This window comes from Antennarius striatus, chromosome 5, assembly GCF_040054535.1.
Source record: "Antennarius striatus isolate MH-2024 chromosome 5, ASM4005453v1, whole genome shotgun sequence".
Lineage (NCBI taxonomy): Eukaryota > Metazoa > Chordata > Actinopteri > Lophiiformes > Antennariidae > Antennarius > Antennarius striatus.
Genome location: NC_090780.1, coordinates 7,363,106 through 7,611,612, shown reverse-complemented (window position 1 = coordinate 7,611,612; position 248,507 = coordinate 7,363,106). Strand labels below are relative to the sequence as shown.

At 43.4% G+C, this 248,507-nt stretch overlaps 3 protein-coding genes across 21 annotated transcripts; 2 read left to right on the top strand and 1 right to left on the bottom strand.

The window, feature by feature from the left end:
* Positions 1 to 13,599: 13,599 nt before the first annotated feature.
* LOC137594964 (inhibin beta C chain) lies at positions 13,600 to 17,999 on the bottom strand. Its single transcript, XM_068314692.1, has 2 exons — positions 17,463 to 17,999; positions 13,600 to 17,032 (listed from the first exon to the last, which is right to left on the bottom strand). The coding sequence occupies exons 1-2, from the start codon at positions 17,836 to 17,838 to the stop codon at positions 16,257 to 16,259; spliced, it is 1,152 nt and encodes a 383-aa protein (XP_068170793.1). The 5' UTR covers positions 17,839 to 17,999; the 3' UTR covers positions 13,600 to 16,256.
* A 24,499-nt stretch (positions 18,000 to 42,498) lies between these two features.
* On the top strand, positions 42,499 to 144,862 carry LOC137595775 (R3H domain-containing protein 2). 19 transcript variants are annotated; one of them, XM_068316049.1, is made up of 29 exons: positions 42,499 to 42,744; positions 43,108 to 43,160; positions 53,184 to 53,320; positions 86,347 to 86,434; positions 89,233 to 89,389; positions 89,490 to 89,711; positions 95,428 to 95,469; positions 96,144 to 96,230; positions 96,405 to 96,528; positions 97,148 to 97,226; positions 98,488 to 98,547; positions 99,085 to 99,225; positions 102,382 to 102,490; positions 103,666 to 103,761; positions 104,621 to 104,962; positions 106,177 to 106,208; positions 109,630 to 109,865; positions 111,531 to 111,655; positions 112,077 to 112,175; positions 115,768 to 116,061; positions 118,410 to 118,545; positions 119,466 to 119,623; positions 120,009 to 120,148; positions 120,335 to 120,435; positions 121,412 to 121,581; positions 121,791 to 121,935; positions 125,395 to 125,486; positions 125,928 to 126,012; positions 143,335 to 144,862. In XM_068316049.1, the coding sequence occupies exons 6-29, from the start codon at positions 89,553 to 89,555 to the stop codon at positions 143,727 to 143,729; spliced, it is 3,447 nt and encodes a 1,148-aa protein (XP_068172150.1). In that variant the 5' UTR covers positions 42,499 to 42,744; positions 43,108 to 43,160; positions 53,184 to 53,320; positions 86,347 to 86,434; positions 89,233 to 89,389; positions 89,490 to 89,552; the 3' UTR covers positions 143,730 to 144,862. The 19 variants fall into 19 exon arrangements, 18 of the variants coding, with proteins under 18 accessions (XP_068172150.1, XP_068172162.1, XP_068172161.1 ...); XM_068316061.1 differs by lacking the exon at positions 53,184 to 53,320 and adding an exon at positions 126,164 to 126,216 and having other exon boundaries at positions 143,335 to 143,368; XM_068316060.1 differs by lacking the exons at positions 53,184 to 53,320; positions 143,335 to 144,862 and adding exons at positions 126,164 to 126,216; positions 132,276 to 133,605.
* A 69,100-nt stretch (positions 144,863 to 213,962) lies between these two features.
* On the top strand, positions 213,963 to 224,378 carry LOC137596005 (SH3 and cysteine-rich domain-containing protein 3-like). The gene is made up of 13 exons (XM_068316401.1): positions 213,963 to 214,143; positions 214,626 to 214,701; positions 215,114 to 215,192; positions 220,037 to 220,193; positions 220,331 to 220,428; positions 220,523 to 220,604; positions 220,981 to 221,078; positions 221,222 to 221,282; positions 221,525 to 221,577; positions 221,737 to 221,840; positions 221,983 to 222,034; positions 222,891 to 223,028; positions 223,884 to 224,378. The coding sequence occupies exons 2-13, from the start codon at positions 214,685 to 214,687 to the stop codon at positions 223,980 to 223,982; spliced, it is 1,038 nt and encodes a 345-aa protein (XP_068172502.1). The 5' UTR covers positions 213,963 to 214,143; positions 214,626 to 214,684; the 3' UTR covers positions 223,983 to 224,378.
* The last annotated feature ends 24,129 nt before the right edge of the window (positions 224,379 to 248,507 follow it).

Below are 248,507 nucleotides of genomic sequence, written 5' to 3'. Positions count from 1 at the left end.
TGGAAGTGTCTAGGAGAGGTGGCAGTAGAGTTTCTGACCGTGTTGTTCACAGTTTATGACAAGGTGCCCAGAGAGGAACTGTGGTATTGTATGAGGAAGTCTGGAGAGGGAGAGAAGTATGTTAGCGTGGTGCAAGACATGCATGAGGACTGTAAAACAGTGGTGAGATGTGCTGTAGGTGTGACCGAGGAGTTCAAGGTGGAGGTGGGATTGCATAAGGGATCAGTTCTGAGCCCCTTCTTGTTTGCTATGGTGATGGACAGGCTGACAGACGAGGTTACATAGGAATCTCCATCGACTATGATGTTTGCAGATGACATTGTGATCTACAGTGAGAGCAGGGAACAGGTGGAGGAAAAGCTAGAGAGGTGGAGTTTTGTCCTGGAAAGGAGAGGAATGAAAGTTGGCCGCAGTAAGACAGAGTACATGTGTTTGAATGAGAGCGACCCAAGTGGAAGAGTGAGGTTACAGAGAAAAGAGATCAAGAAGGTGGAGGATTTTAAGTACTTAAGGTCAACAGTCCAGAGCAATGGAGAGTTTGGAAAAGAGGTGAAGAAGCGTGTACAGGCAGGATGGAACGGGTGGAGAAAAGTGTCAGGTGTGATGTGTGATAGAAGAGTTTCAGCTAAAATGAAAGGAAAGGTGTACAAAACTGTGGTGAGACCAGCGATGTTGTTTGGTGTAGAGCAGTGGTTTTTAACCTGGGTTCGATCGAACCCTAGGGGTTCGGTGTCGGTCTCAGGGGTTCGGCGGAGACGGAGGTCAAGACAAAACACCCGACACATAGTGTCAGGTGTTTTTGCCGAACATACACGAATCACTGTGTACATTTGACACATTGTGTCAATTTGTGATGACACTCCCCCTTAGCCATCACTGGCTGCAGGTGATCACGCTACATCGATTAGCCTACCTGTGCTACATGGGATCTTGTGCACTCAGTAGTCAATTTATGCCTGCCATGATGGTACGTCATCTGATTGCTTTCTTAATATTTTAATTCATAGTAACTATGTTGAGCAAAAAAAGAAAGTGGTCGGACGAATATGTGCAACGTGAATTTACATGTACTGTATAACGGAACGTGATGGGAGTCAGCGTTATGCATGATTTCCAATGTCAAGTTAGCAACTCTAGTCTCGCACTAGCAAAAATAAAGGAACAGTTCCTTAAGCTGCGTGGCAAACAACAGAAACAGACTTTGCTGTGAAAATGACATAAGAGTAGCACTTGCCAAGGTGAAGCCACACATATCTGAACTGGTCTCTCAGTAACAACAGCAAAAATCACACTGATTTGCAAGAAGGTCATTTCATGTGAGTTCATGCACTTTCTTGGTTTTGTTCTTTGAAAAAGGAGACATTAAATGCACAAATAATTAAATACACCAGTAAAACATAATTTTAGGTCTTAAATTTGAAAAAAAATTTTTTATTTTTTTACTGAAGAAGGGTTCGGTGAGTGAGCATATGAAACCGGCAGGGTTCGGCACCTCCAACAAGATTAAGAACCACTGGTCTAGAGACAGTGTCACTGAGGAAAAGACAGGAGAGAGAGCTGGAGGTAGCAGAGATGAAGGTGCTGAGGTTCTCTTTGGGAGTGACCAGGATGGATAGGATCAGGAATGTGGGTATGTTCCACAGGTAGCATGTGAGCTGGAGGAGAAGGAGAAACTCTGGTTTGACTTTGATGAAGTGATGCAGAGCATACGTAGAAGTGAGAGAGTTGCCATTGGTGCAGACTTCAATGGACATGTTGGTGCAGGAAACAGAGGTGATGAGGAGGTGATGGGTAGATTTGGTATCCAGGAGAGAGGAATGCAGAAGGACATATGGTGGTTGACTTTGCAAAAAGGATGGAAATGGCTATAGTGAATATGTTCTTCCAGAAGAGGCAGGAACATGGGGTGACCTATAAGATGGAGGTAGGAGCACTCAGGTAGACTACATCTTGTGTAGACGGTGTAATGTGAAGGAGATCAGTGACTGCAAAGTAGTGGTAGGCGAGAGTGTAGCCAAACAGCATAGGATGGTGGCATGTAGGATGACTCTGGTGGTGATGAAGAGGGTTAAGGCAGTGCAGAGGACAAAATGGTGGAAGCTGAAAAAGGGTGAGTGTTGCATGACTTTTAGGAATGAGTTAAGACAGGCTCTTGGTGGTCAGGAGTTGCTTCCAGATGACTGGACAACTACTGCTGTTTTGATCAGGGACACAGGTGAGAGAGTACTTGGTGTGTCATCAGGAAGGAAAGTAGATAAGGAGACTTGGTGATGGAATGAGGAGGTACAGGAGTTTATACAGAGAAAGAGGTTAGCTAAGAAGTGGGACACTGAGAGGACTGAGGAGAGTAGACAGGAGTACAGGGAGATGCAGCGTAAGGTGAAAGTAGCGGTAGCAAAGGCCAAACAAGGGGCTTATGATGACTTCTATACAAGGTTGTAGAGTTTCTGACGGGGTTGTTCAACAGGATCTTAGATAGTGAGAAGATGCCTAAGGAATGGAGAAGTGCCCATTTTTAAGAACAGGGGTGATGTGCAGAGTTATGGCAACTACAGAGGAATAAAGCTGATGAGCCATGCAATGAAGTTATGTGAAACAGTAGTTGAAACTAGACTAAGTGCAGAAGTGAGCATTTGTGAGCAGCAGTATGGTTTCTTGCCAAAAAAGAGTACTACAGATCCAGTATTTGCTTTGAGGATGTTGATAGAGAAGTACAGAGAAAGCCAGAAGGAGCTGCATTGTGTTTTTGTAGATCTGGGGAAAGCTAATGACAGAGTGTCCAGAGAGGAACTGTGGTATTGTATGAGGAAGTCTGGAGTGGCAGAGAAATATGTTAGAGCAGTGCAAGACATGTTTGAGGACTGTAAGACGTTGGTGAGGTTTGCTGTAGGTGGGACAGTCTAGTTCAAGGTGGAGGTGGGACTGGGATCATGGATCTGCTCTGAGCCCCTTCTTGTTCGCTATGGTGATGGACAGGCTGACAGACGAGGTTAGATTGGAATCTCCATGGATTATGATGTTGGTAGATGACCTTGTGATGACCTAGATGACCTTGTGACCTAGTGAGAGTACAGAGTAAGACAGAGTACATGTGTGTGAATGACAGGGACCCAAGTGGAAGAATGAGGTTACAGGGAGAAGAGATCAAGAAGTTGGAAGATTTTAAATACTTAGGGACAACAACCCAGAATGGAGTATGTGGAAAAGACGTGAAGAAGTGTGTACAGGCAGGATGGAATGGGTGGAGAAAAGTGTCAGTTGTGATGTGTGAAGAGTTTCAGCTAAAATGAAAGGAAAGGTGTACAAAACTGTGGTGAGACCAGCAATGTTGTTTGGCCTAGAGACAGTGTCACTGAGGAAAAGACAGGAGACAGAGCTGGAGGTAGCAGAGATGAATATGCTGAGGTTCTCCTTGGGAGTGACCAGGATGGATAGAATCAGGAATGAGTACATCAGAGGGACAGCACATGTTAGAGGTGTTGGAGATAAAGTCAGAGAGGTCAGACTGAGATGGTTTGGACATGTCCAGAGGAGAGATAGTGAATATATTAGTAGACGGATGCTGAGTTTTGAACTGCCAGGCAGGATGCCTTGAGGAAGTCCAAAGAGGAGGTTTGTGGATGTAGTGAAAGAGGACATGTTGGTAGTTAGTGTGAGAGAAGATGACTTGTAGAAGACTTGCAGATACAGATGAATATACAGATGACTTGCCTCCATTTAACCCAGATGACTGGGTTAAATGGAGGCAATTGATTCGCTGTGGCAACCCCTGAAGGAAGACATAAAGTAAAAGAAGAAGAAGATCCTGGGCTATGTGTGCCATACAAACCAAACTACATTCAATCATTTTGGGGGCGGCAGTGGCTCAGCGGTAGAGCAGACGTCTTGAAGATCAGACATAGCCCAGCCATTGGTGGTTCGATGCTCGCCAAGACACATTTTGGAGTGTGAGTTGACAGCGGAAGGTGTCGGCTCACCTCCTAGCCACTGCTGAGGCGCCTTTGAGCAAGGCGCCGTCTACACCCACAAGCTGCTCATTTGGGGCATGATTCCTCACAAGACCCGTCACTCCACCTCCCCTATACCTCTATACTAATTGCATGCCTACAGGCCCCTAGTGTGTTGTGCCTATTTCAGGGGTCTGTATATGACCTCGTGCTGTGATTAACACATATATGTACATGTGAGTGAAAAGATAATTTCCCCATTCGAGGGATAAATAAAGTGAATTTAATCTTTAATCTTAATCTTATTCATTTTCTCAACCAGCTTCATCCGCTTGCACAGGTTGCGAGACTTAACTACGCATTTGCAGTAAAATTATATTTATTGATAAGATTTTTCTTACAAATTACTGGGGAAAATGACAAAATAAAACCTATTTTTGTGATCAAATGTATATCATCTAGCTACGACCAGAAGACAGTATGACTACCTGGAGCATGTACTTAACTGAAATTTTAAAAAAATTAACATTGAAATTCAAGCTTTAAATCTTTAATGACATTATCTTACTATTCTATACTATTTCATCCAGTGAACTCCTAGGGGGTCAAAGCATGGTATCACTGGTACGTTTGTAAACTCTCATATCAGCATAAAATAACCTCATTTGGTGGTTCGTTGACAGAATTAGCTCCCCACAGGAAAGTGTGTGGTAAGACTGTAGAGGGTTAAGGTGGAGCAGCAAGGGCTGTGACATTAATTCCCTGAGCTGTTCTGATGCAAGCTCCAAATGGATCATGAACTATTTAAGTCCAGCGGCCCCTGTTCTTATTGGAACATGCAGAACAGCACACAGAAACACACACACGCATGTACGACATACGCACGCACACTCACACACACGTACTTAAAAGTCGCGAATTATGTCTTTTATTATGTTTATTTTTTATTTTTATTATGTTTTTTTATTTTATGTTAAATTTTTTTATTGCTCATAGTAGTCGTAGTATTCATAGTAATAGCATTATTGTTTCATCTTATTTACATTTTAAAGCTATTTTGATCGGTGTCACTGTATATCTTTGGCCCCCTCTGAAGGTAATGACCAAACTAACATCATGTCCGACCTCTTCTGATCCCGTCACTGACAAGAATGGACTTATTAAAACACAGAGTGGACCCACTGTATCTAATGTTGTCCAAAATCACATTCAAAACCCAGCATTTGGGTTTCAGGTTATGTTTTTGTCTTTTCTATTCCTTCAAGTTAAGTTCTGTACTTTGGTAAATTTGATCACTTGTTTTAGAAATTACAGTATTAAGTAGTAGAACTTTATTGATCCCTTAAAGAGGTTCCATCAGGGAAAGCCACATTAGTGGTAGTAACACAGTGTGATTTACAGTTTTTATCAGGTGTCTTTGCTACATTGGCTCAGGTAAAAAGAGGAAGGCATGACAGAGCAGGTATGAAATGCCGTGACTCTGCTGTTTCCCTCAGCTATGACACTTTAATTAAGAATGTTTCACTTGAGTTCAGGTTAGTTTTAAGGACAGCTTTTTCTCTGAAAAGACAAGATCCAGCAAGTAGTCAGTGAACATCAAGAAGAGGATACAGAAGTTGAAAGTTAATATGAATTCTGAGTTAAATTTGAGAGGACCTGAAAGTTAGAGTTTTTATCATTATAATTGGTGCGAAAATAGAAAGGGTTGGATTTAATTTGTTTGTCTAGCTGTGCCCAAGCAGCAAACTTTTTGCCTTTACGATCTTGACCATAACTTAAAGCAATCCAGTATCGCACAAAACAGACCCACTGATCCGCTGGAGGATACCATGTTGTAATGTACAACATGTTAGATCTGTTTCTTGTGTCTGTCCAGTTCAGATGTATTAACTGACCTGACAGCTCAAACTCGACCTAGTCAGGGATTGTAAAGAATTTAGGGAAACACTTTGGGATTGGGAATGAACGCTCTTCTACAGCAGCATTCAGTTTAAGACGGTTTGGGACTGTGTAGCAGACCAATGCACTTTTGAGTGATTTAGTGTGTCATTTTTTTTAGTCGTCGCATGGCTTTTTTGTGTTTGATTGTTTTTGCTTTCTCTGATAGATTTATAACTCTCAACTTTAGCTATGACAGAAGCCACGCATACACTGAGGAGATATTATCTACCATAGCATTACAAAGATTCAGTCCTCAAGTACACCCCAGTCTTTTGAAATATTGTTTATGTGGTATTTTGCTGTATGTCAAGTGCCAGTAATGTGTTGCCTGGGGTCTAAAGTTGTAAATGTATTGCTTTTGATCAAACTTTTTTCTCATATTCAAGAGATCCCTGCGGTGGTGCAGGCAATCTCCAACGTGGGACTTGTTGGGTGTCCCATTGCTGTCAGTTCCTGACATCAGGTAGTGCATCTCGCTCAAACTAGCATAAACCTGTCTTTATTAGTTGGGTGTAACATCATGCATTCTGTTGTTGCACAAAGTGTTTTCAATCGTGCATATTTTTGGTGCTGTCTCTCATTTGCCTGAGGCTTTTTACAAACCAAGTAAAGTATTCTTAATCTTGCTCTTTGTAGAGAAGAGGAGATAAGGACATAAACGGTATTTCCATTTTTTGGAATAAGTAATTATCCCAAGTTATGCATATTGCATACTACAAATCCAGTCATTTCATTTGACTGCTCAACCTGAAGGCTGGAGCGCTGCTCCCTTTTCCTTTACAATGCAAAATCTGTGTCTTAGTGAGGGTTAGGGTTAGGCTATCAAAATAACTAACCTCTTTAAGCAGGTACAGAATTGACTTCAAACATTTTCTAAAACCATATCGCTGTCAGGCCTTATGATTTGATTTTTCTTTTTTCCTTCAGCAGTAATCTCAGCCTTGTTAAAAGATCACAAATAATTTTAATAAGACAGTGTCCTGGCATGACAAACATAATCCAGTTTTAGCAACAAGCAGAGGCCTAGAGGAGTGAGCACAAAACAAAGCAAATGTGTTTGAAGGACATCTCTTCTACAAATTTGTCATAACCAAAGTGACTGGACGCTTTGGACATCGAACAAATCGGAATTTGACCAAAAAATTCGGAATTTTTTTGTCTTGGAAGTCAAACAAAATTTGGATGTCGAACATGAAACAAACGCAGTAACATCCATCCTCCTCCTCCTCTCCAACGTTCACGTATGCCAACTACTCACCACCACAAAGGTAAAAATTCTTATCTTTATTGTTCTGATGCTTTAACTGTAATGTGCTTTTTATTTTAGTTTACTGTATTCAATAATTTTTCACTTAATTTGCGTTCCATTGCCTATGGTACAAGTTACGTTACCGTAACCTTCTGTCCAAAAGACGACGGTAACTCGTACCGGAATCTGTGTGGTGAATGATAAGCGGAATGAAACCCTAACCCTTACCCTAACCCTAACCCTAAGTTTTTCTCTTCTTTATTGAACCGGAGCCCACTAGCTCACCTGAACACACAATTGAACACTCGCACATTACACATGTCGCACTCAAGAGAACAAGAGCATTATATTTACATGCAACAACTTCCGGGTACAACAGGAAGTCCCAAAATAAGAGCGTCACAGAATCGTACTTAAATTTTTTATTTTATTTTATATACTGGTTTGATCCCCGAAGGGAAATTAAGAAAGCACACTCTAGCTACTGATTACAAACGCATGCATACATATTAGTGAGTACAGGCCCCTGTATCACACACACACACAAGGGGGCCTGTAGGCATGCAGGGGAGGTAGAGTGGCAGGCAGCTCCTTCTTGGTGCGCCTCAAATGAGCAATTTGTAAAGGGGACGGCACCTTGCTCAAGGGTGCCTTGGCAGTGCTCCGGAGATGAGCTGACACCTCCCACTGTTAGCTCACCTCTGGGTATTTTTGGGGGGGCGGGAGCGGGAATCGAACCGCTGATCTTAAATCATAGGACGACCCGCTCTACCGCCCGCTTTACCACTGAGCCACTGCCGCCCCCTTAGCACTTTCTTTCTCGTGTGTGCTTCTTTCTTTTACATTTCTTTGATATGTTTCCTTACTATACAATTTGATATATAAATGTATAGTAATGAAATGTATGTAAATGTATAGTAAGGAAAGAAATAACATATAGTATGCGGATACAGCATGGATATTTTGTTGAAAAAAAAGTAGTTTTCTAGTGTCTTGGAATGGATTAAGACCATTTACATTATTTGTAATGGGAAAAAAATTATTTGGAATTCGAACAAATCGGTATTCAAACAGCCTTCCGGAACGAATTGTGGTCGGAAACTGAGGCTTCCCTCTACTCAGATTATCTTCAAAGAAGTTTGACTAAGAATAACCATGAAAAAAGGTAAATGATGAAAAGGCGGTCTGTTCTTTAACCAAACATGCTTTTGCTTCCGTGTAGCCTGTAGTAAAATATTGTTTTGCTGACATTTATTGTCTTTCTTTTGTCATCTTAAAATTAATATGTAACCAATACTGACAATCAGTATTAGTGCATGCACTGATCAGGATTCATAAACATCAGCCCTATTTGTCATACCTTTGTGTGATTACAGGTGCTCCAAACTGTTAGGGGCATTAGATCTTGTACTATATTCAGTGTGATTTAATGTAGAATATCATGCCCTTATAGCATGTCCTTCAGCTTTATTACATGCAATATGAACTATTTTCAGACAGCAAGTATAGCATCCACTGTGAATAAACTTTAAATGCAGTAACCATAACTAAACTAACATTACATTTATACCCCTATCTTTATCGGTAAATTATAAGTTCCAAAATATGGTTTTATTATGTGATGCTTGTGTGTATTGACTATTATGAAATTGTCCTATCATTTTCATATTCATACTCTTCGTCCTTACCTCTCAAATACTCGATACTCACTGTTGTCAAGCAGCAGAAAATCACACTAACTTAGGAGTCAGTGTAATGGGATTCTTTAACAAACAAAATCAAGAGCATGTTAATTCCCAAACATATTTCAATATTTGTTTATTCAAATTTCTTAGTAACCTGTAGTCACAACAAGAGCTATTTCTTTTGTTTCAACTTGATTTATTCAGTGAGAACTACTGAAGTCAAATGGCCTCTTAAACAGCAGAGACTACCTGAGGTCACAGTGAGCAAGCCGGATGTTGTTCTGTAACAAGCTACTTCTGATGTAATACAAAGGTATAAAAGGTAAATAGGTCTGTCGTAATAGGATCATCCTGTGGATTTAAATCTTATTTGAAGAGCCATGTACTTTGGAGCGTTTGTGTGGACAGTGTGAATGGTCTCAGCTCTATGAAATAGTGCATACACGTCAAAATAATTGAACAAACAGCATACCGTAACACCTAATTTATGAGGACAATCAAATACATCCCTACCATGTAGGATAGGGATAATATATTATCTGTCATATCCTATTTCTGCTCGTTGCACCATTATAAACAGAGGAAAGGATGTCTCTACAGTGAATTGTTCTTCACCATCTGTGTTCTACCAGTACATATAAAATTGCCCAGCCTACCTATTCTTTAATTGACTGAATAATTGATTGAATAATTGATCTGTTTGTTCGTGGGGATTTTATATGAACAAGTCAACAGTCCTTTTTAAAAATTGCTTTTTTAAATTTAATGTACGTATTAAAAAGACATTTTTCTTTTAAACAAATGTCATGAGAAAGCTGCAATATGGCAAATAATCAATACTAAATATTTATGAACTAATTTGTCTGCCTGATATGACACCTTCGATTATTGTTTACCTGAGGAGAAAAAGGAGAGTGTTAGAGCAGGTCTTCACAGGATGTCCTGTCATGACACAGCGACAGATGACTCTGAGTCTGACATCTTAAGCCTTTGTAGGGGATTTGTGGGATTCCGGTTTGAGTGAGGGATTAGGGTTTTAGGTGCAACCATTAAACAGTAGGTCTGTGGGTCAGTGTGTCAGTGTTTCAGTGAGTCAGTAGGCTTTTACTTTTCTCAGAGAAGGTCGAACTATCTATTTTCCATGAGATGAGCCAATGCCATGTCCAAGACTCCTCTCTTGATCACATTAATTCTGACCATTCTCGAAAAACCAACAGGAGCAGCACACTTAACCTTTATCCATACTCATCTGACACACAAAAGGACTCCTTTCTTCATGGGCCTTGGTAGATAACAGGCTTCTCAGCTATGTGTATGTGTATTCTCCTACTTACACCATTATATACTTATTTATCATTCATTTATTTTCTTAACCCGCTTATTCGCTTACGCAGGTCGCGGGGGAGCCGGTGCCTATCCCGGCAGTCTCAGGGCGTGAGGCGGGGGACACTCCGGGCACGACGCCAGTGTACCGCGGAGCCACATAGAGACAAACAATCACTCACACACACACTCACTCATACGGTCAATTTGGGACTGGCCAATCAACCTGAAGCGCATGCTTTTGGAGGTGGGAGGAAGCCAGAGAACCCGGAGAGAACCCACACAGACACGGGGACAGCATGCGAACTCCGCACAGAGCGGGACTCAAACCCGGACCCACCGTGTTGTGAGGCAACAGCGCTACCCACTGCGCCACCGTGCAACTTATTTATCAATTAATTTTTATTTTAAGGACAAGTCACAGATCCTGTGATCAATGGTTGCTGGTCGGTGATGTTCAGTTCAATGTACACTTTGCCATCAATTGGTATTACATTGATGACACCTAAAACTAGTCGCTGTGTATCCAGACATTACAAATTTCAATAATCACCATGGCACATATTACACCGGCAGAAACCAGTCATTAGGGATTGCTTAAAAAGATCATTCCAACTGCATTACAGGGGGATATATACCACCGTGTTATAATTTCTTTAATGCACAGACCTGTGCTGAAATAAAATGGAAGCATGTGGAAATCCACTTGTGACAAACAAAGCATTAAAATACAGTGTAACATAATAATAACATGTGCTTTACTTCCTTTGAATAAATGGTGAACCTTCCAAACTTTTTGCTCATACTTCGATTGTATTATGAAGTGTCAAAACCCTGAAGGAATAACACCAAGTAAATGAGACCCAGACTGGTGTGACTGTTTATCTGCAGAACACTGGGGGCAGATGATTACGTAAGCCTTGTAAATTAGTCAAACTGACCTTGGGTGACTTTGCTCCATGTCAACTCAGGGCCTTTCACATTTCAGATCCAAATACATCACAACAGGTACTGTCATTCTAAATCTCTCACTGATGCTAAGAATTCTGTTGTTCATTTGCCAGACAGGCTTGTCCTTTATAGCCAATACTATGGCTACGAATTTCGGTGTATTGGTAAATTTACATATTGGTGCTCATTCATAATAACCTAGTGCACGGTTTTTCAGCTACCATTGAAACAATTTTACAATATGAAGCAGGTATCAGATATTAGCAGGTGTAAACCATTTTTAAAGATAGCTGTTCTCTCATTCAATTGGTTACGAGAAAGCTAGGAGTGGAAAAAGTTAGCTGAAATATCCAAATTACGGAGATTGCTCCTGCACTGCAACATGGTGTTGGTACATGTCATTAAACCTCAGAAAGCATTACGTAACTTGTCATCAAGTATACTCTTCCCTCAGGGGTAGTCAAAAGTCGTAGTCAATGTGAGCAACCAGCTGGTGATCATGAAAGATTTAGCAAATGAAGAAGCCGATATGACATTTGCTATTTAGCACTTTATTTTAGTTCTGTACCTTTTCTTTGGTAACTTTACCCATTTAATTTCAGTCAGAAAATAAAAAAAACTATTAATACGGTACCAATTCATTAGGGGCAGTTCAACAACTGTACAGAAAGTGGTGCTTAATGTTGGTTTTAAAGTAAACATGGCTGACATCAAGGTCTCAATAAAATAAGTTTCTTGACCAGTAAGTGTCAATAGGAGTTAGTGACATTTTAAAGGTCCCATGAAGAAATTTGATGAGTATGATAAAACCCAAATGCTAAGCGAGTCATAATGACTATTGTGCCTAAGGTTGAGTTTATCGTATTTCTGCTTGGTCAAAAACCAATTTGTTTTGAAAGCTATTTGGAAGAATGATTGTAGCATTCAAATTTTCAAAATTATGTGGCACCATAATTTAGAAACGTGAGATACTGCATGTATACTAATAAGTATTGCGTAGGTATTGCATAAGTACATTTCATCACAACATCCAATCCAGTGAAATCTTTTTTGAAAAGACTCTTGTGTGAATGACAGTATCCACGAAGATCAATATCCATTTTACATTTCGACTATTTCTGTATCCAAATACTCAGTTATTGGCAGTAACTTTTGTGTATTAAATCAAAAAGCAGCTTGGACAAGCATGTGTATGAACAATTTTCATAATTAAATAAAGTAATTTCACAATAACCTTTGACACTCATGACAGCCTGTTCACTATGACATAACATCGGATGTGGCAGGATTGTTGGTAAATTTGAACAGGCTGATAGTGATTATTGATTTCGAAGAGTTTTACTGCGAAAGAGTTCTAAAACATGAAACAGTGGATTGTGCAAAATATATCTTATTTGTAGTATATCTTTTGAATGGAAGTGTTTATATGTCAGTGTAAAATATAATGATTGTAATTGTACTTACAAACACTGTCTCAACTTTGGATTGGAAATATTAAATACTTGGTGTAGCATTCACAATCTAAAGTGCCAAGGGAACTGTTTACACAATAAATTAAATAAACTCCATCATGTACACTTCCTCTTTTTGCGTACATAAACATGGTCTTTGCCTTATTGACAGGTTCAGTGCGTTAACATTGATGAAAAATGGACTAGACAAAATTGAGAATATACTGGCAGGGAATTTCTTTAGTAGACCAAAGAATATTTTTAAGTTAAAGCAATAAATCTGAATCTACGCATATAGATTCTGATTTATTCCTGGCCACTGTCGCTTAAGCTTGCTCTTGAGGGTTCAATTGGGTTTTTCTGTCTGTTAAAGCGCTTTGAAATGTCTGTTGCCATGATTAAGCGCTACATAAATAAAACTTGATTGATTGATTGATTGATTGATTGATTGATTGATTGATTGATTGATTGATTGATTGATTGATTGATTGATTGATTTATGGACCATGTGTAGACTATTGCTGACTTTTACCAGTAAATCAACATTTACACATTTAGCAGGGAAATGTTTATTCATGCTGTGTTCCACAGAACAGTGGCTAGCAAAGCATTAGAGAGTAAAAATAAAAATATATTAACTTTTAAAGGGAGTATAATGCTGATTAAGACATCTTATGTAAACAAAAGTTGTAGATTATGATGATAAATGATAATAATAATAATAATAATAATAATAATAATAATAACCAGTACTTTAATTGTCCCTCTTGGGGAAATTCTTTTTACTCTTCACATGTACATATACAGTATGTGTTAACTACACACACAGGGGTGCATGCCTACAGGCCCCTAGTGTGTGCTGTGTTCAGGGGCCTGTAACCTGTAACCCGTGTGTGTAATTAAAAAATATGTGTGTAAATACCTGACCTTTTTTTTGCTACCTTCATTTTAAACAGATTATTATTCATCCTGCTCCAAAGTGTTGTGTGTTGTGACTGTAGCTGAACAGGAGAGATACTATGATTAAAAGTGAATAGAAATAACTGAAATGATTTCAAATATATATTCATTTATTTAAAATATACTGTCATTATACCATTACAGTTAATAATGAAGAATTTTATACATTTATGTGGCAAATCATTCATCACTCTTAAACTATAGCACAATTAAAACAAAATATGAAAAATAAATCTGCACTTTAATTGTCAAATTTCAAATGCTGATTGAATTTGCACCACCAGTAACAGTATAGAGAAATTCCTGGATCATCTGTGTCCTCTGCAAACATATGCAATATCTAGACATTACTAGAACTTACAAAAATAAGTTAATTAACATTTTTAACATCTTTTTTACATTGCATTCATGATTTACAAGTAAAAGATCTTTCAAGCAAAAGCGTTTGCAAAAACACAATGGGGTAATAAAGTGCTTTGTAACTTAAATAATGATGCCACCTCATTGTCACATTTAATTCTTGAACACGAGGCACTTTCAAGATGAATTAATAATAATAAAAAAAATCTTATTTTGAAAATAGAATTGGTGTAACTGAAGAAAAAATGCAAGTGCAGCTTTTAGAGGCAGCAGAGAGAAAAATAATACATTTCTGAAATTATTTGACAAAATGTGGTGAAATTAGTATCTGATGAATCATTGCATTAAAAAAATCTTGCTGATATGAAATGACACAAGGCATGTGCTGGTGTCTGACACATAACATGACTGCCACTATAATATTTGTCTCTTTTTAAAGCTGGTGCATTTTTTTTCCAACGATAAACAAATCCTACGTTTTTGTTTTATATTTCGTGGCATTTGTAAAAAAAAAAAAGTCAGAATTTTGGTCTAATTAAGCATATTTTTGAAGAGAAAACTGTGTATACTCAAATTTAGACATACAGTGCACCCTCTTTCCTCAGAGTTAATGCGTTCCAGGAACCACACGCGATTAACAAATTCCGTGATATATCGACAAACTATTTATCCTATTATTTACCATAATTTAAACATTTATTACCCTCCACATACTGATATTAAAATACCTTCTATCTGTATTACCCTTTCCCACACTCTTATCGACTGTTTAAAGCACTTTTCTGTCTCACGGAAATCTGAGACTCATGGCAGTCCGAGACTCACGGAACGTAACGGACTTCCAGATGCCGTCAGCCAATAGAATGGGAGTACAGTATCACGTGACTGCTTACCAAAATTGCGGTGAGGTGTAGTCGCGAGTGCTGATGCATGAATGTACAAGGGTGCACTGTATACATAATGCAACAGTGATTATACGAATGGTAATTTCAAATCAAATTCAAATAAAAGAAAATAGAAATAGAAAATTTCCATAGATTAAAAGCTTCTAATTCTATTTCACCTCAAGTAATCTTCAGACTTTATAGATATACATGCCAATGGACAGCAAAATATGCTCACTGACCCACCCGCAGCACAGACTTTCAAATTAGCTGACTGAAGCAAAAACTAAATGTTTGCTCACATTGCTGAGACATATGCATATGCTGTCAGAACAGTTACCCAACTGATTTTCTGACTTTTGAAGGTGGGAGGAAGCCAGTGATCAATATTACCTCAACCTGAAAGCAGCATCACCTTTACTCACACAGAACTCAGAGCTGCTTGAATGTCTCTCAAATGTTTCTCAGAGTGCTCTAAAAACCCATGATTGCCACAATTAAAATAAAACTGTTGTTGGATGCAAAAACAAGGAAGATGTTGTAATAAATACATGCAATATGCCCATATTAACACAGGTCACAGATCACAGGTCCACCTAAAAGTCTCCATTACTCAGTAATGCAAGGAAATAAAAATGAAAACGGTGAAGTGATGCAGTTGTTGGCTTCTCTTTGCTGTTTGGTTGAATCAATACTCAATGTCTAAGTTGTGCTTAGTTATCAGCGGTTAATGAAGAAGGCACTTCAGGGATTTATGTAACTCCTTCTTCCTTAAAAAAAATAAGCATTTATTGAGGCCATTCAGGTAAAATACTTTGTCTGTGGACACTGTGACTCTTATGAAACACCGCTGCCTCTAATTTCCTATAAACCATAAATCCTACCACTTTGAACTGAATCCCAGCAGTAATTATGACAGACATAATAAATAATCTATTTTGACTAAAATGAATATTGGTCTCTAAAATATGCACCATACAAAGGATTTAAATTAATGTTTTTTGAGACCAAACTAATCTACCCTGGTCATATCTGCTGACCATCACAATGTTTTATATTAATCTCACACCTTTCATATTTGTGTTGAGGCTGCTACCTTATATGTGATTGCATTCTTATATAAATATATCAGCACTCAATCTCAGTAAGTAATCTTACTGAGATTGAACCAAGTCTAGGCTCGAACTATCTCTTTACATCCTGCATCTTATAACATCAATAGAAAATTACAATTAATTTCTTAATATTTAATACAAGACACCGGATAATTCAATTTTGCATCTTATAAAATACCTGAAAGGCATGGAACAAACTTTCTGGTAATATTATCTTTTCCTTTGCGCCTGCTATTTCCCAAATCTACCAAAGAGAAAAACTGAAAGGAAAACCTTTACAAAATCCTCAGTTCTCATATATGTGTGTTTTTCTGTTTGTTAGAAATACATACAATTGCTCTTAATTTCTTCCATTGAAACAAATTACCATCACCATACTCATACTTTCCTCTATGTACACCCACAGGACTCCACTATCATATCAGGGACATCCGTTTTGACAATGCTGTGCTGAGAGTTGAAGTACACCATGGAGAGTGGCCGACGCTCGGTGGGAACACAGCATGAGGACGCAGCTGTGTTGATGCCGTTGACTTTCAGCTGGCTGAAGACAGTGGCATGGAATGAGGATGCAATGCCTGGGGAGCCAGACAGATGTTGAGGGCACTGACCCATGCAATAGTTCATGTGGTAACCTTCAGGTGCAATGATCCAGTCGTGCCACTGGATATCCTTGAACTTAATGTAGAAGTCTCTCTTGCAACACACAGTAACATCATCACCGCATCGCAATGAGCGCTTCCTGACTGAGTGTTTGGAGTGATGGTCACGAACACGCACCTGGGCCACCATGAATGGCTGGTAGGGGTTGTCAGGTGAGAAATCTAGAGCGCAAAGGTTCTTCCCATCCATGTTGCAGCTGACTTTTAGCTGCAGATGCTGTTGCCTGCCATCCAGGAAAGCCTGCAAATTGCGTTTGATGGGGAAGGTGTGCCAGTTGCTCTCCTGGACCTCCAGCATCTTTTCTATTACCTGTGTACGGTTAGATTCGGATGCCCCACCGTCTGCTGGGAGGAAGACCTGTGCAGAAAGGCGAGAGTGAGGGTTCTTGGAGGAGCGAACGTAGATCCACAGAGAAGCCTGGAGGACTTGAATACTTTGGCCACGCTCCTGCTGAAACTGGAAGGTAAGACTCAGCGGAGACTCATCACTGTTCACTGTCTCATCTATGAATAAATGACAATTTAAAAATAACACATTTAGTTAATATTTCGGTGAGTTCACAAAATTTCATCTGTGTTACACAAGCAAAGCTACAATCAATTTTAAAATCACATATCAGTGGCTTTACTTTGAAGTAAAAAACGATCAAGTCGATCTCCTGTCTAGCATTTCACATTAGACTTTGCCCTTCTTCTAATCTTACAGCAAATCCTCCAAACATGCTGAAGTTTAAAATATTCATGGCAAATACTTATATCACAAAAATTTACCATATTTTATGGAACATTAAGCAACCCAACGCCGTTAACCGGGCACACAGAAAACCTGATGTAATTTGTGTCCATTTTAGCAGATATGCGTAACGCGTACTTAAATTGTGCTTTACCAGAAAAAGAACAACTTTGCAATGCGAAAAAATAATAGAAAACTTACTTATTTCTGCAAAGCTCACTATTTCATAGCCTTGGTCTCTTGTAGGTAAGCCTAAATTGTTCTCTAATTCAAGAGTACCATCCTGTTTGACGCGCCCCGAGTGAAGTTTGCGCAGCGCAGTGAGGAGCGCCTCTCTGGGCAACGTCTGAGTGATGTTTGGTCTTTCTTTCAGGTTCAGCTTGTCCAAAAGTTGCTGTTTGGCGATTTCTTGCATCAACCTTTGCTCGGCGTCTCTGTCCATCGTCGGCCACCCACAAGACGCGCAGCCGTGGGATCCGCTAACACATAGCCCTCTCAAAAATAAAGGTGCCACAACAAGAAACGTTGGCAATGCAAAAGACAGCTTCATCCCACACTCCAAACTGCATAAATACATCGTTGTGTTCGATGTAAGGAAATTAACAAATAAAACGCTTCAAATATTTTCTTGAGTTGTTCTCTGGATGTCTCAAGTTCCCCCCAGGGTTGTCAGAGGTCCTTGCCCGCAGCTGGACAATGTGAAGCCAGGAGTTGAGAGAAAAGACTGGAGTTTCACCTCCTGATGAGAAAGATATCTGGGGTAATCCACCAAAAGTGGTGACACGTTGGAGGGACGCACCAATAAGCGCATTGGGGCATCGAGGAAATTAGTAACAGTCACGTCTAGTCCTGCTCTCCCGCACAACGCATGCACACCAAACACGCACCCAAACGTGCACACAGTAGGATGAAGACTGGCGCACGGAATCAACAGAGTTTCTCTTAACAGCGCGTCCGCTGCGCGCAAACAAATACTGTACGTCGACTTGAAAGCGACTCGCTTTCGATAATTACACTGTATATGGTAAACTGTGTTTATTTGTGTTGCCACAGGTCCGTAGAACGTTACGGTGTTTTGTTCTGTCCGGGTAAACTGAGTAGATGACACCACCTGTCGTAGGTCGTGACGGTGGAAGTTGAAATTTAGCGCTCTTTAACCCAAAAATTATAAGAGCGCTTGAGGCTGTGAGGCGGGAACTTTGGTATTTGAACACGTCCATTCACGTTCCCTTGCTGATGTGACAGAAAATCATCGCTTCTGTGTGTGTGTGTGTGTGTGTGTGTGTGTGTGTGTGTGTGTGTGTGTGTGTGTCTGTGTGTGTGTGTGTCTGTGTGTCTGTGTGTCTGTGTGTCTGTGTGCGTGTATGGGGTGGTGTTTATGAAGTATAATGTGGAAATGAGTGAGTCATCTGCCAAACCGTTGCCCTCACATGTTTTTATGCCGAGATTAGTACAACCAGTTCATCGATTCTTGACACCATTCGATCGGTTTAAATGACGCTGAGGAGCGTCTGATCAGAGCTAATGTTTCTGTAATCTAGACATTAAAGGTGATGTGTTGAAGGTGCACTGGGAATAATAGACAATGGAAGCTTCACATGCTAATTATTGTAATTTTTAAAAATAATTTCTTACTGTATTTATCAATATTATTATTATTATTATTATTATTATTGTTGTTGTAATGAATATTATTATTATTACTACTATTATTATTATTATTCTTTTCCTTTCGGCTTTTCCCTTCAGGGGTCGCCACAGCGAATCAATTTCCTCCATCTAGCCCTGTCCTTTGAATCCTCTTCTCTCACACCAACTACCTTCATGTCTTCCCTCATTACATCCATAAACCTCCTCTTTGGTCTTCCTCTAGGCCTCCTGCCTGGCAGCTCAAAACTCAGCATCCTTCTACCGATATATATATATATATATATATATATATATATATATATATATATATATATATATATATATATATATATATATATATATATATATATATATATATATATATATATATATATATATATATATATATATATATATATATATATATATATATATATATATATATATATATATATATATATATATATAAAAATGTCCCTCTCACCCTTGTGGGGTGGTATCTGTGTGTCATCCTCAAGCTCGGGTCCTCTACCAGAGGCCTGGGAGTCTGAGGGTTCTGCGCAGTATCTTAGCTGTTCCTAGGACTGCGCTCTTCTGGACTGAGGCTTCAGATGTTGTTCCAGGAATCTGCTGGAGCCACTCTTCCAGTTTGGGGGTCACTGCCCCAAGTGCTCCTACTACCACGGGGACCACATTAACCTTAACCTTCCACATATATATATATATATATATATATATATATATATATATATATATATATATATATATATATATATATATATATATATATATATATATAAAATTATTATTATTCCCTAGAAATAAATATGCTGTCAGAGGTGGCACATTCTTTACTCAAGTACAAGTAATTGTGTGGTACAAGTATTTATTCTATTTATTCAATCATGTGAAAATTAGAATGCATCTGAAGTATGCTCAAATTTTAGAAGTAAACAGTAGGCATTTGGAAGACAAGTCTCCTGGATTTTTTAAGCTAATTTAACTGGAATTTGTGTTGTGTAAATGTGGCGTTAATATTATAGAAATTAAATTAACTGTATGTTATTATCAGCATTATGACTGACCATAAAGTAGAACACAAGGTGAAAAAACAAATCTTCTTTATGATCTAGTTTTTTGAACATTTTGCTTTATAGCATTGGGATATTGAGGACAAAACCAATGACCTGAAATACAATTTCAGGTCATTGGTTTATTGGTTTATTTATTTATTTAAGTGATTTTGAATATGTAAACGGAACATAAAACCAATATCTGTGATGATATGAATATGTTGGACATAAAAGCTAAAAGTTGTCAAAAAATAAAGACCTGTAGAAAGTACAGGTTCCTGAAAACTCTGCCAAAGTAAGGTAACAAAATATTTGTTATTTGCTACTTCCAGCCTCTGTGTAGAGTTCTTTATTGTATAACTGTAAATGTGCAACAGTATCACCCAATAGCATTCTCCTTGTGTGATTGTCCTCAGAAAGTGCTTCACAACATTCATTCATTCATTATTGTCTCCTTGCCGCCCCTCACATTCACACCTACGGACAATTTACCACAGATACCATCATGCGAGTTACACTAAGGCACCTAGTGCAGGTCAGGTGTGATAACTGTTCACACAAAGATCGAACATGTGTAAGGGCCAGCAATGAGGCCCTGGGAGCCCATGAGTATGATATGTGATTTCCTAACATTTTGACTAACAAAAGGAATGGTGATGCATATTGCTCAGTGGAGGTTAACTTATCTTAGCTGTGGTCATCATGGTTGAGCAGATTTTTTCAAAGCTTAATTCCAGCACATTTCTTTTACCATCTGATGATGTTCTGCTTTTGAAAAAGAAAGTTCCTTTATTAGTCCCTCAGTGAAAAAATTGATTCTTTATCCAATATATATATTTTCACACACACACACACACACACACACACACACACACACACACACACACACACACACACACACACACACACACACACACACACACACACACACACACACACACACACACACACACACACACACAAGGTTGGTAAACCTGCAAATTACTGGAATTGAGTGACAGTGGAGTGAAAGGCAACCTATACAGCTATAAGTCTTGAACTGGCCACCCTCAGGACCCCAAGCCACGTCTTTGTGAAATGAGGTAAAATTTTGTTAACTGTACATCCCTTTAATATCATGCTATTCCCTCAAAGTGCTTTTGAATTTTTTTTTATTTCTCCCAGATTGCTTTGCAGTTTACAGAATATTTCTGTATGACACAAATACTGCACAACTGAGTTCAGATTTTCCTGTAATGTTACAGTAGTTTCACAGAGCAATAACATTTTGGTTTAAATTACACATAACTCACAAACTCTGAGAACTCTACATCATTCAACTCCAAGAAAAGCAATCTTTAACAGTGTGTCAAGCGTCCAATCACAATTTGTGTTGTATTTTTGAGCTTACGTCCCTCGATAAGAAATGTGTCAAACATGTACACTTCTGTTGACTTAATTATTTCTTGTTTTCAGACTGAACGTGAACATAAAACAGTAATATGCACTTTCATGCTCTTACCTTTTTTCTTTTTCTTTGTTGACACAAACATTCTATCAATGCGCATGCATTCTGCAATTTACTTATTTTGTCATTGGATAATACCAATATAAAACAGAGTGATATCTCTAGTGTATTTCATTAAAGGCTATCTTACCTTTTCTTGAGTTTATGTTTCATGACTTTGTCAAGGGAGCCTAAAAACAAGAATTCTGTCATAAATGTTTGCTTGACAATGTCTTCAGTCAAAACTTGGCACTTGAGACCAAGAAAGCCTCGTAATGGATTAGAAGTATTTGCTGCCAACATGTGGAGAATCTTAGGAACTGCAGCAAACTTTACTTGTGTGTGGTTACCTCTAGAAAATACACACACACACACACACACACACACACACACACACACACACACACACACACACACACACACACACACACAGACACACAGACACACACACACACACACACACACACAGACACACACAGACACACACACACACACACACACACATACACATATATACTGTATATATTAGTGCTGTCAGGCGATTAAAAAAAAAATCTAATTAATTACAGGATTTGTAATTAATTAATCTAATTATTTGCATTTTAATCTCATACCTGCTAAAGGCACCCGAATAAAGAATTTGAATTCTAGGACATTACAAAATTGTAGAATAGACCAAGAAGAGAGGATTTGAAATCCACATTTTTATAGGTTAAATGTGCTTTATAAATGAAATTCAAAAGAAAAAAGGCCAAGCACATCAGCAAACCAGTTAGGCCAGGTGCATTTCGCAAAAATGCAATACAAATACAGTTAAATAAAATAAATAAAATTCAGAAATAAAATAAGGCTGAGTCTCAAATAGGCACATAAGCAGACTCAATCAAAATGAATACTAAAGCTGATTTATTACAGCAATTCAAAATGAATAGTATAACATGCCTCTAAATAAGGCAACATCAATAGCAAAATTCCAACAGGCTTTTCTTAAGCTAACGTTACAGGAACTGACAACAGATAACTCTGTGTCCTTGACATGTTTTGGATTTAAATGATACATTAGGCTGGAGCTGCTTCAGTGATATGAAAATTCTCTTTTACAAAAGGTACAAATAATAATAATAATAATAATAATAATAATAATAATAATAAAAATAATAATGGATTAGATTTATATAGAGCTTTTCTGGACACTCAAAGATGCTTTACATCGGATCCATTATTCATTCACTCCTCATTCATACTTGGTGATGGTAAGCTACGTGTGTAGCCACAGCTGCCCTTGGGCAGACTGACGGAGGTGTCTACAGCGCAGATTGGCAACGCAGAATCACTGCGTTTTTGTTGATCGTCCCGTCTTTGTTCTATTTAGAAATAAACTTTCCGCCCAAAGGTCCGAGTATGCTTGCCTCGCTTTCCTGTGTTGCGTCCATCTCTGTTGTCAGTCACCATGCTTTTGACTAGTGGCTCAGGGACGAAGTGATGTAACACTGCCGCCTACGGGTCCCTCAATGGGCCAAATTTGCCACTCGCGATTAATTGCGTTAATTTTTATAGCGTGTTAATTTGCAGCGTAATTAGTTTATCTAATTAACGCGTTAAAGTGACAGCCCTAATATATACATATGCATCTTCTTTTCCTTTCGGCTTTTCCCTTCAGGGGTCGCCGCAGCGACTCAGTTGCCTCCATCTGACCCTGTCTTCTGCATTCTCTTCTCTCACACCAACTACCTTCATGTACTCTTTCGCTACATCTATAAACCTCCTCTTTGGTCTTCCTCTGGGCCTCCTGCCTAGCAGTCCAAAACTCAGCATTCTTCTAACAATACATTCACTATCTCTCCTCTTGACATGTCCAAACCATCTCAGTCTGGCCTCTCTGACTCTATTTACAAAACCTTGAACATGTGCTGTCCCTCTGATGTACTTATTCCTGATCCTATCCATCTTGGTCACTCCCAAAGAGAACCTCAGCATCTTCATCTCAGCTCCCTCCAGCTCTGTCTTCTATCTTTTCCTCAGTGACACTGTCTCTAGACCAAACAACCTCGCTGGTCTCACCAGTTTTGTACACCTTTCCTTTCATTTTAGCTGAAACTCTTCTATCACACATCACACCTGACACTTTTCTCCACCCGTTCCATCCAGCCTGTACATGCTTCTTCACCTCTTTTCCACACTCTCCATCGCTCTGGACTGTTGTTGTTAAAATCCTCCACCTTCTTGGTCTCTTCTCCCTGTAATCTCACTCTTCCACTTGGGTCCCTCTCATAGACACACATGTACTCTGTCTTACTGCAGCCACCCTTCATTCCTCTCCTTTCCAGGACAAACCTCCACCTCTCTAGTTTCTCTTCCACCTGTTCCCTGCTCTTACTATAGATCACAATGCCACCTCTTCTAGTGTTTCTTCTCTCTCATTTTCCTCGTTAATCACCTCTTCAGAGTACTCTTTCCATCTTCCCATCACTCTACTGGCACCTTTGAATACACTTCCATCCTTAACCTGCTGCATGTCCTTCCCATCTCTGTGTCTGTCTTGCAAACCTGTATAGATCAGTCTCTCCCTCCTTACTGTCCAACCTTGTATAGAAGTCATCATAACCCCCTTGTTTGGCCTCTGCTACCGCTACTTTCACCTTACGCTGCATCTCCCTGTACTCCTGTCTACTCTCCTCAGTCCTCTCAGTGTCCCAGTTCTTCTTAGCTAACCTCTTTCTCTTTCTCTGTATAAACGCCTGTACCTCCTCATTCCATCACCAAGTCTCCCTATCTACTTTCCTTTCTGATGACACACCAAGTACTCTCCCACCTGTGTCCCTGATCAAAACAGCAGTAGTTGTCCAGTCATCTGGAAGCAACTCTTCACCACCAAGAGCCTGTCTTAACTCATTCCTAAAAGTCATGCAACACTCTTCCTTTTTCAGCTTCTACAATTCCATTCGTCCTCTGCACTGCCTTAACCCTCTTCATCACCACCAGAGTCATCCTACACGCCACCATCCTATGCTGTTTGGCTACACTCTCGCCTACCACTACTTTGCAGTCACTGATCTCCTTCAGATTACACCGTCTTCACAAGATGTAGTCTACCTGTGTGCTCCTACCTCCACCCCTATAGGTCACCATATCTGGGCTGAAACATTGTTGTTCATCTCCCAGTGGCCACATTTAAAAAAGGTAAGCAGAAAACCTTTTGTAATAACCAAATTTCTGCAGTGAAATGACTAAACTAAGGGAGATGAGTGATAATCTTATAAGATCGGGTTATCAGAAAGGAATTGTAGGTTGGCGTCCCTCCGACAGTGACTCGGTAAAGAACCATAGTGGGTTGGAGTCCCTCCGACGATGACTCGGTAAACGTGATAAAGTGTTTGATTTTGATATTGTATTTGTCATGAACGTAGTACAGGAAGGCAGGACTCAAGTGCACGACAAGGACCGGTAAAGCAGAAAAACAAGGTTTATTCAAAGCGAGGGTCGGTACACAGATAAGGCAGTCAAACCAGGCAGAGGTATCCAAGGCGCAAGGCAAAACGGCAAGGTCAAAAAACAAGCAAGGTTCAAACATGATAAACTATGACAAGGACTGTGGAAAAAGGCTAGGACGTGGGCAAAGAACATCAACGAGACAAGACACAAAGGGGAAATACAGTACATGCAGGGCTGATGGGGAGTGATTAGACACAGGTGCGGGAGACACAATCAGATATCAGGGGCACACAGATGGGGAGGAGGTAGGGCAGACAAGAACCTGGAACAGAGATAGGGGTGAGTGATCACAAAATAAAACAGGAAGCCAAGACATGAAACATGGGGAAGCAAATAAAATACTTGACTGACGGGGTTCATGACAGTTCCCTCCCCTCAAGGGCTGGCCCCTGAAGGCCAAGGTGCATCAGGGTGGGCAGCAGGAAAATCCCGGATGAAGGAGGGATCCATAACGAACCGGGACGGGATCCAGGAGCGCTACTCAGGCCCATAGCCCTCCCAGTCGACCAGGTACTGGACATCCCGGCCCCGACGGCGAGCAGACAGGAGCCGCCGAACGGTGAACACCGGTTTGCCATCAATGAACCAGGCGGGCGGAGGGGGTCTGGACGGAGGGACGAGAAGACTGGTTCTGACAGGCTTGACGTGGCGGACATGAAACGTGGGGTGGACTCGTGTAGCGGTTCATACTTTGCGTTGTGTTTCTTTTTTTTAGTTTTCTTCAAATGATGAGTCCACTCTTGTGTTTTCAATCACCAGTCGTTTATTCTGGCAACACACAACATGTGCGAATGGTGATCACAATCCTCATCAAACTACCTCTCTCAGCCGCGGTCATTACCGATTTAACATAAAATGGATTGACTGAAGAGTCATTATCAATAAACAAAATGGAAATAAAAAGTTTTCTCCAGTAAACTAGTTAATACCTGGTGGTGGATGGCTACATACCTGGCAACACACAACAATGGCGATCACAATCCTCATCAAACTACCTATTAGGGGAAAAGACAACTTAAATTTAAACTGTCGCGGTGAAGCACAATGTTAGTTAAGACCATACGACTGTCACAGCTATTTATCTAGCCCCCGACAAGGAAGATTGATCCCACCCGCTACAGACACGTACCTCTCTCAGCCGCGGTCATTACCAACTGAGAAGGGGTCTCCAGGTATTCAGCACACCACCACCAGCGTACCATAGGGGGAGCTCTAACAACTTGTTAGCCAATGAGAAGTGGAAACAACCAACTCCGCTACACTCGTATTGACCTTGGGAGCTTCAGCTGGACTGTGACCGGATTGATGACTTTGGCGATGGGGAATGGACCGACAAACCTGGGAGCGGGCTTCTTGGACTCCACCTGTAGTGGTAAGTTCTTGGTGGATAACCAAACCTTCTGGCCGTGTCTGTAACGTGGGGCGGTTGTTCTCTTACAGTCTGCGGCTGCCTTGTAAATGTTTGACTGCCGTAGGAGATTCTGGCGGGCCCACTCCCAGGTTCTCCTACAGCGCCTCACCATGGCCAATGCAGAGGACATGGCCATGGCTTCACCATGGCCATGCTTCCAACCATCTCTGTTCGAGGGACTCTCGAACAGAGATGGTTGGTCACCATGAAAAATTAGGAAGGGAGACAAACCAATGGAAGCAGATGGAAGAGCATTGTGGGCAAACTCGACCCAAACCAATTTCTGTGACCAGGTGTCGGGGTTCTGGGAAGCCATGATGCGTAGGCCGGTCTCCAGTTCCTGATTGAGGTGCTCAGGCTGCCCATTGGTCTGCAGATGAAAACCAGAGGAGAGGCTGACCGTGGTGCCCAGCAGGCTGCAGAACTCCTTCCAGAACTGCGAGATAAACTGAGGGCCACAATCAGAGACTATGTCCTTGGGAAAACCATGAATTCGAAAGATGTTTAACATCATGACCTCAGCCGTTTCCTTGGCTGAGGGGAGTTTGGGGAGAGCAATAAAGTGGACCATCTTTGAGAGTCTGTCCACCACCAGAAGAACCACAGTGTTACCGTAAGAGGGGGGAAGCCCTGTGACGAAGTCCATGGAGATGTGGGACCAGGGGCGTTGAGGGATGGGCAAGGGCCTGAGTTCTCCTGAATGCTTCTGGTGAGAGACTTTCTTTACTGGCACAAATAGGGCAAGCGTTGACATAGTCAGTAACATCTTTCCCCATGTTGGGCCACCAGACACGTTGTTGTACCACAAACAAGGTCTTATTGATACCGAGGTGACAGCCCAATGAATCACCTCCCCCCTGAGGGCCTGAACCACAAAGAGCTTACCATCAGGACACTACGGAGGAACAGTGACACCATCGGCCGCCGCCTTAACTTTCCCTCCACTTCCCAAGAAAGAGTAGCGACAAAACGTGTCTTGGGTAAAATGGTCTTGGGTTCAGGGTCAACATGATCATGAGCAAACATACGAGACAGGGAATCAGGCTTAACATTCTTAGAACTAGGTCGGTAGGAGAGCATGAAATTGAAGCGGCTGAAAAAGATAGCCCAACTAGCCTGCCTTGCATTGAGGCCCCATCCACACTATGCGTGGAACTTTTTGAAAACACAGCTTTTTGGTTGAGTTTACGCCTTCCGTCCACACGACAACGCAGATATCTAACACAGATAACTTTTTGAAAACGCTGGCCTAGGTGGATTTTTAAAAAAATGCTGGGTCTGCGTTGTCGTGTGGATGGTGTATCCGCAACTTTTTAAAAATGCTGACGTCTTGCCTGCGACGAAAATCGCTGTGACGTCATATTTATGGGCCCGTGTGTACAAACATGATAGATGTATGAACCTTGTTGATGGCACCATTCTTGCAGGCGTTTTGTGACAACAAAACACGGAGGATTCCTATTGGATAAAATTTGACTCAATACTGCCACCACATGGTTTGGCGTGCTTATAGCCATCTTCGAAAACGCACTGATGCGTTTATGTGTGGACGGACATTTTTTTTGAAAATGCTGTCATGTGGACCCGAATCGTTTTCAATGCGTTTTCAAAAAGTTGCGTTTTCAAAAAAATCTGTCACCGTGTGGATGGGGCCTCAGCCTCTTAATGGTCTTTAAATATTCAAGGTTCTTCTTTAGGCCCTGAAATGCAGATTCACACTCGGGGCTCCAGACAAAAGGTCTAGGAGTTAAGGAAAGGTCATGCATAGGTGAGGCTACAGAGCAGTGGTTCTTAACCTGGGTTCGATCGAGCCCTAGGGATTTGGTGAGTCGGTCTCAGGGGTTCGGCGGAGACGGAGGTCAAGACAAAACACCCGATGTGTCGGCAAAAACACCCAACAACATACACGAATCACTGTGCACTTTTGACACATCGTATCAATTTGTGATGACACGCCCCCCCTTAGCCATCACTGGCTGCAGGTGATCATGCTACATCGATTAGCCTACCTGTGCTACATGGGATTTTGCGCACTCAGTAGTCGATTTATGCCTGTCATGATGGTACGTCATCTGATTGCTTTCTTAATATTTTAATCCATAGTAACTATGTTGGGCAAAAAAAGAAAGTGGTCGGACGAATATGCTCAACAGGCGACCGTGGACCGTGGCTCAGTGGTATAGCGGGTCGTCCAATGATTCAAGATCGCCGGTTCATTTCCCGCTCCCGCCGAGTAATTTGTTGTTGTGTCCTTGGGCAAGACACTTAACCCTCCTTGCCTCCAGTGGGGCACTCCCGTGTGATTGAATGTGTGTGATTGTTCCGCTGGTGGTCGCAGGGGCCGTAGGCGCAGCAGCAGCCACGCCTACGTCAGTCTGCCCCAGGGCAGCTGTGGCTACACACGTAGTCTACTATCAACAGGTATGAATGAGGAGTGAATGAATAATGGATCCAATGTAAAGCGTCTTTGAATGTCCGGAACAGCGCTATAGAAATCTAATTCATTACTATTATTATTATTATTATTATTATTATTATTATTATTATTAATAATTATATTATATTATATTATATTATATTATATTATATTATATTATATTACATTATATTACATTATATTATATTATATTATATTATATTATATTATTAATAATAATAATAATAATAATAATAATAATAATAATAATAATAATAACGTGAATTTACATGTACTGTATAATGGAACGGGGCGGCATGGTAGCGCAGTGGTTAGCACTGTCGCCTCACAACACGGCGGGTCTGGGTTCGAGTCCCGCGCTGTGCGGAGTTCGCATGCTCTCCCCATGTCCGCGTGTCCGGGTTCTCCGGCTTCCTTCCACCTCCAAAAGCATGTGCTTCAGGTTAATTGGCTGGTCCCAAATTGCCCGTAGGAGTGAGTGTGTGTGCGCGTGTTTGTATGTCTTTGTATGTGGCTCCGCGGTGCACTGGCGTCGTGCCCGGAGTGTCCCCCGCCTCACGCCCTATGCCAGCTGGGATAGGCCCAGCTCCCTGTGACCCGCTACAGCGGATACAGCGGCGGTACATGAAAATGAATGAATGTATAACGGAACGTGATTGGAGTCAGCGTTCTGATCTGCAATGTCAAGTTGAGCAACTCTAGTCTTGCACTGGCAAAAATAAAGGAATACTTCCTTAAGAGGCATGGAAAACAAAAGAAAGAGACTTTGCTGTGAAAATGACGTAAGAGTAGCACTTACCAAGGTGAAGCCACGCATATCTGAACTGGTCTCTCAATAACAACAGCAGAAATCACACTGATTTGTAGGTAGGTCATTTCATGTGAGTTCATGCACTGTCTTGGTTTTGTTCTTTGAATAAGGTGACATTAATGCACAATTCAATAAATACACCAGTAAAACATAAACAGTATTTACTGGGTACAGTATTTGTGCAGGGTACAGAAGCTTCTAAGAGACTCCTCTCGATAACCCAGGGGACTCGTAGTGTGGCAGACTACTCAGTTGAATTCTGGACTCTAGCAGCCCAGAGTGGGTGGGATGATTTGGCTCTGCAGAGTGTTTTCTTGAATGGACTTTCTGAACAATTGAACTTGCTGTAAAAGAAGATCCTGCAAATCTTGATTCTTTAATTTTGCATCCATTAAAACGGACTCTCCAAGGAACCATCTCCAAGGAACCATCACCTTATCGTGGTGGAGAGGTTTGTGTGCCCTAAGGATCCTGGGAGCTATGTTGTCGGGAGTCTTGTACTCCTGGTAGGGTCACCCAAGGCAAACAGGTCTCAGGTGAAGGGCCAGACAAAGAATGGTTCAGAAGATCCCATGAAAAACGGAAAAGGGAAAAATGTGACCCTGCTTGGAGGAAGCCCGGGGCCCACGTCTGGAGCCAGGCCTGGACGGAGGGCCCGTCAGCGAGCGCCTGGTGGCCGGGTCTGCCACGGGGCCCGGCCGGGCTCAGCCCGAAAAGGCAACGTGGATTCTTCCCACCCCTTTGGACCCACCACCCGCAGGGCAGACCGATGGGGTCGGGTGCGCTGCCATATGGGTGGCAGTGATGACAGGGGGTCACGACGGACCCAACCCGGGCGGCAGAAGTTGGCTTTGGCGACGTGGAATGTCACCTCACTGGCGGGGAAGGAGCCGGAACTTGTGTTGGAGGTGGAGCGCTACCAGTTGGATCTGGTGGGGCTTACCTCCACGCATAGCCTCGGTTCTGGATCCAAACTCCTGGATAGTGGTTGGACCTTGTTTTACTCCGGAGTTGCGTCAGGCGTGAGGCGCAGGGTGGGTGTGGGGATACTCACAAGCCCCCGGCTGAGTGCTGCTGTGTTGGAGTTTACCCCGGTAGATGAGAGGGTCGCTTCCCTACGCCTTAAGGCTGTGGGGGGGGGAAAACTCTGACTGTTGTTTGTGCATATGCACAAAATATCAGTTCAGAGTATTCGGCCTTCTTGGGGTCCCTAAATGGGGTCCTTGAAGGGATCCCTGCAGGGGACTCCATTGTTCTCCTAGGGGACTTCAACGGACACGTCGGCAATGATGGAGACACTTGGGGGGGCGTGGTTGGGAGGAATGGCCTCCCTGATCTGAACCCGAGCGGTGTTATGTTGTTGGACTTCTGTGCTAGTCACGGATTGTTCATAACTAACACCATGTTCAAACACAAGGATGCTCATAAGTGTACCTGGTACCAGAGCACCCTGGGTCGGAGGTCAATGATTGATCGTATCATCTGACCTTCGACCGTGTGTTTTGGACACTCGGGTGAAGAGAGGGGCAGAGCTGTCAACTGATCACCACCTGGTGGTGAGTTGGGTCCATTGGCGGAGGAAACCTTTGGATAGACCTGGTAAGCCCAAACGAGTAGTGCGGGTGAACTGGGAACGTCTGGAGGAGGACTCTGTCCGTGAGGCCTTCAATTCCCACCTCCGAAGGAGCTTCTCGTGCATCCCTGTAGAGGCTGGGGGCATTGAACCTGAATGGTCGATGTTCAAAACTTCCATTGCTGAAGCTGCAGCTGAGAGCTGTGGTCTCAAGGTCTTAAGTGCCTCAAGGGGCGGTAACCCTCGAACACCGTGGTGGACCCCGGTGGTTAGGGAAGCCGTCCGACTGAAGAAGGAGGCCTTCAGGGGCATGTTGTCCATGGGGACTCCTGAAGCAGTTGCAGGGTACCGACGGGCCAAAAGGACTGCAGCCTCAGCTGTGATGGAGGCAAAACAGAGGGTGTGGGAGGAGTTCGGAGAGGCCATGGAGAAGGACTATCGGACGGCACCAAAGTTGTTCTGGAGGACTGTCCGACACCTCAGGAGGGAGAAACGGGGAACCATCCAAGCTGTATACAGCAAAGATGGGACACTGTTGACCTCGACTGAGGAGGTTGTCGGTCGGTGGAAGGAACACTTTGAGGAACTCCTGAATCCAACTACCCCAACTGACCCGTCCTATGTTGTAGAGGCAGAGCTGGAGGATGATGGGGGATCAGAGTCAATCTCTCGGGGTGAAGTCACTGAGGTAGTTAAACAACTGCACGGTGGCAAAGCCCCAGGTGTTGATGAGATTCGCCCAGAAATGCTGAAGGCTCTGGGTGTTGAGGGGCTGTCGTGGATGACACGCCTCTTTAACATTGCGTGGAAGTCTGGGACAGTGCCGAAAGAGTGGCAGACTGGGGTGGTGGTTCCTCTTTTTAAAAAGGGGGACCAGAGGGTGTGTGCCAATTACAGGGGCATCACACTCCTCAGCCTCCCTGGGAAAGTTTACTCCAAGGTGCTGGAAAGGAGGGTCCGGCCGATTGTCGAGCCTCGGAATGAGGAGGAACAATGTGGGTTCCGTCCTGGTCGTGGAACAACGGACCAGCTTTTTACTCTCACAGGGATCCGAGAGGGGGCTTGGGAGTATGCCCATCCAGTCTACATGTGTTTTGTGAGCTTGGAGAAGGCATATGATCGTGTCCCCAGGGATATACTGTGGGAAGTACTACGGGAGTATGGGGTGAGGGGGCCTCTCCTCAGGGCCATCCAATCCCAAAGTGAGAGCTGCGTTCGGGTTCTCGGCAGTAAGTCGAACTTGTTCCGAGTAGCTGTTGGCCTTCGCCAAGGCTGCGCTTTATCACCAATTCTGTTTGTGATTTTCATGGACAGGATATCGAGGCGTAGTCGTGGTGAGGAGGCTTTACAGTTTGGTGGCCTGAGGATTGCATCGCTGCTTTTTGCAGATGATGTGGTCCTGTTTGCGTCATCAGCCTGTGACCTGCAGCGCTCACTGGTCCGGTTTGCAGCCGAGTGTGAAGCGGCGGGGATGAGGATTAGCACCTCCAAATCTGAGGTCATGGTCCTCAGCAGGAAACCGGTGGAATGCCTTCTCCAAGTGGGGAATGAGGTCCTTCCACAAGTGAAGGAGTTTAAGTATCTCGGGGTCCTGTTCACGAGTGAGGGAACAATGGAGCATGAGATTGGACGGAGAATTGGGGCAGCAGGAGCAGTATTGCAGTCGCTTTACCGCACTGTTGTCACAAAGAGGGAGCTAAGCCAAGAGGCAAAGCTCTCTATCTACCGTTCAATCTTCGTTCCTACCCTCACCTATGGTCATGAGCGATGGGTCATGACCGAAAGAACGAGATTGCGGATACAAGCGGCTGAAATGGGCTTTCTCAGGCGGATAGCTGGTGTCTCCCTTAGAGATAAGGTGAGAAACACTGCTGTTCGCGAGGGGTTCAGAGTAGAGCCGCTGCTCCTTCGCGTGGAAAGGAGTCAGTTGAGGTGGTTTGGGCATCTGGTGCGGATGCCTCCGGGACGCCTCCCTAGGGAGGTGTTTCTGGCACGTCCAGCTGGGAGGAGACCTCGGGGCAGACCCAGGACCAGGTGGAGGGATTATATCTCAACACTGGCCTGGGAACGCCTTGGGATCCCCCAGTCAGAGCTGGTGGATGTGGCCGGGGAAAGGGAAGTTTGGGGCTCCCTGTTGAAGCTGCTGCCCCCGCGACCCGATTCCGGATAAGCGGTGGATGATGGATGGATGGATGGATGGATAAAACGGACAATCGAATCCGCGAGCATTGTAGGGAGCATTCAAGCCGTCATATTCCCACCTTGTCTTACCCTTGCAGTGTCCCACCAGGCAGGTTGAGCGCATCCCCTCCTCACAAGCCTGTTGTCCTGACTACTGCAACTTCTGAGGAGGGGCCAATGTAAGTGGCTTGGGCAAAACTAACACCAGATGAGAGGCAGTGTAGAATCAGGGCTGGCGTTTGTATATATTGTGAGATTCAGGGACATTTTCTCGCCACATGTCCTGTTTGGCCAAAAGACTGGGCTCATCAGTGAATATGGGGTTGCTGGTGAGCCACGTTTCCACCTCCAATCCCCCAACAATAATGATACTTCCTGCCATGCTTTGTTTTACTGACTCTACTCTGCCGTTGACTGCTCTAGTGGATTCTGGAGCTGAGGACAATTTTATTAACTGTAATCTGGATCAACAAACTGGGTTGGATAGGGTACCCATTGCTACTCCGCTAGTAGCAAATGCTTTAGATGGGAAGCTAATCTCAAAAGTGAACCATTTCTCAGAACCAGTTAAACTTTTGTTATCAGGCAACCATCAAGAACAACTGCAGTATAAATTAATTTTTTTCACCTCAGACTCCGTTAATTTTGGGATATCCTTCGTTAAAACAACATAATCCAAATTTTGATTGGGTCAGTGGAAAAAATGTTAAGTTGGAGTTCTTTCTGTCACTCGAAATGTTTGCATTCTGCTCTTCCACCAACAGGTTCAAACATGCCGTTTCCAGTGCCTCCAGATCTAAGTAATGTTCCTGATTTATATCATGATCTAGCACAAGTATTCAGTAGGGAGCAAGCACATTCACTTCCACCCCATAGACCTCATGACTGTGCCCTTGACCTTCTTCCAGGTTCAACTCTGCCTTCCAGCCGTCTGCATAGTTTGTCCAAACAACAGAATGAAGCAATGGAGCAGTATATTAAAGACTCTCTAGCAGCGGGTATAATCAGACCTTCGTCCTCTCCTGTTGGTGCTGGTTTTTTCTTTGTTAGTAAGAAGGATGGTTCACTTCGCCCTTGATTTGACTAACATGGGTTAAATAACACAACAGTGAAAAACAAATACCCTCTTCCTCTCATCAACTCCGCGTTTCAATCTCTTCACAATGCTACCGTCTTTTCTAAACTGGACCTTCGCAATGCGTACCATCTTATGCGCTTTCGCAAGGGGGACGAGTGGAAGACGGCATTCAATACACATTTGGGCCATTTTGAATATCTGGTAATGCCTTTTGGGTTGACAAATGCTCCTGCAGTTTTTCAAGCCCTGGTCAATGATGTATCGAGGGATTTTTTGAATTGTTTTGTGTTTGTCTACTTGGACAATATTTGGATTTTCTCTTCTTCTGTAGATGAGCATGTTACCCATGTCCGCCAGGTGCTGCAGAGACTGCTGGAGAACAAACTATTCGCCGAGGCAAAGAAGTGTGTGTTCCATGTTGAGTCGGTTGGATTTCTCGGTTACATAATTGGCAGCGGGCAAGTGAAGCCAGATCCCTCGAAGATCCAAGCAGTTTCACAGTGGACAGTCCCAGAGACCCGTAGACAATTTCAAAGTTTTCTCGGATTTGCTAATTTTTACCGCCGTTTCATCTGGAACGACAGTTCAGTGGCAGCTCCTCTGACTCATCTCACCTCCCCCAAGATTCCTTTTGTGTGGTCTTCAGACGCGGATGAAGCCTTTCAGGCTCTTAAGAGACGTTTTACTGAAGCACCTGTTCTCACACATCCTGACCCAACCCTGCAGTTCATCGTCGAGGTGGATGTTTCGGATACTGGTGTTGGAGCTGTTTTGTCACAGCAATCTGCCTCTGACCAGAAAGTGCATCCTTGTGCCTTCTACTCACGCCGTTTATCTACCGCTGAACGGAATTACACCATAGGCGACTGAGAACTACTTGCTGTCAAGTTGGCCTTGAAGGTGTGGCGGCACTATCTGGAGGGAGCAGAACACCCGTTTGTTGTCTGGACAGATCACAAAAACTAATCGTACATCCAGTCTGCTAAGCGGCTCAACTCCCTTCAGGCTAGATGGGCTTTGTTCTTTGGATGTTTTAATTTTACCTTGACCTATCGACCTGGTTTGAGAAACACCAAACCGGATGCCCTTTCCCGGCAGTTTTCTCATGCAAATTCACCTGATATTGCTGAAAACATTCTCCCACCTTCTTGTGTTTTAGCTGCTGTTACTTGGGAGATCAAGTCCTGCATCAGGAGAGCTCAAGAGACTGATCCTGATCAGGGTAATGGTCCTCCCAACTGTTTGTATGTCCCACAGGCTGTCTGTTCCCAGGTAATCCAGTGGGGGCATACGTCCCGATTTGCCTGCCATCCGGGAATTCGCCGAATCCTAGCCCTCCTCAGACACCATTTCTGATGGCCAACAATGGAGAAGGACACCAAAGAATGTTTTAGTCTGTACAGTTTGTGCTCGAGGGAAGACGTCCAATCAACGGCCAGCTGGTCTTCTCCGCCCCTTACCCATTCCAATTCGTCCCTGGTCTCACATAGCCCTTGACTTCATTTCTGGTCTTCCCATCTCTCAAGGTAACTCCATAATTACGACCATAATTGACCGCTTCTCTAAATCTGTTCATTTTATGCCCTTACCCAAGCTTCCTACTGACCGTGAGACTGCCGACTTGCTGTTCCAACATGTCTTTCGGTTACATGGGACTCCTCTGGACATTGATAGAGGAGCACAGTTCATTTCCCAGGTTTGGAGGCGGTTCTGTGAAGCCTTGGGTGCTCAAGTGAGTCTCTCCTCCGGTTTTCATTCAGAGACTAATGACCAGTGTGAGCGGGCTAATCAACACTTGGAGGCTGCCCTTCGTTGTGTTGTGGCGCAAAATCCTGCAGACTGGAGTTTATGTCTTCCTTGGGTGGAATACGCACACAACTCTCTCCCGTCAGCTGATACTGGTATGTCACCTTTTGAATGTGCTCTTGGTTATTTGCCTCCACTGTTTCCTGAACGGGAAGCAGAGATCGCTGTTCCATCCGTCCAAGAGCATGTTCAGCGCTGTCAGGAGATTTGGAGGTATTCTCATTCAGCCTTGGTTCGTTCTGCTGAGCGAAACAAGCAGATTGCTGATAAACACCAGACTCTGACTCTGCCCTACCAAGTAGGTCAAAAAGTGTGGCTGGCGGCTAAGAACATTCCCTTGCAAGTAGCATCCAGAAAATTGGCACCTCATGTCATTGGTCCATTTGAGGTTGTTGAAGTGGTAAATCCTGCCGCTGTTTGTCTGAGTTTGCCGCGTTCCATGAAAATTCACCCCACCTTTCATGTGCCTCAGCTAAAACCGGTCCATTCTAGTCCTCTCTGCCCTCCTACCGATCCCCCTCCTCCCCCCCGGGTCATTGATGACCATCCAGCCTTTACCATTCGCCGTCTTTTGAATGTTCGCCGTCGTGGCCGTGGTTACCAGTTTTTGGTTGACTGGGAGGGCTATGATCCGGAGGAGCGTTCCTGGGTGTCCTGCAGCCTCATCCTGGATCCCGAGTTGATTGTGAACTTTTACCGTGCCCATCCTGACAAGCCCGGTGGACCCCCGGGGGGCAGTCGTTAGGGGGGTACTGTCAGGATTTGCAGTTGCTTCTCTCTCTCTCTCCCTCTTCTGAGATCCTCCTAGTTTCCACCTATCTGGGTGTGGCTGCTCCTGGCAGCAGAGCAGCACACCTGTTGCTAATCACCAATCTCAAGACCTTCATGAGGACCAGCTTCCCACCATTCATCGCCAGCTTGTTTGTACTGCTTGTCAGTATCTGCACCTTGGCTCTCCTGAACTTGCACCTTGACTTCTTTGATAACTTTGTTCTCTCCATGTTCCAGTTCTGGTCTGCTGCCTGTTTGCCTATTACCATTCCAGCTCCCGGCTTACCTTGACTTCTCATCTCCTGCCGATTCACTTGCTCAGCCTGATCATCTGGTCCATCATCTCATCACATTCGTTGTAAAATAAATATTTTTTCCTTTTACCTGACATCTGCGCATTTGGGTCCAACAGCAAACCATGACAACTGCATGGAAAAAATGATGGATGACATGGAGAAAATGCAGAAAGACACAGATGAAAAAGAACAAAGAATGGTTGTCATAGAGCAATGGTTCTTAACCTTTTTGGAGGTGCTGAACCCTGCTGGTTTCATATGCTCACTCACCGAACCCTTCTTTAGTAAAATTTTTTTTTAAAAATTTAAGACCTAAGTATGTTTTACTGGTGTATTTAATGAATTGTGCATTAATGTCATCTTTTTCAAAGAACAAAACCAAGACAGTGCATGAACTCACACAAAATGACCTACCTACAAATCAGTGTGACTGCTGTTGTTCTTGAGAGACCAGTTCAGATATGTGTGGCTTCACCTTGGCAAGTGCTACTCTTATGTCATTTCCACAACAAAGTCTGTTGTTTTCCACGCAGCTTAAGGAAGTGTTCCTTTATTTTTATGCCAGTGCAAGACTAGAGTTGCTCAACTTGACATTTCAAATCATGCAGAACACTGACTCCCATCACATTCCGTTATACAGTGCATGTTAATTCACGTTGCACATATTCGTCCGACCACTTTCTTTTTTTGCTCAACATAGTTACTATGAATTAAAATATAAAAGCAATCAGATGACGTACCATCATGGCAGGTATAAATCAACTACTGAGTGCGCAAAATCCCATGTAACACAAGTAGGCTAAGGGGGGCATGTCATCATGAATTGACACGATGTGTCAAACGTACACAGTGATTTGTGTATGTTTGTGTTGACCCCCGTCTCTGCCAAACCCCTGAAACCGACTCACCAAACCCCTTGGGTTTGATCTAACCCAGGTTAAGAACCACTGTCCTAGAGCAAGGACAACAAAGAATGGAGGAAATAAAACAAAGCATTCGAATAAATGATGTGATCGTCACCAGGATCAAAATTAAGCCGAGGAATTACGCACATGCTGTGGCCAGAGCAGAGGGAACTGAACACAGCACTGACTATGAGACAGTGGAACAACAGGTGATTTCTCAACTGAGGGGTCTGGAGATTAATATCGATCCGGACCAGATCGAGACATGTCATCCACTACCATCTGGAGGTAAAAGACCACCTGCAGTGCTAATAAAATTCCTAAATCACAAGTACAAAATTGCTCTTCTGACACAAGGCCCTAAACTGAAAGGAAAAGATATATACATCAATGAGTATCTCACCAAAAAGAATGCTGATATCACAAAAAAAAAGAGCTCATCAGCTGAAGAAGAATGGGCTGATTGACAACACCTGGATGAACAACTGCAGGATCTTCATCAAAACAAAGGGGCTTTCTCCAGAACAGATGAAAACAATGATGATTAAAAATGGGGAAAAATTGGAGAAATTCTACCAATAAGGTATGGCCAAAAATGTAACTTCAACACAGCAGAGAACAGCCATTTCTGCACTGTCTGAAGAAATGAAAGATCTAATACAGAGAACTGCTGATCAAGATAGTTTGGAGTTGAAAACCGATCATTTTGTGGATTATGCCGTTTGGCCCAAATGGAATTTTGGACACTTCAAGTATTACATAGAACAGTTGAAAAACCATGCAATATCATCAATGTCATTAACATGGACTAATGACCAAAAAATACGGATTTCTGCTTGGAGGGACAACATTACGTTTGAGACTTTATAGAGCATGTTGCTATCTTTTGACAATATAATAGCATGTATAACTGTTTAAATATCTGTAACAAACGGCTTAATTCTTGGGTAAACACTGTCTGTCTGTTGAGGTAGGTGAATATGATCATTATATTCTTGTGAAGAACATTAGCAAGGTCAACTTCTTGTTTTGACTATCTATGATGTTAATAAACTTTGTGTTCCTCGGAAGAGTGTAAACATGGTTATGCTCTGGGTTAAAAGGCTAATATCCAGAAGTGGATAAGACACTGGCCTGGGACTGCCTTAGGATCCCCCAGTCAGAGCTGGTGGATGCGGCCTGGGAAAGGGAAGTTTAGGGCTCCTTGTTGAAGCTGCTGCCCCTGCGACCTGATTCCAGATAAGTGCTGGAAGATGGATGGATAAGAGTACGATCGTCTGTCAAAATTCAATTGATAAACTGGTTGAAAACATTTAATGTGTGAGTTTGTTGACAACATATTGTAATAAGAGAGATTTTTGTTTATTCTGGGGGACGAGAATTTCACAAGTCTATTGGCTTCTACCCGTCAGCCCTTTTTTTCTGGATGTTATTAATGTTGTAAATGTGATGGAGTGAAGTCTGTTATATTAACATGTCTGAAAAAAAATTAACTAAATAAATAGATAAAAGTATAATAAAACATGAATATAATGCTGATAGGGGGCGGCTGTAGCTCAGTCAACTAAGTCTTGGACTGGGGACCATAGGGTTGGTGAGTGAGTGTGAACTGACAGTGGGAGGTGTCAGTTCACCTCCCAAGCACTGCCAAGGTGCCCTTGAGCAAGGCTTCGTCTCCTTTATAAGTTGCTCATGGGAGGTGCACCATGAAGGAGCTATTATAGGTTATCATTTCAGTATGTGGATAACTTAATGACTAATGTTCTATATTTTAGTTCTTTAGTTCTAGCTAAGAAGAAGTGGGACACTGAGAGGGCTGAGGAGAGTAGACAGGAGTACAGGGAGATACAGCGTAAGGTGAAAGTAGAGGTTTGCAAAGGCCAAACAAGGGGCTTATGATAACCTGTATGCTAGGTTGGACAGTAAGAAGGGAGAGACTGATCTATACAGGTTGGCAAGACAGAGAGACAGAGATGGGAAGGACGTGCAGCAGGTTAGGGTGATTAAGGATAGGGATGGAAGTCTATTGACAGGTGCCAGTAGTGTGATGGGAAGATGGAAAGAGTACTTTGAAGAGTTGATGAACTAGGAAAATGAGAGAGAACAAAGACTAAAAGAGGTGACTGCTGTGGACCAGGAAGTAGCAAAGATTAGTCAGGGTGAAGTGAGGAGGGCATTGAAGAGAATGAAGAGTGGAAAGGCGGCTGGTCCTGATGATATACCTGTAGAGGTTTGGAAGTGTCTTGGAGAGGTAGCAGTAGAGTTTCTGACTGGGTTGTTCAACAGGATCTTTTATAGTGAGTAGATGCCTGAGGAATGGAGGAGTGTGCTGGTGCCAATTTTCAAGAACAAGGGTGACGTGCAGGGCTGTAGCAACTACAGAGGAACAAAGCTGATGAGCCATACAATGAAGTTATGGGAAAGAGTAGTGGACGCTAGACTTAGGGCAGAAGGGAGCATTTGTGAGCAGCAGTATGGTTTCATGCCAAAAAAGATTACTACAGATCCAGTATTTGCTTTGACGATGTTGATAGAGAAGTACAGAGAAGGCCAGAGGGAACTGCATTATGTTTTTGTAGATCTGGAGAAAGCTTATGACAGGGTAGCCAGAGAGGAACTGTGGTATTGTATGAGGAAGTCTGGAGTGGCAGAGAAGTATTTTAGAGCGGTGCAGGACATGTGTGAGGACTGTAAGACAGTGGTGAGGTGTGCTGTAGGTGTGACAGAGGAGTTCAAGGCGAAGGTGGGACTGCATCAGGGATCAGCTCTGAGCCCCTTCTTGTTCGCTATGGTGATGGACAGGCTGACAGACGAGGTTAGACAGGAATCTCCATGGACTATGATGTTTACAGATGACATTGTGATCTGCAACGAGAGGGAACAGGTGGAGAAGCTAGAGAGATGGAGGTATGTCCTGGAAAGGAGAGGAATGACGTTTAGCCGCAGTAAGACAGATTACCTGTGTGAATGAGAGGGACCAAGTGGAAGAGTGAGGTTACAGGGAGAAGAGATCAAGAAGGTGGAGGATTTTAAGTACTTAGGGTCAACAGTCCAGAGCAATGGAGAATGTGGAAAAGAGGTGAAGAAGCGTGTACAGGCAGGGTGGAATGGGTGGAGGAAAGTGTCAGGTGTGATGTGTGATAGAAGAGTTTCAGCTAAAATGAAGGGAAAGGTGTACTAAACTGTGGTGAGACCAGCAATGTTGTTTGGTCTAGAGACAGTGTCACTGAGGAAAAGACAGGAGACTGGAGGTAGCAGAGATGAAGATGCTGAAGTTCTCTCTGGGAGTGACCAGGATGGATAGGATCAGGAATGAGTACATCAGAGGGACAGCACATGTTAGAGGTTTTGGACATAAAGTCAGAGAGGCCAGACTGAAATAGTTTGGACATGTCCAGAGGACAGATAGTGAATATATTGGTAGAAGGATGCTGAGTTTTGAACTGCCAGGCAGGAGACCTAGAGGAAGACCAAAGAGGAGATTTATGGATGTAGTGAAAGAGGACATGAAGGTAGTTGGTGTGAGAGAAGAGGATGCAGAGGACAGGGCTAGATGGAGGCAAATGATTCAGTGTGGCGACCCCTGACCTGAAAAGCTGAAAGGAAAAGAAGAAGGCCAATATATATGTAACGTGGTGCAGAATGAAGCTTCCCTCCACTACAAATTTAATTTTTAAGGTCTTTTTATTTTTGTCTGAGTATGCTCGCGCATCCAATTTGGACTCAAGTGTTTGTTGTCTTTTTTTAACGTCTTTACGCGAGACTTCCCTTGTCCCTGCACACAGCGTAGCGAACGCGCCCTCTGCTGGTAGGACTTATACAATGCACATTGCTAGATAACTACATTTTCAACCCGTTAACCACCCTTTAACTTTACAGAAAACACCCAGAAATATTCAAAATGAGCTGTACTAAATACAATGCAAATTAAACATAAAAATCATATTATTGCAGGTATAATCAACCCACCGATGGCTCTGTATGACACATATGCAGTACACATACACACGTATGTGTGTATATATACACGTACATATACACATTTACACACACAAACACACACACACACACACTTTATACCGTTTATATTTTGTGGTCAGTGACGTTTGATGAATCATAACCAGGTTTACTGTGCCCTGAACGTCTCTCTGCGACTGTGAAGTACGCTGCTGACGTAAACTGTCAGTGAGGGGAAAAAAGTGACGCTGGCACACACACGCACGCACACACACGCGCGCGCGCACACACACACACACACTTACACACACACACACACACACACACATACACACACACACCAAACCGGAGCCGCGAAGGGGGAAAAGTGTTTTGTTTCTTTTTTGGTTTATTTGTTCCCTTTTATTCTTTAACGTTTAATGTTATTTAGCTGTATTCCTGTAGCGGGTTCGATAGAATGTGTGCTTAAAGCTGGCTATCTCTCAGTAACGTCCATGCTGCTGTTCCCTCACGCGGCGCTATTTTGACAGTCGGGGTCGCAGTGAACCATCTGAAGCTGCTAGCACCATTAGCAGTGGTAAGTCATTCGGAAACTAGCTAACAGTACCAGTTAGCGCCTTAAATTTTGAGTCTTGACAGTGCTGCTACGAATTAGTAACAGGCTTCAGCGTATGGTAAAACCATGCTGTATTGTTAAGTTATCAGATGATATATATACGCTAGATTTATAACATTGGTTAGCTATCGTACACTTAAAAGAAAAGGCTCGCTAGCAGGCTACGATTAGCAAGGTGGCCAGGTGCTTTAGCTGGCTAATCATTCTTGCCAAAGGTAACAAGCTAATTCATTGAGCTACCTATTGTTAGCGTGTAGGCAAGCCAATATTTTAAGTCAACTACTCATTCCTTGTTCTCACCATGTTACAATCTGTTCTCTACAGATACAACTTGAAGCTTTTGCCACACGGACTCTCGGTACACGGCAAGCAAAACGGTGAGCTGAACCTTTTCGATAACTCGAGATAACTTATAATCTATGATCCATGGTCTCCAGATACATTTGTAAGGCAGCAGCAAGCACCATCTTTAAAGTCCGCGTTCTCCACGCACGACACAAGATGGCCATGTTAATATTTTCTGTAAACGTGATGAATGGATGCGTGACGGAAAATGAAGAAAATGCGTTAGCTTTAGCTGTTGGAGTAATTGGAATGAAATTATTGCATATTTGTTTGCGGCTGTTCCTAACAGCCATATACTTAAAATGCAACTTAGACAAGAAGAAGGCGTACAATCTGATGTGTATGTGTTCGTTCACTGATGCTTAGAAACGATGGCAAATCAGATGTTGCTGTAGTAACACGTTAACCAGAAGTTACCGACCCATGGTTTGTGAAAATTAATGACTGCTTATTCCTTATGATTTAGAAATCAAGGCCTAGCTGTGCTTATTTCACTGTATTGCTGAAGTTCGTATTATGTTGACAACAGTTGTTGTACTCAGAAGCCTTCTTTGCCACTCATTAAATTAAGGTATATAACCTTTGTTCCAGGTCTTTTGCTCACTGAGATTCTTTGACTTGGGAAAAAGGAAAATTAACAAACTTGTCTCAATTTTGTGTTCTAATTTATGTATAGTGAAGTATAAAATGTTGTTGGGAAGTATTCACTTAAGAGATTGGTTTTTAAAACAACTGTTAAATGGTTTTTAGACCATGTATCTTTATGTTAGCTCTGTGTTTTTACACTCAGCTGAAAAAGATAGCAGAACTGTTGTATCAAACTAGGTGGGATCACAGCACAGACTCTCCGAGCTGTGAGTCCAACATCTGCTCTAGGAAAACAGCATGTGTGTCTGAAAACAAATATTTATATCAATTGCATTGGCCTTTCATGTGATATAGAGGATTGACAAGTGGCATGCAAAAGCTGCCAGTTTCGCCATATTTCATGTTGTAAATTTTCACAAAAAAAAGCAGCTTCTTTTCTGTGAGAGATTATGGGCAACTTTAGCAGGTACCTTCCTCAAGCACATTTAACAGTTTATGTTTTCAGAACTGGTATGTTCAGTGATTCTTTAGACCCCAGTTATGGTCTCTTCTGTACACTTGAACGATGCAATATTGAGTATATATAATGGTGTCAGGGCAATGTCAATGTAGTAAACACCCATAGCGTTTTTTTGTTGTTGTTTTTTTTTGTGATGGAGGTGTTACTGAATCAACAGCCTGCTGTTGTGAAGGTCAGCAATGAGAAGAGGGTGTATCCTGCTTCACCATCACTATGTTTCCCCTTTTTTTACCGTACAACCTGCAAACCACAGTGGAATTAGTTACGACATTCTGATGCTTCAGTAGATTGGGTTCTAATTTGAGGCATTTGCAGTCTTTCTTCTGGTTGAAAAGTGCAAGAATCGTTTAAGAGATTTGTGGCTGTTATTATTTTTTTGCAAGATGTGTGGGTAATAGAGTTCTGTATTCATATGCCAGTAGATCATATGATTTCATGTGTTTGAGAGACACTTGCTTGTATTGTTTCCCCCTCTGCAATCAAATATTTATATAAGGCAAGATGGCTAATGTAAAAGTTTTTTTTTTTTAAATTCAGGGTTATGGGCTGATCTGATGGAGATAGTTGGCTATTATCAAATAAGTCATTGGATTTTATTTGTCAGCCTGATATCTATTTCTTCACCTGGTCTCTGGATCTCTTACAGCAGCAGAAGAGTGTTTTTTTTCTAGAGAGATTTGAAGAGCTATTTATAGATCTCTGCCAAGGCACCATGCCTGGTGCTGTTACTGCTGCTCCTATCTCCTCAGTTACTACTCCCGCTTCTTTTTCTGTTTATACATCTATTTCCTCTCTTATCTATTCCCTCTTTGTTTTCCGAGCTCTCTTTATATTGATGTCTTCCTCTTTCACTGTTTCTCAAATCCTCCATTTTCATATGTTTCTTTCCTTGCTTGCTTAGATGTAAATTATTGATCAGAAGGGAGGCGACTGGTTGCATGGCAGTAAGTCAGGTTTCAGATTGGGTACAGCTACCTGCCTGACTTCACTGTGATTATTGCAAAGCTGGAGGATTTTTCTCATGACAGTTCAAAGAGCTACAAGAAAGGACATATATTCAACATTAATCATGTGTTGAGTGAAAACCATCTCAACACGTGATACATTTTATCAATATAGAATCCAGATAGGGCTTGTGAGTGTTCTTTTTTTTATTTTTTCATGCTCATGTACATCTAACTATTGAAAGATTATGTTTGAATGAATCTCCATAACTTGAAAAGACACTGCTTGTGTCCAACCATGTTTTATGTTGGCCAGTTTGTATGTTTGGAGTACATTTAGCAGTTTCCACCATTTTTATACAACATATTGTTTGCAGAGACTGAAGCATAGTGTAAAGAGATTGTTTTGACTAAAGGTTTAACTGTGGTGTTTTGGCTACTTACTCTTGCACACCTTGCCCCCTTTTCATCTCATGCTTTGGAAATCATCTGTCTCCCTTTACTGTCCAGTTTTGAAAGAGGCTACCTGGCTGTCCAAGTGAAGGCGAAGCTTTAGACTTAGTTTAATGCATTAGGTGGCATTAGTACCTGCCATCCTCTTTATCCCAGTCACATGACCAACCTGAGACACTGTTTTTCCATGACTATGCAAGGTTTGCTGTGTCATTTGCTGCTGTTGTTTTTTTTTTTAACTTGGCAAAGATAGAAGGTCTGCTCAAAAATTATGAAATCAAAACTATTGCTAGTAGTGTGGACAGATAAGTTAACATGAACAGCTATATTTCAAAGTTGAAGGAGAACTTTTCCTTTTTTTGAATGATAATATTTCCTCCATTTGATTTTGTAGAAGATAAATAAAAAAAATCAAGGTGATTTTACAGGGATATCGGTCCCTTTCTGCAAAAAATTGTAGGGCTTTTTAGGTGGAAATGGAAAGGCTGACAGAGTGCTTTACTTTCTACTACCTTCGTTAGGCCTCAGCAATCCAAAACAGTGTTTTGAATTACTTAAGTTAGTTGTACTTTAATGCAACAGCAGAAAGTTTTGTATTATATACACATCTGTAATTTTTCAAAGATACACAACTACCAAGAAATGCTATCATAGATATGTTATTGCATATCTTTTTAAAAAATAATTATAATAATGAATATAATAATGGAATAATTATAAATATCTTCTAACCAGCAGTTGGAAGATGACAACTTTTTTTCGGATGTAGGCTAGGGTACCATCCCCTGTGTTTTGAACTTAACACATATAGTACATCATCTTTCGTAAGTATAACTTTGTGTGGTTTGCATCCACACCCAAGGTTCTTGATTATCAACTGTTATGTTGGCATGTTTGTAAGTTACATTTCCTGCGATGATAGCCAAAATATTCAGTGCTCCTTGAATAAACGAACACTGACGTGTTCACTAATCCATTAGTGTAAGTCAAAGCTGTAACACCAGCTTACTTGACTGCTTGTTTTGTTCAGATTTTCCCCACAATTTTCAAAAAGGTTGTATAATTGACCTTTATAATTGACCTCTGATAAATGTAACATTATCAGTTTGAGTAATTCTTAATTGTGTGCACAAATTGTTCTTAAAAAAAGATACCGTCATTTTGAGTCATGTGCCTCCACCCTGTCCAACTACCCAAAATATGTGGGCCTAGGCTTTAGTACCACGCTCACAGCTGCATTGCTCACCGTTGAAAGCAGTCAAAGAAGAGACAGAATGATTTATGGCGATAATGTACCTCTAGTGCCTTTTTATGGTTGGTGTCTGTCCAAGCATCAAAAACAAATGCAGTGCACTCTCAGTTATTCACACATCAATGCTCGAATCACATTATCACCCATCCCCTGAGGTGACTTTTGAGCCATTAAGTGTCATCAGTCCAGTTACCATCAAGTGGTAGTTAATTTAAAAATGATTCAATATATAAGTAAACAAATATTTGATGTACCTCCTACATTTTATATTACTGCCTTTCCAATTCATAAACAACCAAGGCAGTCACAGACTCCAACATCCCGCGACAAGGCAAGCACAATTCTGAATTTTGCTTTCCCCTAAATTCAAAATTTTACCTTGACCTACTTACATAGGTCAAATATCAAACCTAGTGCTCTGATCTACTGTCATTGATCAAAGCACTAGCTTTGATCTATGGTCTTACACTGGCCTTCTCCCTCGTCTTCCTATTTTATCCGGTTCCTGGGAATACAAAAGCTGAAATTTGACCTTGACCTAGTTTTCTCAAGGTCATTATCTCATTTTCATCCCCTTTGCCGCCCGAGTAATTTGTTTTTTGTTTCATCTTTCTATCTGCAACAGTTGCCAAGATATTTGGTGGACTAACTAACCGACAGACAGGCATACTAACGGACAAACACACAAACGCTGACAATTACAATGCATTACCACTTTGAAGCGGAATTTAATAACAGAATGTCTGGACATTAATAGGAAAAAATGTCTTTTTGTTGCCAAAACTTAGTATGTTCTGTCCTTAGAGATACAACTCAAAATGTAAATAGAGCATTTAGTTACCAGCGCATGACTGAACATAGCTTTGCTTGGGTTCGTGGCGGTGGTTACAGGGGAGGAAACGGTGAGAGGAACAAGTTTGATCTGCTAAAGGTGACTGGCCATTCTGACTTTTTTCATTTTTCATAGGATTTTAAAATTATATTAAAGTGCTTCAGCTTGATGAAGAGTTTTTAGTACAAAAAAACAACGAAAAGTGTAGAAGTCTTAGAAGTCTTGTAAGTTTTCAGGACGCCTTGATACCTCTCTCTCTCTCTCTCTCTCTCGCTAACCTATGTTAAAACAAAAATGGTAACAGTTTGTAGCACAAACCTTTTGGCTTTATGCATTCAGTTAAAATAAAGTGTATACAGTGGTACCTCTACGTACGAAATTAATTGGTTCCGGAAGAAATTACGTAAGTAGAAAATTACGTAAGTAGAGACGCATTTTTCATGCAAATGTCCTAATCCATTCCAAGCCCCCCAAAATTCCGACATAAATGTTTGATAAAGCATAAAAATGCATCAAAACATGTAACAAATACATGTTACGATTAGATTATTACACAATAAATGAGAGTTGTGCATAACGTAAAAAACAAATAGAGTAAATAATAATGACGGTCATTTACCTTTTAACTGCTGTCCCCATTGCTTTTTGCCCTCTTTGGTTCATGCGCTCCTATCTCACGATGCCGAACAACAGAGTGAATTCCAATCTTCCTTTTGAACTTCTCCAACCACGTACGCGATGCCTTAAACTCCTTAAACTTCCTTTTGTTTTAATAACGTGGCAGTTGTAGATGCATTTCGGCCATATTCTTTGGAGAGATCAACCAAACGCATCCCCTTTTCATACGTTTCCATGATCTCTTGCTTTGTTTGTATGGACAAAAAACTATTTTCTTCGTCTTTCCTTTTCTTCATCTCTCCGTCACTTTCTTGGGGTCCATAGTGAATACGTACTCAAAAAGTTATTATATTTGCATAAAACTATCAGAACACATCACGGGTCGAGTGCCGAATGCCGAACACACTCCATAAGCACCGATCTAGCTCCACACAGAGGTGGAATGGCATCCCTCTTAGCCAATGGGATGCCAGGAAGATAAGTAATAGGTAATAGCCAATGGCAGAACAGCTATGAGAATTTTGCGTTCAGGAACCTGTGGGAGATTTGAGTATTAGCCGATACTGTGGTTTTACATAACGTAAGTCGAAATTTCTTTCGTAAGTAGAGGTAATATTTTCCTGCTGAGAAATTTCGAACGTAGAAAATTTCGTAAGTAGAGACATTTGTAAGTAGAGGTATCACTGTACAGTATTTTTTAAAAAACCCTGCAAATAGTGATACCCCAGAAGCATATAACACACTTTTCTACATTAGGTGGTCATGATGCAATCTTGGCTTTTTGTGGTCTACCAAGAGATTGAAAGAATAACAAGGAGAAAACAGAGTATATGCAGAAGAAGGATGAGAAAAAGAAATGAAGGAAACAGAAGTTGCTGTCACGACCAGAACTCAACTTACCCAGAGTTACCTCTGCTATTACTACAGTACTATTTCCTTTGATACACAACCGTATTGCCCATTTGATTATCTTTGTCCTTAACCTGGACTACTGCCACTCACCGTGTTTCTACTACTTCACTGAAGCCTGGATAAGCCACACCCTCAACAACATGAGAGTAGAGCAGTCAAGTGATTGATCAGGACAACAAAATGCACTAAAGATGTTCATGGTCTTCTGGAATGAAATGAGAGAGTACATTATGTAAATTCTGTAAATAATTTGTGACTTTGGGGGGTTGGAGGTCACTTTGACATGTTGTGTATTGTAAGGAAAGCAATGATGATCTAAGCATTCCTTAATACAGCTGGGCTTCTTGTGAGCTCTTGGTAGGCTGTCTTTGCAGTTACATTGCTACTTAGGAAGAGAGCAAACTAGATATGTAAGAGAAAAAGAGAGCGAGAATCCACAAAAGGGAGGGTTGGAGGAGAAGCGAGCAGTGTACACTGCGCATGATAGAGTAAGAGCAGTAGGGAGAGACAGAGCCAACCAGCAAGCAAGGCTTTCTCTTTCTGTTGTGCTTCATTCAAAAAAAGAGAGGGTGAATCTAAAAGATTTGTGCCCATTTTCATGTATGCCATTAACAGAATCAACCTGTTAAGACTTGAAGATGGGAGGGGAACAGAGCAAACATGAAGACCGAATTAGAATGAGTTGAAAGCAGTAAAAGAAGTAGATATCCCTGAAACTTGATCTTACAATCAAGACAGTCTGAGGGCTGAAACTGAAAGTCCATTTGCGTGCTACAGGAAATATTGTTCTTTCATTTGTGCTAGTTAGCCAGATAAAAGTAGTGTCAGCATAGTTTTGGTCCAGAACTGCTCTGCTGCTGCTCCTCGTGCTGCCGCTCCTCCTTCTGCTACTGCTGCTGCTTCTGCTTCTTCTACTCCTTTGATATTTTGTTTTCATCTGTGACTTGATCCAACTTGGCTGGAGATCCACTGAGCCAAACTCTAAATACAGTAAGCATGTGCTGTTTATGGATGTGTCCGTGTATCTTTGCATGTTCTTGTTCATTTCCCTTGCATCAGTATTATGATTTATTTTGACTTGATGACAGCTATTGCTATATGCAGAAAAGTCTTTATTTTTGCTACTTGTCATTGTTACTGTTAATAGAGGGTGCTATAGGACTTAATGGAATTATACCAAAGTAAAACTGCATTTATAAGTGCAGTTACAGGAAATTATCTTAAGGCACTATGATATTTATCCTTCTTTTATAATTAATTTCATAATATTATGCTTGTATGCTCAAGCTGAAATGAGAACCGTTGTGGTTAATATGTACAATGCATTAAATAAGATGAAAGATGATAATTATATTATCTAATTTTCGATGAGTTTATTATTTGTGTGACTAGCTGTTTGTCATGCCTGTTTTCTTTGTATGGTCGTTTACAATGGCGAGGCAAAAACTGAGGTAATGAGGAATTCCCTACAACAGTGTCCATATGTGGGATGAGGGAGAGAGGAAGATGTAGGTGGCCTGGTGTGGGTGAAGAGTCACTGAGAAGCAGGTATTGCTCTTCAATAATGTTATACTGAGGGGGTGGGGGAGGGAGGTAGAGAGAAAAGACAACATAGCTTACATAAGGCTGCTTGTGGGATGTGAGACCCTGAAGTGAGGATGGCCATTAACGTGTTTCATTAAGACCATTTATGAATTCATTTCTTTTTAGAAATCAGAATATCTTTTGATATTCTAAGACTATATAAATTCACACCTCCTTCTGTCCGTGTTCTCCCCTTTTATTTGTGGAGCAGTATACTGTATGCAGGAATAGAGAGGAGGCAGCAGAAGCTAGAGATAAAGCACAACAACGAAGCCCTCTTGAATAAAAAATTTGTTACTATAAATAGCAAGCTGTCCTCGTGGCCTCAGCACTGTTTCAGGTTTAGAAGACCTTTTTTCCTCCCCTTTCTTGTTCTTATGTCATAGCTTAGCAAAAACACATTCACAATGCTCTTCATCAGCTTGTCCTATTATTCTCTATTTGTTCACCCAGGCCGATCTCTCTTGTGTTAAAATGGTTTTTGTGTTATTTTTGAGTGTTTATTCATTAATGTGTGTGTGTGTGTGTGTGTGTGTGTGTGTGTGTGTGTGTGTGTGTGTGTGTGTGTGTGTGTGTGTGTACAGTATGTGTGATATTTCTGTTTGTCTGTTCAGACAGCATCAGAAATTAATTCAGACTTTGTTTCTGTCTGTCCCTTAGTCCTACATTCATTCAAGTTAAGTAAATTTGCTCCAGCATTCAGCAATCGGCAATGTAGTACATTAACACCTGAAAAGAATTGCCACTATTACAGGTTTTATGCTATAACAAGCTGTTTTTATAGTTATTTACAATGACCATTTGCCTATTACCAGAGTATCTTTACAGTCACTCAACTACCTGTTAGGTAATTTAGCAGGAGCCTGACACGATTCAACTTGATATGGAGCTGAAGCTGTTAAGGTTCTACATCTTCATTGATCTGGAAGTCCAGAATTAAACTATGGGGCTCTGCTGTTCATTGAGAGGGAGTGAAATGTTGAGGGAATCTATTTAGGAGCCTCGTCATTATACTCCAAGACTTGCAGAATTGTGAAGATTGGTTTGAGCACTGGGGCGGCGCAGTGGGTAGTGCTGTCGCCGCACAACACGGCAGGTCCGGGTTCAAGTCTCGCTCTATGAAGAGTTTGTATGTTCTCCACTCGTCTGCGTGGGTTCTCTCCAGGTTCTCTGGCTTCCTCCCACCTCCAAAAACATGTACTTCAGGTTAATTGGCCGTCCCAAATTGCCTCCAGGAGTGAGTGTGTGTGTGTGTGCATGGTTGTCTGTCTTTGTGTGTGGCTCCGCGGCGCACTGGCGTCGTGCCCGGAGTGTCCCCCACCTAAAACCCTATCTCAGCTGGGATAGGCTCCAGCTCCCCGTGACCCGCTGTGGCGGATAAAGCGGAAGAAAATGGATGGATGGTTTGAGCAATGCTTTTTGTAAGAAACTAATGCATGAAAACTAATCTCTGTGTGTATCCCAGTCTGTGACTGCTTCTCAGTAGTTGGTTTCAGCTCAGGAAATTAATTTACAATTTGTTTTTGTTAGTCCCTTTAGTCACAGTCATACTCTGTTAGTTCATCTATCTTTTAACATAATGTAACCTACTTTCAAGTATTTCTCAGTTACATTTCTAACAAACCTGTATCCATCATTGAAGACAACGTTTTGTTGTTTTATGGTTAGTCAGGGTAGTCTGATTTTTGAAGGTATGGAGATTTATTAGATCTGTCTAGCTTCTCTGATGTTTCATTTGCTCTGTGTCTGTCTGTCGCTGTCAGATATGGTTGGTCTTTTTTCTTTCTGTGATAATAACTATTTGTGGTATGATAATCATCAAATTTGATTTATTCTGTGAAATGAAGAACCGATACATACACATCAGAGACTGAAGTGTGTTTGGTTTTAGGCCAGCATTGCACAGTGAACACTTGAATGCTAACTACTCTGACTGAAGAACAGTTGTAACCCGTTAGTATTTCGTGTGTGTGTGTGTGTGTGTGTGTGTGTGTGTGTGTGTGTGTGTGTGTGTGTCGTGTAACAAATAATAGTAAATGTATTTCCACAAAAGAACAAAGTAATAAACATGAGCCAAATGTTTGACAGGAAAATCTTTCGACAAATGTTCTTCCTCACTAGAGTACAGCTAATATTCAATCAGGTATTCTTAATTTTGATAAGTAATTTTTGTGGTAGAATGGCCAAAACTGGCAAGAAGGAAGAAGTTTACGTTGTTGTGAATACAAATACCCTGTGAACAGTATTGAAAGAGAAAAGTATTTTTAATATTGTCAGTTTTGCTTTGGGTTGATGTTGCACAATATCATCTGTCTCCTTGAAGCGTTACATATTTTTCTGGATTTTCTCCAGCTGACAAGAAAATGGCAACTAAGAAGGCAAATAAGACCTGTCCAACCTTGGGTCAGAGGAATTGACATCTGCGAAAACAATCATACCAAGTTGTTGAACTTCTCCGACAGACCATCCTGGTCACTCCCAAAGATAAAGTAAAGAAATAAATAAACTTCTTCATTTTTTGTAACTCCAGCTCTTGTCTCCTGTCTTTTCCTCAGTGACACTCTCTATACCAAACAACATCACTGGTCTCACCACAGTTTTGTACACTTTTCATTTTAGCTGAAAGTCTTCTATCACACATCACACCTGACACTTTTCTCCACCCGTTCCATCCTGCCTGTACATGCTTCTTCACCTCTTTTCCACACTCTCCATCACTCTGGACTGTTGACCCTAAGTACTTAAAATCCTCCACCTTCTTGATCTCTTCTCCCTGTAACCTCACTCTTCCACGTAGCTCCATCTCATTCACACACGTTTTACTGCGGCTAACCTTTATTCCTCTCCACCTCTCTGCCTTCTCCTCTACCTGTTTCCTGCACTCACTACAGATCACAATGTCATCTGCAAACATCATAGTCCATGGAGATTTCTGTCTTACCTCGTCTGTCAGCCTATCCATCACCATAACAAACAAGAAGGGGCTCAGAGCTGATCTGAGCCCCTTCTTGTGCAGTCCCACCTCCACCTTGAACTCTTCTGTCACACCAACAGCACACCTCACCACTATCTTACAGTCCTCATACATGTCCTGCACCGCACTAACATACTTCTCTGTCACTTCAGACTTCCTCATACAATACCACAGTTCTCTCTCTGGGCCCCCTGTCATAAGATTTCTCCAGATCCTTAAAAACTAGGGCTGTCACTTTAGTACATTAATTAGATTAATTAATTACTCTGCAAATTAACGCGCTATAAAAATTAACGGAATTAATCGTGAGCAGCTAAAATGAAAGGAAAGGTGTACAAAACTGTGGTGAGACCAGCAATGTTGTTTGGTGTAGAGACAGTGTCACTGAGGAAAAGACAGGAGACAGAGCTGGAGGTAGCAGAGATGAAGATGCTGAGGTTCTCTCTGGGAGTGACCAGGAAGGATAGGATAAGGAATGAATACATCAGAGGGACAGCACATGTTAGAGGTTTTGGAGATAAAGTCAGAGAGGCCAGACTGAGATGGTTTGGACCTGTCCAGAGGAGAGATAGTGAATATATTGGTAGAAGGATGCAGAGTTTTGAACTGCCAGGCAGGAGGCCTAGAGGAAGACCAAAGAGGAGATTTATGGATGTAGTGAAAGAGGACATGAAGGTAGTTGGTGTGAGAGAAGAGGATGCAGAGGACAGGGCTAGATGGAGGCAAATGATTCAGTGTGGCGACCCCTGAAGGGAAAAGCCGAAAGGAAAAGAAGAATAAGAATCACGAGCGGCAAGTCAATGTGCAAGCATTTTAATTTTGGCCCATTGAGTGACCCGTAGGCTGCAGTGACGTCACTTCCCACCTGCGACACTAGTCAAAAGCAGAGTGACTGACAACAGAGATGGACGCAACACAGGATAGCTAGGCAAGCCCACTCGGACCTTTGGGCTGAAAGTTTATTTCTGAAAAGAACAAAGACGGGAGTATCAAAAAAAAAAAATTAATTCTGTGCTGCCAATCTGCGCTGTAGACGCCTCCATCAGTCTGCCCCACGGCAGCTGTGGCTACACACGTAGCTTACCATCACCAAGTATGAATGAGGAGTGAATGAATAATGGATCCGATGTAAAGCATCTTTGAGTGTCCAGAAAAGTGCTATATAAATTTAATCCATTATTATTATTATTGTTAATAATATAATAATAATAATAATAATATGGGAACTTTTTGTAAAAGAGAGTTTTCATATCACCGAAGCAGCTCCAGCCTAACATATCATTTAAATGCAAAACATGCCAAGGACACAGAGTTGAACGTTAGCTTACCCTTTTAAAGGAAATGCCTGTTGGCATCTTGCTATTTAGTTATTTAGAGCAGTGGTCCCCAACCCCCGGGCCGCAGACCGGTACCGGTCCATGGGCCATTTGGTACTGTGCCACACAGAAAGAGAAAATAATTTACATTACTTCCGTTTTATTTATTCCTGTCTGAAAGATGTTTTATTTTGAAAAAATTCCCAATTCTCTGTTACATCCGTCTACGTCAGTGGTCCCAAACCACCGGGTCGCGACCCGCTACCAAATCACGGACCATTAGGTACCGAGCAGAACAGAACGTTTGACTTTCTTTTTTAAAAATTTTTATTCATTACCAAATTAAAGATGTTTTATTTTGAAAAGTTACGTCTGTGCGGAATGACGCATGCGTCTGTCCCGTTTGACAGGTCTCGGTCATGTGACATGTTACCTCCGTTACCCCTAAATTAAGCGCCCACAACTGCCCCAGTGTTCTGGATTAAAATCAAGGCCGATTATCCGGATATCACCCAAAAAGTATCGAAAACCCTGCTTCCATTTCAAACCTCCTGTTTTTGTGAAGCGGGATTTTCTGCAGAGACAGTAAAGAAAACCAAACTGCAGAGTAGACCGGACGTCCGGAACACACTTCAGGTGTCATTGTCTCCCATTACCCCTAGATCAGCGGTCCCCAACCACTAATTGTCATTATTTTAATTATTATTATTTGATTGACTTGTCCACCGTTTTGTTGGAAATGATCAGTATTTCTCCTACGTTGAATGCACTGATTGTATGTCGCTGTATTTCAAAATACACCTCATCAGTGCAGTCACTTGAATCGAGTTTTTAATATAATTATTTCTTAAGATTATTTAGTTTACAGAAATGTTGATTGTAAATTTATGACAAAAAAGGTTGTTTACTGTCTGTTGATGTCTGCATTTTACATTAAACCACTGCGGATGATTTATTATTAGATTACAGCTCTCCTGGCGTCATCAACGATTATCGAGCAAATGAAGACCGGTCCGTGAAAATATCGTCTTAGATGAAAACGGTCCGTGGTGCAAAAAAGGTTGGAGACCGCTGATTTAGAGGCATATTATGCTATTCATTTTGAATTGCTGTATTGAGTCAGCTTTAGTATTCATTTTTATTGAAGTTCTTATGTGCCTATTTGAGACTCAGCCTTAGTTTATTTCTGAATTTTATTTATTTTATTTAACTGTATTTATATTGCATTTTTGAGAAATGCACCTGGCCTAATTGGTTTTCTGATGTGCTTGGCCTTTTTTGTTTTGAATTTAATTTATAAAGCACACTTAACCAATAAAAATGTGGATTTCAAATAATCTCTTCTTGGTGCATTCTATTGTTTAGTCATGCACTACAATTTTGTAATGTCCTAGAATTCAAGTTCTTTATTTGGGGGCCTTTAGCAGGTATGAGATTAAAATGCGATTAATTAGATTAATTAATTACAAATCCTTAAAGTACTTAGATTAATTTTTTTAATTGCCTGACAGCACTAATAAAAACACAATGCAGCTCTGTTTGGCCTTTTCTGTCCTCCTCTGTCAACATCCTCAAAGCAAATACTGGATCTGTAGTACTCTTTTTTGGCATGAAACCATACTGCTGCTCACAAATGCTCACTTCTGCCCTTAGTCTAGCTTCAACTACTCGTTCCCATAACTTCATTGTATGGCTCATCAGCTTTATTCTGTAGCTGCCACATCTCTCTACATCTCTCTTGTTATTAAAAATGGGCAACAGCACATTTATCCTCCATTCCTCAAGCATCTTCTCACTATCTAAGATCTTGTTGAACAACCCAGTCAGAAAATCTACTGCCTCTTCTCCAAGACACTTTCTTACCTCCACAGGTATATCATCAGGAACGACTGCCTTTCCACTCTTCATCCTCTTCAATGCCTTCCTCACTTTATCCCGACTAATCTTTGCTACTTCCTGGTCCACAACAGCCACCTCTTCTAGTCTGTTTTCCCTCATTGTCCTCATTCGTCAACTCTTCAAAGTACTCTTTCCACTTCCCATCACACTACTGGCACCTGTCAATACACTTCCATCCCTATCCTTAATCACCCTAACCTGCTGCACGTCGTTCCCATTGCTGTCTCTCTGTCTTGCCAACTTGTATTGATCGGTAAGGTTGATCCTTACTGTCCAACCTAGCATACAAGTCATCATAAGCCTCTTGTTTGGCCTTTGCTACCTCTACCTTCACCTACGCTGCATCTCCCTGTACTCCTGTCTACTGTCCTTAGTCCGCTTAGTCTCCCACTTCTTCTTAGCTAACCCCTTTCTCTGTATACACTCTTGTACCTCCTCATTCCACCACCAGGATAAGTAGATAAGTCTCCTTATCTACTTTTCTTCCAGATGACACACCAAGTAGTCTCCTATCTGTCTCCCTGATCACATTAGCTGTAGCTCATATGAAAGCACCTCCTGACCATCCAGAGCCAGTCCTAACTCCTTCCTGAATGTAATGTAACACTCTTACTTTTTCAGCTTCCACCCTTTCATCCTTTGCCTTTGCCCTTTCATCTTCCTCACCACCAGAGTCATCCTACACACCACCATCCTATGCTGCTTAGCTACACTCTCCTACCACTACTTTGCAGTCACTGATCTCCTTCAGATCACACCGTCTACACAAGACCCGTCTACGTCTACCTGTGTGTTCCTCCTGTTTATTTACTTTTATAGGTCACCCTATGTTCCTGCCTCTTCTGGAAGAAAGTATTCACTATAGCCGTTTCCATCCTTTTTGCAAAGTCAACCAACATCTGCCCTTCTGCATTCCTCTCCTGGATACCTAACCTGCCCATCAACTCCTCATCACCTGTTTCTTGCACCAAGATGTTCATTGAAGTCTTCACCAATGACAACTCTCTCACTTCTAGGTATGCTCCTCATCACTTCCATCAAAGTCCAACCAGAATTTCTCCTCTGCCAGCTCACATCCTACCCGTAGAGCATACCCACTAACAACATTGAACCTCACACCTTCGATTTCTAGCTTCAGACTCATCACTCTGACACTCTTTTTTACCTCCAGGATATTCCTAACTAACTCCTCCTTCAAGATAACTCCTACTCCATTTCTCTTCCTATCTACACCATGATACATGAACTTGAACCCTACTCATAAACTCTTGGCCTTACTACCTTTCCACCTGGTCTCCTGGACATACAGTATGTCTACCTTCCTTCTCTGCATCATGTCAACCAACTCTACTTTTTCCTGTCATAGTTCCAACATTCATCATCCCTACTGTCAGTCCTATACTCTTGGCGTTCCTCTTCTCTCTCATCCTACAAACACATTTTCCTCCTCTCCTTCGACCAACAGTAGTCCAATGACCACTGGTACCCTGTAGGTGAACAGTACCAATGGTGGTCGTTGTTAACCAGGGTCTCGACCGATCCAGTATGGAAGTCATAGATTTTATTTGCATGTTTGATTTGGCAAAAGTTTTACGTTGGATGCCTTTCCTGACATCTTGGGACCAGCACAATAAGACACTGGCTTATGTCCTTTGTGGTTACATTTTCCCTCTTGCAGCTACTCGAGGAGGTTACACTGTGTGAAAAATGTGGGTACAAAACAGTTTCAAAAGCAGGGGGTATGTCCAATTTGTTTCTTGATGGGTGTTTCTCTGTAAGATGTTTTTAATGCTATAAATCTCAGAACATCAAGATTCAAAACAACACTCAGACATTTTATTATGTAGAACAAACTCGTATAAAATGAGTGAAAAAATAAATAACTCCTACAACTCCTTGGCATTCAGAAACACTAAAAACAATTAAGAAAAAACATTGTAGTGATCAGTAAATGTTATTTTAATAGAGCAAGTGCAGGGAAATAAATATGGAATCAGTCAATTCCGAGGATAAAATTATGGAATCATGAAAAACAGACAAAGAAATAACAATCAAAACACATCATTAGTATTTAGTTGCACCATCTCTGGCTTTTATGACAGCTTTCAGTCTCTGAGGCATGGACTTGGTGAGTGACAAACAGTATTCTTCATCAATCTGATGCCAACTGTCTTTGATTGCAGTTGCCAGATCATCCTTGCAGGTCGGAGCCTTGCTGTGGACCATTTTCCACCACAGGTTTTCAATTTGGTTGAGATCTGGGCTATTTTCAGGCTATGACATTGACTGGATGTGTCTTTCTCCAAAGAATGCTTTCACAGTTTTTGCTCTGTGGCATGATGCATTGTCATCTTGGAAAATGATTTCATCATCCCCAAACATTTTTTCAATTGAAGGGATAAGAAAGCTGTCCAAAATGTCAATGTAAACTTGTGCATTTATTAAAGATTTAATCACAGCCATCTCCTCAGTGCCTTTGCCTGACATTCAGCCACATATCATCAAGGACTGTGAGAATTATGATGTTTTCTTTAAGCAGTCCTCTTTGTAAATCTCACTGGAACGGCACCAAACAAAAGTTCCAGCATCATCACCTTGTCCAGTGCAGATTTGTGACTCATCACTGAAGATAACCTTCATCCAGTCATCCACAGTCCATGATTTCCTCTCCTTAGCCCATTGCAGTCTTGTTCTTTTCTGTTTAAGCGTCAATGATGGTTTCGTTTAAGCTGTCCTCTATGAAAATCCCATTTCCTTTATGCGATTTTGCAGTTATGTCACATACATTGACTCCAGCTTCCACCCATTTCTTCTTCATTTGTCTTGTTGTGCATTTTCTGTTTTAAAGACATATGGCCTTTAGTTGTTTGTCTTGATGCTTAAATGTCTTCCTTGGTCTACCAGTACGCTTGACTTTAACAACCTTCCCATGCTGTTTGTACTTGGTCCAGATCTTCGATACAGCTGACTGTGAACAGCACACATCTTTGGCAACCATACGTGTAGAGTTACCTTCTTCAAGAAGTTTGATAATCCTGTCTTTGGTCTCAAGAGACATCTCTCTTGTTAGAGCCATGATTCTTGCCAATCCATTTGATCTTCGATTGGCCAATCAATTTATGTATAATTCTCAATCTTAATCTGTTGATAACGTTTCCCCATCATTGCATCCCTTGCAATAGAGTATAAGCAATTGTGTATTAAAGTGGGATCTGGTTTATTAGTTTTCTGTCTGTGAGTGTGGGGTGATAATGAGAGCACCTGTGGGGGAACGATAAGGAGGCAGGTATGGCTCAGGTGTGGGAGACCTCTCCAGAGCAGGGAGCCGGAGAGGTGAGTCAGGAATATATCACTGTGAGAAGCTCTTCAGGTAGAGTATTTTGTCGCTGTTACTGCCAGAATAATGAATAAAATGCAATATTTTGCTAAAAGGGGGTCTGGAGTTTCCGTCCTACTGAGTGAACCTTGATAATAGGCTTGAACTTTACAAATAGGGTGTTGCCCTGAAAGTGGTAATAGTCTAGTTTGAAATGTAATCTGCATACACTGAGAGCCACATAATGTTGAAAGTTTGTGGTTTTTGTTATAACTTCTCATAAATACCAGCCATTTTCCAATATTAAAATATTTCCTGCTGACTACTTCTTATTAACTGCATAATTTCATACAAAGATGTTGCTTGTTGTAACTGCTACTGTGTGGTTGAAGACGAGCTGAGGAGGTCTTTTTCTTTGTGTCTTGGCTAAAAGGTTAGCGGAAATTTAAGTTCAGTTACAAAAATGGTAAAAATGGAAGCCTTTGAGTTTTTAAAAAAAGTGTCATAGGAAGCTTCAGTTTGCAATTCAGTATGCGTCTTTGAGAGAAAAACCCTGCCTTCCCTTCTTTTTTGGCAAACACCTACTTTTGCTTTAACCAGAGGCAACTGTGAAACAATATCTTGTACTTCTTTAACAGCATCTGAATTTATCTTAGTTGACGGCAATAAAACTTCCTTTCGACTTGTCCCGTTAGGGTTGTGCTAATATGTCATCTTTTTTCCATTTTAGATGAACGCTTTATTTGATGGCAAAGTTTTCCGGGCCAGATGCCCTTCCTGCCGCAAGCCTCTGCAATTATCTGGGTTTAAGGCCCCGTCCACACGATGCCGGAACTTTTTGAAAACGCAACTTTTTTTTTACCCGGCATCGAAAACGAATTGTGTCCACACGACAGTGTTTTCAAAAAAATCTCCGTCCACACGTAAATGCATCAGTGCGTTGATCAACACGTGTATAAGCAGAATAACTCCAAGAACGACAGGAGAGAGGACCGGGACGTGTGGAAATTCAAGCTGTTCCTCCTGGAGGATGACCTGCGTCACAGAGTTCTCCACCAACAGACAGCACGTCTCGGTCTGACCCAGAACTGGCGTCGGCGTCTTTGGCGAGGAACGTGAATGAATTAATAAATACATATATAAACTTTATGACACATAAAGAAACAGACGAACAAATGCAAAGTGCAACGAAGTGCAAAGCATGTTTATCAATGCATCTTCGACGTGGAGAAAGTAGCCGGTTTTAGCTCCGTTTGTGCATGTAGATACGGGTCACATGCATGACGTCACAGCGGTTTTGGTCCCAGGGACATGCCCCCCAGATAGAAAAAGTTGTGGATACAGTGTCTATGCGACAGTGCAGACCCAGTGTTTTCAAAAAATTCCACCTTGACCAGCGTTTTCAAAAAGGTACATTTTCGTTCCGGATATCTGCGTTGTCGTGTGCATGGAAGGCAACGAAAAAGGTGCGTTTTCAAAAAGTTCCGGCATCTTGTGGACAGGGCCTAAGACTGGCCTACAGTTGACACTGGCTTGCACTCCCCTAAGGCTTCAGGTGGTGGTGGTGGCGGAGGGGTTTGAACCCAGCACAGCAAACATGCGAAGCATCCACTCTTCCAGTGAGCTACATCATAGTGTACGGACATATTAATCCGATTTGGGAGTAAGATATTGACTTGAGCTGTGTATCACTGGTTCGGCAATAAGGGAAAAAAAATCCTCAGTGCCTCAGTACTTGGTGCAGTGCAACATTTGGGGAGAGGAATCAAGACACGGTCAACAATTTATTGCAAGTAGAAGGACATTTGTGTCCTTGGAATGTGCGGCAGCTTGGTACATACATTTCTTTCTCAGTCCAACTAACAGAACTATTCTGAAAGCATTGGCATTCTGATAAGGCACCATTATTTTCCGCATAAAATTGCAATTATCACCAGAGAACGGGACACAAAATTAGGATGGGTGAGAAATATTCAACCAAAAAGTCGGTGATATTTGGTGGCACACATGAGTAGATGAATTGCCTTATAGATACCTTTTATTGAAGTCATGGACCTTTCAAATGAAGCTACCTAACATGGTGATAAGTAGCTCATGTCATGCTGTAGACCACTAGCTGAGCTAAGAAAAAAAAACTAAGTTGTATGGTGGTGAGGTGGGACAGGGCTAATAGAGTAGTGTGGTGATGTGACTTTGATTTATGGTCCTACTGTCCAGGATTCTCCAGTATCATGATTGAAAGCAGGGAAAAGCAAATTTATATACAAGGTCACACACAGTCAATGTGTTTAAAGTAGGGATGCACTGAGTAGCAAAATTCTAATCAAAAATTACTCAGCACTTTTGAAATATTAATTTTTGATGAGGAAAAAACCCCTGTGATCTGCTCGCCTTCTTTTTGTAACATACCTCTGGTCTCTGACTTTTTTTGCACTTCTTTCCTCCTTCATGTTTTTTGGTCAACAATATGTTATTATAAAGTTGCCCTTTTGTCATTTGCATTTTCAAAACAGTTGGTGTGCTGCATGTCCAGGAGGTTCATTGTTAATGACATAGAGCACTGAAACCAGCTTGGTGTTAAATAATGTTGTAACAGCTAGGTGCACTCAAAAGCTTTAAAAAAAGTCACAAAAAATGTTTAGTCTATTAGTGAATTTACAGAAACAATGTCATTGGGAAATAGTGGGAAACATATTCTTGTGCAAGTGATAGTGAGAGGGGCAGGCAGCTCAATAGATCTAAGAATATGTTGTTGGTAAGAGGACCTCCTCAAATTAATATTTGCGTAGTATACTCCGATATTGCAGAGTAATTTTCTGTCATGATAAAATTTGTTTACAAACAACACCTTGATAATTGAAATTTTACAGAATGCAATTTGACTAACTTCATTAAAAAAACAAAACAAAAGCAAACCACAACTTGCAGCGTAACTATATATAATACATGTGAATATTTATGCAAATGGACAATAGCTGGTTAGTGTAATAAAATAGGCAGCATAAAGGTGCTGCATAAGTACAGTTCATTTAGGTGCTGTTTGTGATGCTGTTTGCAAAACTTACAAATAGACAAAAAATTTGTTAGGGGCAAAGAAGTAGCAGGCCTGAAAAAAGTTTGCTTTTTAGTACACCAAAAATATTTTGTCCGATTTCTTGATTAATCATCAGCTTATTGATTGTGTCTGAGTTACCAGATTTTTTGAGAACACAGCCAAGGAATGTTGAAATCTTGAGGTACACCAACTTCATATTAACCTCATAACTGTATATAAACATTGTTTTATCCTCTGTTGTGGAAAAAAAAAACAGTCACTGTCCAATTAAGTTGAGTTATGTCACTCACTGTAATTTAGTCTGTAAAGCTACTTGATACTGTGAAATTATGCTTTTTGATGCATACTGACTTCTCTGTGTATGTGTTTATGTCAATGAGGGAATTGTCATTTATTATCTTAATTTTCCTTCGGGGATCTGGTTCGTATATAAAATTAAAAAAAAACCCATCTCTCTGATTGGGTTTACGTCCTGATTTTGCTGGGCTGTTCATATGTCTATGAGCTCAGTCTGTTAAATTCCGCTGCATCAGACCTTATATGCAGTTACTGCTCTCATTAGGGCAACATGGAACAGAACCGTCTGCATCAAGTGTGTGAGGGAAGTCATCAGTAGTTTGTTTAATTAAAGTAACTGTGTCTGCAAATGACTCATATTCTGATCTCGATGTAACACCGGCTAAGTATGTGTGCTTGTGCATACATTTGCAAGCCTTGCTTTGTTACATATTTGTTTGTTACGTCTGTGTAATTGAGCTGTGTTTTTTTGGGCTATAAGCATCACATGAGAGTCCTGTGTGTTTTGTTTGTATGCTGTTTTATTTCTGTTTACCCAGGGATAAATACACCAGGCCTTGTAATTGGGGAAAGGAGGGGGGCTGTGAGTGATGGGGAAAGAAAAATATGGGGGTGTTAAGGGAATGGCTGCTTTTCTCTAGGTGACAGAGCCTGTTGCCATGGAGCTGGTCCTCCCATTGGTTGAAGTCTGGTCCAATCGCTAAACAGCACAGATTGTTTCATCATTGAGAAGTTTTTCTCTCTCTTCCTGTCTCACTAGCCACCCCTTGCTCCTCCATCTTTCCATCTTCTCTCTTTTTTCTTATTTCTCATTGTCTCCTGTGCTACCCTCCACAGCCAGCTACACATGCACGCACACACGCACACACACACACACACACACACACACACACACACACACACACACACACACACACACACACACACACACACACACACACACACACACACACACACACATACGTTGCCACCCAAATTCATATTGACTCATTCATGTGGCATTAGCAGCTCAAGTCAGGGGGCAGCAGTGGCTCAGTGGCAGAGTGGGCAGTAGTCGTCCAATGTTCCAAAATCGGCCTTTCTATTCCCGCTCCCACCCAAAAAAAACACCCAGAGTGTGAGCTGACGGTGGGAGGTGTCAGCTCACCTCTGGAGCACTGCTGAGGCTCCCTTGAGCAAGGCGCATGCCCCCCGCGCCCCACGTCCCCCCAAGTTGCTCATTTGGGCGCACCAACAGCAGGAGCTGCCCGCCACTTTACCTCCCCCTGCATGCATTATAGGCCCCTTGTGTTTGTGTGTTCAGGGCCCGTACACACTAATATATATATATATATATATATATATATATATATATATATATATATATATATATATATATATATATAAAATATACTGGGCTTGCACTAGGAGCTAGTATGACTAAGCCACTGTGGCTCAGTGTAAAAGAATTGAGCAAGCCACATAAGCCACACTCTGTGTCCGAGACAGTGGTGTACGGGCGGACGACCAACGCTCGTCACGGGGGGGGGGATGTGGGGGGGTCCGGGGGCCTCCCCCCCGGGAAATTTTTTTGAAAATGGGGCTGTTTTCCTGCATTCTGAGGGCAAAATTTTCTGTTCAGTTTACCTACAAAAATACACTAAAGTCAACAGTCAACTATCTTTATTTCTGTTATACTTTATGCAGGTATGAATGTGAGATTCAACAATTGAAAACTTGCATTCACTATGTGAAGATGCAGTCAGACAAAATATTACTCAATGTGTACTTTAAGTTTTACTTAGACTACAAGACGTTTCAACTTTGACCACCACCAACACCATTGGTATGCCATAGTTTATTTTGTTTTTTTTAAATTCAATAAATGATTTTTCATTTCAATTTAAAAAGGCATGAAAAATAGCAAGCGAGGTGAATACATATTTACATGCATCGCTGGTAGGTAACAAAAGTCTAGGACTACAAACAAGTATTGATAATATCTTTCATTGACCTTCTGATCGGTTTGTCACCACTCCTCCCCCCTCTCAGCATTCACCATTTGTTTATTAATGAGGACTTTAACACAAACTCTACTATAAAACACTGGATTCTTTTGATCGATCGTCCTCTCCTTGTCATACACCAATTCGCTGGTTCAGTTTGTAAAAAAACAATATTTTTATTTTTCATTGGACGAAAGGAGGTCATGACCCGAGTGCATATTTAATGATCGGGAGCGTTCGGGTCACTTCGGCTATTTCCATCTGCATGCTTCGGCTATTTCCGTCGGCTGTTTCCGTCGGCATGCGGAAATAGCGGCTCTATTTTCGCTAGCGCCGCTCGCTTCCGGAAGTACAGGCGCTATCGCCGTTCGCTAGCGGAAATAGCGAGCGAAAAGGTTGTAAGTTTATGCCTTTTTTCCGTAAAAATAAGAACGCCACTGTGGCTACACAGGTTAAAAACCTTGCAGCCAATCTGGGATTTACTTCGCCTATGGCGACGTGGTGAATGGCTAGCGCAAGCCCAGTTTTATGAACGATTTCTAGATCTGGTATACTTAGAAGGTTAAGGTTTATGGTTATTGTTTGTAAGTACAAAAAATACAGGTTTATTGTTCCAATCTGTGCACATTAAAATACGTATCTCATGCATCATTAGTTTGTGTGTGGTACATGTTTCCTTCACCCACATTCCAGTACTTTTTTCAATAGTGCAAAAAGACAAGAATCCTGTATCACCCCACTGTCATTTGTTCATTATGCAGAAGGGAAATTGCCACTGTTTGGAAAATATATATCCGTCCATCATTCACTTTTATCCTTTTTTTTGTACTCTCATGGCCCCCCCACACACATGAAAACTACACATACCTTATAACTATAGAGAGTAACCGGGAGGGGGAGAGTTGGAGAGAGCTGCAGAAAGGTAGGTAGGTAACTAGGGAAGGAGGGAAAGAATGAGTCATAGCTCGTCCCACAGGACTGAGTGGGCTGGCTGAGTGGAGGAGGATGGCGTCAGCAGTAGGCCTTACAATTTGAGAAGACATGTTAAAAGAGGAAGTAAAGGAGAGGCAGAAAGACTAAAAGCTTAGAATGTGTCGTCGGTGGATAGAGAGAGAAGTATTGATGGGAGGGGTTGATGTAGAGGGGGTGGAAGGCAGGAAGGGGTATCCTCGTAACATTGAGAAACGAGAGGGGAGGTGGCAAAGAGAAGGACAGCGAGAGACGTATGTGCCTGGATTTGGTCATGATTTCCCATCATTGGTGTTTAAAGACTAATCAGCATGTTTTTATTCAAAGCACATGTGTTACTACTACCATCAGCGTGTATTCCCTGCTGTTTTCCTGAATAACATGACCCACAATGGTAAATATATACATTGTTCTGCAGAGTCTTTTGTACGTTTGCCAGTCATGCAAGTATCAACATTTAATGAGTGAAGCACGATCGTTTTTTGTGAATGTGCTTGGGCTATTTATTCCTTCTTGCTCTGCCAGCCCTCCCTCGTCCCCTCCCCTTGTGAGATCATCCAGCCAGCACAAAGGGGAATCCTCTCTGACATAGAAGTGCGCGCACACTGCAGCTGATATATAATATATACTGTACAGCCACTGAGCTTGCACAGACTTTGCCATTGCTGCACACAGGACCCTCAACTCTTAAGACATCACATTGTTATGAAATGGGTTCTCTGTGATGTCAAATGGGTGAGGTGTGTGGTTGAGTAAAGAGAAGCCTAATTGGGGCGAACTGGTATTTCTGTCCCAGCAGTTCTGTCTGTGTTTGTACGTGCTAGGTCATCTTGGTGTGCAGCATTCTACTTGTCCATTCACCTTCATATTCCATTCAGCCCCTGCAGAAAAAAATGAGGCAACACATGTCTCGTTGTAGTGAATGAAATTCTTCGTCTTTTTCGTCGTCTTCTTCTTCTGCCCACCTCCAGCTTGACCTCCTGTCACACCTACAGCACACCTCACCACTGTCTTGCAGACCTCATACATGTCCTGCACTGCTCTAATATACTTCTCTGCCACTCCAGACTTCCTCACACAATACCACAGTTCATCTCTGGGCACCCTGTCATAAGCTTTCTCCAGATCTACAAAAACACAATATAGCTCCGTCTGGCATTCTCTGTACTTCTCTATCAACATCCTCAAAGCTAATACTGCATCTGTAGTAGTCTTTTTTGGCAAGAAAACATACTGCTGCTCACAAATGCTCACTTCTGCCCTAAGTCTACCTTCAGCTACTCTTTCCCATAACTTCAAGTTTCAAGTTTATTTATTTTATATAGCCCAGATTCACAAACAATGTCTCAAAGGGCTTTACAATCTGCACATGGACGATATCCCTCTGACCTTTGTGCACTGCAAGCAGTGCGACCCTCGCATCGGTTAAGGAACAACTCCCCCCAAAAACCCTTTTAACAGGGAAAAAAATGGATGGGAGAAACCTCAGGAAGACTGCAGAGGAGGGACCCCTCTTCCAGGAGTGGACAGACGAAGCAATAGATACCGCATGTACAGATTAACAACACAATAATAATAACAGTAACAATAACAGTAACAATAAATGTATAACAAAGGCATGCCGAACCAATCCAGTAGAGCTAGTCACCACCAGCCGATGAAGCACACAGAGGTCACCGATTGCCGAGGATCCACCACTCTGAGGACAGACCAGACAGTGCCTAAGTCATTCAGCTCAAAAAAGTTAAAGTCAAGGTTACTCTGGCAAAACCCCAAAACCACAGCAGAACCAAATGAGGCAGAACCAGCACTCCCCTAGTGGATGGTGAAACAGGACCACTGTACAGCTTGTGCTATCGCCAGCCATGGAAGCAGACAGAGGTAGCCGATTGCCGATGATCCACCACACAAAGGCCTGTGAGAGAGAACAGCAGAAGAAGGAAGAGAGATAGAGATAGCAGAGATAGCAGGGGCGAGAGTGGTGCTAGAGGGACCAGAATAGCAGAGAATTAATGGGAGGCAGGGGCCTAACTAAGAAATCCTATGACTCGTCGGCAGGACTAGGCTAAACCTAAACATTGAGACCGCCATCCCCGATATTACTTATATGTTAGGTCGAACAGATATGTTTTGAGTCTAGATTTAAAGACATTTACAGATTCAGACTGTCTAATATTTATAGGGAGGTTATTCCACAAGAAAGGGGCACGATAGGAGAAGGCCCTCTGGCCAGCTGACTTCTTTTTAAATCTAGGAACACACAAGAGACCAGTATTCTGAGAGCGGAGAGCCCTAGTCGGCGTATAAGGTTTAACCAGATCAGACAGATAGGTTGGTGCAAGCCCATTAAGGCTTTTGTATGTTAGTAAGAGTACCTTAAAATCGGATCTAACATGAATCGGGAGCCAGTGTAATGCAGCCAAAACTGGGGTGATATGGTCAAATTTCCTAGTTTTAGTTAATATTCTTGCTGCTGTGTTCTGAACCATCTGAAGGCCCCTAGTTCTAGACCGAGGCAACCCTGATAACAGAACATTACAATAGTCAAGTCTAGAGGACACAAAGGCATGAATCAAAATTTCTGCATCAGCCATGGCTAAAGAGGACCTAATTTTGGAAATATTACGTAGATGAAAGAAGGCGATCTTTGTCACCTCTTTAATATGCTTGTCAAAGGCAAGAGTCGAATCTAACGTTACTCCTAGGTTCTTGACTGTTGAACTATGGGTTATAAGACAGTTATCTACAGATATTGTTAGGTTTTGAAATTGGTTTCTATGTCGTGCAGGGCCAATGATTAACATTTCAGTTTTGTCTGGGTTTAGGAGCAGGAAATTACTGGACATCCAACTATTCACAGCAGAAAGACAGGCCTCTAGTTTCATTGTATGGCTCATCAGCTTTCCTCTGTAGTTGCCACAACTGTGCACATCTCCCTTGTTCTTAAAAATGGGCAACAGCACACTTCACACTTCACAACAGCACACACTCCATTTCTCAGGCATCTTCTCACTATCTAAGATCCTGTTGAACAACCCAGTCAGAAACTCTACTGCCACCTCTCCTAGACAATTCCAAACCTCTACAGGTATATCATCAGAACCGAAGTGCCTTTTCACTCTTCAATCCCCTCCTCACTTCATCCCGACTAATTTTTGCTACTTCCTTGTCCACAACAGCCACCTCTTCTAGTCTTTTTTTTCTCTCATTTTCCTCGTTCATTCAACTCTTCAAAGTACTCATTCACTACTGGCACCTGTCAATACACTTCCATCCCTATCCACCTGGGGCTGCAGCTGGACAGCAGACTGGACTGGTCATACAACCTTGTATGTGTACAAGAAAGGTCAGAATAGGATGTACTTCCTGAGGAGGCTGGCCTCCTTCAATATTAGCTCTGAGCTGCGTAGACTGTTCTACCAGTCCAGTGTGCTGTCCTACGCCATTTTGCATTCGGGTGGTGGTGCCAGGAAACGTGACACAGAGCACCTAGACAGGCTCATCCCGAGGGCAGATTCTCTGATCGGTATTCCAGGACCAGGACACTGTGGAGGAAGTTTAGACATAGTCCTCCTCTCCTGAGTAACACCACCCACCCCTGCATACCACCTTCGCCCAATAGAGGAGCTCTTTCAGTGGCAGACTGCTGTCGCCGAGCTCCTCCAGAGAGAGACTTAGACCTCCTTTAAGCCCCGTGCCATCAGGGGGTACAACCGTTCTCTCAGAAGAAAGGGTGGCGAAGCTGAAGCCACAGGGTCATCAAGTTTAGCCTTGAGGGGATGGACTAGGGGGGCCTGGGATCCACTGGGGAGGCACTGCGAAATACTTGTGGGGGTCCTTGGTGACAGTGTACAGTTTTGTTCATGCACTCATTCTTATTCTTATATCTTCTTCCTTTTCTCCTTCTGTCTTATTTTGCTTCTTTCATGTTCTTATGCCTCCTTTTTATGTTATATGTACTGTTGTCATTAATTATGTAATTGTGTTATGTAATCTATGTAAATTTTTTGTCTGTGTCAGTCACTGTTATGTGTATTTATTTGTATCTTTTTTGTGAGCAGGTGTCACTCCGAATTTCCTGCAGGATTATTAAAGTGTCGGTCGGGCGGTCGGTCGTCCGTCCGTCCACCCATCTGTCCGTCCACCCTAACTCCCTCAACCTAATTTTTTTAACACCACGGTGCTGCCTCAGGAGAAACCCGACATTCCCCGGGAGCTGAGGAGGAGGAAGCGGGGGAGACATGCCGGAGCTGCTCGCCGGGCCAGGAGGAGGAAATTCAGACCCGCCCTCCCGTCCATCATCATGGGGAATGTATTATCTCTCCCTCATAAGATGGATGAGCTGGCGGAATCAGAGGGACTTCCGTGAGTGCAGCATCATGGTGTTTACGGAGACATGGCTTAGCGCGATGACTCTAGACACGGCCACCACACTGGACGGCTTTAATCTGGTACTTGCAGACAGGACGAGGGAGAGTGGTAGGTAAGAGGAAAGGAGGAGGGCTGGCAGTGTTCGTGAATGATAAGTGGTGTAACCCTGGGCACATCACTGTTAAGGAGCTGCACTGCTGAAGGCACATTGACCTGTTGGCGGTCAGCGTGCGGCCGTATTACCTGCTGCGGGAATTCTCGCACGCTATTGTGATAGCTTCGTATGTCGCCCCCTCTGCTACGGGGATACAGCCTTCGATGTCCTCTACTCTTTAATGAGCAAGCTGCAGACACAGCACCCACATGCCCTCAGCCTCATCTCTGGGGACTTCAATCACACCTCTTCGTCCTCCACTCTGCCCACCATCACCCAGTATGTTTCACCAGAGACAGTAATATCCTGACCTGTGTTATGCCAACACCAGGGAGGCATAAAGATCATCACCCCCCCCCCCCTTCAACCCACCCCCCTCACCTACACTCCCCAGCACACAGTCCCTCTGCTCCACCCTGTCCCTCACTGAATCCCAATTGAGAAACCAGCTCCGGAGGATCAAGGCGAGGAAGGCTGCGTGACCAGATGGTATCAGCTCCAGGCTCCTGAAATCCTGTGCAGACCAGCTGTGTGGGATTGTTGGACACATGTTCAACATGAGCCTGAAGCTGGGGAGGGTTCCACAGCTATGGAAAATATCCTGCGTGGTTCCTGTGCCCAAGAATCCGCACCCCAAGGACCTAAATAGCTACAGGCCGGTGGCACTAACATCCCACCTGGATCATCTGGTCCTCTGTCATCTCTGCCCCCTGGTTAGCCCTTCACTGGATCCACTCCAGTTCGCTTACCAGCCTGCCATCGGGGTGGATGATACCGTCATCTTCCTCCCACAACGAGCTCTGTCACACCTGGAGAAAACTGGGAGCACTGTGAGGATCATGTTTTTTTATTTCACCAGTGCTTTCAACACAATACAACCGGCACTGCTGAGGGACAAACTAGAGATCACCCGGTTGGACCACCACCTCACGGACTGAATCCTGGACTACTTAACCAACCGCCAACAGTTTGTGAGGACGTGGGACTGTGTGTCAAACACGGTTGTCTGCAGCATGGGGGTGCCACAGGGAACGGTTCTTGCTCCGTTCCTATTCACCCTCTACACTGCAGACTTGTCCTACAACTCCCCCACTTGTCACCTGCAGAAGTTCTCTGATGACTCTGCAATCGTCGGCCTCATCACTGATGAGGACGACAGAGAGTATAGAGAACTGACCCAGGACTTTGTGGTCTGGTGCCAGCTGAACCACCTCCAGATCAACGTGGGAAAAACCAAGGAACTGCTGGTGGATTTCTGCAGACGAGGACTATGCCCAGTTACACTGGTGAACATCCAGGGAATGGACATCAACGTGGTGTCCTCTTATAAGCACCTGGGTGTTCACCTGAACAATAAAATGGACTGAAGTACAAACACTAATTTTCTGTATAAAAAGGGTCAGAGCAGATTATCTGCTCAGGAGGCTGAGGTCTTTTGGTGTGTAGGGGCCACTGCTGAAGACCTTCTATGACACTGTGGTAGCCTCAGCTATTTTTCATTGGGTGTTCTGCTGGGGGAGCAACATCACTGTGGCCGACGGGAAAAGACTGGACAGTCTGATCAGGAAGGCCAGCTCGGATGCTCCCTGGACTCAGTGGAGGTGGTTGTAGAGAGGAGGATGACAACCAAGCTGTCATCAATGACGAAGAACCTCTCCCATCCCCTGCAGGAAACACTACGATAACTGGAGAGCTCCTTCAGCAATAGGTTGCTTCACCCAAGATGCATGAAGGAACGCTACCGTAGGTCTTTTCATGCCCACGGCCGTCAGGTTGTACAACCAGCAATCCTCCTAGCAGACCACTTAGAGAACAACATATTCCAAATCCGGATGACCAATGTAATCTGTTGTCTGTAGTTCAACTGTGAATTGTAAATTGTTGATATGTTAATATCATATGTGAATATGTATATTTCATTTACTACATATGTTAATATGTATGTATTATTAAGTATGTATGTATGACACCACCCCCCCCTCCCCTGCAGCAATCGCACAAATTTCCCCACTGTGGGACAATTAAAGGTTATCTTATCCTGCTGAACGTCCTTCCCATTTCTGTCTCTCTGTCTTGCCAACCTGCATAGATCAGTCTCTCCCTCCTTACTGTCCAACCTAGCATGCAAGTCATCATAAGCCCCTTGTTTGGCCTTTGCTACCTCTATTTTCACCTTACTCTGCATCTCCCAGGACACTTCTTGGCTAACTCTGTATACAAGTAATGTACCTCCTCATTGAACCATCGATTATCCCTACCTGCTTTCCTTCCAGATGACACACCAAGTACTCTTCCTATCTTTCTCCCTGATCACATTAGCTGTAGTTGTCCAGTCATCTGGAAGCACTTCCTGACCACCCAGAGTCTGTCCTAACTCCTACCTAAAAGTCCTGCAACACTCTTCCTTTTTCAGCTTCCACCATTTCGTTCTTTGCTCTGCCTTTGCCCTCTTCATCTTCCTCACCACCAGCGTCATCCTATCCACCACTATCCTAGGCTGTTTGGCTACACTCTCACCTACCACTACTTTGCAGTCACTGATCTCCTTCAAATCACACCATCTACACAAGATGTAGTCTACCTGTGTGCTCCTACCTCCGCTCTTACAGGTCACCCTATGTTCCTACCTCTTCTGGAAGAAAGTATTCACTATAGCCATTTCCATCATTTTTGCAAAGTCAACCAACATCTGTCCTTCTGCATTCCTCTCTCCTGGATACCAAACCTGCCCGTCACCTCTTCATCACCTGTTTCCAGCACCAACATGGCCATTGAAGTCTGCCCCAATGATAATTCTCTCACATCTAGGTGTGCTCTGCATCACTTCATCAAAGTTCAACCAGAATTTCTCCTTCTCCTTCAGCTCACATCCTACCTGTGGAGCATACCCACTCACAACATTGCACATCACACCTTCGATTTCTAGCTTCAGACTCATCACTCTATCTGACACTCTTTTTACCTCCAGGACATTCCTAACAAACTCTTCCTTCAAGATAACTCCTACTCCGTTTCTCTCCCCATCTACACTATGATACATGGACTTGAAACCTGCTCATAAACTTTTAGCCTTGCTATCTTTCCACTTGGTCTCCTGGACACACAGTATGTCTACCTTCCTCCTCTGCATCATGTCAACCAACTCTCTACTTTTTCCTGTCATAGTTCCAACATTCAATGTCCTTACTGTAAGTCATATACTCTTGGCTTTCCTCTTCTCTCTCTTCCTACAAACACACTTTCGTCCTATCCTCTTCCTCTTAGAGTCCAATGTCCATCTGTACCCTGTAGGGGAACAGTGCCGATGGCGGTCGTTGTTTACCAGGGTCTCGAATGACCTGGTATGGAAGTCATACATTTTGCATGTTTGATTTGGCAAACGTTTTACGTCGGATGCCCTTCCTAACACAACCCTCTGTATTTATCCGGGCTTGGGACCGGCACAAGAAGACACTGGCTTGTGCCCTCTTACGTCTACATTATTGTAGTGAATTAAATTATTATCTGATAATATTTGAGGTCTAAATTATTTCCCTTGCAGCTTAAACATTTTTAACAAACTGGAGTCGGTCAGAACAGCCATGTTAAATTATGTCTATCTGTACTGTCTTTGTATTGTAAAATATGTTTATGTATGTTCTATACTCCAGTATTTAATTACAAGTTAAGAAAACGTATTATCGTTTAATCCTTCATATTCCCTGTTTTTCGGATAATAAAGGATAGTTTTGTTGTCAATAGCTCAAATTAGTTTAATAGTAATTAACTTAAATCTTGATTGTTATTAATTGATTAAATGGTAAAATTATTAATCATTCATAAAGGTTGTTTTATTTTACTTTCCCTACAATTTCAAATCACCCAATGCATATATTTACACCAACTAGCAACAGCCAGTATCAAGCTCAATTTTGGCTCCAGGTACGTTTTGTAGGTCAATTAATTTGCTAATTATTATCCGCTAAAGTAGTCAGTTAACTTTTAATCTGATGAGTTAATCAGCGAACACACTATCTGAAACTAACAACTCACCAACTCCAAAGAAGGGGATTCCTCTTATTTCTTTGCTTTGACCCTATTTTTTGCCAAGATCCTGACCCAGCTTGACCCAGACAAGATAAATTTGACATTAAGCTCATACCTGTTATTTTATTTCGCACACCTAACTTTCTGCCTCAAGTGGTGGTATGCATTCTGTATACATTAACAAAAATTCTATACAGTTCTCCCTGTCTGTCTGTCTGTCTGTCTGTCTGTCTGTCTGTCTGTCTGTCTGTCCTTTTCTCTCTATGTGTCTGTTTCTGTCTGTTGCTGTATCAAAAGAATAGTACCATGTTGATATGAGTGTAATCTTTTCTCCAGCAGCTACTTGTATTCCCTCTCTGGGGGTCTTTATTAATATGGACTGAGATTTCAAAATAGTTTTGACTATTACACATGTAAGACTTCATTCGTAGACACACACACACACACACACACACACACACACACACACACACACACACACACACACACACACACACACACACACACACAATTGGTTTCCTCTGATATTCTTTAGTGTCGTAATATGACACGCTGTGTACAACATTATTTGATCTGTATGTCTCAGCTGGTTACATGTTAACAGGGCAGCCCTGGCAACTAATGTCAGGGTTGGTGGTTCAATTTTCTAATGTGTACTGTGAAATTATTATGCTTAGGGCATGATGTTATGATTTTATTTACTTTTATTATGCTTCCGACAAAGGGTGCATATGAGGTTGTCCCTCCATCTGTCTATGCGCATAGCCTCTGTTACTATGATGTTACTTACTTGGGTCCCCCATGAATCAGCTCAAATGCTGGATGTCTGCAGCCATACATGATATGGCAAGCTGTTGGCAGAGAGACTCCAGGCCGAGGCCGACTGACACTATGATGGAACTGGCACACAGCAGGCAGAGATTACTGCTGCTCCTGGAGATGTTTCGGCTGCAATGTGCAGCGAATTGCACTGCACTTATCAGCCCTAGGGATGGGCTTTGATTTGAATATTAGACGCCGTTGAATTAAATTAAAAAAAACCAACATAACTGCTACTGCCAGTGGATGGTATTAATAGTAGTAGTAAACACTCCTAGCATGTTTGTTATGCCTTTTAAAAAAAGAACACGTGCAGAAAATGTATGGCGGTGTACCAACAGCAGAAAGATGTTCCATGGCTTGGAAGACCTAAAACCCACATTGTTGTTTGTATCACAGCTTATGATCACTTTTACTTAGAAAATAGGTAAACGTGCTTATCTCTCTTTACAGACAGATGTTGTAGAGACGTGTAAGTCACGACAGCCCATAGCTTTGAGATACCTAAGACGGATTGCATTAACCACTGGGGCTGGGCCTCTACAGAGATCTTGAAGAGCTGCAGCGACTTCAGAAACAGTGATGAGTGGACCCACCTTCAAGTCCTCCGACTGTGTTTCCTCACTGGAATGCGTGTCAGTGGGGTTGAGGAGGTCTTGGAAGTGTCCCTTCCACAGCCTGACTACTCTCGCTCAGTTAAGGACAGCAGGCCCCCATCTATCCTGTAAATGGTGTGGACAAACGATTGCTTTAATCTACTGGTGAATCAAACTGTTTGCCAGAAACTTCAGGGCTGACTGAAAGATTTCTTCTCTGGTCTCACTAATCCTTTCTCATGACTGAGTCTTTGCCTCCTTTATAGCTGAAGCTGTGTATTGCTTTGCCGGCCAGTACTGATTACCTGCCTCTTGACTCCGACAGACCAACCTTGTCCTGTATGACTCCTTCTTAAGCCTGACGGCATCCTTCACCTCTGGTGTCCAACAGCAGTTTTGGGAATTACTACCATGACCAGCATCGGCAGTCTTGCGACCACAGCTATCTATTCATACTTCTTCATTGGACTTTCTTCAGTGTGACCATTGCACACAGGCACATGGCAGTGCCAAGTAATTCAAAAAATTCAGCCACTGAGGCTGCAACCTTTTTGAAGCTTTTCATTTCTGTTGACTTATGTTTTTCCTTCATCACATATATTTAGCATTGATTTAAATGTTATTTAAAATGGTAGAATATATATAAGAATCACTTTTTTCCATTGTAAGTCAATGATACATTCTGATTGATTGTGAGTGATTTTTCTTGCATTTTGCAATTTAAACATATACTGCAGAAAAAAAAGCTTTTTTTTTCTTCTAAATGTTTGTAGCACTTGTCCAAATTCCAATGCACACATTTTAGATGTAATTCTTCTCTATACCGTTCTCACTTGTACTCTTTCAACACACATGGAAGCAGTTCAGTTAAGAATGACGTTACCATCTCCTTGGCAACCCTGTGGGTTGGTTTGTGTGTGTGTTCAGGACAGCGCTGAGGGTGTGCGTAGATGAAAGAATGGATGCACAAGACTAGGTAAAGCTGCTTTATTTAGAAGCATTGTCATTTTGATTCATTATACTAGAATAATTTAGTCGGCCATGACACTTCAGATCAGTGATCGTATAGGCTAATCCAAAATCCATAATTTACATGAGGAAAAAGAAATGATTTCAGAAACTGTCAGGCATCATCCTTCATTATGTAGTTGTTGGACTTCAGTCAGTCAGTCATCTACAGATTACAACCGCTATATCCGCCGCAGCGGGTCACGGGGAGCCGGAGCCTATCTCGGCGGCATAGGACGTGAGGCGGGGGACACTCCGGGCACGACGCCAGTGCACCGCAGATCCACACACACAGACATACAACCATGCACACACACACTCATCTCACGGGCAATTTGGAACGGCCAATCAACCTGAAGCGCATGCTTTCGGAGGTGGGAGGAAGCCTTATTCTGCTCTAATGATCGTCAAGCTTATATAAACTGAGGGGCTGAGCCATGTGGGTGTCCTGGTCAATGAAATGAGCTGATGCTGATGACGCCTTTGCTGTTGCTTTTCCTGGATTCTCCACACACTGGGAATCCTTGCCTCGTTGATTCACTCATCTATCTTGCAGCACAGCAAAGAACAAAGATACAAGAAGAGGCTTGCGTGAGATGCACGCTGCATGACTACAATCTGGTAATCATGCTTCAATGAATCACTGCATACATTTTAGAAATTTAATGCATATTAACTTGGTTACAACAAGCACTTCTGAATTTGTAGCCGTTGACTCTCTATTAATGATAATGATGTGTTACAGGGTTCTAGTAGAGAGTACAATTCATTTGTATTGTCTGTTTCTACACTTCAAGTTAAAAAACATTAACATCTTCAGAAAGCATAAATAAAAAGTGGCTCTTTCAGGGAAAAATGCAAACAAGAACTGAGAGAAAGGGGCATGAGACTGGCCTGATAGTCATTTAAATCTTGGTTGGAATGGACTACATGCCATTCAGACATGTAGGTGTTCATTGGTGAGTCTAGAACAGTACTTGGATTCTGGATTAACAGGAGGAGCTGCTGCCTAAGGCCGAAGCTGTTGAACCTTTTAGTGAAGTTTAGCAACTGAATTATTCTGGCCCTGCAGCTTTAAATTGATCTCACTGAGATGTGATGTAATGTCAACCAAAAAGGCAATCATATTCATCCTGACTCCTCTTGCATAAAGGGTTAGGGTTAGCAGCTAAAAAGCTGCTATTTGTTTTCAAATAGAAAAGAACCTCTCCAGTGCATTGCCTTTACTCAGCCACCTCACGTTGTTGTGCGGTAGCTGGCTTTTGCCTCAATAGCTTCCAGAAATCCTGTCAGGAGGCAATGCTGAAGGGATGAGGATATTTTATGGAAGTTGATGAGTTTCATTGCTGTGCTCACTCTTTTTGCAAAGAGTGGCGCAGAGTGCAGTCTGATGGATGAGACAGTGGTAAGGAATGGTACCTGTTTTGTCCTATTTCATCCAAGGCACAGCCCTACTCTCTTTTCCCACCATGTCCCCATCTGGTGACAGAGACCAACCACCTCAGATCTATGCCCCTCTATGTCAGCATCTATTTTATTGCTGCATACATGTCCTCTCCTCTTGTGTGTGTTAGTGGTGTTACACCCAGAAAAGAACTCCTTGTCTTTGTGAATGGACCTGACACACACAAAAGCTGGGCATTACCAGTAACATCTGTAGACTCACCAATGGCTAAAGATATGCATGGTGGTATCTGAATAGCTGCATCAAGCTGTTGATATTTCTGATTTTCTGGTTGCTGTTGAAATTGACATCGGGATTTGTTTGATTTTTTTCATACAACTAATCTTTCTGTTTTCCTTCAAATAATGTCTCAACAGCAGCGTTAAAGCACTCCTTCGCAACTGTCCCATTACTAAAAGATTTTTTATATTGCCCAAAAATCCAGGCATGTTGCACCAAAATGCAGATATTTCTTTGCATTTTGCTCGGTTATTTGGCTCGGACTTCAGGGGATAACTTTGCTCAAAAGTTCTGTGGCCTGCCAGGCAGGAGACCTAGAGGAAGATACAAGCAGTACCATTTTTAATTAATGCTACATGTTCGAAGAATATGACGCACAATGGTTTTGAACTTCTTGATGGAAGAATAGACATAAATTTCTCCGTACACTCATTATTAACCAGCGGTTTTTCTCAATAACCTCCCTTTGTTTAGAGTAAGCTATGCTGTCTTCACTGTCTCCCTTCCTCTGTGCTCTGCTGTAATGGTAAACTCACAGTGGTAACGGCAGGGAGCTGTCTCACTTCCAGAGGCCTGTACCATAAAGCTTGATTAACCTAGTCGGGCTTCCTCTTACTTATCTGGCTTCACTTACCGAGACATCTGCCCTCCGGATTTTCGGTACCATAAAGCCAGCTATCAACTCACTAATTCAATTCAGGCTTGTCCAGTCTCGATCTGTTAGTGCTCACATAAAAAGGGCGGAGGTTGTTGCATGCGACCAATCGCAAACATGCAACAAACCGGCCCGAGCCGCATATTTCACAACAGAGGAGCAAACAATAATAATTAATAAATACGAGCAATACAAATCAATGATCCAGGCAAAAAGCAACACAGTTGCGGCTGCCAAACGGCGCAAGAATCGCTGGCAAAAAATCGCCGACTGTGTCAATGCGTAAGTTAGTGCCACTATAATATTCCCCACTATGACTGCACTTGTATATCTGACTACAGTAACATTTGTGTGTTCCATAAATGTATGTGTGTACAACATTTTTCGTTATGGCATGTGACTGGGGCAAAAAATCTCAGTGCAATGCACACTGCGGGACTGTCAGCGCGAGGTTACGGTGCGTTAAATTACTAATGTAAGGCTCCAGCACAGACAGATGTAATGTAACCCCTTTCCCCAAAACCTGTACCTTTCATACAGTGATTGTTCAGGCAATTTGAACGGATTACAGCGATCTCTAAATATTCTCTCGCGCCTGAGCGCTCTTCGCACAAGCTGTGATCCACTGGTTTCTCATAAAACGGACAGCCCATTTTCCAAGAGAACTGATTGGTCAGTGGGTGGGGCTGTTATACCTGCTGAGTTCCGATTGGTCAGTAGTTGGGGCTGTTATACCTGCTGAGCTCTTATCCTAAACTTATCCTGCTCCGGAGCAGGTTAGGTGTTCAGCATAGGTTACCGTAACCACGTATCCCGATAGAAAGTCAGCCACCTTTATGGTACCGAAAAGCCAGGGTTAAGCCTGAAGTTATCTCGCTAAACTGTAATCCAGCTTTATGGTACAGGCCTCAGGTGTGCTGACAGAGCAGATAACAAATGATCTGATTGGCTGAACTGAGTTTAGCTATAAACTGGGCCGCAAACATCAGAAAAAATTCTCCAAGAAAATCTACTCTTGTGAATTTACTGTGGTCACGGGTCCGGACAGAACTATCACGGGGTCCAAAATGCAAACGCTTGGCGCCTACGCGTTCTCCCCACACCCGCACAGAACGTGATGAGACGCTCACCTGAGGATGCTGCGTTAGTCCGTATCCGGTTCAGGGGCCAAACCGAGCCACTACCTGGGGTGTGGCTTAAATTGCGTAAAGTGGGGTGCTGTCAGGCCAGCCAGTACCTGGAATAAACCATTTTGTGGATTACTGGATTGTTTTGTATTTTGCAGGCTTTTGATAAATGTTTAAACAGCCATATGATGGGCATTTATGTTTTATTCTGTTCTGGTTTATTTTGTAAAGCAGGTTTTTCCATTTCGGGTGAATTATGTTGGATATTGTAAAACCAACCCCATTTAATTATTGTTGGTTTGCCAGGGGAGGGGCATGGAGTATTTAAGGAAAGCATTTCTGCTTTATGGGGGAAGAGTTGGAGTTGAAGAGTTGGGAGTTGGGAGTTGGAGCTAGAGCTAGAGTTGAGCGTTTTTGAATATTATGCATGGTTGCCACTGGTAGTGTAAGTTTTCTCTGTATATACTTTTTTTTGTTGCACTGGGTTTTTGGTTTTGGGAATTCTGATCTGCACTGTAAATATTTTTTCACTGCTTGTTGGTGAAAATAAAAACCCCACCAAAAACGGATCTTTTGCGGCTGCGCCATCAATTTTTTCCCCACTGCATTCACGAACCCGTGACATTTGGTGTCAGAAGTGGGATGGCCAGTCGAAGGAAAAGACGTACGCAACAGAAGAAGTTGGAAACAGAGGAGGAGGCAGAAGCACTGTACCTCGGCTATCGGCTGGGGCATGGAGAGGTCGGACCGCAGATGGACAAGGTGGAGGCCATCCGCAGCAGTCCGCGGCCGTGCACAAAGAAGCAGGTGAGATCTTTCCTGGGCCTGGCTGGCTGGTACAGGCGGTTCGTCCCTCAGTTTGCCACCATCGCTGCTCCACTGACCGCCCTCACAGCGAAGGACCAGAGGAATCCGGTCACCTGGAGTGAGGACTGCGAGACCGCCTTACGGACCCTTAAGACCTGCCTGTGGTCTTCACCTGTACTGAGGAGCCCTGACTTCAGCCAGAGGTTCCTGGTCCAGACTGATGCATCGGCCGTGGGACTGGGAGCTGTCCTGGCCCAAGGTGTGTCAGGGGAGGAACAACCGGTGTTGTGAACAACCGGTGTTGTACCTGAGCCGTAAACTGCTTCCACAGGAGACCAGGTACTCCACTGTGGAGAAGGAGGGCCTGGCCATCAAATGGGCTCTGGAGAGCCTACGGTACTACCTGCTGGGAAGGGAGTTTGACCTGGAGACCGACCACCGAGCGTTAACCTGAATTAACTCGATGAAAGAACACAACAGTCGTCTCACCCACTGGTACCTATCCCTGCAGCCATTCCGTTTCCAGATCCGCCATCGGGCGGGCAGAACCAACGTTGTGGCTGATTACTTATCCAGGTTGCCGCACATCGTCAACCTCGGGGAGGAGGAGGATAATGTGACGGAGCGGTAGAGACCGCTCCGTCCATCTCCGTTCCGCGCGCCTCTCTCCCTCGCCCAGGAGAGCGACCACAGCAGCGCTCTCATTGTTTCTGACAGGACCGCAGGAGCGCGTTACCGCTCACTGTTGCACGTACATTCTCGGGTGGGTCCACGTCAAACAAACTGTCACAGTAGTGCGTTCGAGGGTGCACACTCGGCGCCTGCGTGTTCTCCCCACACCCACACAGAACGTGATGAGACGCTCACCTGAGGATGCTGCGTTAGTCCGTATCCGGTTCAGGGGCCAAACAGAGCCACTACCTGGGGTGTGGCTTAAATCGCGTCAAGTGGGGCGCTGTCAGGCCACCCGGTACCTGAACTGAACCATTTTGTGCATTACTGGATTGTTTTGTATTTTGCAGGCTTTTGATAAATGTTTAAACAGCCATATGATGGGCATTTATGTTTTATTCTGTTCTGGTTTATTTTGTAAAGCAGGTTTTTCCGTTTCGGGTGTATTATGTTGGATATTGTAAAATCAACCCCATTTAATTATTGTTGGTTTGCCAGGGGAGGGGCATGGGGTATTTAAGGAGAGCATTTCTGCTTTATGGGGGAAGAGTTGGAGTTGAAGAGTTGGGAGTTGGGAGTTGGAGCTAGAGCTAGAGTTGAGCGTTTTTGAATATTATGCATGGTTGCCACTGGTAGTGTAAGTTTTCTCTGTATATACTTTTTTTTGTTGCACTGGGTTTTTGGTTTTGGGAATTCTGATCTGCACTGTAAATATTTTTTCACTGCTTGTTGGTGAAAATAAAAACCCCACCAAAAACGGATCTTTTGCGGCTGCGCCATCAATTTTTTCCCCACTGCATTCACGAACCCGTGACATTTGGTGTCAGAAGTGGGATGGCCAGTCGAAGGAAAAGACGTACGCAACAGAAGAAGTTGGAAACAGAGGAGGAGGCAGAAGCACTGTACCTCGGCTATCGGCTGGGGCATGGAGAGGTCGGACCGCAGATGGACAAGGTGGAGGCCATCCGCAGCAGTCCGCGGCCGTGCACAAAGAAGCAGGTGAGATCTTTCCTGGGCCTGGCTGGCTGGTACAGGCGGTTCGTCCCTCAGTTTGCCACCATCGCTGCTCCACTGACCGCCCTCACAGCGAAGGACCAGAGGAATCCGGTCACCTGGAGTGAGGACTGCGAGACCGCCTTACGGACCCTTAAGACCTGCCTGTGGTCTTCACCTGTACTGAGGAGCCCTGACTTCAGCCAGAGGTTCCTGGTCCAGACTGATGCATCGGCCGTGGGACTGGGAGCTGTCCTGGCCCAAGGTGTGTCAGGGGAGGAACAACCGGTGTTGTGAACAACCGGTGTTGTACCTGAGCCGTAAACTGCTTCCACAGGAGACCAGGTACTCCACTGTGGAGAAGGAGGGCCTGGCCATCAAATGGGCTCTGGAGAGCCTACGGTACTACCTGCTGGGAAGGGAGTTTGACCTGGAGACCGACCACCGAGCGTTAACCTGAATTAACTCGATGAAAGAACACAACAGTCGTCTCACCCACTGGTACCTATCCCTGCAGCCATTCCGTTTCCAGATCCGCCATCGGGCGGGCAGAACCAACGTTGTGGCTGATTACTTATCCAGGTTGCCGCACATCGTCAACCTCGGGGAGGAGGAGGATAATGTGACGGAGCGGTAGAGACCGCTCCGTCCATCTCCGTTCCGCGCGCCTCTCTCCCTCGCCCAGGAGAGCGACCACAGCAGCGCTCTCATTGTTTCTGACAGGACCGCAGGAGCGCGTTACCGCTCACTGTTGCACGTACATTCTCGGGTGGGTCCACGTCAAACAAACTGTCACAGTAGTGCGTTCGAGGGTGCACACTCGGCGCCTGCGTGTTCTCCCCACACCCACACAGAACGTGATGAGACGCTCACCTGAGGATGCTGCGTTAGTCCGTATCCGGTTCAGGGGCCAAACAGAGCCACTACCTGGGGTGTGGCTTAAATCGCGTCAAGTGGGGCGCTGTCAGGCCACCCGGTACCTGAACTGAACCATTTTGTGCATTACTGGATTGTTTTTATATTTTGCAGGCTTTTGATAAATGTTTAAACAGCCATATGATGGGCATTTATGTTTTATTCTGTTCTGGTTTATTTTGTAAAGCAGGTTTTTCCGTTTCGGGTGTATTATGTTGGATATTGTAAAATCAACCCCATTTAATTATTGTTGGTTTGCCAGGGGAGGGGCATGGGGTATTTAAGGAGAGCATTTCTGCTTTATGGGGGAAGAGTTGGAGTTGAAGAGTTGGGAGTTGGGAGTTGGAGCTAGAGCTAGAGTTGAGCGTTTTTGAATATTATGCATGGTTGCCACTGGTAGTATAAGTTTTCTCTGTATATACTTTTTTTTTGTTGCACTGGGTTTTTGGTTTTGGGAATTCTGATCTGCACTGTAAATATTTTTTCACTGCTTGTTGGTGAAAATAAAAACCCCACCAAAAACGGATCTTTTGCGGCTGCGCCATCAATTTTTTCCCCACTGCATTCACGAACCCGTGACAACTTCCTTAAGCTGCATGGAAAACAAAAGAAACAGACTTTGCTGTGAAAATGACATAAGAGTAGCACTTGCCAAAGTGAAGCCACGCATATCTGAACTGGTCTCTCAATAACAACAGCAGAAGTCACTCTGATTTGCAGGTAGGTCATGTGAGTTCATGCACTTTCTTGGTTTTGTTCTTTGAAAAAGGTGATATTAATGCACAATTCAATAAATACACCAGTAAAACATATACAGTATTTTCCGCACCTAAAAGCCTTTAATTTTCTCATTTTCTTATAATCCAATGTGCCTTATAAATGAAAATTTTTTAAAATAGTCCATTCATTGAAGATGAGTTCTCAGATGCGTTTTATAATCCAGTGCGCTTTATGTATGAAGTTTTTTTTAAATAATAGGCCATTCATTGAAGCTGCGCCTTATAATCCAGTGCGCCTTATAGTACGGATAATACTGTACTTATGTCTTAAATTTGAAATTAAAAAAACATTTTTTTACTAAAGAAGGGTTCGGTGAGAGCATATGAAAGCGGCATGGTTCGGTACCTCCAACAAGGTTAAGAACCACTGTTTTAGAGTGTCATAACTGTTCCAACAATTTACATGTTTTTGAGCAAAGAGACCAAACAGCAGGAACAACATAGAAAACGGAAACAAATTCTGAGTGAAACTAGCTGGCTATCACAAACAAACTGTCCAGCTATGGTTTCCATTTGAAATGGGACAGTTGATGGAGTATCCAAAATGCTCCTTGGGCATCTTACAAAAATGCTCTGTAAGTAAATACATACAGTTCTTTTCATGTAGGCAGCTAACAGAACTATCACTTCTCTAAAATGTCTTTTCCACTTTCTCTTTTGACAGGTGCCTTTACCTTTAACGTTATGATTAGTTAGCTTTCTTTCTCCAGTTAGCTTGCTAACATTCATCTGCGGCTCCGCATTGCCCGCCCACAGGCATTACGTTGGGTACACTTGGTTTATAATCCCAATACATTTCTTTTCATAAGTTTGGTATGAAGTATGATATTATTGTTTTATCATGGAATTTCCACGGGTTCCCGCTAGTAAGATAGAAGATAACAATTTAAGGTCACCTCAGTAGAAATTAGCCATACAATCTGGGAGGAAATCAAAGTATGTGCAGTGCAGCAGGCTGGTGAAGATTAGAGCAGATTCTCCATTGGAGCTGTGTGCTGCCCTTCCCGCTACATCATCAGTAACAGCAGCAGTGATGAGTCACTCAGTGTGTGAAACCTGACGTCACTCGTGTCTTCCTCTTCTGGTCTTGGTATTCAGGGCTCCTGACTGGAGGACGGACCATGTTGCAGTACTGAGTCAGAGGGAGAGAAGAGAGAGAGAGAGAGAGGCCCCTGTGACCGCTGAGGTAGTGTGACCCTCCCTCTTATCTGGCTGGCTAACTTCTCCCTCTTCTGTTCACTTGTTCATTCTAAATGTGCCTGCTTTTTTGTTGAGTATTTTGGTTTGTATCCTGTTGTTTACTAAAGATGTGCCTTTTGTCATGGGTTCATTACCAGGTGAAATTAAACTTCTCAATACTCTTGTTTCTTTTAAATGTCATTGCCCTATTTAGTCAGCTGCAGGAACTACTTAAATATGACATCAGTGTTCTGTACAAGCTCACTTACTTTTGTTTCAGCCACATGGGATATTCTTTGATGAATACAATTATTTCAGTTGTCATTTCATGATGGACATCTAGATTAAAATTCAAATTTTTTATTTTAAAGTGAGCCATAGTAATCATATGGGGGAACAATACTCAAGGTAAATCTTTTTCACCATTTATAAATCCATTGTTATTAATGAATAACTGTGACGGAGCGGTTATTCACTAAATAACCTCTCTCCCTTACCCAGGAGAGCAGCCGCGGCAGCGCTCTCATTGTTCCCGTCAGGACTGCAGGACCGCGGTCCTGCTCAGACCATTTCACACACATTCTCCGACAGGTCCACACTCTCGTGTCCGCATCATTCACACTGTCGCGGTAGTGCGTTAGAGGGTGCACACTCTCCTCCTCCTCCTACGCGTTTTTCCACACATCCACACAGAACTTTATGAGAGACGCTCACCTAATGATTCTGCATTGGTCCGCCTCCGGGTCAGGGGCCAAACCGAGGCACTACCTGGGTGTGGCTTAAATAGCGCATTGTTGAGCGCTGTTAGGCCAGCCCGGTACCTGGACTTAACCATTTTGTATATTATTGGGTTGTTTCCTATTTTGTGGGCTTTTGATAAATGTTTAAGCAGCCATATGATGGGTATTTATGTTTTATTCTGTTCTGGTTTATTTGTAAAGCAGGTTAGTAGTAAATTTGTCCTTTTCCGGTATATTATACCAGATATCATAAAAACAACCCCATTTAATTGTTGTTGGTCCGCCAGGGGAGGGGCATGTGAATATATAAGGGAAGCATTTCTGCTTTATGAGGTGTGTGAGAGTTGGAGAGATGGAGCTGAAGTGGAGCTGGAGTTATAGAACATTGTGCATGGTGGTTATTAGTAGTGTATGTTTTCTCTGTACAGTGGTACCTCTACTTATGAATATCTCTACATACAAAATTTTCTACTTATGAAATGCCTCAACGGGAAAATTTGCCTCTAGTTACAAAAGAAATTTCGAGTTAAGAAAGGTAAAAATACAATATGGGCTGCTACTCGCAGCTCCCAAAGGTTCCTGAACGCAACATTCTTATAGCTGCTCTGCAATTGGCTATTACCTAGTATCTTCCTGGCATCCTATTGGACCTCTGTGTGGCGATAGATCGGTGTCTGCAGCGTCCTCGTCATTCGGCTCTCGACCCATGAGGTTTTCTGATAGTTTCACGCAAATATATTAACTTTTTGAGTATTCGCTATGGACCTCAAGACAGTGACGGAGAAAAGAGGAAAAGGAAAGACAAAGAGTTTTTTTGTCCATACAAACAAAGCAAGAGATAATAGAAAAGCATGAAAAAGGGATCCATTTGGTTAATCTTGCCCAAGAATATGGCCGTAATGCATCTACAATCGCCACGTTATTAAAACAAAAGGAAGTTTAAGGAGTTTAAGGCATCACATGGGTGGTTGGAGAAGTTCAAAAGGAGGACTGGAATTCACTCTGTTGTTCTACATGGTGAGGCAAGAGCCCATAAACCAAAGAGGGCAAAAAACAATTAGGACAGTGTTTAAAAGGTAAATGACAATAATTTTTATTCTTTATTCTTTGTTTTTTACATTATGCACAACTCTCATTTATGTAATGATCTAATTGTAACATATATTTGTTACATGTTTTGATGCATTTTTATGCTTTATAAAACATTTATGTCTGAATTTTGGGGGGCTTGGAACGGATTAGGGCATTTGCATGGAAAACACGTCTGTACTTACGAAATTTTCTACTTACAAAATTTCTTCCAGAACCAATTATTTTCGTAAGTAGAGGAACCACTGTATATACTTTTTTGTTGTGCTGGGTTTTGGTTTTGGGAATTTTTCATCTTTCACTGGTTGTTTTTGGTGAAAATAAAAAACCCACCAAACCGAACTTTTCCAGCTGTGCCATCAATTTTTCCCCACTGCATTCATGAACCCGTGACAATAACATCAAAGATCCAATAGAGAATGTGTGTCTTCACTTTTAATTGTTGCTCTGTACTTTCTGTACTATCTGTTACAGTAGAAAGTTAACGGACAGATTTCTGTGATTTTGTGCCATGTTTTTATATTTATATATGTTACCATATTTTCCTGGCTATAAGTAGCTACACAAGCATCTGACGGACAAATAGAAAAGATGATACACCGAGGAAGACGCTACCGTAGTTTGACTGTGATTTGAACAGACATTTTGCACATTATGCACACCCCTTATGATGGAAAACAGGCCAAGAAAGACAAATGATGCAGCTTTTAACTTGAAGGCAGTTGATCTGGCTATTGAAGTAGGAGAGCTGCTGCGTGTAAGCTAGGTATCAGTTAATTGATATTGAGATGTTGGACATGGCAGCAGTGTTTTACTACTGTGTTAGAGGCACTGTTCAGAAAAAAGCAGTAATTAAAGTGTTTAAACATCTTTCTGCGTAAATACAGAATTTAGGCAACTTATCAAGAACTGTAATAGAACCAGTTGCAAGTGTCTTTTATTTAATTTTGTATCCCCCCATCTGTTTGTGTCCCAGAGCCCCACCCCTTAGGTTACGGCTTGCTATGGACTGCACTTTACCTACTGCTGCATCCCAGCCCAGTACACATCCTTAGTGGATCCCCCTTATCTCTGTGTGTGGTTCCCATCCAGACTCACTGTACAGTCAATCACAGATCTGGTACCATCTACAGGTAGATAATATAACAGTGCATATTACAAATGTTCAAAATGCCTTTCCTTTTGATTTTCCCGTTTTTTGAAATTGCTTACTCTTTTTTTCTTTATTCTTAGCCATTCCTGGGTCTCCACCCAACCCCCTCCCCAACTCCCGCCCTCTCCCCCTCCCTTAAGAAGATGTCAGTGAGCCTGACAACAGACATCCAGCCGGAGGGAGAGAGTGGGCCACTCATTGAGCCCTGCAGTCGAGGAAAGACCTCCCCTCAACCACAGGGCACTAAGGACGGGACAGGAGACGGCTTGGATCCTGAGGATATCTCCCCCCAGGATTCACAGGTTGGTCAAAATGGTAAAATAAGAATTCTAACAGGACATTTTGATAATTATTTTGGATATGGAAACAATTTAACATTGGATGTATAAAGTATAAAGCAATTTCCCCATCTGGGGATTAATAAAGTGTCCTTTCTTTATTTCTTTCCTTATTTCGTATTTTTAAATTACAGGTCATAGAAAAACAAGCATTTGTATTAAACTGGTCCATAATAATCTATCTGCCCACTCAATGATTTTTTTTGTCATTCTATACTACCATTATAGTGCAAATGTTCATATGTGTATGTGCACAGAATTTAACATTCCTCCCACGTACAGTATGTGGACTCAGAATGTATGGGGCCTCCCCCAGATGGAGTTCATAACATATTCATTACAGTTCCTAAAATCAGGAGGTAATAAATGCTGGACTCCTGCCATTTGCTAAAACAAGGAAGTTGTTGCCCAGGGATGCTTGGGCCCTGTACATTTGTGTTTTATTTAATCATAATCACATTTACATGTGGTAAATTCTCTATAATTGCTACGTGCCATCCCCCCCCCCCATAATCAATATAAGTACTGTTCAGGATTTTCACCTGGTGTAGACAAGAATTAGTGTTGACAGCTCACATAGTCATAAGAAAAGAAAAAGAAAATTGTTAATCCCCTTGGTGAAATTTAATTTTTTCACTCATATATACTGTATATACTGTATATATAGCTTCAACAAACATAGCAGTTTATATTCTTTGATTATGACGGACCTCACGTTGTCGTGTGGGAAACCCCGATGCTTTATTCACCAGGACCGAACTCTCTAAGCCGGCGTCTACCTGGATGGCCGGACCGTTACACCAAAGCGGCCTTCGTCTTCGCGTTCGTCCGTCCCACACACACACAGAGCCGTTAAAGCTTTGGACACAGCGGTTTTCTTGTGACAGCGAAGAAAAAAAGGAAAACAGTCTGATATTGTTTTATTGTGGAATTTCCTGAGGTTCCCGCTAGTGTATATATATATCTTCTTCTTCTCCTTTTGGCTTTTCCCTTCAGGGGTTGCCACTGTGAATCAGTTGCCTCCATCTAACCCTGTCTTCTGCATCCTCTTCTCTCACACCAACTACCTCCGTGTCCTCTTTCACAACACCCATAAACCTCTTCTTAGGTCCTCCTCTAGGCCTCCTGCCTGGCAGTTCAACACTAAGCATCCTTCTACCAATATATTCACTATCTCTCCTCTGGACATGTCCAAACCATCTCAGTCTGGCCTCTCTGACTTTATCTCCAAAACCTCTAACATGTGCTGTCCCTCTGATGTATTCATTCCTGATCCTATCCTTCCTGGTCACTCCCAGAGAGAACCTCAGCATCTTCATCTCTGCTACCTCCAGCTCTGTCTCCTGTCTTTTCATTAGCGACACTGTCTCTATGCCAAACAACATCGCTGGTCTCACGACAATTTTGTACACCTTTCCTTTCATTTCATCTGAAACTCTTCTATCACACATCACACCTTTTCAACACTGTCCATTGCTGTGGACTGTTGACCCTAAGTACTTGAATAAATAAATATATACAGTGTATATATATATATGGTATATGATAAATTCATCTGAATTTATATACAGTGGGTATGGAAAGTATTCAGACCCTTTTAAATTTCTCACTCTTTGTTTCATTGCAGCCATTTGCTAAAATCAAAAAAGTTCATTTTTTCATTTCTCAGTAATGTACACTCAGCACCCCTTCTTGACAGAAAAAAACAGAAGTTTAGAAATTTTTGCAAATTTATTAAAAAAGAAAAACTGAAATATCACATGGTCATAAGTATTCAGACCCTTTGCTCAGTATTGAGTAGAGGCGCCCTTTTGATTCAGTACAGCCTTGAGTCTTCTTGGGAATGATGCAACAAGTTTTTCACACCTGGATTTGGGGATCCTCTGCCATTCTTCCTTGCAGATCCTCTCCAGTTCCATCAGGTTGGATGGTGAATGTTGGTGGACAGCCATTTTCAGGTCTCTCCAGAGATGCTCAATTGGGTTTAGGTCAGGGCTATGGCTGGGCCAGTCAAGAATGGTCACAGAGTAGTTCCGAAGCCACTCCCTTGTTATTTTAGCTGTGTGCTTCGGGTCATTGTCTTGTTGGAAGGTGAACCTTCGGCCCAGTCTGAGGTCCTGAGCACTCTGAAAGAGGTTTTCTGCCAGGATATCTCTGTACTTGGCTGCATTCATCTTTCCTTCAATTGCAACCAGTCGTTCTGTCCCTGCAGCTGAAAAACACCCCCATAGCATGATGCTGCCACCACCATGTTTCACTGTTGGGATTGTATTGGGCAGGTGATGAGCAGTGCATGGTTTTCTCCACACATACCGCTTAGAATTAATGCCAAAAAGTTCAATCTTTGTCTCATCAGACCAGAGAATCTTGTTTATCATAGTCTGGGAGTCCTTCAGGTGTTTTTTGGCAAACACTATGCGGGCTTTCATGTGTCTTGCACTGAGAATGGGGCTTCCGTCTGGCCACTCTGCCATAAAGCCCTGACTGGTGGAGGGCTGCAGTGATAGTTGACTTTGTGGAACTTTCTCCCATCTCCCTACTGCATCTCTGGAGTTCAGCCACAGTGATCTTTGGGTTCTTCTTTACCTCTCTCACCAGGGCTCTTCTCCCACGATTGCTCAGTTTGGCTGGACGGCCAGGTCTAGGAAGAGTTGTGGTCGTCCCAAACTTCTTCCATTTGAGGATTATGGAGGCCACTGTGCTCTTAGGAACTTTGAGTGCTGCAGCAATTCTTTTGTAGCCTTGACCGGATCTGTGCCTTGCCACAATTCTGTCTCTGAGCTCTTAGGGCAGTTCCTTCGACCTCATGATTCTCATTTGCTTTGACATGCATTGTGAGCTGTAAGGTCTTATATAGACAGGTGTGTGCCTTTCCTAATCAAGTCCAAACAGTTTAATTAAACATAGCTGGACTGCAATGAAGGAGTAGAACCATCTCAAGGAGGACCAGAAGAAATGGACAGCATGTGAGTTAAATATGAATGTCACAGCAAAGGGTCTGAATACTTATGACCATGCGATATTTCAGTTTTTCTTTTTTAATAAATTAGCGAAATTTTCTACATTTCTGTTTTTTTCTGTCAAGATGAGGTGCAGAGTGTACATTAACGAGAAATAAAATGAACTTTTTTGATTTTAGCAAATGGCTGCAATGAAACAAAGAGCGAGAAATTTAAAGGGGTCTGAATACTTTCCGTACCCACTGTATATATATATATATATTAGACACACACACACACACACACACACACACACACACACACACACACACACACACACACACACACACACACACAGGGCCTGTAAGCATGCAAATTAGGAAGAAAGAGATGGTTGAGTGGCGTGCAGCCATGTAGCACCCTAAGAGCAGCTTGTGGGGTTTGGTGCCTTGCTCAAGGGCACCCCAGCAGTCCTGAGGAGGTGAACTGGCACCTCTCCAGCTATCATTTCAGACTCCATACTTTTAGATCCACGCTGGTCTTGAACCGGCGTGGATAGAATAATATTCCATATTCTTTTCCTAAACCCTGTGGACCCACCACCCGCAAGGCAGATTGATTGGGTCGGGTGCGCTGCTATATGGGTGACAGTGACGACAGGGGGTCACAACGGACCACACCCAGGTGGCAAAAGCTGGCTTTGGGGACGTGGAAAGTCATCTCACTGGTGGGGATGGAGCCGGAGCTTGTGTTGGAGGTGGAGCATTACCAGTTGGATCTGGTGGGGTTTACCTCCATGCATAGCCTGGGTTCTGGATCCAAACTCCTGGATAGGGAATGGACCTTGTTTTACTCTGGAGTTGCGTCAGGTGTGATGCACAGGGCGGGTGTGGAGATTCTCACAAGCCCCTGGCTGAGCGCTGCTGTGTTGGAGTTTACCCCGGAGGATGAGAGTTTACTCCCTACGCCATAAGACTGTGTGAGGGAAAACTCTGACTGTTATCTGTGTGTATGCACCAAATAGCAGCCTTCTTGGGGTCCCTAAAGGGGGTCCTTGACGAGATCCCTGGAGGGGACTCCATTGTTGTCCTGGGGAACTTCAATGCATACGTCGGCAATTATGGAGACACCTGGAGGGGCGTGATTGGGAGGAATGGCCTCCCTGATCTAAACCTGAGCGGTGATGTTGTTTGACTTCTGTGCTTGTCACGGATTGTTCATAACTAACACCACATGGTGTTAGTTCATAACTAACATCATGTTTGAACGCAACATTATAAGTGTACCTGGTACCAGAGCACCCTTGGTTGGAGGTCAATGATCGATATTGTGATTTTATTATGTGACCTTCGACCGTGTGTTTTGGACAGTTTGGTGAAGAGAGGGGCAGAGCTGTCAACTGATCACCACCTGGTGTTGAGCTGGATCCGTTGGCCGAGGAAACCTTTGGATAGACCTGGTAAGCCCAAACGAGTAGTGCAGGTGAAATGGGAACGTCTCTCCGCGAGGCCCTCAATCCACACCTCCAAAGGAGCTTCTTGTGCATCCCGGTGGAGGCTGGGAGCATCGAACCTGAATGGTTAATGTTCAAAGCTTCCATTGCTGAGAGCTGTGGTCTCAAGGTCTTGGGTGCTTCAAGGGATGGTAACCCTCGAAAACCATGGTGGACCCCAGTGGTCAGGGAAGCCGTCTGACTGAAGTAGACCTGTCCGACACCTCAGGAGGGGGAAATGGGGGACCATCCAAGCTGTATACGGCAAGGATGGGACACTGTTGACCTCGATTGAGGAGGTTGTCGGTCGGTGAAAGGAACAATTTGAGGAACTCCTGAATCCACTGCCCCTACTGAACCATCCTCTGTTGCAGAGGCAGAGCTGGAGGATGATAGGGGATTCAAGTCAATCTCTCCGGGCGAAGTCACCGAGGTAGTTAAGCAACTTCATGGTGGCAAAGCCCCGGGTGTTGATGAGATTTGCCCGGAAATGCTGAGGAGGTGTTGAGGAGCTGTCATGGATGACATGCCTCTTTAAAATTGTGTGGAAGTCTGGGACAGTGCTGAAAGAGTGGCAGACTGGGGTGTTGGTTCCTCTTTTTGTAAAAGGGGGACCATAGAGTGTGTGCCAACTACAAGGGCATCACACTCCTCAGCCTCCCTGGGAAAGTTTACTCCAAGATGTTGGAAAGGAGGTTGCGGCCGATTGTTGAACCTCAGAATTAGGAGGAACAATTGGGTTCCGTCCTGGTCGTGGTACAATGGACCAGCTTTTTGCTTTCGCAGGGATCCTAGAAGGGGCTTGGGAGTATTCCAATCCAGTCTACATGTGTTGTGGACTTGGAGAAGGCGTACGATCGGGTCCCTAGGGATATACTGTGGGAGTAGTTACTGCATAAGTATAGGGTGAGGGGGCCTCCCCGCATGGCCATCCAATCCCTGTATGCCCAAAGTGAGAGCTGCGTTCGGGTTCTCGACAGTAAGTTACTGTCATTGTGAAATGGATGGTTGGATTTGAAGTCTGTGAGAGGTCTCAAACCTGGCAAGTTGTTTGAAAACCTTTTGTAAATTAGTTCTGCATTCATTATATGTGCAACTGGCTGTACCACCAAGACACATGCAGTCAAATTGTTTTAGCAATCACAAAGTTACAATGCCAGCTGCTCGTAATCTCTTCACAGATGTGTTGACCTGTTTCTAATCTGCATTGTACTCCTTTCTTGGATAGTAAAATAAATTTGTCTTGCAGAAACGGGCTCCTAATCACAGCCATGGCAGGAAACGGGCTAAGGTAAATACATTTTGGTCATTTGTTTGAACTGACGTAACCCCCTGCCAATGTTAGTGTTTTGAACCTCTCAGCTACTGTGAACGGCCATTTTTGTGTGACCAATTTTTAATCATTACACAAGATTTGATTTTTGTGTGCAGTTATTGAAGATAATCCATTATTATTTCCAGTCAAATGGTCATACTGGGCAAGCTCCGCTGAAATACAACATGTGTTATTGTTCAGTTCAAACTCTCGACCATTGACGTAGTCATCGTTCCTGTGTGACAAATTATGAAACACTCTCTGACTGACTCTTTGGCATTGACTCCTACAACAATGTTTTTTTCAGACCGTTTCTGTACGCATATTTTTACATTCATCAAAGGGACACTTGAACCCAGTATTAATATTCATGTCTCGTCTAAATATCTTTAAAGTGTGACAGATGGGTCACCAATTAGTTCCACCCACTGGACAAATTCTTAACATATTTTGACTTGGATGGATAGCATTGTGATAATATTAATGGAGACAAAAAACAGACAGTGTTTTTAATATTTTTGACTTGTCATCATAGGAATATGATGAACAAAAATCCAGACAGAGTGACATCTTGTCGAGCAACTTGTATCTCGAAGTACTACTGTATATGTTTTCAATGATAATCCCTAAGACATGTGATTATCTTTCAGTCTAATGCCAAACTGAAGCTGGTACGGAGTCTGGCAGTGTGTGAGGAGTCCTCTGGTCTGTTCTCTAGTGATGGACCTCCAGAATCGGTACTGTTCCATTTTTTAACCTCTTACGCAAGCCCGAGTCCATTCCCGGAAGTTAGCTGAGCCTGCAGTTCTTTCTGTGTCCCTCCAGTTTATTCTCTGTTTAATAAACTAAGCAATATTAGAGTTACAAAACTTGACCATCACTTCTCATAGCAATCAAATGTCATTTTTCAGGATATCATTCAGCTTCACATCAGCTGTCCATCAGACAAGGAGGAGGAGAAGTCCTCGAAGGACGAATATGAAAATGAAGAGAAGGAAAAGAAGGACAAGGCTCCTCGGAAGATGTTGTCTCGTGGTAAGATTAAATTCTCATAAACTTAAGTATAGCATATTTAGTTTTGTGTCATGCTTATTTTTACGCAAGAAAAGACCAATAGTTCTTTTAAGTATGTGATGCTTTTTTTGTCCTTTCTATGTTTTGTTTATCCCTTTCATGTACTATAAATGCTGGGGTAAAGCTTCTGTCATCTCACGACTTTTAAATATAATTTCAGGATAATTCTTCAGAGTATAATTGGATCTTTTCCATTCATTTCTGATATTACCGACCATACTCTATCCCTCAGGCATTTAAAGCATTTGGGTGTCATCAACAGAGATGACATGGCTAGCCCCACTGCCTTGTGTTGTGTAAAACAGTAGGCAATGATCCCAGTGTGTGTGTGTATGTGTGTGTGTGTGTGTGTGTGTGTGTGTGTGTGTGTGTGTGTGTGTGTACCACCAAGAAGCAATATAAGAACAGTTAACTGGTGTCTTCTGCCATTTGGTTATGTTACCTAAACTACTTGGAATATCTTGGCTGATGTTTTAGCAGCTCCATTATTAATATTCTTATATAGTGTCACTCTTCACACCCATTTTCTCCCATCTGCAACTTTCTTTCATATCTGTGGATTTATTCTTATGTCTGTTAGACTCCAGCCAAGAATACACTGACTCTACAGGCATTGATGTCCATGAGTTTCTGGTCAACACACTGAAAAACAATCCCAGGTATGAGGTTACCATCAAAGGGTGCTTGATAATGTCTGTTACCTGAAATGACAGCCGCACAACAAAATGAAATGAAAAAAAAAAAAATCAAAATTGCACCTGGTCCATAAGAGAATACATACATAAATGGTCTAACCTGTAGTCAGTAACAAAACTTTCGATGTTGTTAAGTGTATAACAAACTCATATTTGGAAGCTGTGGAAAATATGAAGCAGAATTTGATAATTTGCAAAATAGTGAAATCCCATATTTAACAAAAAAAACCCAGCAAGACATCAGATGTAGAAAATTAACTGTCTTGTTTGAAAATTATATGCTATTTCAATTCTAATACCAGCAACACATTTCAAAAAGGTTTAGACAGTGGCACCAAAAGGTAAATAGTGCAACAATGTGCAGCATCGCAAAGAATAATGTTTCTCACTGTAGAATTGCAAAGAATTGGGGGATTGCATCGTTTGCAGTTACAATATCTTTCAAAGATTCAGAAAATCTGAAGGACAAGGGACAACCAAATTTAGGAGACTGTGATCTTTAACTGTCAATCAGCTCTGCATTAAAAACAGACAAGATTTTGTAGAGGATGTCATTGCTTTATATCAGGACACTTCCAAAAGCTGTCGTTTGTGAAAAAAGTTTGTCGCTGCTCCGCAAATGCAAGTTGAAACTTTACTATGAGAAGAGGAAACTACTGTATATGCAGTATCTACAAAATGCAAACACGCTACTACCTTCACTGGGTCGAGGCTCATGTTAAGGCGGACTGCAGAGAAGTGGAAATCCATCCTCTGCTTTTTTCAGTTACATGTGGAGTTACATTTATTGGTAAATCATTGCATACATATTTTTATGTATACTTTACACAGCATCTCAGCTTTTGTGGAAATTGGATGGACCATAGGAGCATGCTAATGCACGGAATTAATTTCAACATGTGCTGACTACTAACATCTATTCCATAAGATACTGTATAATACTTTATAGCAGAGAAACCAAAACCAGAAACTATATATAAACTATAGAAAATGTAATTATCTGCATCCTTTGCTGGAGTTTGATGAGTTGTTTGTATACATGTTTTCAATGTGTACCTATTTGTTTATCTGTTAGGTATTTAAAGTTCGATGTATTACAGTTGTAATGGAAGTGATGGAAACATATTAGAAGCGTTACATATTGCCTTTTGATCTATGTTTGGTATGCTCACTGTATTTAAGTCACTGACTCCCCCCATCTCACCCTTCCACCCTGGCCTTGCAGGGATCGAATGATGCTGCTCAAACTAGAACAAGATATCCTGGAGTTCATTAATGACGACAAGTAAGCTATGTTCTTCATAACCACTCTTGTGTGTCTAAATTTAGTCCTGCCACATTCATTCCACTTTAATTATAGGCCAGTGAGGTAAAAAAAATATGGAAAGTTGTAGCTGATATTGTGAGACCAGTTTGGCTGTGTTTCCATATAATCAGAAGAATGTCATTAGACTTATGTATTATAATTTGAAATAACCATAGAAGCAGTAAATTGTCTTTTACAATATTAAAACCCCCAACATTCTATGAATCAAATATGATCTTCAGGCAGTCGTGCAGGAAAAAAGATGACAAAATAAGGGAGATCTGGAGATGCAAAAACTACATAATTCATTTTCAGAAATATCAGTTTGACTGTGTGGTGAAAGATCAAGTGAAGTGTGAATGCTATGCTCTGAAAATATCTTAGAGGATCAAAGGAAGTGCGTTAAAGGAAATAGGCATTGGAACATTTAACAACGTCCTTAGAAATGAAACTGATGGCAGCATGTTCTTGAAATAGCATCTTTGATTAAAAACTTTAATATTATATCCCCTGCAGTAATCAGTATAAGAAGTTTCCTCAGATGACTTCCTATCACCGAATGCTGCTGCACCGCGTGGCTGCTTATTTTGGCATGGACCACAATGTGGATCAGACGGGAAAGGCAGTCATCATCAACAAGACAGGCAACACACGCATGTGAGTCGAGTCTTTTGATCCAAACCTCAGCAAAGAACATGCAGGGAGAAATGGAAAAAAGAATAGAACTTTCAATCTTTTTGAATGAGAAAATGTTTGCTGTCTTGTGTCTGGTTTGGGGAAATTCAATGAGACAGGCTGGCATCCCTCCTTCACTGTTGTTTGTTAGTAGCCCTGCAACACCCACAGAGGACTCAGGAGCCACATGTTGCATTCCAGGTGTTCTCATCCCTGCTTTTATTTCTTTGCTGCTTGTCATTTCTTGAATACGTTTGCCTCTCATCTAAGAGGCTTCTTCAGTTCTGAAGGTGGCTGGTCTTGTCCCCGCTTATTAACCCTGTAGAATGTGTCACTGCTATTCACATTTCAAACTCTCAAACTTTCACTTCTCTCTTCACTAGAGAGAAGAGTGAAAGAAGCCATCCATGTCAAAGTGGAGAAGCCATCTCTGAACAGGGGGCATTCTCTGCGACATCACCATTTGCCCATTTACAATCAGGTCCTCTCGAAACTCTCAAAATAGAATGTCTTAGCAGATCAACCCAGGTGATGTGTCTCATGCTATGACACTCATTACTGTACAAAGGCTAGGTGAAACTCACATTTCAACGACCTGCCTTTGAAACCCCTGACACCCCATCAACCACCATTGAAAAGCCAGACAAGTTTCAACTATGGTTGTTGAAATGTGAATAGCACTGACCACACCCCACAGGGTTAATAAGCTGGGACAAGACCAGCCACCTTCAGAACTGAAGAAGCCTCTTGGATGAGAGGCGAAACGTCTTCAAGAAACTTTCTTAAAACATTTAGTTTGTCGCTATTTCATACAAGATTGGATTTTGCCTCCAAGTGTGGTGGCCCTGAGATTTTCTGATTCTGTAGTTAATGAGAAAGTGCTTCAATGTTCTCTGAGGCTGGCATAGAGGTCATGTTGGGCTCTCTTCTTCTCACTGCTTTAGGATCTTGAGGATGAGAGGGGAGCGTAATAGGTGAGGTTGATGATTTGCTTGATAAACAGGTCCTTCTCAAAAAATTAGCATATTGTGATAAAGTTCATTATTTTCTGTAATGTACTGATAAACATTAGACTTTCATATATTTTAGATTAATTACACACAACGGAAGTACTAGTTCAAGCCTTTTATTTTAACATTGATGATTTCTGCAAAAAAGTAAAGAAAAACCAAAAATCCCTATCTCACAAAATTAGCATATTTCATACGACCAATAAAAAAAGTGTTTTTAATACAGAAAAAGTCAACCTTCAAATAATTATGTTCAGTTATGCACTCGATACTTGGTCAGGAATCCTTTTGCAGAAAAGACTGCTTCAATCAGCGTGGCATGGAGGAAATCAGCCTGTGGCACTGCTGAAGTTTTATTGAGGCCCAGGATGCTTTGATAGCGGCCTTAAGCTCACCCACAGTGTTGGGCCTGGTGTCTCTCAACTTCCTCTTCACAATATCCCACAGATTCTCCATGGGATTCAGGTCAGGAGGGTTGGCAGGCCAATTCAGCACAGTAATACCATGGTCAGTAAACCATTTACCAGTGGTTTTGGCACTGTGAGCAGGAAGTGGTGAAAAATGAAATCTTCCTCTCCATAAAGCTTTTCAGCAGATGAAAGTATGAAGTGCTCCAAAATCTCCTGATCGCTAGCTGCATTGACCCTGCCCTTGTTAAAACACACTGGACCATCACCAGCAGCTGACATGGCCACACATGACATGACACCGGATTTCAGGCATTTTGGCATTTCCTTCTCCCCATTCTTCCTCCAGACTCTGGCACCTTGATTTCCGAATGACATGCAAAATTTGCTTTCATCCGAAAAAAGTACTTTGGACCACTGAGCAACAGTCCAGTGCTGCTTCTCTGTAGCCCAGGTCAGGCGCTTCTGCCGCTGTTTCTGGTTCAAAAGTGGCTTCACCTGGGGAATGCAGCACCTGCAGCCCATTTCCTACACACGCCTGTGCACGGTGGCTGTGAATGTTTCTACTCCGGACTCAGTCCACTGCTTCCGCAGGTCCCCCAAGGTCTGGAATCGGCTCTTCTCCACAATCTTTCTCAGGGTCCTGTCACCTCTTCTGGTTGTGCAGCGTTTTCTGCCACAACTTTTCCTTCCCACAGACTTCCCACTGAGGTGCCTTGATACAGCACTCTGGGAACAGCCTATTTGCTCAGAAATTTCTTTGTGTGTCTTACCCTCTTGCTTGAGAGTGTCAATGATGGCCTTCTGGACAGCAGTCAGGTCGGCAGTCTTACCCATGATTGCAGATTTGAGTAATGAACCAGGCTGGGAGTTTTTAAAAGCCTCAGGAATCTTTTGCAGGTGTTTAGAGTTAATTTGTTGATTCAGATGATTAGGTTAATAGCTTGTGTAAGGTACCTTTTCATGATATGCAAATTTTTTGAGATAGGGTTATTATGAAGTCTATGCCAAAATCATCAGTATTAAAACAATAAATAACCTGAAATATATCAGTTGGTGTGCAATGAATCGAAAATATATGAAAGTTAAATTTTTATCATTACATTATGGAAATAATGAACTTTATCACAATATGCTAATTTTATTAGAAGGACCTGTAGTATCATCTTTTGGGCGGCATAGTGGTACAGGGGGTAGAACTGTTCTAACATCCAACAGGTTCCTGTTTGATTCCTTTTTGTGCGGAGTTTTTATGTTCTTCCTCTGTAAGTGTGGGTTCTCTCCAGGTTCTCTAGCTTCTTCTCACCTCTAAAAGATTGCAGCTTAGGTGAAGCGGTGACATACAGTAGGTGTGTGAGCAAGTATGTATGTCTTTCATGTGGTTCAGCGATGAACCAACATCTTGGTGTGTACCTCGCCTTTTGCTCCAGCAGACCTGTGACCTGCAATGCAGATAAGCAGCTTTAGACCAGATGGTTGTGATTGGTTTGTCTTTCTTGACTCCAAGAAAATGGATGGAGGGATTGACAGATTATCATACTTATTTGTCAATTTTCTCTGAAAATATTTTTTTCTTGTGTTCATAATATTAAAAGCAGTGTTCAGACCTTTTCTTTGAGGGATTGAAACTTGACATCCAGTCTTAGAAACAGAGACATTCATCCATTTGAAACACTGTGGTAATTTATTTCTGTAATTTTTTTTTAAACTTCTTTCTACAGCCCAGAACAACGGTTCTCTGAACACATCAAGGATGATCGTAACATGGACTTCCAGAAAAAATTCATCCTTAAGAGAGATGATGCCAGCATGGATAAGGATGATAATCAGGTAACACTGATTTAACGGACCTGATATGGCAATAACTTGTTGTCTTCTAAGTTTGTGTAATACAACATTGAATGTGTATGGTGATTATTTTGCATATGACAGATGGGTGAGAAACTGTTTATTTTGCTGAATTAGCAGAAATGAACATTTAACAATCCATATTGATTTTTTTTCTTTATCCTTTGCGGTTAAAGAAAACATAGGACATAATTAAACTTCATTCAACCAACATTTTCATCATCAAAATAAATGATGCACGGCATGCATTGGAGGTACTTTTGCATCCCACTATTGAGTAAATTGTGTCTGTGCATAGTTTAGAGAGTTTATATCAGTATTTTCTGCAATTCATCCATGCTTACGGTTTATGGAATGAGTCACAGAAAACTTTGGACTCTGTCTGCATAGATGGAGCTGCGGTCAGCATTGGAGTTTACAACGGAGTTGTCCAAAGTTGTTTTGACAGTCAGGAATTGCCTTGTGTATATTCTGTATTCCAACCAGATCTTTGAAAACTGCTTTAAGTTTCCTGATCACATGGTTTTCTTTTATATGTTTACCTTGTCCTTTGTGAATTTATTAGGCCTTCTTTTATAGAAAGGGGCCCAAAAGAAGAAATATTAAATATGTGGTTAGAATAGCATTGCCAAAGAAAATATCCCAACATTAGATGGTCTGCATGGAGACAATTATCTACAATTCAAATTCAATAGGCTAAAAGTGTTACAGTGGCCTTGAAATGTCTGTTTCGTGTAGCGCAAACTTTGAGCACCAATCAGCATCTTCACGCAGTCCATTGAGACCCAGATCAAAAATCTTATGTGCATCGCTCATAGTTTGTTTTCATATGCCACCCCATTTTTTCAGGATAGATGGATTTCTGCAGTGTCTGATACTTAACATATTTGTCCTTTATGTAAAGATTTTTAGTGTTTTATCAAGTTTGTGGTTCCAAACCTGCCCACACTTATTCAACTCTGTCAACATTCATTTTACATTCATGCTCATTCTGTTTTGCTTTGAAGCTTTGAAGCTGCTCTCTACTTTCTTGCTTCTGCCATTATCTTATAACTTATTGCTAGCAGGTTACACGTCTACAAAATCCATTGTGTTTGTGAAGATTGTGTGTGATATGTTATTTTTCTCTTTATTGTTAATATTCACACATATGTTAGATCCGTGTGCCGCTGCAGGACGGGCGACGTAGCAAGTCCATTGAAGAGAGAGAGGAAGAATACCAGCGGGTACGAGACAGGATATTTGCTCGAGAAGTAAGTATTGGACCATGACACTAGGAAGGACAAATCACCATCAAATCACAGTTCATTAAGTTAATAATAAAAATAAAACAATAACCAATCCACTGGACTTTGAGAAAGTTCTTGAAGACATTTCGTCTCTCATCCAAGAGACTTCTTCCCTCATCCACTGAAGAAGTCTCTTGGATGAGATACGAAACGTCTCCAAGAACTTTCTGAAAGTCCAGTGTATTGATTTAAACAGCTTTGGATAACCATGACCTGGATAACTACGAACCTATAGACATCTACTGTATAATAATAACTAACAATAATAATAACGATAGTAACAATTATACTGGTAATAGTAATTTCAAGCTCTCCGATGGTTCCTACTATGTTGTGACTGTAACACATTCTGTGGTCATTTACACACACACACACACACACACACACACACACACACACACACATACTGTATGTATATGTGTCTATTTTTTAGGGTGCCCAATAAGTATTAGGGCAACCTAAACAATTCGGAAGTTTACCCATTTAAAAAGATAAGAGATTTTTAATTTTCATCATAGGTACACATCAAGTGTGAGAGACAGAATGTAAAAAAATATCCAGGAAATTACATTGTATGATTTTTAAACATTTTATTTGTGAAAATGGGTGTCCAATAAGTATTGGGCAGCCAGCAAAAGTAATTTTTAATACTTTGTCATTGCCAACCAAGGCTACATTACAGAGGTCAAATGGTTCCTGTAGTTCCTGACCAGTTCTACACACTTTAGTTGCTATTTTGGCCCACTCCTCTGCACAGATCTCCTCTAGAGCTGTGATGTTCGAGGGCTGTCGCTTGGCAACAGAGTTTTAACTCCCTCTGCAGGTTTTTGATTGGGTTGAGGTCTGGAGGCTGGCTAGGCCACCCAAGGACCTTGATATGCTTTTTACGGAGCCACTCCTTGGTTTTCCTGGCTGTGTGCTTTGGATCGTTATCATGCTGGAAGATCCAGCCACATTTCATCTTCATGTCTCTGACCGAGGGAAGGAGGTTTTTACCAAAAATGTCACAATGCATGGCCCCATTCATCTTCCTATTGATATGGACCAGTATTCCTTTCCCTTTTGCAGAAAAGCATCCCCAAAGCATGATGTTTCCACCTCCATGCTTCACAGTAGGAATGGTGTTCTTCAGATGCAACTCAGCATTCTTCTTCCTGCAAATGCGGCGAGTGGTGTTTAAACGAAAAAAGTTACATTTTGGTTTCATCTGACCACATCACATTCTCCTAATCCTCCTCTAGATCGTCCAGATGGTTTCTAGCAAATTTTGGAAGACTTAACATGTTTTTTGCTTAGTGGGGGAACCTTTTCGGCTATGCAGGATTTCAATTTACAAATTTCCCCACTGTGGGACAATAAAGGTCTTTTATTATTATTATTATTATTAATTCATGATGACGTAGTGTGTTACTTATTGTCATCTTTGTGACGGTGGTCCCAGCTGCCTCCAAAGCATTGACCAGTTCCCGCTGTGTAGTTCTAAGCTGATTACTCACTGTTCTCTGGATCATTCGAACCCCATGAGGTGAGATCTTGCATGGAGCTCCACTCCTAGGAAAGTTGTCATTGAGGTTATACTTCTTCCATTTTTTAATGTTTCCAACTGTTGATCTTTTCTTGCAAAGATAGATAGATAGTAAGTTGTTTACCAATTGCAGTTTGACTCATCCCAGCTTTGTGCAGTTGTACAATTTTGTTTCTGGTATCTTTGGGAAACCTCTCTGGTCTTGGTCATGGTGAAGACTGGAGTCTGACAGTTTGAAGGTGTGTGCAGGTATTTCTTATGCATTCTAATCAGTTCAAACAGGTGCCATTCATACTGTTAACGAGTGGGGACAGGAATAATTTCTTAAAGCGCAAGTGACAGGTCTGTGAGGGACAGAAGAGTTGTTTGTTTTCTAGTTAATGTACTTATTGGCCAGCTATGTTCACAAATTGATTGTTTAAAAATCATACAATGTGACTTCCTCGATTTTTTATTATTTTTATTTTTTTACATTCTGTCTCTCATGCCTGTTGTGTACCTATGATGAAAATTACAAACCTCTCATATCTTTTTAAATGGGTGAACTTGCAAATTTTTTTGGTTGCCCAATACTTATTGGCCCAACTGTGTGTGTGTGTGTGTGTGTATGTAATTTTTTATATATATATATATATATATATATATATATATATATATATATATATATATATATATATATATAAAAATTACATATTAGTATGTATAAGAATCTTTATATGTACACACATATGTACGTATGTGCTTGTGTACATATATATTTGTACATACACAGGATAGGGGATTGTTCATATATACATATACTGTATGCCTGGATGAGTAAAGCGTTTAATGTGTAGGTGTCCTTTTTTTTGCAGTCCTCTCAGAATGGATACATCAATGACAACAGGTAAGAACATCTGACTGTAATCTTCTATACTGTGTACAAAATGACTCAATCCATGTCATCTTTACTGCCTCGGTTTTCTTGCTAGTTTTCATGTAGAAAAGGGAAATGGTTTATAGACACATATATTTAAGACGTTTTGCATATTTTCATTAATTCTTTCCGCAAATAATGAAACAATGAAGCCTCTACAAAGGTCAAGGTAGTCATTCATCGTTGACACCCTTATGCTACAAGGATGACTTCTTGTAGCATACATTTCTAGAGGATAGTTCACATAGCTCTAGTCTTCACTTTTTCTATTTCCAGTAATTATCTTGCTAGGCAAATAATTAACATGCATGTTCTTCCATATAGATTTTCAGGCATTGCTGAATGTCAGATTAACAGGGATACATGGTTTGCTGGAGATTTGCAGATAATTTCTTAGAAATTTGTTTGATCACACGGCATACGTTCAGCCTCTATTCCCATGAATCAGGTCATCAAACAATTAGGATTTAGTATCCTGAGGGATACAGTTTGAAGAGCTCAAATATCCAAGTTTTCTGCTTTGTGTGAATTATATTTTTTTCTTAATCTTCTCAGGGGTTAAAAGTTCAACCCTGTGTCTACATCTATCGCCCAAACCTCCTTGTTTTACGTTTTCCCTGAAACCTCCTCCTCTACTTCCATGCAGTCCTGTAACTCCAGCATTTTCTCCCAATATTAACCCCAACAGACTTTCCACTGAGGGCTACTGCTCTAGCTCTCAAAAGAGGAGACAGATCTTTAGGTATTGGGGTGCTGCTGACTTTGACTTTTGTGTTGCCATGCCCATTTTTTGAATGTGGTTTGGTGATGACAGTGGTGACTTGTGGTGATTTTTATATCTTTGCTTGGCGTATTCGGCTGATTAATGGCTATTCCAGCACTGCATTGTGGGGCTTCCCATGATCCATGCATGGCTGCTTTGTGGTTTCACTGGAGACTGATTGACCTATTTACCCTCCCACCCATTCACCTTCAACTACATTGTTATTTAAAGTAACCACATCACTTCCAAAGTAACCTGTTAGTTTTGTGGCAGACCTACTCCTGTAGATTCTGTCTATATGCCAAGTACACATACATGTACACTCATGGAGCTGTTTAGGTCAAAAAAACAAAATAATAAACATGAGACTGTAAAGGAATTCAGTGTTGTGAAAAATGGATGTGGCAAATGTGATTATATTGTTTCTAGTTTTGAATACACCCTCTTTTTCCCCTTGATTTTTTTGGGATAGATGATTATCTTGTGTAGTTATCATCATCATCAGCATTTGAGCCATGCAAATATTTGCTGATTATTATGTTTTTGTCTTTTTATCCTTCTGGTAATTTTTCAATTTGTGCGTCATAATGAAAAAGAAAAATATGCTAATAAATTGTTTAGGCATCATTAGCATAGCACTAAAAATTTTAATCTCATTGTGCTGTGCATGCCATTTTTACCTTTCAGTGCAAGTTATATGAAATCAAGCAATCATATAAAGTGTATGTTATTCATCATTTTCGAACACATGCTAATAAAGAAGAAATGCTATAATACTATAAACCATAGAGCGTCTCTGTTGTTAATCTAGACGTCTGATGAAAACCAAGCATAACAGACACACAACGGCTTCCCCGCCTCACTTTGCCTATGTGTAACAAGGAGTGTTGATTTGAGGAGAGAGGGAATAAATGCGGGATTCAACATCCCTTTCCTCCTCCTTATCCTGCTTTCCTTTGCCTGTAGAACCAAACGAACAAATATGCGCCTTCTATCCCTCCACTCTTCCCTTAAAAATAGGTTATGTGGAGAGAGGACTCAAAATAGATCCCCAATAATTACTGCCTTCCTGAAATATTTATCAGGTACAGCTGACTTCAAACACCACTCACTACCACCGGCATTTTACAACCAATGCCACATCCTGGCTCTCGATGCAGAGCTTCCCACAACCAGCCTTAGGTTTTTTTGAGTTTATTTTTACACTTCTCTGTATATACCGGCATGATAATCCCGCTTCCAGACATAAAAAGGTAAAATAGAATATGTTTTTGTACATACATTGACTGTACTTTTTATTAGTTTGCTGAGTAATGACTCTATTGACCTGCAATATTTTTTTTTGCAATCAAGCTGATGCCACACCATTTATTATTATTATTATTAGTAGTAATAGTAGTAGTAGTAGTAGTAGTACTAGTATTATTACTCTTATTATTGTAGTATTAGTGTTATTAACTCACAGTCTTTATTTTTTATATACATTAGAACTTGTTCAATAGATTTCGTTAAGATATTTTCCTGCTACGATGGAGGTTACAAAAGTACTAATAGCTTTCTTCACCAGCAGAGGCCTCTCTGTCTCTGGACAAAAATTGTCTAATTGAATTTAATTTATATTTACTTGTCCTTTTAAGTTGTTTATTATGTATTACAAATGGAACAGTAATAATGCTGACTTGCCAATGGCAGACACAAACATTCATTTGTGATGGAGGGTTTTCCCCAGAGTGGTGGTTACTCTTACAGTGTGATCATTGGTTTTCTTGGCATCTACCCTTATCCAGGGTGACAGCGTCACAACGACACAATGAGTGTGTATACAGCAAAACAGTTTACAGAACCATAGTGGTGAACCAGTGGTAGCAAGTGGTTATTTTGTTGATAAGTGTGTGTGAATCTGAGTGTTGATGTGCATCTAATGTTATTCAGAGTTATATCTTCTCCCATGCCATTTCTTGTCTGAAATACAATGTTTGAAGTGCATGTGTTCATCTTTTAACTGTATTCATATATGTATGCAAGTATTCGTCTCACAAGTCCTTTATGTGGATGCTATCTCCAGTCTCCAGTCTTTGTTTGTGTATTGAATTCATAGGAAATTTGTTTCACCTTGTGTCACTGTAATATCTTTTTACACTATGATGTTGACAGCCTAGAGCATCTCTTGTTCTCCCTGCATGTGTGTTTGTTATATGGATGAGTTTGTATGTATCAGTGTGCAAACGTGAGCGTGGTTAAATTTGGAAAAAATATTGATTTGTGATTTGTTGCCTGAGTTTTGCATTGTGATGTCACTAAATCAGCCAATATGCATCTCTTTTGAATGCCCCACTCTAAAGCCTGTCACACTGTGTCCTGTCCTCTACTTTCTCTCTTTTGTCTTTGACTGCTCCTTCTCTTTCCATCCACAATCTTCTCCATTTCAAATTATGTTATGTGGATATCTTTCACTTTTCTATATATTCCTTACCCTGGTCATATATGTTTTTGTCACTCTCCCTTGCTCTTTGTGTCCATCTCTTGGTTACCACTTTAACTCTTCTGTCACCTCATCTTTCCTAAACCTGTTGCCACTTTACCCCCATCATTTCATTGGTTTCTCCTTGTTGTTCTGTCTCCTCTCAGGGGGAACCGTGAAAGCTCTAGCCGGGCATCTAGCAGTCGTCAAAGCAGCACAGACAGTGACATGAAATGCCTGGAGCCACGGCCCTGGAGTAGCACCGACTCTGACAGCTCCAACCGCACACTCCGGCCACCCGTCACTAAGGCTAGCAGCTTCTCTGGCATCTCCATTCTGACCAGAGGGGATAGCCTTGGCAGCAACAAAGGCTCACAGGGAAGCTGCAAAGGCTCTCGGTCTGGTAAGGACAGTGGTTCAGGAGGGAGAGATACACCATATTGCCAAAAGTAATTACTGGCCTGTCTTGACATACATATAAAGTTGAGTGGTATCCCATTCTCAAACCATAGGATTTAATATGGTGTCACCCCTTTCCTTTGCAGGTGTAACAGTTTCAGCTCTTCTAGGAAGGCTGTCCACAAGGTTTAGGAGTGTGGTCATTTCCATAAACATTCTTCCAGAACAGCATTTGTAGGGTCACACACTTATGTTGGACAAGAAGGCCTGGCTCTCAGTCTCAGCTCTAATTCATTCTAAAAATGTTTATCGGTTGAGGTCAGAACTTTGTGCCTGCAAATCAAGTTCCTCAAAATCAAACTCGTTGATCCACGTCTTATGGACCTTGTTTTGTGGACTGGTGCAGTTATGTTGGAACAGGAAAGGGCCAGGTCCAATCTGTTCCCACAAAGTTTGGAGCATGCAGTTTTCCGCATTTTCTTGGTATGCTGCAAGATTACGAGTTACATTCACTGGAATTAAGAGCCCAAGCTCCTGAAAAACAACCCCACACCATAATTATCCCTCCAGCAAAATTTACACTTGGCACAATATAGCAGACAAGTTCCCAGACTCGTCCATTAGATTGCCAAATGAAGATACGTGATTCATCACTACAGAAAACACATCTTGACTGTTCTGAGGTCCAGTGGTGGCTTGCTTTACACCACTGCATCTGATGCTTTACGTTGTGCTTGCAGATGTAAGGCTTTGATGCTGCTTGAACCTTATAACCCAATCCATGAAGCTCTATGTGCTCTGTTCTTAAGCTAGTCTGAAGATTTGTGGCCTTCCAGTGTATGGCTGAGTTGCTGGTGTTAGCGATCACTTTCACTTTGTTATAGTAGTACTAACAGTTGATTGTGGAATATTTAGTTGTAAGGAATTGTTACAGCTGGACTTATTGCATAAGTGGCATCCTATCACTGTACCATGCTAGAATTCACTTAATTCTTTAGAGCAACTCATTGTTTCACAAGTTTTTTTTTAGAAGTAGTCTGTATGCTTAGGGGTTGAATTTATACAGCTATGGCCATGGAAATGGATGGAATGCCTGAGTTCAGTGACTACTTTTGGCAATATAGGGTATGTTTTATGGCTAACCTCTAACTTGTAGAATAAGTTTTTACTGCTATTTGCGATTATGGCTGCATAAGTGAAAGTAAGCGCAGCATATGGCATAATGTAGACTTATGGTCATTGCTCATACGTAAAGAAATATCACAATATTGTCTAAATAAAAAACAACAGTAGCTAAGAGACAAATACATCACCATTTGTTTTTTGCAAGCAAAAAATAAATTTGCTGCTAAATAATGGTGGAATTCAATTAATGGCGTGAATTCACTTTTTTCACTTTTTGAGGGACTTCGGACACAACCTCTCAATGTTTTGTTTTGGGTTTTTTTTATTTGATTTACATTCGTTACAGGTTAAAACAAACAGAGACATTTATAGTGTCATTACGACTTAATTCTTTGTTTTATACGATTGTTATAATTCCTATAAATGATGTACACATACACTACACACATACACAGCGTATGTATGACATATATGAATTGAATGTGTTCTTGTGAATTGCTAGACCTGCCCATTGTCAATTGTGATGTGTGTCCCCCGCCTGCAGCCTCCCAGTCTAGCCGTAGCCTGCTTCCATGCCCATCACAACAGCCACAGCCTCAAGCCCCACCTCAGACCGCCCTGCTGCCAACACCACAGCAACACCCAATGAGCAACCACATGATTGCTCAGGTATGTATCTCCGCTACCTGCATTTATACAAACCATATCAATAACAATAAAGATCTGCCCTTGATATTTATCTTCCATCTTAAGATGAGTTGGTAGTTTTATATATCTTGTGAGTCCATGGTCACATTTTAGGAGAATATAAAATTCATTAACAGTCAATGAGAATTTTTAATTTTAGCCATGTGATTACATTTAAAGTCTTACGTGACATGTAAAAAACATAATTGCCATTTCTGTTCATTAATACTTTTCCTCTTTCTTCTAACCCACATCTTTCCTGTCTTCGTTTCTCTGTACTCCTTTTATATCATCTGCTTCTGACAACCCCCCCCCCCCCCACCTTTCCTCACCGTCTCGCTGCTGTGTGCTACTATCTCTGTGCTCTGCCTCTTTCCCTCCTTCTTTTGGGTGACGTGTTTAGCCGGTGGCATCTCTACAGCCCTCTCAGCCTGTCTCCTACTCCAGCCCTTCCTGCCCCCAGGTTCTCCTGCCAGTTTCTCCTCCCCAGCAGTACACAATGGTACTGACACCTGTTGTAGTTTCAGCTCTGTTAACGTAGTTAAGGATATTATTGGCATATTAAATTCAGATACTACTAGATTCTTTTCTTGTGTACAGTGTGTTTGCATTATATGTCAATGGACATTAAACAGTAGTTCCATCAGGATGGAAGGGAAACAAAGGTGCACAGCCTTTTTTTTAGATCTTTTTACAGATCTTCATTTGTTTCCATGTCTGTACTGTGGTTGTATATTTTCAGAGTCATCACACATTATCTCTGTGTATTGCTGCATTCATCATTTTCTCAATACTGAATAGTCTCCCCGTTCCTGCCACTGAATGCTGCCACTACCATGCTTCATTCTAGGGATTGTATTGGCCAGGTGATGAACGGTACCTGCTTTCCTCTCAACATGTCGCAAAGAGTCCAGTGTTTGTATCATCAGACCAGACAATTTTTCTTTCTCATGGTCTGAGAGTCATTCAGGTGCTTTTTGGCAAATTCCAGGTAGCAATCTGCCTTCTCCTAAGGAGTGGGTTGGTGTTCTGCAGAGGTGGTTGTCCTCCTGGAAGGTTCTTTGATCTCTGATAGAGGGACCATACAGTTTTTGGTCACCTTCCTGACTAAGGCACTTGTACCCCAAAGAAGCTGATTTTCCATTTACGGATAACGGAGGCCACTTTTCTCAATGGGACAGTGATATGCGGTCACTGAAATACTGAGTAGAGACCTGTGGTGAGGCACCAGCCCACCGTGCCACACCATGGACTGCGCAATGGCACGGCTAGCTGTGCTGGCATGCTATGCAGTTAGACTGTAATGCTATCTCTCTATATGTTAGTATTAAAATGTTCAAACACGTTTGCTCTATATACTAAGTTTCCATAATTTAGCTAACGTATATAATGTCCAGTGTCTTTTTTTTGTTGTCAACAACTGCATGTGTGTAACGTCTTTCCTGAGTTGAGCAGTCCTGAAACGGCTGGGAAAAGGCACGAAATGAGACATGCAGTTCTCGTGCTTCATGGTAGGGAGTGCTGGTGATCCCGAGGGATCCGGCCGAGGATTCTTCGTCTTTGGCTGTAGAAGGAGTGACAGCAAACTACAATCTATAGTCAGCGAGTCAAGTGCAGCCATTCATTTGTTTTTGATTACCGTGCCTTACTATAAAAATGGAGGATTAAATATCTCAACTTAGAGGGAGCTGTGCATGGACTTCATGTATAAGTAAACATAACATAAAAAAATGTGTAGGTAACAACATAAGTTTTTTTTAATCAAATGTTCTTTAAAAATAACCCACTCACTGTTGCTAATCAAATGGTGAATTAGCTACACTGTAGGTTCATATGTTTGTAAACATCTTCATCTGATTATGAGGAAGTCAGTACCTCACCAGCTATTAACCTCACTGCACGTCACTGCAATGGGACCTTCAAAGCAGCCGGGGAAATTTTTTTTTTGACTCTTCCCTAAATTTGAGCCTTGAGCCAATCCTGTCTTTGAGGTCGACAGACAAATTCCTTTGACTTCATGCTTGGTTTTATGTTCTGGAATACGGTGTTACCTGTGGGACCTTTTATATACAATAGTTAAAGGGGTCCCAGGATGAAATTCACATTTTTTCAGGTCTCTACATATACATAGTGGTCCTCCCTAACCCGACCAACTCCTAGAATCTGGAAAAACAAACCCTACCTGCATCAATAAATATTTGAAGTTTTAGGAATATATGGACTGGACTGAATCGAAATGATTGGATTTTGCTATAGTTGTCCTTTGTGGCATCACAAACGGTGCTCTGTGATTGGACAGAGTGATTAACATTATTGATTGGTTGACATGCCCAAGGGCGTGGCCATCCACGAGAGGGAGTTCGTGCACGGTACCGGTAGCCTTGTGTGGTAATGTCCTAGCTCCGAGCTACACACTGAAAGTTCCTCACAAATGTTTGAAGTCAGCTAGCACTTAGTTAATTAGTTAGTGCCGCTCCAATCGGGTGTGTGTGTGTGGGGGGGGGGGGTTGTGTATAGGCTACGGTAGCGGTCTGTGGTAATGTCCTAGCTCAGAGCTACACACTGAAAGTTCCTCATAAACTATTGAAGTCAGCTAGCACTTGGCTAACTAGTTAGTGCCGCTTCAGTCGTGTGTGTTTGTGTACGCTAAAGGCGTATCCTCATCATCAAAGTGAACACAGCTGCGTGTGTCCACACTGGTCATAAATAAACAGCCTCAGCATTTATTTACAGCCTAACAGACATTCACTGTCACCAGTATAAAGCCTGCATGTGAAATAATCCTGGCAGAAATCAAGAGGTGAAATTATCACTTATTCCCTGCCTTGTGAAAGACAAAGGCTGGATGTTTAAACACAAACACACACACACACACACACACACACACACACACACACCCTGTGTAGACGGCGCCCAACAGCTAGTTCAATATACAGTACTCGCCTTGGCTTACCTTTCCCATGTTTCATTTAGACTGCGATAGTTACGCTCCCTGCGATCTGTCATTGTCTGTGGTGATTGTCGAGAAACGGCGTTCGTCATGTATGTAAACATCTGTTGTTGTCGCCACTGACTTTTTTCCCATTTGCAAACACTGTTTTAAATTCTTAGTGATGTTTATCGGTGGTCTCAGTAGGATCAGCCCATGTAGTGTTTACACAATGAACAATGGAGTCACGTTTGACTGAGAAAGCAGCTCTATGCTCATCAAAGAGAAATCTACAGTTATTAACAAGAGACAAACATGAAAAAAATAAGAAGTTCGTATTTGGTCACTTTCCTGACTAAGGCACTTGTACCCCAAAGAAATGCATAGTAATAAAGTTACTGGGGGGGAAGTGATTTAATCAATATTCAAAGGTATTAAGGACCACAGATCACTTTGGGGCAAGACATTTCAAATTGGACATCTGGCAGCTGAATGACATGAATTAAAAAAAGCATAATATGGGACCTTTAACTGACTCTACGTACCTGAGGTGGACTCATGGCTGTGAATACTTACACACATTTTTGCAAACAAAAAAAAGACAAAAACTTTCATATGGTCATTGTAGAATTTTGAGAGAAAAAAATTCCATTTTGGAATCAGGTAACATAAAAAATGAGAAAAAAATGAAGAGCTGTGAATGCTTTCTAGATGTACTGTAGTCATTTTTCGCATTCATGAACTTATTGACATATCAGTGGTCAATGTTAATCAGTCCAGCATACAACCTCAGCAGCAACCAGATGACTGTAATGATTCTGTAAAACCCTCAGTCAGATGTGAGACAGGCTATAGATTACTGTCCTTTAGCGTTACCCCCAGCAGTCACCTTGGCATTGCAGGATTTCCAAACACAAGCAGTTATAATCATATTCTGACACTTATTGACAGTGTCCTTTAAATATGTCTAATGCTGCATTTTACAGTTACTCTTTCTCAACTCTAAAGAAATGTGGTTGATTTTTTTAATTCTGATTCATTGGGTTTTTGGGTTATACTTGCACAGCACTTGTCTCCAGTGTGGCCCCAATGATTTGATTGATTGATGATTTGATTTGGTTAAATGGTACTAACGCACAAATGACACTATTCACATTCTTCCCAGGGAGAGGAGCTGGCATCCCAGTTCAGCCAAATGACACTGAGTCGGCAGGGATCCAGCGAGAACCCTGAGCCTCCCCCAATGTATCAGGCTCCTCCCACTGTGCTGTCCCAGCATCCACCTCCTCAGACCAGCTACATCATGGCTACCACGGGTCAGCCTATGCCACCTCCATCCGGTTATCAACCAGCCACTGGACACCCCCATCCTCCTCCTCCACCACCACCTCCATCACAGCCTGTCATGCAGGCCCCACCCCCCCCACAAGGTTACATGCAGGCACCCCCTCCTCAGCAGGTATGACATTCACTGCCAGGTTTTGAGAAAATAAGGGATTTTAAAACCAGTTGTCAAATATTTTTAGAATTTATTTGAATGCCTAATAGCATAGAGGAAATACTGTTGTATCATACGAGTGAAATATTTCTGTATGTTTTTGCACTTGTTGTATTAATATGCTTGGTTTACAAGTTAGAATTTTATTGGCTTTATAAATTGATTTTAAAATGCATAAGAAGGTAACCAAATTGCCTAATTGGATTTTGTAAAAATTATAATTTGGAAATGGTAATTGAATATTAATATTTAATATTTGGTACTCCGTGTGCTCATTTTTTTGTTGATGTTTTTAGATTAAAAAAAGATACATATACCTAAAAATAATTTAAATGTTTCAGAGCTCTGAAGAAAGAGGTGGCACTTTGAGTTTCATATTAGATCATATATTTCCAGGTAAAATCACAGTATTTTCGGCACTATAAGGCGCACCTAAAAGCCTATAATTTTCTCATAATCTAGCAGTGCGCTTTATAATCCGATGCGCCCTATATATGGATTGATATTAATATTAGTATTGGTTAAAAACAAGTTCGCAGAGAAAAAAAGCTGGTAGTCTGGCCGGCAGTCATGCCTCACTACGCCACCAGGGGCACCCTCAGAAAGTATATGGGCCTACGCCCCCTAACAACGGTAGTCAATGGGCGTCGCAGAAGTGGCGGCTCTCACTGACCTGCTGTCTGACGGCAGAGCAGCAGCAGAGAGAGCCCTGGTGAGCGGCTACGATAACGTAGCAAAACATAAGGAACTTTCAATAATTCGATTAATAAAGTTTGACTGACTTTCAAAGATAAACATGTGGACGGGTTTATAAAAGCATTTTACCAATATTGTATGGTATGGTATATGGGGGTAGAGACTATATTCACAAAATATTTGCAACACTATTGTCTTTGATTATATTAGTGATTTTAACTATAGATTGTACAGTTGACTGTACTTTGCCTCTGTCACTTGCGTAAGCAAGAATCCATCCATAAAATATAGAGCACCAACCTGCTCCTTATGACCAGGCTGATACTCCCTATGGTAGTTTTCTAATGTTGTTGTGCGAGTTGCAATACATGCACTGAGACAAATTTTCATGATTTTCCATGTTCAGCTGGCCTTCTGTCCAATATAAACAAATATTACTGTAAAAATAACTATAATTAGACTTGTCATGGCATTGTTGTGACTCCTGTGAAGTATCAGGATTCACCCATTGGAAAGTCTGGTGCTTGGGATCGGAACACTGTGTCACCTTCATAAGCTCAATCACAGTCAGTCAGCCAGCTAGCCTGTCACATTTTTCTGACTGCAGAGACGGTGACAATAATGAGTTCTCTCACTCTATCTCAGTCTTCCTTCTTTTCCTCCCTCAGGCTTTTGCTTGATTCCATGAAGTTTTAATACTTTAGTGGATAAGACCAAAATTGACCTGGCCATTACACAGCTTGTGAGAGATAATATGTTGCTCTGAGACCAAAGGAGGAGATCTTTTTGTAAAGACTGATTTTATTTTATTCATTTTTTAACTGGATATAATTTTGGGTTTTTATGAGGTGATTGGGCCCAGTAGTATCCAAATAAAGCATCAACAGCACTTAATCATAATACTTTTTATGCCAAACAACCATTGAAAATCTTACAAATGATTATACTATGTTAACATGCAGTGAAGTTATTTTTGTCAAAGCATTTCCTTCAGTAATTAATAGCTTTAATTTTTATTTTACTTTTCCCAACTTTGACCAACAGATATTTCCCATGGTGTTTATCACCCTACACACCATCTTATATTATCCTCACTCTTTGATGGTCTTACTGGTTTGAAGAGCACAGGCCTGTCAGGAGGATGTGTACTGTGCTTTTCAATGTGTGGGTGGTTGACAGTGGAACAGGAGTACAAATATCTAACACTGCAGCTTTGAGATTGAATGTTTTCAAGAATGCAGATGAAGGTGAAGGCAGTCACTATTGATTCCCTCCGACATTCAGTTTTCTCCGTTTGTCTTTCTGTTGTGTGGTTTAGAAATTCTGTGTAATTCTGTATTCCTCTCTCAAGCTGCAAACTTCAATATTCACACCCCTGTTCCTGTTGTACATTTTGATACTTCATGGGTTAAAAAAATCTATTATGCATGTAAAGTATAAATACTTACACACACACACACACACACACACACACACACACACACACACACACACACACACACACACACACACACACACACACACACACACACACACTCTCTTCTGTGAGGATATTCAGTTGGTCTTCATTATGTTTCCACTACTTTCATACTGTTCTTGTTGTTTCTGGTCAGATACAGGTGTCCTACTATCCATCTGGTCAGTATCCCAGCTCAGGCCAGCAGTACCGTGTACCCCAGCCCATGTCTCACCAGGTGTCTTATCCTGCCCAGCGCACACAACCCATACCTCAGCCCACACAGCAGTCAGGTCAGTGCATGTTGTTATCCCATCATTAGCTCTACCCCTATTCCTTATGCATGAACACATAGTGCCATATGTCTTTACATGCACTGTATACTGTACCTTGTATAAGCAAAGTCTTCACAAAACATGTCATGTTGACAGGGTTAGAAGGTTGACAGGGTTTTGATGAAATGACCAAACAACCAAGCAAGCAAGGATGAATCCTACAGCTGAAATTCAAAATACAGCAGCACCTTTAATTTGAAACATACGGTGTTGTCTGAAGTCAGGGTTAGAAAGTTACAGGGTTTGTTGGGTTATTGATGAAACAACCTACCAAGTGACTCATGCATTTTGGCTGAATGGCCGAAATGCAACGGCTGTATGAAATTATTTACACACTTTCATTTGTGTTTCATATACTGAATTTTCATACCTTTGTCTCAGCAGAACATGATGAGACAAGGATACAGTTGACATGATTATATGACTTAATTATGTTTTCCCCAGTTTAAAAAGTACTGAGTTTGGTGTTTCAGGAAGGTGAAAAGATAAGATGAAACTTTGCTTTTGCTTTGTTTGTTTAATATTGCTCAGTGATAATAGAGCTGTTCCTTTTTTCATTTTTTATAGTTGGTATTCAGTTTATGAAGAATCCCACACGTATGACTTTCTTTCAAACTATCATGTGAGAACATAAGTATATAGAATTTACAACTTAAAAAGATAGTTACTGTTAAGTGTGTTTTTGTGTGCCCACATTGTTTGTTTTTTTCTTAAATGTAGTTGATGCATCACATTGGGACCTGTTAACTGCTGTGTTCTGTTTGTTAAAATCACCTTTCAAAGCAAAGACCCAAGTGCTATTTTTATTTTTCTCCTTGTAGTGTAGTCTTCTTCAGTACCGTGCCCTGATTTCTCTGCTCCATTTGTTCTACTGTCAGGTCTCCAGACCATAATGCCTAGCCAACAACCAAGTTACCAGAGCATGATGGGTGTGCAGCAGCCCCAAAACCCTGGTCTGCTCAATTCCCAGAGGGCAGGAATTGGAGGACAAATACAAAGCATAATGGTTCAATACCCACAGATGCCATCATATCAGGTATGAGCAATTTTAAATCAGCCTACAACGTAATTAATTTTAAGGATACAAAATAAAATCACTGATTTTAATTCATGTATTCATTCATTCATTCATTCATCTATCTTCTTGAAGATGAGATGACAGTAATCTTTTCATCTTTAGCCGCTTTTCTGAAATGATGTGTTTCTCAGGTTCTGTTGGAGTTTGTCCAAGATGAGATACCAAAATAAGTCATGTTTGATATTCCAAATGATTACAAAGAGAACAAGATAAAAATGGACGGAGACAAATATTACTTAAAATGTAAAAATGTTTCAAGATGCCAGTTCCTATGTTAGCCTTGTCTTCTCCCCTCCAGTTAAATGGTTCCTAAAGGGCATGTTTTTTCCTTCCACTTTTCCAGGTACCAGTGGGAAATGAGAATCAGCAGGTGGTGCAGCAGCAGTACCAGCAGCAGGTGATGGTACCAGTCAGCCAGTCTGTCCAGGCGCCTATGCCTGTGTACTACAGTGTTATCACACCCACACAGCAGAATAGCACAAGGTACGTATATATGACTGCATCATATTCACACCACTTAATTATAACAATGATGTCACTGTGAAAACTGTGAAAGCCTTTGCATTAAAGTTAAATTGAAATTACAGAGATAGTTATTGAAGTGAAGTAGCAAATTATCAGCAACACTGTGGGAGCATTTCCTCTCATGGTTCTGTGTGTGTCTTTCAGCCCATCAGTAGGTTACCTGCAGCCCCCCGGCTCCGAACAGTATCAAATCACACAGTCACCGTCCCCTTGCAACCCTCAACAGTTACAGCAGCAATATTCAGGTGAGATATTTTGTCAAGAAGTTGTCAGTTTGTAATACATTTTTGACCACAAGTCTAAAATGTAAGATTTAATTCTACGTAAGGGATTGTTGTCTAATTTCTGATCAGTATTCTGCCAAAAGTAATCCCCTGGGTATTTTTTATTAATCCCCCACAGAGATAGAAGGATCTTTTGTTTAATATTTCCTTTAAATTGATCTCTTTGAGAAAGAAATGATGGAAAAAATTGAAGTCCAGTGGTTTTAGAGGCCTTGGAACTCCTGCTTCACCTCAAGTCAACGGCCAACTTAATGATTGTTTAGTTTACCTTTCAACCTCAACATTATTTGTGCCCCATACTTTAGATCTGATTTTTCATGGAATCTTGAGACTTCATTCAGCATTCAGTTCAAATCCACATGGCCACCTCAAATTTTACAATGTTATTTTACCTTTTTGAATAATAAATGCAGTGTCCTTTTGAAGTCGATACATCAAGATTTTGTTTTTAAACCAGGACATAAGAGCAAATTGTTCTTTGTAATTTAGGGCATAAGAAAGGATACATCTTTCAATTATACTGCCTTAAAGTCAATAAAAATGTGTTCAGTTTACCTTGATATGGAGCTGCAAGACATGTGGAGAAGAGGAAGATTAGTGAGGAGGGTTATGGCTGTAGGGAGGGAGGACATCTGAGTGATTAGTGTAAGAAAGGAGGATTTAAGAGACTGAGTACTAGAAGAAGGTGATCCGCTGTGGCAAGCCCTAAGTGGAAAATGTCTGAAGAAGAAAATTTGCTTCAGAGGAGATTTTAAAGTGATGTCAAACCCGAGCTACAGAGACCTGTTAATGTCATGTAACAAGAATTACTGTCTTTGACAACAAATGAAAAGGGCATAGATTCAGTTGTGCGTCGAGCAGTTATTTACCTCTGTAGTTACTCACCGTAAAAAATCACTTTATACATTTGTGTCTGTCTATCTCTGTGCTTTCTCAGGAGTACCACCTCCTGGGCCTAGCGTGATGGTCATGCAGCTCAGTGTCCCTAATGGACCACAGCCTTCCCAGAATCCCCCTCTGGTCCAGTGGAACCCATGCAAATACTACGGTATAGAGCAGAGGCCCAACAAACCAGTAGAACTCTACAAATCTGACAACACTCCACAGGTAAAGACCAATTTATATCAAGGTCTTCTCAATCAGTGTGTGATGTAATTTATTTATGAATTCAGACTCTCAGCCTGTTAGTCGTGTTTTTAATCAGTAGCCTCTCTGTCTCCTGGTGGCTGAACATGATCTCATGTGATCAGGAATTTGATACCTAGTTGTCATGTTATGATCTATTTTCCTTGTTTGTATGTTGTCCTTGTGTCCAGGCCAGCACCCAGCTGACTAGTCCTCTAGCCTCCCCAACTCAGTCCCCAACCCCGTCCCCCTCTGGCAGTGTCAGCAGCGTCTGCCCTGGCCTGGGACCATTACCCATCATATCCCAATTTCCCCGGCCAGGAGGACCAGCTCAAGGTACAAATGAACAACTGTGGAGAATTAAATATTTAAACCTTCACTGAACGGTTTAAAAGTTAAAGAACAAAAAACCATCAGACTTTCTGGGTATGCCAGGCACATTTCTTTCAAATCAAAAAGAGCAAAAAAAAATGTAATGAAAGGTATGAGAGGTGAAACGTCTTCTACAAGCCTTAAGCAAGTTCACTTACCCTCTTTGATTTACCTTGATCTGGATGAATGAACCTACACAGACGTTTCTTTCAGCTGTTCATAAAATAGTTGAAATCCACATTCGTGTGTACTTCCTCCTTGACACATTGCATTAAACTCTGACACACATGATAATTAAACCCCATAAATGCAGTTTTTTTCTTTTTATTCCTGTTATCATGTCACCACATTCCCAAATTTGAATAATTACAGTATTTTCCGCACTATAAGGTGCACTGGACTATAAGCCGCACCTTCAATGAATGGCCTATTCTAAGACTTGTACATATATATGGTCAGGGCTCGAAATTGCGCCCATTTTGGTCGCATATGCGCCCAAATTTTTATCAGTGCGACTATTATATATATTTGGGAGCACTGGTGCAACTAGGGAAAAAAATCCAACGCGCCTTTTTTTGTGAGACCGCGCTCCTGCGGTCCTGCCAGGAAACAATGAGAGCGCTGCTGTGGCTGCTCTCCTGGGTGAGGGAGAGAGGCACGGAACAGAGATGGACGGAGCGGTCTCTATCGCTCCGTCACTGCCTTGCTTTTGGGTAGGTGCTCCTAAAGTCTTTGCTGGTGCTACTAACTTCTAAATTTGGGAGCACCAGTGCTACCACGAGCCCTGTATGGTGCACTGGATTATAAGTCGCAATGTCGGTTTTTGAGAAAATAAAGGCTTATGGGGGCGTCTTATAGTGCGGAAAATACTGTAACTTCAACCAAATATTATACAGAGGGCCCTCGCGCATTTGCGCATCGATTGCGACTCCACCTCATCGCAGGTTTGTAGTAGGCAGTCACGTGATGCTGTATTGCATTCTACGCATTCTATTGGCTGACGGGATCCGGAAGTGCGCTCTGTTCTGTCAGTCTCAGACTTGCGTGAGACACAAAAGTGTTTTAAACAGTCTATCAGAGTGTGGGAAAGGATAATACAGATAGAAGGTGGTTTAATATCAGTATGAGAAGGGTTCATAAACGTTTAAATTGCCGTAATAAATAAGATAAATAGATCGCAATCTTGATCGAGGATTCCTCGATTGCGTGGTTCCTGGAACGCACTGATTGCAAAGATCGAGGACGCACTGTACTAATCTTTTTAAATGATGACTCAACAACAATCAACCAATCAAAAAACAAAAGAATAAATAAAATAATTTCACCTTCAAGCATCAGTAAAATAAACAGGAATTTCTGTAACAGTTGTGAGCTTGAACCCCTGTTCATACTTGTGCATCACCTCAGTAGGTGAACATGACCTGTCACTGTGCCACAAAACATCCTGTACAAATGCCTGACCTTTCTTCATTCGCTGACTGATATTTACATAGCTAGCCACAATATATTACTGGCTGATGATCCACTATCAGTTCTGTCAGTTCTGTAAGCTTTGTTATATTCACCATCTTTCTCCTCTTCACTAATGCCTTGTTATGTTGTGTGTTGCCATCTTAGCTAGGTCTCCACTGATGATAGGGCTTAATATGATGGAGATATTAAGGTGGTCTGGTTCGCTATAGAGAATTTTGTAGTCATGTGGTGCACAGTGTTTCTACAATGTTGTCCAGATGACTGGACAACTACAGCTAATGTGATCAGGGAGACAGGTAGGAGAGTACTTGGTGTGTCATCTGGAAGGGAAGTAGATAAGGAGACTTTGTGGTGGAATGAGGAGGTACAGGAGTGTATAAAGAGAAAGAGGTTAGCTAAGAAGAACTGGGGCACTGAGATGACTGAGGAGAGTGGACAGGAGTGCAGGGAGATGCAGCGTAAGGTGAAGGTAGAGGTAGCAAAGGCCAAACAAGGGGCTTATGATGAATTGTGTGCTAGGTTGGACAGTAAGGAGGGAGACACTGATCTATTCAGGTTGGCAAGACAGAGATAGAGATGGGAAGGATGTGCAGCAGGTAAGGGTGATTAAGAAGAGAGATGGAAGCCTGGGAAGATGGAAGGAGTACTTTAAAGAGTTGATGAACGATGAAAATGAGAGAGAACAAAGGAGGGCATTGAAGAGGATGAAGAGTTGAAAGGCACTCGGTCCTGACGATATACCTGTAGAGGTTTGGAAGTGTCTACGAGAGGTGGCAGTAAAGTTTCTGACTGCGTTGTTCAACAGGATCTTAGATAGCGAGAAGATGCCTGAGGAATGGAGGACAAGTGTGCTGTTGCCATTTTTAAGAACAAGGGAGATGTGCAGTTATGGCAACTACAGAGGAACAAAGCTGATGAACCATACAATGAAGTTATGGGAAAGAGTAGTGGACGCTAGACTAAGGGCAGAAGGGAGCGTTTGTGAGCAGCAGTATGGTTTCATGCCAAAAAAGAGTACTACAGATCCAGTATTTGCTTTGAGGATTTTGATAGAGAAGTACAGAGAAGGCCAGAGGGAGCTGCATTGTGTTTTTGTAGATCTGGAAATAGCTTATGACAGGGTGCCCAAAGAGGAACTGTGGTATTGTATGAGGAAGTCTGGAGTGGCAGAGAAGTATGTTAGAGTGGTGCAGGACATGTATGAGGACTGTAAGACAGTGGTGAGGTGTGTTGTAGGTGCGACAGAGGAGTTCAAGGTGAGGTGGGACTGCATCAGTGATCAGCTCTGAGCCCCTTCTTGTTTGCTATGGTGATGGACAGGCTGACAGACAAGGTCAGACAGGAATCTCCACGGACTATGATGTTTGCAGATGACATTGTGATCTGTAGTGAAAGCAGGGAACAGGTGGAACAGAAGCTATAGAGGTGGAGGTTTGTCCTGGAAAGGAGAGGAATGAAGGGTAGCCGCAGTAAGACCGAGAGTACATGTGTGTGAAAGAGAGGGACCCAAGTGACAGTGTCACTGAGGAAAAGACAGGAGGCAGAGTTGAAGGTAGCAGAAATGAAGATGCTGAGGTTCTCTCTGGGAGTGACCAGGATGGATAGGATCAAGAATGAGTACATCAGAGGGGACAGCACAAGTTAGAGGTTTTGGAGATAGTCAGAGAGGCCAAACTGTGATGGTTTGGACATGTCCAGTGGATAGTGAATATATTGGTAGAAGGATGCTGAGTTTTGAACTGCAAGGCAAGAGGCCTGGATGAAAACCAAATAAGAGGTTTATGGGTGTAGTGAAAGAGGACATGAAGGTAGTTGGTGTGAGAGAAGAGGATGCAGAAGAGAGGGTTAGATGGAGGCAATTGATTTGCTGTGGCGGCCCCTGAAGGGAAAAGCCAAAAAGAAAAGAAAAATTTATGATATTCATCTGATCTTGTGATTTTTGATGTTCAGGTGATGGGCGTTACTCTTTGCTGGGGCAGCCGCTGCAGTACAGCTTGTGTCCTCCTTCTCTCATGCATGGCCAGTCCTACAACTCTCATCAGGTCAGCACTGCCAGGCTTTTGTTCCATCTGAAACTCAGTATCTTCTTATTGATGATGTGATACTGAACAATCCTTATTCTACAAAACCAAGCATGCCCTCTGTTACCCTGCTCTCCTAAATGGTTTTTAAAAGATATGTGGGTAAAAACAACCGCTGTACTGTTATTCTTACGTTTGTCAACACCGCATGTCTTGATTGGGTGAATGTAGATGTTTTTGTGGTGAGGGCTAAATTCCTAAAAATGTAAATCATGTGTAAAAAAAGATGTAATTTAGTTATTTTAGCTACATTATATATTTTTTTTGTTCTCATGACATATGTTTCAGCTGTCCCAGCTGCCAAACTCCAGTGTGTAAGACTCCCTGGTTGTTTATACTCCATCTAGTGTCTTGTCAGGGAACTGTGATGTATTAATACTCCTTACACCATCTTTGTTTCAGGGCCAAAGTGTAATGAAACACGGGGCACGAGGGAAAAAACAAACCCTCAAATCTGCTTCAACAGATCTCGGCACTACTGATGTTGGTAAGTTGGAGATTCTTCATCACAGAACAGCACAAGCTCCACAAGAATTACCATTATGATTTGTAAATGTAATACACACTCACTAATTTACATATTTTTAAACTCTTGAATTTTAGCCTATATCGTGACTTATTTGTGTGTCTTTCCTCAGAAACTTCTTTAGTTCTACATCTGCAATTTCACCAAATGGTGTTTACATTGGAGGTACTGCTAACCTCAGGACTGCACAGCACATCACTATTAAGATGAAAGAGACAAGCAAACAATAACATCAGCCACTTAAACAGTTGTTTTCTGTGGTGTGATTTACATCCATGAGCTCCTCTTGCACCATAGATGTTTTATTTTTTTTGCCTGTTTTTGTGCACACTGACATAGAGGTTTGCTGACATGATTTGTATATTTTTCACCGAACTATGCAAAATAGGCTGATGATACGTTTGAATTCATCTGCACATGCCGTGTTTTTTTCTAAACACAAGACGCTTCAGTGGGTAGCTCACAGGAAGGCCACTCAAGAAGAGTTTTGACCAATTTTTGCGTTCGATTTAAGTGGATATCAGTAAGGACATCCTTTTTTTATTGGTTGATTTGTTAGAGCTGTTTATTCCTTTGCAAAGACAAACTTACTGAGCTGGAATAAAGTTGAAATTGTGATAATGAATTTGATCTCATATACATTTTATAACTTTTGAAAAATACGTGTTTTGTAATATGTAAACTAGTAAATATTATAGATGTTTGTTCTCATTAAAGATTTATTAATATCATGGAGTGAAGTGGAGGAGAGAGTGATGAGAGAAAAGGAGTGTGAGGAAGCAGGATGGCAGGTTGGGCATGTGAGTGTTTCACACCAGGGCTCAAAATGGCAGATAGAACCATGAGGCTTGTGGATGGGGTGGAGACACAAGCACCATGGAGGCTGTGTTGGACACATTTAATGTCGATTGCAAACTGTGTTTTAGAATGTGTGTTGAACTGTGTTCTTGTGCGTATTTTGGGTGGGGAGAGGAGAAACAGAGGAGGCAGGATTCAGTCCTCCACAGAAAGACATATCAGCTGCTTATTTTGTTTGCTTAGGGTTAGGGTTAGGCCTCTTTCTTTTCTTTTTTCCTCTTTTTCCTCTGCCTTTCCTATACCCCTGAGGAGACACAGGGACAGAAGATGGGGGGCCCCACTGTCTTGCCAAGTTCTGCGTAAAGGAATTATTACTCCTTATACGGAGTTTTCATACTAAACCTTTGGTTCTATTACATGACAAACACATTCCAGCACACCCCCCCCTTCCATGACTTTTAAGCCATGGACCCAAGCTGGGAAATTTAATAGAACACAACAATTTTCAACAAAGATAGCGCTGATCTAGGGCTGCTGTCTGACTACTGTATTCTTCACTTCAGATGAAGGCAAAAACCCCAATGATGACATTATAGGATGAAAATACCTTCATGACCCTCACTGAGCAATTGCTTTTTTAGCCTGCAGGGAAGACATTTCACAAGAAAAATTAGTAGACTCAAAAATAATGACTAAGCATTTAAACATGACCATGTCATTCACCAATGAACATCACTGGTGAATGATATGGTCATTCACCATATCATTGACCAGGTTAAAAAGACTGATAAAAGACTATCAGTCTTTTTAACCTTTTTAACCCATCTTCTTCTTTTCCTTTTGGCTTTTCCCTTCAGGGGCCGCCACAGCGAATCAACTACCTTCATGTCCCCTTTCACTACACCAATAAACCTCTTCTTTGGCTTCCTCTAGGCCTCCTGCCTTGCAGTTCAAAACTAAGCATCATTCTAACAATATAATCACTGTCTCTCCTCTGGACATGTCCAAACCATCTCAGTCTGGCCTCTCTGACTTTATCCCCAAAACTTCCAACATGTGTTGTCCCTCTGATGTATTCATTCCTGATCCTATCCATCCTGGTCACTCCCAGAGAGAACCTCAGCATCTTCATTTCTGCTACCTCCAACTCTGCCTCCTGTATTTTCCTCAGTGACACTGTCTCTAGACCAAACAACATCTCTGGTCTCACAACAGTTTTGTACACCTTTCCTTTCATTTTAGCTGAAACTCTTCTATCACACATCACACTTGACACCTTTCTCTACCCGTTCCATCCTGCCTGTACACGCTTCTTTACCTCTTTTCCAGACTTTCCATTACTCTGCACTGTTGACCCTAAGTACTTAAAATCCTCCACCTTCTTGATCTCTTCTCCCTGTAACCTCACTCTTCTACTTGGGTCCCTCTCATTCACACACATGTACTCTGTCTTACTGAAGGTAACCTTCGTTCCTCTCCTTTCCAGGGCAAACGACAACCCCTCTAACTTCTCCTCCACCTATTTCCTGCTCTCACTGCAGATCACAATGTCATCTGCAAACATCATAGTCCATGGAGATTCCTGTCTGACCTCGTCTGTCAACCTGTCCATCACCATAGCGAACAAGAAGGAGCTCAGAGCTGATCCCTGATGCAGTCCCACCTCCACCTTGAACTCCTCTGTCACACCTACAGCACATCTCACCACTGTCTTCCAGTCCTCATACATGTCCTGCACCGCCCTAACAAACTTCTCTGCCATTCCAGACTTCCTCATACAATACCACAGTTCCTCTCTGGGCACCCTGTCATAAGCTTCCTCCAGATCTACAAAAACACAACGCAGCTCCGTTTGGCCTTCTCTGTACTTCTCTATCAAAATCCTCAAAGCAAATACTGGATCTGTGTACTGCTGCTCACAAATGCTCACTTCTGCCCTTAGTCTAACTTCCACGACTTTTTCCCATAACTTCATTGTATGGCTCATCAGCTTTATTCCTCTGTAGTTGCCACAAGTCTGTACATCTCCCTTGTTCTTAAAAATGGCACCAGCAAACTTGTCCTCCATTCCCCAGGCATCTTCTCACTATCTAAAATCCTGGTGAACAACCCAGTCAAAAACTCTACTACCACCTCTCCTAGACACTTCCAAACCTCTACAGGTACATCATCAGGACCGAGTGCCTTACCACTCTTCACCCCCTTCAATGCCCTCCTCACGTCATCCTGACTAATCTTTGCTACTTCCTGGTACACAACAGCCACTCCTTCAAGTGTTTGTTCTCTCTCATTTTCCTCATTCATCAACTCTTCAAAGTACTCTTTCCGTCTTCCCATCACACTACTGGTCCCTGTGAATAGGCTTCCATCCCTATCTTTAATCACCCTAACCTGCTGCACGTCCTTCCCATCTATCTGTCTCTGTCTTGCCAACCTGTATAGATCAGTGTCTCCCTCCTTACTGTCCAACCTAGCATACAAGTCATCATAAGCTTCTTGTTTGGCGTTTGCTACCTCTACTTTCACCTTAAGCTGCATCTCCCTGTACTCCTGTCTACTCTCGTCAGTCTTCTCAGTGTCCCACTACCTCTTGGCTAACTTCTTTCTCTGTATACACTCCTGTACCTCCTCATTCCACCACAAAGTCCTCCTTATCTACTGTCCTTCCAGATGACACACCAAGTACTCTCCTACCTGTCTCCCTGATCACATTAGCTGTAGTTGTCCAGTCATCTGGAAGCACCTCTTGGCCACCCAGAGCCTTTCTTAACTCCCTCCTAAAAGTCATACAACACTCAACCACCAGTCAACCACCATCTGTCCTTCTGGGTTCCTTTCCTGGATACCAAACCTGCCCATCACCTCTATTTCCTGCACGAACATGTCCATTGAAGTCTGCACCAATGACAACTCTCACTTCTAGGTATGTTCTGCATCACTTGATCCAAGTCCAACCAGAATTTCTCCTTCTCTTCCAGCTCACATGCTACCTGTGGAGCATAACCACTAACAACATTGAACATCACGCCTTCTTTTTCTAGCTTCAGACTCATCACTCTATCTGACACTCTTTTCACCTCCAGGACATTTCTAACAAACTCCTCCTTCAAGATAACTCCTACTCCATTTCCATTCCTATCTACACCATGCTAGAACAACTTGAACCCTGCTCCTAAATTTCTAGCCTTGCCACCTTTCCACCTGGTCTTCTTGACACACAGTATGTCTACCTTCCTTCTTTGCATCACGTCAACCAACTCGCTACCTTTTCCTGTCATAGTTCCAACATTCAATGTCCCTGCTCTCAGTCCTATACTCTTGGTGTAACTCTTCTTCCTCTTCCTATGAACACACTTTCCTCCTCTCCTTCGACCAACAGTAGACCAATTTCCACCCGCACCCTGTAGGTCAACAGCACCAATGGGGGTCGTTGTTAACCCCTGCCTCGACCGATCCGGTATGGAGGTCATAGGTTTGATTCACATGTTTGGTTTGGCAAAAGTTTTACGCCAGATGCCCTTCCTGACGCAACCCTGTGTATTTATCCGGGCTTGGGGCTGGCACAATAAGACACTGGCTTGTGTCCTCTTGTGGCTACATTAACCTTTTTAACCCATCAGTCCTCAGTAATTACATATCTGTATCTAATCTGCCATTTTTAAGTAAGATTTTAGAAAAACTTGTTTTTAGTCAGCTGAATTATTTTTTTAAACTCTCGTAACATCTTTGAAAAATATTCATCTGGTTTTCAGGCCAAACACAGTAAAGAGACAGCATTAATACAAGTTGTCAATGACTTAAGGTGCAATATGGACATAAAGACACTTTCTGTTCTTGTTTTGCTTGACCTCATTGCAGCGTTTGACACAGTTGACAACGCAGTTCTCCTGGACAGACTTTATACCCTAGATGGGCATTTCTGGTACTGTTTTAAATTGGTTTAAGTCATATCTTACTGGAAGAGAATTTTTTTATAAGCATGGCCGAGCATTCCCCTAAGTGCTATGAACTGAAGTTTGGTGTCCCCCAAGGCTCAATTTTAGGTCCAACTCTTTTTAATCTTTACATGTTACCACTGGGGGATGTCATCAGGAGGCACGGCATTAATTTCCATAGTATGCTGATGACACAGCTTTACATAGCCATGTCCCCTGATGACACTGGGCCAGTAGATGCCCTCTTAAAATGCATTTTAGATATAGTGGTACCTCTACGTATGAAATTAATTGGTTCCGAAAGAAATTTCATAAGTAGAAAATTTCGCACGTTGTCCATGCAAATGCCCTAATCCGTTCCAAGCCCCCAAAAATTCCGACATACAGTAGATGTTTTGTAAAGCATAAAAATGCATCAAAACATGTAACAAATACATATTACGATTAGATTATTACACAATAAAGGAGAGTTGTGCATAATGTAAAAAACAAAGAATGAGTAAAAAATAACTAATGGTCATTTACCTTATAGCTGCTGTCCCCATTGTTTTTTGTCCTCTTTACTTCATGCGCTCCTGCCTCACGATGCCGAACAACAGACACTTAATTTAAAACTCAAAGCCCTGGCTTTTAAGACATCTGAGCAGGTAAAAAAAACCTTGGTGTTATTCTAAATTAAATTTTAATTCTCGTAGCAAAAATATGGTTAAGAGTGGTTCTTATCATCTAAGAACATTGTCAAGGTAAGATCATTTTATCTCAAACCAACACGGAGACACTAATGCATGCTTTTATCACTTGTAGAATAGACTACTGCAATGCTCTTCTTTCTGGTCTCTAAAAAAAAGCACTACTACTCCATTACAACATCTCCAAAACTCAGCTGCGCGAGTTCTGATGAGGACCAGAAAGAGAGCTCACATCACACTAATGTTAAAGTCTCTGCACTGGTTAGTTATACGCTTCAGAATTAATTTTAAGATCCTTTTAATGGTTTTTCAAGCTCTTAATGGTCTTGGTCCTAATTATTTATCTGATTTGCTTTTAACATCTTTGGCCTCTAGATCTCTCCGATCTTCAGTCACTCCTTTTAATTACTCCAAGTTTTAACCAAAACATGGCGAGGCCTCCTTATACCCTGATGGCCTACGTTTATGGAACAGTTTGCCTAAGGACCTGAGGAAAATAGAGAATGTGGACATTTTTAAAAGCAAACTCAAGACTCACCTTTTTAACTTAGCTTTTAACTAAAAATGTATTTATTTAATATTTTGTTATTATTAATATGTTTAACTTTTTAGCCTGGCTCTTAATTGAATCTTATTTATTTTATTAAACACAGATTTATTTATTTAGTTTTGTTAGACTGTTTTTTTAAATGAATTTTGTTTATTTGATTATTTTTATCTTATTAGTCCGGCATCTAACCTTATTTTATTTGTTTTTTCATTCATTCATTCATCTTCCAACCCGCTTAATCCGCTAACGCAGGTCGCGGGGTAGCCAGTGCCTATCCTGGCAGTCTCAGGGCGTGAGGCGGGGGACACTCCAGGCACGACGCCAGTGTACCGCGGAGCCACATAGAAACAAACAACCACTCACACACACACTCACTCCTATGGTCAATTTGGGACCGGCCAATCAACGTGGAAGCGCATGCTTTTGGAGGTGGGAGGAAGCCGGAGAACCCGGAGAGAACCCACGCAGACACGGGGAGAGCATGCGAACTCCGCACAGAGCGGGACTCGAACCCGGGTCCGCCGTGTTGTGAGGCAGCAGCGCTAACCACTACGCCACCGTGCCGCCCTTTATTTGTTTTATTACTTTTAATTATTGAATTTTAATCTAAATTGCAGTGGTTCTTAACCTTGTTGGAGGTACAGAACCCTGTCGGTTTCATATCCTCACTCACCGAACCCTTCTTTAGTAAAAAACTAAAATAAAATTCTTAATTTAAGACAAGTATATATTTTTCTTGTTTATTTAATGAATTGTGCATTAATGTCACCTTTTTCAAAGAACAAAACCAAGACAGTGCATGAACTCACATGAAATTACCTTCCTGCAAATCAGTGTGACTTCTGATGTTTTCCATGCAGCTTAAGGAAGTGTTCCTTTATTTTTGCCAGTGCGTGACTACAGTTGCTCAACTTGACATTGCAAATCATGCAGAACGCTGACTCCCATCACATTCTATTATACAGGGCATGTAAATTCAAGTTGCACATATTTGTCCGACCACTTTCTTTTTTTGCTCAACATAATTACTATGAATTAAAATATTAAGAAAGTAATCAGATGATGTACCATCATGACAGGCATAAATCGACTACTGAGTGCGCAAAATCCCATGTAGCATAGGTATGCTAATCGATGTAACGTCATCATATGCAGCCAGTGATGGCTAAGGGGGGCGTGTCATCACGAATTCACACGATGTGTCAAACGTACACAGTGATTCATGTATGTTCGGCAAAAACACCCAACATGATGTGTCGGGTGTTTTGTCTTGACCTCCGTCTCCGCCGAACCCCTGAGACCAACTCACCGAACCCCTAGGGTTCGATCGAACCCAGATTAAGAAGCACTGCTATAGTCATATCTCCTTAGCGATTAATTTTTCTCTGGTATTTCCTAACTTCAAAGTGGCTTGTGTAGGATAGTTTCCTCTATGTTTTGACCTTGTCAGTGTTTTTAAATGTGTGTGTGCGGGCGCGTGTGCATGAGTAGGGGAAGAGGGGGGGATATTTCATGTGTAAACTGTTTTCGTATTGTTTTTATGTAAAGCACTTTGGGCTAAAGCACTTTATAAATAAAGTTTGATTGACTGATCACTGAACTGTGAGTATAAAGCTAATATTTTCAGAATAATGATCAACCAAGTAAATGCACTTCGAATATGAATATGAAATTATGACTGTAAGCATACAGCGTCTGTATGTATGTCATACTGAATGATCACTGAAAAACTGAATAATGTGAAGTAATGATATGAAAACATTCAGGTGAGGCCTTTATTTACGCACTCTGTGAAGATTCAGATCACACATGTAGATTCCTCTTTGGTGACACAAGCCACATTTTTTGGTCTTTTTTTCACAGTCCTGGAGTCTCATCCTTTGGAGATGTTATCTTTATCATCTCAGAGGGGAAGTTACCAGCACTTCACCTCTTAGATCGCTAGGGCCTTGCTCAGACCAGTCGCCTACATCCCAACTTTAGCCCATTGAGATTGATGTTGCATATCTTGTGTGTAGTCTGAACAGTCCCAATTGGATTTTTGCAGAATGGATTGAAACCGCATTCGGGAGATAATTTTGTGTCAGATAGGGAGAGAAGCGATGCAGTCTGAACAGCTCCCAAAACCCCGATCGGATGTGGCGGACCGTGACATCATATTTGCAACACGACAGGGAGGCGCCAGAAGGAAAAGCGTTGTGCATTATGCAGCGGTAAAACACTGAAGAAGATATTGACGATGTCTTGTGTATGTTTTCTCCACCTCTACCAGACAGTGATATCGCCAATACGTTAAGGTAACAAAACTTCACGTTTATCGTTGTTGCCGCCATCGCAATTTTATGACTTCACACATTACGCGCACTGGACGACGAATCCCCCCGACATCATTGCTATGGCAACCGGTCAATCGGCCATTAATGTGGCCGAGTCATATCGCATTTGGACACTTGCTGAAAATAGTTTGAACAGTCATCCCTTAAAATCAGATATGGAAGGAAACCAGATATGCCTGCAGTCTGAATGGGGCCTAACAGTGTTCTTGTCCTGTACTTGGCTGCGTGCCAAAAAGGACATTCCCCCCAGATCTCTACCCCTAAAAGGTGTGAGGATCTCCCTGCTTCACTGACAATGAGACGAGGGGAATCTAAACATCCACCCTGCTTTGTAGTCAGACTTCCCTTCAACACCAATGGGTGGGTGTGCCTGGTAGGAGTGTCTATTTAAAAATGACAGGTGAGTCCAGGAAATACACTTCCGAACCTTCATAGCCATCAGAGTTGTCATCATGACCTGGAGGGCTGGAATCCCAATTTCCTCTTACCTGTAATAACCTTCAGAAAGACCCAGTCTGTAGCTGTACGCGTTGGCAAGGAACGCCTTAGTCATCCTCGTCATCTTCATCACTGGAAGACTCTCCTTTCACTTCTCCCATGTCTTCCCAGTCAGGCACTGGATACAGGTCGGGAATCTGTGAAAGTTCTCTAACCAACACTAATATCTGCTTCTCTACGTATATTCACTGACCTCATCACCGGGATGCAACAACAATAACACAAAATCTAGTATCACCACACACATTAAAATCACCATACCTATCTTAAATAGTCCCTGTTTCCATCCTCTCAACATATCAGCCTACAATACCTGAGTCAACATCTTGTCCTGTATCCTCTTTTACTTCAATCCTGAGATTCTTAATCCTCTTCATAGCCTTGGTAAAGGAACCACCAGGAGCCGTGTTACCTGGAATATATGTACAACAGTACTCACCTATCAGAGCACCAACAGTTTTGTTCAATCAATAACCAGTCCATAACTTGTCTATTTTGCCAGGCCACGGCACTGGTAGCATCCATCTGCTCACCAAAAGAAATCAAAGCATCATCAGTGTACCATATTGGCCCGAATATAAGACGGTGTTTTTTGCATTGAAATAAGACTGAAAAAGTGGGGGTCATCTTACATTCGGGGTCTAGAAATTATACCCATTCACAACGCTAGATGGCGCCAGATATTTTTAAAGCGAATGCTGAACTTAATTCCCCAGGCAAAAGCGAACCCCTGTCACGAAGAAGAAAAATAAAAATAGCGGTAGCACAAAGAAGAAAAATTAAAAATAGCGGTAAGAAAGAAAAGCGAAGAAAATAAGAGAAGAAATAACAGAAAATGGAGAAATGTAGCGACAATCTGGAGAAAAATGGGTCAAAGATTTGCCAGGTTAACCGGCAGCTGAGGAGAAGTTATGATGCAAACGTCAAGATGATGGTGATAAATGAGGCAGAGTCTTCAAACGATTGCAAAGCGGCTGTGAAATATGGTGTCACAGAGTGTAATGTATGGAGATGGAGATGTTTTTCCTTATTAGTAATAATAAACCTTTATTGTCCCACAGTGGGGAAATTTATTCAGATTTGTTTCAAGACTGCAGTTACAGTTACACTTTGATGGTTAATGCAGTTATTGCAATTTTGTTGTTTTATCACAGTAGATTGGTTAATTTACATTTCAAAAACCAGAAGCCATTCATTTACAAATGTGATTGCACTTTAGTTTACATATTTAAATGTTCATATATTAAGATGTGATAGATAGTTTTTGCATGATTTGAATGAGACAAAATAACATGCATTTTTCTCTCGAATATATTGTTATAATCATTTTTTCAGATGTACTGTAATTATTTTCTGTATAAAAATTAAATTTGGTGTTCAAAAAGTCTTTTTTAAAATTTGAGTCTTGAAAGAAAGGGGGTCGTCTTACTGTATAATCAGGGTTGTCTTATATTCGGGCCAATACGGTAATTAAATGCTGTTGATTATAATAGATGTAATTAATCCACCCAGTGTTCTTATTCGCAGTTATCCATGGCAAAATAGACTCCAACCCTGACCTATCCTCATTTCTGGCCTTATACCTTTAAGGAATCCCTCGTATCAAAATAAACATTAGAATCTGGAACATATTGTCTTTGCTCTGTTAACAACATTATAATCTTCACCAGGTCGATTCTCAGGAGGAATTACAATTATCTCCTGTACTATTTGCACCCTAATACATCTGCCTGCCCAAGAAGAGAATAAAGTCGCTGTCCTCCACACCACCAGTAATGATCAACTATAACTGCACTTTGGTAATAATAAGGACATTAATATTAACATTAACAGAAAGTACATTCCATCTGCCTCTTCTACTCTCTACATTATCTCATGAAACCAGCTCGGGGTTTGTTATAGTAGGAGTCATAGTGTTAATTGGTCTGGTGGTAGGGATTGTCATTGACGCAGTTGTTGCTTAAATGGTAGGTATTAGTGCTCTAGTAGGAGATAGTATCATTGGTATTGTGGTAAGTTTCATTATGGTTCATTAGAATTACTTCTATGGAAGGGTTAAAGTTACATTCCCTTCATCTCCAAGCACTCCTTCCTAACAAACTTCTCTTTGAAGGAGGAGTTTGTATGTAAATGCAAAAAGATCTGCTAACTAAACGTAGCAGCACACTGAAAAAATGCCCAACACAAATCAATGACAGTGAACCACTTAGCATCTGGTGGAACATTCAACAATGAAGTGTGAGAATTTGGAACCTCAGCGGGAAAATCCTGTATTACTTCAATATACGTAAATCATGCGCTAAACGATGCTTTTATCCAATATTACCTCAGGCAGTTCTGTAGTTTTTCCTTAGAAATAAAAGGGTAGGTATCAGCTGCTTAGTCTCTGAGAATTCCAAAAATTCTTAATTTTAGAGGTGGTGCGAGTGAACCTGGCCCACACAGGCGTAGGCAATACCTAAATCCGCCATCATCTCCAAAGGCACACTAATAAAACCTCCTCCTCAGGGCGTAATGTAACAACCAGCTGATGACCCCGCTCTGGATCCCCTAGAGCCCAGCTGGAAGTCGCTGCCAGAGGTTCCCAGGTCCCCGAAAACTATCGGATATATTTCAGTCCATGCATATTTTGCCCAGGTTCAGCACAACAGATGCTCTAATTGATACGCAAATGTCCTAATTTTCCACAACCAGAGCATCTTGGTTCCCGTCTTGGGATTGTCCATTCGTCCCCCTGTCATTCCTCTGCCTCGTCTCACTGTAGGAGCTCCCCAGCCTCTAGGCTGCACATATGTCACTTGGGGAGATGCAGGTATTGGAGCCCTTGGTTGTGGAGCAGCTGGTGACATTTTGACTGCTGCTAAGTTTAACATGACTAGATAAAGTGCTTCCTTTTCAGATTTCATCACACAATCTCAGACCAAGGTTACTATTCAGACCAGCATCAGAGAGGAGAACGGAGAAGGAGACATCTTCTGTACTGTATTAACACTTTTTCTTCAGCCAAGTCCCTACTTGTTTGTTTACTCTTAATTGTCTTCGTTTGGTTTATATAATATACTGTATACTGTATATATACTGTGTATATACTGTATGTATATATATATATATACACACACACACACTATATATATAGACTAGTGACAAATTAGTGACACACTCTAGTTAGTTTTTAATGTTTTTCATGCATGTATACTATATGTGCATACAGGCCTTAACACACAAACTGGGGGCCTGTACATATGCAAAGGAGATAGAGTGGCGGGCACCTCCTTAGTGGTGCGCCCAAATGAGCAACTTGTAAGGGGGACGGTGCCTTGCTCAAGGGCATCTCGGCAGTGCTCCGGAGGTGAGCGGACACCTCCCGCTGTCAGCTCAGCTCCAGGTGTTGTTTTGGGCGAGAGCGGGAATTGAACCGCTTATCTTGAAACATTGGACGACCCACTCTACCGCGCGCTTTACCACTGCCGCCCCAGTTTGAAACTTCTGCAAAATAGCTAATTCTCTAACATGCTTTTGAACACATGTAGCTCTTTTATCATTTGGCTTAGTTTTTTTTATCAAAATTTCCATTTCTCTACATCGGCTTATGTCAAATGTACCATCCGACGACCAGTGAGACCGATTGCTTTGTGTTAATTACATTTTAGTGAATATTACATCAGACAACATCGGGTTCAGTTTACTGAGAATCCTCACTGTTGACCAACTCTGCGATTCAGACCCCATGACTCACACAGCACAGACAGTGTAAGCAGTTATGTAGTTTTTATATATGTTGTAAAATATAGTGTCTAATGTTAATGTCAAATAATTATGGAGAGTACCGTATTGGCCCGAATATAAGACGACCCTGATTATAAGACGACCCCCTCTTTTTCAAGACTCAAGTTTGAAAATACTTTTTGAACACCAAATTTAATTTTAATACAGAAAATAATTACTGTACATCTGAAACACATGATTATAACAATATATTCGAGAGAAAAAGCATGTTATTTTGCCTCATTCAAATCATGAAAAAACAGTCTCACATCTTTACATTTAAATATGTAAACTTAAGTGCAATCACATTTTTAACTGAATGGTAAGTGGTACCAACCTTGCTACCATCCGAGAACCGACCCACTTTTCTCCAGATTGTCGCTACATTTCTCCATTTTCTGTTATCTCTTCTGTTATTTTCTTCTTTTTTCTGTCTTACCGCTATTTTTTATTTTTTTCTTCGTGCTACCGCTATTTTTATTTTTCTTCTTCGTCACAGGGGTTCGCTTTATCCTGGGGAATAAAGTTCAGCATTCGCTTTAAAGATATCTGGCGCCATCTAGCGTTGTGAATGAATATAATGTCTAGACCCCGAATGTAAGACGACCCCCACTTTTTCATATTTCAATGCAAAAAACACCGTCTTATATTCGGGCCAATATGGTATATGTTGAAAAATAGTATAAACAGTATTAGTTTTAATAGTATTAACACACAAATACAGAAGATAAAAATTTAAAAATATGTAAAATAGTGAACAGATCAATTATTATTAAGCATTATGGTGTAAATGTCTAGGTTGTGTTGCTCTGTCTCTACACTCCCCCCTTTTTTTTAGAATGTAACTTTATCAGCCACTATCAACCAGACACTCAAACTGCCAGGATCACCAGAGTATCAAATCTCTACGTAAACCGCACGATAATGACTACAAAAATTAAAAATGTGCACTGAGATACCACAAACCAAACACAGACAGAGAACAGAGCAAAAATTCTCAAAATTACATGTATTCAGACTGTTTTTGTATGAATTTAACACACACGCTGCCAGCATAGTCCTTCCAGACACTGAATCAACCATTCACTTTTAGCAAAGCTAAGCTATGCTAAGCTAATTATGCTAAACAAAGCTAATATATTAACTAGATCTCAGTTAGCTAAGTTAAATTATGCTAAGATAACATGCTAACTTATGCTAAATAATGCTAATTTGACCTATTCTAGGTTAGAGTTAGATTAAGTATTTACAAAATGACATGCCTATCAAATGACCCAACTTTTCTCCCAAAATGACTTTAAAATCCACTTATTGTTCTTTACGAAATGGCATACCTCTTGGATAGATTCCACCCTGAACTCAAAAATGGCGCTCTTATGCTGGATAGCTTCCAATCATGAGCCCAAAATTGCTTTCCTAAGCTGGTTAGTAAAAAGCCCCAAACATCACGTCACACAACACGTCACAAAAAGTGCACATGGACGAAAAATAGCAGTACAGTGATACATCTACTTACGAAATTAATTGGTTCCTTAAGAAATTACTTAAGTAGAGACACATTTTCCATGCAAATGTCCTAATCTGTTCCAAGTCCACAAAAATTCTGACATGAATGTTTTATAAAACATAAAAATGCATCAAAACATGTAACAAATACATGTTACGATTAGATTATTACACAATAAATGAGAGTTGTGCATAACGTACAAAACAAAGAATAAAGAATAATAATGACAGTCATTTACCTTTTAACAGCTATCCCCATTGTTTTTTGCCTTCTTTGGTTCATGAGTTCCTATCTCACGATGCCGAACAACAGAGTGAATTCTAGTCCTCCTTTTCAACTTCTCCAACCACCCACGCAATGCCCTAAACTCCTTAAACTTCCTTTTGTTTTAATAGTGTGGCAATTGTAGATTTTTAGCCATATTCTTTGGCGAGATCAACCAAATGCATCCCTTTCTCATGCTTTTCTATTATCTCTTGCTTTATTTGTATGGACAAAAAAACTATTTTCTTAGTCTTTTCTTTCCCTCTTTTCTCTGTCACTTTCTGTTCGCGCAAAACTATCAGACTACCTCACGGGTCGAGTGCCGAATGCCGAGACACTCCATAAGCACCTTTCTAGCTCTACAGAGAGGTGGAGTGGCATCCCTCTTAGCCAATGGGATACCAGGAAGATACGTAATAGGTAATAGCCAATAGCAGAGCAGCTATGAGAATGTTGCGTTCAGGAACCTGTGAGAGATTTGAGTATCAGCTGACACTGTGTTTTTACATTACGTAAGTCGAAATTTCTTTCGTGAGTAGAGGTAATATTTTCCTGCTGAGAAATTTCGTAAGTAGAAAATTTCGCAAGTAGAGACATTCGTAAGTAGAGGTATCACTGTATTGGTTAATCACACCTCAGTTATTGTGAAACAAATCTGAAGCTAATATGTAGCTACTTATAGCTCAACAATCTTATTCCCTTTTAAACATTAGATATTTATTACAATGAAGTAATAAACAAAAATAAGATGGTTTATCATATTTTTTTTCCACTGAAGCAGAGATTTTTTTATTTATTTTTAACAGCACGTTTATTCATAACCCAAGTCAAATTGCAAAATCACGTTGACACTAAATTTAAAAGAGATCCACGTGAAGAGGATTTTTAATATTACTGTGCGTTTTCTGAACAAAGAAACAGATAACCTTTTAACATTTATCAAACTAAAAAAACAGACAAAATTAAGAAAAAAAAACCCTAGATTTTTTAACATGTTTATTCATGAAAGTCAAATTACAAAATAATCACGTTGACACAAAATCCAAAAGATATTCATGCGCTTTTTTTCCTTAGTTTTTTCAATTGAGAGAGAGAGAGATTTGTCTCCTGTCTCGCCTTTCACACATCTTCACACATTTACACACGCAAACACAGAGAGAGAGTAATGGGGGGAGAGATGAAGAGAGAAAAGCACAGATCTATAGGTTTCTGTGGAGATTCATTAATTTCCACATACACTTAAGCAGTTACACGGTACAAGAAAGAGTTAATATATAGAAATTACCCCATGTCAGTCCGGACAAATTTACAGATTTAAAGAGCTCTATGTGGATAGGACTGTCACTCACACATGGAAAATCCAGCTTTACAGCATCACGTCATAAATCATTGATGAATTGATTTAGAGGACGACTCCATGTGTTATCGCCCTGGCACCTTTGAAATTCCGCGTCACAACTCTTCATCAGTCATCACCTTGACAAGAACTTATGAACTCACAGGATGCCAATCGACACGGCTTAACAACCCGAAAGTTAGAAAACCGTATGACGCCCAGACAGAATTACCATTCAATCACAGCTCTGTCTAATCTTATCGTGGCTTTCAAAGCTTTGTTGGCACTTTAAGGTTTCCAGCAAAGAACCACACGCTGGGCTTTTAACCACTATGTAAACAGACTTAAACAAGCATAAGCAGGCAAACAACATGTATTTGGATAATTCTCAACCCATATAGTATGTTACCAACACAGGTAGTTTCAGGAAGATTAACTGAACTTTGTTTAGAATTATGTTTAGCAAGCAATCTTACCAGAATACCACGCCATCTCCTCAAGACAGACAGAAGTGCAAAAATTAAGCCAAGTAGCCTACCTTTTTTTGTGTGGTCACATTGCATTCTGTAAATCCAGATGTGAGAGGTCATGGCTGGCGGATAGAAGTCTTAATCCTCCCTGGTAGGTGACAGCAATTTGTGGTGGCAGAGAGGCTTTCTTAAGACAGGACAAAATACACAAGTATAAAATATTTGTCAAATCAAATTATACATAGGTTGAGAATAAATCCAACATCATCATCAGTGATAAAGACAGACAAACTTATCTACATGGGGAGAGAAGGTGGGGGCCAAGTCTTGCCAAGTTCTGTGTAAAAGAATTACTACTCCTTATACGAAGTTATCATACGAAACCAATGACTCTGGTTCTATTACACGATAAAAACATTCCATCACATCTTGAACTGTAACCCTTACTTGAACTACTGAAATGACGTACGATGGTCAGTACAGCTGCAGTGTAAATCAGAAAGCAGTCACACTAATACATAGGACTCAATAGTTCTTTAATTCACAGTCACACTTATGCACACACTAGAATGTCACAATACACACTACTTTAGGTCTGTTTCTGCCCAGATACAAACTTCTAGCGGGAGACAACTATCTACCCAATAGCACAAATGAGTCTGTTCTTTGAGACGGTGATGAGACTTTAAATGTGAGTTCAGTGTTTTCCTGGCAACTGTGTAATTGATACTCACCTTCAGTTCACACTTTTTGTGTGTATGTGTGTGTTGACTATCAGATGGGTTTGGAGTGTGATTTTTTTATACTCACCACTTTTGAATACCTTCGTAGGTTAAAGTGGATGAAAAGGGTTTGAAAAACACTTGGTATAAAGTGATATACAGGTATAATATAAACTCAACATCACTCAAAATGCTTTCTAAAGTTTGGGAGGTTTTGAGTCACTCTGCTTTTTACACATTTGATTTTCCAGCTGTGTATATAAAGACCTGCTTTTCTGAAGCAGCTGATTCATTAGAGATGAAGCTCTGTTATTTAGACCATAGCATGTGTGTTACACAAGTGCAACAGGTTTGTAAAGAGAACATCTGTATTAGTCCAGCCTGCTAACATGATGTCTCGTCTTTCCTCCCAGTGGTAAGTCGAGTACTGGAGGTAACAGACCTGCCCGAGGGGATTTCACGTCCGGAGGCTGAAAAACTATTTAACCAGCTGTCGATGTGCGGTGCCAAGATCCAGTGGCTGAAGGAGCCCCAAGGAGTCCGAGGAGGGCCTGTTGGCTGTGGACCTTGTCCTGGTGCGGGCCCGTCTGGTCCCTGCGCCGCCATCGGGCCCGGGGCCATCATGGGAGCAAAGGGTGACTGCAACGATCCTGCACACCTCTACACAGTAGTGGCAGTGTTCCCCAGCACCATGGCTGCCCAGAGTGCTTCCTTCAAACTTAACAACAGCGGGGCCAGCCTCTTCAAACTGAGAGCTGCCAAAAAGAACTATGATCTGCGTGTGCTGGAGAGAGCCAGCTCTCAGTGAACAGAAGTGGCAAGGGGGAAGAAAGGAAGTCAAAGAGACAGGAAGTAACATTTCCGGTGGAGCGACGGAAACAGAAGGATTTAGGGGGACTGCACAGAGTGTACAATTTCAAAACAAAATGGAAAAAACTTGAGGTAAATCATGTGTCAAATGTATAAAAGGGAAGAAGGTGTGAATCATGAGGTGACTGGTGTTTGGTTGAAAATATGATTTTGTTTGTTTTTCTTATTCATTGTTTTTGTTTTGTATTTATATAGCAGACGAGCACATAAGACACGTGAGCATTTGTTTCACTGTTGTTGTTGAATGTGTGCTGCCATTATACAAACAAACACACACACACACACACACACACACACACACACACACACACACACACACACACACAGGGAGAGACATATACACAGGCAACAGGGTCACATAGCACATAACAAACGCACTGGACAGTTGACCTCAGTCAAACCTTTCCTCTTCCTCCCCCTACACTCAGCAAACCTTTTCTGCCAATGCCCCCTCCTCCTTCGACTCTCCCCTCAGCTGTTTGTCTCCCACATATTTATAAATTGTCATACACATGATTGTGCACTCTCCGCATTCCCCACCCCTCCCCATCTTCTCTTGCCATGTCTCACACTGCCTCCTCTCTTCTGCCGCTCCTCTGTACACTCTCACTGCTCTCTCTTCTGCTTTCCTTTTGCCTTACTGCTGTTGTGGGTTTCTGTATTGCGCTGTTTTTTCCTCAAAAATTTCTTTTGTTTTTTGGAATTCAACATATTTATATAAGTGATGTAAGGAATAAAAGAAATCTATATATTCAGTGATTTTTTTTTCTTTCCTGAGTGAAAAAAGTTCAGGCTTTCCTTTATCCTTTAATCCTTCCATTACATCCCTCTCTCCTCTTGCCCACATTTGTTTCCTCCCTACTGCCCTCTACCTCACTCATTGTCCCATCCTCTCTACCCTACAGCTCCCACTCTATCCCAAAACCCCACTGTGTTTGCTTTTTTTTGTTGACAGCTGTGCAGAACGTATCAGAAGAAGAAAAGTGCACAAAGATTGCATATGTCTACTGTAAATTTTATTTAATCTGTTTTTTGTTTGTTTTTAAAAATATAAAAGTTGAGAAAAATTGTTCAAAAGTTGCGTGTCATGTGGTGTTTCTTTTTTGGTCTGAACAGCCCCAAGTTATCAATACCATTGTGTGCATGAACACAACACGACCAAATGAAAAATTAACACCATGCTGTCAGAAGTCAACAATTTTATCTCTCCTTTCGTTAGACTATGGGAGTTTAATTCCAAAGGTCTTAACAGAAGTTCCACTTTTTTTTATACTAAACAAGTGACTTGGCTCCTCTTAACCTTTGTGTGTGTATATACCGTATGTACGCTGCTCAAAAAAGAGGAACGCTGAGAAAAAACATCAGATCTAAATGGGGGAAAATGATTTGGAATATCCTGATAATAAGTAGGTGATGTATTAGTTACAAAATAATGCCACATAATTTGATAGAAATAAAAATGATCACCATATAGAGGGGTGAAATCAAAGACACCCCAAAAATGAAAGTGAAAAAATGATGCAGCAGACTGTTCCATTTTGCCAAAATGTCATTGTAGCAACTCAAAATGATTCTCAGTAGTTTGGCCCCCACGTGCTTGTACGCATGCCTGACAACGTCGGGGCACGCTTCTAATGAGACAACGGATGGTGTCCTGGGGGATCTCCTCCCAGATCTGACCCACGGCATCACTGACCTCCTTGACAGTCTTAGGAGCAACCTGGCAGCGCCGGGTGGATCTAAACATAATGTCCCAGAGGTGTTCTATTGGGTTTAGGTCAGGTGGACATGGGGACCAGTCAAGGGTATCAATTCCTTCATCCTCCAGGAACTGCATGCATACTCTAGCCACATGGGGTCAGGACCAGGAGGAACCCAGGTCCCACTGCACCAGCGTAGATTCTGACGCTGGGTCCGATGATTTCATCAGGATACCTAGTAGCAGTCAGGGTGCCATTATCTAACCTGTAGAGATCTGTGCGTCCCTTCAGGGATATGCCTCCCCAGACCATCACTGACCCACCACCAAACCAGTCATGCTGAATGATGTTGCAGGCAGCATAATGTTCTCCACAGCATCTCCACACCCTTTCACATCTGTCGCATATGCTCAGGTTGAACCTGCTCTTGTCAGTGAAGAGCAAAGGGCGCCAGTGGTGTAGTTGCCAATTCTGGTGGTCTATGGAAAATGCCAATCAAGCTCTATGGTGCTGGGCAGTGAGCACAGGCCACCCTCATGGAGCCTGTTTAGTCAGAAAAATTCACACTAGTGGCCTGCTTGATTTCATTTTTTAGGGCTCTGGCAATTCTCATCCTGTTCCTCTTTGCAGACAGGAGTAGATACCGATCCTGCTGAGGGTTTGAAGACCTAGTAATGCCCTGTCCAGCCCTCCTGGAGTAACTACCTGTTTCCTGGACTCTCCTCCATGCTCCTGAGACTGTGCTGGAAGACACAGTAAACCTTCTTGCAATTGCACGCATGTGCCATCCTGGAGGACTTTGACTACTTGTGAAACCTCTGTAGTGTCCAAGTACCGCACCAAAACTACAGCAGTAGAAAATCAGTCTGTAAAAAATCAGCCAAAAGAGATGAGGAGGGGGAAAAAAGTAGCAGTTTTGAAAATAAAAATGAATTGCATTATTTTGTATTGTCTGTATCACTTGCTTTTTCACAGGAAGTGGAACATCAGCAGTCTTTTTGTTGTTTGTTTTAACACAAATTCACAAACAGAAGGCTTGAAAGTATTGGATGGCGCAAAAAAGGAATTGAGGTATGTCACATGCATGTGGGCGCACGCACACAACACACACACACACACACACACACAGACACACACATACACACACACACACACACACACACACACAAAGACCACACACAAGAAATTCACTTATCCTTCATCGCAGCTACATCAGCATCAACCTCCCAAACGAGGAGAAGTGCAGAGCAACAGAGGCAGGTGCCTCAGGCAGTAGCAGGTTCTATCCTCCAATCCATAATTAAGTTCACCCACATAATGTCATTGCTTCAAGGGGAGGTGAGAAATGTTGGATTTCTAGTATGGAGTCAAATGCAGTTTTTTTCCGTCTACACCATTAAATACCAGTCAAATTCCAATCAGCTGTAGATGAGCCTAACAACGTTACAACAATGCTCACAATCACAGTTTTATCTAATTCTCCAACCATGAGATATTTTCTGAATTGCTGGCAGTTACTGAGGAGTTGAACCAATGAGATATAGAAGCACCCTCTATAACAGTAAGTGTCCCTGATCCTCCCACTGACACTGACTGTGGTTCAAAGAGGGTGATAATATGTCAATACATAATCTATTGGCTCATCAATACATGCATTCAGAGTTCTATATCTTCTATCTCCACAAAAGATCCTCCTGATAAAATTTCTCAAATCTCTAATTCACATTTAGAGGGAGGTGGCCTCGGGTTGGAGAAAATGCTGAAATCAGAGGCAGATTGAGTACAATATCACTTTCCCATTAACCACAGTGCAATAAGACCTCATTCAATTCCAGCTAATGTACCTGATTTTCGTTCATATTTTGAGAATGTCACCGGGGTTTCTGCCCAACTGGCAAAGTCTGAGCTCACAGGAGCCTGGCATGATGGTATCATTCAACTAGAGTAGAGGAGCGGTGAAATGCAAGCTCACATGTCCAGGATCTTCTTCTTCTGTCATATGCCATTAGACCTCCAGCTCCGTTGCAGCAAGCCAGTCCAGTATGTCACTGTCTAAGTCTATTAAGCCACAGGCTCCATTTGGTGGCCGGTATATAGATGTAGATGTAGATGTAGATGTTGAACAGAAGTGGTGCGAGTACTGAACCCTGCGGGACACCGTTCCTGAGCTTTCTCACCCTACTGCTTTGGCCATTGCTGGTGTGCAGCCGAAAGCTGCGGTTGCTCAGCATGTTCGTGATGAAGCTCACCATGTGCTTATCTGGGGTGGTCTCCAGAAGCTTCATGTGGAGCCCGCGCAGCCAGACAGTGTCAAATGCAACTGTGAGGTCCAGGAAGACAGCACCGGCCTTCTCTCCTGCCTGGAAGCTTTCCTCTATGTCGTGGCACAGAAGGGTCACCTGGTCTGTTGTCGACCTACCGCTTCGGAAGCCAGCTTGTTCTTTGGGCAGCTGGGGGTCGATGACTGGGGTGAGGTGTGCCAGGATGAGGTGTTCCAGGAGTTTAAAGGGAACACACAGGAGGGAGATGGGCCAGTATCCCTTAGGGTCATTGCTTGGCTTGTTTGGCTTCGGCAGGGCGATCACCTTGGCACGGTGCCAGATCTTTGGCAGCTGTGAGTACTGGAGGCATGCAGAAAGGAAGGGATGGAGCCAGTCATTTGCCGTCTTGTCTTGATTTCTTAAGTACTCCGGGTGGACGCCGTCTAAGCCTGGTATCTTGCCAGTCTTTAGGCGTTGTATGGCCAGACCCTTCTAATGAGCCGTGAAGTTTGTCGACAGGTTGTTGTTACTTCCTGGGGCCATGAGCAGCTTGTGGACTCTTGCTGATGTTTTTCTAGTGAAGTCCTTGTCTGCATTGGGGAAGCGGCCATTTCTCAGCAGGAGCAATGCCATGGAATCTGCAGTGATGGGGCATTGTGCTGGAGTTGTTGACCTTCCTGCCAGTTTGTTCAGAGTCTGCCACCCCTGTCGGCTTGAGTGTGTGAAGTTGATTGATTCCACCGTTTCAATCCAGCGTTGCCTAAGCATCTCGTTCAACCTGATATTAGGCTCCGGCAGTCAGAGGTAACAAACAATAGCTTGGTTAAGGCTCTGGACTGTGCTAGGAAGATGTGTCGGGATCAAGTAATAGTCTCTGGCCTCTTGCCTGTGCGGGGGAATGATGAGACTTATAGTAGATTAACAGCTATGAACCACTGGCTGGTGCGCTACTGTAGGGAACAGGGTTTAGGCTTCGTAGATAACTGGCCTTCCTTCTGGGGCCGCCCCAAGCTGCTGAGAGCTGACGGCCTGCATCCTACTGGGGCAGGCGCAGCTCTTTTGTCCAGGAATATAGACAGGGTCTTACAGCATGTTTAACAATAGCCATACAGCGCTCGGGCTGCAGGTGATTAGAGAACCTGCTAGGGTAGTTGTTGATGCGGTTGTGGAGTCTAGAGTAGGAAACCATCAGACTGATGGAATAGTTAGAAACGTTGAGACTGTCTCCTTCCCTCAGATTTGTAATAAAATGGCCCGGGACTTAAACATGTATATTAAGCACGAGAATCTTACTTTTACTCCTATCACCGGTGACAATGTACTGTTCAGTGAAGCACCTGATCAGGTTATACAAGACTTTATACCTGAAAGTATCCCAGTTATTTTATCACATCGTCTTTATATGTCATTCATTGAGACGCGGCATCTGATTAAGATTAATACATCCTCAGCTTTTAAACCGTTTAACAATAATGTTAGTGATACTACCACATTTCAATTTGGCCTTTTAAATATTAGATCACTGTCATCTAAGGCCTTGCTTGTGAAAGATTTAATTCTTCAGCATGGCCTGGATATGACATGGTCTACACCATGGTTTAATGAGGAGACATGCGATCTCAGATGGGCCTGTAGGAGTTTTAAGTTTCAAGTTTCAAGTTTATTTATTTTTATATAGCCCAGATTCACAAACAATGTCTCAAAGGGCTTTACAATCTGCACATGGACGATATCCCTCTGACCTTTGTGCACTGCAAGCAGTGCGACCCTCACATCAGATAAGGAACAACTCCCCCCAAAACCCTTTTAACAGGGGAAAAAATGGATGGGAGAAACCTCAGGAAGACTGCAGAGGAGGGACCCCTCTTCCAGGAGTGGACAGACGAAGCAATAGATACCGCATGTACAGATTAACAACACAATAATAATAACAGTAACAATAACAGTAACAATAAATGTATAACAAAGGCACGCCGATCCATCCAGTAGAGCGAGTCACCACCAACCGATGAAGCACACAGAGGTCACCGATTGCCGAGGATCCACCACTCTGAGGACAGACCAAACAGTGCCTAAGTCATTGAGCTCAAAAAAGTTATAGTCAAGGTTACTCTGGCAAAACCCCAAAACCACAGCAGAACCAAATGAGGCAGAACCAGCACTCCCCTAGTCTATGGTGAAACAGGACCACTGTACAGCTTTTGCTATCGCCAGCCATGGAAGCAGACAGAGGTAGCCGATTGCCGATGATCCACCACACAAAGGCCTGTGAGAGAGAACAGGAGAAGAAGGGAGAGAGATAGAGCAGGGCCGAGAGTGGTGCTAGAGGGACCAGAATAGCAGAGGATTAATGGGAGGCAGGGGCCTAACTAAGAAATCTTATGACTCGTCGGCAGGACTAGGCTAAACCTAAACATTGAGACTGCCACCCCCGATATTACTTATATGTTAGGTCGAACAGATATGTTTTGAGTCTAGATTTAAAGACATTTATAGATTCAGACTGTCTAATACTTATAGGGAGGTTATTCCACAAGAAAGAGGACCTAATTTTGCAAATATTACGTAGATGAAAGAAGGCGATCTTTGTCACCTCTTTAATATGCTTGTCAAAGGCAAGAGTTGAATCTAACGTTACTCCAAGGTTCTTGACTGTTGAACTATGGGTTATAAGGCAGTTATCTACAGATATTGTTAGGTGTTGAAATTGGTTTCTATGTCGCGCAGGGCCAATGATTAACATTTCAGTTTTGTCTGGGTTTAGGAGCAAGAAATTACTGGACATCCAACTATTCACAGCAGAAAGACAGACCTCTAGTTTAATTAATTCAGATCGATCATCTGCTTTTATGGGCATATAAAGTTGTGTGTCATCCTCATAACAGTGGAAACTTATTCCAAAGCTGCGTATAATTTGACCAAGAGGTGCAACATACAGGGAGAATAATAGAGGACCCAGGACAGACCCCTGAGGTACGCCATATTTGACGTCGGAGAAGGCAGAAGTTTTATTTTAGTTTAGAGCGCAGATGGCGTAAATCAAAATCTAAATTATGCTACATCTCTTGGAATGAGTGTGTCTTAAACTACAAGCATGCTCTGTCGACCGCTAAAGCTGCCTATTTCTCTAGATTAATAAGAAAAAATACACACAATCCTCGATTTCTGTTTAATACCATAGCCAGATTGACCCAGAAACAGCCAACGGCAAGCAGCTTGTTATTTGCAGCTAATTATTTTCAAGATTTCTTCTGCTGTAAAAATTAATAACATTAGACATAAAATTACTTCTTCAGCTTCACCTGGATCAAATTTTGATGTGGTTCCTTCTCTGGGTGTTAAAACCCAACTTCTCTCTTTAACACACTTTGAGACTGTCTCTCTGGAAGAATTGTCGAAGTTGGTCTCAATCTCTAAACCTACTACATGCCTCTTAGACCCTCTCCCAGCTAAACTTGTTAAAGAATTATGGCCATTGCTGGGCCCTACTATGTTAAATGTAGTTAATCTTTCTCTTGCAACTGGTGTTGTTCCCATTAGCTTTAAAGCGGCCGTAGTTAAACCTCTGCTTAAAAAGCCAACATCTTGACCAAGAGTCTTTAAATAATTATAGACCAGTTTCTAACCTTCCATTCTTATCTAAAGTACTAGAAAGGGTAGTATCTCAACAGCTCTGAGATTATTATTCATAAGCGGTCTTTTCGAACCATTCCAATCAGCTTTTCGGGCCTGCCATTCCACTGAAACAGCACTTACCAAAGTTGTAAATGATCTCCTATTAAATATGGACTGATGCCACTTCTGTTCTCTTACTTTTGGATCTTAGTGCAGCGTTTGACACGATAGATCACTGTGTACTCCTTGACCGACTGGAGAGACAGGTTGGTGTCTGTGAGTTAGCTCTTGCCTGGTTAAAATCTTATCTATCTGATAGGACTCAATGTGTCTCCTACATTAATAAAACTTCTGCCTTCTCCGACGTCAAATATGGTATACTTCAGGGGTCTGTACTTGGTCCTCTGTTAGTCTACCTGTATGTTGCACCTCTTGGTCAAATTATACGCAGCTTTGGAATAAGTTTCCATTGTTATGCTGATGACGCACAACTTAACATGCCCATAAAAGCACATGATCGATCTGAATTAATTAAACTAGAGGCCTGTCTTTCTGCTAGAGGCCTGTCTTTCTGCCGTGAATAGTTGGATGTCCAGTAAATTCTTGCTCCTAAACCCAGAGAAAACAGAGATGTTAATCATTGGCCCTGCCCGACATAGAAACCAATTTCAACAACTAACAATATCTGTAGATAACTGTTTTATAACCCAAAGTTCAACAGTGAAGAATCTTGGAGTAACATTAGATTCAACTCTTGCCTTTGACAAGCATATTAAAGAGGTGACAAAGATTGCTTTCTTTCATCTACGTAATATTTTCAAAATTAGGTCCTCTCTAGCCATGGCTAATGCAGAAATTTTAATTCATGCCTTTGTGTCATCTAGACTTGATTATGGTAATGTTCTGTTATCAGGGTTGCCTCGGTCTAGTACTAGGGGCCTTCAGATGGTTCAGAACACAGCAGCAAGAATATTAACTAAAACTAGGAAATTTGACCATATCACCCCAGTATTAGCTGCAATGTAGCCGCAAGAGGACACAAGCCAGTGTCTTACTGTGCCGGTCCCAAGCCCGGATAAATACAGAGGGTTGCGTCAGGAAGGGCATCCGGCGTAAAACTTTTGTCAAATCAAAGATGTGAATCAAACCTATGACTTCCATACCGGATCGGTCGAGGCCCGGGTTAACAACGACCGTCATCAGCGCTGTTGACCTACAGGGCGCCGGTGGAAATTGGATTACTGTTGGTTGAAGAAGGAGAGGAGGAAAGTGCGTTCGCTCGAAGAAAGAGAAGAGGAACACCAAGAGTATAGGACTAAGAGTAGGGACATTGAATGTTGGAACTATGACAGGAAAAGGTAGAGAGTTGGTTGACATGATGCAGAGAAGGAAGGTAGACATACTGTGTGTCCAGGAGACCAGGTGGAAAGGTAGCAAGGCTAGAAGTTTAGGAGCAGGGTTCAAGTTGTTCTATCATGGTATAGATGGGAAGAGAAATGGGGTAGGAGTTATCTTGAAGGAGGAGATTGTTGGGAATGTCCTGGAGGTAAAAAGAGTGTCGGATAAAGTGATGAGTCTGAAGCTAGAAATAGAAGGTGTAATGTTCAATGTTGTTAGCGGGTATGCTCCACAGGTAGGATGTGAGCTGGAGGAGAAGGAGAAATTCTGGTTGGACTTTGATGAAGTGATGCAGAGCATGCCTAGAAGTGAGAGAATTGTCATTGGAGTAGACTTCAATGGACATGATGGTGCAGGAAATAGAGGTGATGAGGATGTGATGGGCAGGTTTAGTATCCAGGAGAGGAACGCAGAAGGACAGATGGTAGTTGACTTTGCAAAAAGGATGGAAATGGCTGTAGTGAATACTTTCTTCCAGAAGAGGCAGGAACATAGAGTAACCTATAAGAGTGGCGGTAGGAGCACACAGGTAGACTACATCTTGTGTAGACGGTGTAACCTGAAAGAGATCAGTGACTGCAAAGTAGTGGTAGGTGAGAGTGTAGCCAAACAGCATAGGATGGTGGTGTGTAGGATGACTCTGGTGATGAGGAAGATCAAGGGGGCAAAGCCAGAGCAGAAGACGAAATGGTGGAAGCTGAAAAAGGAAGAGTGTTGCATGACTTTCAGGAGGGAGTTAAGACAGGCTCTGGGTGGTCAGGAGGTGCTTCCAGATGACTGGACAACTACGGCTAATGTGATCAGGGAGACAGGTAAGAGAGTACTTGGTGTGTCATCTGGAAGGAAAGTAGATAAGGAGACTTTGTGGTGGAATGAGGAGGTACAGGAGTGTATACAGAGAAAGAAGTTAGCCAAGAGGAAGTGGGACACCGAGAGGACTGAGGAGAGTAGACAGGAGTACAGGGAGATGCAGCGTAAGGTGAAGGTAGAGGTAGCAAAGGCCAAACAAGAAGCTTATGATGACTTGTATGCTAGGTTGGACAGTAAGGAGGGAGAGACTGATCTATACCGGTTGGCAAGACAGAGAGATAGAGATGGGAAGGACGTGCAGCAGGTTAGGGTGATTATGGATAGGGATGGAAGTCTATTGACAGGTGCCAGTAGTGTGATGGGAAGATGGAAAGAGTACTTTGAAGAGTTGATGAATTTGGAAAATGAGAGAGAACAACGACTAGAAGAGGTGACTGTTGTGGACCAGGATGTAGCAAAGATTAGTCAGGATGAAGTGAGGAGGACATTGAAGAGGAAGAAGAGTGGAAAGGCAGTCGGTCCTGATGATATACCTGTAGAGGTATAGAAGTGTCTAGGAGAGGTGGCAGTAGAGTTTCTGACTGGGTTGTTCAACAGGATCTTAGATAGTGAGAAGATGCCTGACGAATGGAGGAGAAGTGTGCTGGTGCCCATTTTTAAGAACAAGGGAGATGTGCAGAGTTGTGGCAACTACAGAGGAATAAAGCTGATGAGCCATACAATGAAGTTATGGGAGAGGGTAGTGGAAGCTAGACTAAGGGCAGTAGTGAACATTTGTGAGCAGCAGTATGGTTTCATGCCAAAAAAGAGTACTACAGATGCAGTATTTGCTTTGAGGATTTTGATAGAGAAGTACAGAGAAGGCCAGAGGGAGCTGCATTGTGTTTTTGTAGATCTGGAGAAAGCTTATGAGAGGGTGCCCAGAGAGGAACTGTGGTATTGTATGAGGAAGTCTGGAGTGGCAGAGAAGTATGTTAGAGCATTGCAGGACATGTATGAGGACTGTAAGATAATGGTGAGGTGTGCTGTAGGTGTGACAGAGGAGTTCAAGGTGGAGGTGGGACTGCATCAGTGATCAGCTCTGAGCCCCTTCTTGTTCGCTATGGTGATGGACAGGCTGACAAACGAGGTTAGACAGGAATCTCCATGGACTATGATGTTTACAGATGACATTGTGATCTGTAGTGAGAGCAGGGAACAGGTGGAGGAGAAGCTAGAGAGGTGAAGGTTTGTCCTGGAAAGGAGAGGAATGAAGGTTAGCTGCAGTAAGACAGAGTACATGTGTGTGAATGAGAGGGACCCAAGTGGAAGAGTGAGGTTACAGGGAGAAGAGATCAAGAAGGTGGAGGATTTTAAGTACTTAGGGTCAACAGTCCAGAGCAATGGAGAGTGTGGGAAAGAGGTGAGGAAGCGTGTACAGGCAGGATGGAACGGGTGGAGTAAAGTGTCAGGTGTGATGTGTGATAGAAGAGTTTCAGCTAAAATGAAAGGAAAGGTGTACAAAACTGAGATGGTTTGGACATGTCCAGAGGAGAGATAGTAAATATATTGGTAGAAGGATGCTGAGTTTTGAACTGCCAGGCAGGAGGCCTAGAGGAAGACCAAAGAGGAGGTTTATGGATGTAATGAGGGAAGACATGAAGGTAGTTGGTGTGAGAGAAGAGGATTCAAAGGACAGGGCTAGATGGAGGAAATTGATTCGCTGTGGCGACCCCTGAAGGGAAAAGCCGAAAGGAAAAGAAGAAGAAAAAGAAGACCCCAGTATTAGCTGCATTACATTGGCTCCCAATTCATGTTAGATCGGATTTTAAGGTACTCTTATTGACGTACTCCAACCTATCTGCTCCAACCTACGTGCTCCAACCTATCTGTCTGATCTTGTTAAACCTTACAAGCCGATTAGGGCTCTCCACTCTCAGAATACAGGTCTCTTGTGTGTTCTAGAGTTCAAAAGAAGTCAGCTGGCCAGAGGGCCTTCTCCTATCGTGCCCCTTTCTTGTGGAATAATCTCCCTATAGGTATTAGACAGTCTGAATCTGTAGATGTCTTTAAATCTAGACTCAACACGTATCTGTTCTACCTAACATATAAGTAATATCGGGGGTGGCAGTCTCAATGTTTGGGTTTAGCCTAGTCCTGCCGACGAGCCATAGGATTTCTTAGTTAGGCCCCTGCCTCCCATTAATCCTCTGCTATTCTGGTCCCTCTAGCACCACTCTCGGCCCTGCTCTCTCTATCTCTCTCCCTCCTTCTCCTGTTCTCTCTCTCAGGCCTTTGTGTGGTGGATCATCGTCAATCGGCTACCTCTGTCTGCTTCCGTGGCTGGCGATATTACAAGTTGCACAATGGTCCTGTTTCACCATCCACTAGGGGAGTGCTGGTTCTGCCTCATTTGGTTTTGGCAGAGTAATCTTAAACTATAACTTTTTTGAGATCAATGACTTAGGCACTGTTTGGTTTGTCCTCAGAGTGGTGGATCCTCAGCAATCGGTGACCTCTGTGTGCTTCATCGGTTGGTGGTGACTCGCTCTACTGGATGGATCAGCGTGCCTTTGTCATACATTTATTATTGTTATTGTTGTTGTCATTGTTATTATTATTGTGTTGTTAATCTGTACATGTGATATCTATTGCTTCGCTCTACTGGATGGATCAGCGTGCCTTTGTCATACATTTATTATTGTTATTGTTATTGTCATTGTTATTATTATTGTGTTGTTAATCTGTACATGTGATATCTATTGCTTCGTCTGTCCACTCCTGGAAGAGGGGTCATTCCTCTGCAGTCTTCCTGAGGTTTCTCCCATGCATTTTTCCCCCTGTTAAAAGGGTTTTGGGGGGAGTTGTTCCTTATCCGATGTGAGGGTCGTACTGCTCGCAGTGCACAAAGGACAGAGGGATATCATCCATGTGCAGATTGTAAAGCCCTTTGAGACATTGTTTGTGAATCTGGGCTATATAAAAATAAATAAACTTGAAACTTAAAACCTGCAGAATAAGTCATCTGCTGCTTTGTCCCTGCCTGCAGTGGTTTGTGCTTCTGAATGGGCACGAAGAAGGTGTTCACATTCCTTGTCCCAGCAGGGAATGTGCGCTTTGTATACACCGCGGGGGATGTTTTTCTTGGCGGTGGCCGGCAGCATATTGCCATAAGAGCCGTAGGCATCGTTCAGGTTGTTACGGTGCGGGTGTGGTAGATCAGGAGTTGCCATGTTCAGTTGTTTAGTGAAGCCTGCCCAGTTAGCTTTCCGGAAGTTCCACCTCTTGACATCTCTTGCTGGCACAGGCTGGACCAACGATAGAATGGTGATGAGTGACAGCCGATGGTGTGACCGAGGGAACATGTCCAGGATGCGTCTCACAGGGAGGGACTGGTTGTTACGGCATTTTGCAAATGCCAGGTCTGGATTGGTAGTGCTGTTCCATTGTGCAGAGAAGAATGTGCATGGCTCCTTTGGGTCATACAGGAGTGTGGCATCTAAAGGGGAGGCCCAGTCTACCAGGAAGTCACCATCAGCATTCGTGCTGCTGTAACCCCAGTCTGTATCGTGGCTATTGAAGTCGCCAGTGTACACAGCCGGGGCTGGGACATCTGGCAGGGACGATGAGATCAGTCTGCAGGGTGGTGGATTGTAGACGTTGACGATAGTGGTGTCTTGTACTTTAGTGGCAATCCATTCGGTCTCCACGTCCTCTGGGGATTGTCCGGCGGCTGACCAAGCCATGTCTTTGCGGACAAATGTGGCCGGCTAAAATGCACCCAGTGACCCTAAGGATCTTCTTGTTTTCCTGGTGTGTCTCCTGCAGGGTTATCACTGTTACATTGTTTTTGCTGGCTACTTGCTCAAGGATGTTGCTCTTGGCAGTGGTGAGACCTCTGACGTTGAGCTGGAGAAGCACTAGCGCTCGGAGCTGTGGTCGGTAGACGTCGTACAGACATTAGTTTCGCTTAAGAGCATGCAACCTTGCAACTACTCTTTGGCAATTTTCAGGGGAGGCCATGTGGAGGCTGTCTTCTTCTCCCCCACATGTCCATGATGATGACGGCAGCTCAATTGTTTCAGCACGTAAGGAAGCTAGAACATCTACTGCAGTCCAGTCAGGGGCTAGGTTACATATACAGGTAAACCATGTTCACATCACTGACAAGGTTGTTGTCCTATCATGGTTTACCATGACTAGAACTAGTATTTAGGCATGGAACCAAGAAAGAGATTTTCCTAGTTACAGATCCTGGAATATTGTGCAATAGAGTAGATGTTGATCCTGGACTTCTGAATTTTAAAAAGTATTTCCTTTCATCAGAGCAAACATGTGACCTGAACAGATGGCAGAAGAGACTGCCACTTTAATGTGTAATAAAGCCCTTGTTATTTTCAGGTAGGAATCGGAATCACAAGCCCTTGAGCCCACCCATCCCTCCTGCTCCAGTGTTCAATAGAGTTTAGTCACCAGGTGACTGATCGTGTTAGAGGAGATGTTAGTGCTAGCTGGGTTTTACGATGGAAACATCTTTTTTGATTGAGGTGTAACGATTCAAAACATTCTTGAGGAAATGGAGCAAATTCCTCTCCTGTACTTGTTAGCACCTGAGAAGGTCCCCCTACCTGAGTCTAATAGTAATTTATAAGGCTTCATGCTGCCGTACCCACTCCATGTCTACAGAGGCTTTACAGGGCCTTCACAGGGCCTTTGCTGGTTTAAACTTTCACTGATTAAGATGAGCATTTTAAAGTCCTGACTGCAGCCACACGGGGCCGGTGTAGCACCAGCCAACTTTCATTCATAAAATTCTGCGGGGACATCCTTCCATCCATCCATCCATCCATCCATCCATCAATCCATCCATCCATCCATCCATCCACCCACCCACCCACACACACACACACACACACACACACACACACACACACACACACACACACACACACACACACACACACACACACACACCTACATACATGCATACATACATACATCTTCCACCGCTTATCTGTAGTTGGGTTGTGGTAGAAGCAGCTTCAAAAGGGAGCCCCAAACTTCCCTTTTCCCCTGCCACATCCACCAGCTCTGTCTGGGCGATCCCAAGGCATTCCCAGGCCAATATTGAAATATAACCCCTCCACCTGGTCCAGGGTCTGCCCTGAGGTCACCTGGCAGCTGATGGTGCCAGGAACACCTCCCTAGGGAGGTGCCCCAAAGGCATCCGCACCAGATGCCCAAATCACCTTTCCACGCAAAGGAGCAATGACTCTACTCTGAGCCTCTTGCGAGTAGCAGTGTTTCTCACACTATCTCTTAGGGAAACACTAGCCATCCGCCTGAGAAAGTCAATTTCCGCTGCTTGTATCCGTGATCTCGTTCTTCCGGTCATGACTCATCTCTCATGACCAAAGGTGACTGTAGGAACAAAAATTGAACGGTAGATGGAGAGCTTTGCTTCTCGGCTTAGCTCCCTCTTTGTGGCAACAGTGCGGTAAAGCGACTGCAATACCATTCCTGCTGCCCCAATTCTCTGTGCAATCTCATGTTCCATTGCACCCTCACTCGTGAACAGGACCACGCCTTCACTTGTGGAAGGACGTCATTCCCTACTCGGAGAAGGCAGTTCACCGGCTTCCTGCTAAGGATCATGGCCTCAGAATCGGAGGTGCTTTTCCTCGTCCCCGCCGCTTCATACCTGGCTGCAAACCGGACCAGTGAGTGCTGCAGGTTACAGGCCGATGATTCCCTTTTCCCCAAACAGGACCACATCATCTGTAAAAAGCAGTGATGCATTCCTCAACCCACCAAATTGTAAACCCTCCTCACCACGACTACGCCTCGATATCCTGTCCATGAATATCTCTGCAGTGAAAATTGATTTAATTAAATTCTTGAAAGTTAAAGTAAAGTGATATTTGACCAGAGAAACTCTGGAAAAACTTTAGTTTAAAACGAACCATTGATTAATGGTACGATCTCACTTCATCTCATCTTCTTTTCCTTTTGGCTTTTCCCTTCAGGGGTTGCCGAGGTGAATCAGTTGTCTCCATCTAACCCTGTCTTCTGCATCCTCTTCTCTCACACAAAGTACCTTCATGTCCTCTTTCACCACATCCATAAACTTCCCCTGTGGCCTCCTGCTGGGTAGTTCAAAACTCAGCATCCTTCTACCAATATATTCACTATCTCTCCTCTGGACATGTCCAAACCATCTCAGTCTGACCTCTCTGACTTTATCCCCAAAACCTCTAACATGTGCTGTCCCTCTGATGTACTCATTCCTGATCCTATCCATCCTGGTCACTCCCAGAGAGAACCTCAGCGTCTTCATCTCTGCTACCTCTAGCTCTGTCTCCTGTCTTTTCCTCAGTGACACTGTCTCCAGACCAAACAACATCGCTGGTCTCACCACAGTTTTGTACACCTTTCCTTTCATTTTAGCTGAAACTTTACTATCACACATCACACTTGACACTTTTCTCCATCCGTTCCATCCTGCCTGTACACACTTCTTCACCTTTTTTCCACGCTCTCCATTGGTCTGGACTGTTGAACTTAACATCCTAAAACCCTCCACCTTCTTGATCTCTTCTCCCTGTAACCTCACTCTTCCACTTGGGTCCCTCTCATTCACACAAATGTACTCCGTCTAACTGTGGCTGACCTTCATTCCACTCCTTTCCAGGACGAACCTCCACCTCTCTAGTTTCTCCTCCACCTGTTCCCTGCTCTCACTGCAGATCACAATGTCATCTACAAACATCGTTGTCCATTGAGACTCCTTTCTAACCTCGTTTGTCAGCCTGTCCATCAGCATAGCAAACAAGAAGGGGCTCAGAGCTGATCCCTGATGCAGTCCCACCTCTACCTTGAACTCCTCTGTCACACCTACAGCACACCTCACCACTGTCTTACGCTCCTCATACATGTCCTGCACCGCTCTAACATACTCTAACATACATACCTGCCATTCCAGACTTGCTCATACAATATTTTGTCCTTTATAATTAGTCATCACACATACATAAATATAACTATATATATCACATATCACATGGGCCTGTACACTCATACAGTACTATGCATGTGATTAACAACATAGACTAACACCTTGAGGACTAATTAACACCTATTAATCTATTTTGGGGATTAGTAAAGTTAATTTAGTTTTTAATTTAATCTTTAATCTTAATTAATCATTAATTAAACTTGGACTTCTTTCTAACATTTTCAATAAAACAAGTTTTTGTTTTCAGTTTGTTTTCTTTTTTAACTCCTGCCATTGTTTTTGGTAAAGGTGCCATTTTGTTGTTGTTCTCATAGCAAATGAAGATGTTCTCGTCAGCTCCGATAGATTTGATATTTTGTAAGATGTTGACTTTGCTTTCACTTCCTGTTAAAATATCTTGGTAATCAATGCAAACCTGTTTGTAGGTTTGCAAACAGGTTTGCAAAACCTGTTTGCAAGCCTCTACAAAAAGGGTCAGAGCAGACTCTATCTGCTCAGGAGGCAGAGGTCTTTCACAGTGCGGGCGCCACTCCTAAAGACTTTTTATGACACCGTAGTAGCCTCAGCTATTTTTCATGGGGTTGTCACATAACTTTAACAAATGTTGCTAACAAACTTAAAGAGAAACAGATTTGTAATAAAATATAACAAATATATCCACTATCGAATTGAGGGAGTCTCAGAGGTGTGGAATTGAGGAGGTGACGCTAAAGGACAGCGAGTGACGTCACGTTATCTCTATTTGAGATTGTGATCTGCTGTAAACAGTAACAGACTGAGACCTTTTCTATTTGTAGTAAGCTCTAACATCAGTTACTGCTGATGATGAGTAGGACATAGTGTTTTTTAGGATCTTTGTCAGATGTCGGTACCAGCTGATGATTGGAGTTCCTCTATTAGTGCCGTTTGCTGATTGGATGCTGTGGAGGCTTGGCCGGCCCATCCCATCTGCTGATTGGCTAAGGCGGTGTCTTGTCCTACTTTGACTTCCGGGATCTTCTGGAGGCGCGAGGGTCTGGACCTCCCAGCGCTCATTTTATGTAGTTTATAGAGCCCCCTGGTGGTCTTACTGCGCAGCTGCATAGTACGATGCACTCAGCCCCAGCTGAGAATTACTTTCCTTTGCTGGAAGTAGGTACAGTATAACGGACCTGTGCCTGTGTTTAAATGTTGTAAAGTTATCCGAACCAAGGTCTATGAACTGTAGCGTGATCATGACTATTACTGCTATGTCATTACAAAGCTTCTGATGCTATCCAATAAAAGTAATAACAATATTTTGAGTAAACTTTCTGACCACGTTGCATGAACTAACAGTTGGCCTCTGTTTTTTGTGCAGGTTCTCATTCATCCAAGTCATGTTTATCCAAAGGCGTTTAAATCTACCCACTGAACCTTAAGAAAGTTCCTCAAAGACATTTCATCTCTCATCCAAGAGGATTTGCTAGTTGCATTGTTTCACTGTATAGATGGTAATTCTACTTGGTTACTCTTTGTGCAGAGTGGAACGCAAAGCTGCTGTGTTTTACTGTTGTGCTTTTCTTGATGAATCCTTGATGATGATCCTGGACAGAATCCTCCAGAATCCTGGGAACAGCAGAGTGGAAAGTGACAGGCAGATCCCTCAATTAGATACCATCTAAAGATGGACGACCCCCTGCCTGTAACGAGACAGATGACAATTATCATCACACTGTTTGGAGACATTAACATAAACATGTTTTTTCATATTATTAAAGTGACCTCCTAATTCCAAGTTGAGCAATCACTTCCCAACTGTATTTAAGAAACAAATGCATTTTACTGATGGCTGCCAGCATTTCATTTTCAAAGCAGAAATCCACACACTGCCACAGAATATTGTGTTATATGACTACAGTATGTAAACATCGAAAACTACCAAAAGAACAAGTGGACTCTCTTCGTCCATCAGGCAAACAGTTTGTTTCTACTTTCTTTAGTTGTTGGTTGTCACCAAAATCACTGGCCTCTGACCAAAATACCGAGAAAACAAGCTGGATCGGACTGATTGGTACACTTTTAGGTACGGTTCATTGGACGAAATTACCACTGTCACAAATGATTACATGAATTTCTGTGCAGAGCATGTTGTTCCCACAAAAGAGATAAGAATTTATCATAATAATCAAACCTATGTGACCAAAGATATTACAGAAATTATACATGAGAGGAAAACAGCCTTCATAAACAAGATTTGGGAGCACAAAAATTGGCAGAGAAAAGGTTAAAAAACAGAATGAGACAGGCAAAATTGGCACGTACACAACTGTCAGGGACCAAGCAGTAAGGCAGCAGGAGATTTTTTTATCCTGAAACGGGCTTTTTCTTTTCCCAAAAAGAAAAACATTTAACAAAAGATTTTGACCAAATAAAGTAGTAAAAGAGGCCAACTAAATATAACTCCAACGGAACTCAGAACAAAAAGTGAATGAATGGACAGAACAACAAAAACTGACCTCCCAAACAATCAAACAGATTAACTTAATTACTCGTTAAGCCAAACTAAAAATTAACACAGAGGGAGAAATAAAATGGCCACTACATACTTAACTGGCCAAACTCAATGTAAATCCCCAGATCTCTCCATGACACAGTATGCTGTGGTACAACCCAATAATGCTGGCAGCAGCTTATCTGAGCCCTCGGCCACGCCTTTGCTGCACCAGAAAATAAAACTCCAGGTAACTCAAAAGAAAAGAAACAAATGTTAATACAAACATAATTTGAACTGTCAGTGCCCAGATGTAATTCTGAAATATGAAAACTGAAATAGTGTATAAAATGATATTTAATATTGAGGCTTGTGACTGCAAAATAAAAATGTACTAGTGGTGAGGTGTGAATTTTACCATGTGTGGCTGGCCATCAAAACAACGTTTGGAAGAGCATTCAATTCCAACAATCACAAGAAGGCATGGGACACAATGAAATCTATGACAGGAATGTCATCCCCAACCAAACCTATTGTGACAGAGAATGAATGTGCCTTAGCCAATGACCTAAACACGTTCTTTGCCAGGTTTGAGTCATTAGACAACTCCTTAAAGTGCACTGAGATACTCAAGGCTGTAATACCTGCACCATCAGACAGAATTACCATCACTGAAGAAGATGTGAGAAGAGTGCTTCAGTGTACCAATACAAGGAAAGGTAATAGGCCAGATGAGTGCAGTACTTTCCTCCTCAAAAACTTTGCATCTGAGCTGGCTCCAGTGTGGCAACCTATATTCCAAACCTCTGTAGACACACGCAAAATTCCCCAGTCTTGGAAAACCTCACACGTAAAACCACTACCAAAAATTCAATGTCCCAAGGAGCATAAGGATTATAGACCCATAGCCCTCACTATGGGCTATGGGTCTTCAGATGGATGAATCAGATGGATTCTTCTGCGCATGCGCGAGCAGGCTGCAGTTTCCTCTGCTCAGAGCGAGTTTGTTTGCATAATTTTGCGTTTTTTTCTATGTTTCTGCGTGTGTTTTTCTAACGTTAAATTATATAATGTATAGTAATATGCTAGTGTACTCCAGGGAGGAGTTGATGTCCATGAGGGTCAAAGGAGACCCAGCAACACGCGATCTCATCCCCGCTGAGCTCCGACGGAGATATCGCGGATGCTGAGCGGGTCGAGTTGAAAGGACTAGACTAACGGCTAGAGCCGCTAACCGGAGGAGAGTCAAGCCCTCCGTCCCCTCCGTCATCATGGGGAACGTGAACTCTCTACCCAACAAGTTGGACGAACTGACGGCGCTGTGCAGGACTGATCATCGCTACCGGGAGACCAGCTTGTTGGTGTTCTCAGAGACGTGGATAACTGGCGATGTGCCGGACGTTAACGTCCGACTAACCGGCTTCTCCTCCGTACGAGCGGACCGGGACACGAACACCGCCGGTAAGAAGAAAGGAGGTGGATTAATCATCTATACCAACGATAGATGGTGCCATCCGGGACATGTGACGGTGAAATCAACACTGTGTAACCGCGATCTGGAGCTAACAGCTGTTAGCATCAGACCCTACTACCTGGCGCGTGAATTTTCACACATCATTGTCCTCGCCGTCTACATCCCTCCACGGGCGGACCCTGAGACTGTACGAGAGACCATCTGTGGGACCACCTCTGCTCTTCGGACCCGGCACCCGGAGGCGCTCGTCATCATCACCGGTGACTTTAATCACGTCACCCTGGACTCATCTCTCCCCACAATGGTCCAGTGTGTAGACTGCCCCACACGGAAGAACACAACCATCGATCTGTTCTACACTAATGCTAAGGAGGCATACACCACCACCCCCCTCCCTCCACTAGGTAAATCAGACCACAACCTAGTGTACCTACAGCCCACCTACATCCCGCTGGTGAAACGGCTGCCAGCAACAACACGACAGGTCAGGAGGTGGTCCTCGGAAGCAGAGGAGATGCTGAGGGACTGCTTCCAGACCACCGACTGGGATGTTATTGTGGGCTCACATGGGGAAGACATTGAGGGGGCAGCTCAGTGTTTTACAGACTACATGAACTTCTGTGTGGACACCGTGGCCCCTGTCAGGACAATCAGGTGTTACCCCAACAACAAACCATGGGTAACAAAGGAAGTCAAGGCTGTCCTGAACAGGAAGAAGCGGGCGTTCAGGAGCAAGAATGAGGAGGAGATGAGGAAGGCCCAGAAGGAAGTGAGACTCTGCCTGAGGGAGGCCAAGGAGGCGTACAGGAGGAAGCTGGAGAAGCAGCTGGGGCGCAACCAAGTGCGGGAGGTCTGGAATGGGATGAGAACCATCACCGGACACGGGAAAGGGCGCAGCACTGTGGAGGGGAATATTGAACGAGCGAATGAACTTAACAGCTTTTTCAATCGGTTCAGCTCCCCCACCACTCCCGGCTCCTCGTCCCAGGCCTCTCCTGGCCTACAGACCTCTCCTGGCCTACAGGCCTCTCCTGGCCCTACAGACCGCTCCACTGATGCTCCCTCCTCCTGTGCTTCCTCTCCTTCCACCCCTGCCACTTCTCCCGAGCCCACTCCAAGAACTGCGAAGCTCAACGGCCCCACCTCAACCACTGGACTTCCAACCTCGCCACAACCTCCTGCTCCCACCACGACCGAGACCATCATCACTGCAGACCTGGTGACGACAACGCTGAGGAGGCTTTGTCCCTACAAGGCGGCTGGACCAGATAAGGTCTCCCCAAGACTCCTCCGAGCCTGTGCTTCGGAACTAGGAGACCCCCTGCAACAATTGTTCAACCTCAGTCTGCGGCTGGGGAGGGTCCCGTCACTGTGGAAGACCTCCTGCATTGTCCCTGTACCCAAGAAAGGACGCCCTACTGAGCTCAACGACCACCGACCGGTCGCTCTTACCTCCCACGTAATGAAGACCCTAGAGCGACTGGTCCTGGAGCTCATGCGTCCACAGGTGCAGGGTGCTATGGACCCTCTCCAGTTTGCCTATCAGGCCAAGGTTGGGGTTGACGATGCTGTCATGTACCTCCTCCACCGCACACTCTCCTACCTGGACGCCGGGGGCTGTGCCGTCAGAGTGATCTTCTTCGACTTTTCGAGTGCCTTCAACACCATCCAGCCCCAGCTCCTGCAGGATAAACTGACCTCCATGGCTGTGGACCCCTACCTCGTGAGCTGGATTACGGACTACCTAACGGACAGACCCCAGTACGTCCGTATGGGGGACTGTTTGTCTTCTATGGTGACCAGCAGCACGGGGGCGCCACAGGGGACCGTTCTATCCCCCATTCTCTTCACCCTCTACACATCAGACTTCAAGCACAACTCGGATACATGCCACATACAGAAGTACTCCGATGACACCGCGATAGTGGCATGTATCCGGGAGGGTGATGAGGGGGGGTACAGGGCATTGGTGGCTGACTTCGTGGAGTGGACAACAGAACCAGCTCCAGCTCAACGTCTCCAAGACAAAGGAGATGGTTCTGGATTTCCGGCGGGCACCTCCCTCTCCACAGCCGGTGATCATCAAAGGCAGTGAGGTGGAGGTGGTAGAAAACTATAAGTACCTGGGACTGCAGCTAGACAGCAGACTGGACTGGTCACTCAACTCCAACTGTGTGTACAAGAAGGGGCAGAGCAGGATGTACTTCCTAAGGAGGCTGGCCTCCTTCAACATCTGTCCTAAGCTCTTTTTCATGTTCTATCAGTCCGTAGTCTCCAGTGTGCTGTCATACGCCATTGTGTGTAGGGGTGGGGGGGCCAGGAAAAGAGATATGGACCGTCTGAACAGACTCATCCGCAGAGCGGGCTCAGTGGTCGGGCTGAGCCTGGACTCTGTGGATATGCTTCTGGAGAGCAGGACCATGTCTAAAATTAAGGCCATCATGAACAACACCAGGCACCCCCTACACACCACCTTCTCCCAGCAGAGAAGCACCTTCAGCGGCAGACTGCTGTCACACAGCGCCTCCACAGAGAGGCTGAGGTCCTCCTTCGTGCCCCGTGCCATCAGGGGGTACAATGACTCTCTCAGGAGGAGCGGGGGGGAGGTGGCGAGGTCAGCACGGGGTTGAAAATGGATTTAATTTAATTTAAATTTAATTTTATACTGTTATATATATATATATATATATATATATATATATATAATTTATTTATTTTTTATACTGTTTTATATTTTAATTCAATTTTATACTGTTTAGATTTTATTTTATACTGTTTATATTTTAATACTGTAATATTTTTAAATTTTATACTGTTTATATTTTTAGTTATAGTTTAGTATATAAGTCCTGTTAGTGCTGCATGTGTCTGTCTGTTAGTGTAATGTATGTCTTGTGGTATGTCCTGTGATGTCAGTGTTTCCTTTTCTCCTGGTGTTTATCCAGTATTATTTGTTATGTAATGCCTGAGCAGTGGATATATGCAATTTCCTCCGGGATTAATAAAGTATCTATCTATCTATCTATCTATCTATCTATCTATCTATCTATCTATCTATCTATCTATCTATCTATCTATCTATCTATCTATCTATCTCACTTCAGTGATCATGAAATCAATTGAAAGAATACTGCAACATCTGGTTAGAGGAACCAAAGGAAAACTCGACCCCTGTCAATACGCCTATAAAAAGGGCTGCGTAACAGAGGTTGCGAGAGAGAGTATACTAACATACTGTCAATTATCTTTTGATTGATGACGGCAAGTGTTTGACCAATGTTTGACCTATGAGCTCATGATTATGTGCTGGTCACATGCTGATAGTATGACAAAATGGGTTTTTCCAAGAGTGGTGGGGGTTCTTATTGAGGTATAGTGAGAAACCTGTGTTGAAACTGTGTTGGTTTTGGCGACAAGTGTTTGACCTATGTTTGACTTATGAGCTCATTCGGTGCTTCATTCAGTGTCGGCTGAGCTGTAGCACCAGGCGTGGCAGTGAATGGGGATATTCAGCGGGGTTTCCCCAAGTGATTGACCAGGTGAGAAACTTCACTAGGTCAATCAAGGGACAAAAAAGTGGTACTCCTACCAGCGCTTTGTCACACTGTGGGGTGAGGGAAAGGTTATTACATTATCTGATGACCAATCGGGGCTAGTTATGAAAAAAACAAACAAAAAAACCCCTATGATGTTTCACTTGGGCTTTCCCTGCCACTGTTCTTAATGAAGATCAATTAGTTAATTTGACAGTTGGCGTAGGTACTTGTGTTATACAAGTGCTTTATTGTCACACTGCGGGGTGAGGGAAAGGTTATTACATTATCCGATGAACAATTGGGGTTGTTATTGAAAAACAAAAACAACAAAAAAATCCATGTGAAGTTTCATGTGATGTTTCCCTGCTGCTGTTCTTAGTGAAGTTCAATGAGAAACGCGTGGGGGTACACCCACCATTGCTTTGACCTGCCCAGAGGAAAATAACATTTGAAAAGAGATCTCAAAGATGTTTCATTTACTTCTCCTAGACAACTATGAGATCTGTAGGATGCCAAACTGAGACTAAAGCTTACTTCTCCTGTTTCTCAGTTTTTTCTCAGGAGCAATAAGATGCACTAAATCAATTTAATCTCCTTTTAAGTTTCAGATGAGATCTATATATATACAGTATATTGTAACAGGTCTGAGGTAGGACCCAAGTACAGCACAGATTGAGACCAGAGCAAGAATAGTCCAACAGTTTATTCTGAAGCTTCACACGGAATGGCAGCAATATCCCAGAAAAACAGTCTCAGCAAACAGGAATCCCAGCTGACAGGTAGCAGACAAGGAATGAGCAGGCAGGGCAGTCAAAGACAGAAGGCTGGTCAGATTACCTGGGCAGAGACGAGGAAGACGGGTCGAAGACAGGCAGGGTCGAAACTGAGGGAGCAGTCCGAGGATAAACGCGAGAGAGCTATGCATGACATAAAAGACAATCTGGCAGAGACTGAGAGGAGTGGGAGGGTATATATACTGAACAGGCAGGTGATAATCAGGTGAGGAAACACAGGTGAAGGTAGTTGCACTGATGAGGTGGGAGTGGCAGGCAGGTGGAACTGGACAGATGAGAGGAAAACCAGGAGCCCCCCTTCAAGGGACGGCTCCAGACATCCCAACCTGAGCCGGGAAGGAGGGGGGAGGCTGGAGGAGGGCTAAAACTCCTCCGAGGCAGCAGAGTCCACCTCCGCTTCTGAAGAAGATGAAGACGAGCTGGAGGAAGCATCCACATCCGAGCCGCCATCCTCCGGCAGGTCGGCAGGCCCATCAGCAGCAGGTCCCCCAGGGGACGGGATTGAGGACGGAGCAGGCTGGTCCGGATGCAGGCGGTGAAAGTCTGCGATCAGCCAAGGGTCCACGATGAACTGGGCTGGTACCCAGGAACGATCCACCGGACCGTAATCTTCCCAGTCCACCAGATACTGCATACCATGTCCACGGCAACGAGAACGCAGGAGGCGCTTGACAGCATACACAGGACCGCCATCGACAAGCTGATGTGGTGGAGGGGGTGGTGTAGGGGGAACAAGAGGACTCTCCCGTACAGGCTTGATCTTGGAGACGTGGAATGTCGGCTGGATCTTCATGGACGATGGAAGCTGCAGGCGGACCGGTTCCGGGTTTATGATGCAAGTAATGGGGAGGGCCCCACAAACCTGGGAACCACCTTGCAATGGTCAACCTTGTGGGGCAGGTCACCGGAGGAGAGCCAGGCCCTCTGGCCAACCTGGTAGGCGGGAGCAGGCTTGCGGCGCTTATTGGCGACGGCAGCGTAGCAGTCAGCAGACTTCAGGAGGGCGGTGTGTGCTCGGTTCCAGGTGCGCCGACAACGGCGGACAAAAGCTTGAGCCGATGGGCAAGCAGCCTCCCTCTCTTGGTTGGCAAAGAGCGGCAGCTGATACCCATAGGTACACTGGAAGGGGGAAAGACCCGTGGAGGAGCAGGTGAGGGTGTTGTGGGTATATTCCACCCAGATGAGCTGCTCAGACCAGGAAGCAGTATTGTCAGCAGTGAGGCAGTGAAGTGTGGTTTCCAGGTCCTGGTTAGCTCTCTCAGTCTGCCCGTTGGACTGGGGGTGAAAAACCAGAGGTGAGGCTGACTGAGGCCCCCAGCAGAAGTGCAAAACTCCTTCCAGAAGATGGATGTGAACTGGGGATCCCGGTCGGAGACGATGTCGGTGGGCAGACCATGAAGCCAAAAGATGTGTCAGAGGACCAGACTGGCAGTCTCTTTGGCAGAACGGAGCTTTGGAAGGGGAATAAAATGTGCCATCTTGCTGAACCAGTTTACCACTGTGAGGATGGCAGTGTGACCACTGAGGGGGGTAGACTGGTAACAAAGTCCAGGGAAATGTGTGACCATGGGTGATGAGGGACAGGCAGGGGGTGCAGGAGGCCAGCTAGGGGGTGGCGAGAGGTCTTACTCTGGCTGCAAACAGGACACACACTGATGTAGCCGCGGACATCCTCCTCCAGCGAAGGCCACCAAAAGCGCTGCTGCAGGACATCACAGGTGCGCTGAATGCCTGGATGACAGGTGAGCTGGAAGGCGTGCCCCCACTTGAGCACATCAGAATGGAGACTAGCCGGAACAAACTGGTGGTCAGAAGGACAGGAACTAGGACCGGGCTGGTCCTCAGCGGCTGCCTGCACCCTCTCCTCGATCTCCCAGGTGACGTAAGCGATGAAGCAGGAGGCTGGGATAATGGTAGAGGGTTCAGGTTTTTCATCAGGGCTCTCAGGAAACAGGCGTGAGAGTGCATCTGGCTTGGTGTTACAGGAGCCTGGCGGATAGGACAGCGTGAAATTAAACATGTCAAAAAACAGTGACCAGCAGGCTTGTCTCGAGTTCAGACTCTTGGCAGAGCGAATATATTCCAGATTGCGGTGATCAGTCGACACAATGAATGGCACCTCGGCCCCCTCTAGCCAGTGGCGCCACTCCTCCAAGGCCACCTTTACCGCCAGAAGCTCCCTGTTACCAATGTCATAATTCCTCTCCGTGGGAGTGGGACGGTGAGAGAAAAAGGCACAGGGATGGAGCTTCTGGTCAATGGCCGCGCGTTGAGATAGGATTGCCCCCACCCCACCGCTGGATGCATCCACCTCCAAGGTGAACTGGCGCTCTGGATCGGGGATCTGGAGGATGGGTGCAGAGGAGAAACGAGTCTTGAGGGTGTCGAAGGCTCCTTGAGCTGCATCGGTCCAGCGGAAGGAGGTCTTGGATGAGGTGGGGGCAGAGAGGAAAGAAGCGATGGAGCGGAAACCTCTGATGAAGCTCCAGTAGAAATTGGCAAACCCCAAGAAATGTTGCAATTGCTTGCATGTCTCTGGGACCGGCCAGGAGGTTACAGCAGAAACCTTAGCAGGGTCCATCAGTATGCAGTCTCGGGCAATGATGTACCCCAGGAAGGAGACTGAGGATACATGGAACTCACACTTCTCTGCCTTGACGAAGAGGGAGTTGTCCAGGAGACAGCGGAGGATGGATCTGACGTGGGCGACGTGCTCCTCCTGGCTGCGGGAAAAGATCAGGATATCATCCAGATAAACAAAGACGTACTTGTTCAGCATGTCCCGGAGCACATCATTAACCAGGGCTTGGAAAACTGCGGGGGCATTCGTCAAACCAAAGGGCATCACAAGATACTTGTAATGCCCTGTCGGCTTGTTGAAGGCAGTCATCCACTCATCTCCCTCCCGGATGCGAACCAGATTATAGGCTTTCCTCAGATCGAGTTTTGAGAACACCGTCGCCCCCTGGAGCAGTTCGAAAGCCCTGGAGAGGAGCGGTTCTTAACCGTGATGTTATTAAGTCCACTATAGTCTATGCAGGGGCGCAATGTCTTATCCTTCTTTTCCACAAAGAAAAATCCTGTGCTAGCAAGTGAAGAAGAGGGGCGGATGATCCCAGCCGCCAAGGAGTCGTTAATGTATACCTCCATGGCTTTTCTCTCGGGGGCAGAGAGAGAGTACAAACGTCCTTTGGGAGGAGATGTACCAGGGAGTAAGTCAATAGCACAGTCATAAGGGCGGTGTAGCGGCAGGGAGGTGGCTTTAGCCTTGTTAAATACCTCTTTCAGGTCATGGTACACAGCAGGAACCCCAGTGAGGTCTGGAGCAGGAGCAGAAGCAGAAGCAGAAGCAGAAACAGGAGCAGGAGCAGAAGAAGCTGACGATGGCTCGAGACAGGTCCGCTGGCAGGTCCGGTACCAAAAACCTTCCGGAGCTCGTCGGCGAAGGACCGGAAAGAGCGACAGGCGGGGGTCCCTCTCTGCCACTCTGCAGTGCCCCACAGACATGCCCGCCCGGTGAGGTGATTGGCGGTGTAAGCCACCTTAGCTTTCTCCGAGGAGAAGGTGAGCAGTTGGAGAGAAAAAATGATGGAACAGCTGCAGAGAAAGGCATTGCAGGTGGCAGGATCACCGTCATAACGTTCCGGTGCTCCCACATTAGGCTCCCGGACCGGAGGTGGAACTGCGGTGACCCCCGCTGAGGCAGACGGCCGAGCAGCAGCGCCCGCCGAGGCAGCTGACGAGAACATGGCTCCCGGTGAGGCAGAAGGTGTTAGCCCCAGGGTCTGAGTGTGGGCGTGGAGACTTGCCACATCACGCCGAACTTGTGCCAGGACCTGTTGGTTTTCTGCTGCAGCCGCAACGGAATTCGCAACCAGCCGGTTAAGCATGTCCTCCATCCGGGAGATCCGGTTATCAATCTGTGCTGGATCCATTTCTGGCCGGATTGTACTGTAACAGGTCTGAGGTAGGACCCATGTACAGCACAGACTGAGACCAGAGCAGGAATAGTCCAACAGTTTATTCTGAAGCTTCGCACGGAATGGCAGCAATATCCCAGAAAAACAGTCTCAGCAAACAGGAATCCCAGCTGACAGGTAGCAGACAAGGAACGAGCAGGCAGGGCAGTCAAAGACAGAAGGCTGGTCAGATTACCGGGGCAGAGACGAGGAAGACGGGTCGAAGACAGGCAGGGTCGAAACCGAGGGAGCAGTCCAGGGATAGAGGCGAGAGAGCTATGCATGACACAAAGACAATCTGGCAGAGACTGAGAGGAGTGGGAGGGTATACTGTATATACTGAACAGGCAGGTGATAATCAGGTGAGGAAACACAGGTGAAGGTATTTGCACTGATGAGGTGGGAGTGGCAGGCAGGTGAAGCTGGACAGATGAGAGGAAAACCAGGAGTGGACTGTGCCATATATATATATATATATATATATATATATATATATATATATATATATATATATATATATATATATATATATATATATATATATATACACACACACACACACACACATACATACATACATACATGGATGACATCAAGCTGTATGCCAGGAATGAGCGACAAATTGACTCACTGATCCACACCACCAGGCTCTACAGCGACGACATAGGGATGTCATGACAAATGTGGCCGGATGGTATCAAGAAGAGGCAAGATGATCAGAACTGAAGGGGTTGACCTACCAGGGGGCAGGATAGAAGACATCAAGGACAGCTACAAATACCTCGGAATCCCACAGGCTCATGGCAACCATGAGGAGGCCGCAAGGAACTCATCCACAGCCAAATACCTCCAGAGAGTAAGGCAAGTCCTGAGAAGTCAGCTGAATGGCAAGAACAAGGTCCGAGCCATCAACATGTATGCACTGCCTGTCATCAGATACCCTGCTGGGATCATAAGCTGGCCAAAGGAGGAGTTAGAAGCCACAGATATCAAGACAAGAAAGCTCCTCACCATGCATGGAGGGTTTCACCCCAAGTCCAGCATCCTGAGGCTGTACACTAAGCGTAAAGACGGAGGCCGAGGACTAGTGGGCATCAGGGCCACTGTCCAGGATGAGACATCAAAAATCCAAGAGTACATCAGGAAGATGGCCCCAACAGATGAACTGCTCAGTGAATGCCTTAGACAGCAGACACCTGAGGAGGAAGAGGAAGAGACAACATGGAGGGACAAGCCCCTACACGGCATGTACCACTGTCAGATAGAGGAAGTGGCTGATATCAAGAAGACCTACCAATGGCTGAATAAAGCTAGACTGACAGACAGCACAGAGGCACTGATCATGGCAGCACAAGAACAGGCCCTAAGTACAAGAGCAATAGAGGACAATATCTACCACAGTAGATCTGATCCAAGGTGCAGGCTATGTAAAGAAGCCCCAGAGTCAGTCCAGCATGTGGTAGCAGGGTGTAAGATGCTCGCCAGCTCAGCATACATGGAAAGGCACAAACAAGTAGCTGTGATAGTGTACAGGAACATCTGTACCCAGTATGGACTAGAAGTACCCAAATCCCAATGGGACATACCACCGAAGGTGGTTCAGAATGACAAGGCTAAGATCCTGTGGGACTTCAGCTTCCAGACCAACAAACAGCTGCTGGCTAACAAACCGGACATAGTGGTGATGGACAAAGAGCAGAAGAGTAGTGGTGATAGATGTGGCGATTCCAGCTGACGCCAACATCAGGAAGAAGGAACACGGAAAGATTGAGAAGTTTCAAGTGTTGAAAGAACAGCTGGAACAGATGTGGAAGGTCAAGGTTAATGTGGTCCCCATGGTAGTAGGAGCACTTGGGCAGTGACCCCCAAACTGGAAGAGTGGCTCCAGCAGATTCCTGGAACAACATCTGAAGCCTCAGTCCAGAAGAGCGCAGTCCTAGGAACAGCTAAGATACTGCGCAGAACCCTCAGACTCCCAGGCCTCTGGTAGAGGACCCGAGCTTGAGGATGACACACAGATACCACCCCACAAAGGTGAGAGGGACATTTTAATTTTATATATATGTATATATATATGTAACATAGTTGAATAAGTTGTTGTTAAAATCCCGCTAAAATGGGGAAAATAGGGAGACTACGCCCTCTACTGTTGTACATGTTTACATCATGCCTGCTTCATGTTAGAGAAGCATGATGGGAAATTCTCAGTACGCCGGAGGATTTTCATGAGACAGGTCATGTCCGTGCGTCTGTGGACAAAATAAATTATAATTTTGAAAAGCACTTAAAAGTTAATCTGGGATACATGCCTGAAAGCAAACACCATTAGACTAACTCTGTTACATTTTGTGTTGGGTCAAACATGAACTCTGTGTACATTGTTTCACTGTGTCACTGTGTACATGTGCTTTGGTTAACAAATTCACACCTTGTACACTGTCTCCTGTGTCCATTTGTTGCAGGTATCTTGCAAATGTTATCATTTAATGTGTATTTTTTATTGCAAGTTCATGTGATTTGGTTAATAAGCTAAAATTATATAAAAAATGGTAACAGTTAATGGTGGAAAAATATGCTACATTTATTTTGTATTTTATTTTTTTTAGGAGGATATGAGATTTGCTTTGTTCATCTGGCTGTATAAAAATCACTTTACGATCACTAAATCATATACGTACAGTATAGCAGCCTATACAGGAAATCCTCAGTATGCCGGAGGATTTTCATGAGACAGACAGGACATGCGCTTTGGTCCACAAATTGACACCTTGTACACTGTCTCCTGTGTCCATGTGTTGTTGAATGCAGAATAAACACCCACCTGAGCTATTGCCACCACATGAGTTCCAGAGTGTAATTAATACAGAGAAGACATACAGTACATCGGTCACATTGGTGTCGTGACTCGTCGAAGACTGTTAGACCTGGCTGGTGTCTTCTCATGACTGCATCACTGGAGCTTTATTCCTTCGTGGTGGACTCTCAGCATAATTATTAATATTAAATGAGTGGGAACTTTGTTATCTAAAAAAAAACATGAGCTCTGGTCAGTCTGGTAAGTTTGATGGAACCCCTGTTGGTTGGGGTAAGGATATCGCATGTGGGTTAAATATCCCGCCTGTCCCATTTTCATTACGTGAGGATCAAAGGAGGGATGAAACATGTATAGTTATTGATCCTGTGGACAGTCCTGTTGAATATGACAATGTATCCTCACCACGTGATCAGTCTACACATGGGTTACACCCACCTCAGTGTGCTAGCACCTCCGGCCAAAACCCTATCCCTGATGAAGTGAGATTTGCTGACCAAATGTTGTACAACACTGTTGTACAACAGATAGGACAGCAGATAGCAAATAGTATTATAACACTTTTCACATCGACCCCTGCATCACACCTCACATCAACCCCTGCATCACACCCTAAATTGAACCCTGCAGTTACAGTGCACACGGCCCATGGAGATACATGCAGGGAGGAAAACTCTCTGCCCACCCAGACACTAGACCTCTCCCAGGTCCAACTGGTCACTCAGAGGCAAGTCAAAGAGCCACCTCCATTCAGAGGGGAAAATTCAGATACAATAGCTGTTGATGAATAGGAGGACTTAATGAGAACCTATGGTGGGGGTTTCGTTTCTCTTAAGGACAGGAGACAGTGTGTATAATACAATTATTTATTTGCCAATTCAAATCATGTAAAATATCCTCAGTAGGCTGAGTATGAGTCCGATAACATCATCGATGATATTGACAGACAGACAGGTTCAACAAACAGACAATTTCAACAAATACTTATCAAATCATGATGAGAGCTATTGAGATGATGAATAGTCCATTTGAGGTGTTGTTGTTGCAGAATATTCTGGGTACAGGAAAACTTCAAGTACAAACTAGGAAATGGATCACCTCTCTTTTTATACCCTAAAGGCGTAACTGTGGGAGGTGTGAATCAGTTGTTTAACTTCGTTCCTTCTGTTCTCCACTAATCTTTCCCCCAGTTTCAGTAGGTACATCATGACCTTAAGAAGTTAGCAGACACATCAAGTCGACAGTTTCACATGGCTGATGATATAACCTAATCAGTCCCGCGGACATTTAGTGCAGACAAAATTATGAAAAGATACTGACATTTACGCAAACACTTCTAAAGACAGATTAAATTCTTGCAGAATCTTTCATGACCTCGAGATTTGACACACACAACAACCTAGATTTTTGGTTCATCCATCCATCCATCCATCCATCCATCCATCCATCCATTCTCTTCCGCTTATCCGGGGTCGGGTCGCGGGGCCAGCAGCTTAAGCAGGGAAGCCCAGACTTCCCTCTACCTAGCCACTTCGTCCAGCTCCTCCGGGAGAATCCCAAGGCGTTCCCAGAGCAGCTGGGAGACATAGTCTCTCCAGCATGTCCTGGGTCGTCCCTGGGGCCTCCACTCGGTAGGACGTGCCCGGAACACCTCACCAGGGAGGCATCCAGGAGGCATCCTGACCAGAAGCCCGAGCCACCTCATCTGGATCCTCTCGATGCGGAGGAGCAGCGGCTCGACTCTGAGTCCCTCCCGGATGACCGAACTCCTCACCCTATCTCTAAGGGAGAGCCCGGACACCCTGCGGAGGAAACCCATTTCGGCCGCTTGTATCTGGGATCTCGTTCTTTCGGTCACAACCCACAGCTCATGACCATAGGTGATGGCAGGAACGTAGATCGACTGATAAATCGAGAGCTTTGCACCTTGGCTCAGCTCCTTCACTACGACGGATCTATACAGAGTCCGCATCACTGCAGATGCTGCACCGATCTGCCTGTCGATCTCCCGTTCCATCGTACCCTCACTTGTGAATGAGACCCTGAGATACTTGAACTCCTCCACTTGGGGCAGGATCTCATCCCCAACCTGGAGAGGGCACTCCACCCTTTTCCGAATGAGGATCATGGTCTCAGATTTGGAGGTGCTGATTCTCATCCGAACCGTTTTTACACTCAGCTGCGAACCGCTCCAGTGAGAGTTGGAGATCACGGCTTGATGAAGCCAACAGCACCACGTCATCCGCAAAAAGCAGAGAAGCAATACTGAGGCCACCAAACTAGACACCCTCAACGCCTTGGCTGCATCTAGAAATTCTGTCCATAAAAGTTATGAACAGAATCGGTGACAAAGGGCAGGCTTGGCGGAGTCCAACCCTCACTGGAAACAAATCCGATTTACTACTGGCAATGCGGACCAAACTCTGACATCGGTCATACAGGGACCGAACAGCCCTTAACAAGGGGTTCGGTACCCCATACTCCTGAAGCACCCCCCACAGAACCCCCCGAGGAACACGATCGAAAGCCTTCTCCAAGTCCACAAAACACACGTAGACTGGTTGGGCGAACTCCCATGCCCCCTCAAGGACCCTGCGGAGGGTGTAGAGCTGGTCCACTGTTCCACGGCCAGGACGAAAACCACACTGCTCCTCCTGAATCTGAGATATGACTTCCCGACGGACCCTCCTCTCCAGAACCCCTGAATAGACCTTGCCAGGGAGGCTGAGGAGTGCGATCCCCCTGTAGTTCGAGCACATCCTCCGGTCCCCCTTCTTAAAAAGGGGGACCACCACCCCAGTCTGCCAATCCATAGGCACTGTCCCCAATGTCCACGCGATGTTGCAGAGGCGTGTCAACCAGGACAGCCCCACAACATCCAGAGCCTTTAGGAACTCCGGGCAGATCTCATCCACCCCCGGGGCCCTGCCACCGAGGAGCTTTTTAACTACCTCGGTGACATCAACCCCAGAGATTGGAGAGCCCGCCTCAAAGAACGCAGACTCTGCTTCCTCATGGAAAGGTGCGTCTGCGGGATTGAGGAGGTCTTTGAAGTATTCTCTACGCCGAGTCACAACATCCCGAGTTGAGGTCAGCAGTGCCCCATCCCCACTATACACAGTAATGATGCTGCACTGCTTCCCCCTCCTGAGATGCCTGATGGTGGACCAGAATTTCTTCAAAGCCATCTGGAAGTTGTCCTCCAAGGCCTCACCGAACTCCTCCCACGCCCGAGTTTTTGCCTCAGCAACCACCAAAGCTGCATTCCGCTTGGCCAGCCGGTACCTATCAGCTGCCTCAGGAGTCCCACAGGCCAAAAAAGCCTGATAGGACTCCTTCTTCAGCTTGACGGCATCCCTTACCGTTGATGTCCACCAGTGGGTTCTGGGGTTGCCGCCACGACAGGCCCCGACCACCTTACGGCCACAGCTGCTGTCGGCCGCCTCGACAATGGAGGCACGGAACATGGTCCACTCAGACTCAATGTCCCCCGCCTCCCCCGGAACGTGGGTGAAGTTCTGCCGGAAGTGGGAGTTGAAACTCCTTCTGACAGGGGATTCCACCAGGTGTTCCCAGCAGACCCTCACAATACGTTTGGATCTGCCAGGTCGGACCTGCATCTTCCCCCACCATCGGAGCCATCACACCACCAGGTGGTGATCGTTTGACAGCTCCGCCCCTCTCTTCACCCGAGTGTCCAAGACATGCGGCCGCAAGTCCGATGACACGACCACAAAGTCGATCATCGAACTGCGGCCTAGGGTGTCCTGGTGCCAAGTGCACATATGGACACCCTTATGTCTGAACATGGTGTTCGTTATGGACAGTCCGTGATGAGCACAGAAGTCCAATAACTGAACACCACTCAGGTTCTGATTGGGGGGGCCTTTCCTCCCAATCACGCCCTTCCAGGTCTCACTGTCATTGCCCACGTGAGCATTGAAGTCCCCTAGCAGAACGATGGAGTCCCCAGTGGGAGCGCTCTCCAGCACCCCCTCCAAAGACTCCAAAAAGGGTGGGTACTCTGAACTGCTGTTTGGTGCATAAGCACAAACAACAGTCAGGACCCGTCCCCCCACCTGAAGGCGGAGGGAGGCTACCGTTTCGTCCACCTGGGTGAACCCCGATGTACAGGCACCAAGCCGGGGGGCTATAAGTATACCCACACCTGCTCGGCATCTCTCACCATGGGCAACTCCAGAGTGGAAGAGAGTCCAACCCCTCTTGAGAGGACCGGTACCAGAGTCTAAGCTGTGTGTGGAGGTGAGCCTGACTATATCTAGTCGGAACTTCTCGACCTCACACATCAGCTCAGGTTCCTTCCCTGCCAGAGAGGTGACATTCCACGTCCCAAGAGCCAGCTTCTGTAGCCGGGGATCGGATCGCCAAGGTCCCTGCCTTCGGCCACCGCCCAGCTCACAATGCACCCGACCCCTATGGCCCCTCCCACAGGTGGTGAGCCTATGGGAAGGATTTTTTTTTTTGGTTCAATGAAATGATATTATTTTATTATATGATTTTATTATATGATTTTATTGTATTATTTTATTGTATTAAAAACTTTCCACCACATTCCCCCCTTCCATGGCTTTTAAGCCATGGACCAAAACTTGGGAAATTTAATAAAATGCAACAATCCAATTTTTAACAAAGATGGCGCAGATCTATGGCTACTGTCTCACTATTCTTCACTACAGACGGAGGCGAAAAACCCGATGATTACATTCTTTGGGGAAAAATTCCTCTGTGACCCTTACTGAGCGAAATGCCTGTAGAGAAGACAATCCAAAATTAGTAGCCTCCAAAACCTTTGAACATGAACATTTCATCTATTCAAATTTTAATTTTAAATGATTCATAATTTATTTTAATTATTTATTTAAAAAAAAGATTTTAAAGGATTATAAGATACTGATCAATCATAATTAATTTTAATTCATTATTTATTAAAAAAAGGTTTTTAATAGGATTTTGAACTACTGGTCAATCAAGTAAATGCACTTCTAATATTAATTATGACATTCTGATTACTGAAAAACAAAGATTATTGAAAAACTGAACAATATGTAGTAGTGAGTTTATGAATTATTACTGAAATACTTATTGGTGACACAAAGTTATCAGTCCTTCACAGTGTTCTCGTCCCATGCTTGGCTGTATGGCAATAAGGACATTCCCGCAGAGCTCAACCCCTAATGGTGTGAGGCTCTCCCTGCTTCACTGACATTGAGACGAGTGAAATCTATACATCCACCCGCCTTTGTAGTCAGACTTCCCCTCACACCGGTGGGTGAGCTTCTGGCAGGAGTCCCCACCGCTGCTGTGCACATTGTAGAGGGACGCCTCACTCATCTCCATCATCTTAATCACTGGAAGGCTGTCCTGACGCTTCTCCCATGTCGGCCCAGTCAGGCGCTGGATACAGGTCTGGAATCTGTGGAGGTACCCTGGCCAACACTACCATCTCCCTCGCTACTGCACGTATCAATACTGACCTCATCACCGGGAAGCAAAAACAACACAAAACCTAGTATCACTACACATACTAAAATCACAACCCCAATATTAAACAATCTTTGCTTCCATCCTCCCAACATGTTATCAAACCAGCTTACAAAACCTGATTCAACATCCTGTCCTGCATTCTCCTTTACTTCAATCCTGAGATTCTTAATCCTCTTCATAGCCTTGGTAAAGGAATCATCTGGGGCCGTGTTACATGGAATATATGTACAACAGTACTCACCTATCAAAGCACAAACACCACCTCGCTCAGCCAATAACCAGTCCAAACCTTGTCTATTCTGCCAGCATACACCTGCTCACCAAGAGAAATCAAAGCGTCATCAGTGTAATTAATAAAACGTTGTTGATTATAATAGATGTAGTTAATCCACTCAGTGTTCTTATTGGTGGTTATCCATGGTAAAATAGACTCAAACCCTGATTTAACCTCATTCCTGGCCTTATACCTTTCAGGAATCCCTCTAGGCTGGCCTATTGAATCAAAATAAACATTAAGAGTCTGAAACATATTGTCTCTTAACCCTGTTAACAATATTATGATCTTTACCCGGTTGACTCTCAGAAGGAATTACAACTATCTTCTGCACTATTTGCACCCTAGCACCTCTGCCTGCCCAATCTAAAGGAAGAATAGAATGAAGTCGCTGTCCTCCACACCACCAATAATGATCAGCCATAACTACACTTTGGTAATGATAAGGACACGCTGGCACATGAACAGGACTTATTGACAAACCCTTTCGTTGAGTAGCAGATTTCAAAGTTGGTTTAGAACAATTAGCCTCTATATTCCACATGTAAGTGCATCTAGCTGAATTTATTATTCCTAAATACACACTCCCTGATTTTTCGAAGCATTCAAACCCTCCTACTGGTATTAAAGGAACACCTTTGAGCATCCCAAGATCTGCATTCCGTCTGCCAATCCTTTCATCCAACTCCATGGCATGCATGATATAAGGCCAATACTTATCTGATCCCTGGAACAGCAAAGACTCTGCCTTACACCATGGTCGAATAGTCCCTCTCTACCCGCCGATTTCATCAACACACATCTGCCAGCTGAAAACAGTATTCATCACAAACAGACAATCTATCTTAGGTTTAGTGCATATATAGCAGTCAGTCTTATGATTAAGATAACCTGCAAACTGTACCCACTTATACCAACCATTCTTTTCTGGTCCAACCACAGTTTCTTCTTCTTCTTCTTCAAACCAAGCTACCTCTTTCACCTTCATTGTAAAATGTTTAGACGTATCTTCCAACCCCAACAGTTTCCTGTGGAACCAGCTAGTATTTGTCTTAGTAGTTACAATTTGAGTTGAAGTTGGCCTTGAGATAACGATTAGATTAATAACATCACTATTGGCACCACTTCTCTTTGGGGAATTGAATAACTGGAAACTGCTGCATCAACATCCCCATCATAGCCAGGAGGAGAAGAAGGAACATTCCCCCTTTCCAGGGAATCCTTCCCCTGGCCTTCATCTTTGTCAATGAGAATGTCAATGGGTGCTTTTAAGCAATGCTTTAAATTATACCACGTAGGTGATCCTTTGACAGGGAGGCACGGTGGCGCCTCACAACATGGCGGACCCGGGTTCGAGCCCCGCTTTGTACGGAGTTCGCATGCTCTCCCCGTGTCTGCGTGGGTTCTCTCCGGGTTCTCCGGCTTCCTCCCACCTCCAAAAGCATGCGCTTCAGGTTGATTGGCCATTCCAAATTGTCCGTAGAAATGAGTGTGTGTGTGTGCATGGTTGTATGTCTTTGTGTGTGGCTCCGCGGTGCACTGGCGTCGTGCCCGGAGTGTCCCCCGCCTCACGCCCTATGCCGCCGAGATAGGCTCCGGCTCCCCGTGACCCGCTGCGGCGGATACAGCGGTGGTAATCTGAAGATGACTGACTGATCCTTTGACCTGCACTGCAGTGGAAGTGGCTCTCACCACCTCATACGGATCCTCCCGTCGGGAGGATCCGACGGGAGGATCATCTGAACACCTTTATGTACACCAAGTCTCCTGGTGTCAACGAAGGTGGATCCTCCTCACGGTCAGCTTTTGCCTGTAATGAGATAACACGAGCAGAGATGCTCCTGTGGATGTTAGTCATTTTTCTGACATACGACTTCATGTCATTTGTCAAAATATCAAGAGGAGGTCCCTTAGCTGATTTTCCTTTATCAACTTATGATATGAGAAAATTTCTATCGAATAGCCCATAGTAAGAGCTGATGCTTTCTCATACAATAAATGAGCGGCAGCCAGGTGCTAACAGCATTCTGGCAAACCTAATTCTACCGGCGTTAGTGCAACAGAATAATAGGCAAGTGGTTGAACATGTGTACCTATACCTGTTTTCTGGTCTAACATTCCTACTGCATGTCCCTGATGACACTACACAAACTGGAACGGTTTCTCATAGTCTGGAAGAGTCAAAGCCGGCGCCCGCTGTAGCAAAGTTTGAATAGTTTCAAAAGCAGCGTGTCCTTCTGATGTCCAAAGTAATCGCAAATTTCCTGCTCCATTTTCTTTAATCGTGTTTCTCAGAGGCTGGACAACAGCAGAATATCCATCAACCCATTCTGAACTGTACCCCGTCATTCCCAGAAATGTCATCATTTCTTTAACAGTGGTTGGCATGGGAGCTTTTGACACCGCTTCCAACTGGGAGGGAGAAACTAATCCCTTCTTTGATCAACCTCCCCAGGTACTCTACCTGATCCATGCAGTACTGTAATCTCTCTTGTGAGGCCTTCTGGCATGCGCTTTGTATGTATAAAATTGATTTCTGTACGTACATGCAAAAAGATGTCTACTGACAGAAGTTAGGGGTACACTAAAAAATGTGGAACACAAATCAATGACAGTGAACCGCCTAGCATCGGGTGGGACATTTGACAGCAAAGTGTGAGGATTAGGAACCTCAGCCGGGAAGTTCTCAATTACTTCATTCAACACATGTAAGTCATGCACTAAACTGTACTTCTTTTTATTTGCTTTTAACACTGGCATGATTGGTGTATTGCTGCATGGGTTCGGCTCAACCAACAGTACTCCAGCCTCCAACAGACCTTGAATAGTTCCCTCGATTCTTGCTTCAGCTTCAGTTTTTAGTGGATATCGAGGTGTCCGTGGTGGTCTACACCCTGGTTTCAGCTTGAACTCAACAGGTTGAGCTGACTTGACAGACCCTACATCAGTGTCATGTTTTGACCACAAGTCAGCTGGTACAGTAGCCATCATTTCCTTTCTTAGGTCTGAATGCTGAACACAGCATTCTGGTTGACATGGAAGCCTGATTACCTGTGGCCGAGCCCAGCCAGATGCAGAAATAAATATTTTAACAAGAGATCCCATGAAGATCCCGTGACAAATCGGAAAGGGAAAAATGTGACCCTGCCCGGAGGAAGCCCAGGGCCCACGTCTGGAGCCAGGCCTGGACGGAGGGCCCGTCAGCGAGCGCCTGGTGGCCGGGTCTGCCATGAGGCCCGGCCGGGCTCAGCCCGAAAAGGCAACGTGGATTCTTCCCACCCCTGTGGACCCACCACCCACAGGGCAGACCGGTGGGGTCGGGTGCCATATGGGTGGCAGTGACGACAGGGGGTCACGACGGACCAGACCCGGGTGGCAGAAGTTGGCTTTGGGGACGTGGAATGTCACCTCACTGGCGGGGAAGGAGCCGGAGCTTGTGTTGGAGGTGGAGCATTACCAGTTGGATCTGGTGAGACTTGCCTCCACGCCTAGCCTCGGTTCTGGATCCAAACTCCAGGATAAGGGTTGGACCTTGTTTTACTCTGGAGTTGCGTCAGGCGTGAGGCGCAGGGCGGGTGTGGGGATACTCACAAGCCCCTGGCTGAGCGCCACTGTGTTGGAGTTTACCCCAGTGGATGAGAGGGTCGCGCTTCCCTACGAGTTAAGGCTGGGGGGGGGGGGGGGGACTCTGACTGTTATTTGTGCATATGCACCAAATATCAGTTCAGAGTATTCGGCCTTCTTGGGATCTCTAAATGGGGTCCTTGAAGGGATCCCTGCAGGGGACTCCATTTCTCTCCTGGGGGACTTCAATGCACACGTCGGCAATGATGGAGACATTAGGAGGGGCGTGATTGGAAGGAATGGCCTCCCTTATCTGAACCCAAGCAGTGTTATGTTGTTGGACTTCTGTGCTAGTCACGAATTGTTCATAACTAACACCATGTTCGAACACAAGGATGCTCACAAGTGTACCTGGTACCAGAGCACTCTGGGTCGGAGGTCAATGATTGATCTTGTGATCGTATCATCTGACATTCGACCGTGTGTTTTGGACACTCGGGGGAAAAGAGGGGCAGAGCTGTCAACTGATCACCACCTGGTGGTAAGTTGAGTCCGTTGGAGGAGGAAACCTTTGGATAGACCCGGTAAGCCCAAACGAGTAGTGCGGGTAAACTGGGAACGTCTGGAGGAGGACTCAATTCCCACCTCCGAAGGAGCTTCTCGTGCATCCCTGTGGAGGTTGGAAGCATTGAACCTGAATGGTCGATGTTCAAAGCTTCCATTGCTGAAGCTGCAGCTGAGAGCTGTGGTCTCAAGGTCTTGGGTGCCTCAAGGGGTGGTAACCCTCGAACACCGTGGTGGACCCCGGTGGTCAGGGAAGCCGTCCGACTGAAGAAGGAGGCCTTCAGGGGCATGTTGTCCCTGGGGACTCCTGAAGCAGTTGTAGGGTACCGACAGGCCAAAAGGACTGCAGCCTCGGCTGTGATGGAGGCAAAACAGAGGGTGTGGGAGGAGTTCTGTGAGGCCATGGAGAAGGACTATCAGACGGCACCAAAGTTGTTCTGGAGGACTGTCCGACACCTCAGGAGGGGGAAACGGGGGACCATCCAAGCTGTATACAGCAAAGATGGGACACTGTTGACTTCGACTGAGGAGGTTGTCGGTCGGTGGAAGGAACACTTTGAGGAACTCCTGAATCCAACTACCCCAACTGACCCGTCCTCTGTTGCAGAGGCAGAGCTGGAGGATGATGGGGGATCAGAGTCTCTCGGGGCGAAGTAACCGAGGTAGTTAAACAACTTCACGGTGGCAAAGCCCCGGGTGTTGATGAGATTCGCCCGGAAATGCTGAAGGCTCTGGGTGTTGAGGGGCTGTCGTGGATGACACGCCTCTTTAACATTGCGTGGAAGTCTGGGACAGTGCCGAAAGACTGGCAGACTGGGGTGGTGGTTCCTCTTTTTAAAAAGGGGGACCAGAGGGTGTGTACCAACTACAGGGGCATCACACTCCTCAGCCTCCCAGGGAAAGTTTACTCCAACGTGCTGGAAAGGAGGGTCCAGCCGATTGTCGAGCCTCAGATTGAGGAGGAACACTATGGGTTCCGTCCTGGTCGTGGAACAATGGACCAGCTTTTTACTCTCACAGGGATCCTAGAGGGGACTTGGGAGTATGCCCATCCAGTCTATACGTGTTTTGTAGACTTGGAGAAGGCGTATGATCGAGTCCCCAGGGATATACTGTGGGAAGTACTGCGGGAGTGTGGGGTGAGGGGGCCTCTCCTCAGGGCCATCCAATCCCTGTACGCCCAAAGTGCGAGCTGCGTTTGGGTTCTCGGCAGTAAGTCGGACTTGTTCTGAGTAGCTGTTGGCCTTCGCCAGGGCTGCGCTTTATCACCAATTCTGTTTGTGATTTTCATGGACAGGATATCGAGGCGTAGTCGTGGTGAGGAGGCTTTACAGTTTGGTGGCCTGAGGATTGCATCGCTGCTTTTTGCAGATGATGTGGTCCTGTTTGTGTCATCAGCCTGTGACCTGCAGCACTCACTGGTCCGGTTTGCAGCCGATTGTGAAGCGGGAAGGATGAGGATTAGCACCTCCAAATCTGAGGCCATGATCCTCAGCAGGAAACTGGTGGACTGCCTTTTTCGAGTGTGGAATGAGGTCCTTCCACAAGGGAAGGAGTTTAAGTATCTTGGGGTCCTGTTTACGAGTGAGGGAACAATGGAGCGTGAGATTGGACGAAGAATTGGGGCAGCAGGAGCGGTATTGCAGTCGCTTTACCTTACTGTTGTCACAAAGAGGGAGCTAAACCGAGAGGCAAAGCTCTCCATCTACTGTTCAATCTTCGTTCCTACCCTCACCTATGGTCATGAGCGATGGGTCATGACCGAAACAACAAGATTGCGGATTCAAGCGGCTGAAATGGGCTTTTTCAGACAGATAGCTGGTGTCTCCCTTAGAGATAAGTTGAGAAACACTGCTGTTCGCGAGGGGCTCAGAGTAGAGTCGCTGCTCCTTTGCGTGGAAAGGAGTCAGTTGAGGTGGTTTTGGGCATCTGGTGCGGATGCCTCCGGGACGCCTCCCTAGGGAGGTGTTTCTGGCACGTCCAGCTGGGAGGAGACCTCGGGCCAGACCCAGAACCAGGTGGAGGGATTATATCTCAACACTGGCCTGGGAACGCCTTGGGATCCCCCAGTCAGAGCTGGTGGATGTGGCCGGGGAAAGGGAAGGTTGGGGCTCCCTGTTGAAGCTGCTGCCCCTGTGACCCGACTACGGATAAGCGGTTGAAGATGGATTGATGAACAAGGGATTTATCTTCACTAATCCAAATGCTTTTGTTCTCTGTTTGTATGTAATTCACGCTTTTTGCTTCAAGAACCATAGGTCCTAAGTGTTTAGGCTCATAACCTGGATTTACAAGTAATGTTACATGAGGAATGCTATTTTTAATGTTAAATTCTCTGCCTAAATATGTTTTTTTATGTACATCCATCGCGGCTCCCTGTTTTCCTAATATTATGTAACCGGCCTGAATCTCAACCCTTTCAGGTTGATCTGGCCTAAGATATACTGTATCTTTAAAAAATTGAAGTGTACAATGTTTCGGGCATGTTGGTGGCTTCGCATCAGGCAAGTTCACTTCGATATAGTTCATCCACTCATTGTCTGGATTCAGAAAAGAGTCACTCAGGTTTCCAAGCCAATACACCATTTCCTCTTCTGGTTTTAAAGTCATTTGGAGTTTTCTTGCGTCAACAATTACTCCCGCTGGAGTGCACAAAATGGTGCACTCCAACACTACACAACGCATCTCTTCCAAGAAGATTCACAGGACTTTGATCTGATATTAGCACAGGCAGTTCTATAGTTTTTCCTTGGAATTGCAAGGGTACTGGTTCGGAAGTAATTATCAGCTGCTTTGTCCCTGAGAATCCAACGATTCAAACATATTGTCCTGATCTTGGGAGGTGTTGCGAGTCGGCCTGGCCCACTCAGGTGTAAGCAGCACCTGAATCCGCCATCATCTTCATCGGCTTTCCCGCTAATTTAACCTGCAGCATCGGTTCTTCATCAGGGCGTGATGTAACAGCCAGCTGATGACCCCCCCTTAGGATCCTCAAGGCCCCCTAGTACCCAGCAGGAGGTCCCTGCCAGGGGTTCACAGGTCCCCGAAAACTCTGTTGGTAATTGTTCTGTCCTTGCATGTTTTGAGATCCAGCATAACGAGGTGCTTTGCAATTGTTGCGTAAGTGTCCCACTTTTTCACAATTTTAGCATCTAGGTGGTCCAATCTTAGGATTGTTCATTCGTCTTGCTGTCATTCCTCTGCCTCGTCCCATTGCAAGATCTACCCAGCCTGGAGGCTGCACATATACCACTTGGAATAAATATATCACTTTTTGGATCGGCATCTGAGAAGAGTACGGAGGAGACACTTTCTTTCCCGCATCAACTATCTTTCCTACATGTTTTTTAGAAGCGTCTCTTAATTTCTCTCCCTGGGTTTGAAACATCTGCAAAATAGCTAACTCTCTATCGCGCTTTTGAACACGTTTATATTTATTCTTTGGTCTATAGTTTTTTATCAAAGCCTCCATCTCTCTACACTGACTTAAGTCAAATGCACCATCCGCAGGCCAGGGAGACCGATTGCTTCACGTCTGCTTGTTCCATTTTTGAGAAACTTTATTCATTTCATCAGACAACAGTGGGTTCAGTTTACTGAGAATCCCCACTGCAGTCCAACTCTGCGATTCAGACCCCATGATTCACACAGCACAGACAATGTAAGCAATTATGTAATGTTGTAAAATGTGTATATGTATATGATAATGAATGGAAAATAAGCAGTTATGTTGTGATGTGAAAAATGGTACAAAATGATAATGAAGCACAATTACAGAACGCACAATTTAAAAGATGTTGTAGATCAGTGTAAAATGATAAACACAGACCAACAGTGACAAGATCATTTTATAGAATGTGGTTGAATTAAAGTAAAATATTTCTATATGTGTAGAATTATGTATGTATGTGTCTATATGATGTTTATGTATTAGTGCTACAACCCCCCCCTTTTTAAAAAAAATCAAATCTCTAAATAAACTGCACGATAGTAACAACAAAAAAATTAAAAAATGTATATTTAGATATCCCAAGCCAACCACAGACAAAGAACAAATTGTCAAATTACACGTATTTAGGATGTTTCTGTATTAGCTTTGCACACACGCTCCTCCAGACACCGAAACAACCAACCGTTCGCAATTAGCAATGATAAGCTACGTAATGCTAAGCTTATTATGCTATCCAAAGCTACTACATTAAAGTATAATCAATTAAATGTGCTATTTTATGCTAAGCTAACATGCTAAGCTAACATGCTATGCTAACATACTAAGCTAATAAGCTAAGATAATATGCTAACACGCTAATGTACGCTAATCAAGCTCACATGCTAATCTAACATGCTAACACGCTTATATATGCTAGTCTATGCTAATTTTATGTTAGTTTATGCTAATTTATGCCAAGCTCAGTCAGAATTGTTTCAGTGAGCATCTGTGAAGTGACACACTTATCAAACAACCCAATTTTCTGACAAAAATGACTTTTAACTCCACATTAATGTTTTTCACAGGATGGCGTTTGTAAATTGGATAACCTCCAACATGAACCCAAAACACTATTCTTAAATTGGATAGCCTTCAACTCCAAACATCTAAGCCTTACCCACTATTAGAGAAATTAATTCCACGCTTACTCTGAATATTCAGTAAAAAAAATTGAAAAATAAAGTGTGTAACAAATATAAATATTAGTGATAACAGTTAATATTAATTATTGGGGCTTTCAGATAAATCTTTAACTGCGTCTAATGCAATCAAACTCAAACAAAGAGAGAAAGGCAACCATTGGCTTTCTCTAACAAACAAAACAAAAACAAACAAAAAATAAAAAAATAAAAATAGCAGGCCTGCTCATTCACACCACAGATATCATGCAAGAATCTAAAATTCAGTTCCCAACAACTCAACAATCTTTTTTTTTTTCCTATTACACACTGGACACCAATACACCAAATTATTACACATAAAAATATGAGGGTTTATCCCTCATCACTAACACACACACACGCAGATCAAATCATCCACATTCATCTCGTCCACATTTATCTCATTTCTGTCCGTCCTTGTCAACTGCACACACAGACACACACACTCACACACACACACACACACACACACACACACACACACACACACACACACACACACGCAACAAATTCCTTTTCAGATAAACAGAGAAGTAGAGTGTGAGGCCAAGGGGAGGGGGTGAGAGAGAGAGACGAATAGAGAATAGAGCAGATGTTTAGAGAAATAGACAGATATTTACAGGCAGATCACCAATTTATCAATTTCCACAAACACTTAAGCAATTTTTATGGCACAAGAAAGAGTTTAACAGGAACATAAAAATCCTCCCACCCCAGTCTGGACAAATATTTACAGAGATCTCAAGTGGACCGGCCGTACTTTATTTATTTATTTATTCAGTTCATTTTTCTTCTTTCCAGACATGTTATTACAACATATTTCACTTTCATCAGTGTTGAAACATCATCAGCAACATCCGAAGAGAAAAAAAAAGGGTTAACGGGTAGAAGCCATTGGCTTGTAAGATTCCCGTCCCCTAAATTATCAACAAAACATCTCTCTCATTAGAATATGTAATCAACAAACTCAGACATTAAAAGTCTTCAACCAGTTCATACATTGAATTTTGACAGTTGTTCATACCCTTATCCACTTCCAGATATTAGCCTTTTACCCTAGAGTATAATCATGTTTACATTCTTCCTAAGAACACAAGGTTTGTTAACATCATGGATAGCCAAAACAAGAAGTTGACCTTGCCAGTGTTCTCCACAAGAATATAATGATCATATTAACCTCTTTCAGCAGACAGTGTTTATACAAGAATTAACCAGTTTGTTGCAGACACTTTAACAGTTTCACATGGTATTATATTGTCAAAAGATATCAACATGCTCTTTAAATTCTCAGGTTAATGTTATCCCATGTTATCACAAATACATGTTGCTGATTTTTGTTTGTTTGTTTTTTTGTTCAGTAGTCCATGTTTCTGACATCAATGATGTTGATTTTTTCGACTGTTCCATGAAATACTTGACATGTCCAAAAATGTAGCGCCCCCAATATTGAAGTGACTCTGTTGTACTGATCTTTGGTGTAGTAACAATTCTTGTCCGTCTTTATTGCTCATATTTCACCAACTCCTCTGCACTCCTGATCACCGGTCCGGAGAAAGCCCGTTTGTTTTGATGAAGATCCTGCAGTTGTTCGTCCAGGTGATATCGATCAGCCCATTCTTCTTCAGTTGTCGAGCTTTTTTAGCGATATCAGCAGTCTTTTTAGTGAGATTCTCACTAATATAGACATTTTTTCCTTTCAGTTTGAAGCCTTGTTTCAGAAGAGCTATCTTGTGTTTACGATTGTTGAATTTTATCAGCACTGCAGGTGGTCTCCTACCTCCAGATGGTAATGGGTAACATGTCTCAATCTGGTCCGGATCTATAGTTATCTCCAAGTCCCTCAGTTGAGAACTCACTTGTTGCTCCAGAGATTCGATGTCAGCGCTAGCTATAGCATCTCTGTAATTCCTCGGCTTGATTTTGATTCCAGTGATGATCACATCATTTATACGAATGCCTTGTTCCAAATCTTCCATTATTTGTTGTCCCTGTTCCAAGACAACAATTTTTCGGTCTTTTTCATCCATGTCTTTCTGCATTTTCTTCATTTTGTCCTTCATTTCTTCCAAGGCATCTAGCACCGGTTTTGCTTTTATTCCAACTTTTTATCAAAGTCACTCCCTAACTTATCAAAGTTGCTCTTTAACTCACTCTTTAATTCTTTCATAGAGACCATCTGGTCTTTAGTATCCTCTGATTTTCCTTTTGGTTTCGTCATTTTGCAGCGAATAAGTGAGAGTCAGTCTGGGTTTGAGTTAGAGAGATAGCCACAACAGGAGACAGAAGAAAGACGTCTGCTCCCATTGAGAGATGTTTCGCATTCCGCATGGGAATCCAGCTCAAGGCTCTACGCACTGACCAGAGATGAATCGATCATTGACGCACTCCATGTGTTTATCTTCCCGTCACCTATGGAAAACCAGCCTGAACGGCATCTCTTCAACAATCATCAGCTTGATCAGAAATCTTGACCTCATAAGTGCGGTCCACACAGTTTCACCAACCCTGAAGTTAGAAAACCATATGGTACCCGATCTGAATTCCATCCAAACACAGCGAACAAGTCTCTAATTTTATTGTGGCTTTCGAAACTTTGTTCTTTAACGAGTCAAACAAAGGCCACCCATGGGCTTTTACCGCTGTGCCCCACTAGGATGGAAAACGTCGGACCTTAACAGTCAAACAAATAATTTATGTGTGCTAATAGACTGTCAGCCAAATACCAATGACCCATAATTTACCGATTCAATATTGGATCTGACATCTTCACAAAAATTTCTTTTAATACCTCAACCTCAACCTTTTTATTTTTGTTTTCTAAAAGTTTATTGATAGTCACCCATTAAATAAGAGAAAAGAGTAGACAAATATTTTCATGCCAAGCAAACAGATATTAAGCAGGCAAACAACATATATTCAGACAAATACTCAACCCACGATAACCCACACAGGTAGTTTTGGGAGGACTAACTAAACAAATTTATTTTTTAAAATTATGTTTAGCAAACAAATCTCACCAGACACCATAGCAACTCCTCCAGACAGACAGTAATGCAATATTTAAGCCAAAAAGCTTACCTCATAAGTGTGCACAGTGCAGTCTGTCTGCCTGTGGGAGGCACTACAGGCGCCGGATGGAGTCTTAAAACCCTCGCTGTTTGTGACGCCACTTTGTGGTGGGGGTTTCATTTCTCTTAAGGACAGGAGACAGTGTGTAAAATACAATTATTTATTTGCCAATTCAAATCATGTACAATATCATCAGTAGGCTGGGTATGAGTCCGATAACATCATCAATGATATTGACAGACAGACAGATTCAACAAACAGACAATTTCAACAAATACTTATCAAATCATGATGAGAGCTCTGGAGATGATGAATGGTCCATTTGAGGTGCTGTTGTTGCAGAATATTCTGGGTACAGGAAAACTTCAAGTACAAACTACGAAATGGATCACCTCTCTTTTTATACCCTAAAGGCGTAACTATGGGAGGTGCGAATCAGTTGTTTAACTTCGTTCCCTCTGCTCTCCACTAATCTTTCCCCCAGTTTCAGTAGGTACATCATGACCTCAAGAAGTTAGCAGAGACATCAAGTCGACAGTTTCACATGGCTGATGACATAACCTAATCAGTCACGCGGACATTTAGTGCAGACAAAATTATGAAAAGATACTGACATTTACGCAAACACTTCTAAAGACAGATTAGATTCTTGAAGAATCTTTCATGACCTCGAGGCTTCCTGGGGCCGTTTCTCCCAAGTGCTGAAAGATTTGACACACACAACAACCCTAGATTTTTGGTTCAATGAAATTATATTATTTTATTATATGATTTTATTATATGATTTTATTGTATTATTTTATTGTATTAAATACTTTCCACCACAAACCTTCATTATGAAGAGCGATATTCGGGTAGAACATCAGGCTGAGGAGATTCTCATCCACCTGAGGGGCAGAGCAACGGATGTTGTGCGATTTGGAATAAGGAATGGTGAGATTGATGTGCAGCAGAACCCACAGGGCATCTATTTACTCCTGCGTAGACATTTCAGCTCTAGCCACTGCTCCTCTGTTCCCCTAGTTGACTTTTATTCCACCCTGCCGAAAGACCGGGAGGATCCATACAAGTCTTGGCTTAGGTTGAACAGAGCTGCTGATGTTGCTGCCAGTTGTCTGAATGCACAGGGAAAGTTGTTCGACAACCCTTCTGTTGAGGTTACACGTATGTTCATTAGGCACTGCCCCAGCAGGGACTTGGCTCTTACCCTTAGGTCCAAGACAGTTGATAAGTGGTCAACTCGTGAGGTTCAGGAAGTGTTAGATGAATATCATCTGGAAGGTGGACTTAGGTCCTCGCCTCACTTGTATTACAGAGTCAACTTGAATAAAATTGAGGCGAGCCCTAATGCTACTTTTGACACAGGCATACCTGAACAGAAGACAACTGTGAGTCAAGACAACCCTGCCCTTGAGAAATTGATTGGCATGCTAGAGAAGGTGCTACTTCAGGGCCCGGGTCGTGCACAGGCCAATAGAAGACCGAATAGCAGCCTCAATCCGAGGATTGAGGGCTTGAATGACATACCTTGTTCTATATGTAAAGACAGCTCTCTCTCTACCTTCACGCAATGTCAAGAGGGGGGGCTGTGCTTCCTGTGTCACCTGCCTGGCCATTCAAGACTTAACTGCCCAGAGGGCAGGCGTCCCCATCCCTGTAGCCAGCAGGGAAACTGAATTATCTGCGTGCAGCGGAGGACAACGCAGATCAAGTGAGTGAGCCTCCCACCTTAACAGACACCGATTATGAGACATTGTGCACGACCTTCAGCAGTGCAGGACTATCAAAGAAAACTGTGATTTTCCAAGATCTGCAGAGACTCTCAAATACTGATAGCCTCTTCTACACGGACGTGACTACAGATGATGGACATGTCCTCAGGGCATTAGTGGACAGTGGCTCAATGGCATGCACTATAAGCGTGAATGCAGACACAGAGCTCTCACAGTCATCCCCTAACACTGAGAAGAAGTCAGCTGAGGGCTTTGTTGGCTGTGGGGGTAACCTGGTCACACCTACTTCAATGTATGACCTCACTGTATCCATTTATGGCCACACGATGATAATCACAGTTCTTGTTCTGCCAGGCCAACGTGATGATTCTGGGCAGCAACGTCATCAAGTGGCTCATTACACAGACAAAGATGATTGTGAGCAGCAGGAGCACAGCATCTCCTGCGAAGAGTGCTTTGAGTGATGATTTGCCCCATCTAATGTCCCTGTTGTCCTCCTCGGGTGAATGTAATGGCACTGCGATGCCGCTCAGAGTTGGAACTGCTAAGCTCAAAAGGTGTGTAACTCTGAAGCCACTGTCTGAACATTTAGTGTGGGCTACACTACCAGCGTTTGACGTCTCAGCGGTGGGGAGTACAGTCATGATTGAACCCACCCAGTCTAAGACCAGGCCTGCACAAATTCTGGTGGGCAGAGTTGTCACTCCCTTATGGGGGGATGGCTATGTCCCAGTCAAGATAGTAAACCGCATTGATAAGCCACTGACACTTAGGAGAAATGCAAAGGTTGCGTATGTGTCTCATTGTCTTTCTGTGCAGGACATGCCAGTACCAGATTGTGTCCAGTCCAGTACACAGTACACACAAATCTCGTCACCTGCGCCACTGTCAAAAATATGTCAGCTGTTCTGTGTGACATGGACCTACAGGAGTTGGACCTCTCATCCTGTGCGATCTCTCTTGAGTGGAAGGAGAAACTGTTGCAGATCACTGAGCGGTATGAATCAATCTTTTCAAGGCAAAAAATGGACTGTGGTGAAGCAAAAGATTTTGTGCACAGAATCTGCTTGTTAGATGATAAGCCTTTTAGACTTCCGTACAGGCGAGTCCCACCGTGCCATTATGACAAGCTGCGGACTGCGCTGAATGAGATGGAAGAGCTGGGGATAATATGCAAGTCTCAGAGCGAGTACACATCTCCCCTTGTCTTAGTTGTCAAACCCAGTCATTTGCGATGACTTTCGGTGGCTGAAAGCGAGGATGGTAAAAGATGCTCATCCCCTCCCTCATCAAACCAACGCCCTCGCTGCACTTGGTGGCAATGTGCACATCAGGGTTCTACAATGTCAGGCTGCATGAGGACGACAAGAAATGTACAGCTTTCTCCTCCCCATTCGGTCTTCATGAATATAACCGAATGCCCCAGGGCCTGATGAATAGTCCAGCTACCTTTATGAGAATGATGATGTCTATCTTTGGCAATGAGAACTTCACAAACCTGCGTTGTTACTTAGATGACCTCATGGTGTATGCCCCATCTGAACAGGTGGCGCTAGAGCGTCTGCTGATGGTCTTCTCACGTCTGGCTACAAACAACTTGAAGCTCTCGCCTAAGAAATGTCACTTTCTCCGAAGGACTGTTAAGTTTCTAGGACACATCATGTGTGCAGATGGTATTAAGACAGAAGGTTGATGGTATTAAGACAGAAAGTTGAGGCCATAAATAATGTGCAGGAGACTGACTTGATGGAGTCTGATGGGATGACTCCATGTGCAAAGAAAATAAGATCTTATTTGGGGATGGTTCTTTACTATCACCATTTCATTAAGGGATGTTCTGCTAGAGCCAGGCCACTGTTCAACCTCATCGCTGAGCCTACAGCACCGCACAAGAGAAGGGGCGGCCATAACACCAAGTTAAAAAAGGGCCATGTGAAAGTGTCTCCGGCAGACTGGACAGATGAGTGCAGAGACACATTCAGAGCTTTGAAACATGAGCTTGTGCAGAGTGTGACGATAGCCCATCCAGACTTTAATACACCGTTCATCCTTGCTGTTGATGCTAGCTTTGATGGCCTCGGAGCTGTCCTATCACAGTTGCCCCCGATGGCAAGATTGCTAGACCAGTGGTGTTCGCCAGTAAGATGTTCTAACAGTCTCAACTGAACTATCCAGCACACCGGCTGGAGTTTCTGGCTCTAAAATGGGCGGTGTGTGACAAGTTCAGCCATTGGCTGAAAGGACCGAGCTTCTCCGTCTGGATAGATAATAATCAGTTAACATACATCTTAACTAAACCGAAGTTGGATGCATGTGAACAGAGATGGGTATCGAAGCTTGCAGCATACAGTTTTGACCTGAACTATGTCCCTGACACAAAGAATGTGGTCGCCGATGCACTAAGTAGAGAGCCATTTGTCAGGTCATGCTTGAGCCACCGTCTGGTGACCCTACTCTTTGCTGCTGAACCAAGTGAATGGTATGGTGGATAGTACCGTTCAAGATGCTTTCAGATGTACTAATAACTGCCAACTGTTTGTTGATCAGTCTGAGGAAGGAACCGACATCACCCCACCACAATTTCAGGGTTCCCTCTCTTCGCGAGATGTGTCAGCCGTGCTTGATGCACATGAGTCTGGTGGTGTCTGCCAAGTGAGGGGTACAGGTCCGACAATCCCTCAGTTTGCCAGGATTGATCGGTCTACCTCTTTACCTAAGAGTGAACTAGCTAATATGCAGGAGCAGGATGCTGTCTTGGGCAGGGCTTTTTTTTATGTCCAGTGTCACAGGAGGCCCACTAGGCGTGAGCGTGCTGATGAGTCTCGCAGTGTGGTGAAACTGTTGAGGCATTGGCCCAAACTCTCTATCTTGAATGGCATATTGTACAGAGTTAAGAAGGACAGACAGATGAACATGTCAATTCACCAGTTAGTTGTTCCAGATTCCATGAAGGCCAAGGTCCTCCAAGGCCTACATGACTCAGCTGGTCATCAGGGGCAAGCTCGAACCCTTTCTCTGGTGAGGCAGAGGTTCTTTTGGGTGGGGATGGAACAGGACATCATCAACCATGTGAGAAACTGCTTACGTTGCATTGTTAGGAAGACCCCAGAGCCTAATGACCGTGCTCCCCTGGAGAGCGTTTACACAACTGAATCTATGGAACTAGTCTTCATTGACTTCTGGACTGCTGAACAGACTGATAAAAAGTGCGTAGATGTCCTAGTGGTCACAGATCACTTCTCCAAGTTGTCCCACGCGTTCCCTTGTAGGAATCAGTCAGCGAAGCAGGTTGCCCGCCGTCTATGGACTGACTTTTTCAGCATTTACGGATTCCATTCAGACCAAGGCGCCAACTTTGAGAGTCGACTCATTAAGGAACTCCTCGAGATGGCTGGTGTTGATAAATCCAACACCACCCCATACCATCCTATGGGGAATGGAGTTGTTGAGAGATACAACGGGAGCCCGCGGGGCTAAACCCGGTCAGCCTAGACAGCGTAGCACGTTAGTCATAGGCGACTCCATTACCCGCAATATTAGATTAGTGACGCCAGCAACAGTACGTTGTCTACCAGGGGCCAGAGCTTCCGACATAGAAGCTAACCTCAGGGTGCTGGCATCAGCTAGGGAGAAGAAGGGCAGTCAGAAACACTCCACCAACACACCTAGGAACATTATTATTCATGTTGGCACCAATGACATTAGGCTCCGGCAGTCAGAGGTGACAAAGAATAGCTTGGTTAGGGCTCTGGACTGCGCTAGGAAGATGTGTCGGCATCGAGTAATAGTCTCTGGCCTCTTGCCTGTGCGGGGGAATGATGAGACTTATAGCAGACTAACAGCTTTGAACCGCTGGCTGGCGCGCTACTGTAGGGAACAGGGTTTAGGCTTCGTAGATAACTGGCCTTCCTTCTGGGGCCGCCCCGAGCTGCTGAGAGCTGACGGCCTGCATCCTACTGGGGCAGGGGCAGCTCTTTTGTCCAGGAATATAGACAGGGCCTTACAGCGTCTTTAACACTAGCCATACAGCGCTCGGGCTGCAGGTGATTAGAGAACCTGCTAGGGTAGTTGTTGATGCGGTTGTGGAGTCTAGACTAGGAAACCATCAGACTGATGGAATAGTTAGTGACGTTGAGACTGTCTCCTTCCCTCAGATTTTTAATAAAATGGCCCGGGACATTACCCATGTGAATCTTACTTCTGCTCTTATCACCATTGACAAGGTACTTTTCAGTGAAGCACCTGATCAGGTTATCCAAGACTCTATACCTGAAAGCATCCCAGTTATTGTATCACATCGTGTTTATAGGTCTTTACCTCCCAGATTTATTGAGACGCGGCATCTGATTAAGATTAATACATCCTCAGCTGTTAAACCGTCTAACAATCATGTTAGTGACACTACCACATTTCAATTTGGCCTTTTAAATATTAGATCAATGTCATCGAAGGCCTTGCTTGTGAACGATTTAATTCTTCAGCATGGCCTGGATATGATTGCTTTATGTGAAACATGGCTAAAACCAAATGTCTTCTTACCGTTAAATGAAGCTTCACCACCTGATTTTACATATGCTCATGCCGCAAGTGCTGATAAACAGGGTGGAGGTGTTGCTTTAGTCTACAAATCTATTCTGAACCTGACTTCTAATCTAGATATTCATTTTACATCTTTTGAGGCTCTTGTTCTAAAGCCATCGCCTACAGCTGTAAACAGCAGGCTTTATCTTGTAGTAGTCTATAGACCGCCTGGTCCCTATTCTTTATTCTTAGAAGAATTTGGTGAATTCCTTTCGGATCTAATTACTCAATCTGATGAGGTTATGGTGACAGGTGATTTTAACATTCATTTAAATAACCCTAGTGATCCGTTGTGTAAAGCTTTCCTAACCCTCCTGGACATGTTAGGTTTCACTCAGTGGGTTCATGAAGCAACTCATTCCAATGGTAATACCCTAGATCTGATTCTATCGCGTGGTATAAATGTTACTGCTGTGACTGTCTCTCCTCTTACGTCAGTGATATCTGACCATTTTCTTATTACTTTTAAAGCAGCCTTTACTTGTCAAAATAGCATTACTCCTGATTTAGTCACTACTCGCCATATCGGCTTGTCAACGGTATCTAAACTTAGTGAGCTTCTACCTGAGGTATTGACTCCTTTTACTGTAGCAACAGGATCAATCGAAAATTACACTAGTGATCTAAACTCAGCTCTTTCTAGTCTGTTGGACTCAGTTGCACCTCTAAAAACTAAAACCATAGGGGTGCGCAGGTCTACACCATGGTTTAACGAGGAGACACGCGCTCTCAGACGGGCCTGTAGGAGTTTAGAGCGCAGGTGGCGTAAATCTAAATCTAAATCATGCTACATCTCTTGGCACGAGTGTGTCTTAAATTACAAACGTGCTCTGTCCACCGCTAAAGCTGCCTATTTCTCCAGATTAATAAGTAAAAATAAACACAATCCTCAATTTCTGTTTAATACTGTAGCCAGATTGACCCAGAAACAGCCAACGGCAAGCAGCTTGTTATTGGCGGCTGATGATTTCCAAGATTTTTTCTGCCGTAAAATTGATAACATTAGACATGAAATTACTTCTTCAGCTTCACCTGGATCAAAATTTGATGTGGTTCCTTCTCTGGGTGTTAAAACCCAACTTCTCTCTTTAACACACTTTGAGAATGTCTCTCTGGTAGAATTATCGAAGTTGGTCTCATTCTCCAAACCTACTACATGCCTCTTAGACCCTCTCCCTGCTAAATTAGTTAAAGAATTATGGCCATTGCTGGGCCCTACTATGTTAAATGTAGTTAATCTTTCTCTTGCAACTGGTGTTGTTCCCATTAGCTTTAAAGCGGCCGTGGTTAAACCTTTGCTTAAAAAGCCACATCTCGACCAAGAGTCTTTAAATAATTATAGACCAGTTTCTAACCTTCCATTCTTATCTAAAATACTAGAAAGGGTAGTATCTCAACAGCTCTTAGATTATTTATCATTAAGCGGTCTTTTCGAACCATTCCAATCAGCTTTTCGGGCCCGCCATTCCACTGAAACAGCACTTACCAAAGTTGTGAATGATCTCCTATTAAATCTGGACTCTGATACCACTTCTGTTCTCCTTCTTTTGGATCTTAGTGCAGCGTTTGATACTATAGATCACTGTATACTCCTTGACCGACTGGAGAGACAGGTTGGTGTCTGTGAGTTAGCTCTGGCTTGGTTAAAATCTTATCTATCTGATAGGACACAATGTGTCTCCTACAATAATAAAACTTCTGCCTTCTCCGACGTCAAATATGCCGTACCTCAGGGGTCTGTCCTTGGTCCTCTATTATTCTCCCTGTATGTTGCACCTCTTGGTCAAATTATACGCAGCTTTGGAATAAGTTTCCACTGTTATGCGGATGACACACAACTTTATATGCCCATAAAAGCAGATGATCGATCTGAATTGATTAAACTAGAGGCCTGTCTTTCTGCTGTGAATAGTTGGATGTCCAGTAATTTCTTGCTCCTAAACCCAGACAAAACTGAAATGTTAATCATTGGCCCTGCGCGACATAGAAACCAATTTCAACACCTAACAATATCTGTAGATAACTGCCTTATAACCCATAGTTCAACAGTCAAGAACCTTGGAGTAACGTTAGATTCAACTCTTGCCTTTGACAAGCATATTAAAGAGGTGACAAAGATCGCCTTCTTTCATCTACGTAATATTTGCAAAATTAGGTCCTCTTTAGCCATGGCTGATGCAGAAATTTTGATTCATGCCTTTGTGTCCTCTAGACTTGACTATTGTAATGTTCTGTTATCAGGGTTGCCTCGGTCTAGAACTAGGTGCCTTCAGATGGTTCAGAACACAGCAGCAAGAATATTAACTAAAACTAGGAAATTTGACCATATCACCCCAGTTTTGGCTGCATTACACTGGCTCCCGATTCATGTTAGATCCGATTTTAAGGTACTCTTATTAACATACAAAAGCCTTAATGGGCTTGCTCCAACCTATCTGTCTGATCTTGTTAAACCTTATACGCCGACTAGGGCTCTCCGCTCTCAGAATACAGGTTTCTTGTGTGTTCCTAGATTTAAAAAGAAGTCAGCTGGCCAGAGGGCCTTCTCCTATCGTGCCCCTTTCTTGTGGAATAACCTCCCTATAAGTATTAGACAGTCTGAATCTGTAAATGTCTTTAAATCTAGACTCAAAACATATCTGTTCGACCTAACATATAAGTAATATCGGGGATGGCGGTCTCAATGTTTAGGTTTAGCCTAGTCCTGCCGACGAGTCATAGGATTTCTTAGTTAGGCCCCTGCCTCCCATTAATCCTCTGCTATTCTTGTCCCTCTAGCACCACTCTCCCCCTGTTCTCTCTGTCTCTCTCCCTTCTTCTGCTGTTCTCTCTCACAGGCCTCTGTGTGGTGGATCATCGGCAATCGGCTACCTCTGTCTGCTTCCATGGCTGGCGATAGCACAAGCTGTACAGTGGTCCTGTTTCACCATCCACTAGGGGAGTACTGGTTCTGCCTCATTTGGTTCTGCTGTGGTTTTGGGGTTTTGCCAGAGTAACCTTGACGTTAACTTTTTTGAGCTCAATGACTTAGGCACTGTTTGGTCTGTCCTCAGAGTGGTGGATCCTCGGCAATCAGTGACCTCTGTGTGCTTCATCGGCTGGTGGTGACTCGCTCTACTGGATGGATCGGCATGCCTTTGTTATACATTTATTGTTACTGTTATTGTTACTGTTACTATTATTGTGTTGTTAATCTGTACATGCGGTATCTATTGCTTCGTCTGTCCACTCCTGGAAGAGGGGTCCCTCCTCTGCAGTCTTCCTGAGGTTTCTCCCATCCATTTTTTTCCCTGTTAAAAGGGTTTTTGGGGGGAGTTGTTCCTTATCCGATGCGAGGGTCGCACTGCTTGCAGTGCACAAAGGTCAGAGGGATATCGTCCATGTGCAGATTGTAAAGCCCTTTGAGACATTGTTTGTGAATCTGGGCTATATAAAATAAATAAACTTGAAACTTGAAACTTGAAGTTATGGGAAAGAGTAACTGAAGGTAGACTTAGGGCAGAAGTGAGCATTTGTGAGCAGCAGTATGTTTTCTTGCCAAAAAAGACTACTACAGATGCAGTATTAGCTTTGAGGATGTTGATAGAGAAGTACAGAGAATGCCAGACGGAGCTATATTGTGTTTTGTAGATCTGGAGAAAGCTTATGACAGGGTGCCCAGAGATGAACTGTGGTATTGTGTGAGGAAGTCTGGAGTGGCAACAACAAACAACAAACCCTGGGTAACCAAGGAGGTGAAGGCTGTCGTGAACAGGAAGACGCGGGCGTTCAGGAGTGGGAATGAGGATGCGATGAGAGAGGCCCAGCAGGCAGTGAGACTCTGCCTGAGGGAGGCCAAGGACAGCTACAGAAGGAAGCTGGAGAACCAGCTTGGGCGCAACCAAGTGCGGGAGGTCTGGAGTGGCATGAGGGCCATCACCGGCTATGGAGAGGGCCGCGGTACAGTGGAGGGGAAAGTGGAGAGAGCTGATGAACTTAACAGCTTTTTTAATCGGTTCAGCTCCCCCATCACTCCATGCGCCTGTCCCCTGAGTTCCCCTGGCCCATCTGATCTGACTCCACCTACCTCCTTCTCCCCCTCTCCGTCCGGCTCATCTGCCTCCCCCTCTCCCTCTCCGTCCACCTCGCCCACTTACCTCAGTCTAAACCCAGATCCTGAGCTCAACGACTATCGACCAGTTGCTCTCACCGCGCTCGTAATGAAGACCCTAGAGCGACTGGTCCTGGAGCTCATGCGTCCCCAGGTGCAGGGTGCGATGGACCCTCTCCAGTTCGCCTACCGGCCACAAGTTGGGGCTGATGATGCAGTCCTGTACCTCCTCCACCGGGCCCTCTCCTACTTGGATGTCGGGAGTTGTGCAGTGAGGGTGCTCTTTTTCGACTTCTCGAGCGCCTTCAACACCATCCAGCCCCGGCTCCTGCTAGGAGAAACTGTCATCCATGGCTGTGGATCCCTACCTCGTGAGCTGGATCACGGACTATCTAACAGACAGACCACAGTACGTCCGTATGGGGAACTGTCTGTCATCAGTGGTGACCAGCAGCACTGGGGCCCCGCAGGGAACGGTACTCTCCCCCCTTCTCCTCAACCTCTACACAACGGACTTCCAACACAACTCGGGTACGTGCCACATGCAGAAGTTCTCTGATGACACTGCAATTGTGGCATGTATCAGGGGGGGTGATGAGAGGGAGTACAGGAGAGTGGTGACGGACTTTGTGGGGTGGTGTCAGCGGAACGAGCTTCAGCTAAACATCTCCAAAACCAAGGAGATGGTGCTGGATTTCCGGCGGGCACCACCCTCCCGCCGGCCAGTAGTCATCAGGGGTAAGGAGGTGGAGGTAGTGGGGACTTATAAGTACCTGGGGCTGCAGCTAGACAGTAGACTGGACTGGTCGCACAACCTGGACTGTGTATACAAGAAGGGTCAGAGTAGGTTGTACTTCTTGAGGAGGCTGGCCTCCTTCAACATCAGCTCTAATCTGCTCAGACTGTTCTACCAGTCCATTGTGTCCAGTGTGCTGTCTTACGCCATTGTGTGTTGGGGTGGTGGTGCCAGGAAACGGGACACAGAGAGACTCAACAGGCTCATCCGGAGGGCCAGCTCTGTGATCGGTCAGGATCTGGACTCGATACAGACTGTTCTAGAGAGGAGGACTATGTCCAGGTTTAGATCGATCTTGGGTAACACCACCCACCCCCTGCACACCACCATCACCCAGCAGAGGAGCTCCTTCAGTGGCAGACTGCTGTCACCAAGCTCCTCCACTGAGAGACTCAGGACCTCCTTTGTGCCTCGTGCCATCAGAGGGCACAACCACTCTCTCAGAAGGAGGGGGTCTGAAGCCGCAGGGTCATCAAGGTCGGGTGAGAAGGGATAGACGTGGGGGGCCTGGGACGCACTATGGATGCACTGTGGGACACTTTGTGGGGGTCCTTAGTCAGTTTACAGCTTGGTTCATCCACGTGTTACTGATCACACTTCATCTACACCCAATGCTCTTTCTTCTCTTCTTCTCCCATCTCCCTATGCTTCCTTCCTATTATTCTAGGTTCTTCTGTTTCCTGTTGTTATAATTATGTAACAGCATGTAAATAATGTAACTTATACAGCATCTTTTGGCTGTGCCATTACTTTCTGTCATTGTTATGTGTATTTATTGTATCTCTTGCGAGCAGATGTCACCTGAATTTCCCTTGGGATCATTAAAGTATCTATCTATCTATCTATCTATCTATCTATCTATCTATCTATCTATCTATCTATCTATCTATCTATCTATCTATCTATCTATCTATCTATCTATATATCTATCTATCTATCTATCTATCTATCTATCTATCTATCTATGTTGCAAGTGTTATAATGTAATGTGTATTTTTTTATTGCAAGTTCATTTGATTTGGTTAATAAGCTAAAATAATATAAAAACAGTTAATGGTGGAAAAATATGCTACATTTATTTTTATTTTTTATTTTTTTAGGAGATCGTGAGATTTGCTTTGTTCATCTGGCTGTATAAAAATCACTTTACGATCACTAAATCATATATGTACAGTATAGTAGCCTATACAAGAAGATAGTAGCCTATACAGGAAATCATCAGTACGCCGGAGGATTTTCATGAGACAGACAGGAGGTGTGCTTTGGTCCACAAATTGACAACTTGTACACTATCTCCTGTGTCCATTTGTTGTTGAATGCAGAATAAACACCCACCTGAGCTATTGCCACCACATGAGTTCCAGAGTGTAATTAATGCAGAGAAGACATACATCGGTCACACACACACACACACACACACACACACACACACACACACACACATATATATATATATAGACACACACACACAATGTAGCCGCAAGAGGACACAAGCCAGTGTCTTATTGTGCCGGTCCCAAGCCCGGATAAATACAGAGGGTTGCGTCAGGAAGGGCATCCGGCATAAAATTTTTGACAAATCAAAGATGCGACTCAAACCTATGACTTCCATACCGGATCGGTCGAGGCCCGGGTTAACAACGACCGCCATCGGCGCTGTTGACTTACAGGGCACCGGTGGAAATTGGATTACTGTTGGTTGAAGAAGGAGAGGAGGAAAGTGCGTTCGCTCGAAGAAAGAGAAGAGGAACACCAAGAGTATAGGACTAAGAGTAGGGACGTTGAATGTTGGAACTATGACAGGAAAAGGTAGAGAGTTGATTGACATGATGCAGAGGAGGAAGGTAGACATACTGTGTGTACAGGAGACCAGGTGGAAAGGTAGCAAGGCTAGAAGTTTAGGAGCAGGGTTCAAGTTGTTCTATCATGGTATAGATGGGAAGAGAAATGGAGTGGGAGTTATCTAGAAGGAGGAGTTTGTTAGGAATGTCCTGGAGGTAAAAAGAGTGTCAGATAGAGTGATGAGTCTGAAGCTAGAAATAGAAGGTGTGATGTTCAATGTTGTTAGTGGGTATGCTCCACAGGTAAGATGTGAGCTGGAGGAGAAGGAGAAATTCTGGTCGGACTTTGATGAAGTGATGCAGAGCATGCCTAGAAGTGAGAGAGTTGTCATTGGAGCAGACTTCAATGGACATGTTGGTGCAGGAAACAGAGGTGATGAGGATGTGATGGGCAGGTTTGGTATCCAGGAGAGGAACGCAGAAGGACAGATGGTAGTTGATTTTGCAAAAAGGATGGAAATGGCTGTAGTGAATACTTTCTTCTAGAAGAGGCAGGAACATAGAGTGACCTATAAGAGTGGCGGTAGGAGCACACAGGTAGACTACATCTTGTGTAGAAGGTGTAACCTGAAAGAGATCAGTGACTGCAAAGTAGTGGTAGGTGAGAGTGTATCCAAACAGCATAGGATGGTGGTGTGTAGGATGACTCTGGTGGTGAGGAAGATCAAGGGGGCAAAGGCAGAGCAGAAGACGAAATGGTGGAAGCTGAAAAAGGAAGAGTGTTGCATGACTTTTAGGAAGGAGTTAAGACAGGCTCTGGGTGGTCAGGAGGTGCTTCCAGATGACTGGACAACTACGGCTAATGTGATCAGGGAGACAGGTAAGAGAGTACTTGGTGTGTCATCTGGAAGGAAAGTAGATAAGGAGACTTGGTGGTGGAATGAAGAGGTACAGGAGTGTATACAGAGAAAGAGGTTAGCCAAGAGGAAGTGGGACACTGAGAGGACTGAGGAGAGTAGACAGGAGTATGAAGAGTGGAAAGGCAGTCGGTCCTGATGATATACCTGTAGAGGTATGGAAGTGTCTAGGAGAGGTGGCAGTATATAGAGTTTCTGACTGGGTTGTTCAACAGGATCTGAGATAGTGAGAAGATGCCTGAGGAATGGAGGAGAAGTGTGCTGGTGCCCATTTTTAAGAACAAGGGAGATGTGCAGAGTTGTGGCAACTACAGAGGAATAAAGCTGATGAGCCATACAATGAAGTTATGGGAGGGAGTAGTGGAAGCTAGACTAAGGGCAGAAGTGAACATTTGTGAGCAGCAGTATGGTTTCATGCCAAAAAAGAGTACTACAGATGCAGTATTTGCTTTGAGGATGTTGATAGAGAAGTACAGAGAAGGCCAGAGGGAGCTGCATTGTGTTTTTGTAGATCTGGAGAAAGCTTATGAGAGGGTGCCCAGAGAGGAACTGTGGTATTGTATGAGGAAGTCTGGAGTGGCAGAGAAGTATGTTAGAGCAGTGCAGGACATGTATGAGGACTGTAAGACAGTGGTGAGGTGTGCTGTAGGTGTGACAGAGGAGTTCAAGGTGGAGGTGGGACTGCATCAGGGATCAGCTCTGAGCCCCTTCTTGTTTGCTATGGTGATGGACAGGCTGACAGATGAGGTTACACAGGAATCTCCATGGACTATGATGTTTGCAGATGACATTGTGATCTGTAGTGAGAGCAGGGAACAGGTGGAGGAGAAGCTAGAGAGGTGGAGGTTTGTCCTGGAAAGGAGAGGAATGAAGGTTAGCCGCAGTAAGACAGAATACATGTGTGTGAATGAGAGGGACCCAAGTGGAAGAGTGAGGTTAGAGGGAGAAGAGATCAAGTAGGTGGAGGATTTTAAGTACTTAGGGTCAACAGTCCAGAGCAATGGAGAGTGTGGAAAAGAGGTAAAGAAGCGTGTACAGGCAGGATGGAACGGGTGGAGTAAAGTGTCAGGTGTGATGTGTGATAGAAGAGTTTAGCAAAAATGAAAAGAAAGGTGTACAAGACTGTGGTGAGACCAGCGATGTTGTTTGGTCTAGAGACAGTGTCACTGAGGAAAAGACAGGAGACAGAGCTGGAGGTAGCAGAGATGAAGATGCTGAGGTTCTCTCTGGGAGTGACCAGGAAGGATAGGAAAACAAAAGGAGGTGGAATTTGCTTTTACATCCACAACAGCTGGTGCAACGATGTGACAGTACTAACTCAGCACTGTTCCCGGGACCTGGAAGCCCTCATCATCAACTGCAAGCCCTTGAACTCGCCCTGTGAGTTCTCCTCATTCATTCTCGTCCGTGTTTACATCCTGCCGGAAGCTAACGTCCGCGAGGTGCAGCGCGCGCTGGCCGACGGGATACTGAGAGCAGAACGTGCAAACCCGGATGCCTTGGTTACTGTCCTCGGGGATTTTAACAAAGGTAATCACTCCCGAGACCTCCCAAAGTTCAGACATCTCATTCAGTTCCCCACCAGAGAAGGGAACATCCTGGACTTCTGCTACTCCACCATCAGTGGTGCTACCACCCTGTTCCCCGCGCTGCACTGGGCCAGTCCAACCACGTCATGGTGCATCTGATTCTTGTGTACAAGCAGAAATTTAAAGCTCTGTCAACCTGTTGTTAGGACATCCAAGAAGTGAACCAGTTGATGCAGTGGGGGAACTTCAGGAGTGTTTGGACTGCACGGATTGGGATGTTTTTAGGTCTGCCACCAACAGCCTAGATGAGTACATGGACACTGTGACATCCTACATCACCGCGTCATTCCCAACACGCACCAGGGTTAGCTACAACAATTCCAAAAACTGGTTCATAGCCACACTCAGAAGACTCAGGTCAGAGAAAGAGGCTGCATTCAGAAGTGGGGACAGAGACAGATACAAGGAGGCCAAGTACAGATTTGGTAAGGAGGTGAGAAGAGCCAAAACTGCATATGGTAAGAGAATGGAAGAACAATTCTCAGCCAACGACTCTGCTTCTGTCTGGAGAGGGCTCAAGGCTATCACCAATTACCAGCTAGAGCCCCCCACCCTGTCAACGACCTACAGTACGTCTGGCAAACAGCCAAGTGACTATTACTGTCGTTTTGAAAAACAATGGGACAGACCTGACCCCCCCATTACTGTCAACGACCAGCCACTGGCAAGCAGCCCCATCCCCTCCCCCACTGTCTCATCTGATCCTTCACAGCCCCACACCTCAGCGCCACCCCCCCTTCCCACACCTGTCCTTATCAAAGAAAGAGAGGTGAGGAGTCTCTTCCAATGACTCAACCACCGCAAGGCTGCAGGCCCAGACTCTGTCTCTCCCTCCACCTTGAAGCATTGCGCCAACCAACTGCCTCTGGTGTTCACTCACATCTTCAACACCTCACTGGAAACCTGCCATGTACCAGCATGCTTCAAGACTTCAGCCATTGTCCCAGTCCCCAAGAAAACAAGGATCACAGGACTTAATGACTACAGACCCGTCGCTCAGATATCTGTGGTCATGAAGTCCTTTGAGCGCCTTGTCTTGACCTGCCTCAAGGACATTACTGGCAACCTCCTGGACCCTCTGCAGTTCGCCTACAGAGCCAACAGATCTGTAGACGATGCTGTAAACATGGCACTACACTTTGTCCTCCAGCACCTGGACTCCCCAGGATCCTACGCCAGGATTCTGCTTGTGGACTTCAGCTCTGCTTTCAATACAATCGTCCCAGCTCTGCTCCATGGCAAGCTCTCCCAGCTGAACGTGCCCGAGTCCATGTGCAGGTGGATTACGGACTTCCTGACAGACAGACGGCAGTTCGTGAGGCTGGGGAAGCATGTCTCCGACACCAGGACCATCAGCACTGGATCCCCTCAAGGCTGCGTTCTCTTCCTCTCTGCTCTTCTCCCTGTACACCAACTGCTGCACATCTGGTTATCGGTCTGTCAAACTCCTGAAGTTTGCTGACGACACCACCCTCATTGGCCTCATCTCTAATGGGGATGAGTCAGCCTACAGAATTGAGTTGGACTGGCTGGTATCATGGTGCAGCAGGAACAACCTGGAGCCCAACGCTCTCAAAACAGTGGAGATGATAGTGGACTTCAGGAAAGACCCTCCTGCCCTCCCCCCCGTCATCATCTGTGACACTCCAGAGTCCTTCCGCTTCCTGGGCACCACCATCTCCCAGGAGCTCCAATCGGAGCAGAACATCAGTTCCCTCACCAAGAAGGCTCAGCAGAGGATGTATTTCTTGCAGTAGCTGAAGAAGTTTCACCTCCCTGTGAAGATGCTGGTGAACTTCTACACTGCCACCATTCAATCAATCCTCACATCCTCCATGACAGTGTGGTTTGCTGCAGCCACAGCCAGGGAAAAGGCCAAGCTGCAGCGTGTCATCCGCTCTGCGGAGAAGGTGACCAGTTGCAGTCTTCCACACCTCCAGGATGTGTTCTACACAAGGACCCATAGACGTGCAGCCAGGATTGCTGCTGAGCCCTTTCATCCTGGCCACAAACTGTTCCAGACCCTCCCCTCTGGGAAGAGGCTACGGTCCATCCGGACCAGGACCACACGCCACAAAAATAACTTCTTCCCCACTGCAGTCAGCCTCATAAATAATTCCTCACCTTTTTTTTCCTCACCTAAATGTAAATTGTAAATAGTTTTTGTATTCCTTATTGCTTCTCTTCCACCTTTTAATGCACCGACACTGTGTCAAGTTCCTCGTGTGGTAAACTTTACTGTACCTGGCAATTAATTTTTTCTGATTCTGATTCCTCTTCTCTCACACCAACTACCTTCATGTCATTTCACTACATCCATAAACTTCCTCTTTGGTCTTTCTCTAGGCCTCTTGCCTGGCAGTGCAAAACTCAGCATCCTTCTACCAATATATTCACTATCTCTCCTCTGGACATGTCCAAACCATCTCAGTCTGGCCTTTCCTGATCCTATCCTTCCTGGTCACTCCGACAGAGAACCTCAGCATCTTCATCTCTGCTACCTCAGTTCTGTCTCCTGTCTTTTCCTCAGTGACACTGTCTCTAGACCAAACAACATCGCTGGTCTCACCACAGTTTTGTATACCTTTCCTTTCATTTTAGCTGAAACTCTTCTATCACACATCACACCTGACATTTTTCTCCACTCGTACCATCCTGCCTGTACACACTTCTTCACCTCTTTTCCACACTCTCCATTGCTCTGTACTGTTGACCCTAAGTACTTAAAACCCTGCACCTTCTTGATCTCTTCTCCCTGTAACCTCACTCTTCAACTTGGGTTCCCTCTCATTCACACACATGTATTCTGTCTTACTGCGGCTAACATGCGGCTTCATTCCTCTCCTTTCCAGGACAAACCTCCACCTCTGTAGCTTCTCCTCCACCTGTTCACTGCTCTCACTGCAGATCACAATGCGGGACAAAGAAAGTTGTCGTCTTCCTGTTTGACAAACACATGATTGTTTTTTGCTGTCACAGCTATAATGAATCTTTTTTCTTATCTAATGGAGGGGGGGTCTTCTTTATGACTTGCGTCTAATAAAGATTTACTTTTTTAAGAAAAACATCTGCCGTTTGGTTTTCTGTGTGGCTAGTTGGTACCAGACAGATTTAAAACCCTGTGAGGCTGAAGTCGGGTGTTTCAAAATGTGACATCTTCATATGTAGCATAAAATGACATCTAATTGTGTGTGACGGAAGTGACGCATAATTCTATGCACGTATCACAGACGAACACAAACAGCAAGCATGGCACCATGTCATACACCAGTAAATAAGAAGGTAAAACTGGACTCTAATCAAATCATCAAACTGCAAACTCAAACAAACTCAGTCCCCTTCTCGTCTCTCTCTCTCTCTCTCTCACTCTCTATCTCTCTCTCTCTCTCTCTCTGTCTCTGTCTCTGTCTCTCCCTCTCTCTCGTACACACACACACACACACACACACACACACACACACACACACACACACACACACACACACACACACACACAGTTTCAAATTTTCATCAGTATCCAAATTTTCATTTCATTTCAGAAGTTTCACCAAATTAAAATGGCACTTATCTTAAAAGTTGCTTACTATGTAATTCCACCTTACTATACCATCATTAATTCAAGTTTCCTTTTTTCAGTTGTCTAGGTTGTGATTCCAATTTTTAGTCGGTAGATGTTTATGGTCAGAGGTCGTTTCTTGTGGGTAAAATTCTAGAAATTTGAATTGCAGGATGAATTAACATAATGACGGAATGAATTAACATAATAGATGATTTCATCATCATAATGGGAAAAGTGGGACCAAGCATTGGGTTTTGTTTTATTAATCAGTTTTCTGAGTCAGAGGGTTCTGTTGGGTTTCACTACGACAATTTGTGATAGGATAGGATGGCGACGCGTGCACACGCAGAGGCTCCTCTCTCTCCCACAAGAGCGATTATTTCGTGTTTTTTTACTGCCTGTGGGTCTGAGAGGACTGTAATTTCATCTGTGCTGTATGTCGTGCATATATGGTACATTTGACGATAAAGTTGACTATGACTATGACATACAAATTATACTGGCAGTACCGACCAACACGAATCAAAACCAATTGGTCAAATACTCCTTAATGAAGACAGATTATGTTTCTATAAAGCCTGCATTTCATTTAAGGTACTATTTATGATAAAGACCCCAGAAAATAAAAAGGGGCAGCTATGATGATCACAGTGTGATAATGGGAAAACAAAGAGTGAACACAAGGCTGGAAACAGAAAGAAAAGAAAGGAAGGGGAGGGGATGCAAGGATGGGAGTAATTGGCAAAGGTGCAAGTGAAGGAAGTAGAGAGAGAGGATTCAAAAGTGAGGCTTGACATGTACAGAGAGGGAAAGGGGTAAAGAAAGGGTTAGGGTGGGAGGAGTGGGATAGGAACAAGTATGGAATGTGGAAATTAGATGGGGCAAGTGATTGTTCCTGGTTTGATACCCTTTCTTCTTCTTTTCCTTGAGAATATTTTAAACAGAACAACTAGGTATCTAAATACAATGTATGTTTATATATATATGACGCAGACATGAAAGGATTTTTATTAAAAAAATACTTAACTGCCCACATTCTACCACAAGTTTCTGCATAGGGGTTCTGTTTATTGTTTTCCTCTTTATGCAAAAGTTTGTGGAAAAGTAGATGCCATGTTCTTCTTTCACACTTCAAAGACCAACTGAAAGAAACCCCAACAAAAATACTTTATTTAACCTATCAACAAGAAATACATGATGGATATCCTCACATTTAGGCAGTGTGGATCTGTAAATTCTCCAGCGGTTGTGAAGGCTGTGACTGAGGCTGATAGACATACTAATGTGTGGATTATGTCAACTATAGCAATAATTGCGCCTTGGATAACCTCATAGGCTAGAGTATTCTCATGTTCTTGTTCCTGTGGTTGATTCAATAAGATCCTAAAACAACTGACAAACTCCACAAAGTTTTTGCTGATGTGATGATGTCCTCATGTGATGTTTTACTATGAGGAACCAGAAGCAGATCGCACAGATTTTTTTACCAGTCAGTTGGGAGAGCTTCTCAGTTTTTAAAGTGCTCAGCTGTCTAAAACAGTCACATGTATCCCTCATAGACACACACACACACACACACACACACACACACACACACACACACACACACACACACACACACACACACACACACACACACACACACACGCGCGCGCGCGCATACAAACACACAGACAGGGCTGGGCCACATTGGCTTGTTGGCATTACTCATCTCAATCTCCCACCTGTTGGATCCTCATTTGGAAAGTTTAGCATGTTGAGAACAGGACGTCACGGCTGGTCGAAAAAGTTCCAAGAAGTTTGAAGCTGAAGGGAGCCGTCTTGGGTTTATCTGAACCACCTGATTTTGAGAAGACGTGGAAATCAAGTTTAACGGTCAGTTGGACACTTTAAATTTTCTTGAACGTGTGACTTTGAAAGTAGAATAAAGACTTACATCCCCTCAGCCATCTTTAATTCTGGCCTGAAATCTGCTGAACGTTTTCTTGTTCATGTTCTTAACATAGAGAGCAACCTGAGAAGGGGGAAACCATCTGAAGTCACAGTGGATGCACTCATCATAAATCTTGCACCATATGCGTGGTGGGCCCTGTTTTAACCGAGCTGTGATCGAGTTACGTCTCTTGGACTGAGTGCAGTGTCACTGTGTCTTCAAGATGTAATGCAGAACAAGGACAGACGATTAGTGAATTCACACAAATTAATTTTTTCACACATCTTATAAATCTGTGAAGATTTAGACACAGTTACAGACTAATGTTTAAGATAAGAGATGTTTCAGTATTAGGAGCCTGCAGAGCTGGACTGTTGAAGAGTCTGTGAAAACTGCAGAAATGATGCTCTTGTGTTCTCTGCAGTGCCATCTGCTGGAAAGACTGAGTATCTGGAGGAACTGGACCTTGACAAACAGGACACAATGGCTAATTATGACTCGTAAGTTCTCGTTCTGCCCCTCCGTGGGCTGGCGACATGTCTGCAGTGTACCTCGCCTCTCCTTCGTAATCAGCTAGGATAGGCTCCAGCAACACCTGAGACCCACAAGGTGGACAAGTGAAGATGAGACGGCTGGATGAATGGATGGATGGATAGATGGCAGTTCTCTCTCCCTCTCCCTCTCTCTCTCTCTCTCTCTCTCACACACACACACACACACACACACACACACACACACACACACACACACACACACACACACACACACACACACACACACACACAAATATGATAAATATAAAAGCCTCAAAAGTGTGGTACGTGACATCTGAAGCCATCTGACAGATATAATTGTCTTTTGCTTTCCAACATTTCTACCTTGATTCTAATCTTTATGATCTGATGCTGACAGGTTGGATGACAAGCACTCTTTGGATATTCATGAGAACCCACCTCTCCCTGATAATGTGGTGAAAGAGGAGGACAACACGGTGAGACATCCTATATCAACAGCTGACCATGTGGCATGCACTTTTATATACCAGATCTCTAGTAAACTGATTTATTAGGGCCAACTGTGAACAAAAAGTGATAAATATTTCTACATTTATAGACCGTTTGCACATGCTGTTGATGGAATTGCTGCCAATATGACACCATTAAATACACATGAGATGAATCAAAGTAAAAAATAGAACCAATGAAAAATGATCCTAGTGGTCAGGGTGAGGTCGATGCCAGTGGTCTATGGAGTACTTTTCATGTTGTGGGAACTGCAAAAAATAATTATACATTTCTCTATGATATTATTGTGCATAAAACATGACATTCTTGCTCTTATAGGTATATTTCCATATTAAATCCTTCCTTTGTTCTTGCAAAAGTGTGAAATAACCTGTACTGTTAATGTATTTAAAGATGTATTCACAGTAAACTGGCAACAATGAAATGGCTAAATTGAGTAGCTGGTGGTGTAATGTGTGAACTGTCTCCAGTATTATCGGTTATTGTGGTGTGAATCCACAGCCAGACACCACAGGACACCCCTAATCCTTCCAGTGATGAGGAGTCAGTCAGTTCAGTCGGTCAGGCGTCCCTTTGTGTGTCTGTGCGTGTGTGTGTGTGTGTGTGTGTGTGTGTGTGTGTGTGTGTGTGTGTGTGTGTGTGTGTGTGTGTGTGTGTGTGACATGCTCATAGCTCTGATTAAACAGAACGCAGAATAAGCATTACACATTTTTTTAAGTGAGTTGGACATTCTGTTGTTTGTTGTTTGGGAGTCTATTGACATCTAAGGCCCTTCATATTCATTCCATCTATGGTGTCTGTATGTGGTTATGGAAAGTATATAATATGAAGCATGTTGCCAATTTATTTGTGACATCTAGTAAAATGAGAATGTGAAGTGGGGATAAAAGTCGTCATTCCTGGAGGCTCTGACTGCTGGTGGGATACGGTTCGTGTGTGAACACCAGACAGACTCTTTATAACTCAGACTGGATGGTTCAGTATTAATAGATTTGGTCTTATATAAATGTGGGTGGCTGTGGGTGGTTCAAGATAAGGTATGGAATTTCTTCGTACTGAATTGTTCTTCTTTTCCTTCAGGGTCTCCACAGCGAATCAGTTGCCTCCATCTAACCCTGTTTTCTGCATCCTCTTCTCTCACACCAACTACCTTCATGTCCTCTTTCACTACATCCATAAACATCATCTTTGGTCTTTCTCTGGGCCTCCTGTCGGACAGTTCAAAACTCTATCTCTCCTCTGGACATGTCCAAACCATCTCAGTCTGGCCTCTCTGACTTTATCTCCAAAACCTCTAACATGTGCTGTCCCTCTGATGTACTCATTCCTGATCCTATCCTTCCTGGTCACTCCCAGAGAGAACCTCAGCATCTTCATCTCTGCTACCTCCAGCTCTGTCTCCTGTCTGTCTCTGTCTCAGTGACACTGTCTCTAGACCAACAACATCTCTGGTCTCACCACAGTTTTGTACACCTTTCCTTTCATTTTAGCTGAAACTCTTCTATCACACATCACACCTGACACTTTACTCCACCCGTTCCATCCTGCCTGTACACGCTTCTTTACCTCTTTTCCACACTCTCCATTGCTCTGGACTGTTGACCCTAAGTACTTAAAATCCTCCACCTACTTGATCTCTTCTCCCTCTAACCTCACTCTTCCACTTGGGTCCCTCTCATTCACACACATGTATTCTGTCTTACTGCAGCTAACCTTCATTCCTCTTCTTTCCAGGACAAACCTCCACCTCTCTACTTTCTCCTCCACCTGTTCCCTGCTCTCACTACAGATCACAATGTCATCTGCAAACATCATAGTCCATGGAGATTCCTGTCTAACCTCGTCTGTCAGTCTGTCCATCACCATAGCGAACAAGAAGGGGCTCAGAGCTGATCCCTGATGCAGTCCCACCTCCACCTTGAACTCCTCTGTCACACCTACAGCACACCTCACCACTGTCTTACAGTCCTCATACATGTCCTGCACCGCTCTAACATACTTCTCTGCCACTCCAGACTTCCTCATACAATACCACAGTTCCTCTCTGGGCACCCTGTCGTAAGCTTCCTCCATATCTACAAAAACACAATGCAGCTCCCTCTGGCCTTCTCTGTACTTCTCTATCAACATCCTCAAAGCAAATACTGCATCTGTAGTACTCTTTTTTAGCATGAAACCATACTGCTGCTCACAAATGTTCACTTCTGCCCTTAGTCTAGCTTCCACTACTCTTTCCCATAACTTCATTGTATGGCTCATCAGCTTTATTCCTCTGTAGTTGCCACAACTCTGCACATCTCCCTTGTTCTTAAAAATGGGCACCAGCACACTTCTCCTCCATTCCTCAGGCATCTTCTCACTATCTCAGATCCTGTTGAACAACCCAGTCAGAAACTCTATATACTGCCACCTCTCCTAGACACTTCCATACCTCTACAGGTATATCATCAGGACCGACTGCCTTTCCACTCTTCATCCTCTTCAATGCCCTCCTCACTTCTTCCTGACTAATCTTTGCTACATCCTGGTCCACAACAGTCACCTCTTCTAGTCTTTGTTCTCTCTCATTTTCCACATTCATCAACTCTTCAAAGTACTCTTTCCATCTTCCCATCACACTACTGGCACCTGTCAATAGACTTCCATCCCTATCCTTAATCACCCTAACCTGCTGCACGTCCTTCCCATCTCTATCTCTGTCTTGCCAACCGGTATAGATCAGTCTCTCCCTCCTTACTGTCCAACCTAGCATACAAGTCATCATAAGCTTCTTGTTTGGCCTTTGCTACCTCTACCTTCACCTTATGCTACATCTCCCTGTACTCCTGTCTACTCTCCTCAGTCCTCTCAGTGTCCCACTTCCTCTTGGCTAACCTCTTTCTCTGTATACACTCCTGTACCTCTTCATTCCACCACCAAGTCTCCTTATCTACTTTCCTTCCAGATGACACACCAAGTACTCTCTTACCTGTCTCCCTGATCACATTAGCCGTAGTTGTCCAGTCATCTGGAAGCACCTCCTGACCACCCAGAGCCTGTCTTAACTCCTTCCTAAAAGTCATGCAACACTCTTCCTTTTTCAGCTTCCACCATTTCGTCTTCTGCTCTGCCTTTGCCCCCTTGATCTTCCTCACCACCAGAGTCATCCTACACACCACCATCCTATGCTGTTTGGATACACTCTCACCTACCACTACTTTGCAGTCACTGATCTCTTTCAGGTTACACCTTCTACACAAGATGTAGTCTACCTGTGTGCTCCTACCGCCACTCTTATAGGTCACTCTATGTTCCTCCCTATTCTGGAAGAAAGTATTCACTACAGCCATTTCCATCCTTTTTGCAAAGTCAACTACCATCTGTCCTTCTGCGTTCCTCTCCTGGATACCAAACCTGCCCATCACATCCTCATCACCTCTGTTTCCTGCACCAACATGTCCATTGAAGTCTGCTCCAATGACAACTCTCTCACTTCTAGGCATGCTCTGCATCACTTCATCAAAGTCCGACCAGAATTTCTCCTTCTCCTCCAGCTCACATCCTACCTGTGGAGCATACCCGCTAACAACATTGAACATCACACCTTCTATTTTTAGCTTCAGACTCATCACTCTATCTGACACTCTTTTTACCTCCAGGACATTCCTAACAAACTCCTCCTTCAAGATAACTCCTACTCCATTTCTCTTCCCATCTATACCATGATAGAACAACTTGAACCCTGCTCCTACACTTCTAGCCTTGCTACCTTTCCACCTGGTCTCCTGTACACACAGTATGTCTACCTTCCTCCTCTGCATCATGTCAATCAACTCTCTACCTTTTCCTGTCATAGTTCCAACATTCAACGTCCCTACTCTTAGTCCTATACTCTTGGTGTTCCTCTTCTCTTTCTTCGAGCGAACGCACTTTCCTCCTCTCCTTCTTCAACCAACAGTAATCCAATTTCCACCGGCGCCCTGTAGGTCATTGTTAACCCGGGCCTCGACCGATCCGGTATGGAAGTCATAGGTTTGATGCGCATCTTTGATTTGGCAAAAGTTTTACGCCGGATTCCCTTCCTGACGCAACCCTCTGTATTTATCCGGGCTTGGGACCGGCACAATAAGACACAATAAGACACAATAAGACACTGGCATGAAACCATATTGCTGCTCACAAATGCTCACTTCTGCCCTTAGTCCAGCTTCAACTACTCTTTCCCATAACTTCATTGAATGGTTCATCAGCTTTATCCCTCTGTAGTTGCCACAACTCTGCACATCTCCCTTGTTCTTAAAAATGGGTACCAGCACACTTCTCCTCCATTCCTCAGGCATCTTCTCACTATCTAAGATCCTGTTGAACAACCCAGTCAGAAACCCTACTGCACCTCTCCTAGACACTTCCATACATCCACAGGTATATCATCAGGACCAAGTGCCTTTCCACTCTTCATCCTCTTCAATCCCCTCCTCAGGTCATTCTGACTAATCCTTGCTACTTCCTGGTCCACAACAGCCACCTCTTCTAGTCTTTGTTCTCTCTCATTTTCCTCGTTCATCAACTCTTCAAAGTACTTTTTCCATCCTCCCATCACACTACTTTATTGTACATAATTCCTGTTAACTACTGACCAAGATTACTGAAAAAGTTGTGAAGGCAGACTAAGAACACAGTCTGAGGGACACTCCATTTCATTTAGGTGGCAGTTTGGATCCTTATTGAGACCTATAAGAAAGAACATTTTTGTGTCTAACTTGCGAGATAATATAATTTTAATTAAATTTTTTAAAATAAAATAAATGACCTCTCAGTTTCTTATCTCAAGGTGTATTTCGTCTATGAGGAGGAGGTGGAGGAAGAAGAGAAAGATGAGCCAGCCCCCATAGAACCAGTCAAACCAGTCAATGACAGACCTCACAAATTCAAGGACCACTACTGCAAGAAGCCAAAGTTTTGTGATGTCTGTGCACGCATGATTGTTTGTACGTCCATTTTGTTTCATTTTTTTCTTATAGGATTTTATGCATGACAAATTCATTGTATTCTATTTCATTTAAATTTCTGAATTACAGTATAAGGATTCTTAATTTGCTTTTTTTTAATTTTTGAAATTCTTCAGTAAACAATAAATTTGCATTGAGATGTAAGAACTGCAAAACCAGCATCCACCACCAGTGTCAATCCTATGTTGAGTTCCAGAGGTGTTTTGGGAAAATTGTGAGTTTCATGTTATAAAGTAATTCTACTTCAATGTTGTTGTTTTCTTGTTTTGATATTTAATCCTCAGTCTGTATTTTTCCTCAACCTTTAGCCTCCAGGATTTAGAAGAGCCTACAGTTCTCCTCTCTACAGCAGTCAGCAAAATGCGACAGTCTCACAACTACTGCCCTTCTGTGAGTCCGTAATATGTTTAAATATTTTATATTTTTATCGCACCAAATCATTGTAATAATTCTGAACACTTATAAAATGCTTCAAATATGAATTCCTTCCAGAGCCAGTCGTTTCTCAGTTTATTACCTTTTATCAAAGGTGCAAACGCTAGGAAGATCATTTTCTAATCTAAATAATTAATATAAATGTTGGTCTGATTATTTTCTTCAGGTTTAGTCCTTCTGAGGTTATTTCTTAATAAAAGCAGAAGCAAATCAAAACCATTCATCCTTTGATGTAGCTTTACAATCAATTCAATTAAAATTAATAACCTCCTTTTGTCCCAGTTATGTGTTCACGATTTTCTATTTATTGTCTGATTATCTACGATTGCAGCACAATCAAACCGAACTGACCCTGTGTTTGAAACGCTGCGTATCGGTGTCATCATGGCCAATAAAGAACGTAAAAAAAACTCAGAGGAGAAGAAGAATGTGAGTTTGACTGCATACACACACAAGCAAGCACGCATGCAAGCAAGCACGCACGCACACATATGTATAACCACACATCATCTGCAAAATGGTTAACAGTCTGTTCAATACTAAAGCTTGAGTCATTATTCTGATTTATTCAGATGATGATGATGGAGGATGAGGAGTCCCAGCCAAAACAGGAGGATGAAGGTGGAGAAGGAGGTGAGGCTGGTGGAGATATAATAGCCAGTCATTCTACTGTATGATCCAGCTAACCTCTCTTTAAAGATATTTATGGTCAAAATAGTATCAAATATTGTTTATATGATCAAACAAGGGTGAATCAATCAATCAATCAATCAATCAATCAAGTTTTATTTATATAGCGCTTAATCATGGCAACAGACATTTCAAAGCGCTTTAACAGAATCACTTCCTCTTTGTTTCTGTGTCACGTTGTGTAGCACCAAATACAGAAGGAGACAAAAGAGGAGACAAAGCTCCTGCTGATGACAAGGTCAGAGATGGCAGAAATTGCCTTGATTGCATTGGTTAAAAAACAAAGTGATGATTATGATGATGATGATGATGATGATGATGATGATGATGATGATGATGATGATGATGATGACAAACTACTATTGAAGTTTACTGTGTGTTTTGTTGCGGTTATCAGAGTAAAAAACTTCCTTCAGGAAAGATCGGTGTGTTCAGCCAGTCTCACTACTACCTGGCTCTGTACCGTTTCAAGGCTGTAGAGAAAGATGACCTTGATGTCCAGTAAGAGGTCCACACCTTCACACTCACCTGAGTGGCATTTTGAGTTTTTAGGTTCCCTCTCTTCCATACTGTATCAGTTATCTGTGTTTTAATTTAATGTTTCAAATTTGAAATGAACGAATACCCTGCTTTTATCCCCAAGTGCTGGTGACCGCATCACAGTGATTGACGATTCAAATGAGGAGTGGTGGAGGGTGAGTTTCAGTCTCTCTCATGCAGCCACGATGATTTCAATAGGCATCAAATTTTATTGACTGGTATGTGGTTTACGTTGTGTTAAAGTACTGCAGCAAAGATCAAGTTCTAAAACTTTTTCTTTATTCTAGAGAACTGTGGTCAATGTTCACCACTTTGTAAAGTAAAACCCTAACCCTAACCCTAACCCTAACCCTAACCCAAGGACACAAATAATTAAATAATAAAGAAAATAATTCACAATCTCAAGTTGTATATGGCGAGGAATCCTTCATGGTTGATCTTCTTTTTAAATAAAAAAAATTAAATTAAAGTTGATTCTTTTTTTTTAAATATTAAAAACAAGCTTTGAGTACAGTAATTAAAATTATTTAATTGAGTAATTAAAATTATTTAATTACTCATCTAAACAAATCAGGGAAAAAGCTTTTCCTTCTAGGTATATAATTTTGAGATATACGACAAAACAATTCAAGATCCCAAATAAAATCCCTTCCCACACATGACTGGTTGGACTAGTGTTTTACATTTCAAAACTGAATCCAAAATATCTATCAAAATCACTCTAAATAATCTGACTGAACTAACAGACTGCAGTTAGTGATGTGATTGTGTATATACAGTTTTTGATAATAGAGAATTATATTTTGATCTAAACCACCCATGCACTGATTGATCTAGTTTGACTGAGTCAAAGCTCCTGCAAACATTTTCTTTCTTCTATAAATCTGCTGTTCTTACTTCTTCTACTGTCTACTACCCAGTGTCACACTGTACAACACATTTATGTTGAAATTACATAGACACAATAAAGTACATTTACAACACTTTACTGTTTTTTTTCTACTCCTCCAGGGAAAGATCAGAGAGCGAACGGGTTTTATTCCTGCCAGCTACATCATCAGGGTTCGAGCCGGAGAGAGGGTCTACAAGGTGACACGCTCCTTTGTTGGCAACAGAGAGATGGGACAAATCACACTGAAGAAAGACCAGGTCAGCACACACACACACACACACACACACACACACACACACACACACACACACACACACACACACACACACACACACACACACACACACACACACACACACACACACACACACACACACACACACACACACACACACACGCACCTCGTGAGATGAATGAGGGGGACCCTGGGACAAATGATCAAATTTGACTTTGTGGGTTAAATCCTTCCAGTCTTAACTTATCCAGATTTGAGGTGAACTTGATGATTCGTGACGTGTGAAGGTTTGGCTGTCTGTCTCAAACTGTCAGCAGGTCACTATATTTCCAAGGCAGAATTACTAAGCCATGCCAACAACTTGCTATTTTTGTCCACGATATGTTGCATAAAGTATAAAATAACACAAAATATTTCTATAAGGTGGAAACATTTCTTGGAAGCCTTCTTAACCTAAAAATAATTATGCAGCTTAATATAAAGACAGTTTAAAGTTGATTATAGTTGATTTATTCCTTTTTTAGAATTTTATAAACCAATCCAGAAAAAAGTAAGACTGGCATTAACTTCATTTTCTTCTGTTTTTCAAGTTATAAGATCATGTAATTTATCTACTGCTGGCTCTGATGGATTCACACAGTTACTCCCTCAGGATTCAACATGTTTGCTCTGTTTTATACATCAGCTCCCAAACATGCAAATGATGAATTGCAGATTAGTTTCTACTCTGAATTGTTGTGTCATCTTGATAGATTTACTCCTGCTACTGTAAATATGTCTCCACCATGTGGACAAAAAGACAGACTCACAACAAACACTTGCACAAAATAAACAAGACTCTCCTTGATCTATGTGTGTTTACTGTGTGTGTCTCCAGATCGTAGTGAAGAAGGGTGACGAGGTGAACGGTTACCTCAAGGTCAGCACTGGACGGAAGCTCGGCTTCTTCCCCGCTGATCTCCTGCAGGAGATCTGATGAGGGTCCTTCAGGTGTTGGTTTCATCAAACACTGTGGCCAACACACTTGTTCTCAGTCCAGAAATCAGTGATAACACCTCATACTTGAATTGTGATTTCAACACACTTTAGATTTTTATATTTTGTATTTTTTTTTTTTGTTAATATATCATAGATGAGGGACACTGTCTGTGTGATGGTTTGGATTGCATGTAAAGAGAAGGCACTTACATGTCAGAGAAAAGGTCGTAGCATTATTTATTTGGAGAAAGTGTATCTTGTTTTGTTAAAATTTTGTAGAATAAGGACTCATGTCTGTGATGCCAGAATTTAGCCATCATAAATGAAGATGGTTGACTTCTTTAATTTTCCTTCATGTTAATCACCCTGCAATAAATACCTCTGTTTAAGACATCATCCATCCCCTGACAGTTCCTTGGTTCAGCCACAGGATTTCCTTCCCACAGTACAAAGATCAATATCCTAATGTTAATAGTTCAGCCATATTTAGTATCTCTTATGTAGTCTAATACTTTATTGCAAGGCAACTCAGTTGATGGGCACCACATTTTGCATAACTGCTATTTGTTAGTTGGCAGCCTGGAAAGACAGCAGCTGGGGCGGGGAGGGTTGGCAGCCCAAACCGCATCCTCCAAGAGGAGGAAAACCATCATCAGGCTACAGATCGTCCCATGGAAAAATACCCCCAGGGGAGCCCGAGAGTGGGGGAGAATGACAACTCCAATCTGACAGATCAAAGGTTACTGACAAATGACAACGACGCAGTATGCAGCTGCGGAAAAATATGCAAAAAATAGCCGAGGTTTCAAATTCACCAGAGCAAGATTAAGTGTCTGGTGGAGGAGAATGTGTCACAATGCACAGAGCGTACATCTGGTGAGACGCAGGAGGAGCCGGGCTGGGAAGAACCCCACAGAGCCCAGAGCTTCCACGTGGCATTGCCTATTCTCCCAACTTCACCATTGGCAAAGGTTCAAATCAAATCAAGGTTCAAACTGCAAGATGGCAGTTTGGTAGCAGTTTGACAAGGATGTCGACAAGGTGCTTGAAGCACAGTGGAACCTCTACTTACGAAATTAATTGGTTCTGGAAGAAGTTTCGTAAGTAGAAGGGGACTGTGCCTTTGCTGTTGTGGCACCTAAATTGTGGAATAATCTGCCTCAGCAAATCAGACAGGCCTCTTTTCTGTCTGTTTTTAAATCTCGTGTGAAGACCTACCTCTTCTCCTTGGCTTTTAACATCTAGATAGACACCGGATTTTATTTTGTCTTATCTTATTTTATCTTACTTTTTATTGCTCTGATTATATGCTTTTGTTTTTATCCATATTTTATGTTTTTAATGGATTAATTTTTTCTTATAATATTTGAGCCATTTTGTCTTTATCTATAATGTTTGTTCTTTTTTATTTATTCGCCTGTACAGCACTTTGGTCGACTAAGGTTGTGGTAAAGTGCTCAACAAATAAAGATTGGATTGGATTGGATTGGAAAATTTTGTAAGTAGAGATGCGTTTTCCATGCAAATGCCCTAATCCGTTCCAAGCCCCCCAAAATTCAGATATAAATGTTTTATAAAGCATAAAAATGCATCAAAAAACAAATACATGTTACAATTAGATTATTACACAATAAAAGAGAGTTGTGCATAATGTAAAAAAAGAAAGAATAGAATAATAATAGAATGAATAAAAATGATGGTCATTTACCTTTTAACTGCTGTCCTCTTTGTTTTTGCCCTCTTTGGTTCATGCGCTCTTGCCTCACCATGCCGACCTGCAGTGAATTTCAGTCCTCCTTTTGAACTTCTCCAAGCACCCACTCGATGCCTTAAACTCCTTAAACTTCCTTTTGTTTTAATAACGTGGTGATTGTAGATACATTATGGCCATATTCTTTGGCGAGATCAACCAAATGCTTCCTTTTTTCACGCTTTTCTATTATCTCTTGCTTTGTTTGTATTATCTCTATGGATTATCAGCTATGGAGAGGGCCGCGGTACAGCGGAGGGGAACGTGGAGAGAGCTGACGAACTTAACAGCTTTTTTAATCGGTTCAGCTCCCCCATCACTCCATGCGCCTGTCCCCTGAGTTCCCCCGGCCCATCTGATCTGACTCCACCTACCTCCTTCTCCCCCTCTCCGTCCGGCTCATCTGCCTCCCCCTCTCCCTCTCCGTCCACCTCGCCCCCTTACTTCAGCCCAAACCCAGATCTTTCCCCCACCCCAACTGCCGGACCCCCCGGCCGGAGGGATCAACGTGCCACGCCCCCACTCACGGCCATCACCGTGGAACAGGTGACGTCTGCGTTGCGGAGGCTTCGCCCAAGGAAGGCGGCCGGACCAGACCAGGTCCCCCCTAGACTCCTCAAGGCCTGTGCTGCCGAACTGGGCGGACCCCTACACCAGGTCTTCGACCTCAGTCTCCGGCTGGGGAGGGTCCCGTCCTTGTGGAAGACATCCTGCATCGTCCCTGTACCCAAACGGAGACGCCCCACTGAGCTCAACGACTATCGACCAGTCGCTCTCACGTCGCACGTGATGAAGACCCTACAGCGACTGGTCCTGGAGCTCATGCGTCCCCTGGTGCAGGGCGCGATGGACCCTCTCCAGTTCGCCTACCGGCCACAAGTTGGGGCTGATGATGCAGTCCTGTACCTCCTCCACCGGGCCCTCTCCTACCTGGATGTCGGGAGTTGTGCAGTGAGGGTGCTCTTTTTCGACTTCTCGAGCGCCTTCAACACCATCCAGCCCCGGCTCCTGCGGGAGAAACTGTCATCCATGGCTGTGGATCCTTACCTCGTGAGCTGGATCACGGACTATCTAACAGACAGACCACAGTACGTCCGTATGGGGAACTGTCTGTCATCAGTGGTGACCAGCAGCACCGGGGCCCCGCAGGGAATGGTACTCTCCCCCCTTCTCTTCACCCTCTACACAACGGACTTCCAACACAACTCGGGTACGTGCCACATGCAGAAGTTCTCTGATGACACTGCAATTGTGGCATGTATCAGGGGGGGTGATGAGAGGGAGTACAGGAGAGTGGTGACGGACTTTGTGGGGTGGTGTCAGCGGAACGAGCTTCAGCTGAACATCTCCAAAACCAAGGAGATGGTGCTGGATTTCCGGCGGGCACCACCCTCCCCATAGCCAGTAGTTATCGGGGGTAAGGAAGTGGAGGTAGTGGGGACTTATAAGTACCTGGGGCTGCAGCTGGACAGTAGACTGGACTGGTCGCACAACCTGGACTGTGTATATAAGAAGGGTCAGAGCAGGTTGTACTTCTTGAGGAGGCTGGCCTCCTTCAACGTCAGCTCTAATCTGCTCAGACTGTTCTACCAGTCCATTGTGTCCAGTGTGCTGTTTCACGCCATTGTGTGTTGGGGTGGTGGTGCCAGGAAACGGGACACAGAGAGACTCCACAGGCTCATCCGGAGGGCTAGCTCTGTGATCGGTCAGGATCTGGACTCGATACAGACTGTCCTAGAGAGGAGGACTATGTCCAGGTTTAGGTCGATCCTGGGTAACACCACCCACCCCCTGTACACCACCATCACCCAGCAGAGGAGCTCCTTCAGTGGCAGACTGCTGTCACCAAGCTCCTCCACTGAGAGACTCAGGACCTCCTTTGTGCCTCGTGCCATCAGAGGGCACAACCACTCTCTCAGGAGGAGGGGGTCTGAAGCCGCAGGGTCATCAAGGTTGGGTGAGAAGGGATAGACGTGGGGGGCCTGGGACGCACTGTGGATGCACTGTGGGACACTTTGTGGGGGTCCTTAATCAGTTCACAGCTCGGTTCATCCACGTGTTACTCATCACACTTCATCTACATCCAATGCTCTTTCTTCTCTTCTTCTCCCATGTGCCTATGCTTCCTTCCTTTTATTTTAGGCTATTCTTTGTCCTGTTGTTATAATTATGTAACAGCATGTATATAATGTTACTTATACTTTCTGTCATGTGTGTATTTATTGTATTTATTGTACCTCTTGCGAGCAGATGTCACCTGAATTTCCCTTAGGATCATTAAAGTATATATCTATCTATCTATCTATCTATCTATCTATCTATCTATCTATCTATCTATCTATCTATCTATCTATCTATCTATCTATCTATCTATCTATCTATCTATCTATCTATCTATCTCTAGCTACACACAGAGGTCCCTCTTAGCCAATAGGATGCCAGGCTGCTAGGTAATAGCCAATGGCAGAGCAGCTATAAGAATGTTGCGTTCAGGAACCTTTAGGGTAGCAGCTCATACTGTATTTTTACCTTTTGTAACTCGAAATTTCTTTTGTAACTAGAGGCAATTTTTTCCTGTTGAGGTGTTTCGTAAGTAGAACATTTCATATGTAGAGACATTTGTAAGTTGAGGTACCACTGTATTTGCAAAGGGAGAGGTGGATCGAAGGCTGTAGGCAATGACTACCATCATTAGTCTGGCCCAAGAGTGTTTTGGTGCGGAGGAGAAGAGAGCAGCTCGGACATCTTATGCCATGAACCAACGGGCAGTGAAGATCCACAAAATCTGACAGGAACTGAAGTCCCTCAAGAAGCAGCACAAGGCATCCAGTGATGAGCAACACCTTGGCAGAGCTGCGGGCTATCTTGAGGAAAAGGCTGATGACCCTGCACTGAACTGAATACCACCGAAGGCGACGGAAAGAGAAATCCAGGAAGCGTGCTTCATTCATAGCCAACCCCTTTGGCTTCACCAAACAGCTGCTGGGACAGAAACGGGATGTGTAGTACTGCTTGTTGCACTGCCTGTGTTGTACTGCCTGTGTTGTCCTGCCTGTGTTGTACTGCCTATGTTGTCCTGCCTGTGTGTCCTGCCTGTGTTGTACTGCCTGTGTTGTCCTGTGTTGTACTACCTGTGTTGTTCTGTCTGTTGTACTGTCTGTGTTGTACTGCCTGTTGTACTGTCTACCGTGAGTCAGAGGGGACTGCAATTTCATCTGTGCTGTATGTCATGCATATATGGTACATTTGACAATAAAGCTGACTTTGACTTTGACTTTGACTAATGATGTGTTCAGGTTGCATCAGAAGGTGTATTTAAGAACGAATTTCGTGATGACAACTAAAGCCGTATACCTACCAATGGCTGAATAAAGCTGGACTGACAGACAGCACAGAGGCACTGATCATGGCAGCACAAGAACAGGCCCTAAGTACAAGGGCAATAGAGGCCAACATCTACCACAGTAGATCTGACCCAAGGTGCAGGCTATGTAAAGAAGCCCCAGAGTCAGTCCAGCATGTGGTAGCAGGGTGTAAGATGCTCGCCAGCTCAGCATACATGGAAAGGCACAACCAAGTAGCTGTGATAGTGTACAGGAACATCTGTACCCGGTATGGACTAGAAGTACCCAAATCCCAATGGGACATACCACCGAAGGTGGTTGAGAATGGCAAGGCTAAGATCCTGTGGGACTTCAGCTTCCAGACCGACAAACAGCTACTGGCTAACAAACCGGACATTGTGGTGATGGACAAAGAGCAGAAGAGAGCAGTGGTGATAGATATGGTGATTCCGGCTGATGCCAACATCAGGAAGAAGGAACACGAAAAGATTGAGAAATATCAAGGGTTGAAAGAACAGCTGGAACAGATGTGGAAGGTTAAGGTTAATGTGGTCCCCGTGGTAGTAGGAGCACTTGGGGCAGTGACCCCCAAACTGGAAGAGTGGCTCCAGCAGATTCCTGGAACAACATCTGAAGCCTCAGTCCAGAAGAGCGCAGTCCTAGGAACAGCTAAGATACTGCGCAGAACCCTCAGACTCCCAGGCCTCTGGTAGAGGACCCGAGCTTGAGGATGACACACAGATACCACCCCACAAGGGTGAGAGGGACTTTTTTTTAAAATATATATATATATATATATATATATATATATATATATATATATATATATATATATATATATATATATATATATATATATATATATATATATATATATATATATATATATATATATATATATATATATATATATATATCCATCCATCCATCTTCCACTGCTTATCCGTAGTCGGGTCGCGGGGGCAGCAGCTTCAACAGGGAGCCCCAAACTTCCCTTTCCCCGGCCACATCCACCAGCTCGGACTGGGGGATCCCAAGGCGTTCCCAGGCCAGTGATGAGATATAATCCCTCCACCTGGTCCTGGGTCTGCCCCGAGGTCTCCTCCCAGCTGGACGTGCCAGAAACACCTCCCTAGGGAGGCGTCCCGGAGGCATCCGCACCAGATGCCCAAACCACCTCAACTGACTCCTTTCCACACGAATGAGCAGCGGCTCTACTCTGAGACCCTCGCGAACAGCAGTGTTTCTCACCTTATCTCTAAGGGAGACACCAGCTATCCGCCTGAGAAAGCCCATTTCAGCCGCTTGTATCCGCGATCTTTTGGTCATGACCATAGGTGAGGGTAGGAACGAAGATTGAACGGTAGATGGAGAGCTTTGCCTCTCGGCTTAGCTCCCTCTTTGTGGCAACAGTGCGGTAAAGCAACTGCAATACAATATATATATATATATATACACACACACACACACACACACACACACACACACACACACACACACACACACACACATCAGTACCTTCATGACACCTGTGAGAAATGAGACATCTTGGATGAAAAACGTTTGCATCATTATATTATACTGCATGGGCAGTGTCAGGGTAACAAGTGAAACTACAAAAAAAATTTCAATTCATTCTTGTTTGATGTCATTTACAGTGAAGGGAAGTAAACTTTAATTTCAACTAATACAAGGGGACAAATGAGAGATAGAAATGAGGCGGTGGTGTTTCTAACTTGAAAGGGATGCAAGGGTATTTTCGGTAGCTACCCTGATGGCAGTATAATTACCCAGTGGGAACATTGTGGGGAGTAAAGGAGCAGCTCAACCATCAGGAATGCAGGGAATGACATCAAAACTGTCCTGAGTAACTGTCCTGAGTAACACAACACAAACACCTGTTTACTTTGTCTTTTTCCGAACATTTCTTTTTCTTTACCTTTTCTTCTCACCTTTGATTTTTAGTCATATAATCAGTCCTTTCTTCAGTTTGTGTCCTTTTGATGGGAATGATTTTATCTCTTCTCTCCACTCTGTTTCTGCTGGTCTGGTTTCCTCCTTCTCATCCACTTACTGTCCACGTCCACAGGCTGATGATGACTCACCTGATCACACCTCCTTCCTCCTCTGTTGACAGTCAAGAGGAAAGGAGCAGTGTGGCATGAGCTGGTGGCGCTGCCAGATTCATCAGCTCTCTGATTGGATGACGGAGCCCGCTTCTGGCACGGGTCACTTCTCCTGGGAAAACAGCCTCGCCTCAATGGTGCTCTGGACCCGGGGACAGCTGCCATGTTGTCATCAATGACCCCCTGACCCTGCCACTCTAGACAGGCAGGAGGGAAGAGGGTTGCAAAATGTTTGTGGATTCCTCCGTGTGGATGGTTTTATAACTGTGAGAGTTTTTGTGTGTGTGTTTGTGTGTATGTGTGTGTGGGCATAAGAGCGGAAGGGCATGGAAGTAGTGATGGTATGGTACTGTGACAGTGAATCTCTTCAACTCAAACCAATTTTATCTTTATGGGAAACACCACATAGAGAGCACAAGTTACTTTAACTGTAGGTAAAGTTTAAAATTTTTACTTACTCAGAATATAGAAACAGTTTACACATAAATAAATCAATAGAAAATGTTACAAGTGGAGCAGTTTTCACAATGCCCAAGATATATTGACAGACTAAAAATCTCCAAAGCAATGTATTTTCATCAGTAAGATTTCAGGACAGTAGACAAATATTTCAACGCGATTTTAAATAGGTGTACCTTGTGTTCTTCTAATGCTTGTCAAAGCAGCAGCATGCAATGAAAAGCAGTTGAAGGAATGGGAACTGGAAAAGATATGCCCAGAGTCACAGATGCCCCCACTACGGATTAAAGTCCTTACTGATGAGGACAGATTATAAATTTATAGGTGAAGCAAACTAAATAAATAAAATGGGGGCCCCTAAAGGCACTTTAGAAATGTGACTGGATATGATAGGATCATAAATTCATGAAATTAATTATAAAGTGTAAAACCAACGCATGTTTTATCAAATGAGAGTGTGTTGAATTGCGCTGCGCCGCAGGGAGCCGCCCTTACCATGTAATTGTAGATTTGTCCAGCAGAGGTCAGTGTTGTATCAGAAGCAGCGCAGAGCGCACCGCCGATCGGGACTGAATCACTCGAACACACCAGAGGGATCAGGTGAGGGTTCGTTATGAACACCAGCTGAAGCGGACGTGGAGATTGCTCATGTTAAAGCGTCACACACTGACTAATGTGATTTACCAGGGGTGTGAGAGGTGGACACATTCATTGGAACTCTGCAGTCAGAGTAAATCACATGTATTATTGTATGAAAATTATATTTACAATCCAGTGCTGACATGTAATGGATAATCATCTCGATCAACAGGTTTATTTAATATGTGACTCTGAGGTGTTACATGCAAACAGTGGGATTTATGTCCACGCCCAGTTTTTTTTACTCTCAATATTTCAAGTGTGTGATGTAATATTCGGCACAGTTGTAAAGCATTACAGTCTTTAAAAGTGATGCAACTTTACTGTCAGATTGCAGTTGTGAGCGTGCAGAAAGCGACACACCCCTCTTTAAAAGTGCAGGCTCTGCATCAGCTCCCTGACCCACAATGTTCACAATCACATTTACTATCCAGTCAAAGAAAAAATCCATCTTTCCTGCACTGGCTGCTGAGAAATGCTGCAATGTGTGAGAAGAAATAATGACATAAAACTATATTAGAGATCCTCTTTGCCTAGCAGAGATGGTATTGATTTTTAGAGATATGTTTCAGAAAGTCTCTTCCACAGGTCATTGGTAAAGCTGCTTCTTCTTCCAGTCCTCAAAGCAAAGCAAAGCAACAAAACGTTTCAACAAAAACTTTACAAAGCTTCAGGACCAGATTTATGTGCAGTAGCATGAATGTGTATCAAATCCTGTATTTCCTACCAGAAGCTCTGAACTGTTAAATTAAAGTCCCGAAATGTTTTTTTAAATAAGCACTGCAGAGTAACACTCCTTTTGTTTCCATTTTTCACTGTGGCGCTAAAATTAAGTAATATCATCTGATTTGTACATGTATTAATCTCAATTGCTCACACCTTAAAAATAAATTTACAATGTGTGTGCTGCAGAATGGTGTTCGTTTTTGAGTGAGAAAGCAATGAGGTGTGGTAATGGTTTGAGATAAGCTGGTAGCAGGGCAGGGGTCAGACTTCTGGACAAGGCAGATGGGTAAAGAGATGGAAACGGCTTCCTGTCTAGCACCATTAAACAAACGGAGCTCTTTATATGCACCGGCTGCCAGAGGGAGACCACAGGAGAAGATGATGGCGAGAAACTGGCAGCCGTTACCACAGTACAATACATGGACGTCTATGTGTTTTCAGCTTGTCTCTCCATCCGGTTGTGAGCGCAGTAGGAGACCATGGCAGACATACAGAGGGTGCACATGTGATTTCATGCTTGTGTGAGAATAAATTAAAGACGGTGATCACACACACACACACACACACACACACACACACACACACACACACACGCATACATACACATACACATACACACACACACACACACACATGCACACACACACGCAAAGAGGAAGACAAGTTTGTAGAAAGGCCCAGAGAGAGAGAGAGAGAGAGACAGAGAGAGAAAAGAGGGGGGTAAGGCTGGAGATAAGACTGGAGGGTTGGAACCAATTAGGCCAGGAGAGGCTCCCTCCACCTGCACTATAGGCCCCCCAAGGGAGAGCCCCGGTGACAAGAAGAGGGATCATCATCATTACCATTATTTATTTGCTAAGCAGAGGCCGACTCTGGGGCCAATCCTAACAGGATTACGAATCGCAATGAGTATCTTGTTTTTGGGGCATAGAGGATGCTCAAGGAGGGAAGGTGTACAGAGGGGGGGGGGGGTGGTTAATGAATAGAAAAAAGCTAGCGAGCATTTAGAAAGATCAGCAGATTGGCTGGTGCTAAAATAAAAGCCTTTTAATCAATTATGCAGACTCATAATGTGCTCTCAAACTCTGATCAATAATACATTCGGAGTTCAAGGTAGTTTGGCGTGTTGTGTGTGTGTGTGTGTGTGTGTGTGTGTGTGTGTGTGTGTATGTGTGTGTGTGTATTGTGTGTGTGTGTGTGTGTGTGTGTGTGTGTGTGTGTGTGTGTGTGTGTGTGTGTGTGTGTGTGTGTGGTAGTTCATGCTTTCAAAGATACCCAGAGCTTGTTAATCACACTCACTATCAAAAGGCTTCTCTGGTTTGGTTCTAATGAGATTGCTTCTTACAGACATTAGTTTGTCTGTGTGAATGTTTCACTAACTTTTAACTTCCATCTTACACAGTAATATTCTGCTGCTGGGCCCATCACCGCCTAAACAGAACAAAGACTTTCTCAAGGACATAACTATTTTTTTTACCAGTTTAGTTTTACTAATAAATTTGCTCACAATGTTATGAACACTTTTGGATGATTGTTGTAGAATCAAGGTAAAGTGTAACTTGATGTGGAGCTTCTGTTGTTTTACAGGATTCAGTTGCACTGCAGGGGAGAGCCAGTGGAAGGATTTACCTACGATGTCCTCACTAAAAATGACATGATAACATCTCCATAAGATCTACCACTCATTGAAGTTCGACCTAGATCATAGTCAAACTTCAATGAGTGGTAGATCTGATGATCCAGTCACAGGTCTGCAATAAAAATAGTAATACTACAGACTTACAGCTGTTACTAAGTGTGGTAATGAATGAGAGGATATTAATCTAAGCTAGTTCTTCTCCAACAATTGTTATTCCCTCCTATTTTGGGTGTGAAAAGCTTTTTTTCCCCGGACCACTGACACTGTGAGTCTATTGTCTTGTAGATGAATTACACCATGCACCTTTGTGGCAGTGTCTTTTATCATCTATGTAATATTAGACAAGAGTGTGTGATGCACCTTTAATGCAATGGAGATGAAGAAACAATGTCGGAGGTCACAGCGCAATTGAATCTTTGAATACTGGTGCAAGCAAAAACACAAGAGGAAATAAAATGACACAGTGAAATTGTTGTGAGCATCAGATCATGTTTGTGTGTGTGTGTGTGTGTGTGTGTGTGTGTGTGTGTGTGTGTGCGTGCGTGCGTGCGTGCGTGCGTGTGTGTGTGTGTGTGACTATGATCCAGGTGTTGTGGAAGACTGACTATAGTTAGTCCATAACTCATGATGCTCTCCATTCAGAAGACACCTTAGGGCCCACATTACACCCAGTGAGACTCAATCACAGCCTACGCTAAATCGATAATCTTTCTGGAGAGGGTTGGTGGGAGGGATGGAATGAAAGAGGGAGAGAGCGTGGCTGGGGGAGAGAAAAAAGGGAGGAGGAGAAGCCTAAAAGCAGACAGTAACTCTGGAGGAGGGGGGAGAGAGATGGGTGAGGGGAAGAACGGGGGCAGGATGGGAAGATGAATGATGAGGTCTGGCTTTCTCACAAAGTCCTAAAGGCCTCTTTGCTGACTGTGTTTTTATCTCAGGAGGAGAGGACGTTGTTGAGGTGAGAGGATTGAAAAAGAAAAGAGGAACAGAGGAAGGGTTAAATAACCAAACCGAGAAAAATAATAGACAAAGATATGAAGAGCAAGAAGATTTGGACTGGAAAACAAGACACCCTCTGGCTCAAACACGTTTTCTCTGGAGATTCTGCATAACCTTATGTCACATAGTTGTGACAAAGCTTATAAAAAAAATCCGGCATGACCATGGAGCAATGCTCAGCAAAACCTTTTTTTTTAATTCCACATTTCTCTTAAATTCCAAAAAAGTAAATTGCTCAATTCTCAATATTTCTTGATTTCTCTGTGTGACTCTGTCCACAGTCCACTCGTTTCTACTAATAATGTAAACTCTTTAGAAAAAAAAGTAATGAAAAGTTGGTTTCATTTAATTAAGAATATTTCCAGGAAATCTTTCTCAGCAATGAAAATTGTATTTGTTGGCAATTAATTTCGGTTCTGTTTTTTTAGATTGATTCAAACTGTTAAAATCATTTCCATACATCTAAAGTGGCTATTCAAGGAAAATCCTATAAAATAAAATAAAAAATTCTTGATGATAATAAAATTTTATCTGTTTTCACAGGTCTGTCAATCCTATCATTACACAAAATGCTCTATAAACTTATTCTGCATGACAAAAATTCTCCTTGGCGTGACAGACGATAACTAATAATAGTCTGTCTGTCACAGTCCCTGCCATTCATTCCCCTCCTGTCAAACCGCTGCAGTATCTTTCCACTCTCCCTCCCTCTGCTCCACTCTACCTGCCGGCCACGCCTACTGCACCAGCCCACTCTGCTCACCTGCTGCAGATCACTGCAATCAGGCCTGCATATACTGTAGTCTCTCCAGCACCTTCACTCCTTGCCAGATTGTTCTTCAGCGTCATGCGAGACTTTCCAGCGTTCATTCCCTGTCTGATCTCCCGGTGTCGACTCTGCCTGTCCCTGACTTGCCATCCTCGTACGCCTCCCGGTAAACTCAACTGCCTTCTGTCCCTGACCTTGTGCTCTGCCTCAGCGTCTCTGGTATCTGCCTGCTCGTCTGGTTTTGACTCCTCCGCCTGGCCTCGTCTCCACTCCTGCCTGCTCCCCAAAGGTGCCTCTGTCTTCGCTGACTGCTCACCCGGCTACGACCCCCGCCCCCCCCGTCTCCGACCTCTCTTCAGCTCACTCCTCATTGGCCTCACAGCACGTGCAGCCGGCTCTCCAGAACGTCCTCTTGGTGATAATAAAGGTCATTACCAACTGTTCCTGTGCGCCTGTGTACTGCATTTGGGTCCAAACCACACCCGTTTCAGTACAATCTGGCCAGAAATGGACCCAGCAGACACCTCTTCCCCCCAGTCTCGCCTAGCCCGGGTGGAGGGAATGCTTCAGCAGCATGAGGCTCTGTTAGCCCCCAACGCAGCGGAGGCTCGTCAGTCAGCGTCATCCCTGGAACGAGCGATAACCTCGCTAGCCGCCCAAGTACAGCAGATGGCAGCTTCCATGGCGCAACACGCTGCTTCTGTCCCAGTTCCATCCCCTCCTGTTCCCACCCCTGGGCCAGCATCAAGCTCCACATCTGAGTCCCGGGTGGGGGCGCCAGAGCGCTACGATGGGGATCCTGAGGGTTGCAATCCTTTTTTAACAAACTGCTCAATCCTGTTTGCCCTGCAATCCCATACCTTCGCCACAGAGGGGGCTAGAGTCGCCTTAGCCATCAATCACCTCACTGGTAGAGCATGTCTGTGGGGGACGGCAGAGTGGGAGAGAGGCATGCCTGCCTGCACCACATTCCAAGCCTTCTCTGGGGAACTTCGCAAGGTGTTCGGACCCTTTTCCCTGGGTCCTGATGCAGCAGGGGGACTCATGAGTCAGAGGCAGGGGGATCGGACAGTTTCTGATTACGCCATAGACTTCAGAACCCGGGCTCGTCTCAGTGACTGGAATGCTGCTGCCCAATGTGACGCCTTCCTAAACGGGCTGGCTCCTTACATGAAGGATAAGCTGGTTCCGTTCGACCTCCCCAATTCCCTGGACGGACTCATTGAGCTGACTACGAGGCTGGACAGGCGGATACAGGCGAGGAGGAGGGAAGAACACTGTGAGAGAGGTGATCACCGGCCTTCTGCCCGTTCACATAGGGTCCTAGCCACTCCTGTCCTCCCTTCTGAACCTATCGACTACCAAGGTCTGAACGACATAATGGTGAAGAACTGCTATCCTCTCCCCCTAATCACCTCAGCTTTCGAGCTGCTCCAAGGAGCCACTGTCTACACCAAGCTGGATCCCTGCAACGCCTACCATCTGGTGCGAATCCGAGAGGGGGATGAGTGGAAGACGGCCTTCAACACCCCTACAGGACATTATGAATATCTGGTGATGCTGTTTGGGCTCATCAATGCCCCGGCTGTGTTCCAAGCCCTCATCAACAATGTGCTGAGAGACATGCTAAACAAGTTCGTGTTTGTGTACCTAGATGATATCCTGATCTTCTCCTGGTCCAAGCAGGAACATATTCTCCACGTCCAGACGGTGCTGCAACGCCTGCTAGAGAGCTCCCTGTTTGTCAAGGCCGAGAAGTGTGAGTTCCATGCCTCCTGTGTCTCCTTCCTGGGTTACATCATTGGCCGGGACCACATGGAGATGGACCCCGCAAAGGTCTCAGCCGTCACCTCCCGGCCTTTCCCTGACTCTCGCAAGCAGTTGCAGCGCTTTTTGGGATTCGCCAACTTCTACAGGAGGTTCATCCGGGGTTACAGCATGGTGGCAGCACCTCTCACCGCCCTCACCTCCTCCAAGGTCCCTTTTCACTGGACTTTTGCCGCCAAGGAGGCGTTTCAGCTCCTGAAAGGGCATTTCACCTCGGCCCCCATTCTCCTGCTCCCTGACCAGTTCGTCATGGAAGTCGACGCCTCTGATGTTGGGGTAGGGGCCATGCTCTCTCAGCATTCTGCCAAGGACCAGAAACTACACCCTTGTGCCTTCTTCTCCAGGCGTCTGTCCCCAGCGGAGATGAATTATGACGTCGAGAACCGAGAACTATTGGCGGTGAAGCTGGCTCTGGAGGAGTGGCGCCACTGGTTGGAGGGAACCAAGACCCCCTTCCTCGTCTGGACTGACCACAAGAATCTGGAGTACATCCACTCAGCTAAGAGACTGAACTCCCGTCAGGCCTGGTGGGCTGTGTTCTTCGCCAGATTCAGTTTTACCCTCTCCTACCGGCCAGACCCCTGCAACGTAAAACCTGACGCCCTGTCCCGACAATTCATGGTCGGGGAGGAGGGCCCCTCCAAGTCCTGACATCCTTCCCGCTTCTCATCTGGCGGCAGCTCTCACCTGGGAGGTGGAGGAGCAGGTGAGAGCTGCATTGGAGGACCAGTCGGGGCCCAGCTCCTGCCCCCAAGACCGCCTATTCATTCCCCAGCAGCTAAGGTCTGAGGTTCTGCAGTGGGCCCACACTTCTCGACTCACCTGTCATTCCAGAATACTCCGCACCAAGGTGGTTCTGCAGCGGCGGTTCTGGTGGGCCTCCATGGATGATGACATCAGAGACTTTCTGAACGCATGCCCAGTCTGCAATCAGAACAAGGCTCCGCGCCGGTCTCCCGCCGGGCACCTGCACCCTCTGCCTGTGCCCCACCGACCCTGGTCCCACATCTCCTTACACTTCGTCATCAGGATGCCACTGTCAGTAGTTAACACCACTATCCTGACAGTAGTGGACCGGTTCACCAAGATGGCTCATTTAATGCCGCTGGCCAAGCTCCCCTCAGCCAAAGAAACAGCTGAACTGGTCCTGCAGCAGTGTTCCGGCTCCACGGCCTCCCATCTGGCGTGGTCTCAGACCGAGGCCCCCAGTTCACCTCTGCTTTCTGGAGAAAATTCTGCCGCCTCCTGGGAGCCTCCACCAGCCTGTGGATGGTTTCATCCTCAATCCAACGGCCAGTCCGAGAGGATGAACCAGGAGATGGAGACGGAGCTCCGCTGCATGGCTTCGAAGCACCCTGCCTCCTGGTCCGCTCTACTGCTGTGGGTGGAATACGCCCACAATACCCTCATCAGCTCTGCCACCGGCCTATCACCATTTCAGTTCGCCTATGGCTACCAATCTCCCCTGTTTCCTGCGCAGGAGAAAGAGACTGTGTGCCCCTCTGTGGAGGCCTTCATTCGCTGTTGCCGCCGGACCTGGACACAGGTTCTCCTACGAGCCACTGACCGGTACATGACGGCCACCAACCTCCGTCGCTCCCAGGCTCCCCCTACCAGGTGGGACAGAAAGTGTGGCTGTCAACCCGAGACCTTCCTCTGAGTGTGGAGTCAAAGAAATTGGCCCCCAAGTTTATTGGGCCGTTCCCCATCGAGAAGGTAGTAAACCCTGTGGCTGTTCGGCTCAAGTTGCCCCGCACCATGCAAATTTATCAGACCTTCCATGTCTCCAGGATCAAGCCATTCCTGGAGAGTCCTCTGCAACCTGCCTCCCAGCCACCTCCGCCTCCTCCTTCATAGACAGGGCCCCTGCTTACACACTGCACCGCCTGCTGCGCTCTTGTCGCCGTGGGAGAGGCCTACAATACGTCATTGGCTGGGAGGGGTACAGTCCAGAACAACGGTCATGGGTCCCGGCCCGTCAGATCCTGGATGCAAGACTCATCAAGGAGTTTCAACGACTGCACCCCGACCAGCCTTCCAACAGCATCTCGGAACTAGGGGGTCCCATCGCCAACACTCAGTCTCCTCCTGCATCTGGGGCATCTGCATCTGAAGGGGATGACGTCAGCTCAGTCTCGGAGGGGGACAGTTCTCTCTCGGCAGACGAGGGTACTGGGACGGAGGCCTCTGAAGAAAACTGATCCCCATAAGTAGCGATGATGTGTGTAAATACAAAAACGAAAGTTTGGATGGACTATGCAAGCCATTCGAATATTAAAAATACAGAATTGTTTTCCTCATAATGTGGTCGGTTTTGGGTCTGCAAACAGGAAGTCTTTACTTTTGTTGTGACAGGAGTATGAGGAGTTTACTTGCATCATGTATTTCTTATAAACATACAATAGTACAGAAGCAAGTATGACAAGTAGGGGAGAGCTTCTCAACCGATTGCGATTGCTAAAAAATGTACCAGGACCACTTCATAAGTAAAGGAAAACAAAACATGAACATGAAAAACAAACTAATGTGACAGGATCCAACTAAATGTGCATTCAGCTCAACATCACTGCCAGACCAGTGTATCAAAACGAACAGCAAACACTAAAACTATTGACTAATAGCTGTGTTCAAACTCTCCTGGTCATTAGAAATATTAGATAATATGACACTTTTTTATTATGTGAATTATAATCTGAGGCCTAAAAAAGTGTTTAATTGTAACAGTAACTTTAACTGCTACCTTTGTGGCTGCTGAACAGTAGATGAAACGCTTTATCAGTCCCTTCAGGAAGTTACATGATGAAACTGTAATAATGGGTCAAAGTGATATGAACAAAACTGTAAGGTTGTGCAGAATATTATGAACATTGGTAGAATTTCCGTAAGTTATTTCAAGAGCAACATTGCTTCTTCCTGGAGGGACTGTCAGCTTGGTCCTGATTGGCTGGCAGCTGGTGGGTTACTTTCTATGGATCCCCAGACTCAGAGATGAAAAGAACTTCATGTCCATTCAGCTTCTGCTTTTCTTCCCTCTCATCTCCAAACAATACTTCCACTCACACCTCCTGGTCTCTCCAGGTCCACCTCCACTCATCACCCTCATCCTTCCCCCCTTCCGTCTCTGAGGCAGGGGTACGGAACCCCTCCCTCTTGTTTCTTCTGCCTCTCTCCATGACTCACTGTTGTTTTTGAGTGATGTACGGCTCATGGCGAATGCTGGTGATGACAGATGGATGTGACAAGCAGATGGTTTTGCTTGTCATCTTTAATCACACAAATTCAGTCGGCCATGAAGCCAGAGCTCTGTCTTGTCAAAGCAACACAAAGTGGAGACAAATTTATCCAGCACACCATAGATTTTGATACAAAAACTGCGTTAGCAGTGGTGAAGAAAGGAGCTAAATCCAAATTGGGACCTCGTGTTGCGGTCAGTTCTGATGTTCTTCTACTGAGTGTTTGGGAGGAAGGTAGGTTAAAGTGAAACTTTTTAATTTTATAAATATGTCAGAACATAATTTGGTGGATTAGGACCAAGTGTGTGATTCTAGAATTCTTAGTTATATGCTAAGAAGCTTTTTTACCCAACAATAGAGTTCGATGCTACCTGGTTAAAAGAAAAACACAAGCTAGTGCAAGTGGACATCGAGTACTGTGAGCGTGCTTCATTAGAATTTTATTCCCACATACAACAAGATGAACAGTTGTGTGCTGGTGGTTTTCATATCACAGGTGACCAACAGCATTTGAAGTAACTCATGTTGTTCATGAGGGACGCAGATTTTCTGTTCAACACATTGCACTATTAGGGAAAAAGTGGGGATGTGCACCCATGCGTTGGTTAAAAGTTCATGCCCATCAGATTTTAAGATGTCACAGAAGCAGCATGCACGTCTGATAACATCACTGATGATGTAATGTAAGGCTCTGGAAATTCAAAATAGCAAGTTTCTACGGATTAAACCAAGCAGATGGGGATGTCTAGTACTCAGGTGAACTGAATATCTGTCACACCTCAAAATTCTTCACATTCAATCTCACCATAAAGCGATAGAGCTGATCAACTTGCAGCATTGCCTACAAAGGCCTAAAACAATCATAAACATGAACAAGTTATATTATGATAACACAAAATCTCTGCTTGTAAACAATATTTTATTTGTCCATCCATTTTCTTCCGCTGTATCCGCCACAGTGGGTCACGAGGAACTGCAGCCTAGCCAAGCTGGCATAGAGTGTGATGTGGGGGACACTCTGGACACGACACCAGTGCGCCGCGGAGCCACACACAAAGACAGATAACAACGCACGCACACACACACTCACTCCTATGGGTAATATGGGACCAGTCAATCAACCTGAAGCACATGCTTTGGAGGTGGGAGGAAGCCGGAGAGCTCACGAGAACTCACGCAGACACGGGGAGTGCATGCAAAATCTGCCCAGAGCGGGACTCTAACCCGGAACCGCCCTAATATTTTATTGTGCAACTCTATTATTATCTGACATCGACTGGATATTATTTTAAAAACAGAGTTTTAGCGCTGATATCAGTGTACATTCAGGAGGACATGCTCCTTACATCCATCCATCCATCCATCCATCCATCCATCCATCCATCCATCCATTTTTTGTAGACAAGACATCCATAAACATCTTGTCTTTGGCTATGGACAATTTATAGTGATCAAATCAACTAACTTGCATGCTTTTGAAAGTGGGAGGAAGCCGGATAACCTGGAGAGAACTCCGCACGAACATGGGGTGAACATAGAAACTCTGCACAGAAAGGAATCAAACTTGAAACCTTCTTGCTGTGAGACGACAGCACTACACACTGCACCACCATGCTGCCCATTGCTCCTCACCAGTTAGCTAAATGTAGGGATCCACAGGCGCATCCCAGGCCAACCGAGAGATATATTCATTCCTGTGAGTCCTGAGGCCTGTAGCTGGATTACGGATTAGCTAGACAACTTCAGGCTTAACCCTGGCTTTTCGGTACCATGAAGGTGGCTGACTTTCTATCAGGCTACGTTTGTCACGGTAACCTATGCTGAACACCTAACCTGCTCTGGAGTAGGACAAGTTCAGGATAAGAGCTCAGCAGGTATAACAGCCCCACCTACTGACCAATCAGTTCTCTTGGAAAATGGGCTGTCCGTTTTATGAGAACCCGGTGGATCTTGATGCACAGCTTGTGCGAAGAGCGCTTAGGCGCGAGAGAATATTTATAGATCGCTGTAATCCGTTCAAATTGCCTGAACAATCACTGTATGAAAAGTACAGGTTTTGGGGAGAGGGGTTACATTACATCTGTCAGCTGATGGAGCCTTACATCAGACTGTCCCGCACACAGTGTGCATTGCACTGAGGTTCTTTGCCACAGTTAATATATTTCTTAGTGATGTTCGTAATTATTATGATGTCCTTAAATCCCTTGTTGAATGGGTTACAAGCGAGCCAAAGATAAAAGGCCATTAATCAATTATTTGTTTGAGTAAATCATGGATTCATTCATTCATTCATTCATAGGTACTTTTATATATTCTGTCGGCGATGCCGAAAACCTCGGGAAGAACACAGTATGTAGAGCTATTCATAAAGTGGCGGGGGCTACAACCACATACCATAACGAAAAATGTTGTACACACATACATTTATGGAACACGCAAATGTTACTGTAGTCAGATATAAAAGTGCAGTCATAGTGGGGAAGTAATATTATAATGGCACTAACTTCCGCATTGACACAGTCGGTGATTTTGTGCCAGCGATCCTTGCGCTGTTTGGCAGCTGCAACTGTGTTGCTTTTTGCCTGGATTATTGATTTGTATTTCTCGTATTTATTATTTATTAATCTTAGTTCCTCCAAGGTGAAATATGCGGCACGGCCGGTTTGTTGCATGTTTGCGATTGGTCGCATGCAACAACCTCCGCCCTTTTTATGTGAGCGCGCACAGATCTAGAGTGGACAGGCCTGAATTGAATTAGTGAGTTGATAGCCAGCTTTATGGTACCAAAAATCCGGAGGGCAGATGTCTCGGTAAGTGAAGCCAGATAAGTAAGAGGAAGCCCGACTAGGTTAATCAAGCTTTATGGTGCAGGCCTCTGGTCTCCTTCTGGGTCTGTTCCCAGATGGACCACACCTCTCTAAGAAGGTGCCCAGGTCGTACTGACAAGATGCCCGAGCCATCTCAGCTGGTTCCATCTGATTCAGAGGAGCAGTGGCTTTACCTTTAACCTCTCCTGGATGTCTGAGCTTCTTTTTTTTTTGGGACCATGCAGAAAAAAGAATTTCTGCTGCTTTTACTTGCTATCATATCCTTTTCTATCACTAAGTACATTAATCAGCAAATTTTCTCTTACCTTGGTCTGTGTTTAATGTATGTAGGATTTTTCCAGAACTTCTTCTACAGCCAAAGACCCGAGAGAGGATAAAGTCAAAGAAAAAACAACTGAATTAATAAGTAAGCTCTCTGGTAGGTGCACCTTCGACTGTAAAGACATTGAGACAAGATAAGACACACACACACACACACACACACACACACACACACACACACACACACACACACACACACACACACACACACACACACGGTTTCCAGAGAGAGTGAAAACCAAAGCTTTGCAAAGTTTTTCAGTGTGAGGCTAATTAACACCTAAATGATCAAATCAGCAAAGCAACCTTGTAATTCTCTGATAAAGTGAAATGTTACACCCACTGACAGGTCACAACTGCACAATCATATCTCACAGTTCTGCAGTCTCTCTCCACAAGGAGATAATGGCAGTGATTTCTCCGCTGGCGAAGAGATAAGCCGGCATAAGTGTCCCATTTCCCTCCATCCCATCACTGGCCCAGTTCTGCATGTCTCCACTAGCATGGCTCACAAACTCAAGGTTAGCCTAGGAAGGTCAAATTGACTTTAAATTAATTAACTGTCAATTACGAGGGTAATTGTTTCATAATGTGGTTTGCCCCTGAGACAAGGTGTGTGTGAGTGAGGCCAACACTGTCAGAGCTGGTTTAAGCCAATGAGGAAGTGAGTGAGTGACGAAGAGAGATAGATTACAGGTGCATTGTATGTGTATGTGTGTGTGTGTGTGTGTGTGTGTGTGTGTGTTTGTGTATGACAAACAAGAATGGTGACAGGTGTGCATTTATGTGAGACAGAAATCCAGTGATGCAGACCTATAATGAGAGAAATGAGTGACACAACCTCCATTATCCCATAACAGCAGCGCTGCTGGACACCACACTCTCCTCTGGTGCCATCAGGATGCATTAGATCGACCCTGAGGGGGCAGCACAGACATCCACCCAAAATATTAACACTCACACCTGTAGTAGTCACATGTACATAGATAATCTCACACAATGGGGTTGTCCTGTGCTGCCAAACAAGTGGAGAAGAAAGCTCAAAAAGGAAAAGATATAAAGGAGGACACAGAAAAAGGACAGAGGCATAAATAAAATTAAGAAGGGGCAGGGGTGCAGCACAAGTTGATGAAATGATGATTGTCTGCTGCTTACTAATGAACTAATGATTGGCCTGCATATGGTCAGAGGACCATATGCACATTTGCTCCTCTACTTGTGCTTCTCCTCCTCGTAGAATTACCATTGAGTTTCACCTTTGTAGAACATCAAACATCAGTGACAAATTTGACAAATAGTAAATGTAACAGCGAATATTATATTCTGTTGCTTTACCTACAGGATGAGGTCAAGCAGATCCCCAATGGTTATTAGTGGTTCCCTGGAAACTAGCTTGAAGAGTTTTTTTTAAATATCAGTTGCACTTTCTGAAGAATCTAATTTATGTTTTTCAGACACGGTTTTTCATTCCTACAATTAACCAAAAAACAACAAGAAAGTGAAGAAAAAAGTAACACAAAGACGCAAACGGAGGTGTTTAATGTGTAACTGTATTTGACATCATTATACACGTGACATTACTGAAGGGACTGAGCACAGAATAAGCTCCGAAACACTAAGTGTTAATGGTGCATCCAGCAGCACCATTAATTTGAGCAGTTATGGCTCCAGATGAGAGACATCCAAAAACAAACCAGTCTTATGTTTGAAGGTGAGGCTGAACAAAAAGGATTTTGCAGACCATTCATTCCTCATCATTCTATCATTCTTTGACAACAATCTTCAATATAAATAACTTTAATACGTTTTATCATTTATCCAATCCAATCCACTTTATTTATAAAGCACAATTTAAATAAACACAAGGTTTCCAAAGTGCTGCACAGCAACTGGATAAAAAACAGAACAGACAGGCCATAAAACCATGAACATAATGCAGTTAAATAAAAAATCAAAATAGAAGTCCAATAAAACAATTTAAAATAAGTTAAAAGCAGAAATAAAATCAGATAAAAACAATTAAAATAATGTGAAGTAATACACAAAACACTCTAAAAGGTGTCAAACGCTAGTGAAAAGAGGTGGGTTTTAAGAAGAGTTTTAAAATGAGCCAGTGAAGAAGCCTGCCTGATGTGCAGTGGGAGCCCATTCCATAATTTAGGAGCTGAAAACGAGAATGCACGTTCCCCTCTGAGCTTCAGCCTGACTTTAGGCTGTATAAGGAGCAGCTGGTCAGCTGACCCGAGAGAGCGGCTGGACGTGTATGGGTGAAGTAGCTCAGAGAGGTAAGGTGGGGCGAGGCCATTTATGGCTTTAAAAGCAAATAAAATGATTTTAAAATGAATCCTAAATGTATGGGCAGCCAGTGCAGTGATGCTAAAATCAGTGAGATGTGCTTGTACTTTTTTGTTCCAGTTAAAAGACAAGCAGCAGCATTCTGGACCAGTTGAAGGTGGGCAATGGAGGACCCACTAACCCCCACATAAAGTCCTTTACAGTAATCCAGCCGAGTGGTCATAAAGGCAACACAAAAAATCTTTTTTCCCTAAAATTGGCTTAATTTTTGCCACTGCCGCAACTGGAAAAAGCTAGATTTCACCACTGCTTTAATCTGGCTTTCAAATTTAAGTTCTTTATCCATTTTTATCCCCAAGTTGTTCGCAACTGTCTTGTTGTACCTTGCCAACCAATCAAGATTGATAATGGCGGTTTCATAAGTGCCACCAAAAATCATGACTTCAGTTTTTTTTTAAATTAAAATTAAGAAAATTCAGAGACATCCAGGTTTGAATGTCACCTAAACAATCAAGGAGTGGCTTTATACTCTAGTCAGACCTCTTAAGAGGCACATATATCTGAGTATCATCAGCATAACAGAGAAAAGCTGCTTTGGGATATTGGAAGACATACAGTATCTACCCCTTTAATTCGTAGGCTCTCTACATTGCGACAGTTTAGACACAACCACTGCCTGAGAATACATGTCATGGGAGAATAATCTTTGACCAGTATTCAATTTCAGTTTCAGGATCTATAAGCTGGAAACTGATGTCAAAGGCTAGCAACTCCTGGTGATCAAAGAGTGTTGGTAGATTGTTTTCTGTCAGTGTTTTTAAGTGTTCTTCCATACTGTAGTATTTTGCATGTCCACAGCACTATCCAATTCCAAAAGTGATTACTTCTCTCACTATCTATTGATCCACTGTTTTCTGTTTGTCCCTTTGGTAGGTCCATTGTATTTATTTGTGACATTTCAAACTGTCTTTGATGGAACCAGTGGAAAGTGATGGGAAAAAGAAATGTGTATGGGTGGATGGATAGAGAGGTGATAGACAAACAGATGAATGATGTGCAGATAAATGATGGTAGATGAAAAGTTGGAGTGGTACCCAGATGGATGTGTTGATGGAGTGATTATCTGACAGATGGAGGACAGGCAGAAAGAGGAATGGACAGGGTAGATTGTCATCAGATGAGCTGATGAATAAATGGGCAGAGAAATCGGTGGATGGACAGGGAGAAATTAATAGGTGCTTTCCTCAGTGGGCCACCTGCATCCTCAGCGTTTAGAAGAGGGTGGAGAGCAGATACTCATCTGTAATGGGGGTAATGGAGCTCAGAATAAACTCATAAACAACTCTATTTATGCCCCCACCCCCACCCCTCTTCATCTCATCAGTGCACCAGCTCTCACTTTCACGCACCCTGAGAACATTTCCTGTGCCACTGGCACTCCTTTGTGACATTTTTTCAGGGTCTACATGTGGACAAAACAAGCTCAAATAATGGGGGAGAAAATGCATACATTCCAAGGTTCGTCATGCTCCTATAATTTAGATTCTCTAAAGTACAACTATTTTGCAGTG

Excerpts from the sequence above, each read along its gene's own strand:
- LOC137595775 (XM_068316050.1), top strand. The coding sequence starts at position 89,553 with ATGTCAGTGAGCCTGACAACAGACATCCAGCCGGAGGGAGAGAGTGGG. Across the intron at positions 96,529-97,147 it reads TCGGAAGATGTTGTCTCGTG|ACTCCAGCCAAGAATACACT; the intron begins GTAAGATTAAAT and ends TATGTCTGTTAG. Across the intron at positions 126,013-143,334 it reads TCTCGGCACTACTGATGTTG|TGGTAAGTCGAGTACTGGAG; the intron begins GTAAGTTGGAGA and ends CTTTCCTCCCAG.
- LOC137594964 (XM_068314692.1), bottom strand. The coding sequence starts at position 17,838 with ATGTATTTATGCAGTTTGGAGTGTGGGATGAAGCTGTCTTTTGCATTG. Across the intron at positions 17,033-17,462 it reads AGTGAGCTTTGCAGAAATAA|ATGAGACAGTGAACAGTGAT; the intron begins GTAAGTTTTCTA and ends ATTTATTCATAG.
- LOC137596005 (XM_068316401.1), top strand. Across the intron at positions 221,079-221,221 it reads ACTCAGAGGAGAAGAAGAAT|ATGATGATGATGGAGGATGA; the intron begins GTGAGTTTGACT and ends TGATTTATTCAG. Across the intron at positions 221,578-221,736 it reads AAGCTCCTGCTGATGACAAG|AGTAAAAAACTTCCTTCAGG; the intron begins GTCAGAGATGGC and ends TGCGGTTATCAG.